At 40.8% G+C, this 204,634-nt stretch overlaps 1 protein-coding gene and 1 long non-coding RNA gene across 5 annotated transcripts; one reads left to right on the top strand and one right to left on the bottom strand.

Moving 5' to 3' along the window:
- The first annotated feature begins 85,789 nt into the window (after positions 1-85,789).
- Positions 85,790-204,333, top strand: epha8 (eph receptor A8). Of its 4 annotated transcripts, none has more exons than XM_071494222.1 (20): positions 85,790-87,433; positions 116,379-116,443; positions 140,825-140,878; positions 141,925-142,068; positions 143,431-143,580; positions 146,832-147,147; positions 176,949-177,104; positions 177,305-177,733; positions 180,196-180,320; positions 182,852-183,014; positions 185,623-185,719; positions 189,192-189,259; positions 189,577-189,702; positions 190,264-190,449; positions 193,114-193,175; positions 194,008-194,217; positions 198,076-198,225; positions 198,314-198,504; positions 199,459-199,617; positions 201,114-204,333. In XM_071494222.1, exons 1-20 carry the CDS (start codon positions 87,346-87,348, stop codon positions 201,226-201,228), a joined length of 3,054 nt encoding a protein of 1,017 aa, XP_071350323.1. In that variant the 5' UTR covers positions 85,790-87,345; the 3' UTR covers positions 201,229-204,333. The 4 variants fall into 4 exon arrangements, with proteins under 4 accessions (XP_071350323.1, XP_071350322.1, XP_071350325.1 ...); XM_071494221.1 differs by having other exon boundaries at positions 185,623-185,755; XM_071494223.1 differs by lacking the exons at positions 85,790-87,433; positions 116,379-116,443 and adding an exon at positions 125,418-127,029 and having other exon boundaries at positions 185,623-185,755.
- On the bottom strand, positions 90,027-94,954 carry LOC139630613 (uncharacterized). Its single transcript, XR_011693193.1, has 3 exons — positions 92,255-94,954; positions 91,945-92,081; positions 90,027-91,647 (listed from the first exon to the last, which is right to left on the bottom strand). It is a non-coding gene; the product is annotated as an uncharacterized lncRNA (long non-coding RNA).
- Positions 204,334-204,634: the final 301 nt, after the last annotated feature.

Here is a 204,634-nt window from a genome sequence, read left to right as displayed (position 1 = left end):
GAGTTTTAAGAAAACACAAAACACCCCCCAACTACACTGACAATGAAGTGACTGACGTGTTTGCTTGATTGGTTTTGTTTTTCCTCCCTGTCCATCTTGTACTTTGCTTGGCTTTTTTTTGCCTTCTGAGTAAATCCTGCTGTCCTGAATCTAAATATGCACGCAGGCGTCAGAGCGCTCTGTCGTTTCTTTATCGTTCCCAAATTAAGAAGATTCACAAAACCTTCTCACAGCAGACAGTGTGACATGGGAGGAAACGTGTAAAAATGTTAATGATGGCAGTCACTTCACTTTAGAACTGACACAATTAGTCGATTAATCAGTTAGTTCATCTGCAACTATTAGTCATTCATCATCATCACTTTTCATGCAAAAAATTCGAGCCAACATTAATGGCTTTTCAGTTGTGGGGATTTGCTGCTTTTAATTGACATATCCTTATTATTTAGGCTGTTGATCAGACAAACAGCATTTTTCACTAATTTTTGACATTTCATGGAAGAAACAATTAATAAATCAAAAGTGAACAGATTTAGTAATAATCAAACTTATTGTTAGCAGTTATTGTTGTTCATTACATCAGTGTTTGACAAATGTGAACTTTTGTGTTTTTTTCATGTATTTTCGTGTATTTCATGTGTGAAATGTCTGAAACCATGTGCCTGTATGTGAATGTACCCATCGTGAAACATATAAAGATTCTGTACTATTTTACAACAACTATTTTCTATGTAAAGATGTAAGTGGAGTAACGTCGCCCTGAGCAGTCTTACCCCCTCTCTGTGTGTTAGAGTTTCTCTGTTCTTTGTTTTAGTAGCTGGTCTGGTAGCGTGAATGTTAGTGCATGTGAGTCCCTCCTGTTAAAACTGTTTGTGATCTCACCTGTGGGCGATGCCTGAGTTTAGAAACGTGCAGAGGACCAACGGTCTACACGTTTCTAAACACACAGGCATTGACCACAGGTGAGATCACACAGAACAGTGCATGGCGTTCAGATGAAAGTGATCTTCCAGAATTTCCCCACTGAAGAAGAAACCATGTTTTTGTCTAAAAGGCCTCAGGAAACAGATGAGACCAGAGCACAGGAGACTGGCCGTGGGGACTATCAGCTCAAATCCTGTCGGATGGTGGAACTTCAAAACATCCAAAAACTCTGTCAGAGTCTTTACGGCTCCTTCAGTGTCATTCATGTGACCGGTCCCAGTGGATAAGTCCATGGCTCAATTTCTTTCCCTGTCTGACCGTGGAGCCAGTCCTGGTCTGTCCTTACTGAGATGGAGAGCTGCTAAAGGGCTCCAGCTTCACTCAGAACTCCACCATGTGCAAGTAACTTGATGCTACATAATGTTACCTGTCTGTTTTCATTAGTGATGGCTACAGTAGCATTATAACATTAGCCTACTTGCTGTTACCAATATAATGGATTTGTTCCGCAAATGTTGCTATGACTATCTGGCTAACTGTCAGCATTGCTGTATCACAGCCATGCTAGCGTGGGCTAATGGTGGTGGTGAGATTGTTTTTTTTTTGTTGGTTCTCGTATCCACAGGTTGTGTATTTGGTGTTGCCACACCTTGCTGATTGAGAACGTGAACGGAGGCCCGAGGTGTGGCTGGTGAAGCACTTGTTTTGGCCTGAGGTGCTGGTGGTCGAGTGCGACATCTAGTGGCAGTGATGATCTTTTAAGCAGAAGTAAATATAGTCAAGTACTGCACCCACATATAGATATACATATAACAACTAATATGTAAAAAAAAAAAAACAATGTGAAAACTTCTGTACATAAAATAGTTTTCCATCTGAAATGTGTTTTACATGTAATAAATTCACCTTTAAGGTTGTTCAATATGAACTTGGGTCTGGAAAAAACACATCAATGTTAAATTTTATTTTACAGCAATTCTCGGGCACAAATGAAAATCCATTCATCTTTATTGAAATGGGGAGCAGGTAGGCAGATTGGGTAAAGCATTATAGTACGGTACTAATCTATTTATTAATTATTATGTACACCTGTCTGAAATGGCTGAAGTAAGAAACACAAGACATACAGTACATATGGGTAATGACTACACATGTAGGCAGAAAACAAAATTCTTACTCCCTATAAGTTGAAGCTGGGGTAATTTCAAATTCTGACGTTTTGTTTTCTAGATTTCTCCCTACACCAGCTTTAAAGTGATATTATCTAACTTTTCCACATTAAAATGTGTAAAAACGATGAGACCTATGTCATATATTTTGTAGAGTTCTGTACTTACATTATCCCAGCTGACATTGGGTGAGACAGGTCTACAGTCCAATCACAGGGCTGAGGGCATATGGAGACAAACAACACACTCACACTCATATTCACACTTAAGGGCAATTTAGAATCTCCGATTAACCTAATGCATCTTTGGACTGTGGGAGGAAGCCGGAGAACCTGAAGGGAACCCACACAGACACAGGGAGAACATACAAACTCCACAGAGGAAGGCCCCACACCCCAGGTTCAAACCCAGAACTTTCTTGCTGTGAGGCAGCAGTGCTAACCACTGCACCACCGTGCCGCCCCCACCTTAAACATTTAGATCAAATTTAGGTTTTAAGATGACACGATCCCTCTTTTCTTTTGTTTGTTTGTTTTTAATCTTTATTATTTCTTTGTTTTACTTTAATAAAAAAAAAACAAAACACTGGGCCATTGAATTGTGCAAATTTACATCTGGATAAAATGAGGAGTTCTAAAATAGTAGACCAGTAGTGTACATATAGATACAGTACGTACATATAAATACATATCTCCACATTTCATGAGGGGGATTCACTGAACAGCCGCCTGCTGTTTTCTGATTTCCTTTTGTTCTGATAAAATAATATCCAAGTATTCACTTTGATCACAACAAATTAAGCAAATAATCATCATTTAGGAGCCGGACTGTTGCATTCTGGACCTATGATACTAACAAATATTATATTCATGCAAACAAGAAACTGCCTTTACTCCATCAAGGGTAAAAACAAAGCAATTAAAATGTGATCACAAAAATTTGGGCATTGCTACTTGGTCATGATGCTGCTGTCCCTCTGTTCCCTTCCTCACATGTGAGTTTAGATTGATGTCAAGCACAACCTGTTCTCCAACATTTGCTTTCTGATTTGATTTCATCGGTGCCGCCTCCAGTGCAGCCTCTCAGCGCAGCACTCGAGAAGCTTGTCTGACAACGGGAAGGTCGGCTAACGAGAGTCTCTGAATAGGTCTAGACTTCTGAAAAGCTGCAGCTTCTGACTGCTTTTAGTGGGTCAGTCTGAAGTGACGCAGAAGCGAAAAAACAAACAGAGGGAAAAAAAAGGAGAGGCGTCTCACATCTAAACTCGCTGGTTCCTCAGAAGACCGGAGCCGGTGTAAACACGGGATTTGTAAACAAAATGAGAGATGAAACAGTAGAACCCCCCCGTTTGACTGAAGTTTCATTATCAGCTCTTGATGTGAGAGCATCCCGACGTTGTGTTGTGGGTTTAAAGGTCGGAATGAAACTAAGAGCGAGGCGAGAACTGTGCATTCTTGACAATTCCCCACTCTCTCCCTGAACAGAGATGCTGACTGTCGTATGGCTTGAAATGTAAATAGGTCCAACATTAGTATTCAACCGTCATCCCATCCCCGTTTTTGTGTCTGTGCATGTGTGTGTGTGTGCATGTGTGTATTTAGGCTTCGGGGGGGTAACAGTGGGGAATTGGAGTATTTGATCAGACTCCCCTCAGTCTGGTGTGAATCTCAGTACCAGGAGTTCATCTGTGGGACAGTCAGTAGCGCTGAGCACATCAGCTTTATTGCAGTGTTTGTCAGATTTTGGGAATCATGCATACAGTATGTGTGTGTGTGTGTGTGTGTGTGTGTGTGTGCCAGTCAGTGTGTGTTTGTGTGTCACTGTGAGCTTTAGCATCTGTCTCCTTCCATGTAGCGCTCCTCCATCCCACACATGCAATGCACAAGATATCACTGCGACATGCAAACAGTAAGCCGTGAAACTCCTACGTATCCAAATCTTTTTCTGTGTGTGTGTGTGTGTATTTCCGGTCTCTTTGTCTGCCACGTTCACCGGTAAGTGAACCCTTGTCCCTGAAAATCCAAATGACACAGTAAACTGTTCCTGTCATCCATAAATCCAGGCAATTATCCTCACACACACACGCACACACGCGCACACACACACACACACACACAGAGAAGCAGATATGTTGTGTGCACCAGCACTTTCAATGTATGCATGCCAGTGTGTTCATCTGGCACCTTTTGTACCCGTTGGCAGGTACTGAAGAACAAAGAGGAAGAGGAGGAAGGGGAGGAGGAGGAAGAGGAGGAGGAGGAAGAGGAGGGGCTCAGGAGTTGTTTCAAACTCAAGGCCAGACGAGATCTGCAAGAAGCTCTGTTAATCCTTTAAACCTCTTCAAATGAACTTAACTCACATTAACAGAAGAATTAATCACAATCTGAACCCTGGATTCAAACTTAGCTGAGGTTCAGGTGTGCGCTGAGTGTGCTGATGTGGCCAAAGATTCAACCGTCTTTACAGAACCACACCAGCAGTTTTACAGTGTGTCTGAGGGGAAACACGACACACATAAACTCTGTTATCTGTCTGAGGTGCATACTTTTGGGCTAATGCCACTGCCTCTGCTTAGTGTGGAATTCAGTCTGGATCTGAAGGGATGGATTTAGTAAATGTGGGGCATTTATAGAATAGACAGTTTCCCACTGTGTGTGTGTGTTTGTGTGTGTGCTCATCTGTTTCACTGTTTATAGCTGTGAATTTCCATATCCTTTCCTCTGTATTTTAGAGGACGCTTCCCACAAGCTGCACTAATCCAGATTTTTATATTAACAATGGGTCAAATGTGTAATGTGGAAGTGGTAGTTTGTGGTGATGAGCTTATGGGGAATTATCACCTGACACCAATTTCCCTCAGCTCTATTTTAGCCTCTTTTAGCTCATTGTTCTGGCTTTACGGCCTGAACTTTGGGTTCAGTCTCACCACTCAGCAGGTCAGCAACAACAACAACAACAACAACAACAACAACAACAACAACAACAACAACAACAACAACAACAACAGCTACAAAATGATTAATGCTGCTTTAAGCAAACAAACAAATAAATAAATAAAAAAAGTACCATTGTAATTACAAAATAAAAACCTTTGTATGGTACAAAATGTGTATGTCACATGTCACCTCTTGGATATATGTGTTATGTCTCATCTGCAGGGGCCAAGACACAACATGAACACACAACATCTCTCCCAAGTCCCAAGTAGCCACAGAGACAAATTACTGGATGTAAACTGGTATATTTATTTACATAGTGCTTCACAATTAGATGAGAGGATTTCAGCCTCGGGGTGGACCAGGACCCAAATATAACAAAACCAAATCACAATAAATAAACCTGGCTGTTGTGTGGCCCAAGTATTCGCCAGAATAATTTTGTGGCTTGTTTTTACATCCTTCTTTTGACATTGTATTGACATTGGTGGTACAGACAGGAAACCTGGAGAGAGAGAGAGAGAGAGAGAGAGGGCTACGAGATGCAGCAAAGGCCCATAGCTTAAACCAAGGCAGGGACATTGTGGTTGTGTGGTATGCACCATAATCACCTGGTAATCAGGACACCATGGAGGAGCTTCATCAAGTCTGATGATGACAGAATTTCTAACAGAATGACTGTAGACAAGCTGGGCGCATGAGGTTTGAAAGATGTGTGTTTAATAGAGGGTCCAATGAAAGATGGTATCATAGTTGCATTATGGGAGCTGTAGGACCCAGTATTTTTGAAGCTTCATCAATATTAGGAACTAAAAGTCAGGGTCTTTCAACTTTGATCTCTCTCTTTTTTTTAATTTTTCCCTCACATGTCACTGTATAGAACTGCATTAATAAATCCCTGCAATAATCCAAATAGAGCGAAAAGAAAATTAAAAATAGACCTTGTCAGACAAGTACTGTGTCCAAACGTCAGTGAAAGAGGAACAAACAAGGAAAATAACTGATGAACGAAGTAAATATTATGAGAAGAAGTGATGTGAAACAATTAGTATTTTATGAGTTAAAGAGAAATCCAGTGTAAATGTATGTAACAGGGATGATGAGCTGAATGTAAATTACATGGAGAAGGGTGGGGTCCAGGTATGAGATGCATGTTAATAAGCTATAAAGGAAAGCAGGATGATTTGAGTTCTATCAGGGGAACCTCTGAGTTGTTTCTGATTAACGTTAGCTGTAAGTCTGGTTATTATTGAGGACACATGTGATTTGCAATTATGTAGCAACATTGTTGTATTCAAGTCACATGGACACCGGGACTGGGGCAATGCTGATGCTGTTACCAGATATTTCCCTCCCCTTCAAGAAATTCATGGGCTGAATATGACAATTGTGAATTTCTATATCCTTTCCTCATATTGTCTGTATGTTAGAGGATGCTTCCCACACCAGCAGAGATCCATCAGTTATCAGAGATCACACCCATATGGAAAAAGCTATATGTTTTTCAGTGGCACAATTTTAACACTTAAAGAGTAATTTAAAGAATGTATCTCCTTTATAAACATTATCACGTTCCATCAAACAGCCACAAACTCTGTCCTGTCTCTGTTAAGTCGCTACAGGATTAATTATGCAGTTGCCCTTCAAAATAATTACCCCATAAAAATTTAGTGTTTACTTTCCTGTGCTCTAATGTACAGTAATGAGTTTAAGTGCATTAGGTTTCCCCATGGGCACCACTTTGCATAATGAGTTTTGCTTTTTTTTTCTGGTCATTTTGTTAACGTTTGTGATTGTACAATCACATGGTAGATGTCATTTCAAAATAAAGTTTTTATTTTAAATTAAAGAAACAAAAATCACCAAAGGAGAGGGAAATGGCCCCAAAATAACTTAAACATTATCTTTTGCCTAAATAGGTCATGACATAAAAAGACAATACAAAATACAAAAAGACATATAAAAAGAAAACATGTTCTCTTGAACTGTAGGGAAGATGCAATTCTAACTTAATGAGGGGGCTCCTGAAGTGAGGATCCATGTATCTTAATGGGTATATAGAGTACATGTGTCCATATTGCCCCATCAAGACCAAGATCTAGTCTAGTGCAGCATCATTTGAATCTGGAGCAGATGTAAATTTACATACAATGAATTATTTGTATGTATTTGGAGGACTTGGGGGCTGTGAACAGGGAACACTGGTAAGTAAGGTAAAGTCTAGAAATCCTATGAAACAATATGTTAAGGCTTTATCACAACAACTCAAACTGGAGCTGCCACAATCATTGGATTTCCTTGTGGTGGCAAATAAAAAGGCAAACCTTTTGTGTGAAGTTTGACTTTGATGAACACTGACATGCACTGTTGACCAACAGAAAAATGTTTTGACAGTGCTGACCTTTGGGGAATGGAGAGTCCAAAATGAATGAAGCTATTGTAGCTCATTAACTGTGTCACCAATGACTTTTATTTGACCTCCTCTGTCTATGAATTTAAACTGCTCCACAATGGTTTGACATTCCTGAAACAGGTCCAATGCTGCCCTACAAAAATAAACAAAATTGAGTACACAGTTGGTCAAAATTTAATTATGATATATTTGACTCCCTGACACCTGTCTTCCCATAGAAAAAAAAATAGTATGTAACAGGAATATGCTATTTCTATGAAAACAGCAAAACGAACCTAAAATGCAAAAAGGCAGAATCTGTTCTGCTGTGTGGTTAATGCACACTGGCAGTAATCTGTGTGCTGTAGGACTCACAACCACACTTATAACTGCACTCTTTACATAAAAGACAGTTAAACAGCTATATCAACTGAAACCTAGCTCTAAAACATGTGGCTAGCCTTTGCTAAAACTAGTTTTCAAATGATCCATTTTAATGAACTTACATATTGGCTATTTGGTTTGTTATTCCACATAATCAAACAAGGCGACAACTACATGAATTCATGATGGAGAAAAAAAACCCCACAATCTTAAATGTATTAAATTGTAAATTAATACATTAATACATTACATTAATATTTCAATAAAATACATTAAATGTAAGCACTTGGACAGATAAAAACTTAGCTAAACAGCCAAACACAGAAACACTTGTTCTTGATATTTGATGCTATTGACTGTATAATAAAACTAAAGTCAGTTTTTTAAGCTGTTGTGTGGGTTCTATGGCAACAACTTTTTTAGGGGTCAAATAATGACCTCATAAGACAGAAATAAAAGCATTACAACCTATCTGTTCTACTGTTTGCTCAAAGCCTGAAACTTTAAGCCCCTTTTCACAACTTTACTGCTTCTGTAGTTACTGTGAACTTATTGTACAATTAGCGGCTGAGCTAACTAGCTTGCCAACTGTCTGCATTATGCCCATCTTCAGCAACCCTTAATTGAATGAAATGATGTGCAATTCTGAGAGCAAAATTTCAGGGAAGAGAAAACAACACATTACACAGAGGAAAAAAAACCAAAAAAACCTGAAGAGCTATTGTGACAGACCAGGCCATTTTCCTTGCTTTCTAGATTTCTGCTGTTTTCCAGTTGCAGCACAAATTAATCCTGCAAGGAGCACCAATATTATCAACCCTCTAGCAGTGCCTGTTTCATAAGGATGCACAAATGAATTTCACTGTGCCACTTTCAGTCTGACTGGGCTGTTATTATGTCTCTCAAAACGTTAATACTTCCCCACCCTTTGTGTGGCACTCAATCCCAAGATCACTGCCTCCTACTTAAAACATATACAGTAGCCTGAAGAATGAGTCTCAAATTTAATCTTTTAAAAGTGCTGCGTAATTTCCTACACACCTGAATGCTGTTACTCACACAGGAGGAGATAATGCATTTGTTTGGGACTATTTTAATTTGTGGATTAATCCACAGTCGGTGCCCTAGTAAGTAATTACAAGAGCAAGATGGCAGCATGTGGGATTAAGTCAAAAAACTACAATGGCTGTGTTCATAATAGTGAAGGAACTTGTCACCCTGTGCAACAGTGTGGCCTATTTGTGTTTTTAATTGTTGTTAGGGAACACAGGAGCTCTGTAGGACAAAGAAGGAAGCTATATCACAAACAGTCATGTGAGCATTGTTAGTTTTGAGTACATAAGTAAGTATAAGTAATATATTGCCAGCCTTTAAGCTACTGAGTGCATATCAAAGACTGTAAAGATGGACTTAGCCTCTGTGACGTCACCCATGTTTTTCTGAAGAGTGGTTCTGAAGCTCAGAGTTGGCTGCTCCGCAATCGCCATCTTGGCAGTGCCTCATTTAACTCCCAGCTAATCCAAAAAGGGGGAAAAAGGTGGGGAAGGGTGGAGCTGAGACTGCTTTGCATGCTGGTTTAGTAACTGTAGAAATACGCTCCTGTTAGCATTGTTAGCACAGCTGGATGTCTGGGGTGTCTTGCTCGAAGGCCAACCCAAGACTAATTAATTTGCTGGCTAATTAGCTGATTAACAAGCCAGGTATGGGGAGTGCAGACAGATACCTGCCTATTAGTGCTAACATATTAATAATAATACATTTTCTCTCACCTCAAAACACAGGAGCACAAACTTCCTTATGTTCTGTTAGTCACTTAACCAACAACAAGTCTCAATCAATGACTTGAATTAGCTGAGGTCACACCGAGCAGACAGCTAGCAGATACACAGCAGACGGCACCCACCTGTCAGTCAAAGCAGCCACGCCTTCAATTATAAATAACTTTAAGGCTTTTTAAATTTAAATGGGTGGGTTATATAAACATTAATGAAAGGGGAAATCTTTGTACCAGGCTGTAAACATGTTTATTCCTGCTGTAAAGTATAACATGGGAGTCTTTAATGATTGACTCACTTTTGGAACCAGCCTCAAGTGGCCATTCGAGGAAGTGCAGTTTTTGGCGCTTCCATGTCGGCTTCATCTTTCATGTTTCTTCATGCCGCTTGGTGCACATCGATCTATGGTCTATTAATGTGTGTGTAAGGCTACAGCTGTTGCCAACGTCTGAGCATCTACTTTTCTATGACTGATTATTATTGGATGTATTACAAGTCAGCATCTGTGTCAACCAGGGCAGATGGCAACAGAGACTGTCTGCAATCCAGACTGAGGGTAAACGGAGGCGGTTAACTGTGTGTGTGTGTGTGTGTGCATGTGTGTGTGTGTAAAAAGAGAGCAGCAAGCATGTGCATGCTTAACCCAGCTTGGGTGCCTCTTGATGCTGCATATGTCTCCTCCTCCTCCCATGGCGAGCAGCTCATCATCAGAATAGCGCTCTCCTCTTTTCTCTCTCTCCCTCTCTCTTCCCCAATGCTCCACACTTGTTGAGTAGCTGTCATCTCTTTCTCCCCTTGCTCCCCTCCCTCTCCGCTCTCTCTTTCCTCGCGCTGTCATCTTTCCAGTGTGGCTGCAGGGGCGGATCAAAGCTAGTTGGAGGAGGAGGGAGATGGGAGATGGGGGGGCGGTAGAAAGAGAAAGAGGAAGAGCAGGATGAAGAGGGAGTATTTCTGTTTTTTCGGGGTGAAAGAGAGGACAGGGTGGCTCTGTGACACACATACAAAACCCCCACCGAAATATGCTGCTATATGGACTGACAAGATTCGAGCTGCTGCTGCTGCTGCTGCAGCGCCGCTGAACATACACAGATGTGAACGGCAAAGGACATACAAAGGCATGTTCACGATGATCAGATATAAGGCAAAATGTCAACATCACAAAATGAAAAATCACCCTGTCAGATCTCATGAGAAGGGTTAAATCAACAAGGCTGGCACTCTTCCAGAGGTATCACTACAGATCTACTCTCTCTCTCTCTCTCTCTCTCACACACACACACACACACAGGAGGCCTGTAATAATGATTTTTTTATGTTCCCATATACACATTTAGTGCAGTTTTTTCTTTCTGCCACAAGATGACGGCGTTGGATGATCCGACCACACGCTGTTAAATTACAGGGTTTCACACATCTGACCCAGTTCATCACCTCTTACTACACAGTGAACGGTTCATCATACATTTGGTTAGCACCAATTTAGGTGCGCATATGTCATCATAAAATACAGGGAAAGCCTGTAGCAATATCACAGGGCTCTGCTGAAAAGTGCAGAGTAGAAGCAATAAAAAAAAAAAAAAAATCCAAATCACTCATGTTTTATAGTGAGGACGAAGGACAGATTTCCTTGTGCTGCTGGTGGAAGGTAACTCAGAAGTTTTTACTTCTACTTTCAAGTGGCAATAATTTCTTTTAAATAAATGTCTATCACTGAATGAAGCAACACAGTGGTGAAACATTATGGACTGTGCAGTATGAAGATGCTGCTGATGGAAACTGGACAATTGCTTCACATTGACTTTTATTATGGATTAGTCACAGGATACGCATCCTTCCGCTATCCTTCATCAAAATGTGTCTACAAAACAAGACAACTGTTATTTTTGACAGCAGATCAGTTTGAAATATTGCAGGAGAAATGGAGCAAGGAGGAGCAGCTGCAGTGAGCTGGTGGAGCTGCAGACCTCCAGCTTCTCAGCCAGGTGACCAACTCCTGTCGCTGTGCAGCATGAAATCAGACCACGGTTCCCCACAGAGTGATGGAAAAAGACCAACGTTTGACGACTTTATTAAAACAACAACAGTTTGTTTTGCCGCCCTCATAATTCTGTGACCCGTGGTATTAAACTATTATTTTTTGTATTTCCATTTCATGGTTGTTACTCCACTAGATTTGTGAGGGAACTTTTCACTCTACTACATCTATTCAAAAGCTTTAGCTACTTCTTACGTTAGTTATTCAGATTTTTTTGATACAAAACATATGTAGACTAAAATATAATGCATTTCTCCACTGCAAAAAAAAAAAAAAGCTTCTTCTAATTAAGTCATTTTTTTTTCTAATTTTCTCAAAATATGTGAAAACACCCTTCACTGCAGGGAAAATACTCCAACACAAATCAAGTGTCAAGTTTTATTTTTCCTAATTCTTCTCCAGCGACGGACCCTTGCTCTTTCCTGTTTCAAGATACAGTTTTTGTTAGACAGGATTTAATCGGGTTTTTAATTACAGACTCAATTACAGAAGAAACTTTATGAGACTGGACTCTTTGCTCTGTTAGATTGACTGAACTTTCCAACTTTATATAAAGTAGTTAAAATAAGCTCCACCTCAACCAGTGCTTCTTGCTCATTAACAATAATCCATTAATGTAATCTATCTATAGCTATGAACACTGTACTGTAATATGATTAACTTTTGAATGGAGAACTTTTACAACATGGCATTATCACTTTTATTCCAACAAATGTTCTGTTCACTTGTTCCTCCACTGGTTGCTGGATTGTGCAGGTATCTAAATCATGAAAGAGAAATCTAATCATCCTTAAATGAAGTTACTCTCTGTCTTTCTTTGCTCAGACGGCTGAGAGGGATCCCAGACCACATGAGGAACTCCTGCCGCAGGAGAGAGTTTGGGGAGTCCATTTTTGCAAACTTTATTGACCCAAATTTTCCCAGAGACCTGTGAGTTCTTTGATGCATGGTCTCAGTCCCCTGGAGATCTGACACACTTGTCCCGGTCATGCCCTAGATGAGTTATATTTTAGAAATCATTTCTCGACAGTGTGTGAGTGTTTTCAACTGCAATGGCCAATTCTGGCTCATCAAATGTTGGTGACCTCAAAACAGATAATGCAGGAGAATGTCCTCACAGTGGAGGTCAGCTACTCCTCAGTTATAGAGGTCTTAACACCAGACACCTCATAGACCCCAGGTCCTGAACTGCATCAGGTCACATCCACCCCAGTTCCAAATTGTTAAAAATGTCTCCAAGCAAAAGATGCTGCATTTTAGGCGCTGTTAAAGACAGAGAGACACAAGGCACACGCCAGAAATAAGATTTATCGCATGGGTGAGAATAAAGATGAGGAGAGAGACAACCCAACCGACCACCGTTGAGATGTAGGCAGTATGCAGCAGATTAGGGGAAACTGAGTGAAGCAGGTGGGAGAAATACCTGAGCGTCGGAGCTACAGACTCATCCTCAGAGAAAGAAACCAAGTACTTAGTTGGAGGAAGAAAGAGGTCCACAGCTCCATTGTTGACTGCAGCTGCTGAGCATTAGCCCACAGCTCTCTCCAGGCTTTCAGCAACAACCTGTCTCCCTGCTGGCGTCGTGGTATAGAGCTGTCACACACTCTGACAGCCTCACTCTGCTGAAAGCACACACCGCTGCTGCAGAGGGGAAAGAAACGGTGTTAAAAGTGCAATGTAGTAGCAGAATGTGTGTAATGGGCTGCTTTTTATCTGTTTTTTTCCTTGTTATCTCACATTCAGCCTACATGGTCGTACACTGTCCCCCCAGTGGGAGATGCATTATTAAAAATGTGATGACTTGATTACCTTGAAAACTGATTGCTATTGTGCATGCAGTGGATGCTGTATGCTGTGAGTTGTCTTTGATTGTGTGTGGCGGACCAGGACGACTGTCACGCTGTGTAACTAATTATAAATGACCTCCTCTGCAGAATCCATCTTTTCAGTGTGTGTGTGTGTGTGTGTGTGCGCGTGCGTGTGTGTGTGTGTGCATTATGGTGGCTGTGGTTACCTCAGTAGGTCAAGGTTAAAAACGAAGAGGAGGACATTACCGTCTTAGCAGTCTTTCTCCATCCATCTCCCTCTCCATATAAAGTCCATTAACATCTCGAATGATAACCATGACGATAAGTTCACACTATAACCAATAACGGTACCTGTCCCTGCTCCAGAGCGAGGGCTGCTGGGTGCAACTTCTCACCGGCTGTAATCTATCACCTGTTAAATTCTGCCCTTTCTTATTCCTCAGCTTAATGGTACAGCAGGTGTACTCAGACGCTCTTCATGAGCTCAGTCAGTCAGAGTGCAACCACAAGGACACACAGTGTAATAAATGTGAAGTGTTAAGGTGGGGCAATATTGACAAAGTCGAATATAATGATGCATTTGACCAAATAACTCAATATCAGTAGTGTGACAGTATAGTGAGGATGACTTGCTGGGGTTCTGCTGGAGTTACATGTCTGATCTACTGCCTTTTAGAGGAACATTTTCAACTTTTTACTTCTCTACACTCGTCTGACAGACTATGGATATATAGAAAAATATTTTCCATACAAAGCAGTTCAGCAACCTGTAAAAGTTTTGGAAATTTTACAGATAAAACTACATAAACTATAAAATAAAATTAGCTCCACTTCAACCAGTTGTTAAAGGAAAATACTGCTTCAGTGATAATTAGAAATAACAATCTAGTGATGTAATACATTATGTGAAGAGTTTGAGAGCACTTTGGATCCCACTGTAAAATAACAGAACAGGGGATTCTGCAGGATGATTACATGTATTTTGGATATTTAAAACATTTTGCTGGTAATGTTTGTATTTTTTTTTTGCACAAGTTTTACATGTAAGGCCACCAACGACTTTTCAAGTTTTTTCACGGTCACAGAGAAATTTCCAATGTCAGAATAAAATCATGAGAGTTTTGCTGGAGTTGCTGGTGATCATCCGAGCTGTCTTAAGTCAGTGTTTTTTTCATCTCCACAGTCCAATAAAATCAAACATGTTTAATATTACTGTAGGTTTTTAGTCTTGCTTCATGTGAACCCTGTCAACTTCTCCAGCAGCAAACAGAGTTGACAGTGAGCATGGAGGCGACTCCGGGGAGGTGAGGCTGGCGTTAAATACAGAATGGAGGTAAGGGTGACTGGAGACAAGGAAAATAATATAAAAATAAAACAGGAAATCATAAATACAAAATCCAAACAAGTCATTTTAGGGTGAAGTCATGACAATTATGGTGTTGAGTTGCTAACTTTGTCTTCCTGTGAATGTCCACCAGGAGCATGATGGGAAATAATCTCAAAGTTTTTACACAGGCTACATCCACACAACAACGTTTCCACATCACTGGCCCCATTTTAGTTTGAAAATGTTTAAGTCTGGTCAGGCAGAAACAGAGACCTTTGGAAACGATGACATAGACATCCACCCTGATTGGGTCTCATCAGCCTTGACGAGCAGAGGTGAAAGCAGCACGGATAATAAATTACAAACATTACTGTTGTCTTTGCTAGCAGCTGTTGTGCAGTTAAATTATGCATCTTAATGCTACAGCTGCCTGTGCTGGTGCTCGTTCGTGGTTTACACTGGTTCGTGCATGCCCAGTGCACGTGAATGGCCATGTACTGTATATATTTATTTTCAGGTGTGATAGTATGGATGGAGATAGTTTCTAAAAATTCATAAAACATTCACTTAAACTCAAGGACGAACTGATGAGGTTTTGGAGGTCAGGGGTCACGGCTGGTGTGACCTCACAAAACACTTTTTAGCCTTTACTCAAAACTTCACGCACTAATTATGACACAATTTCACAAACAGTTAATATTTTATATGATTCTAGATAAACAGGGATGTTACCTGAAACTAGTCTGCGTGGCGGACGCATACAACTGTGAGGTGGTATTAGTTCTTAGATGTGAGAGGGTGTCAGGCTTTAGTGTTTTAAAAGTCTTTGCAAAGTCTTGTAGTGTATGGTAGACATACAGAATCCTGTAAGTCCTTTTTCTACCAGTTGTACGCTGGAGAAGTTTTCCCATAACCCAGATTTGACCTTCATTGTTTTTAAAACACATCACTTTGAACTGTCATGCAGTGTGATGATGTATGATACTGATACAAATCCAAATGATTCAGTCTCATAAGCCATATCAATATTCTGCATCTGCAAACTTTGCACTTTGTGATACAGAATTTTAGATGAGACACAGAGCATGTACCCTTGGATTCTTATGTTTTTTTGTTTTACAACGGCGTATCAAAGTAGATTTAACGTTGGGATGCTTATTGGATGATGATGATGCACAGGTAAATGTGTTTTCTTTTCTTGCTGATGAAACTGACACAAGCTTAAAGCCCACAGAGAGTTAGTGTGATTTGCTGCCCTGGGAATGATCCTAAGTACGTCTCCTGAAAGTTAAAAATGAAACCTATACTTTTGCTGAAAAGCTATTTTTACAGCCTACAATTTCCTACCTTCACTTCAGGCTATGTGACTGCAGAAAGATCCCATGCTATAGCTTCCTGCCTCCTCTGAGTCTCTGGGAGAAACTTGATGACTTGAAAAAAAATATTCACCTGACAATACAAATTCACAAAATCAAATCTCTCTCACAGTTTTTTTTTTTTTTTGGCTGTCTTCACTGTGAGAGTGTGACACAGCAGATAAGTGTCTAAATGCCTTCACCCTTTCAGGTATGCCGACTGGGTGCAGCCCACTGACCCGTGACGACCCCTTTAGCCCCCAGGAGTCTCCGGTGCAACCAAGCAGAAGGCTCAAACAAATAGCCTTCGAGAGAATTTAAATATCTGGAATTAGATTATGTAAAGTAAGTAGGACCCTTCACCCAAACCCACCCTGTTATCAGCTCTTTACAATAATGCTACAGTGTATTGTGGCTGCAGCATTCAAACTACTACAGTCATATCTGTAACTTCTTTGGCACACAAAGCTTACAAACCAGTCCCGAGCCTCCAAATCCTACAGCTCCTTTTTCTCTTCAAGTTTAATTTGCTTGACTGAAAATGTTTTACTATAAATGCATCAAGTAAAATTGCTCTGGGACCAAACAGTGCCTTTTAAGATTATTTTATAATATTGTCAAAGCGGGAACGCTGGGAACGGTCACACCTAAAATCATTTGTGTAGTTGCAGTAACATTATTCTAGCTATGAATGAGCTTCTAGTCTTGTTCAGCTCATGATTCTCCACTTTAAATGTTATTTCTTACAGCTCCAACTAACCCACTGAGGAATAAAGAGAATCAGTCACTACTTGAAATCAAAAACATTTTCCTAGGCTATGGTTTTAAATGTGTGTGACGAATCCAAACTGATTTTCTTTCTCTTTTCAGCAAACTGTGGTGGTGTGTAACTTTGTCTGAATGTGTTTGAACAAGAGGCACACATGTGTGTGTGTGTGTGTGTGTGTGTGTGTCTGTACGGCGCGGTCATCAGAGGGCGAGTGATGTCAGTGTCAGTGCTCTTCCCTCCTTGCTGACCCTGTCATGGTGACTGCCATCGAAGTGTCTCCATCCCAACGATGCTGCTCCCACACACACATAGACACACAAGGATCTGACATTCTTCAAGTGCAAGGGCAACAGCACTGTCAGCGTCAAGGGCGAGGCCAACAGGATGGGTAACTTCAAGTGTCTTCCCTGAGTCACCACTTCATCCACACACACACACCCCACCCCCCCCATACTCAACCCCCACCCGCTCTCCCCGCCTCCTCGGCAGTGGCAGTTCCTCTCAGCACATGAGAGATTATCTATGTCTTACTGGATGTAACTGGTGATCTTTAGAGTTATTAATCCCTGCTGCTTTTTCTATTGAGAGCAACAGCAGCAAGGGATAGTACACATTTTTTTTTCACTTGCGAAACTATGCATTGAGTTGCACAGGCATCATATTAATGCTGTAGCCCAGTTGTTTTCCAATCGCAGATACGTCACAAGGAAGTAGCAGAGAAAAAAAATCCTCTTCAATCGTTTGCAACAGATGTTTGTCACAGCAGACATTCTGACTTGCAGGAGAAGCACAGGTGAAACATTTTGTTAACTATTGCTCAGTCCCATCAAGTGTCAGTAAACCCAACCAGTCGGAAAGCATGCACCACAGCAGCAGCCTGCAACCAGCTCCCCTTCGTGGAATGCCCTCAGTTTTTGTACTTTCCCCAGTATGACGAGCCAAAATGTCTGAGAAAAGGAAAACATGAAGCTAGCTGGCTCAGAGCTAGAGTACTAGCTAATGTAGTAGCAAACTGCCATGACAACTAAAAACAAAATGTGTTTAAGAACATATACTTGGATCATTTCATTAATCATGTATCAAGACTGACCTCAAACTATACCAGAGCTTTTCACTGCATTTTTATTTAAACAGAGAAGAGTTTGTCAACCGTTCCGTAAAATATGGAATTGTCCCTAATTGGAAACCAAAAGATGTGTTTAGTATTGAACCGCACTTTGTTCTGTATTTTTGAGAATCAATTCAGTACAAATCTATGGGTGAGAAATATTATGGGTTAGACTATTAAAACGAAGGGCGATTTGTGTAAGATAGAAGAAAAATCCTCCTGCTCTCTCTCAGTGTGTCTGTCAGGATGTCATTACACTGCCCAAACAGAGAAGTGCTGTCAACGTTTCTAGGATACACCTGACGGCGGTGCTGGATTTTAAAAACGGCAACTTGCGAGCGTAGTCCGACGGCAAAGAAAAAGAGATTACAAAAGTACAGAACGAAACGGCAAAAGGAGTATCAATGGCTGGGATGTGTGAATTCAGGTTTGTGTGTTCGCTTATCTTAATACATACCTTCATTTTTTACATGTAGACAATATAGTTTGACTCAGTGTCACAAATTTGAACGCACATTTTGAAAAGTAATATGCAAGGGAAACTGTAATGAATCAACACCAGAGTTTCTTCTTTGATTTGTATTTTTGACTGCGAGGTGATAAAACAGCAGCAGAGGAAAGTCTCGGCAGAGAACTCTGCTTCTGATGGGAAGAGCCATCATTTTGGATAAAATGTGCATTTTATTTTTTTAAATTTGATACAGGAATGTTTGTCTTTCTGAACCGATACTTATCTTTTTATTTTTTGTTTTGTTGATGATTTAGTGTAAACTTATTGCTTACATGGGCTTCAAAAGTGAGGCCCATGTAAGCGAACAGGCCTTTCCTTTGGCACAACACCTCCTCAGATTCCATATTCCTATGCTTGAGCGCACTTGCACTGTATCACGCCACAGATCAGCGGTTTGAGTCTTAAAAGGCTGTTTGCCGGCAAGATTTATTTGTTTATAGGGACAATGCATGTTCATGAACACTGGAATACAATACACAACATAAAATATAAAACACAGTACACAAATACAATTAGAAAGTAAAGAACACAAAAGCGAATAAATATACAATACAAAAATACAACTTCCATATTGTTATGGTTCTATTTTTTATTTCCAGGATCTAATCCACCCCTATAAGCACTTTCATGAACAGCATCTTTTTGAATGACTGATCTGAGCAGGAACAAAGGAGGAATTCATCTGTTATTCCACAGCGACGAGGCTGCACACCATCCTGGTTTCAAGCCTCCTCCTTTGAGAGGTTCATAAGTGTCGTCGGAAGCATCAGGCATCAGCGAGCACCAATAGACACATCAATCAGAGCAGTTGCCATCTCCGTTATCCCACTTAGTCACCACCTGCTTATTCTCAACCTTAACGCTCCTGTGCTTCCAGCGTTAGAGCAGTTCCATTTAAACCAAAAAAAAAAAAAAAGAACCTGTGTGTGTATGAGAGCAGGTCAGTGTGTGTGGATAATACAGTCCAATAAAGGATTGCACCATCCCATATTTGCAAAGTTCTTATTTTATCTAGCATCTATTAGCCGACAGGCAGACAGGACTCTTCCACGAACTTCACCGCACTGCAGCGCGAGTGTGTGTGTGTGTGCAGACGTGCTCGTGTTTTGAGGGTGATGTATCGAGCCAATCACTGGGTGACGTCTCATACATCACTTTTATTGCAGCGGTTTGGCCCTAACCCTCTTCCTTTCCTGTGTTGCTCAATCTTTCCTTCACTCCATTTTGGTGCACGAGCGGTGGAGGAGAAGATAAATAATAAAGTTTTCATGAGACATTCACATTCTCCGAGACAAAGAGGGCTTGTCAGTGTGCAGAGAGATAGCGTTTATCCCCTTTGACAAGATTTACTGTGTCAAACCGTACAGCTCCAGCTGACATTAGCCTCCTGACCTCTTGTATCTATCTACAGGTGGTGGCGCTCCTTTTTTCGGGCAGCGTTTTGAGCGAGTGCCATGCAGATCATTTCATAGTCGAGGTGAAAGCCATAAATAATAATGTCTTGGGATCAGCTGCCGTGTGAATACAAAATGGGCCTTTTACCTTTGCACCATATTGTTGGAAGCAAACATTTGAATTTACAACAATAAAAGCATCCTTTACTTTCAGAGCTCCACTCTTTCTCTTTCACCATGATAACCAGGCATTATAAAGTCCTAATGTGCCTCATTCCTCGCTATAATGAATTTTGATGGACTGCTTTTGTCTGGCCAGCCCACATTATTTGGCTCACTCTATACAGCCTTTATTATGCTAAATAAACAGGCGCAAGACTTCTTTGTTATAGCTAATGTCATCGACTAAAAGCACCATTTCACCGCTAATTGTCCTCTCTAATCTTCTCACACATAATTGTTTTTATCCCAACAAAATCTGTCTTGGCTCGCAGTTCATCAGCTATTTGGCCGCACAGTTCAATATTGATATGAATTCCTCTGAATCCCCATTTGGTCTACTAAGGAGGCCCTTGGCCTGAGCTCTAGATCATTCAATAGTAATTCCTCATTGAGGATTCATTTTCTGGTACATGATCCTTCTGAGCTCTAATTAACACAAGGGTTCAGTGTCCTTTTGGATGGTTATAAACAGCAGGCAATAAATCCCTCTTACTTAGTCCAACAGCAGTTTTTCCCTTAACACTTTCTTATTCTGTGGGATTATTTGATTTTGATTTCTACTGTAGTGAATTTTGTATGACAACATCAGAGATTTTATTTGCTCAATAGTCAGTATCTTACATTTTTTCAGTGTCTGCCCCAGAACATTGCTGTGGTCAGCTTGGAGACAGAATCAACAGAAAAACCATTTCATTTTGACACCTCGTTTTGACCCATAGCTCCTATGGGTCACTGCTCACTGAATTGCTTGTAGGCATTTTTTATTCAACTTTTAACTTTGTTAAAACTCCCTCAATATGAAAAACCAGCTCAGATTCCCGGTGAGATCTGTGACCTAAACAGCTTTTGTCCTGTCTGACTAAAATCTTAAAACCACTTTTCAACTCAGCACTCTGTTCTGCTGTGGATGAAAATGTTGCCTCCGTTAATGAAAAGCAGCACCGTGTGGAGCTTGGTGTTGATTCGTCTGAGGCTTGTGATAGTGTCCGTCCCAGCATTTTGTTAAATTAGCTGGATTTTTCTCACCTGGCAAAACTTTTTTCACCTGTTTTCACAGATGACAAAAAAAGGAACTGGTGAAACTTTTTTAAGAGCATAAGAAAATCTATTTTCATCGGACTTTTCTTTTTCTTTACACCATCTTATATGTCGCTCGCTCTGCCGGAAACCGGGCCTTCTCCAGCGCTGTCTGACGACAGGTTTTTTACCCTCCAACGCGTCCTGTGCAGACATTCGCAACCAAAAATTTGTGAGCACAAACTGGACACTTGCTTTGCACACTGTATGTATGTTTTCTCCATATATGTACGTCCTGTATTCCCCATCCTTGGTTCCATTCTTGTTAAGTGTTTGCTCACATCAATTTCATTTTTTAACTTCTTTTTTTCCCCTGTTCCACTAAATACAAGAAACAAAGAGGCTCTTCTAGCTTTCCAGAGGTCAACATCACGTTTTCTTGTGTGTGGATTATGTCTGCTCATGTAGACTCTCACTTGTAACATTGATAAAATCCTGTGTGCAGTTGTACACTCCAAAAAATACAAAATGTATGTAAGAGCACGAGTCTGGAGCTTTGATGTTCCTTCTCTAATCCACGCCCTCAATTGAAATCTCGTTGATATGATACAGTTTTATAAATGTTTGAAAATTTGTTTAGACAGCTGATTGTTTTACAAAGCTCACGCTGAACACCTTAGTAAAAACTAGAAACTTAATTGGATTCTTATACCAGAACACAGATTTCCCCAGCAATTATACTACCTAAAATGGATTATGGATGTACTGTGTGTTCATCACTCACTAGCCTTAAACCAGTGCATACCATTTACCACAGAGCCCCTCCACGCATCTCTCAAGACAGCTATCACCCTCACCACTGTGAATTATATGAAATGCTGTTAATCAGTGGCATTTTCAAAGGCATCAGCATACCTGTGTTTTCATTTATACAGCATTGTGTGACCGGCTCGTCTTGTGCTGTTGTCATATTTTTGTCAGACTAATGCTTTTAAGTTCCTAGTAAGGATCATACTTGTGTTTTTGCTATTTTTTTTTTTTTTTGCTCATTCAGAGGAAATGATTTAATGATTTAATTTTTATGAAATTAATTTAATTAATTACTGTTGATGACTTACCTTACCTTAGTGTTTTATTTATTTCTTTGAATTAGCTTTTTCACCCTTCCAGGCAAACACTCGTTTTAATTCATTTTAGTCAGAAATGCAAAATCTTATTACAGAGACATTAAGGTACCCTGTGGAGATTTTAACAACCATTAGTGCCATAGGGGCGATGTTTTCACCAGGGGGTCGTGCACATGCACATGTGAGCCATCTGTTTTTTTTAAAAAAACACAGGAATGTGCCAACAAAAGCAGAAAAGAAGAAGAAGACTTCATGTGAACATGAATTTCAACAAAGAACAGTTTAAATTATTATGTTTTTAATCAGCTTTACAGTTTCATGTGGAAAGAAATGCATTCGACAGGTTTTTTAGACCTCAGGAATTCACACAGTGTGTTCTGATGGCCAACGTTGAGTGTAAACAGACATTTGCTTGTCAACTTGAGATCCATCACAGTCATTTAATGACACCAGGGTTATTATTATTGTCTTGTTTGATTTTCCCACAGCAAAGCTCATGAATGCTGCAGCTGACTCTGATGTGTTCAGCAGTAAATCTGGAGTCTCTGGGCTCCACTACTGCCAATAAATAAAATATCACTACACATTTTATAGACTGGTTTTATGTGGCTATGGTCAGTGCAGAACCTCCATCACATTAGCAGTAGGTGTCAGATGACATTTCGATTTTGACAAGCCCAACCAGTTTGAGTGGTGTCTCATTATAAAAGTCCTTGTGGGACTGTTTGTCATGATGACTGCTGGTTTTGCCTTCTCAAAAACCTGTGTGTATCAATGCAGTGATGAGAAACATGGGTTCCCGTACACATAAAAAGTTGCTCAGCAGCGTTTTAGGTTAACATGCATCTTGTCAAACCATGGGGCCAGCCACACACAAACTCCAACACACTTACCTGGCATGCCTAGTCATCTCTTCACAGTTGGTTTCACTTCATTTTAGTGCTATGCCAGCATGAACACACACACACACACATCCACGTGAAACTCACCCTTGAATGAGCCAAACTGGCAAGCCTCGTTGGAGATAGACAGCACTTCAGTTGTTAAACAGGCACTGAAAACACTCATGCATGACTGAGTTCTCATTGCAGCAAATCCAAAGCATCATTTCTTACCAGCACTACAGTATGTGATTTGGTCAAACTACTTACAACACAGGAGGCTGTGAGTAGCATGTGTGTGTGTGTGTGTGTGTATGGAAATCTGCCACCATAACATGGATCCAGGCCGTGTACAGTTCTTGGATGGACTCACATTAAAATAAAAAATCAGTTTTTATTCCATCTGTCCTCAATTTGACACCATAAAGACTGACGAGGAAGTAGCAGAGAGAAACAGCGGGAACAAAGGTTGCAATTCGAAAACTATTTCAGCGCAAGTATGCAAATTTCTTTTTAAAACATATTCAAATGACTTTCATAGTTCAGTACTTAGAGTGACAAAGTTTTGCCAGGGGCTCTGGAAAAGAAACCAGTTTCTCTGGACTTTCCCTTTGAGAGAACAGAGATGGGAGACGAGAGAAATGGGCTGAGGGGGTAGAGGGAAGCGGGGTTAGGATGGGTCAAGAGGGTGGGGAAATAAGAGGAAGAACAATACGGGCAAAAAGCTGTGAGGAAAATCAAATAAGGAAGAGGAACAAAAGACAGCGGAGACATGAGATGTTGTTTAGCCGACTACGCCTCTGGGATGTCCCATAGGTTTAGTTCTTTTTTATTTTGATTTGATCCATGACAGCAGGACACATCAGTAGCAAAAACAGCCATTGCACTGTCGGGCGCCCACTGTGGAAGTAAGTGCTCACCTTCACATCACTGAAAAATCAATTGCCACTCATACACCGCATTGCACTTGCTTGTGTGAAAGGCTTTGAGTTCAGAGAGATATCAAAACTCTGTTGTGTTGCTTAGAGGGGATTTCAAACAAGAAGCTTCTTCTTTTATAGGAAAACTTAAAAAAAAAAATAAAAAAAAATACTGTTGCCATTATTACCATTAAGGCTGTTGCAGTGAATGTTGAAAACCGGGACATTGTGAATTGTGAATGAATTGTCCAAATTGTAATTATAATATTATACTTGTTTTCAGCACTTAGACATTCATCATGCTGTGCTCCGCTCATTATTACCTAACCCAATATAAAAACAAGTAACAACAATGCATTGTGTGTCTGAATTCACCACTGATTGGTCTGTATGTGTGTCAATCAATCCGTGTTTCGTTGTCAAGCTGTGCCGACAAAGAAATTGCCACAAAAACAGCAGACGTATGTCGACTGTGTGACTGCACGTTCCAAACCCTCATTGGAACTTTCCATTTGCAGTGTGTAGGCTGCAGCTCGGAGGCTGCTGTGTTTCCTGTAATGAAGTGGATTATGAAAACTGCATCAGGCAGGGGAAGTGTTAAGGGAGGAGAATGGTGCCTGGAATATATAGGTGTCTGATGACAGGTTTTTTACCCACAGCCTACAGCTGGTGAGTCAGACTATGGTCACCCTAATGAGAGGCATAGAATGAAAACACTCCTAATCTAATCTGCACTCAGGGTGTTTGTTAATGTGATGTCTTTGGTTTGAGAGGTTGAGAGGTGGATACTCTGTTCAGCCTGTTTCTGCTATAGATCCAAGTAGTTAATGCAATCACAAACAGAAGCATGGACGTGAAACACTTTTTCTCTGTGAGCTTGTCACAATTGAATCGTCTGGTACTTTGTTACTATCATCATATGTGTATGGGTTAGCTAATATACTGATGACAATGTTGGTGCAGATCTTTTATTATTATTCCTTTTAAGTCTTTAAGTCTCTGCGTTTTGCAAGAAAAAAAAAATGAAATTGTGAAACTTCCCCAAGCTTGAAAAAACTACTACCACTACTATGAGTGCTGCTATTAGAGTAGTGTAGGGCGAGAGGTCACAACATGCAGCCATGGTTCCCAGTCTATTTTTACAGAGACTCTGTGGAACAAATAGTAGCTGGAGGTATTCAGGCTTGGATAAACTCTCCTTCCTGAGACAAACAATGGGCAGCAGCATTGTATAAAATTTATGAAATGTCTAAAACACAAGAGTGTGTACAGGAGAAAGGTCAGCTCTGAGTCTTAAGGACGGTTGCAGAAAGAGACATCCAGTCACTGAGCTTGAAATTCTGTTGAAAACACCACTAATGGCTGAGGAGGTGAAACTCTGCAGAGCTCTCAACTTCAGATTCCAGTGTGTTTATGGCTCAATAAACTGTTTCTAATAATACAAAGTATCCTAAATATGTCAGAACGCTGATTTACACCTGGTTGCTATCTTTGTAATCTTGGATAAGCCTACGATAGTAGTTAGTGCTGACATTAAACCATAATTTCTAAGTAATTAATTTGAAATTTGAATTTCCAGATGGAAAACAGCTGCAGCATCCATTACTGATGCTGTTAATGCTACGAATATCCTAGTGTCACTTTTATTAGGGTTTATGCTACCATAAGTTACCTTACTGCTACTAATGCTAATGTTGTTCCTCCTTCTACTACAACTAGTAGCTCTTTTTATATCGGTACAATTGCTTCCACTGTTACTTAAACCATCAAACCTAGCACATCCTTTCATTCACAGAACTAATACACTAGTGTTTTAAGCACTTTTCAACAGTATTAAGAAAAATAAGAAATGCTAAGAGACAACAACTTAATCCATCAGAATTTATGGGCTGAAGCAAACTTGGCTCTTCTGTTCTGTTCATGGGCAGAGTCGTGCTTGTTAGCCCAAAGACAGTGGATACCTGCCAGGCAGAGCTGGAATACAGGACGAGTCCCTGGCCCAAATGCTGCTGGGAGGTATGTGTGAAGATGAATTAAATCTGCTGAGTTCACACTAAGCTTTCTTGGAAGGAGGTTTGTGGGGAAAGCATTGGACCAAAATCTTTGTGTCATGGAGCTATCCAGACGTCTAATGAGCAAACCCTTCCCACATTTACATTTTAGGCATTTATCCCGCCTTCTTATCCAGAACAGCTTGAAAAGTGTGAGAAACAAGAGGATCCAGAGTCCTGATGGGAGGTGTATCACTGACGCTGCTGATACATTATTAACAGTAGTTTGAGGAGACTGAACATGCACAGTTGAAGGGGGGAAAAAATCCAACATTATATTTAAGTTGTACCATGAAAAAGATGTGCGGGCCAGCTTTCATGTGATTCATATTTACATTAGTCTTAGTCCAATGCTGAAGGTTTTTTTCCCCTGTGAAAAGCAGGAAAGATTTCATGCATTGTTCTTTTGTGGCTACCCATTAACTAACCATTCACTAAACCTGCCTTACCTTAGTTACTGTTGCTATGTCTGTCAGTTTACAATGATAAAAGTAGGTTTGAAACAATGGGTCCTTATTTTGAGGAGCAGCAGACAAGCAGCTTCTAGTTTTTATTCAGTAAGAACAACTGTTGCTGGTAGATGTTCAGCTGTAGCTAGCTTCCCACCTCACAGTGACTCCAGCTGGATTTTTTTACAAACTAAAACTCAAATGATTAAAGATGCATTTGATGGCTTCATATGTGGCATTATGCTAAGTCAGTGCTGTGATATAATGCAAAACAAAGTTAGCATTCTCACAAGAGATGATTATCCATAGAGGAGCGTCATTGTTCGTGTATTGTCAAGTTAGCTAGTATTATAGTTAATTCCTTTCTAACAACATTAAGACATTTACAGTTTAAAAATATAATAAGACAAACAACCTGTTTTAGTTTTTCATGAGCAAACAACTTGGGGATGAAGACAAAGTGAATAGTTTGATGAATAGTCACCTCAGGTTGACTTCCCCACATCCATTGTAGCACGAGAGTCGCTATGGAGTTGCTAATGAAGTTGCTAATGCATAGTTGCTAATGTCATAATAAATACTGATACTCAGTGAATGTGTGTCAATGCTGAACAGGAATTTTCTGAACCTGTAACTAAATCCAGTCAAGGTTTTTCAGCTGCAACCACCCAAATTTAAATTGAGGTTTGCAACCCCTTCCTGTTCGACTCACGGTTGAAACACTCTGCAGGGAGCTGCTTCACTTCAGCGCCCTGCCCTGTTGGCACTGCCGTTTATTAGTGCACGCACGGAGCTCTGTGTGTATCCACACATGGGTCACAGACTTCATAGCAGTGGAAGATTGAGCAACCCTCTCCTGCAAACACACACTTCTCTGCTCCGTTTACCCCAGGAGTTACTATCACATATGACAGTTACACAAACCTTACATTATTGACCAAAAATATACAAAAGAGCTTTTGTGAGCAAGCACTTCAGAACACAAAACACGTTGGGCATCTCCCACTTTTTATGACTAGGTATGTGAATCCATACTGCAGTAACTCAGTCTGATAATTCTGATGTTTGTTGGAGGCCAAATCTGTCAGCACCTTTACGTCTCTCAGTTGAACTTGATGGTGTAATGTTACTTTCAGTTGGCTCACCTTCACATTTCTCCTCTTCGTCTGCATCTTGAGCTGGCAGACTTATTTTTTGAGAAGCCACTGCTCCATATTTGGCCACTTTGCAGTAGTAAGCTCACGTTTAGCACCTGCCACTGTGCTGTCAGTCTGTTTGAGTCTGTTTGAGTCAAGAACAGATTGGGTCTAATTACATGCATTTCTTTTTGGACCAGATCTCACTACCTTTCAGATCGGGTAAATTTAAAAAAAGTTGGTTGTATGCCTCGATGACTCAGACTTGTTTCAGATTACACCCCTGTTTACCCAGAGTGTTAATAAGCATTTGTATGAAATTTTGTCATAATTGCTGCATCAAGTCATAAGTAATGGCTAAAAAGTGTTTTGTGAGGTCACAATGACCTTGACCTTTGACCACCAAAATCTTATCAGTTCATCCTTCATTCCAAGTTGACATTTGTGCCAAATTTAAAGAAGTTCTTTCAAGGCGTTATGGAGATATTGCATTCACAGGGCCAAAACTGTGTTTTGTGAGGTCACTGTGACCTTGACCTTTGACCTTTCACCACCAAAATCAATTCAGTTCATCTGACTTACCGATAGAAACTTCTTGGTCAGATGCTATGCGACCTATACACAACACCACAACACCAATGTGCAGCAAACCAAACCAACATGACCACTGTGTCCCAAAACATGCTGTTCCAAATGTGGAACAGCAGTGGAAGAGACAAAGGCACAGTAGCAGCTCTCTAACCACAGTGTCCTGGAAAAAAAACTGCATGAGCTGCTTTTTAACATCTTAAAGCAATTAGCACAGAGGACAGAGCCAGCTGAGCCATTGATTACTGTTATTTATAAACCTGACAGCACCCTGATGTGGAGACAAAATCTACCCTCTCCATCTTCTCATGCCTCCCTCTCTTCATCCTGGACCACTTCCCCACCCCCGTTCACCTTTTCTCACATCTCCTCTCCTCCTCACTCTCCACCCTCCACCTCTCTCTGTAGATTTCAACGTCCATCGTATTTGCTTCCCCTTCTCTCTTTCTGCTCTCCCTTCCTGCCGGATCACTCTCACACATTGCTGTACCATTTTGAAAGAAAAAAGAGAAGGGAGAAGGGTAAGCTGAGCAGGAGAATTCGCTCATAAACAAAGAAAAATGTATTTCTGCTCGTCTGTATGACAAACCAATACTCCCACAGGTCTGGCCTCGGGCCTCGCAGCAGTCTGGGAATGGCATGAGACAAAGCAGCAAATAACAACAGCTCCTTAGACGAGCTTGGACATTCTTAGGAGATTGTCTTGCACGCAGGTATGCCTGGATGAGTGTCACAGAGTGGGAATGGAGGCATGTAATCTATTCCCAGCCTCCAAAGCCAGCAGACCGGCAACAACAGGGGCATTATGGCCTGGCCCTAGCTCTCACTCTGTGCACCCCAGAGGGTCAACGTTTGGAGGAAGAGAAGGTGTGTTGCAGGTGCGTAGGGAAGTGAGGGTGGAGATGGAGATGTGAACCTGTAGGTCAGGGGGAGAGTGGAGGAGAGGGATCAAGGAAGCATCTGCAGAATTTCAAAACAGGATAAGAATATAGTACATGGGAAAAGTTTTGCCTCACTGCTCAGGAACATTTACGATAGCAGCAAACAGAACCACACTGTTTTCAACCAACAACAGAAATACACAAATAAATGACAAAATAAAACAGTGAGGTGACCTGAATGTGGTTAAAGAACAAGACTGACATTATTCTGTCTCTTTCTTGAAAAGACCAAAACCAATACTTTGATTACTTCCTGTGTTTCCAAACCTGTGTGTCTCAGTAGAGCGCCAATTCATCCCAGTTTCACATAAATCTTAAAAGATGGGTCAAAAAATTATATGTATATATATATATATATATATATGTATATATATATATATATACATATATATATAGACTGGGGGGCTGTGTAATTGTCTAAAGCAGCTGACTATTGAAGTTTCTAGGAAACATTACTCAGACAGGAGGAAATAGTGCATTTGTTGAGGACCATGCTCTTACCTGGATTAATGCACATTTAATGAGTATTTCTGGCAACAGGACAGTGTTGTACAAGTGAGACCCAGTGCTCATCATGTGTAAGTACTGCTTGAGCTTGAGTAGTGTTTTTGAAAACCATCATACAAATTACCCATTATCATTTTCCAAAAGATAACAAAACCAAACTTCTTGGTAAAAAAATAGTAAGAGCTTAAAAAGTCTGTTTGCTGTAGATTATTTATACTTTGATTGTTTGTTGTCTTTGTTGCCGAATGTCTCACAAAGAAGATGAACTTGAACATTTCAAAGGGTTCAAACTACAGTTTGAAGATTTTCAGATTTGGAGCCATTATGAAAATAAACAAATGTCTGTCAAATGCATGCTTAGGAAGGATTCAGCCCCCATGACCCTGAAAGAGACTGAGCAGGTAGATGCAACAAGAAAAATGGAAAATTAAATTAAAATGCTGTACTGTTTACAGAGATAGTTGTGTATCTTCTGTATCGCATTATGAACAACTCTTCATGTCTAATAAATAAATAAATAAATAGCAAAATTTGTTAGTTGTTGCCTTCATCCAAGATAACTCACATGTAAACCCATTCATCCTCTTTACACTGGCTGCTGTGAAAGAGATGGGGGAACAAAACAAAATGCAAAGTTTCGTTCTGTGTAGAAACGTTTGGTAAAGTTCAGCTGAAGTGAATGTAAAGTTTCAGCTGCCTGACTTACTGCAGGACTCAGTTTTGTACAAAAATACTTTTTTTATCCACTGAATTTGGCAAACTCCAACAGCTGCAGCCTCATACAAGAGCTGGCTGAACTTTACAATGCAGTCTTTGAGGGAACAAAGACTGGATTTGTTACAGTGGAGCTGCACTACAAACCTATCACTTTACAGCCAATAGAAGTGATTTTATGGGATGTGAATATTGTATTAAAGAAATACAAACATTCACAATCTAAGTTTAGTGAAACATCCCTGCCACGGTTAAAGAAATTAGTGTTGACCGTTGGTCCGAGGCTGTGAACCATTGTGTGTTAAAGTCAAACACTTTTTCATCAAAGCATCTTCACAAAGAGTTTGACGAAGAGTTGGAGCAGCACCTCTTCCTGAAGCGGTTCTGTTATATGTAATAACATCACATCATAGACAGTTTAATACTGCAAGAGGAAAGCTGTAATAACAGTTGTTCTAAGTGTTTGAACAAAGAACAAATGGTGTTGTTTTCCTGGTCTATGTCCTCGCCACATATCATACCTCACCGTCATCGTAGAACAACAACGCTCTTACCTGAAACGTTTCTGCATGTACGTCTCACTTCGACTGTGTGGAAGCCACCACAGGAAAACAAAGCATCACTGAGAATTAGAAGAGGAAGCAGGAAGACCAGGAAACACAGGAGCTGGAATTAGAAATAACCGGGAGAAACACTAATTGGTGACAAGATGCAACATCAATTACAGAACATCAATGCCTGTGTGTGTGTGCGTGTGTGTGTTTTAGAAAGGCTTTATTCTAAAAATAGCATGACACATCACAGCACATCAGAGCAGGGAAGTCGCTCATTAACTGCTATGTGTTAGAACTATTTTGAGCTCAGGGGGGACGTATACACACCCACACACACATCACATTTAAGACGGTGAAGCCCTCTTAAAACTAAAAAGTGAAAGGATTGAATCCAAAACGCTGCATCTCAAATCTGACAGTTCATGTTTGGTGTAATATTTCAGAAGCGCAGATGTTTCAGTCATTCAAGTATTTTGTTAAAGACCACCTCCAAGTTTTTAACCTTGTTAACATGTCCATATGATGTTTTTATATAATATAAGATATATCATGAGCTAAATAATCAGTCAACAACATGATTGAGCGTTTCCCTCTTAGAACTGCAGTGAACCAATGACAGTCTCATAAAAACAGATTCAGACAGCCAGGGATTCATACGTCAGGAAACTGGAGGAACTTAAGGAACCAATCCTGTCAACTTGCAGGGGCAGGCTAAATCAACACTTGTCCATACAGAGAGTGAGAGTTTGCATTAGCACAACCACTAACACTGTGTCAGCCATTGCCAGTTGCAAGCTAACAAACAGCATTTGGTCACAACAGACTCCTCATCTGAGTCTGGGTCAGACTGAGGCTCAAACATGCTGCTGAGTCCAGTGGCCAATCCAGCAAATGTTCATAGGGTTGGCCAGATGGGGGCCACTGAAAATTATGGGGTGGTGTCAGGAAGTCTATTATGGATTTGTAGTGTAGTATACTGTATATATATATATATATATATATATATGTATGTATATTTTAAGGAGTACATTGATTGTACAGAACAAAACATTTACTGGGAACAAGCAATAAAACACCACACAGACGTCTCAAAGTATTTTCATTTCAGCTTTAACCTGTTAACCCAGAAAAAACCCAGGAAAACCTTGTTAAACAAAATATTAATCATAGTAGAGTATTTTTACATCGTTGAAAACACATCTGGAGAGGAGCTTTAATACTGATGTCAATGATGGCTGATAAAGGTCAGCAGGCTTTTTATTTGTGGTGTAAAGCTAAACAAATGCCAAGGTTCTTTTCTGGTTATAAGGTATTTGTTACAATCACTGTTTCATATGTGGCTCAGTCAGTTGGTTCACCACAGTGGTTTTGACTCAAATATCTCAACTGTCGTGAAGCTTTGTACAGACGTTCATGGTCCCCAGTGGATGAATTGAAACAACTTGGTAATCCCCTGACCTTTCCTCCAGCACCACCAGCAGGGTGGTTGTCATTTCTCCAAAATGTCAACATCTGTTTGGTGGAAAAAACAGTTTGAATAACCACAGGGAGAAAGAAAGCATACAGTATGTTCTTTTTTTTGTGTGTGTGTATATTTTATCTTGTTTTGTGTATGTAGATCTTGTACGATATATCTAGGGCCGGTCAACCAGTATGTGTATGTGCTGAAACTACACAACACGGTGCAACAAACTCTGAATTGTTTCAGTTGACAAGAATTCAAAACAGAACTCTTCTCACATCTTCAAGCAAATATGAGTCGCTCTTCATCCAAATATTTCAGCGAGAGAGAGAGAGAGAGAGAGAGAGAGAGGAAGAGGAAGAGCGAGAGGTAGCGACAGAGGTAAAGACAGCAGTTGTATGGGAGCGCTCTCACTCTTGTCACCATCAAAGGTCACAGTGAAAGATCTTTCATTTCTCCAGCTCTTTCTTCCCTCTGCTATCTCCTCCTCCCTCTCACTGTCTCCTCTCAAAGTTGAGCTCCCCCGTGTGTGTGTGTGTGTTTGTGAGAGAGAGGGAGGGAGAGAGTTGCAAACTTTCTTGTGAGTGTGTGTGTTGAGATGAGAGGGAAACTGAGATGAGTATGTGTGTGTGTGTGTGTGTGTGTGTCAGAGCGAGAGCAGAACAGGGAGATGAGAGGGGAGTGTAAGCTGTCATATTTGAGGTGAGATGCGGGTTCATGCTGAGGTTAGACTTTTCTCAGGGGTCTGGTGAACCTGCTGAATGAGAGATCTGAAAAACGTAAAGAGAGGAGAGGATGGAGAGATTAACACTGTCCACACACCGGCATCATATTGTCTGTGTCCCTCCCTGTAGGCTCAGTGCACGGCTGCATTCAGGTGTGTGAGTGCAGGGGCAACAGAGTTCAGTCTACAGACAGATGTCTGTCAAAAGTGAAGTATTTGATCTGTCAGAAAAACAAAAAAACAAAACAAAAAACAAACAAAAAAAATTTGGAAAAGAATTAGATCATCACGGAGGCCTCCAGTAAGAGTGTTGCTACGTGACGTGACTGTTTCCGCTTTGTATATGAATGAATAGCACGGGAGAGAGACGCCAGCTTTATACGTCTGTTTTCTCAAAAATAATCAAAGTTGTAGCAATTTTATTTACCGTGCACTGATTTCTCTGTAGGGAAGGGCACCGACAGCTATTAAACAGGCCCCGGGTATACATTATCAAATTATTGATGGCAACTATGCTCGTTACTATAAAACCTGTCAAAGTAAAAAGCTAAAACTTTATTGATACACCTGTTCAGCACAGCACACAAGTCATCCAACCTGAAGGAACATAAAGGTTGTTTGCTCTAACCTCTGATACAACCCACAGAGGTGTCTCCTGAAATAGTTGGTTGTCATGGTTACAGTAATAAACGTAAACTAATGGAACAGTCTTGGTTTAGTTAGATTTAGGCAAAGATTGTTTGGTGTGGGTTAAAATAAAAACTTCTTTAAGAACACAGACCCTAATCTAGGAAGGCATATTTGGGCATTAATATCTTCCAGTATTATTAGGATGGAAGACAGACATGTTCTCAGTAGGACTGAACCATTGAAAGTTTGTATTGCATCACTATTGATTTCCTATAAAGCCCTGGATTTGGAAAGACGTATAAAATTCAAAAGAGTGATATTGGGTTAAATATAATCCCTCATTATTTTCTCTTCAGATACAATCTTTTATATGAGGTCTCCACCACTAATGGACATGAAGATATTAAGGATAAAACAAAGTGTAGTGTCATTTTCATATGACATTAATGATGGGGTGTGTGGGTAGCTATTAGGAACATGAAAATATGTGTGGAAATAGCTTAATGTATTTCAGTCATTTAGTGCACAAAGTGCCAATGTCCTTCTACGTCCCCTTCACAGATAAGTACACAGTTAAAGGCACTGTTTAAAGAAAAGGCCGTCCATAATGAAGAGCAGGGTCTTTTCTTATTATCTCTACTTCTGTGACCCAGCCTCTGAAATACTGGAGTGAAGACATAGATGTTTTCTGTTGGCTCATTTTACAATAGGTCATTAATGCAAGCTGTATTCTTAACTATACTTTACTCATCAGAGAAAAAGGCATTAACTCAATGGAATGCTTAAATGTCATAGTTTCTATCACATATTTTACAACAAATAATAATCAATAAAAAGTTCAAATAATTTTATTGAAAATGTAGCATATTCTGTACTATAAATTACATGTGATGAAATGCAATATCTTCTTAATAATAATAATGATAATCATAAACTTTATTTGTATAGCACTTTTCTAACCAAACTTACAAATGATATACAAAATAAAAGGATTTGTGGTTTCTCTGGACACCAGGAAAAAAACATTCAGTCAACTTTTTTTTTTCCCACCAGTTTCCATGTGAGTTAGGCCGTGTATGCCATCCAACACCTTCATGAAATCATTAAGAGAGTGGGTGAATTCATTCATTTATTTTTTATAGGAACCAGAATACCCATAAACAGCTGCGAACATTCAGTGTCTACTTGGAGTTACGCCCCCCCACTCCTCACAGCAGCACTGGAGGATTACAGGTTGAGGGAGAAACACAGACACATCTACAGCTGTGATGAGACGAGGTTTCAGCTGGTTGTCCCCCTCAAAGCCTCATGTGAAAAACAAATATAGTTTGAGCTTGACAGTTCATTGTTGGCTTCAAAAACAACTCTCAACCCACTGCCCACTTACTCACATAGCTCTTATTGAGTTGTTTTCTCAAGTTCTTATTTCTACTCCTGTCATTGCAATTTTAATATGAGTTGGTTAAAATGTACCTGAGCCTCTAGAGAAATGTGAACGCAGCACGCGAGAGACCCAGGTCCTGGTTTTAGAAACAGATCCTCTGACTCAGAGAGGATTCCTTCTGAATTTTGTAAAGGATTACAACGCCTTTGTCAGGGAATATGTGAAGGAGTGCTATTTGTTTTACCGGCTCCAACCCTTACCACGCGTCTTCGTTTTTCAAAAGGAACTGTCTAGTGCTCTCCCTTTCTTTGTGATTGCAAAGTATGCCGACTTCTCCGTTTCTCCTGAGTGATGAAATATATCAAAGTGGCATGCTGGGAGATCTGTGAGACAGGAAGGCTTTAGTAAATAGGATGAGATCAGTGATTAAAGTCAGTTCAGCGGTGTGTTCTGCCACTTGTGAGTGGGTTTGTGAGTGAATTGTCATCGGGACAAACAGAGGAGACTGGAGGTGGAAAGGAAAGGCTCTTCGTCAGCACAGAGCCTTAATGAAGAGCTCTTCCCCTCTGACAAACACCTCAACCACACACATTCGCACATTTGTATATGAACACGCACACACACACACACACACACACAAAATACAATCCTCAGCCTGGTGACCGAGGGATGTCACTTCACATGGTGAGAGAGAAAAACTAATTTGCTCCAGTCTGTCTGAAGGTTTTTCCATTTTGTATTTGTCCATTTGGCTCTATCTACTTTTCATGAAATAAGGAAATAATATTCAGCACGTTTTTGAAAATGTACAATGGATTTGGATTTGATTTGTTTGCCTGTTGTTTTTTTTTTGTCTTTACCTGTTTTTCTCTGCTTCCATTTTTGTGTTTGTCTTGGTTTGACTCTGTTTGGTTCCATCTTTCTCACTGACATTAAAAGAGCATTTGACTGACGTCCATATTTGACCATTGATTGACACATGTCACAGCACTAAAACAGAGGAGAGGAGGGAGAGGAGAAGGCACTAAAAAAGCACTAAAACAGCTCTTACAGCATGTTTCAAATGCCTACGAAGGTGTTGCTAGTGGTGGCCAACTCAGAAAAAGTATCACCTATGATCTGTTCCAGACACTAATACGTTCTCATTTTAAAACAGCGTTTCCATTTCCATCCAGACGAGCGTTTTAGCTCAGTAGCAGAAATAATCTCCATCCATTCACGACCACTGGTCGTGTGCATACTGGTATAAACAAGAAGCAGACTTTTTCCTGCATGAATGAATGAAGCCACTTTTTGTTCTGCTTCACTTATGTTACATACATGCTTCAGTTGGGAATCAACCCCGGCCTCACAGGTAGCAGGTCTTAACTCCATCATCCTTAAACTGATTACTAACCATTGTCAAATCATTTACTGGTCATTAAAATCTATTAAGGTTTAGCCTCTTGAAGATGCATATATCTCATAAATCATGACACTGCTCTCCCCCACGTGAGAATGCATAAGCTGCTTATCGGTATTGGCGACCCTGGCCCTGCATTATTTGGTAGCAGATCGAAAAGAAATGTAGTTCTACCACCCAGGCCGATCAGCAATGCTTGTAATTTGTTATCCCTGTTGCACCCACCACTGGTTGTCATGACACAATCAGGGGCAGGTCAGAGTTTTACTTAAACGGGGTCAGCAGCGTCTCCAAAAGTCTCTGAAATAGGGGCTCAGTTGTATTAAAATGTGTCATTGTGGACGTAGACCCGGTCCAGCATTCAGCCTCGGGTAAACCCACAGTGCACTGTCTGCAGCACCAAACAGCAGACAGGCGTTAGAGACTAGCTGGTGAACTCAGCAGGGTTTTTAGCAACTGAACACCTGTTTTCTCAGGAATTGAGGAAGACAAGACTGCACACTAGCTACACCATGATTTGCACTCTCTCTCGGCTTTGGAGGTTTTTTTTTTAACCTATTTTAGGTCATTGTTTTGGTTTTCCCACCCACTAAGTGAGAGTCTGGTCAAGCCTCAGTGATCTCATCTACCATTAACGACCAACTGGCCCTAAAATAAACCAGATGAGTGCAATATCTGTCTTTTTAGCTGCTAAAAGCTCAAGCTTCTGCTCCAGCTAGTTGCTAACTTTGGCTGCCTGTTGTTTGATGGTGGTCAGGTAATTTACAGTCACTTCATCTGAGCTCTCTGCTAAAAACAGCTGCCTGCTGTTTTTATAAGAATGATGAGACTGAGTCAAACAGTAAACCGGAGATAAAGCACTATTTCCCAAAATGTTGAACTGTTCCTTTAAACTAGAAAACTAGAAAATAAAGTAAAACACATTATTATAGCTCAATTAAATCAGATCAAAAATATTTCTAAAGCTGGCTCATAGACAAGCCAGTGTGACACACAAATGATAAAATAAGTTATTAATTCGACAATGAATACATAATTGTACACACTGCACTAATTCACGTCCATATTACTGGAGCCAGACTTCACCAGATGATATCAGATTTTTAATTAAATGCCTATATCGCCTGCTGTCAAAGCAAATGAACAGATCTATCCCTGCTCTGAACTTTTACCCAAGCAAATCAAATCATGTCATTCAGCAGTTTCACCTGTTACTCAAAGCCCCATCCTGGAGGTGAGGTGGGGGAGGAGGAGGGAGGGAGGTCCGAACGAGCGCCTCTGTGCTCGGACCGCCTTCAGTAATCATGCCTGTGTGGTATTATGGTATTTGTGCAGAAGAGAACTCCGCGAGCATCCAATTAGCCACCAACAAAACCAACACAACCTGTCACAGTGGATTATCCCAAACCCCCCCCCCCTCCCCCTCCCCCTCTATCCCCCACCAGCACTACCCCCTCTTCCACATCACATGCTGGTTTGCTCCACCACCCTATTTACATTTTTATTGGCCAATTATCTCCCCTCTCCCCAGTCTGTCTGGGAGCAGGGCGCTCAGTAATAGGGGGAATCTCAGCCATTCTCTAATTGAAAGACTTTCTGGGGATTATGGAGAGGTCAGAAATAAAGTTGTTTTGAGAAATCATAAACATAAGCCTTTTCTTTCACTCTGTTGAAGAATATAATTTTTTCTCCAGCAGCTGTTTATCATTGCAGGTTTTTTTTTTTTTCCCCAGAGCAGAGGGGCTTATCTTTCCTCCGTGAATACTTTAAGTCGGGAGTCTGGTGCTTTTATTACCAACGGGGAAACGGGGACAGAGGGATGATGGGACTTTTAGATGGGTTGAATTAGCCTCGCATGTGCTGCTTGCGTTTCCCTTCAATCATTCATGGCTCTGGTGTGCCATGATATCGTAATGTAAAGGTTTAACATGAAGCCACACCTGAACACGAACTCGCGTTATCCTGACACATCCATCGCTGCACACTTTGAGAGATGATCTGACACGAGGGCGCGTGATGCTTCAAAGGAATAAACTGATCATTTGGGTTTTTAATTTCACAAGAGGATGAGAAAGTTGCAGCTTGTTGGGTCCCCTGGTTTTTGCTAACAGCGCTAACCAGATGTTATTTAAGGGCACTGAGGGGACAAAAAGTGTTTGCCACCACATTGTGTCTGCTGAAGGAAAATAACTAAGTTTATGATTTCAAGAAAACATACTGTACTCAGGTGAGCTACAGATTTGGAAACCAGTATTTGCTGCTGTATAAATAAATGACTCTAGACTGTTTTTGGTGTGTTTGTGTATGTGTGTGTGCACCTGACATACCTAATAGGTAATAGGGAGCACGATGAAGGTTTATTTCTGTTTTGGAACAGAGCGGAGGTGCAGTAAACTATCTTTCAACACCTCTCCTAGCAGCACTTTTATTTCACTCCTGCTTCATTAGCAGACGTGAAACGATGGGAGACGGGGAGAGGGTGACGTGAGAAAGGTCATGGACCAAATTCAAATCCATAATGCTCCAGGACGGCCAGGTGTAGGTCAGAGCCAGACGGACTGTGGCCAGTTCACCAGGTGCCACCTACGCCTCCTGTAATCAGCCGCTTGTGGGCAGATAAGTCATCTTGTCGGTTTAGGTTGTCAGGTGACCTACATTGGTCCAGCTGCAATGAGTGGAAGTTATATTTAGGTACCTTGCTCCATACCATTAAAACAGAGAGGTTAGTAAACCTGAAAACATGAGTAGAATATGTAAAGGCAATGTAAGGTCGATGCTGACAAATTATAAGCTTCTAGTGGTGGAATCTTATTCTGTCAGAAAGTTTTAAAGATGCTATGATCACATAAATATTCTGCACAGCTTTAAATTAGCTTTACATTATCCTGTGTTCTCTAGAAGAAGTTTGGTGAGTTAGCACTGCTGCAATCACAATAAAACGTTTTGTTAACTATCACCACCGTCTTGTTTTCAACCTGTAGTGAAAGGACAAGGGAACTAGATCACTTTCCCTCTGGCCCTGTTCAGGACTGACATTAACATGCATCTCTGGTGGTCTGATCACACCTGGTTAGCACACCTCCATCTCCACAGGCATCTCCACTGACACTTGTGATCAGATCTCACTGTCTCATTCCCAAATACACATGTATGTGTTGTTGTTGTTTTTAGCCAGTCGGACTATGACAGACGGGTTGCACTGTCAATGTGTGTGTGTGTGAGAGAGAGAGAGAGAGAGAGAGAGAGCAGGCACGGAGAGGTTGAGTAAATCATTGCACAGAGCACAGCTCTACAATGAAATACGGTTTTACCCATTTGACACAATAAAACATTTTCAGTTCAGACTAATCAGACTGTGTCAGAGGATGTCAGTAGAGTGGGCGGTCCTTCAGTGTAGCCCAGGACTCATTTGCTAGAAGAACGTGGCCACATGTGGCCTGGAACTCCTCTGAATGTGGTCTAAGCGATTGGATTGTCTTTGGGTGCGTTCACACCTGGAGCTGTCCACTTGTGATCAAATCACCTCAGATCCATGTTAATGTCAGGTGAGGATCAGTTCAGGTAAGAAGGTGTATTTGCTTGGTGAACATGTTCAGAATCAGAGTCAGCTATATTCTGTAGCTTGTCAGACTTAACATCCAGTACTTGTGTTAGTGCAAAGTGCAAAGAATGTTTCAACAATGAATACAGTTCGATAAAGAGCTGTTTCACATGCAGAGGTGGTTTCATATGGACAACATACAATATATATACTTGGCCTCATGGATGCCAATGAAAGGATACCATGAACATACTATTGCACTGTTGCTGCAAAATAATTAATCTATTGCAAAAATATTGTGCAGTGACTGAGTGATTAGGTTGGTGCAAGGCTTTTTTGCCTGTGATAAAAACACAAGTATAATCATAAAAAACAAAATCAGACCATATCACATTGTTCTGCATGTGAGTCGCAGATCTTATGAACTTTACATTCCTGCCTTTTTCCCGCATTGTTTTATTACCTTCCAGACAGCCAGCAAAAGTGTCAAAAATCAGCTTGAAGAAACCTGAATCTTGATCGATACAGTTAATCCATCACTTTAAGAACTCTGCCTTGTTAGTGTGTTAATGGAAACTCAACAGAAACACTGTGTTGCTGTGTTATTGTGCCATTAAATCAAACCAGACTTAACAATAAGATAAGACAGATGTCATGTGTGAGGGGTGGAAGTAACAAAAATGAATTGATAAAAATGGAGCTGATGAAAATGTAAATTAAAAAAAAATTGTTGCAGTGAAAATGGATGTGAAATGAAAAATGGAGTGATGGATTATCAATTGACTTGATCAGTTTAAAGACGATTTGATTAAAACCGTTGTGGTATGATGAAGACAGTTTCATGATCATCGCTGTCTTACAGCATCATTCACAACACACAGTCTGTCATTTATCATTTCAGGAGAGAGGAAGGAACAACAAATAATTGATAAAAATGAAAGTGATGAAAAAGCTTAAGATGAATAATGGATGTGATGAAATGCATGTGACCTAAAAAATCGAGCGATAAACTGAATTGATCAACATGGTTGACATTGTATTTAAAACAGTGCTGCTCTGGTGATCAACTTGGCTGTATAGTCCAAGTTATGGGAATCACAAAGGACACATTTAAAACAGATTCTGAGATATCATGATGTTTATTTCTTAGTATGGGATCCAGAAACACTGAATCCTACAATTCCCATAATGCAACTTGCTCACACTAAAGTCTATCAAACTCCAATTCAAGGGTTTGCATTTTTTCTGTTTATATCACTGATAACCAAACTGAGATAATGATGATGAGGTGATCAGGGTTATTTCCTCAGACTTTACAAAGCTACACTGTGTCACAAAGTAGCTCAACAGACGCTGTGTCCCAGTTCAGGCCCCTCACCCTTCAGAGGCTGCATCTGAAGCCTGATGGCGTCATAGTGGCGCAACTGGCCCATCTCATTTCGAAGGCTCCTTCAAATGTGGCCAAGAAAGGCGGTCTTCTTTTCCTGGGCGATGTGTGGATCCTTGGTGGCTCAACCTATCCCAGGATTCACGGCGTGCCAGTAATAAAAATAAGATTTCGGCAACCAACACTGACAGAGAGTCTGAAGATTACACTTTTAAATAAATACACTTTAAACACACTTAAATATTGGGTTTCAGCTCAAGTCAACAGCTAACAGTACAACTGTTAAAACCAAGTGTCTTAAAACCTCAAGTTTTTGTAAAAACAATTGAGGAAAAAAAGTTACATGTTGTCAAGGTTGCTAGGCAACAGGAGCCACGTTTTGTTAGGCAGCAGTAAGGGTGGGCATAGCTGGTGAAGTAAAGCAGATATCCACTGTAGAACATGCCGTCTCATTTTGGTTTGGCCTTCACAGTGTATGATGGCTACAAAGGGCCTCACCTTCGTAGACCACATCCTCCAAAGGCTGCAGCCCCTGAATCAGGACAAACTTAGCATGAGACCACACAGTAATGTTTTAAAAAAAAACAAAAATAGAAAGGGGTGTGTTTGCGTGTGTCAGCAGGTGAGGAGTGTGTGTGTGTGTGTGTGTGTGTGTGTGAAACACAAATTACAAAAAAAGAAGTCAGAGGGCCAGGGCAAGAGAGGTCTGCTTTAGAGCCTCCTGAGCCCAGCCCGCACAGGTGAGCTCCACCCATCAATTTCCTGACACAGAGCAGCAGGGCCAGAAAAATAGAAGAATAAAATGGGGTTCCTACCCTGGACCTGAAACACAGTGCATCAACCTATTTACACATACACACAGACGACATCCTAGAACCAGTTTCACAGGCTGACTGGTACAGAAAACTAATCTCCGTGCCTAAAATTGGTAAAATAACCCTTTAATGATCAAAGAGGAAAACAAAGATTAAAATGAATTGGATGCTTTTCATAAACATAATCTTGGCTAAATGTTAAAATAAGGAGGAAATAACCAAGAATTTGAATGTCAAAAATTAAAATATCAACATATTTACTGTGCTTTGTTTTCCTGTGCTCTGCTGCCGCTGCTCTGGTGAATGTGTGTATGTGTGTGTGTGTGTGTGTGTGTGTGTGTGTGTGTGTGTGAGTAGGAGTAAGAATAGAGGCAGACAGAATAGAAGAGCGGAAGAAAACATGTAAGTCAGTGATAAAGAGTGTGTGTGTTTAAGGTTGTAGTGATTGCTGGCTGAGGAGATAAGTGGACGGAGTTTGCAGCCCAACAAACAGCAGCCATGAGAGGAGCGGAGAGGAGAGGCTCTTGGGTAAAGACGTGCGCTGCACTTAAGAGCCAATTACCCACCATGTACACATCTCCTCCTCCTCCTCCCTCTTCCTCCTCTATCTCTCCCTCTCTGCTATCCAACATGGCACTCATCTTAGTTTAATGGCCCGCAGGGACGACGACACACACATCCCTGCGTGCGCACACACACACACACACATATGCAGGCATGTTTGCATGTGTGCAGTGTGACTGCGCACACAGGAATCCGCCTCACAATGTGTGTGTTTGCAATCCTTTAATCTCGCCTTTAACTCTCTCTGTTCTTTTTACTATCTCTATCTAGCTCACACACAAACACACACACACACACACACACACACTTTCACACAGCCGCACACACAGACACACACTCATCTTATTTTAATGCGTCTGAAGGGGAGGCACTCAGCAGCACAGCAGGGGGCTTCCTGGCAAGTCACGGAAGCACTGAAAACATACACTGCTGCTCACGCTACCACCATACACAGACACACACACACACACACACACACACACACAGACATATATACCTGCTTACACATGCAGTATATGCATACATGCAAGCACATAGCACAGCACAGAAATAACACACACAATCATGGTGAAGTGAGGCACACGTGCTGACTGGTGCGTTATGCAGGGGACGAGCACCATCGCGGCAGAAAGCAAACGTCGTCCGAATTCCGTGACTGGGAGGCTGAAAACACTCTCACCAGTCTACCACCGCGAGACAGGAAACTCTGCCAGAGGCTGTCCTGATCTGACAAGGTCTTTTGGTCTTTTCATCAAACCCACTGAATCACGAATACAGTCTGCACGGACATTCTCAACAACAATAACATTTTTGCAAATGTTCCGTGAGCATTTTCCCGACAAAGTAGGATGACAGCGACATTAAAACGATTATCAAAGCAAATCACAAGGGCATCAATTAATTTACAACATTTCCAGTCTTTTAGTTGAGATCACTGCATGTCATTTTTTTTTCCCACTCCGTCTGCCCGGTGTGACTTCATTAACAGCCAACCTTTGATAAATCTGTCTGCTGGAGTGTGTATTCCCCGCTGGCATTTCGCCTTTTTTGATTTGATCGATAATTGTGAGTCCTGGAGAACGCAGGGGGAAAAAAACAGCTTGGTCAGTGTTGGAAGTATAATTTTCAGCCTACAGAAGGAGAAGAATAATGACTGTTTAAGTGCCAGAAATGATCAGCGGGACAGACAGTGTTGGTGGTTTACCCCTCAAGAATTAGCATGAAAAGAAAGGAGAAGAGGGCTGAAACACACAGAAAAAAAAAAAAACTGAGGGAAAAATTCACTACGAGGCAAACATGAAAAACCAAGGAGGCTGAATAGAAAGAGAAATATAATTAACCACAACTTGTTCTTCAAGTAGCTTCCTTTTTAACTTCCCAACAGCTCTGTCTGGTCAAAAAAAGATTTGTTTTTTTTGTCACATCTCATTGACTGACGTCCCTAATTCCAACACGCAGGCCTCATGTTTAGTCGGCTGTTAAACACTTGCCAAACTGCTGCTTGTTGTGGCTGTCAGTGCATTTCAACAGATTGCTGAAGGCACGTTTGTCTCGGCCTTTAAAGACACTGTGAAACGACAAAAACATTTCCCAGACTCTAATCCTGCGTCTCTGTGTTAATTGTTATATCACTTGTTACATGCAAAATGTGTCTCTTTATATCAAAATCCTTCTCTTTTGTGTTAAGCAAATGTAAAAAGATTTAATTGAAGACATAAATGTGATTTGGGATGACTAGCTAATCCCACGCATCATATTAAAACCACAATTTAAATGTCCAAATATAAAGCGGTGTCACACCACATGATATCCGTGACTAAATCTTTTTGATCAGAGCTGGAGTCTGAAAAGAACAGATAAACATCTGTGTTGTCATTCTGTATTTTACTGAGGAGATTTGCGTTTGTTTTCCTTACTTTTATTCAAGTTTAAACTTTGTGAAACGTGTGGGGCAGTTACACCATATGAGCTTTTTCATGTTTGGTTGACCAATTTTATTTCTATTCATTTATTATTATGAATAAATGTTTATTTATTATTATATTTATTTATTTTATATTTATTTGTGTCTAATGAACTAGAACTAGAAAAGGCCCGTGTCACATCAGCTACCCACAAGCCCACAGCTCCATGTTTCTGTAAGGATCTGAATCTTATTTATCTTACAGAGGCTAAAGATGCTCTAACTTCTGTTCCTGTTCTTTAAATTGTTGGTAGGTGTGATAACAGCAGCACTTGCTAAACTGTGAACAACTGCTGGTTGAACCGCTGAACCAGTTTGACAAAATTTACAACAAAATTTCACATTTTCTTCACACAAATCACACAAATGTGGTGCACACGCCCCTAGAATTTGTGTGACTTACTTTTTCAAGTGTTATTGACATTTCTGATGTTGGATATAAATCTGCTAAGAAAGAAGCAGATAAGAACATGATATGTTGACATTTTGATATTTTGGTCTTGGCATCAGTGCAAGACCAAACAGGAAGGGCTGGCAGCTAATGCAGCATGTAAAGAAATATAACTATGCTGATTGTTTCCATGGCAGCATTATACTTTCTAATTACATCACCCAAAGCATGTTGAGAGCCCTGGTCCATCAGTCTCATTCATTCTGTATGAAAAAGGAAAACAATCAATTACTGTAATATCACTTTTTTTTTTCAATTTAACTACTGCTCCTTACATAGTTTTGGTCAACTTGAGTTTTTTTTTTCTGTAACTCTGGCCATTGCTTCTTTTAATTTCATTAACATTATAATATAAAAACTCAGTAGTTAATTGCTGACATCTGGAAACACAACAACATCTGACTTTTTACACAGGTAAAAAGTCAAACTTATGTGAATAGTTTCAGATTGCATCCCTGTTTATCCAGAGTCTAAAGACAAACTATTAATTATAACTAAAAGGTGAGAGAAAGAAGCAGTGGAGTGTGGGAAATCAACAAGTTTAGCCATGGATGAGTGGCCCATGTGCTGTGGAGGTGTCGTATGTACAGAAGCAAAGGATGAAACCAGAATAAATGGAGGTCTTTTATAGTCTGAAGGCCCAGGTGAACTGGCAGGTTCAGGCAGTGGGAGCGACGTCACAACAGCAGAGAGCAGAAGGAGTTAAAACAGAGATGAACAGTGGTAAAACTGTGAAGGAGGCTTTAGTGGTTTTTAACAATGTTAATCGTAACAGATACAAATGACTACCAAGCTGTGATAAACTGGAATTATCCTTTAAATAGCACTTTGTTATACTTGATGTTCCCTTTGCCCTGAGACAGTTACTCTAACATGCCAAATATCTGTGAACCACAAGTCTCGCAACTTTCCACAGCACAGCACTGTTGTATATTTGGAGTGGGGACTTCTTGCAGTGTGTGACACTCTAAGCCTCGGTGCAGTTGTTTTCATGTTCCTCACAGCGGCCAAATCAGGGGAAGCACTGTTCCAAACTTCGTTTCTGGGACAAAGCCTGCTTTTGTTCAGTCCTGCATGCGGACAGAGTCACAGCGAGGCCACTGGGCCGAAAGCCTCATGGTCCGTAATCCTGATTTTACACTGCAAACAAACCAGCCACCTTCTGTTGAGACGTGCACCCGCTACTGAAACATCAAGCTTATCAGCTGTGGGCGGAGAATATGTGTTTGAAAATGGCAGACGGTCTGACTGCTGAATCCCTCTGTCGTGCTATGTATTATGCAAAATCCTGCAGTCTCCTCCAAAAAGTTGTGTGAGGTTTTTAGAGCAGAACTGAACCGAGCAGAGCGGGACACTGAGTTCTGGTGTTGGTGGTGGTGTGTGGCTTTGAGCTACAGTAACAGATGTTTCACCAAGAACACCCAGGGTGCCTGATGGGAGGTTTTAAAGGTCACTGTTATTCTGTAATATGAGGCAGTTCCCCAGAGCTCCACCATACTGTACCTGTCAGCAAATACCAGACCTGAGGTGTTTAGCTGCAACTACTGTTCGCTGCGGAAAAAGCTGCTTAAAAAGGCAGCGTAATTAACCCATACTTCCCTTTACCAGCTCAATGTCAGGAACATGTGTGGGTTGTTCACTCAACAGAGCAGTGGGGTCTAAAAGTGTGAGAATGGGACCGTATAAATATATATTTATATTCCAAAAAAGTGGGGACACGGTGTAAAATATAAATAAAAACAGAATGTGAAGATGTGCAAATCACGTAAAAGCCATATTTAATTGGAAATAGAGCAAAGACAACATATTAAATGTCGAAATGCTGAAATTTTATTGTTTTATGAGAAATATTTGCTCAATTTGAATTTGATGCCAGCAGCACATTTCAAAAAAGTTGTGACAGGGTCATGTTTTGTCTTTTAACAACACTCTGTAAACGTTTGGGAGCTGAGGAGACCAGCTGCTGGAGGGTTGAAAGTGAAATGTCCCATTCTTGCCTGATACAGGATTTCAGCTGCTCAACAGTTCAGGGTCTCCTTTGTCGTATTTTTCCTTTCATGATGCTCCAGATGTTTTCAGTGGGTGACAGGTCTGGACTGCAGACAGGTCAGTTTAACGTCTGAACTCTACTACTATGGAGGCATGTTGTTGTGATATGTGCAGAATGCGGGTTTGGTGTTGTCTTGATGAAATATACAAGGCCTTCTCTGAAAAATATGACTCAAAACCTGTATATACCGTTCAGCATTAATGGAGCTTTCCCTGATGTGCAAGCTACCCAAGCCATGGGCACTAATGCCCCCCGAGACCATCACAGATGCTGGCTTTTGAACTGTGTGCTGGTAACAAGCTGGGTGGTGCCTCGCTTCTTTAGCCTGGGGGATGTCCAAAAAGAATCTGAAATTTGATTCTTGAGACCACAGGACAGTTTTCCATTTCACCTCAGACCATTTTAAAAGAGCTCGGGCCCAGAGAAGTCAGCAATGTTTCTGGATCATGGTTAGATCTGGTTTCTTCTTTGCCTGGTAGAGTTTCAACCTGCATTTGTGGATGAAGCAACAAACTGTGTTCACAGACAGTGGATTTCAGAAGTGTTCCCGAGCCCGTGCAGTAATTCCACTAAAGAATCATATCTGTTTTTAATGCAGTGCTGCCTGAGGACCTGAAGATCATGGCCATCCAATACTGGTTTTCAGACTTGTCCCTTTGCATACAGAGATTTCTCTGGATTTTATGTTGAACAACTTTATTCTTCAATTGTTGCCCTAATTGCCCACACAGTCTTTCACAGAGTGGTGAACCTCTCCCCATCTTCACTGCACAGAGAGCGAAGAGCTCTTTTTATACGCAATCATCTACTGACCTGTTGCTAAGTAACCTAATTAGTTGTGAGATATTCAACCAAGTGTTTTTTTTTTTTTAGCATTACACAACTTTTCCAGCCTTTTGTTGACCATGTCACAACTTTTTTGAAACGGGTTGCTGACATCAAATTCAAATTGAGCAGATATTTTTCATAAAACAATAAAATTTCAGCATTTCAGCATTTGATATGTTGTCTTTGTTCTATTTTCAATTAAATATGGGTTTACAGTACATGATTTGCAAATCATCACATCCTGTTTTTATTTACATTCAATTTTCAGTGTCCCAACTTTTTTAGAAACAGAGTTGTATAAGCAAATACAATTTATATATATATATATATATATATATATATATATATAATGCACCATCTCACCTCATATACATATATATATATATATATGTGTGTGTGTGTGTGTGTGTGTGTATGTATGTATGTATGTTTATATGTATATATATATATGTTGCTTTGGGAAACTTGCACATATAAATTAAATGTATATTAAATTTCTATATATTTTCTTGCAACATGTTATACCATATTAAAAAATTATTATAAATTCATATATTTATTACATATTTTATTATGGGTATTTCATATTCAACTTTATCTTCATATATCCAGAGGATGTTTATATATGATAATAATATATCCCCTTATAGGTGACGGGTTGGATTCAAACCCCGGGCTGCTGCGGTTAGGACTAAGCCTTAATGGTACGTGCTCTACCAGGTGAGCCACCAAGTTATTTTATATGTAAATATATTTCATGTATGGAAATTCATTACATGTACATGTATTACATTTGCGTGTGAGTAGTGCTGTTGGTGGTCCACTCACGGGTTCACTGCTACAGTGTAAATTCCCTGGGAAGATGATTGCAAATGAAATACTGCATGTAATTTCCTCCCCTCTTCTTTCGTCAACAAAAATATAGAGATGTAATTTTAGTTTTTATTTCTAAACTCCATTTTAGTCATAAAATGCCTCTATAGGAATGTTAACAACAGTTATTGTTTAAAGACATCTGTTCTGTTTCAACGTCTTGTCTTTGCTTCATGTCCCCTCCTGCTACTTAGGTTCTGTTTATTTAGTCTCCCTGTCCTCCGTTCTAGTTTGTCTTTGTTCCTAATGTCAAGCGTTCAGCAGTCTTTGTGTTTAGCTTCAGTGTGTTTGTGACCAGTTTCTCCTGTGACCTCCGGTTTAGCCTCCCCCTGGATTAGTTTGCCCGATCTCACTGCTACCTGTGTACCCAACCTGATTACATTAAAGAGCCCACCTTTCATCTTTGACTGTGAGTCGTGCATTTTGAGTCCAAACCTTGTGGTTGTGACAGTGAGCTTTGAATTACATTCACAAATAACTCTAAACTAAAGTCTGTAGTTTTAAACCGACTTTGGTAAAAACTAAAGTTGACAATGTTTAAAGTGATAAACAAAAAATGTATATTGTGTAGATAACACACAAATTGTATCCACAGAGTTTTTATCAGTTTTCCTGTAAATTTCTGTGAATTCCCAAACTTTATATGTGAACATGATTTTATAACCTCAAACTCTTGACCTTTATTTAAACCCACACAGTAACACTTAGGTGATTAAGTCTTCCATCTCTTCTTCAACACTAAACTTACTATCTGTCTCAACAATGTGTTTCTCTGTCTGACATTTCTACACACCTGACGGCAAAACACATCTCCAACTGTTCTGTCCTCACCAGATTGTTCAGCCTGCCTCAGTAGCAGCCTCTCTCCAGACCACACAGTGTTTACGTGGATTATCTCTTGTGTTTTTCTCCTCGTTCTCCTTGATAACCTGGTTTCCTCCTGTGCCTCGGTGATCCATCGATCCAGACCAGTAGTCCCAGCCCAAGCTGCCTCCATATCTGCCAGATTACATTCTGGGAAGATTGTAGCTGACTCCTCCCACCCTGGACACAAACTCTTTGAGACACTCCCCTCTGGCAGGAGGCTGCGGTCCTTCAAGACCAAAACCTCTCGCCACAAAAATAGCTTCTTCCCATCTGCTATTAGCCTCATCAACAAGGCTAGAGAGCCCCACTGTTGCTGATCAATTGCACCAATCACCAGAAAAAATTCCTTGTATGTGAAAACATACTTGGCAATAAAACTGATTCTGATTCTGATTCTGATTCTGATTCTGATTACAACCTCAGACCTCTGTCTTCAGCTGGACACCATCTCACCTCATCCCTGAACAGCCAGCCTGCCTCCACCACCCTCCTAATAAATATCTTGCTAGTACTCAAACTCAGTCCTGTGTCTGCATCTGGGTCCAAACATCACCTAAAACAAGAGAAACTTTCTCAGTAGATCTGTCATATCATCGTCTTGATAATTTACACGCTATGTGAGCGAGCCAGAGTGGGGGCAAAGTGGCTTGATTTCCTGTGGAGCATGGAGCAGCTATCACTCTGTTGAGTCTGGACCCAAATGCAGACGCTGATCACTAGACGTCATTCAAGAGTTTATTAAAGAAAAAAAAAATTACTGGAAGGTTGTCCATGGATCAAAATAGGGAAAAACAAAACTAAGACAGGTAACCAATCCAGTGCAGACAGAAGATAATCCAAAAACAGGGAGATAAAAATGTAAAAGGATACTCGAGGGAAACTTGGCTGGAGAACAAAACAGAAAATCTGTAACACTGCAGGAGCAAGAGACACAGGGAACAAATTCAAACTGAAGCCAACCGAGTAAGACAGGCAGCAGTGAGCATGGAGACTGAAAACACACAGGGAGGCAGGCTGACTGAGCACAGGTTGAACACTTTAGGGTGGGGCAGACATTCAACCTGGAGGGGAACAGGACAGAGACAGGAAGTAAAAAAAAATAGCAAAAGAAACACAAGGAAGTGACTTCAGAATAAAGCAGGAAATCAACACCTGTCCAAACACAAAGAGTAAACAGAAATAGTCCTGTCAGGGCGAACCATGACACTCTCACTTCTTCTTTCATCTTTCTTTACTCGTGCTGCTTTAAGTACTGTGCTGTTAGTGTATTCTTTATGAATGTGTTTTTTGAGTACAGATGTACAAACTGGACCAGAATCACAAAACTGTCTGTAAAATCTACATTTTCTTAATGAAGTCTTGAACAACTGCAGTAAATCAGGACTCAACTTTTCCTTTGCACCACATGGAACAAATCCTGTATGTACCAGTCTTTCTATTCTCAGTGCAATCATTCTTACTCTCAGTTGCACTGTAGATCATATGCTGCATCTGACAGTCAGCTTTTACCACACTGACTGCGGAGTGGACAGGAGGGGGCGTGTGACTCTGGAGTGTGGAGAGCAGCAAACAGCTGAGAGTGAAATTTTCACAAAAAAGCAGAAAGTGCTCCTCTGCTCACATACATGTGTGCTGATGATAGCCACTATCAGACCAGGGCTGGCTGCAACTTAATAACCATTTGACATAAAATATTCAATATTTTTACACTTGTTATGCCCCATCCTTAGGCGGCCCTGTGGGGGTACACAACACTCCACCAGTGACCCAAAATCAACCACACAAGACACCTCTGAAACAACCAAGTCCATTGAGTTTATTGACAAAAATATACAAAACAACCAGGACACTAAATCAAGACCACAAAAGACAGTATCAACACAGGAAGATCAATACTCGACTGATCTAAGAGGACATGCAGGTAAAGAAGGTTGTACTCTCCCGCAGCCACGTCGGCTTGCATCAGAAACACGTGCCACCATCATCCAATGACTACGTGTAATGTTACGGAGAGCTGCTGTAAAAACCCGCCGCACACACCTGTGCAGCAGCAAACAGCAGAATGAAGCTGGTGAATGAATCTGAGCATTTAGCAGCTGAAGAGCAGATTTCCTGAGGAGACATTAGAGACCAAATCACACGCTGTAAAACAACGAAATGGACGCTTTGATTGCGGAACAGATGTGAAACTTTATTTAAATCATTTTTCACACTGCCACATCGTCAAGTGCTTCAACAAGAAATTTGTCCCGGAGTCCTGCGTTACTCTTGTTGAATGAACCTCCAGAGGTCTACGTACGTGACCTCACAGCTCAGCTTTGTGCTTGATTGGAAATGTGTGGAGAGACAATCGTACCACAGCTTCATCTGAGCAGGTAATTACTTTCTCAGCTGCAGGGTGAGTTTCAGATGAAACTCGACTCGCTGTAATACTGGAGTCAACTTCATTTACTATTATTCAAAGCAATCTCTCCGTTATCCAGAGTTAGTCAAAAGGTCTGGGGTAATATCTGGTGATGATCACTGTCACAGTACAAAAGCAGTAGCTCTTAGCTAGCCGCTGAATCCACCGGCCCGGTTGAGGCGTGGGATGGGAGCGGACAGCTTCTAGACCCACATGCAGAGAAATGGATGGCTCTCTTTCACAGCGAGCACTCTTTCACATCCATTGATATGCTGGAAGGAGAACACGCACGCCTGACAAAAAATTTTTTAGGAGACATCTGCAGGGTGGGAGAACACATGAAACACACACACACACTCCTCTGTCCCAAGGCGCTTATATCAGACACAAAAAAAGAAATCAGCTTTGCACTCAGAATCACCTCTGATAGTCCCCAGCCATGAAATTTCTGCTTTGGCAATGAAGCAGGCACAAAATGAGGAGAGACAAAAACAAATCGCACAAACACACGCAGACACTCATACACCCTCCCACATACACGCCTGCCAAATTTGGATTTGGCCAGGGATCTGTCTCTCTCTCCGAGCTGCGCTCTCTGTCTCTCTATCAGTGTAAAGACAGCTTGGTGCTGGTGATTGGTGCCTGGTGGGCTCAGCGCCACGAAGGGGCAGATGTTAAACTCTGGTCCTCTCCTCTCTTATGTAACCCCTGTTTTATCGGGCCAATTCCCTGCGGTGTAATGAAGCCAATAAAATCAGTGCCTCGTTAGCATACTTATGTAAGCTGAACTAATGAACTGCGCTCAGTCCCTGAACCAGGATGGGAACCAGGGTTTACTTAGGGTGTGTATATTTAAGTTTATAAGTATTTCATCAATACTGGCTGAATTAGTAATAAGGTTGTCGTCTTTTTTTGTTTTTTGTCAGCCTCTGTAGTCAGGACTCAGCTCCACTTTGTGATCAAGAGCCATGGAAATGGTTTATGGCGCAGTCAACACATTCTGCCTTTAATCCGCTGAATACTTGCATTAGTGAGCAAAGACGGCAAAGCAGCGTAGCATAAGCCATCCTGAATGCTTTCCAGAGTGACAGTATGGGAGGGGAGGAAAAAAAAAAGAAAAGTGGAGAGGGTGAGGGACGGGTCGAGGAGTGGATGAAGGAGGAGGACCGAGCAAGAGGAGGAGGCTGGAGGAGAAGACAGGGTTAAGCTGGGTGAGGTTAGGACAGAGACTCTGCATGTCAGATAGAGGAAAGAAGAACAGAGCAAGGGGAGGGCGAAAGGCAGGGATGGAGAGGGAGAGGGGGGGTCAATAGTGGAGAGCAGAGAGTCGGGGCTCCTCCATGGGGGTTTGACTCCGACACCGCTGTTCCTTTTGCTGCTTTTTTTTCCTCTTATGTCTGGAATCTCACTTCATTTCTATCATGACATCTTCGCCTGGCCTTGTCCATGCATCGGTGCCCTGCCCGCCTTCCACTGTCTGCCTCTCCTGCTGTCTTTGCAGAGTCGTGGTGGGAACTCTAGGTGTAGGTGTGTAAGTGTGTACGTGTGTGTGTGTGTGTGTGTGTGTGTGTGTGTGTGTGTGTGTGAGAAGTGTGTTGGTGTTACATCTAAGCTGGAGTTTGACATAAACCTCTCCTAAACAGTGTGAGACCGACAGAGATGAAGGCCTCCAGCTTAGATTAGGAACACCCACCCTCTGAGCAAACACTCTGGAAATCAAACACACACACACACACACACACACACACACACACACACACACACACACACACACACACACACACAAACATGAGGTGGGAAGCACACAAATACATTTACTGAAGTACTGTACTAATTCATGAGGTACTTTACTGGAGTGCCTCCATTTTCTTCCACTGTGTACTTCTACTTCATTAAGTTTCAAATATTGTACTTCACTTTTTAATTGGACATTTATTTGACAGATTTAGTCAAATAACTGTAGTAGTACATCACAAGTTAAGGTTTTAAGGGAGACTTTTTGCATTTCTCTCAGTCACTCAGAGACTATTTGGACTGGACCAACCAAATTTTACATATGAAACTTACATCTGTCTGCTAAGATGATTGCATATTACATATCCATCACAATATTTATTTGAATGTAAGAATTCGGTTGTTACAACTGAGCCCAACCCTGGGGACAGTTGCAACACAGATCAGGGACGGTTACAACATATTAAAAAGATTTTAAATTTCACTGATTAACTTTTGATTTTTGTCTCAATAAGCACAGTATTCTGAAAATATTAGTTTGTTCGTTTTACAATAATGTTGTAGTATTATTTATTTATACAATAATATTATAGTATGATTAATTTATTTCATAATATTTATCAAAGAACAGTGACTGAGTTTAGTTTTGCATAGAACATAGATCCCACCTTGAGTCAAGATATGCAGCATTTATTTATTTTGTTTCTTATGATAAATACAACAGGCAAATATTATGAGACCATGAGAGCCTAACAAAATAATTCCCCAAACAACTTGTTTGTATTTTCTTATGTGTTAAAATGAGCAATAATTGTTGCTTCTGTTCTGCCATGGGGTAAAATTAGTTGCGTGTTTTGCCTATTTTTAACTAAAAGTGTTGAAAAACACTTGGTCTTTGTTGATTTGGCTGCTTAGATTGGAGACAGTTACAACAACTTGTTGCGACCGTCCCTGCACAATCAGCCAGGACAGAACATCATGTGCTATCTAGACACAATTGCCTAGACGCATGCTAACCATGTGATTTAGTAGTCAGCAAAGCAATGATTCTAACTCAGTATGTTTTGATGAATTCATACGAAAGTCAGGACTGTTTGACAAAAATACAGAACATGAAAAAAAATATTCAATAAATGCAGCAGCAGGTATTGAATGTGGCTTATGTCTTCCTGGTGGGAGGAGGGTCTAATTGAGCACGTGCAATATGGATCTCGTCACTCTAGCATGTTTCTGATTGGAGGAATAAGACTTGTTGAAAACATCCGTTGTTGCAACTGTCCCCTGTCTCCCCTACAAATAAAACATTTAGCCAACCATAGACCACAGATTAAACTGTCACATGTAAACAGGTTTTTACCAGAGACTGGTGCTGACATCCTGTTGCACTGCTTAATTCCACTTGCCGGCATTTCTGTGTCACTGCTAGTGTTTTTTGCTGTTCTTCATTACAGCAGATAATTACCAACTGTACATTTAAACTTGTACTGCTTCTGCTCCAGCACTCCTAGCTCTCTCCTTAGCACATCCTCTGCATCCTTTAGCAATAAAAGCACATATAATAGAAGTAGTTTTTTTGTAGGTAAGTTGGATACACGACCCCACACCATGGAAACCCATGGTTAGCTGTTGTAGGTAGCACAGTCCCCAATAGCCAGTGCAAGCTGACCCAGTGTAGCTCCTACTCTCCCCTCCTTCATAGCACCCAGGAAGCAGGGGGCCTCAACTGTCTGAAGAAAGTACAACCCTAATTTTATAAGGAAACACTCCACAAACCTTCATTGTTATGCAGATAATACGCAGTTGTATCTGTCAATTAAGCCAGATGAAACCAGTCATCTTAACTTCAAACATTCCTTAGGGTCATAACGAGCTGGAGGACCTGCAATCCTCTGCTAAATCATGTCATTAGACCACTGTGCTTCCAGAATTGAGGATTACTGTACTTGTGGTTTCTAGAGTCTTCAGAAGTAGAGCAGGAAGCAGAGCCTTCAGCTGTCAGGCTGTGTCTGGGAGACCTTCTCTCCACATTTAAGAGAAGGCTTAAAACTTTCCTTTCTGATAAAGCTCATAGTTACAGCTGGCTCAGGCTGGCTTAGAACAATCCCTTAGCTAAGGCCTACAGCCTTACCTGTCGGGAGACTTCCCATGATGCAGTGAGCTCTTCATCTGTACGCATTCATATCCCATTAATGCATGTTATTAACTTGGCGTCTTCTCTCTGTTCCTCTCTGCAGGTATTTATGTCACCAACTACTCCCACAATCCTGCTACAATCCTCCTACTGCAATCATTATTATTAATAATTATTACTTTTATACATAATATATATATCTATCTGTAATATTCACTGTGCTTTATTCTGTGCCCCCCCTCTCTCCCTCTCTTTTTCTCTCTATCCCTCCCCCCAGCCAGTCTGGGTTGGGGACTGCCCACCCAGAGCCCAGTTGTGCTTGAGATTTCCTCCCATTAAAAAGTTTTTCCTTGTCACTGCTCTACATGAAAAGTGGCCTGAGATAATATCTGTTATCATTTGGTACAGTATAAATAAAATTAACTTGACTTCACCAGTAGCTGTCCACAGAGGTCCACATAAACCAACTACAACAGATAACAGCAATGCAATATAAAGTTGTGTTGTTATAGAGTATAGAGGGATATACAAATTAAATCCTTTCAGGTGAACATAAAAACTCCTTTAAAGAGGAGCTCAAAGCTATGGAGTACACTCATACACCTCCCACTGCAGCGAGGTGAAATATGAAACCACCGGTGGTCAGTGAAAATGATTCTCAGTCAGTGTCATGTGGCTCTTTCAGCTTAAAATTCCCTAGAGGTTCCAGATCCTGAAAACAGAAGATCTATTGAAATAAATAAAAAATACACCCAGAAAAACATGGTGTGGGTGCATCTAATTGATCATTCACTAATCCCTGGCCACCTTAGTTAATGTTGTTACACCTGTCAAGCTTTCCATCACAGCACAGCACATAGGCAGTTTACAAAGACAGCTTGTCTCAGGATAGTTTCTGAAACAATGGGACTTCAATATTTAGACAGAGGCAGAGAAATGCAGGTTTCTCTAACTGAAGACTGTAAGGTTTTCTGTTTCTTGACACATAAAGCAGAACACAGCTTTCATTGCAATGTTTGTGACCAAAGAGGTAGTCTCTAAACAGTTTAAGGCCGGAAGGGAAAAGTCTGGTGACTGGTGAAGGGCTGAAGGTGGTAGAGTTGGGGGGGGGGGACAGCAAGTCCAGGGGTTGCAGGCTGGCTGGAGACAGCGGGGGTTGAGGGTTGAAGCAGGTCCATGTGGGAGGCAAGGTGCAGAGCAGAAACTCCTCAGGTGAAGAACCGGGAAGTCCTCCAGAAGCAGACAAGTATGCTACTCACTGTTTAAGCTGTTCCTTATGATTTTGAGAGACTGTACCCAGCAAAATGTATTGACCATTTTGGTCATGGGTTTCAAACAGTTTCAAACCGTAATAAAACAATAAAGCAAATATCTTATCAGATGGAGGTCGGTGATCTAATTTGTGTCAGTGTAGGGGTCTTTGGTGTGAAAAAGAACCACTGCTCTATTGCACAGAGGTGTAATAGAGCAGTTTGAGGTGCCTGTCCCTGTTTTCAGCAGAGTTAATGTTGAAAACCGTAGTGTTTAGCCAACTTAACCATGTCTTCTTTACTTATTTTTGGAAATGGGTCACCGGTTTCCTAAAGGACAACCTTATGATTGGTCAGAAATAATTGTGTTTCTTGAATGACTGTCGTGTAATTTGTCCAATCAACGGTATATTGAAGTTTCTCATTTCTGTGTCAAGGAAATGTTTCTTGTGATTATGTCTATCACAGAGTGGTGCAGTGGAGTATTTTTCCGTCGTAATATTGATAATTTTACTCACTCAGTACTTTTCCACCACTGCGTATGCATGCCCAAACACTCTTACACACATACCTAATTTCACATACGCCACAGAAGCTTACTGAACACACACAGGCTATTTTGGGTTGCTCCAAATTTGATGTCTAACGTTTTCAGTCCCTCCTTCCCCTTTCTTCCGTTTACAGCGTTTCCATTTGGGAAAGCAGCGAGGCCCAAGATTGCAGTCGTAGGAGGCCTGGCTTTATCTCTCTGTTTTAAAAGGGAACAGAGAGGGAGGGGGGAGAGACGTCGAGGAGGAGGAGGAGAGGCGGCTAATAATTGCAGCTGGCTTTATTTTAATTGTGCCCAGAGTCCCTGGTGTTTGCAGGGGCCAATAGAGGCACTGAGGCGCTGCTGTGTTGATCAGCATGCACTTTTCTGCTCCGCACAATAACACACATAAACATTAAGGCACAATGACTCATGCGCACACTGCGTTTTTGACGGCAGCCAAGCTGTCAACAATCATAACAACAGCAGCCATTATGCGCAGCCGCACCGCTGCCCCCCCTATGTGGCTCAGTCCCATAGTATGTGTGTGTGTGTGTGTGTGTGTGTGTGTGTATATATACAGGATGTTTAGGAGTGTGTGTTCTTTGAATCTTCAGAACATGCTGTCCAAAGGCGCTGGCCAAGAACTGCCTGCAGAGCTTCAGCAAAAAAAATCTAAACCCCCCCCCCAAAAAAATAAAACATTGACTTGTTTTAACTCATTTGCATAAAGAAGAACCTGGCCCTCACTGGATTTTAAATCTGAGGGTCGCCTATAACCAGTTGTCGACCAAGGTTGTGCTGTTTAAAGGGAGCAAACTGAATCAAGCCGGTGGAAAAAAAATCCAACCACCTTTCTTCAGGGGGAACGAAGTGTGTCAAGGAAAAACTTTCCTCTTGTCTGTCTCGCTGTACTTCTCACTCGCCTTTTGTTTGATGTGCTCACGAGAGACGAGAGTGTGAGAATGTAAGGCGGGGGAACGAGAAAAAGAGAGAATGTGTGTGTCTGTGTGTGTGTGTGGGTGTGTGTGTGTGTATGAGGGAGAGATTCATTATTCAGATAATGAGTCCATCTGGGAGAGTATGAGACAGTTCGCTTCCCCCGTGTTTGTCTCCAGCGTTCAGGGAGAGGACACTTCTCCAGCTCGGAGCCAGAGGACATGGAGCAGCATCACGGCTTCGTTAGCATGCCAGCCAACAGACGCCGCCACCGTGCAGAGTTTTGTTCAAGAGCACAGTCAAGTGTAGCTGCGTCCAGGGCTGTGTTGTTTTGTCCTCCGGTTAAACTGGGCTCAGTGGATTCTGTGGGTTTTATAGTCAGCAAAAACAGGAAGTGGCAAATCCCGCTCCTCAGTAAAAACCACCGTGTATCTCCAAAATGGCAGCTTGACAGAAAGTTTCTCTCTCTGATTGTTTACTGTGGAGCATGTAAACAAGTCACATGTTTATGGGTTCCGTGAGTCAGAGTGGTTAAAGGATCGGTTCATTTTATCAACATTTTTGTAGGTTTCATTTCCTCTGTTGGGCAGTAGCACAACAAGTTACACATTACAGCAAGGTATGTAAGGAATCACATTACAATAATTACATTACAGGTACTTCTCCCAGTGATTGTCTGGTATTTTTTTATTTGTTTTCTTATGGGACAGGCTCATCCAAAACTTGGATGGAGAAGGAGGAAGGTTAACCTCCACTAAATGCAAATGTAATATATGTATATATATTTCATATATGGAAATTCAACATATCTACATATGGAGTAAAAACATATATGCACATATGTGTATAAATTACATATAGAACCTCTTAGAAATTGTATATGATAATATTAAATATGTAAATATAAAAGATAGACAGAAGTATGTTGTTTTCTAAACTTCCATATATAAATTATATATATCATTAACATGTTATACCACATAAAAATTAATAATGTAGATGTTTTTTCATTTACAAATTTTACTATTAGTATTTCATATATGTACATCATCATATATCCAGAGGATGTATATATGTGATAATAATATATCCCTTTATAGGTGACACATATGGCAATGTCACTCTTGATATGGGGGCATATATGTTATATGTTATTTCTTCTTATCTTAGTTGGAATCACAGTATGTGACCCTCACTGCTGAGTGTGTCGCAGGTTCTCCAACAGCTGTCATTACACATGACTGTTACACACAGCTGTGGCTATTTATAGCACCTGTCCCATTATCTATCCCATGTACCTGTAAGCCGTCATCACGGTGACATCTCAATCATCATTATTAAACATCTGAAAGATGATCGATGATGAATTGATAGCGCTCATATTGGAGGCTACTTCACAGCGGAGGATAAAATTAAAAGATTGCTGATGGGGAAATAATGGCTCCGAAGAAAATAAATACGTATTTAAAATTTGGCTTCTAAATGAGCCTTTGATCTAAATGTTACAGGTGACTGTGTAGATTTCAATGATAATAATTTTATATTTAATCTTCTCCTTATCATTTCACCGTCATCTATCATTATCCTTCACGTGAAACCTGCATAAATAAGAACATAAGAACTTTAAAATGATGACAAACAAAGAGGTACTCTGGGTTCACACAGCTGCAGCATCACTCTGTCTTCTTTTTGTTTGTGTTCTTCTTAGCCCCATGTGGTGCACTTACTGCACGGTGCATCCCAATAGCTGGAATAAACCTTAAAGTATGGATTTTTTTCCATAGAGCTGTGCTGTCGATTTTGAACCCATGGATGATGTGATTTACCCCAGCTGGGGTTTGATGCTTGCTTCCTGATGGGAGAATCCGAAACGTTAATCAATAGACTCTTTCCCTTTCTCTTTCACCTTAGAAGCAAGCAAACAAAAGAACAGCCCGCCCTCCCTGACATGGAGGGAGGCTTCACAACAACTGGAATAAAGTCAGGGCCCTGCAGTCTCTGAAGCACCTTGGTGAATATGTTGTGTTGTGACACTGTGTTCTGTCTTTTCTTCAGTCCTGGCAGCATGTCCTCCTCCTCTCGACTCCTCCACCTCTTTCCTCTCCCGAGCCAAAAGCATCAGGTTTGGTGGGGCAAGCCCTGCAGGAGAGAAGAAAAGCTGGTGCAAGTGTACAAGGTCGGAGATAAGTGGAGGTATTAACTTGTGGAATGAGACAGAAAGAGCCCAACAGAGATGCACATGCACGCCTGCCCCGTGAGTGCACACGGCTCCTTTCAGAGCGGCTGCTACAGTAGTGCACACAGGAAGCACGCAGGGACACTTCCCTTGTCATTAATCACAGTGACAGGCCTTTTGTTGTCACTTAGCTGCTGTGTGCTGGGGAACATTACTCTACTGTTCCTGATTACGCACTCACACACACACACACACACACACATACGCTACACACCACGGTTGCATGTACATGTGGGACCATGTAGGAGCTGGTGTTGGCCTTGATTGAACCCACAAAGATAATTGCTATTTTGCTGCAATAGTTCAGCGTCGGCTCCACTGGCTGGCTTGAGTTTCGAGGCAACTAAGGAGGACAAATTTCAGGTAAACACTTAGAGAAACCAAATTTTGCAAAACCAGACAGTGGGTCGGGGTGGGCTGGACAGAGAGGTGTGGCTGAGAGTGGTGACTGCTTTGTTGTGACATCACAAAGTTGCAGAAGTCCTGACGGCTGGTTTTAAGGCTCAGTTTCTGAATACAGGCTGTGTGCATTTCTCTGTGGACTGAGGCTTTGATACTTTCACAGTATTAATATAGAACCTAGACCTGCTTTATAATCAAGAAACACATGGAAATCGCACTTCACACAATATGGAACCTTTAAACTTGCCCCATTCACAAAGTCACATGCTTCATATAAGTGCTGATTTATTTGCTAAGTCTGTTTCCATTGCACTTAACTACATTTTTTACATCAACTTTCCCCACCTCATCTGAGCTGAATCCCACTTTATCATGGTAGGTTTTTCACCCAGATTTATGGCATTAATATTTCTGCATTACCCACTTCACAGCTCAGATGGTCGGTCCAGCGTCCTTCTACCATCACACCTGACTGTCTAAACTGGATGCATTTCAGCCTAGAGAAAAGTAATATGGAATTCACAGAGCTGTAACCGCAGCATTTCACCCCGAGCAACCTGCAGCACCTCCAGTCCCCCTGAGCCCTCACCTGACTGACAGTCCACCTGGTGGTTCACAGCCGCCCTCGTTTGAACTGCCAGCTCAGTGATCATTCAGCAGCCGCTCCAGAGGCAAAGGAGAGAAGACAGAATAAGAGATGTGCATGAGTGTTAGGGAGGACTGCGATTTACCCTCAAACACTGATCAACACTGTAAACTACTTGCTTGTAGGTGTGCTCAGAGAGAAAACCAGTGTACCAGCATCGGACTGCACGTGTGGCAGTGCCTGTTTATTTGTGAATGAAGTCAGACCTGACCAGAAACTCCAGTTCTTTCTGTTATTTTCCTCCACTTTCTCCCCTCTTTCCTGTTCATTTCTAAACTCTGGGACACGTACAATTTCTCCCTTAAGTTGTCTCTTTCCATCAGTCGACACCTTAAAGTTGAGAGTAAGAGAAAAAAAGACAACAAACTCATCGCCTCTTCACAAAGCCTCTCTTTTATTTCACTCCGAAGAAATTATTGTTCCATCTAATCTCTGTTTCATTTCTTATGAGATTGTGAGGTAAACACCCGTATGTAATAATAATTTGAATTTCATGTGGATGTTTCTAGCCTCATTACCATTTGAGACAGACTCACACCAAAACAAATAGCGAAAAACTGTGGATAATGACCATGTAACATGGCCACTTATGAGTGTGGACTATCATGGTTACGCATAACTTGACCTTTGAAGTGTTCGACAATATGCAATTTGAAATTTCTCACCTGATACGCCAAACTATCTCTCAAAGCCACACACACTATGAGGGGTGATTGTGGATGCAGCCTCATGCTCTGTTACAGTGGCTTTCGTTGCCTTGTCTGTTAAAGCTTAATGAAAGTAAAGCCCATTTTAGCGAGACAATTCTCCATGCAGGGACTTTAATTCAAATATGGCCACAGAAATATGGCTGAAATAACCATTGTTCTTTGCTCTGTGCGAATCTGCAGCTCTGCAGAGGCAACACGTACAAATCCCATAAGCAGATGACGAAATAATTGACACAACCAAAGTTGATTTCTTGTCATGACGTGGATGGATTAAACGGGAGCAGATGTGGGCTCGCAAAACCACCATATGAAGATCAATCACATTTATTTTGAGTTTTATTTTCACCTGACCCCATTGGTTTCATGAACATAAAGACCAGATAGGAAGATACAGCTGGCCTATACTTGGGCCACATGCTTGTGTTTCTTCTGGCCCAGTCTGCCTCATATACTGCATAATGATCAGATGCTACTTCCACATCTGGACCAATTGTGGCAAAAGCACAGAAAATCTTCCAGCTGTCAGCCAACACCAGAAATAACAGCCAGAATCTACCCAGATGTGGAAGTGTATGGGCCAGACTCGGGCCACAGAACTGGGGTGTATACTGGGCCAGAAGTTTCATTTTGTTATCTGGGTATAGACCATGGCTCAGCCATCAACATTACTAATAGGTCTCATCCATACACTTCTCGGAGCAGATCTAACATTGTGGTAACAGCTAACATCAGAGCATCACAGTTCAAATACATGCATAGCAGCACTGACTGCTCAATATTGTTCACATGGCAACAGGGTGTAGAGGAGCTGAGTTTATCTCCTTGATTTGCTGGCTGGAGATGTTTGCTTGGGGACGGTGGTACAGTGGTACAGTGGTTAGAGCTGTCACCTCACAGCAAAGAAGCTTGTGGGTTCGAACTTGCCCAACAGCTGGGGCTGACTGTGGGGAGTTCTCCTTGTGCCTGTGTGGGTTTCCTTCAGGTACAAGACATGCAGGTTAATTTGTGACTCTAAATGTAAATGAATGTGAGAGTGGATGGTTGTTTGTCTCTATGTGTCAGCCCTGTCATAGACTGGCAACATGTCCAGGGTGTACCCCGCCCTCACCCAGCGTCAGCTGGGACTGACTCAGCTCCCCTGTGACCCTTGAAGGATAAAGTGATATAGCTAATAGATGGATGAATGCATGATGTTTTCCATATTTTGGCCTTGGCTTTAATAGTCTTTGCAGAGAGAGGCATATCTTTCATTTTCTCAGCTATCTCAGTTTTGTTTGTGAAGTCTGAGAATAGCTTCTCTGTTATTTTACGATAACCAACTCTTTAATATGTTCACCATCCATGAACGTCTTTCCTCACCTGACTATCTCCTGAGCTGCCACGAAACTCCACAGTGGTGGAGTTAGCAGATTTGATCAAACATTCTGGTCAACCAGCAGCAGTGGTGGTGAAAGCCAACAAATCTGTCCCTGCACTATTAGATTCTCCGTTTCCCTTTTCTTTTCTTTTCTTTTCTTTTCTTTTCTGAATGCATAGCTAGTTTAGGAAAACAACCACTGAAGCCATCACTTCTGAGAGGTGTCATACTGTGATGTAGCATATGACATACACAGAGGTGGGAACCATCAGGAGAGGCAAACCAGGCAAATGTTTGGGGCTCCCAGTGAGAAAAGGGGCCTCCTATGGCCTCTTATATTGGCGTATTTGGCAATGATAACTACAGACCCCTTCAACCTCCCATTAGGGGCCCCAGAGTCTATGATCACCACTGGATGTATTTTAGTTGATGAAGTTGTTGATTGTTTTGTTTCTTTTCTTTATTCAGTGTAAAGTCTACATGTTTTTATAATTGGACAAGAATGACTTTAGGCATACAGCAATGACAGCAAAATGTAAAAAAAAAAAAAGTTATTCATTTTCCATATTTTTTGACAAAGCTTGGGAGCCACTAGAGAGTAGTTCAGGAATAATAGACTCATGTAGTACAACCTTGACTCAAACACTTGCACTGGTAAAAAATAATCTAAAAGCAACACATAGCTGTTTTAGAGGAAATTCATCATCTACAGTTTTTTTTTGTGCAGCATGACTTGTCAGGTGTGAGCTTATTAAGCAGAGGTGAGGAGCTGTACTGCCCTTGGTTCTGAAAGCAAAGACGTGATCCCAGCGAACTGAAAACAAGCAGAGAGACACACTGAGTGACTCCATCCATGAAGGAGCGGAACTGTGTCTCATCCGCGAGCTAAATGAGCAAATAAGAAGTCAGTCGTGAAATAAGAAATGCTCGGCTTTTATCACGCATATAAAAACAAGAGTCCTGATTGAGTTTGCCTCATGTGTCCCTGTTAATGAGCTGATCAAGAGGAGCTGCACAGTGATCCCAAATCACCACAGCAGGAAGGACACTGAATACAGATGTGCTCCAGCTTCCTGTGTGTCATTTAACTAAAGGATTGACATTGAACTGTGAGGAGTTTTGTCTGAATTAGCTTCAGCGGAATCAGTTGATAACTTGACCGTGCAGATGGACATTAGCCAGTTAAACACGCACGCACACATACACAAGTGCTCGGGCGTGCACACACACACACTTTCTCTCACACATCACACATAAATGGATTTACAGTGACTGGTGTCTTTGTCCCTCTGCTTTATCTGCACTCTTGGCAAACAAATGAATAGACAACATTCAGGCGAGATAAGCTCATCAGCTGTATGTTTGTTGTTTGTGTGTGTGTGTGTGTGTGTGTGTGTGTGTGTGTGTGTGTGTTTAAAGTAGACAGTGCTTTAAGGCACCATGGGCTTTATGCCCCCAAGATACTAAATTTTGGACTCAGTCATTATCCTGTGTGTGTATGTGTGTGTGTGTGTGTGTGTGTGTGTGTGTGTGTGTGTGTGTGTATGTGTTTCCTGACAATGCTTCTGGGTCATCCTGCTCAGCATTGAACTTTATTTGACCCTACCTCCCATGATGCAACACTCCTAGTAACCTCCCACGGCTTCCCACAGTTCCTACCTTCCTTTCCAATCACATGCACAAAGATACATTCAGACTCGCAGACACACAGACACACACACACACACACACACACACGCACACACACACACACACACACACACTTAACGCAGAGATGCTGACACAAACACACACCTCCGTCCTCGCTCTGCCAGAACTGTTTGCTCTCTTTCTCAAAGTGACAAAGAGCTCTTGGGCTGTTTGGTGACAGTCCTTGTTTACCTCCCTTCACTCGCTCTGCTCCTCCTCCTCCTCCTCCTCCTCCTGTCCCTATTCCTTGCTCATTTTTTTATAAACCGCCCCTCAGAGAGTCTGTCATGGATAAAGACATCCTTAGACGCAGACTAGGATTGAGAGAGGACGACCCTGTTGTCTCTGCATCAGGTTACACAATACCTGAAGATCTATTTCTGTCCGCCTCTACTCAAGCAGGAGTGTGCGAGTAAGTGTTTGTGTGTATGTGTGTGTGTGTGAGAGTGTGTGTGTGTGATAGGTGAAACACACAGCAGGGCCACAGTTTATCAGCTGTCCCATATCGATTCTACACCTTAAATGAAAATGGGCGCTGGGAGACTCATAAAAGTGCTGTGAAATGAATTGACATCACTTTTTCCAGCTTGTAAAATAAACCTCCAGGGTCCCAAGACGGATAGTTTCTTCTAATTATCATCACACAGGCATGCCCACACTCACCTATACACACTGGAAGTATTTCCTTAAGGCAGGCAGATAGGCTTCCTTCAGAAGTGTAAATGAGCGAGGACATGTGTGTGTGGAGATGACAGGAGGAGGTGCCTGCAGTCAGATCAATACAAGCCCGACTCAGCGTGGCTTTCCTCCTCAACCACAAATATTCTCACTGTAACATTACACACAATAAACAAATGGCACTTTAATCATACTGAGATATTTCCATAGAAACAGATGATTGTTTCATTGCAGATTATTGATTTGTGACATCTCATCTTTCCTGGGAAAAATCAGGAAGTGATGCAGTGTATATCTCTGACAGTGGAAACAGTTTGCTTGAGATACTACACTGTAAGAGAAGAGTGAGGCAGAATAGGACCCTGTTGTCTGGGGCAGACCCTACACAAGAACAGATGGGTGACAAATTAAAGGTGGTATTTCACTGTGATCCCCTGCACCAGCTTCAATGCTTCTTGTCATAGAACTGATAAACACCACTTTCATTCCCTCATTTGCTGACGGAGAGTGCTGTTTAAAGTCTACAGTGTACAGAACATTATGTTCTTTCCGTATAATAGAGGCTACCACTAAATAAACTGACAGCACTTTTTTTTAAAGATGAACTGACACAGGTTGGTAGGGTTGCCATATTCTATGAATAAGCTTTGCATCCCCCCTCCCCATGGTGATGCAAAGCTTTTTTTTTTGTTTGGTTTTTTTTACACAGTTTTTCATGCACTCATGTGGTTATAACCCAAAATAACACAAACACCAATGGCAAAAATGTTAGGACCCTAACCTGCCTACTGCTCTCTCTTCAGCTACAGTTCCTGATATATCACATTCACAAGAATGGGAGGGAGATGAGGTCACAGTGCCCTTGACCTTTGATGCCAAAATCTAATCAGTTCATTCTTGAACCCAAGTGAACGTTTGTGCCAAATCTGAGGAAATGTTCACAAGAGCGAGATGGACGTGATATATATATTCAACCATAACACAATAAATCTTCATAATGCAAAATCCAACAATAAAAGGTATAGCAGGTCAATATTGACAAATGTTTAGTTCTTTGTGGCAATTTGTGGCAAAAACTTTTCTTATTGCATTGCCTTCAGTCTTTATGACGAGTTAAGCAAAGCTGCCGCCTGTAGTCTCATATTTACCCAACTTGAAAACTTGAACTCTTGAAAAATACAACAAATGCAGATAGTTTACTATGATAAATTTGAAATGAATCCAATAATGAGCCGAGTTCTGAGTCGTACAACTGTTTCTGGATTCAGGCCAAATTTCAGCTTTATCGTGCTTCAATTTTCATGTTGTATACAGGGGTTAACGACAGCTGATGAGCCACTCCCAACCGGTAATCGGATGGTTAGATGAATTTCAAACCTGTCAGAAATTTTGGTTGCCCCTCGTGAGGATATCGCACAGTAGAAGCAGAGCCAGGAGCTGATTCTCCTAATCTAATCTAAGTAATGAAACAACCACAGCATAACTGGTCTGAACTTTGCAGCAACAGGGAGATCTCATGTTAGTGCTAATATTGGCGCTATAGGTTCTGTAGCAGGTTCTGTAATGTAGCTGCCGCTTACATCCAGTTCTCATTATAAAATGGACAGACCATATTGTCCACATCTTCCCAGCCATGTGCGTGTCCATATGCGCTGGCGTCTCCTTTTTTGGGACATTTCTGGACAGAGAATGGCACAAGTGGCCAAGGCAGTGTGTTTCTCCTTGGTGAGCATCTCTGAAATCACCAGTTCTGGTGTTCTGGGTTCAGGGATCCACCGTTTTCGCATGTACAGTGTGAGCTGTCAAGTCGCAGTCGACCATCAGACCGTACAGTGTGAGTACATAAATTGTGAGCTTTGGCTTTTCATCGCGTGTGATTTGTTCGTCCAGTTTGAGTTGGAATTGAACAAAATGATTGCTAAAAACGCAGAGTATATGTTCAGCCTTAGACATGAGCCAGGACTCCAGTGCACATAGTTAGATTTCAGTCTTACTTGGGCGTTATGCAAACATAGGCAGCAATAACATATCCACTGAGATGCCAGGGCACGATGGGAAATGCACGGCTGTAAATAGCTGATGCCAAACTATTTCTTGGTTAGGAGCAGTGACTTCCTGGATTCTCGGCAGATTGCAGGAGAACTTCACAGTGATTTCAAGCAGACAAACACAAAACATGGACTAAGAGCGAGGGAGTAGAATGTGTAGTGCAGGAATTGAACTGAACTTGTATTACATGTGCAACAGCCACTAAAGAGGTCAGGAGTCATGCAGACAGAAGCAGACAAGTTTAAATAGCTGCATCATGCTGTTCTGGGAAGCACATGTGTTAAAGTTCTGTTGTTCTGGAGAGGCCACTTTATTAAACCAGGCAGACTGTGCTGACACTGACACTACACTCAGATTTTAGCCCTGAGGTGCTCATGCAGACAGGCAGATCGTAAAGTGAGTTAATGCAATGCACAGGATCAATAGATCAACACCGTCTGCCCAGTTTTACATGTATGTATCAGCCTTCCTCCTCCAGTACACACTGAGACACAGACACACACTGATACATGGTCAATTTTTATGATGCCTAAGTGGTTCACATAACAATCAGGTGGTATCATGAAGCTGGCGCCGGTTGTATTTCTGCAAACTGTACAGTTAATACTGGCTCAACTCCACAGCTCTGCTCCCCCCTCTCCTTATTTGAAAAAGTCCTTAAAATCTTAAATATAATATATAATAACATTCTTGGATATCTGCTGGTTGTTTCTGCTCATCAAATGATCTCCCTCTATGAACTGAATCTTTGAGAACAGCTTCCTGCTGTCAGAGAAGAGGACAAGGTCAGTTAACAGTTACACCCTGGTGTTGTGTCAGAGGATTTCAATGATTAATGAAGGTATCCACGCTGTGTCAGCTGTGTGTAATATTACATAGTTTTTGAGAGGTGTGAGTATATTCTGTGCCATCAAGTTGGTCTGAGAAAACACAAGCTGATTTTTATTTATCTATGTTTTTAAAACATTTATTTAGCTCCTTGTTGTGTGCCCTACAGTCTTTGCCCGTATTGTTTCACAGACTGTAAATGAAGATGGACCCATATGTTTTGAAGCTCAGAGTGGGTTGCTCCACCATCGCAATCTTTGCAGTGCCCGACTCCACCCAGCTTCCAGCTACTCCAAAAATGGGCAAAGAGGGAGGGGAGTGTGCAGTTTATTAACTGTGGCAAGTATATGCTCCCATTAGCATCATTAGCTGGGCGTCTTGCTCGAAGGCTAACCTAAAGCTAATCCATTTGCTGGCTAATTAGTCGGTTAGCAAGATAAGGTAACGAGCCACATATGGAGATACTTGCTAATCAGTGCTAACATATAAGTAAAATGATACTATAATTTCACTGGAGCACGGATTCTATTCTATTGTTATTGATGTTGATCTATTATTAACGCCACAAGCACGGCAGAGAGGTCATGTTCAGTGTCTGTGCAGACTGTGAGGACACCCACCTGTTACTCAAAGCAGCCACACCCTCAATTATGCACAACTTTAAGCCTTAATAACATTTAAACAAGTGAGTTATATAAAAATTCACCCCCCACCATATGACATGATGGAGGAAATTATTTATAGAGACCCAAACTGTTTTTTTGTATCAGCTGGAAACATGTTTATTTCTGTTGTAAAGTTGAAGATTTTAACATGACGATTGACCCACTTTTGCAGACAGCCTCAATTGGTCATTTGAGGAATTGAAGTTTCCTGCATGTCCGTGTTGGCATCATTTTTCAGCCCAGGAAGCCGCTGCTAGGCGTCGGCCAGTGGCAGCCTGGAGCATATTTTATCCGCCTACTGGTGAGGTCTTGCATCTTGACATGTCGGGCCGGGTCAGGTCCAGATTTGCTTTAGAGGTAATTGCAGGTAAGGGGTTGGTCTGGGCAGAAGGTGAAAAATGTTTCCCCATTTTGTGAATGTGTTAAAATATTTCAATATCACAGGTCTACACAGGCATGTAGGATATTTTTCTTTTTTGGAAGCACCGCTCACAGCCCAACACAATGTGCTTTACACTTCCTCAGTAATATATAGTGCTGAATCCACTTTAAAATGTGTATTTAAATGTAACACTTCTACACAAAATGAACATGATGCTATCTTTTTGTTTCTAGAAATGTAATGTAAACAACAGGAGTAGAAGTTTGAAAAAAAAGACAAAGATAATGGAACAAATAAAAAATGGAAATATCTAGTGCACATCCTTTACACCCAGTGGTGCAGTGTAAGTAATTTTAAAGATTAATAAAATGCACACATCCTATCCCTTATAATGTTAGGTTTAGCAATGCCTCATTATAATCTGTGCTCTGTAAGAAAACACTTAAAATGAAGACTGTAGGCCTCTGATTGTTGCTTCTCTTTCCCACCATCACAGTTACAGCACAGGATAACAGGCCACATACTGGCTTTTGCGAAAATCGTTCTTGTGACTTATCCACGTCTTGTTATTTCCCTCAGGACGAGAGCATTATACCGCCAGCTTCTTCTCATCATCACGACAGTTGCCAGGATTACTCAATGCATTTTCATTTAAATATAAACTTTTTCATGCATTGTGACCATGATCTGCTGTCAGAATATATTCCCTTCAACTGTTTGCAATGTATGACCCTTCATCTTTGTGTATACAGTGTAGGTCAATTGTATTTATAAAGGTCTTTAAATTAACACGTTTGTCACAATGTGATTTATAGAGAACAAGGTCAGAAAACCAGATAGAAACGGAGGTAATGAAAGCACTGCAAGTACTTTGCAGACTCTGGGAAACAGGCGAGAGATGGTGAATCAGTGTTTCAGTTAGTCCCGTGTCACCTTGTCACATTTACTTGTTAGGGTGAGGTGATAATGTTTTCCTGGGGCAGTGTAGAGGGTCAGTCATTAGTGCTGTCATCATGGAAAAAAGGATACATGTTAAGATGAGACTCATTTTGTCATTTTTGCTGGGATAAGAAATTAAAGTCCCAACTGGGAAGTGGAAATCTTTTATCATGTTGCAGACTGAATATTTTTTCATCTAGATGCAAACAGTTTTTGAAGATCAAGTATTGTTAAACAACCTTCTGGGTTTATCAGAGCTCGCTGGGCAATATTTGTCTGCATGCTTATAGCTCTGAGAGACAAATACAATATTAATACACAGGACAAACTGGGGTCAGGCCCACACAAGCATTATCACAGTTCCACAACTGTACGGAGTGCTGCATTTTACCGCCTCATTTACATTAGTACATTTGACTCCCATTGGCTGATAAACTCAACAGACCCTACATTATCACATCATAACAATGTGACATCATGCCTAATCACACATCTACTCACAATATTTACGAGGGACTTGAAAAAAATGCATATGTGCTTTGTTTTAGATATTAAATAAAACAGCATGAGAAGGAAAAACATGTCTGCCCAGGGCAGGATCACTATAGGTCTGTGGTGAACAATGACAGCGTTACTTTATGGTGAGTAGCACCTGCATGCCTGGACAGTATGAAGAAGAAATAGTGAAATACAACATATATCTAGCAAGTGCTTTGCATGCAAAGAAAAATATGTAGCAAAACAACCTTTAAATATTGAAATGATCTGGAAAATAAAATCTTTGTTGATGAAATATTGTAAACATAAAAAAGGAACCTGACCAGATGAGAGCTATGAGCCATTATTATTTTTAGCTTTGAAATCCAGTTAAGTTTGTCCGTGACAATGTAGACGGGTTTGACACAGGTGGTAGACGGTTTCCTGCAGCTGTACATGTAGCTTTATGAAGTGGGTTAACATGAGATAACAGTAAAGATTTACAACTTCCATCTGGTTGGTTTAACAACAGAGCAGGTGTTGTTCTTATTTCACAGAGTGAACTTTAATGACAGTGCAAGTAACGAACACATGATCATCAATGCTGCCTCTGCTCCATCCCTGACTATAGAAACAGTGGACGTAGATTTGTAATACAGTTAAAAGTCAGAGAGAACAGGGGGAAAGCGGTGACTTTTGGGTGTATATACAGTATATAAATAAATAAGTAAGTCAATACATTTTTTTTCTTTCTGTCCACTTTGATGCTGTGGCATTGCAAATTTCCTGTTTCTTGGCTGATGTGCCTAAGAAATCACTGTAAGCTTTTGTCCAGCTGCAAACTTAACTTAACTTAACAGTTCAGCAGTTTGAGAAATACCCACTGCTTTCTGTCCAAGAGCAAGGTAACAGGATACATCCCACTCTCACATCTGTGGGTCAAACTGTAAAGCTCACTACTTCATGTCCTGCATCTTGTTTGTTTAATGTAAAAAGGCCAAATTTATGATTTTTGCACAAGTTGTGTGCTGTAATCATTTGTTGAACAGGTTCCCAAAGTCTTGTTTGCACTGTGCAGTTTCCAGATTTGGCGGCATCATCCCAGTACAGATCCCTCTATCAAAACCACAGAGGTAAACCTTTAACAGTCGGCTTCAGAGGTGTTGGTAGGAGTATTTCTGAACCTCAGACAAAGCCAAGCAGATGTTTTTCTTTATGTGAACCTAAGCTAACCACATCCAGATTCCAGCTCTGCACTTAATGCACAAACATTAGAATAGCATCAATCTTGACATCTCGACTTCAGAAAGAAATTCAAATGAATGCATTTCGCATAAAGTAATACTTTAATAAGTTATTAGATGAGGGAAGTATCTGAGTATAGAAAACACTGAGATCGATAAATACCATGTACAACCGGATTGTGATTGGAAAGATTTCAACTTTCAGTCATTCTTTCTCACTCAGCTTTTGTCGTCTTCATTACACTGACCAAGACATTTTTATTGACCCAGCCCATTCCTGTCTCCATATTTTTTTTCTTTTTCTTGATTTAAGATACAACAAGCCATGTGTCACACAGTACCTCTCTGACCCTCACTAGCACACATATAGGAGGACGCAAAGACACACACACATACACACACACACACACACACACACACACACACACACACACACAGAGTGTCTGACAGGGTCTCAGTGGAGCAGTCCCTGTCAGTCTGTCATCTCTCTGGGTCTCCAAACAAGTCAAGACAAGCTTTCTTGGAGAGAAGATACAAGACAACTCATCACTTTTGGCTATTCGTCTTTTGGGATGTCAGTCCTGTGCTCAAATGTCATGTTTATTAAGAACATAAAATGAGAACCTCCCAACCCCCCACCCTTCTCAAAAAAAATTAAAAAAAAAAAAAAATGCATGGACGTTATAAAGAAGAAATAGTGAAATACAACATATATCTTAACAGTGGCTCTGCAAAAAATAAATAAATAAATAAAACGAACAACAAAGGGCTGATTCTTGTTTTGATGGAAATTGTTGGGAAATGGTTTGTGTTGTGAGAGGACACTTAAGGCTTAGAGGCAGCTTGCTAATTAGGACTAAACTGTATTAACACCACAACAACACTGACCCTCTCTCTCACACACACTTTCTGCTGTTTTTCTCTCTTTCTCACACACACACACACACACACACACACACGGATATATACAGTACAGATCCACATGTATACGCATAGACTAGTGCACATATACACTGTGTGACCTCATTATTGATGTTGCTCTTGGTTAAGATCCTCTCACGGTCCCTGCTGCTCTTGGCTCCCCTGAAAAAAAAACAGATGGCAAATTTACTGTTAACAATTCAACAGAATATTCTTTTTGCTTTGATCCCCTGAGTAATCGAAGAGCATCTAAAGATGATTTTTGTTTACTGACACCTTGTATTGATAAGATTTGTGATAATCTAAAGATGGATATCAGATAATCCTTCAATACCTGAAACATGTGTGACAGATTAAGTCAGAAATAAAGGTAATTTTTAATTGGCCTGGCTAATTATTACTGTAAACTTCAGAGACAACAAGACCTTAAGAAACAAGCCTTTATTAAAGACAGACACTTCACTGTTCCCTGTTTTATAAGCACCATATTTCAGTAATTACTCTTCCTATTTTCTGACCTGCTGGTGCTTTAATCTTCTGTTGGTGCTGTTTGCTGTTTATAAAAACTCAGAACTTCTACCATGTTTATCTGTGTCTTAATAAATTCAGAATAATGTATGTTCCACAGCATTATTATAGGCTACGACAACAGTCACACTCACTGCTGTTTGGGAATGTCTATAAAAGCTTAGGGAAGCAGCCCTACACTGCACTATATGGGAGGGGGAAATATAAATGCCGAACCAACTTCACAGTCCTTCTCCTTGAAGCCTTGCTTGTCCCAGTTTGTCTTTGAATGTGGAATGGTCTGTGTTTTTTACAGTCTGTAGCCTAGTTTGAGTGGGTGTTTATTACTGCCCCCCTTCAGCCACAGGGGGCAGTAATAAGTAATAAGCCCATTACAGCTTGATACTGCGGTATGAGAGAAAGAAATTGCCACACTCTAAAACATACTTGGACACATAGGTGTGAATTATGTGTAAAGGTTTATGGATTTCAGCCAGAGAGAGACGTCAATAGGCTGTGAATGGGCGTACCTAACGACCAACTGCTTTTTATTTGAAATGACTTAACTTTACTATCTATGAGGAAACAATAGTGAATTTATTTCACTGCTCTGTTCATGATGCTTAAGTCTGTGCAACAGCCTGCATAAAACCTTTTTATTTTTAATATTAGTGTTTGATTTAGAGGCACAACGAGCATGAAAAAAGCCAATTATATAGGTAGTTACAGTCAGTTTAGTTTAATTTTTTTTTTTTTTTTTGATTTAAAGAAAAATCTTGTATATATGTGCAGCTTTACTGAAACTAGTTGGCATGTTATTGCAAATCATCCAGTTGGTTGTTTAATGGGGAGGGAGCCACATTTTGTGACATTGCTGTGGAGCTGAGTTTGTCAGCCCTCGGGGGCCTCTCAACAGCCTGGGGCCCCAAGCAGTTGCCTACATAACCTGTACACAAGCTGTTTCTCTGAGTATTATTTCATTATTACATATAGGAGGTCTATCTATCTATCTATCTATCTATCTGTATATATATATATATATATATATATATATATATATATATATATATATATAAATGAATAAGAGAATTTACTTTACTTAAACGTTGAATCAGCAGTACAAATGTTTCAGGCTGAGGTGTCTGGATTGCTACATAGGTTTTGAATAGTTGAGAAACACTGAAAATATAGTTAAGAAAAAAAACAAAAATTCTCAAGTACACATTGAAGAAGTAAGTGCCAGCACCTTGAAACATGAGCGATCACTCTATGACTAGTTAACAATGACTCTGCTTTTCAGAGGACACTTGAGTATTATCACCAAGGGCACAGTTCTGCCTTTGAGAATAAAACTTCTAAGTGGATTAAATTATTGATATGGTTGGCTGTGTACACAAGTATCACGGGCGTGTGATCATTTAAACTGCAGGACCTGTAATTTGTTGAGGCCAGCAGCGGCTTGTGTGTAGTAGGAGAAAAGAAAGCACAGAAGAAAAAAAAAAGATCATTGAAGCAGCAATCAGTAACATATGCAGGTAAATTCGACTGAATAATCAACGCTCATTACTCAGAGAATAACATACTAATCAGGCTGTGAGTCTGAGGGAACTGATTTCACAGCAGATTACACCACTTTGTGTAAATGTACTTTAGTGTCAAGGTTGTCCAGACAAGCAGCTCTGACAGCTTACTGTTGGATTCTGTTTGGTACTGGCTGCTCAAAGGAAGCACGTATTAGCAGCAGATGACTGCAGAAAGGTTTTAGCTGAAATGATGGCTCATTAAATCCCGTGGACATGAATGCTCCTAGAGGTGTAGAGGGGGTGACATGGTCAGGCTGAAGTAGTTGCCCATAAAAAGATTTGCTCAAGGGAAGCAACTTTGAAGAAACGATTTAAATCCTGCAATGAATATCCTGATTAGCATCAGCATTCATGAAAGCTGGTGAAAGGCCCTCTGAACAGACACAAGAAAGGCACTTTGTGAGCCCAGACAGCTGACTGTATCCATACAGCCTTTTCTGAAGTCCACTGGGAGCGCACTGTGAGTCACTTGTGGTCCTGTGTTCCCTTGTGGAAACTGACATTGATTTGCAGGCATTTTTGATTTCCATAGCTTCCAATATTACATAAACATAATCACAGTTTTAAAAGTCTGACACTGTGTAAATGTCTTAGTTGCAATGTGGAGATGTTGAAAGCAATTATTTCCTGGAACTGAACATAAAAAATGTTGAACATAATCCAGAGTTTTGCAACACGTTCCAGTTCTATTGCCGACTGTTCTTATCTGTCAATTAGGGATGTAAGAGTGTCTCTAATTTTGCAATATTATGATACTAAAATGTCTCAAGACAATTGTGGGACTGTGATGGTATCTGTCAGGACATTACGTGGTTATTTTGCTGCTATAGCTGTGTTCTACCGTCTCTCCTCCAGACTCCCATCATGCTTTGCAAGACAGACGCAACAAAGCAATGGCGGATGTAGTAACGTTACAAGAACATAGCCAAGAATCTGAAATTGAGATTTCAGATGCTCCATCGTCCATGTTTAGAGCTGAAGCGTGGCAGCATTTTGCAAAAGGGTGAAAAGGAAACTGACAAGCACAGGACAGCTTGCAAATACTACAGGATGGTAATCACCTACAATACAGGAAATACATCAAACGTGAAGCCATGTTGCACATCACCACACAGAAACATCTCCAACCCATTGTGAGAAAGAAGGTCCAGCAAGGCCAAAGGACTCTGAGAGAAATATTTGGGGCCCCACTTCACCATAAAGGTCCAAGAGCTGAAGAAATACCAAAATGAATCGGTGAATACTTAGCCAAAGACTTTTTCTGTGGTTGAGACTGATGGATTTCCAAGGTTAGTAAACAAGCTGGAGCCAAAGTACACAATTCCATCACAGCCACACTTAAGTTGCACAGTGCTACCACCTCTGTACAAAGAGACAAAAGCTAAAGTGAAAGAGACTCAGAAAAAATTACCAAGGTGAAAGATTCTTCTCAGAGTATATTATTTTTCTCAAGAACATCATTTATCTTCCAAAACTCTTTTTTTGTGGCTAGCAATTACCTCCATTCAGATATTTCAAAAACACAAATCCATTTAAGTAATTATGTCTCATTTAAGCTCAACAAAAAAACAGAAATCAACCACTATAAGGAGTTTTAACATATCTCTGCTAAATCCAGCTAATGTTTAGCCCCTATCTGTTATCAGTACAGATATAACTTTTTTTTTAAGAAACACCATAGCATCTAGATATGAAGGTGTCATCCCATTTCTCATACATCTCCATCAGACAGGCGTTATGAAAGGAGGACAGTCATCTCCCAACACCTATTTTAACCCCAATGCAGCTATCAAATAACCAAAAATCCCACACATTGATTTCATCACTTGATGCAGAAGAGGCATTTGACAAATTTAATTGGAAATTCATATTTGCAACATCACAAAAAAAAGTTTCATTTATTGACTGAATAGGGGCACTATATACATCACCAATAGTAACCACCACTACCACTGGGTTGATCTCACAAAATTTCACACTACACAGTGGGACCAAGGATGTCCTCTTTGTTGTATCCATTGAACCTCTTGCAGCTGCAATTCGGGAAAAATGGCAATATCAAAGGTATTCAGACACCCACCATGTAGCACAATTATTCTTTATGCAGATGATGCATTGTTACTCCTTCAGGACCCTCACCCAATTAACTCTCCAGATACCTAAGCCCCTTTTCCACTCATCAAAAAACCTGATAAGACCCAGGCACATCAGGCTTTTGTCAGAAATGGAGAAGGGTTCAATTGGTATTCACACCTGGGTCAAACGATTTATTGGTTCTGGCTCTGATTGACTCTGAAGGGCATTGATGTAAACACAAAACCTGGGTGAACCTACTAATTTTCGCCTCTTTTCCTGCTGAAACGTCTTTCGGAGCACACAGACACCTGTCACCTGTCCAGGTATGCTGACCACGGGGATAAAAGAGTAAGCTGCAGCTCTGAAAGTTTTAAAAGCCCAATCACCAATCAAAACATCTCATACAGAGGCTCAGACACTTAAACAGGCTTTTACCAGTTTGCAGGGTGGCTAGAAGCTCACTCTTCCTCCACCGGTTCTGCTCTAAGTACATTTGATCACGTCGCTCCTTGCAGTTGTGTGTGTCCTCAGACCGAACAGAAAGACGAACTCAACTGGCAGTGGAAAAGGAATTACCCACGTTTAAAAAAACTGGCTTATGCCCACTAATTTTGGTGGAAAAAAAGGTATTAGTTTCTATGTAAGGTCTCACAGCGGACAATTCATATCAGAGCATAAACCAAGGCATTAGATTGAAGGAACTTCCTGCAGAGCAAATTTCAGCTGTGCTGAAGGTTCCCGAGAGCCTCCACAAGTCTTAATTGGCGGGGAAGGGCCTTGGTAAGAGATGTGACCAAGAACCCAACATTTACTCTGGCTGAGCTGAGATCCTGTGTGGAGCTGGGAGAAATTTCCAGAAGGACAACCATCACTGCAGGACTCCCCCAATCTGGGATTTATGAAAGAGCGGCCAGATGGAAGCCTCTCCTCTTCCCAGTGGTGAAGCAGGGTGGTAGCATCATCATGCTATGGGTGTGCATTTCAGTGGCAGCGACAGGGAGACTGGTCTGGGTTGAAGGAAGGCTGAACGGATTGAAGTAGGCCTACAGAGATATCCTGAGCACAAAATGGCACTCAGGACCTCAGACTTCAAATAAAGCAATGACCATAGGCGCACAGCCAAACCATCACAGTTGTGACATGGGGACAACTCTGTTTAAGGTCCTGGGGTGGCCTAGCCAGAGATTTGACTTGAACCCAATCAAACGTCTCTCAAGACACTGAAAATGGTGTCCACTGATGGTCCCCATCCAACCTAACAGAGCTTGACAGGATCTGCAGAGAAGAATGGCAGAAAATTTCCCCATCCAGGCGACCAAAACTTGTTGTGTCATGCCCAAGAACAGTCAAGGCTGTAATCACAGCCAAAGGTGCTTCAACTAACTACAGAGGAAAAGGTCTGAACACTTTATTGTGACAATGTGATATTTCAGTTTTTCTTTTGATTTTATTAAATTGGCAGAAATGTCAAGAATTCTGTTTCCACTTTGTCGTGATGGATATCGACTCCAGATTGATGAAGGAAAAATGAATTAAAACAATTTTAGCAAAGGGGTCTTAATACTTTATGAATGTACTGTGTGTATACCACTTACCCTCATTCAGTGTCCCCTGTTGCATACCCACATGTCTGAATTTGTATTCTATTCCTCAGCTTGTTTTTGTCATTTGTCTTTGTCTTACTTTGTATATTTTCTTTTGACGATATTTCCCTGTAGTTGTCTGAGTTGAATTGCTTTACTGCACAATAAAAAAAAAAAAAAATGCCAAGAATAGCAAGTGGGTAGGCAGTGCCCATAAGAGTATGTGAGTGGAGTGGATAGTCAGGAGTTGTTGCTCCCTGCTTGAAACATTTGGTAAAAAAGTTCTGCACTGAGGTCACTTCATAGCATGTAGTGACTAACATTTAATTGTATAATAAAATGTAAGCACCATTTATAGCCAGAAGTAATGCATAAAGTTTATTGAAAGAATCAGATGGAAGCAAACACTAACAGATTTCCCATTGAGGCAGCACAAATTTAGGCAAAGACACATCACTCCTAAGAGTTAAATGTTTCGATTTTCAGTTGTGGTTATCCAAAGTGGTGTGACTGGTGTGACAGCAGCAAAGGAAAATTGGAGAAAGTTTTGGTTGTGATTGGCTGTATTTCTGGTACACGCACATGCAATTAGAGTGCAGACACACACACACACACACACACACACACACACACACACACACACACACACACAGACACACACACACAGAACTGGTGTGTGTTTTTACAGCAGATGTCTCTACTGTGGGTTGGATAAATGGTTGATTTGCTATTTGTGGCTAATAATCTGTGAGAATTGATTGCTGGATGAAATTGTGCTTTAGGTTGAAACTGAAAGCTTGTGAGATGCAGCAGTATTTTGGAATGAGACAAAACACAGAGGTGCAAAAAAAAAGGAAGAAAAACAGTCTTATTAAGTCTTTACGATACTACAAAACAAACGCAGGGAGAGCAGCTGTATACATGGTTTATATTGTGTCTGTGTCAGTGTAAGTGGATGTGACAACACATGCTGGAGCGTATGTATGGTCAGTGCATGGTCCATTTGTACAGTCTGTGATTTATGACAGCGTTGTTTGATGTTCGGTTGTGTGTTCCATATTTTCTGGCAAATATCAGACATGTGATACAGTGAATTGCCTGAGAGTTAATAATGTGTGTGTACACATGTTGTTGGATACAGCATGACATGTGTATTTGCAAATATGTGTACATGTGCACATGGGTAGGTGGTCCTTCCAGGTCTCTGTGTCGAGGGGCATCATCAGTCTGTGGTAATTAGATGCAGCATTTGCTTTAATGCAAGTGCATGGCTATGGAGAGAGTCGTACCACTGAATGACATGTCACAGCTGAGTGTTCTGGAGATGTCGGGGGGGCTTAAAATGTGACGCCCTGCATTCAGATGGTTACATTAGCAGACTGGTGACTGTCTAAAGCTCCTGTAGGTTTTCGCAGAACTGTAAGTGTCCTTTTTGTCTTCATTGCTTGACATTGTTTTTGAATCCCTATCTGGAATTTTGGTAAAGTCTGCAATATCAAATTCTGTATCTGTAAAAATGCTTTATTATCTTATTTTGCAGCCTGTAATGACTCAAACTTACTCAAAAAGCTCATCTCTGTGAGGCTACCTGGTAAATGCAGCACCTCTGACCCGGAGCTGTGTAAGCTGCAGCACCCTGATAAGAGTTCACTGACCTCTGTGTTGGAGGGGGAGGCAGAGAATTGGGGGCTGACATACAAAACAGATGAGAAGATGCAAAAAGGTCTTTACAGGAGATTTGAATGGTTTCAGATACTCAGTGTTTCTCTGTTGGTCGAGAGGAGAAGGAGGATTGAGCATGTGTCAGGACATCCGGGTGTCCAGGGGTCCAGGCTGGGGCAGGTACCCTGTACAATGGCATAGTAATATGGTAACTTAAGCATAATGTACTTTTCCACACCACTAATTTCATCACTTCATTTCATGCCGGATTCTTCCTTTTTTTTTTTTTTTTTAAAACAGAAATACTGTTTTCACTCATTAATTAATTCCAATTACTTCTACTTTGCTGCCCTTTTGATCGTTGTTAATTTACCATCAGTCATTATGCCCTTTGAGCTGCAGGAAGGCTTTTAATGTGACACATACTGTATGTGCACACAGCAGTGAGTTTAATTCTTGATAATTTCACAAAGAATGGAAAAAAAAACAGCAAAGAAGATGTAGAAGAGAGTGAATCCATCCATCAGGAGCCACAGAGGAGGAAACAGTGTAATGTCATTACAGACCCACAAAATCTGTAGAGGGAAAAAAGGTTGAGGTGGATGGATGGATCAACCAAACATCAGCGACTTCTACACAGAGCACATTTCGTATCCATTGTCTTAAAGGTCCCATATTTTACACTTCTGGTGTTTTATTTGAAATGTTGAAATCCATAAGAAGTTATATTTGTTGTTTTAATTACCAAAAACCTTCTCGATGTAGTTTTACATCTCCTCTCTTAGGTTTCTCTCTGAAGCTCTATTAACACCAGGTCAGAAGAGAAGCTCAAAACAGTCAGCCAATCAGAAGAGAGGCTAAGAGCCTGTGGACTGAGGCTCAGAGCCTCTCTTCTAATTGGCTGACTGTTTTGTGAATGATCAAAGAAAAATATTTTTTAGATTTAGAGAAACCAACGCTCAGAGAAACCAAATCCTTTGGTTGGATGGTGGGTTGGTTTCTGAATACAGGCTGTCTGCATTTCTCTGTGGACGGAGCGATTTGATACTTTCACAGTATTAATATAGAACCTAGACCTGCTTTATAATAAAAAATAAAAAAAACATGGAAATCTCACTTTATACAACATGGGACCTTTAAATACAATTTGTTTTTTAAAATTACAAAATAAAAACTAAAATAAGAGAAAAGTAGAAAATTGAGTCATATAATTAAACAAGTTAAAATTAAAAGTAAACATCAAAAAAAAGATCTGCTTTAGTGCGAAAGTTTCGACCTTGCAACAAATAAAAAAAAAAGCTCAGTAGGACAAACTAGAACTTATGACTCATGAATTATGAAGTGAATTAAAACAGTATTTCTGTTAAAAGACAGTGTGGTCAGTATGATCTGAGAATAGTGTAACATTAACCTGAATTCATCAAGGCAGCAGGTAAACAAGGAGGAAATGTAGACATCACACTAACAGCAAATATCATCATCAGCAAATACAAACAGGAGCACCAGAATGTACTTATAACACAGGGTAAAATAAATTAGAAATAAACACCTGTCTGGAATTTGAAATAAAAGCCCTGCCTCTGTTTCGGCCAATACAGTAAATTCTATCAAATAATTATAAAGTAAGTTAGAGGAAATGATGGGGAAATACTTTTGTGATAAAAAACAATCATCACGTTAATTGGTGATGATAAGAGCTGTCAGGTGAAATTACAGCTCTCAGTGTCATTCTATGGCTAGTTGGTTTACAGTTGAAATTAATTTACCTAAAATGAATTCACTGGCTTTGAAGTGACTTGATTACATTGAGGTGAAACGAGCGGAGCTGAACTGATCAAAGAATTAAAGTGAGAGCGGTGACAGAGTCAGTGACTGTGCTCTGAGCAGCTCTGTCACCACTGCGCTATATTTAGCCAACACACACCAACAAGCCCCACAACAGTAGGCGCGCGCTGACCCCCACCATCTGCTTGCTCTCGCACACACACTCGCACATAATACACACACACGCACTGCCCCGTACACTGACGCACACCTCAAGGTTTTAATACCAACTGCTCCTCATAGACCCCCCCCCCCACCCCAGGTAAACCCAGATGGGTGGACTTATTATCACAAGGTGGTCTTAGTCAGACACACACACTCACACATACAGGGGACTCCCTACTTTGTTGCCACGGCGATATAGTCGTTAGTAAATTTTCTCATTATGGCGGATGCATATACTGTATGAGTACACAACAACAAGGCTTCTGAAAGACTCACTGTGAGAGCAGAGAGCTATGGGGAGCCATTTTAATGAGCTTGCCTGTGTGTGTGTGTGTGTGTGTGTGTGTGTGTGTGTGAGTGTGTGTGTGGAGGTTTAGTCTGCGTATATAATAGCACATCCATCACACATTTCTCTCCCTCACACATGCTTCAGTTACGGTAAAAGGACAAAATGACCGAACAATATTGCTATTACTTCTCTTTGTGTCTGTATTCATATTCTGAGCTGCACCATTATTCTTGTAATACCTGAGCCTCAAGACACTCTTGGACTTTTTATTCTGAAATGTTCTCCCACCTCCGGTAGCCAGAAATGAGTGAGAATTTAACTTTGCTGCCTGAACTGAGATGTTACACTGATGTGTGTCAGCATAGAAAATCAATTACCGCAGATGTGAAAGGTGACTGAGACAGCAGCCAGTGTGAGTTTTCTGGGGATACACATCTATTTTCTGTTTCAATACAACACAGTAAAGCAGATCATGTTTTGGCTGTTAAAACACAGAACAAACATTTAGTGTCTCTGAGTAGCTCCAGGCAGTGCATTTTAATAGAATACCATTCTTACATATACGGGTGTTTTTCTAATATTCCTCTTGTTATACGAGTAATCGGAAAATATAGATTTCATTTCCGTGTTTGAACCCTTTCTTTGTCAGCCAGCTAACACAAATCCCTCTGGTCATGCATCAACATCAGACACTGACAGAAATCAGCGATTTCTCCCGTTGTGTTTAAGGGTTCAGAGAGTGTTCTCTCCTCTGGTCTTAAAAGATCGGAGCGTCAGGGTGAAGATGACAGTGTTGTTGTCCTCACAGGCGTGCAGCCTATTAGACAGGCAGACTGACAGTGCAGCCTAGTGGTAAAGTAACGGAGCCTCACACATGAACACACACTGCAGATTGGGGACAGAACAGACACACAGAGTAACCACGTCTGGCCGGATGTGATGCGTATCTGTCTGCGTTTCTGTGTTTGTTTTTCTATGTGTGTCTCGCCCGCTCCACTCTTTATCGGGACATTGCACGTAGGCACAAGGCTCCCCTATACATGCTGTGGAGGAAGCATTATCAATTCAAACAGAAACCCCTGTGTCTCTAGGCCTGTGGGGTGGAGGGGGGTGGGGGCGTGGGGGGGCTGGCAGGCGCAGCGCTGCTTGAATTTGGCCTGGACATTCATCTGAACTAACTCTCCATCTCCTTCACTCAGCAGGGCAGCTGCATATGCATGTATGTTCACACTCAAAATTCATGGCCAGTGTTTTGTATGATGTGTGGGACGCTGTTCTTCCCGCTGTGTGTGCGTGCAAGGCAAATGAAGCGGTGATGCTTCAGCGGCAGCCGTGTCGTGATGGCAGCCGAGCGGCGACAGTGTTGTGCTGCCGTGTCCTGTAAACTGAGCACGGCAGCAGAGCCGCCCCACCTCTGAGCCTCATCCTGTGAACATTAGACCACAGTTACAAGTTCCCTCCGTACCCAGGGAGTGGTGAAGGTAAACTATAAACCATTATACAGCAGAGGGAATATTGGAGCAATAATAACAATTATTTATGTAGCTTTGAAATTATTAAACATCTTTCACTATTCTAAATTACACTTTAAAAGCTTTGAACTTTAAACTACTTTCAAAAAAGTTCAAATAAAATCATTTTTTTTAGTGAGTTATTTATTTTTCTTCTTTTTATTATTATTAGTAGTAGTAGTAGTAACAGCAGGAATAATAGTAGACGTATTAGTAGATAGAACATACACTATTATTACCATTAGTAGTATTATTATAATTACTAACAATGTGTTTATTGTTATGATTATGATTATTATTATATCAGTTGTAGTTGTAGTAGTCACAGCACAAACTAAAGTATGAATAAATAGTGAGCATTATTATTATTATTATTATTATTATTATTATAGTGCTGTAGTGGTTTATTGTCACAGTAGTGGTAATAGTGGTAGTAGTACACTATTAATATTATTATATCATCACTAGTAGCAGTACCAACTAAGTGCAATTATTATTATTATTATTAATATTATTATCATCATTATTACTATTATGAGTAACATTAGTATTAGTAATGGTTATGGCAGTAGCTGGAGTAGTAATACAAAATAACTAGCAGTAGTTATAGTAGTAATTGTGGTAAGTATAGTATTAGTAGTAATAGTATATATTAATAGTCTGATGTCGGTTGGCATGGTGACCACTGTAACTGTGTGTTATAGTTGTACTCTAAGTTCATTGTTGACAGTGGAGACAGTGGCTGTAAAAACAGTCTGAGCAGCTGTTGTTGGAGTTTTGTCAACTGTATATTATTAGTTTTACATCAGTTTAACACCAGTAAACATGAATCTCACCTCATGAATACAAATGTGGCTCAACAGAGTTCTGGAGACGTGACACATGAGCAAAAATCTCATTTCCTATCAGCTTTGTGAACCACTGTGTGTGTGTGTGTGTGGGTGTGGGTGTGTGTGTGTGTTTGAGAGAGAGAGAGTAATGATTTTACTTCAACACAGCTCAGGTCACTGCAGTGGTGTGTGAAGGAAGTTGTGCGTGTGTGTGTCTGTGTTCGTGCATGCGTGTGTGTGTGTGTGTGTGTGTGTGTGTGTATTGTGTTGCAGTGTGACCAGACTGGAAAACCAATTGATTAGGACAGGTACTGTGATCTGGCACATTTGCAGTTCCCCAACATCACACCAATCAATACATGATCTTAGTCCTTGAATAACAGACACATGGTCTCACACACACACACACACACACACACACACACACACAGATGTAAGGTCACACTCTGCTGCACCTGGACATACTGTAGATAATAGCTTTATGATTCGATACAGTAGATCAATCACTGATCATTGTACCTGAGCCTCGCAGACATGCTGCTGTTTTCACTTCATCCCATCAGTCAGATATTTGCCACTGGGTAGGTGAGTGTGTGTGTGTGTGTGTGTGTGTGTGTGTGTGTGTGTGTGGGAGAAGAGCAAATGACAAATGAGGGTAAATAACAGGGGGGTGGGGTTTGTGGGGGCAGCTCTTGACCCACAGAGATAAACAGAAAGTGAGAGTTGGCCGGGCAGGTAGTACAGGAGGGTGTGGCAACGGAGGAGGCATTAAGTGTGCAGAGCCGGCGGATGCTGCACTCTTATTGGCTGTTGAGACTTTGACAGACGTGCTTGTCCCTCCCCCCCTCCGGCTGCCTGCCGAAAGTCTATGTATGTATGTGTGTGTGTGTGTGAGGGAGCCGGCAGACTGAAGCAGCCACAGAGGCAGGCTCTAACTCCAACCCAATGAGCTCGCAGTCCTCACACTCACACACACACACACACACTCACTCACTCACTCTCCTCAGTGCCGGCTCTCGCTCTCGCTTCAACCCTGGGACACAAGAGGGAGAAGAAGGAGAGGAGAGAGAGGCAGCGAGTGGCAGAGAGGGAGAGTGAGGGCGAGGGAGTAAGAGAGGAAAGAGGGAGAGAGAGGCAGAGGGAGACTGGTGGGGTGTAAGGGAGAACACCATGGCTTCAGATCCGGGGCTGGCTGCGATGCTGCTATGGACTATATCACTACAGGCTCTGGGCACGGCGGGAACTAACAGCAACGAAGGTAAGAGTGTGAGTGTGTGTGTGTGTGTGTGTGTGTGTGTGTGTGCTCATCTGAGAATAAATAATGCATCTCTGACAGCAGGGGTTGACTTCATACATGTGGAGCTCCTGGAGAACACACACACACACACACACACACACACACACACACACACACACACATCAACAACTGTAAACACACACTCACAGACACAGACAGCGTGTTTGTGTGTCATCACCCGGAGCATGACATCAAAGTTTGCTCTGCACAATAACTCAAGGAAATCTGGGTGATGTCGACGTGCGTGTGTGTGCGCACATGCGTGTGTGTGTGAACTTGTCTTGACATTGCTCATATTTTGCCCGGGTTGTGTGTCAGCTGCAGTGACAGCGCATGTGTCTGCTGTGAGGTTAGGTAGTGATGTGAAAGTGTGTGTGAAAGTGTGTGTCTACGCTGTTTCTTCATATGTGATCTGAACTGAACATCTTTATGGATTCCACTTGTGTATTTTCCATTTGAGCCTCCTAAACGATGTGTATGCGTGCATGTGTGTGAGTGTGTGTGTATGCGTGCGCGCGCACACTGCACACAGCTCCCCTAAGCCCAGCCTGGGTTTGTTTACCTCCATCCTCCTGTCCTTCATCTTTCCACCACGAGACGGAAAACTGTTGTTGTCACTTGTTCAACTAATGCCACACACACACGCCGCGAAGTCCCCCAGCGCCTCTCGATATGTGTGTGTGTCTGCTGGTGTCTGTGTGACAGGGTTCCTGACATAGGTCTGGTCTCTGGAGGCTGAGTGACAGCAGCAATTCGACTGTAAGGGCCCCATTCGCCCCTGACGTTCAGCTTCAGCTTCCCACTGCTGGGGAAAAAGCAGCAGCAGCAGCAGAGGAGCAGATAGTGGAGAACAGAGCCAGATCAGGGCTTTGGTTCAGGTGGGATCGCCTCCACAGTGGAGAGGTTAGGACAGCCACTTATCCTGTATTAAGCTCTGTAAAGTCGGGCTGCCTCGGGTCACACAGAGCGGGAGGCATGGACCTGACACACACACACACACACACACACACACACACACACACACACACACACACACACACAGAAGGTCTGTCCAGTTGAGCCATGCTCCTGCGTGTTGCCTCAGCGAGCGCCACATTTATAACCCACCATTAAAGGCCTGTATTATTTACATGTCAGATTTTATTCCCCCACTCACTGTTCCTGTAATTTTCACTCATTGACTTCCACGTGAAGTGCCCTCATCTTTTTCCTCTATCTCTTGTGTCTTTGCTGTTCAAATTCATTCAGCCTCTAATTTGCTAATGAATGATTCAGTGTCATGAGATAAATAAGGTGATGGAGTCACTTTATTTTTGTCCCCTCACCTGCTCCCCGCTCGCTGAATCCCTTCACCCTGGTCCCCGCTGAAGAGGCACACCTGAGTCACTCGCTTCAAACTTATGAGTTACACATAAACTGCTGCTAAAACGAGATCGCTGGCTCACCTGGTACAGCGCGTATCATAAAGGCTTAGTCCCACCCACAGCGGCCCGGGTTCGAGTCTCACCCGTGGTCCTTCGCTGCGTGACATCTCCTGTCTCTCTGTCTGTGACTATCAGGATAAATGCCCAAAAAGAACAATAATTAAAAGAAAAAGAATAGATCACAACAACAAAATATTATCTGCTATGCAAAACGTGTTGTTTAATTGTTCGTTTAAATTCCTGCTGTTTCGATGATATATGCTACATAGAAGGATCATAGGTAAATATGGATTTTTTTCCTAAAGGATCCACTTTTCCAAATGTTTGCCTTCATTTGAAAAGTTGACAGAGATAAAGATATAAGTGCCTTGACCATTAGGTTACAAGGGCCCCCAAGTGCTCTTAAATGTGGTAAATCATTTCCTAACATAAAGGAAACTATTTTCAGGGTATTTCAGGGTTGAAAATCCCCTTGAAGACTAAACTAAAATAAATTCATTTCAAAACAAAAGCAAACTAATTAATGTTGAAAATAGAATATATTCACAAATGGTGTTGAGCAGCACATTTATATGGTCACATGTGCTTGAAATGTGCAACAACAGTGCTGGAAAGTTATGGGCAGAAATGTTTTTCTCAGTATATTTATTTGTTCTGTCACGAGCTAAAAACCGTGCAGCCTGAAAAACTGAGAAACTGAAAAACGACTTCAATGCCAAAACTTCAATTAATGTGAATGAATCAGTTGGTTCACACCAGTTCATCGCGTAAAGACCTTCTCTCTCCATAAAAAACAGAGTCAGTCAGAGAGTTGTGAATGTAAATGAGACTTTTGCTCTTATCCCACACACTTATTAATCTAAATAAACACAAGGAAAACAAATCGATATGTCGAGATCCTGCTACAGACTGACCACTGTTTTCAGTTTAGTGACTGAGGGGGCAAAACTGTGATTAAGCCCAAGAAAATAGTTGATAATTGATTGCTTTCAAAAATGATAGAAGTGGAAATTTAATTTCTCCTCTCTGCTTTGGTTTGGCAGCAGTCCGACTCCAGGGCAATTACAAATACAACATGCACATGGACCAGATAACCTCCTGAGTGAGTGAGGAGCTGGAAATTAAATTGGTGGAAGAACAGGTAACTGTTCACGCAACCACGCGGAGCTCCACTTGACAACACACACACACACACACACACTGCCACTCACACCTGGCGCTGAAGAGCACTCACACGGGACACACACTGTGGCTGGGCTTTGCACGTAGATTCGATGTACGAGCAGCAGCCGTGGACGGCCATTTTGTTTTTGCTCATTGTTCGTGTTTGCAGTCACACTCAGAGTAACTGTACACACCACTACACAACTGACTGACAACAGTCAGGTTCTGATGCATTGTTTTTGCATCATAGCTTAAGTGTCCTTCAAACCTGGTCATGTATTTGTTTGTGTTGGAGCGTTGTGTGTGTGTGTGTGTGTGTGTGTGTGTGTGTGTGTGTGTGTACGTATATGAGTGCGTATGAGTGATGAGGAGGGTCAGCAAAGCAGGAACAAAGGGAAAAGCTCATCTTCATATGTTGACGTCTCACAACATGTTTGCGTATTTCTTCTTTGGGAGACAGATATTGAATCTGGCCGTGGATCCTGAGAGACACAGTAATTATTATAGAATCAGATCACTGCGTTTTTTTTCTGTGCAGGAGGAGAAAAAAAGAGGAGGATCAGTAACAGACCAGCAGGGATGTAGAGGAGGAAGGTAAAGCCTCCTCAGCTCAGCTTACCCACATATTTCATTTGCAGGGACGGAGTTTAGCACCTTATCACCTGATGTAAGGCTTTACTTTCTTTATGGAAATTGGTCTCAGAAGTCATGGAAGGTGCTGCTGTATCAGGGGTAAAGTTTAGGTGATTTAACTTCAAAATGAATTATTTTATGATGCAGTGAGTCCTGTGACATAAAGCCCCGTAACGTGCGTCCCGTCGCTGGCCTGTGAAAACCACGTCTTTAAAACTTTCCATCAGCTGATAAAATGTGTTTTTCACATAAACCAATGGGTTTTGAAATAGATTATTTAGTACTATGACAATATTCCATAAAGCATCACCTATTTCTTCATTTTATCTACAAAAAAATGTTTTTTAAATCACTGAACTTGGAGATACACTGTTTTGACTGGACAGCAAAAATACCATCTATGGTCAATACATCTCCACCACTTTTGAACTAAAAAAAAATAGTTAAAAAAATAATTACAAACACTTGTAAAGCTAATGTGTTAGGTTTCAACTGTGTGGCACAATCTCCAACATATTTCTACATCCCAGGTTTTCATCAGCGCGAGAGATATCTGCAGGACGAGATGTGTGAATTTATTATTATTATTGGTTGTATGGAGACTCAAAATGTACACATTTTTTATTAATAAATAATACATTTACAAAATTAAATATAGCTCTAAATACCAATCATATACATGTATACCATGAAAGTTTTTTTTAATTTCAAATTGTGAAATATTCCAATAAAGTTTTCAAAGTTGCTCATCTTATGATGAAATGGTATGAAATGTTATTTTTCTTTTATTCCATTTGTTTTTTGTTTTTTTCATTGTAGAGTCCACTTTTATTTCACAACAGCTTTTTGCCCATTTCACTACCTTTCGTCACGAAGTCTTTGTCTGCGAGTCAAGACGAACAGTTTACAGCCAGTGAGGTGACTGGCCGTTCGCTTGCTCTCACAGTCACACAACTAGGGGAAAACAAAACATTTTGAATTAAAAACTGCTGCAATAACATAAAAATTGCAATAAAATTATTGGATATTGTAATGAATTACTTGTAATGGATTATTTGACAAATTTATTTAAATTTATGTTTATCATCATCATAATTCGTCATATGATCGTTTATTTCAGTGACCATGCTGGGTCTCCATAAAGTCGTGTTTTCCTGCAGTAAAGGGGCAAAATTGAAAAGCTCACTTTTTTTTTCTTTCAGACACTTTTCTGCACTGACAACAAAGAATCAATAAACATTACACACTTACACTGGAAGAGAAATTTTCTTCTTGGGAAGTCTAGGGAAGCTGTGAACTCAAACATCACTGCAGCAGTAAAAGTCCCGCAAACAGGAACTATTGGGTGCCGAAACACTTCTGGGAGATATCCCTGAATCTGTGTTATTCTGGGGGAGGAAAAAGGGCACAGATCAGTATTTGATCAGTATTTGAATCAGCCCTCAGAAAAATCACATAGTGATTGAATAAAATAAAAATAACAATGAAGACCGATCTTGTATTTCCAGCAGTTCCAACATTTAGCGTGTGTGTGTGTGTGTGTGTGTACTGAATCTTTTGCCTGTATGGAGGTGGTGGTTTCCCCGAGCGCTCCTCCCGTCTGCGGGTGCTGTCCCTGATTCAACTCCTGCACACTGGTTGGCATTTCCAGCGAGGAAATAGAGAACGTTCCTCCAGGTTTTTGTTAGTACTGAGGAACATGAAAAGACCCATGCAGAGAGCAGGACTCGCTGCTAATGAGCAAACTGTAGGTGGATGACTGTTACCACATACCTCTGCTGCAGGAGGACCAACAGGAGAGAGTGAGACAGAGGCAGGGAGCAATGAATAACAATAAAGATTTTTTCTTTTATTTGTTTATTTATTTATTTGTTTGCATTATTTTAGGATTTGAACACTTAATATTGAAGCTACAAAATCACAGGGAAAACAGGAAGTGAAGTTGAAAGGAGCCAGTTTTTTCTCTTTGTGCAATAAAATGCCAAACAAAAGGACCATTTTTTTATTTAATGGAACAAAAATAAAAAGGCTTTTGATTTTGATCACTGCTCAGCTCATCGGCTCAGACTCCATTTGTATTGATCTCTCCTCGGTCAATAAAGTAACTGCTGCGTGTTTAGTAACATCACATGAGAATTTGTCATAATTAATAGCTCGGAGGAGAAACCTTTCTGAAACAGATTACAGAGCAACAAAAAACCCATTTAAGCTGTTGCACTGAGCTGGAGTTGCTGCAGTGTGTGTTGCTCAAGGACACTTTAGCAGCTTTGCTGACAAGGAGAGATGTTTCCCTTCATGTCTCATATTTCAGCTCCTAACACCTTTCACTGACTGGTGGAGCTGCTTGTTTCCACCTCCTCGCCGCACACAGTGGCCAAAATCATATCATGAAGTCTCATGTATCAAAAATAGATCAGCGGCCTCATCAATCAGTCTGTCAGTGTGTTTCTTTCGCTCCTTTTGTTTGTTTTGCTCAGTCGCTTACAGCTGTCAGTTCCCCGTCAATAATGGATAGAAGAGCATTAGGAGACACGGCGGGATCTAGGAAACGTCTGTCAGGGGTTGTGCTCTGCACTGGGGAAGCTCTGTTTTAATTACTCAACATTTCACCTTGAAGTTATGAAAGCTAAAAGCTACAGTAGCTGTTTGAAAAGCAAATGACTGCAGTCTCTTCTGTATCACTTTAAAAGCACTACTTCACAGCAGTCATGTCAGTGATTGCTAATGTTGTCTTGTTCCTCGATTCACGACCCTGTCTCACTTCCCGCTCAGCAGGAACAGTTTCTTGTGTCGTCCTGAAGGGGGGAAAGTCTGCACGGGCAGCGTTGTGGGGAGCGCATTAAAAAAACAGAGAGGGCGTGAACCTTTCCTCTCCCTCTGTCTGCCGGTTTGTCTTAACACAGGTTGCTATCGGCTGACCGGCTGCTCCCCCTTCTCTCCCTAAGGCACCAGTCTTTATTGAGACATCAGCCTTGTTAGCCAGCTGTCGGCAGGAATATAGGAGCTACCAGATCAATACGGCTGGGTCTGCCAGTCTCTCCTGAGCTGCGGCCAGAAGCAAGCGAGGCCTCACAAAGCACGGGCCTCTCTTGAGCCCTTTCCGCCCATTAGCAGGACCTGATGCTGGGCTGGCCAGAGTTCAGCCGCCCCTGGGCCGGCTCTGCTCTGCTCTGTGATTGTAGCTGTATCGCTGGGTAATTTGTGTTTCTACCCTCTGCTAGAATGTGAGGTAGAAGATCCCTCGCTGAAAATGCTGAGGATAAAGCAAAGAGTGAGAGACAGTGAGAGAATGTTGCAGGCGGCGCTCGACAGCTCAGTAATGGGATGGTGTTGTGGTTGTGTTAGCACATCCCTCCTGGAGAGAGATCTCTATGATGTTCCCTTCGTGGGGACTGATGAATGACGGAGATCTGGCGCCGCAGCTACAGCCTCCTCTCCTCTGTTATAGACAGACAGAGGAACACAGCGTGTGTTAGAAACAAAAGAGACACCGTGTGATGGAGGGATGCGCAGAGAGAGAAGGAGCAAAGGAGAGAGACGAGTGCGAGGCGGTCACGGCGAGAGAACAAAGTGAGACGAAGAGAAGGAAAGAGGGGGAGGCAGCTGTCTCAAATGCGTCTCTTCAAGTTCCATCGGTGGGTGTCTTTATCAACACCAGCGGAGAGCGTCAAGCTGATAATTTGCCGCTCTCAATTCCCTTCAATCCATTAAAGGATTTAAATGTTCATTAAGTTTAATAGAAGCCCAGCGAAGGTCTAATATGCTCTGATAAACGCTGGCAAACCTGCCAACCTGTTCCAATTGCTGCGGCAACAAAGAGCCGTCCAGCTAATAAGGTCAAACTCAATGTTTGTGCTCAGCTCACTTTGTGAAGAGCGTTTCCTCTGAGTCACCGCGGCTCAAATAGCAACAAGCCGAGAGCGTCGTGGGTGAATTCATCAACAAGTCCTCTAAACTAATAGACAAAACTGGTTGATCGTCATTACTTCACGCGAGATCAGCCGGATGACGTGGTTTGTCAGTCTGATCCAAAATGAGCAATTAGATGATTTCCTGATGCGTCACCTCTGTTGCTGAGATTTGGTTAAGTTTAGGTAATTAAAGGTTCCTGGGTGAAGTTTCTGGAGAATACTGGTCATGGTTAAATGAAGCAAACTGTTGATAGGAGACTGTATTTGAACAGTGATCTTTTTTTCTCTATAAGCTGTTGTGACGTTCATTACTATAGACTAAACCCTCAATCCCTTGTTTCTAATGTGCAACTATTTCTTGCATATACGAAGATTTTTAGGAAGTCTGCAGTTCTTACATAGTGCATTTCTGTGAACTTCCCAATATTTTTAATAAAATCTTTTTAATGTACATTATGTATTTTTTATATACTGAAATTCATCACTTTTGTTTCTGCCCACAACTCTACTGGGAGCATAATTTAAGTAATATTCACGTATCTTGTCTGTAAGCAAACTTCTGCTGAGAAACAACTTTAAAGACAGACGATGCAATTTCTAAAAGAACTGACTCTGTGGCTCTTCTCTGCTTGTGTTATGGTCACACTACATAAAGTGAAAACATTTCAGTAGGTTTATAAATATAACTTGTGAGACTAATAAAGGTTTAAATTAAATGATTATCCACATTTGTCTCTTTTTATCAAACGTCACATAGTCTCACCTTAATAACAGTATCACAATTTGGTCATATATAAGAAAAATCCAATATATATGATTCCTAATTGTGTACATTCCCTGATTCATATTACACATTGTTCATATTTGTGTTATATGCATATTTTTGTATACTTATTTCACGTTTTTATTGTAAATATTTTATTGTAAAAATGTTATGTTTATATTTAAGCTATCTGACTTGCAGTACTTGCTTTGCTCTATCTTTCTTTACATTTTTTATTCTTACCATGTTTATTGTTATGCACCAAAACACCAAATCAAATTCATCGTATGTGAAAAGCTACTTGGCAAATACCTAATATGTGTAATACTTGTGAGCTCAAGGTGCACATTTAACAGTCACTGCTGCTTGAGTCAATAAAAAAGTAAGTGTCCCTAAACTGCAGCAAAAAAACTATTTGAGCAAGATTTATGCTATTGCTAGCATACTAGCACAAAGTAAACACTGGCTATGAAAATGAAAATCTGTGAAAATTCTTTTCTCCACCACTGCTGCTCAGTTAGAGGCTTTGTTGGCCCAACATTAACCTCACTAAGAGGTTAAGAGGTTCTCCTCCTGCTCTGAGAGAGGGGTCCCTGTCAGGTAAACCCAAAAACTGATGTTGTCATTTTTCTGGGGTGGATGGTCCAGAATTCAAACAGTTTGCAGGAGTTCTGATTCCAGCTCTTAATTGTGGCAGGTAAGCTGGATGCTCACGTATGATGTAGTGAGCCTCAAACCGACCGTGATGCGGGCTGATGGATCTCTCCCTCAGCCTGTTTCCATAAGGAAATAATGCGTTTTACACACAGTAATCTGTCCATATATCATGGGCCTGATGTAATTAATATGTGGCGAGGGAGGGGGTGCGGGACAGATAACTCATCTCTCATCTGATGAAAATCCAGACACACGTGCATACACAATGCAAACACATGCACAGGGGCACACATTTATGTATACATGTGCTCGCTCATGCACACGCGCTCCGCCTAACTGAGTTATCTGTGTGGCTATGATATTAATGCCTGGTATATGCGAAGCATAACTCTAAAGGGAATAGAAGCGTTTATAATGTCTAATTTTCACACACAGATAATGGGGAAGAAAGAGAAAAGGAGGAGAAGAGGAGGAAGTGAATAAATGAAATGAAGGGTATTTTGGAAAAAGGTTTGTAAAAGTCTATTTCAATGTCTTGCATCAGTGCCTAGCCTGTGAGTTACCGCCTGCTGAAGTAACTGCAGCATTTAGTGTAAAAAAAAAAAAAAAAAAGGAGTGTTAGGAACACCCTCTCCTTGTTTGGAGGACAGGATTGTTTGTGTGGTAAATGAAACTGAACAAGAACCTTTGCCCGTCCTGACCTGCTGACTTTTACACTGTACTATCACCATTTTACAGCAAATTTATCATTATCTTGAGACACATTCAGAGCACAGGCCAGGACGTGAAGAGTATTTCTAGATCCTTTAGTGATATAATGTCTTCCAGTCAAAATACCTCACAAAGGTTAGAAAAGGTTGGCTGTCTAAGAGGGAGAAACTAATTTAGCATTTAGAGCACAGGCTCCCAGACTGCCAAGCCACTGTGCCAAGTTTATTTTATTTATTACCACTTGTAAAAATGTGAAACACCACTAGCTGTGTGTTTTATCACTGTGTGAATGTGTTACACAATCAGGGCAGTCTTACATACGGTATGTGAAGTCCCGTAAAGATACACAGAGCAAATTTAAAGGCCCCATTTTTTACACTTTTCCTGTGTTTTCGTTTGAAGTGTTGATAATTATAAGAAGATATATTTATGGTTTTAAGAGCTAAAAAACATCTCAATGTAGTTTTACATCTCCTCTCTCAGGCTTCTCTCTGGAGCTCTTGTAACAACAGGTCAGTCAGCCAATCAGAAGAGAGGCTCTGACCATCTCCTCTGATTGGCTGACTGTTTTCTCAGCGATCAAATAAAAATATAGCAGATTTAAGGGTAAACACTAAGAGAAACCAAATCCTGCAAGGTTGGAGATTGGGTCTGGGTGGGCTCGGCTTTGTGCGTGACTGAGAGCGGTGACTGCTTTGTTGTGACATCACAAAGTTACAGAAGTCTTGATGACTCATTTTAAGGCTCAGTTTCTGAATACAGGCTGTGTGCATTTCTCTGTGGACTGAGGCTTTGATACTTTCACAGTATTAATATAGAATCTAGACCTGCTTTATAATCATAAACACATGGTCTATCTTTATACAATATGGGACCTTTAAAGATAAACAATATCATGGCTGATTTTGGAAAGTTGCTAGAAAATAATTTAGAACAGAAAAAAGAAATATGGAATAAATAAACATGTACAAAACTGGAATAGTAATGCCCAGGAACAGAAAGAAGGAGACAAGATGAGGATCTTACAGACATCTGTTCCAGTGATGTTTAATGGGAGGATTCAGCAGCAGCTAACCCACAAACACAGCCAAAGCAGCAAGTCCAAAAGCTCCCTGTTCTCTGTCGTCCTCTGTCTTCTGTTCATAACCAGCCCTTTTAAATGCATGAAGCTAAATTCATTCATTTACTCACACTTGAACTAGATTAACAACAAAGCTTGTGTATCCCTGAAAGGCTTCGTAGCTGAGACAGTGCTGGTGGCTCCTCTTGTGATGACAGAAGCTCGTGTTAGCTCTACACTGCAACTTTTCACACTCCGACACATCACTCTGTGTGGAAAACAAACACAGTAATACAGCAGCGTGTCATCACATTAAGTGTTAGAATTTATGCTTTGATACTGAGTCATGCACCTCACTTCCTCTTGCTGATGTTTCTATCTTTAGGCTATTTTAGTTGTTGCAAATAACACTGAAAGTCATTGCATCATGTTTGCAGTGTCCCTGCATGGACAGCTGGTGGCTGCGTGACGGCGCTCATTCAGGCGTACAGCGTCAGGACTTTGTCCTGACTGAGCTGCACACACACACACACACACGCACAGGAACACGTAGGTACACACACATGTGAACACTAAGTGAGTGTGCATCAAGACTGTTGGTGATGAGAGAACTTAAGTCATTAATCACAGTCATCATCTGTCATCCCCCGGGGAAAACTGGCTTTGGCTCTTCATGCTGACATTTTATCTTATGGAGAGTTCGTTAAAGTGATCCTGGTCCAAAAAGATGAAACAAGCTGGAAATGATCAGAGGTGGGCAAACCCCACCGCTCCATTACTTGAATCAAATTATAGATACTCCTGGTCAAATATTACTCCAATGCAAGTGAAAGTTCAGTCAGTTTTTCACTTGAGTTAAAGTAATGGAGTACTTACTTTTAAGAATACTTCAATATTTTACACTTTTCCTGTGTTTTATTTGAAGTGTTGATATCATCAGAAGATATGTTTGTAGTTTAAAGATCCAAAAACCACCTCTGTGTGGTTTTACATCTCCTCGCTCAGGCTTCTCTCTGGAGCTCTAGTAACAACAGGTCAGTCTGTTTTCTGACTGATCAAATAGAAATATAGCAGTTTTGATGTAAACACTCAGAGAAACCAAATCCTGCAAGGTTGGATGGTGGGTCCAGATGGGCTTGGTTTGGTGCATGGGTGAGAGCAGGTGACTGCTTTGTTGTGACATCACAAAGGTACAGAAGTCCTGACGACCTGCTTTATAATCAAAAAAGACATGGGAATCTCACTTCACAAATATGAGACCTTTAAGTATTAAAAAGTACATTTTTGGTAACACATGGTTGTATTGTTCCACATTCATTTAGAGAACCTAATGACTCTGTAACAACCTACTGAACACACTTTCTTATTTGTAGAACCTTAAGATAAGGCTGTGGTCTCTGGGGAAGAATCGTCTTTATCTAACTTAGCCATCGATAGGACACTTCTACCAGGCATATTTTATGTGTTACTGGAGGCTTTTGTTGAAATGGCGTGACCACGTATGGCACAGTACAGTATGTGGCCCACTTTATTATCCTTTGCAGCTTTGGATGTTGCAGACTCTTTTCTCTTTTTAAGCACACACACTCCAGAGCAGAGATATTGATGCGACCACGGCACGTTAGACACACAGACTGACAGTAATTATCAGCATTCATCATTAACCGTAAGCCAGGGATGATAAGAGCTCTTTATGTAAAATGTCAGCCCACTGAAATGATGAAAATGATTAAAGGGCATCAGTGTGAAACAGAGACATACATGCTGCACCGGGGCTGAAACGAGCTGACAGTGCGGGGGCCTGCGGGTGGAGCAGAGACGGGGGGGAAAATAAATAAAGAATAAAAGTAATTTTATTTATTAAAGAGGAAGGCAGAGCCAGAACTGGGCTAGTATAGAAACATCACAAAGAAACTCTGGGCTACGAGTTGAGTCTGTATTGATAAAATATCACTGTCATCTTAACTCAGCTATTCTCTCTGCTCCGTCTCGCTCGCTCACGCTTCAGCACAGCTAACCTCTGTGTGAACTCTCTCTACCATAAATCAATAAGTTGAGGCATACGGTGTTAGTTTTGGCGCTAGCAGGCTGTGGTAAAAGTCAGGGGCTCTGTTCTGTTCAGCAGGTGCTGCGGACAGCGTCAGCCCAGATCTCTGTGGAAGCTGCAGGTATCATGCTGTCATCTGCTTTTAGCCTCTTCTGTCTCTCTTCTTCTTGATTTCAACTCCCCTCTCCCCCCCCCACCCCCCCTTCTTTTCTCACCTCTCCTCTTTACCTGCTCTATAAATAGCTCCACATGCCTCTCCTCCACTACGCCTATACCCCTCTCGAATTTTTCCCAGGGGACGCCAGGCAGGCCTGGGCAGCAGTATGGCCTGCTATTCACTCCTCCCCCCTGGGACAGGATGAGCCTCGCTGGCCCTGAGCATCTTCCACCCTCCATCATGCAGCAAACACGATGCCTTGCAGGGATATACAAAGCAGGTCCTCATGCCCCAGTCTGGGAGCACCTGCTAAAATAAGATATGAGGGATTGTGCAGGGGTGCGCTGGCCAGCATAACCGGAATCATCTCGTCACCAGTCCAGCAGAGGAGCAGACACTCCACCGCCCACTCTTTATGACCTAATCTTGTGATTTTAGAGAGGTGTAAACTAGGGTGTGTTTATTTTTTTATTTATATTCTGTTTTTTTATTCGTAGAAAAAGCGCTGTCTCTAGTGCATTTTGTGCTGATATTATAGAAAAACTTTCTCAGTGCACAGTTTTTTGCTTCATTTCCATAACAATTTTGCTCCAGCGGTGGTGATGATGTGTGCTGTTGTGCCTCCTGTGTAAAGATACTTGTAGGTTACAGAAACAGCAGATCCATGTGTGCATGATGCAATGGATGGACCATTTTTGGATTTCTGCGTATTTTGTTCAGCCATTCGCAGCTTCGGTGATGAGTCTTTTATTCATGACTCCCTGACTGAAAAATAATTCATGTCACAGCTGCTTTTCAGTCAATAAATGGCACTTGCACATCCACAGATACCTTGCATTTGCAGAAAGACAGAAATAAATATCTACATTTTCTGATAAGATCGTTTGCTAAAGGTCCCATATTTTACACTTAACTGGTATTTTATTTGAAGTGTTGTTATACATAAGGAGACATATATGTATTTTTTAAAACCATCTAAATGTAGTTTTACATCTCCTCTCTCAGCTTCTCTCTGGAGCTCTAGTGACAACAGGCTGGTGAGCCAATCAGAGGACAGACTCTGACTGTTTTCTGAGTGATTGAATAAAAATATAGCAGATTTCAGGTAAACACTCAGAGAAACCAAATCCTGCAAGGTTGGACACTTGGTTCAGGTGGATCTAGCTGAGGGTGGTGACTGCTTTGTTGTGACATCACAAAGATACAGAGGTCCTGACGGCTCATTTTAAGACGCTGTGCGCATTTTGTCCGTCTATTGCGCACACAACAAAGAAGATGTGGACATGTCACTTTCTACAATATGGGAGCTTTAATCATATAGAAGAACAAAAAGTGAAGTTAGTTTGACACTGATACGTCGGTAACATATTAAAATTCTGTGCTGTGCTTGCCGTCTCCTGTAACATTGATCTGGCAAAATCAACAAATCAAAAATGCATGAGACAGGTAACGATTTCATCAAAAAAGTATCAAGCATGTGACAGAGTCCCATTACTCTGGGATAATGCTAGAAACTGTTTAGTGCACCTCGCAAATAAAGTCTTCAATGCCAGCTGTGTTTGCTGGTGTCCCGCGGGGTCCTGCTGTGGTGCTTGGTGCCCAGCCGCAGCCTGTAAAGTCCTTTTCTCTGTTTGTTCATATTTTCATGGATGTTAAATGTCAAAGACTCTCTAGAATTATTCCAAAGCAACTGGACACTTTAACTGGGTTGTGTATTTTGGTTTTTGGTTTTTATTATTAATTAATTTTCAGACATTTTCTTCATTTGTGAATGTGTTTATAGCTGTGTGTGTTCGTATTTCCACATTTGCCTGATAATGAACATCTGTGTTTCAAACACGTCCAGTCATGTCCTCAATATGTTTCCCATTTTTGGTGCAACTGCTTTTCAAAGCCAGTGCTCGTAGAAGTACTCAGATCGTTTACTTAAGTACATGCAAAGCAAAGTAAACATGGTCCATTATAAGTAAAGGCCCCGCATTCAAACTCCTCAGCAAAGTGTAGTTAAAGTATCTGGTCAAACAGACAAATGTCCCCTGTGATGAGCTCTAATTATGTTATATACAGTTAGATACTTAAGTCCAGTGGTTCCCAACATAAGGGGTCAGGCCCTTCCACCAGGACACAAACTATGTCTGGAGGGACGGAGATTATAAATGGGAAAGGAAAGAAGAAAAAAGAAAGTTGTGCTACACAAATTTGTACTCATGTTTTGGGCCTTTTCCCCCCAGTATTTGCTTTTTAGATGTAATATTGAATAATTTTACCTCTTTATGTTTGGAAAAGTGACTTAAATGAAACCACATGAGCAGTTTAGATGTCTTTTCAGTGTAGCTGCTAACAACTCACGGCACAGCTACACACTGTTAACACCACTCTCACATAATGAAGTGTTCTAATGAGAATTCACAGTTTTACTGGGTTTTATGTGCTAACATTTGATTTAATGAGCTCTTGATGTGCTGGTGGGTGAATTTTGTCACTTTTGGACAGAGCCAAGGCTAACTGTTTCCCTGTTTACAGTTTTTATGCTAAGTTATGCTAACCTCAGACATACCAGACAGATTTGTGCATGGTATCAACTTTTTCATCTATCTCTCCAAGCTTGTTTTTTGTTTATTTATTTATTTATTTACAAACACTCAGTTGAACTCAAGGATAAATTTGATTAGATTTTGGTGGCCAAAGGTCAAAGGTCAAGGTCACTTTGACTTCACAAAACATACACTAAATATGACACAATTTAACCAATGTGATGGCATTTTATATCCAAATGGTCAAAGCTCAACTTCTCTGTGATCTGCAAAAACACTGTAACACTGTCAGCTGTAACTCAGGAAGGGGAGATTGTGACTATATTTCCTGCAACTTGGCTCGTTGGTGGAGGCATACAACCACTAGGAGGTAATTCTATTTTTTCTTAAATGTAAAATCTTGATCAGAAATGTAGTGAAACAGAAGAATGATATAGCATGAAATGGAAATAATCAAGTACAAGCAGATCAGAGTAGCACCTTGTTGCACTCCACCACTGATCAAAGCATTTTCTCAACTAAGAGTCAGTGGAACGAAAATTAAACTCTTGCTCTGAAGTGGCCTTTTTCAGTTTGTCATTGAACACAAAAAAACATGGTGGTTTCAAAAATCCAGTAGTATTTACCACTGGGTTTTTTCTGCTCTTTTTTTCATTTCACCACAGTTTTGTTTCTACTTTCAGACACATAATGTTGTTAGTGTTTGATTATATATCATCCTTGTAATGTAAGAACTTTAAAGAAAACTGGAAAAATCACCAAACCTAAAGATACATGGTTTTCCCTCACATATGCTAAAACATGTGCATGTGTCTTTGTGTGTCTGAGATTGTGACTGGTTACTGTTGTTTGCACTTGTTGGCTCTGTTTACCACTTTAAACCTCAAAAATCTCATTCCCTGCTCTCACCATACAAACAGAGCAGAGTTCAGAGGGAGAAGATGAAAAGTGGAAAAAAGTGTTTTTTTGGGGGGGGGACATCTGCATCAGTGTGTCATAATAAGTCTCCCAGCAGCCCTCTCCCTCTGTCCGTCTGTGCTGCTTTCTCTGCACCAAGGACAAAATGCTTACACCACAATGGAGACGCAGGGAGAAAAGAAGGGCCTCTGGGGAGAGAAACTTCAGGGAGAGTTTGGAGAGAGATGAGAGGAGGAGGTGTAGGAGGAGGAGGAGAAGGGAAGAAGGTGAGTGTAGGTGTAGAGGTAATGAGATGAAGCTTTAATGATCCCTGTGGGGAAAATAGGCCACTGCTGCAACAAATACTGAGAGAACGAAAAAAAAAAAAAAGGAAAGAAAGAGCATCACATCACAGATGAAAAAACTTTACTATATATACAGTCAAAGCATCACCACTGACCAAAGCACAGTTTTAGCTCAACATTTTAAAAGTGTGTGTGAGAATAAACATAAGACACGAGAATTTGTAGTTCCCTTGTCTAATATATGTTAAATTAGGTGAGCGAGAAAGTCCGTGCAGACATTAGACTTAAATGAGAGATCACTGTTGTTTTTTTTTTATTTTAAATAAGCATGACAATGATTGTGGGTTTCCTCCAAGTGGCAACCTCCAGGGCTGAAAAATACACCCCACACAGAAGTGCTGAAAGCTGCAGTTCCCTCAATGGCTACTTGAGGCTGGCTCCAAAAGCAAGTCAACCCCCATAGACTCCCATGATAAAATGTAAAACTTTACAGCAGAGACAAACGTGTCTACAGCCTGGTACAAAATAAACATTGTTGGGCTCTCTCGAATGTCTTCCTTCATGACAACTGTACGAGGGCTGAATTTTTAACTCACCTGTTTACATTTTATTAAGGCTTAAAGTTCTGTGTAATTGAGAGCGTGGCGGCATTGAGTGACAGGTTGGTGATCTTATGCTTGCCACAAACAGGCATGCACCAAAGTCTCAGCTCCACGCACAGCCCACCTCTTTGCCCAATTTTGGGTTAGCTGAGAGTCAGGCCCTGGAAAAATGGCGATGAAGAAGCAGCTGACTCTGAGTTTCAAAACTGCTCTTCAGAAACCTATGGATGATGTCATGAAGGCTACGCCCATCTTTATATACAGACTATGATACGAGCACTCCAGACATCAGTCAATTCAGCAAGTGTCTCAAAACTGATGTATGGTAAGCTGTATGCTGTAACCAAGATGACAGATTCCCTTACCTTACTAAATGTGTTGCTCCAGAGGGCGTGGCCAATCTACCTACTGCTTTGTGTTCATTTGGAGAACTTGTCACAGGACACCAGAGACAAGACATGCAGGTCAGTTGAGCTGAGCTGAGACTCTTAATTGGCTGTAGGTGTGAATGTGTTGTGTGTCTGTGACACACTAGTGACCTCTGGGTTGTACCCTGGTCTTTGCCCAGTGTTTGCTACAACTGGTCCCAAGCCCTTGTGACCATGAACAACACAAACAGGTAAGGGCAATGGACTAAGGACATCAGCTGATTGGCCTTTAAGTATTTAAAAAAACATGTTGCTAGTTTATTATTTATATTTACTTCATGTAGATGAATTTACAATATGATATTATTATAAATGTCATTATTATTCCTAACTGTATTCATGTTTGCTTTTTGGAGCAGGTGCTACTGGTTCCAAAACAGTAGAGCTCTCATGTTAATATTCAATACAATCCAGACCATTTACTAATGGGTAACCAGCACAGAGTGCTGGTGGTTTCCCATTCATTAGAAAGAACCAGTCACTTTGTACAGTAACAGCTAAATTGTTAGTATGGTGTTAGTAATGATGAGTCCAGTGATGTTGTGTTCACTGATTCTATCCAATGCCTGATCACTCTTCTCAGTGACTCAATAAAAACAGATGATTTCTGGTAAATACTTCGAGAGACCAAATCATGGTTGAGGGTGGTGACTGCTTTGTTGTGACATCACAAAGTTACATAAGTCCTAACGGCTGGTTTGAAGGCTCAGTTTCTGAATGCAGGCTGTGTGCATTTCTCTGTGGACTAAGGCTTTGATACTTTCACGATATTAAAATTTCACTTTATACAACATGGGACCTTTAAATAATAAAAAAAAAGAATTACAAAATAAGAACTAAAAAAAGAGAAAAGTAGAAAATTGAATCATATAATTAAACAAGTTGAAATTAAAAGCAAACATCAGAAAACGGACAAGATCTGCTTTAGTGTGAAAGTTTTAACCTTACAACAAATAAAACACATGGAAATCTCACTGTATACAATATGGGACCTTTAAAGATTAACATCTTCAGGAGGAAAAAGTGACTTGGGGCTGAGAGGGGGGAACAAAACATGAAGGTCGACATGATTATTTGTACTTCATAAGAACATCCACTTTTTTCTACAACTACTATTAATTAATTAATTAATTAATTATTAATTAATTCCCTGTCTACACTCTCTGCTGCCTCCACACAATGTCAAGGACTCTGACAAACCTGGCAGGTTGAGCTCTTAATGTAAGCACTTGATTGTCTTTAACCCAGTTTGTACAATGGACTGCGTGTTTTGCTATGATGATCACGTTGTTGTTGATCAGCCATTTTTGCTTTACATCTTTTTCGGCTACATAAACTCTTGACATAGCTGGTTCCAAGAAAATCTGCATGTCTGTAACCTGCACCGCTGCTTCTCATTGATCTTCTCTCCCCGCGATAAACAAGGGAACAGTAACAGAATACAGAAACTTGATGGTGTTGTGTCGCACTGGGATTAGTGATGAGTAGAGGTGGGCCGTTTGTGAATTGGTGTCTCAGAGTAGCTCTCTCTCAGACACACACACACAGACACAGACACACACTGTATGTGACTCTGAATGATCATCACTGATGAGAAGGTAGTGATCTGTGACAGCGGGAGCAGCAGTGAAGTTAACTTTACTCTTAAGGAAGGAGTGACACTTAATGAACTGTTTTACTTTCCTCAAGAAGTTTGTTTCCAAAATGTGTCTTTGGCCGTTTTATGTGTAGCTATTTCAGTGGAATAAAGTTATGTTTTGTTTGCTTCTGACAACATAAACATGTCATAAATCCTCATAAAATATTATAATGCAGTTGTGAGCAGTTACACAAAATTAAAGTGTTTATCAACATCTTTGTCAGCTGTTATATCTGTTATAAAGTATTTATTATTGTAAGTGTTGACTCTTGAGCTTGAAGGTTTATTCTTGACATTAGAAAGAGCAATCTGACAAAAAAAATCTGAGCTCAAGTTTCTCTTACTAAATTTCTTGCAGAGCTTTCAGCTGCATCTCATGACCTTCTTCAGTGGACAGGGTTTGCATGTGGGAACTGAAGTTAATCCATAAATGAGTGCATACAACAATAATGAGAAATTAAGAAACATAATAAATACACTCTTCATATTTTCTAATCATATGAAAGATTCTGATTTCATCAATCATTCATTATCTATTTATATACTTAAATAGACGCTTCAACTTCATTAATAAACACTTTAAAATACTCTTTTGTTGGCTTTAATTATAACATTGTAGTGTGTTATAAGCAATTTATTAACTGTATCTTAAAACAGCTATTTGTAACATTTGCTATTGCTACATAGCTAACGTTAGCATTAACAGCTGTTTACTTACCAGTCTAGAAGAAAAGTTTCGAGTTCAGCACCAAACTTCATTTGTTCACTCTCCAAGAGCTGTCTCCAGCTGTGGGAAGCAACGCCAGTGTTCACTCGATCACGGCTTTTCTTCTACTGAAGTTAGCACGCTAACCAGCTAACCCCGGCCTGTATCGTCAGTTTCTGATAACGACTCACTGTAGCCTCCAGTCTGCCCTGAAGACGCAGCGCTGCTCAGTGAGAGTAATATAACCTCTTGTCTTGATGGCCGAAACTCTTTCAAGTGACGATCACCACCACCCACTCCCGGCAAGAAACCATGTTCAGTGGCAGAGAAAGATTTCAAATGGCCCCTTCAACTGTTTAGAAATGTTGAATGGGGATGTTAAAATAAAGCCTCACTAGTTTTCCTGAATGAAAACATTTGGCCTTTAATTCATCTCAAAATTTGCACACATAAGTGTGACAACATCCTTCCAAAGGAGCCCTTCTGCTAAGCATACACTACTGCAGTTGCCCGCAGACAGCGGCTGACGATTACTCATATTTGTTCACAGGCTGGCCCGGTCCATTGTGGTAGCCATTGTGGTTTGTGGTGTTCAAAGTGATCAATCAATGAAGCAGGGACACCAGCCACTGTCCCCACCTCCAAAGTCTCAAAGGTCAACTGGACGAGCGAGCGAGGGTTGAGGTGTTGAGAACGCATGGGGAGGGTGGAGCCAGATGCCATCACATGCATGGATTTTGTGTGTGAGTTTTGAGACAAATTAAATGCTACATGTAGTGACATATGTCAGGCTGTGGCTGATCAGATGTGTTTCATCACAGCCTTGAGTTTTGCTGCCGTGTGTTGTGGTTTATTTACAGCCTATTTGTCTCCAGGAAGCTGCACTGTTTAGTTTCCTATTCTGTAAAATGAAACTAGCTGAATATCGAAATGAAATACATGCAAAAATCTGTTTAGAGTCTGTTTTCACTGATGCACTGTTTACATCCTCCCAAACACTAATTGCGGTGAAAATAAAATGTATACAGAGATGCAGAAATTGGTGAGGACCACGGTGGTGAGGACCTGAAGGCAGAGGAGCTGCTTTTTAATTCCTCTGGATATTTCTAATGACACGTTCAGGGCCTCAGCCGCAAATGATGGGCAGTGAGATTATATCCTCTGTGACATCTGGGGAATCGGGAGGTTCAGATGACATTAAGGGGATAATTATATAATTAGACACATTGATTTTTTAAGGCTGATCACTTTAAAAGTGAGAGTTTTCTTTTAAATAGATAAAAATGATCATATTTCCATATTCAGTAACAAAAACATAAACACAACAGTTATTATTTTGCTCCCATTCTGGTCTTAGACTAACCACACAAAACCTGTCTTCCTCTTGAATTTTCTTCACAAATGTGTTTAAATCTGTGTTAGTGAGCTCTTCCCCTCTGCCATGATCATCCATCCACCTGACAGGTGTGACTGTATTAAAATGTTGATTTCACAGCATCATTATTGCACAGATGAGCCTTGGGCTGGTCACAATAAAAGACCACTTTAAAATGGGCAGTTTTATTTTGAAAAAAAAGACATTTATTAGGTCCTGAACTGTGTGACGTGGACTACAGATTTGCATTTTTGGGGGGGAGGATCATGGATCAGAAAACGAGTCAGTGATCGCCATTTGCTTCATGCAGTGTGACACATCTCCTGTGTACAGAGCTGATCAGCTTGTTGATTGTTGGACCGCTCCTCTTCAGTGGCTGTGCAAAGTTGCTGGGTATTGGCAGAGAGTGGAACATGCTGTCGTACTCACAGATCCAGAGCCTCTCGAACATGCTCAGTGGGTGACACGTCAGGTGACCGCGCACGTCATACAAGAACTGGGATGTTTTAGCTTCCAGGAATTTGTGTACATTATGCGCAACAGCGAGCCTCAGGATGTAGTCACAGTATATCTATGTGTGTGTACCTTTAGTGATAATAGAAAAAGTCTGCAATCTAATGTTGCATTTATATTTTTGTTCAGTATACTGTGCGTGTCCCTGACCTCAGTGGCCTTTTCGTGGTGCATTCCTGTAGTTCTTGTAGCTGTCGATCACTTCTGCCCATCCTCTGGCAGGAAGTAAGTCAAACACAGACAAATGGAGACCCAGTCAAAAAAAGACAAACCCCCCCCCCCCCCCCCCCAAAAAAAAAAAGTACCTTTAAATGGCACCTACAATAATTCGTAGAAAATTAAAATGAACAGTTAAATTAATGAATAGTGTAGTTTACAGAGTCATGGCTACAGATCTGGAGACGTTATTTCAGTCTGAATAAATTAATTTTCTTATTTTCAAATGCTTGGCGTCTTCTGATAAGTGACGCCCTTATTTTTTCCAAAATGAAAATCATACTTCTCAAATATTGTCATGCAGCGCAGTTGTGCCTTTCTTTACTTGATGGTTTCGATCTGAAAATGCTTGAAGAGTCTTGCTTTAAGCCCCCGCCGTGCCTGTGTACTTGAGTGTCCTTGTGTGCTGCAATAACATGATCCACTACCTCTGTGCTCCTTTCTCTTCTATTCACTCACAGGCGCCAAATTAACAATTTGTGAATCAAAGGAGTCGTTGAACATCCTTAATTCTATTCCACCTTTCATTTCACATGCCCAATTTGGTTCAGCACACCTCCCTAAACCTATCACTAGTCATCATCAGTGTTACCGCTGAAAAAAAACTGTGAAAAATAAATTTGCATTGAAAGGAAAAGGAGGAGGAGGAGGAGGAGGAATTGAAAGTGTGGGGGGGGGGGGCAAAAAAAAAAATTATTTCTAGTCATTTTGTATTGGTGTGTTGCTGGCCTTGAACCAGCAAAGGCTGAGAACATTTTTTTTTTTTTTGAGAGGTAGTAATTTATGTGGACTTGCTCTGGTAATTGGAGAGTGGGGAATTGGTGTTAGGACTGTGGAACAAATGCAAAACAAAACTAGAAAGGATGGAGGATGGCTGTGTGTGTGAGTGTGCGTGGAAGAGGGTTTGGTGTTTTGGTGGAGCTCCTCTCATCTCTGTGAAGGCTTTTATCATTTCCTCTGGTCGCAGCGCTGATGAGGAGCTTTACGGGCGGCGGGAGGAGGGGGACGAGGAGAAGAAGCTTGTTAGAGAAGGGAGGTGTTGATGAGATAATTACACCGCTGTCACAGTCCCTGTCTCGCCCGAGAGCCGTGCCATCATTGTGTCTGTTTGCGTGTATATACAGTATATGTCAGCTGTGTGTGTGTGTGTGTGTGTATACGTGTGTGAGGGCGTGTTTTTTTGCCAGTGTAATGTGCTTTTTCAGAAAACGGTACGATGCACATTTATGATTGCCATCACATGTTGTCTGCTGTCTGTCTGTGTGTATGTATATACTACATACTCCAGTATATGTGTGTGTCACTGAGTGTGTGTTTAGACACTTGGTGTGGAATAATGGCTGCACTTTTTCCTTTGAAATGTATGACCATGTCTTTTCAGGTGGAAATGAGGTTTAAAGCATCTGCTCTATTCTGCCATAGACTTTCCCCCCTTTTCTGTGTGTGTGTTTTATTTTTTAAAAGCGACATTGTTGTTGTCGGCTGTACGGAGTCACTGCAGGCGCTGCAGACAAACTCCACTTCCTCCTAGACAGACCATAATTCTTCTGTGTTGATTTCCTACACACACACGCTCTCTCTCTCTTTCAGCCCGCCACGACCGCCGCGAGAGAAAGAGAGTGTGTGTTTGTGTGCATGTGTGCGCGTCAATGCATTTCAAAAGCATTGGCAGGGCCCTGGCTGATTTGATACATGCCCGAGACGTGAATGCTAGGCCGCAGGCGTCCACACACCCGCTAACCTACTGGCCAGATTGAGTTGCAGGGTGAGGAGGGGCGGCAGGGGTGGGGAGTAATGGCAGAGGAAAGTTGACCACTGCCCTGGGAAATATGTGGCGTGTCTCTGAGCGAGCAAAAACAAGCTCTCAAGTCGGCGGACAGCTTTTTCATTTGGCGGTCTCCACGATGTGGAGGAGTGCAGGGTGTAGAGGGTGAGAGAGAAATTGGTGGAGGTGGTGGTGGTGTGGGGACATAGGGAGGGCTGGTATTGGGGGTTTGTGTTTCTGTTATGAACAGGATGCTGTGAAACGGGAGCAAACTCAATTTCAAGCCCAGAGTCCTCGAGGAGAAACACTTGCCTCCAACCGCCTTCACCTCCAAATGAAGACTTTAACCTCTTCACTGCTGCAGCGTTTTTTTTATTGGAGTTATGTTACTTCAGCGGAAAGCTTCTCATCAGTGTGTCCCGAGCATCAGTTAACCTGGAGAAACAAACCTCCTCTTCATCTGTCATGTTACTTAATTGTGTAGAATTTTTTTTAGCTCCCTGTCATAACAACACATACAGAAATGTTATATATATATATATATATATATATATATATATATATATATATATAAATAATTATAAATTATTATCACATATACACACATATATAAATTCATCAGTATATAAGTTTATAGCATCGTTTATAACAGCGTCTGCCAAATAAGTAAATGTAAATAACATATATGAAATACCCATAGTGAAATTTGTATAAGAACATATATTTAAAAATATCTATATGATGTTTTCTTTTCATATGGTATAATATGATGTGACCATATATGTTTATAATATATATTTAATGTATTTATTAAATTTATTAATACAACATAGATACACAAATTTTGTTTGTTTATATATGTTTTTCTTATTCATTTGTCATTCATTTTAAACATGTCTCTCTAAACATGTCATCTTCCCATTCTGGGAAAGTGGTCTCAGACTTTTGGACCCTACTGTATATAATATCAACATACATTGATTGATGGATATATATTCATATATGTCTACAATATATGCATACATTCATAAACCTACATATTTGTACGGGATGGACATATATGTATATGGACACAAACTTTTGACTGGTACTGTATATGTTTTTATTTCATATATACATATTTGGAAATTCATTATATGTACATGTGTGGCATTTGCATATGGGAAAACCTGAACATTAGATTGAAGAAATCAGCTGCTAAAACAAAAGCCTCGCCATGGAGATGGAGGTGGGATACAGAGAGATCCTCACTTGTGTTTTATTCACATAGTTCCTGTCACATTAAAAGTGAAGCCCGAGACATTAAATCCTTTTCTCTTGTATACAAGTAGTAATTCAGACAACTAGAGCAAATTAAATAAATGACTCCCACAACTTTCAAAGACAAGGATTTCTTATTTGAGTGGAAATTATATAAATACTGGTGGGAATGGCTCATGAATCATCACGCGGCGATAACACCTCACACCTCACATGTTGTCAGATTCAGGGAGGAGGGGAGGGGGAGGGTATATATCTGTTTGTTTTTTTTTTGTCCTTTAATAATAACAGTATAGCAGAACAAAATTCCCTCGGTGAGTTGAAGAATTATTAAATCCACTTGCGCCAGTACACTGCTTTCATTATGTCACTTTGGTGGGCTGATGAAGAGCACTCAGAGGAGTGTAATTGGCGGCATCCATTTGTGACCTTGGCTATAGTGCGAGGGGCCACCGCATCATCAATACGAGACGACGGGATGTCGGTGGCCTGAGGGAGGGAGAGGCGGAGAGAAGGCTGGTAGATGGGGGAGGGATGGATGGAGGGATGAGAGGATGGTGGCACTGCCATCTGTCTGTGTGTTCTGACCCACTGCTCCCCTCAGCGGCCCAGTGCCCAAATTAGGAGAAGTGACACACCAGCTAATTGCAACATGTGAGTGTGTGTGTGTTTGTGTGTGTGTCTGTGTGCATGTGCGTATGTGTGAGAAGCAACAGTCTTTGCACCGAGAAATTAGAAGATCATGAGGCTCCACTTGGCAAGAATTTTATGGAAAAATACTCCCGTCTTATTAGCCTAAATCATGAAGTGGAGCTACAGCAGACAAGAGTGCTCTATCCCCATTACGACGTTTTACACACATCCCATTTGCCTCTATGAATTGTAAGTGTTGACACTTCTTGACCCAAAGGAAAGTGACAAATTGACACTTAAGAGCAAATTATAAAACTCCTTCCAAAACAGCAGCAGCAACCAAGCACTTCTTAGTGTTGGACTAACCCAGGTTAGATCCAGTCTCTTTTGTACAGGTTGGTAAACACAAGCATCCTGTGTGCAGTTTACTGTCATGGTACAAGAGCTCTTGCTATTGAAGTTCATTATTTCCAGAAGGGCTGACTGCTGACTTCTGCTATTTTCAGCCACCAAAGAGACTGACTGCCCAGAATAGTTTTAATAAAGTGATCTGCAAAATCAGTGATATTTTTTGGACATCATTTGTGTTAAAGCCCTGTCAGCCCACATAGGTATTTTCAGCTATTTTGACTAATTAGATCTTTTTGCATTCTGAAATTAGGCAGAGCTACGCTGAGAGTTAGTTAAAGTATACAAACTTTTTTAACGTTTAAAGCTGCATTAATTTGTATTTTTTCATATTAGCATTGAATTACCAGCCAGTTAGATGGATTACCAGTCGATTATGTAGAGACATTCACATCATATCATGATAGCAATAGCTATTGTGAGATGATTCCCTGAGATAGTTGGTTTATGACCAAAATTAATAGCATTCCCTTGGGTCCAGTTGTACTTTGTGGTTAGCGCTAATCAGCAAATTTTAGCATGCTAACATTGTAAGCTTACTTGCTAAACATCATCTTAAGTTAGCAACTATTACAAGCTAATTTAAGCTAAAACAAAGCTATAAAAAAGTGTGGGTATTACATAACTGATGTTGCCTCATGTCTGTCAGATGTATCAGCTGCTTGCTAATACATAAGCATAACAGTTTTAAGGCAATGATATGACAGGGCTGACTGCCTGTTAGCCTGGTCTGTAGTTCTTCCAGTGCAGCATTAAAAGAATCATAAAGGTGTTTGGACCCAACCAGTCCTATAAAAGTTTCCCAAAAGGTTTGGCAGAAGGGAAAACACCAGTGTACAAGTAATATAGATGTGCAGACACAGTTTTGATACTGCAGGTCCCAGAGGTCACTTGTCACAACTCATGCAGTTTGACAGCTGCATGAGTTGTTCTTGTTTTGATGAAGTTTGAGTTTGGTGGTGCTGTTCTCTTTCTTCCTCAGCCATGATAGTTACTTATGAGCTATTAAAAAGACGATTTCATGATTTCCTTTTTGCCAGTGGACTAAGAAACATCTACCAAGCTGTGCATGTTCAGAGCATATAATGTCAAATATTCCGTGAACTTTCAGTGTGCAGCATTTCAGAAGTTGCCACAGAGTGATACCAGATTATCTCTGCGTATTTATCTCATCAGTATGAGTAAAAAGTGTAAGGACATGACCTTGGCAAGCTGAGGGGGAGGAGGTCAGGCCCTGCAGTTCACCTCCTGCTTCAAGGCAAAAACGTTGCATATTGTGGGTTTAACATGCAGTAGAGACGGGAAGAGAGCAAGTGTTGAATAGAGAGATGAAGGATGAGAGATGGAAAGCTAAGTGTGAAGTGTTTTGTTAAACTCATTCTAATGTGAGGAACATCAATTGGCTGCCTGATGAATGCCCCTGGGGCAGAGATCATACTGGATGTTGAAGGGGATTCACACACACACACACACACACACACACACACACACACACCTGTTAGAGTGGAAGATAGGGACACTGCCAGAGGGTAGAATTAGGGGTTCTCCAGGTCCCTCATCCATATTTCCTCATCTGTTAATTCTACTTGTCATATCACTCAAAGCTAAAGGTTCAGACAGGATGTGACCTGAACTTTCCATGCGGTGAGATATCATACACACAGCATTTAATGGAAAGATGCGAATGGGATTAAACAGATTCAAAGCTTCAGGCAGAGAAGACATATCTGTGTGAGTTCAAATTGTTACAAACTAAGCTAAAATTTGCAGTTATCATGAGACTTTATGAATCTATTACATAAAAACACAGATAAAAAGAAAAGAAGAGAATGGGAGAAAATAACAGGAAGAGCTGGGGAGTTTGGAGACCAGTCAGACAAGCATACTGGCAAAGTGAGTGGTCAGCTAACGATCGGTGTGTATGCTGCTAGCTAACATCTATAGCTGATCTATGGCTGATGGGGCCTGAACAAACATTTTAGCACACCTTTACAGACTGTCCGTGTTTACCATAACATTTTCATTTCAACTATAAGATACTAAAGTTAAAGATAAGCTAAGCTAACAATGTTAACCCTCAGCGATTTTCAACTGAATTTGTATTCTTACAGAAAATAAATTAGCAATCAAAAATGCCAAAAGATTAGATAATAGGTGGCAGTGATATATTTAATAATACAGTGAATATTAGCATTAACATGTAAACACTTGCAAAGTATGGTCAGCATGCAATGTGTTTTCTAGCTACAGCTAACTTCTGTACTGTTTGGGATGACTAAACATGGACTGCACTTCAAATGTTGTCAAGTTCACCTAAGTAAGTGTGTTTGAGCACACCTGCACAGATGGTTTACCACAAAATTTTAGTTTTACAATCAGTATAATAAAGTTAATGATAAGTTAAGCTAATAAGGCTAACCACCATTTTGTACTTAATTTGTACTCATACAGAAAATAAATTAGCTTTCAGAAATGACAAAAAAATTATTATAGCCATAATAGTGAAATATGTAATAAAGTAGTGCATATTAGTAAAAATGTAAACAAGTATGAAACTCATTAAACATGAATATCACCTGGCAAGTAGCTCAACAAATTATATGCGAGGAATTCGTCAATATACAGAGATGGCAAGAAGATGGAGAGAAACTGGAAACAATAACACAAAAAAAGTAGCAGCCTGACTGGTGACCTTAACTTTGACCCTGTTTATTGAAATCAACAGTTTTAGTATTGGATATTTATAGTGACTTCCAGCTTGTTGCTGCTGAGATCCTATTTCACACTGCACATTTAACTTGTTTCCTGTTCTATTCTGAGCCTGGACCACTGAGGTCTCAGCTCCGAGGGCGACGAGGGCGAAGCAGGTCAAGGTGACATCACACACTGTGACACTCGGCTCAGAGTTGCCGTGACGAAAGTGCTGCCTCATCTGTCATACCTGTCAGACAGTTGTATGTGTGTATATGTGTGACTGTCAAGTGCCAGCACACACAGAGGATGGTGATGAAGGACAGGATGGACGAGGGAGGATGGGAAAAAACAATCATTTAAAGTTCATCACTTACCTGTGTTGTTGTTCTGCTTTTTCTCTGCAGTGAATCTACTGGACACCACAACGATCACGGGAGACTGGGGCTGGCTTACGTACCCATCACACGGGGTAAGGTTTAAGAGTATAACACAAACAAAATGTCCAATGAGGAATTTATGACAAACTTATGCATATTATAACAGCTTCAGAAACACAGTCAGCACCTGCATGCTTGCAGGGTAATCTTCATTGTATCTCTGTGAAATCCCAACTGTACAAATCTCCACCACAAAACGACACCTGTTAGAAAGGTTTTCCTATTTTTATGCCGTCTGAAGGAATGTGAGGCAGTGATTCACCAGTTGAGGGGGAGCCAGTGCTTATTAAATGGAATCCAGTTGCAGCACCGTCACCACAGACTAATTACATGTTCATCAGTTGCAGCCAGACAACTACACGCAATGCTCAGCTAATTCCAACATCAGCTTCGACATCACTTTCAGCCCCCACCACATATTGGCAGCAAGGTGCATATCACAGAAGGGGGGAACTCACAGCCGTTCCCGGGGGACGACGACGAGAGGAGCGTGGAGGGAAGAGAGAGAGAGATGAAAGAGAGAGTACGAGGTGATGGCGAGGGCACGGCGTCGCTACATTAGCATATTGTAATGCCACATGATGACGCCTGGGGTGATGAATTAGGACTCCAGTCGTGATCTTTATAGCAGCGAGATGCCACTGTGTCCCTGACTCCCCCAGCTGTCAGCGGAGTGGTAGAAACATTTAACTCACCTCCGGCCCACACAACAGAAGGCGGCGTGATTGAACAGCGGCCAGCAGGAACAGATGGATTGTCTTTCAAGTCCTGAGAAAAGAGGTGGAAGAATTGGATTAGAGTTTTGAGCGAAATGACTCCTTCTGTGTAAAATCAGCGTGAGAAGTGAATCTGTGCCGTCCTGACAGGCCCGTGTTATAACATCTAGATTATATAAACTTGGCTTGTAGTGTTTCATTTAATTGGTTCAATATGCCAGAAATATTCACTCCTAACTTGATAAGAGATGTTTTTGTTTTTTTTCCACCCTGAGCTCCTGCATATCAAATGTTTGATTGAATGGATTTAGTGCTGGAGCTGAGCTTTGTGGCATTATGGTTAGATTACATGAGGTGTGCATTTTGTGCTGAATGGAAAGGATCTCAGGAAAGTGAAACAAGCTGTGTGATGATTTGTACTCATGGCATACGTTTACAAGGGAGAACTGAGTATGCTGTTGTCTTTTAGGATGCAGATGATGGTTCATGTGAACTACTTAGTTACTGGACTGTGTCTGAAGCGCTCGGCTTTCAGGAGCTTTCAGTGCAGCCTGTTTTTTTTTTAATTGCCTCAGGTGAGGACTTTTCAGACTCTGTTGAGAACTGAGGTGCATCAGCATTTCTTTGAGCTCCATTTAAAATTCACAGCTGCTATTTCTATTGCTGCGTGGAAAACTCAAGCCAGAGAGCGTGCTGCATTACGATGACAACAAATACTGGTATTTAGTGCTTTTAAATACATGTATGTTTAAAAATGTTAAAAATGTGAATCATTATTCACCTGTTTTTTCGGCTGGACTGGCCATGGGTCAGCATAACAACTACAAATATCGGTGACTGAGTGAGTGAGTGATAGAGTTGAGTGATGAAGTTACACCTTTGGTCAGATGACTGTTGGACATTTCCAATTGGCAATTGCTCCTTTAAAATGTTATGTTGTGACCAGTCTCTATTACATCATCAGGGGACGGGGAAATAGTTACCAGGGCCTTTATTTACCTGAGCTACAGAAGGTAACAGGGCTTTTCTTCTACTTTCTGCTTGATATGTAGAATTGGTCATACCAGTATTTTAGTATGAGGCCTAGTTTTTTTAAAGTTGCTGCATTACACATTAATATAAACCCTTTATTTCTAACACGGCTTTTATTGCTGTGCTGACCTAAGTGTCTCATCTCATTTCCGGTTTCTGGTGTTTCTGACTTTCCACTAATGTGGAAACGGCCAGTCTGGCTATGGAAAAGTCTATAGAGCAAACAACAAAATCATGTTCTTACTGTCATATCATATAACATATACAACTAGTCTGTTTAATGATGCTTAACCATCATTATACTGAATTACAGCACACTGAGCACTTTTTTAGGAACACCTAAGGAATACTGGATAGGGCCTTCCTTATGCTCCAAACAGCATCAGTTCCTTGTGGCATGGATTCCTTAATTTGTTGGAAACTTTCCTTTGAGACTTGGCTCCATGTTGACATGGTTGCATCATTTCTGCAGATTTGTCTGCTGCACATTCATGCTGCCAATCTCCTGTTCTACCACATCCACAAGGTGTTTCACTGGAGTCAGACTGGGGACAACACTGATGTTCACTGAACTCATTACCATGTTCATGAAACCAGTTTGAGACGACTTTTGCCTCCTGACATGGTGCATTATCCTGCTGGAAGTAGCCATTGTCACAGGCTGTGGCATTCAAAACATGATTGGTCGGTGTTAACCCTGTAATGCCTGACCCCAGAAATAATGGACAGAAAATTCTGATTTCTTGAATCTGGAACCTTTATTTGGCCCTTTCACAAAATTTGAAAAAAAAAAATTACAAAAACTTATTTGCATATAGGTTTTCCAAATTTTATACACGATTTTACTACATACTAAAATGCAAAAAAATATGTAATTATAACTTGCTTCAACAGATTAAGTGTTCATGTTAGAATATTACTAAAAAATTCAAAGAAAATGTCACTGGAAAATCGTAAAAATCGCAATTTTCTTTACCTTGATCCAGTGAGTTGGAACTATCTGAAGGTGGCCAACTTGGATTATCCCATGTACTGTGTTTGAATTGTTGTAGTGATAAAGGATCCACCAGGGGTTGGAAGACAAGTATCAGATTGGATACAAGAGGGTTTTGAGTGAAGTTTTTACCATAAGGTGATGCAATAGGTCTCAGAAATGCTTGTATCAAATTTGATGCATTTGGTATTATAGGGTTAAGGAAACCAAACTGTGCCAAGAAAACATTCCCCACAACATTACACCACCACCACCAGCCTGGACTCTTGACACAAGCCAGGTTGATTCATGCTGTTTTTGCCAAACTCTGAACCCACCATCTGCTGCCTCAGCAGAAATCCAGATCCATCAGACCAGGCTACATTTTTCCAGCCTTCAACTGTACAGTGTTGGTGAGTCTGTGTGCACCGCAGCCTCGGGTTTCCGTTCTTGGCTGAGACGAGTGGAACCTGATGTGGTCTCTGCTGTTGTAGACCATCCACCTCAAGGTTGGACGTGTTGCTCACCACAGTCGTAATAAGTGGTTATCTGAGTTACTGTAGCTTTTCTGTCTATCCTGTGACCTCTCTTATCAACAAGTCACTTACTGGAGGCTTTTTTATTTTACACATCATTCTCGGTAAAAACTCCAGAGACTGAGGTGCGTGAAAATCCCAGGGGATCAGCAGTTTCAGAAAAACTCCAACCATCTGACACAACCAACCATGACACAGTCAAAGTCACTGTGATCACATCACACCCTCATTCTGATGTTTGATGTGAACATGATCTGAAGCTCCTGACATGTATCTGCAGGATTTTATACATTGCACGTCAGCCATTTAATTGGTTGATTGCATAATTACATGAATAAGCAGACGCACAGGTTTTTCTTAGTGGATGTACACCTGTGTTGAGCCAACTAAATAAAACCACTGCAATGCACAGGATCTGACAAAAGGAACCTACGCACAAAAACAACATATACACAAACACAAAAAATGTGTACCGTAACATTTCTTTAAAATAAACAAACAGTCCCTAAATATTTCCGAAAATCAAAATTCATATGGAAATTCCAAAGCTTACTTGGTGTTTCTCTTGAAATTTCATATTATTTCTTATTGTTATATATTGTGGGGCTCCCCTGGTAGAGCCTGTACCATTAAGGCTTAGTCCTAACCGCAACGGCCCAGGGTTCGAATCCGAACTGCGGCCCTCTCTCTCTCTCTCTCTCTCCCCAACTTTGCTGTCTCTCTTTCACGTTCATATAATTAAAGGCATAAAAAAGCCAGAAAAAAATAATTTAAAAAAGAAAGTGTTACATATTGTGAGGGTTCGAACCTTGATTGTGAAAGAGTTGGCATAATCTCCAGGAGGGTGATACTTTTTTATCTCCCAATATAAATATATTTTATAATGTAAATTCAAACTGTCTATTAGCAGCCATAAAACAAAGTCAAGGTTTAGAAGGTCAGATCACATGACAAAAATCAACCTCTTTGATTCTTACAGCCTTTTATGTTATGTAATGTTCTCTTGTCCACACCATAGTATATCCTACTCCACCTTTTAAGAGGAATTAACTTAAAGCTTAAAGATTTAATATTGTATAAAATTAGATGTTCATGTCATTTTTTAATATAAAGCAGGTCTAGGTTCTGTATTAATACTGTGAAAGTATCAAAGCCCTCAGATAGATACATACAGCCTGTATTCAGAAACTGAGCCTTAAAACGAGCCGTCAGCACTAATAAAACTTTGTGATGTCACAAAGAAGCAGTCACCACCCTCAGCCAAGCCAATAAGGTGACCTTTAAGTCATAAGTTATATCAAATTCTCAACCGATAACTGAAATTCTTGCAAAATATTTGATGTTATAATTGTAAATATTCTCAAAGTGATGTTTTGGGGGCAAATGATTTGCTGAGAAAAGAAGTTGCAGAGCTTGGAACAGTTTCATGTAAACAGTAAAAAGCTTGGGCTTGAGAGAAAATGCCAAATACATGAGAACAGTGTCTACACAGAAGCAGCAGCAGTTACAGCATTTCACCAGTGCATTACTGCTCAAAAATATCGATTTGATTCCTTCATGGTCAGTATGGACGTGAGGAATTATCACAGCGACCAATATCTCTTAACATTCATGGCTTGTGAATATTGGCATTGGCTTGAAAAAAAGTCATTACTCCACAGCTCACTCATCACTGCTCACACACAGGATTGGGTTTCCTTACATTGTGTCCACTGACAGTTGCAAACTGTGTTTTGTGTTTTTGCCATTTGTCATTTTTGCTCGGTGCTTGGTGGAGTACATCACAACACTGAAGGAGCTGCTCTCCTCCAAGTGGGAGGTTTGATTTACTCGGAGAACTAAGTGCCACTGTAGACTGGGTATGTTCTGAGCTTGATAATGATGCATTCAAAATGAATCTTCAGCAGAGCTATCAGAGCAGCAGCAGCAGCAGCACTTGATCACTGCAGGTCTGCTTCTGCTTTCAGTGTTTTCAGACACACTGAGTGGAAACCAGAGAAGCACCAGCGTCTGATGGCTTGAATGCCCTCGTTTGCACCACTACAGACAAGATTACTTCCAGTCCTTTTTCTCCAGAATAATCTGAATGTATTCTTCAACTTAAAGTTGAGAGCAAGTTTACAATAAATAAGGACATGATAAGAATGATGATGAGGGAAAACCAGTGACCTCAGCTGTTTTCAGAAATCTGAGTGAAAGATATAAAATGGTCTGTTTTAGTATAACATTGTTTTCCTGTATTGTGTGAACTTGCTGAGCTGTGGTTAAGTGGTACCTCCTGGTACAGGGTATCTGTTGGTCTTGAAAAATCTTAAAAAAAACATTGAATTCAGTTTTCTAAATTAAAAACCTTAGACGGTATCAAAAAGTGGTAGATTTCATTTTTTCTTGCCCACTTTAATGTCAGTTATAAACTGGTTTTGTATCTGAGTTTGGCCTGAGTGCAGATGTTGAACTCTTATAAACTAATAGTGGGATTGTTGTGACAATCTGTCCTTCTAAGGGAGTTTCCTTCAGCATCATCAGACCTGCAAACACTGTCACTACTGTTAGCCATAGTAGCTACTCATACTCATAAAAACCCATGAGTGTCAAATAAAAAAAAAAAGTATCAGTTAATCATTTAAGTTTCTTACCTGGGCTGAGGTTGCATTAATTTAATTAATGATATAATTAGGAATTATCGTTATATTACATTTATATTATACTGAGATGTAATAAAGAGCACATGACTGTCAGGATGAAGATATTGATTTTGGGTCACTTGATTGAAGTGGAATAATCTGTGAACACAATACTGACGTATAATCACCATAAAAAGCTCATGTCAAACCTGTTAGCAAGCAGTGGCCTTAACACATCCAGCAGACACCCAGTGAACTGTATTCAGTCTCTTTTAGCTCTGTTTTTGTTCTCCACCACCTCCTGAGGAAAATATCTGGCTCTTTAGCTGCTGAGTGTTTCACCATGTTCACTAGCTAGTGGCTAACTGTGTCTGTCTGCTGTTTTGTGTGAATTAGATTCATGAGAGCAGCAATGGTAAATCAAAACAGTAAAACAGGGGGCCATTAAACCAAAACAGTGAGCTTAAAGACACTAAAACACACTGTAAAGCTGAGTGGGGTAATCATTTTCAGTAGGTCTGTAACAACAATATAAACCTTCCACTCTGGTGATTTGATCCATCGTAAATATAAAGATATAGATTTAATTTTGATCCCTTCATGGTCAGTATGGACGGGAAGATTTATCACAGCAACCAATTACTCTTAACATTCATGGCTTGTGAATATTTTATTTAAGGTTGGCTTGAAAAAAAAAAAAAATCTTTTCTTTAACTGAGACATTATTCACGATGTGAGTGCTATTCAAGGCACCTCAGCCAGTATATAGAGTGTCTGCTAAGTGTGCGAGAAAGAGAGGGAGAAAAACATTGCTGAGACCTCATGGGCTCTTTGATAAATGGATGTTTTGACAGTTTCTTAGTCTCTCACACTCGCACTCTTTCACATTGACACATACAGCACCTACTGTATAAGGTCATTTTCTGCCACCCTGACAGTTTACAGTGTTATGAATGTGCCATGCTAGCAGTGTCAGTCTTTCAGCTGCCCTCTGCTCCGGGCAGAAGCCGCTCTTTGATGGTCTTAGGTCAAGAAAATACAACTGCTTCGGAAGGAAAGATTTCTGCAAAAGCCGCTATCATCTGACTGTGTTTGATTCACAAAGCAGCTGAGAAGTTTGGATTCTGCAATGTCACGTGAAACATAGTGTTGCATAACAAATACTTAAAACTTGACTCGGCTGTTATCTTGCAGGTTCAGTAATGTTATTTTTACACTGAGGCATTGTTGAGGAGGTGACACGTGTCACCGTGAGCGAGTGAGAGAGGCAAAGGTGAGAGGGAGAGAGAGAGGGGAGGGGAACAGAGAGAGAGGTTGCCCACAGGGAATACAACAGGAATAAGTGTCAAGTCCACGCTGGAGGAAGATGGATTAAAATTGTCAGAGTGTAGTTCCCTGAATGTGAAATGGTTTTCAGACAGAGGGACAGGGGTCGGGAACAGATACTCCAACAACTGTTTATTTTTATTCTCACCTGATGAATTCTCTTTGCCTTTAAGTCAAAGGTTTGTGTTCATATCAGTTAGAAAAAAAAATTGTTGTTGTCGTCTATTGTTTTTGGCTCAGGTGGTAGAGCAGGTCATCCTCAAATCTGAAGGTCAGTTGTTTGATTCCTGGCTCCTCCAGTCCACATGTCAATCCCAAAATTGCCCCCGGTGTATCAGCCGTGTGTGAGAGATAGAGAGACACTGTATGTATAGAAAAAGGTGCAATGCGAATGCAGTTTGTGGTGTAAAGTGTTTTGAGTGGTCGATAAAGACGAGAAAAATGCCATGTAAGTGCCGTCCATTTACCATTTTTCTATTCATTTGTCCCTCATCCTCTGTCTCTTAGTATAAAAAAGGTGACGTGAACAGTCTTCTACATAGCCAGGGTATCTCTCTCCAACCTGTCACACCCAGCTTTAGCAACCGGCTCAAATCGCCCACACACATTCTGTTTCACCCTATTTTATTTGGACTTCAGCTGCACTAATCAGCTGTTTATGTTATGGATCAAATCATGGATCAGTCAAACTTAAAATACAAGGCCAATATTCTATAGTGTGTTGACAGCATTACATTAGCAAATACGAAAATGTGCTACGATAAATAAGACACACTGTTGCACTGGATGACCTGTGCCATCATTACCATCAGCACACACTGTAGTTCATTTTAACCAAGCAGCTCCTCCGGGGCTGAAAAATGACGCCTGGCTCCAAAACGGAGTCAATCCCCACAGACTCCCAACTTTACGGCAGTAATAAACATGTTTAAAGCGTAGGTTTGCCAATAACAGGCATGCACTGAAGTCTCAGCTCCACACACGCCCCACCTCTTTGCCCATTTTTAGATTGATTGGGCGTTACGAGTCAGGCGGGAGTCAGGCACTGCCAAGATGGTGTCAGCGGAGCGCCTCACTCTGAGCTTCAAAACCGCTCTTTGGAAACCTGTTTACAGTCTATGATTTTGATCCAGGCTCACATACAAAACCTGTTGCTGTAAATACACAATATGGCCCCAAATGTGTGTTCAGTCCCCAACAAACATGTTGTAGTCCCTTCTGTTGAGTAACATTTACTAAAAACTTGAGTGCTCAGCTGTTAATATATAATAATATATACTTATACTGCAGTTTGGATCGTCACAGACGGGGTAGGGAAGTAGGAGAGTCAGAAAGTATTGAGAAATGCACAAAATGTTGCTTTTGGTCTTTTCATGGAATTTGTCGACAATGTGAGAAATACACAATAACACCAGCCTCATCCTTCAACAATCAAGGCAGTAAATCACTGAACAACCGTTAAATGAGAGAAAAAGAGACAGTGACTGCACTGAGGTGTACACTCGTGCTCTTGGATGGAGGGGAAGATGGAGACAGAGACGGGGGGGGGGGGCAGAATTGTTTAGCAGTGTTACAGCCAGATGAAAATGTTTCCAGGAAAATATCTGAAGATTGTCAGCTTGCACTCACTGTTCAATCAACAGTGAGTGTAACTGTCTGTGTCTGTGTGGTGGGGGTGAGGGGGGCGGGGGGCAGGTCTTTATTAGCACCCTGACCTCTCCCTCTTTGCGAGTCTCGTTTAGATGACATCATGACAGATCACGTCTTCGACTCGAGGGGCTTCTTTCCATCCAATTTATTCAGGCAGTGGTTAGCCCGTGGGCTGTCCCAGGAGCATCTCTCTCTGTTTTTCTCTCTCCCTCACACACACACACACACACACTCACACTCTCACTTCCTCTCGGAGCTTGTCAGATAGGGCAGGAAGACTTCATTATCCTCCAGTCCGATCTATGTTGGCCATGACAGGTTCATCCACCGGCCACCTCACAATCGATACAGCTGACAGTACAGTGTGTGTGTGTGTGCGTGTGTGTTTGTATGTGAGTGTGTGTGTGTGTGAGTGTGTGTGATGATTAACATGGTCTGTGGAAGCCATGATGTGGATGAGCAAGTGATGAGCTGAGGTGTCAAAAGCCCACAGTCTGCAGACGTAACTAAGTATTTCTCCAGCTCCCTGTTACCGCTCTGACTCTCTCACAGTCACAAGCACACACACACACACACACACACACACACGCACACTTTTTTTTGCATATTGCTACCTACACAATCTGACAGTGTGTTCCACAGCTGGTTGTTAAAGATGACCATGCAGAGGCTACAGTGTAGAATAGCTGGATGTGAATATATTAATTTTCACTTTCTTGCCAAGTATGAATTTCTTTTTTAAAATAACATCTGAATTTAAATTCATTCCTTCATCTCATAACCTTGACATAATATTTATTTATCTGTGTGTAGATGACCACACAGGCAGAGGCTGCAGCACGTCGCCCCTTTCTCCATCTGTTTCTTTACATCACAATCACAGCTGTAGTGAAGACAAATCAAAGGTCTTGCTCCTGATCAGCTCACACGATCCACAATAAATAAGCTGGAAATACACATTCACACAAACCACATGACCTGACAATGGCACATCCACCACAGATACCAGAAATCAAGTGACGACCTCTGCTGCAGAGTCAGTTAGCTCACTTTGTGTTGGGTTTTCTTTGGTGGCTAATTTCAGGATCACTGATGTTTAACTGGTCAGTGCGATGGTGCCTGTCATGAAGTTACTGACACTATTTGAACAAGTCACAAATGATCACTAAACCAGCTGTTTGATCGTTTTCTGGTTTGTTGATCTGGAAGCTGATTTAAGAGCATGAAAGAAATACAACGTTATGTATTTTTATATTTTTGAATCATCCTTCTGTTTCACAATAATAAGCCCATGTCATGGAAAACTGTACTCACCTTGTTTATAATTGATTCACAGATGCTTTATACGGGATGAAAACAAATGTATGACTTCCTGATATGCATCCATTATCAGATCATATTAAAATCCTGCTATTGTAATGATGTAACTAGAATGAACTGTCATCTGAACTAAGACACTAATAATATGTTATAACAAAGGATTTAAACCTAAATTTCCACATTAATGTTTCCTTTTAAAATATACTCAGTAACATCACTTTACCTAATTATTATATGTAAAAAACATGCCCCTAGGTCGTCTGTGCAGCAGGTTATTATGACCCATAGTTACGTTTTGTTGCTAGGCAACATCTAGTGGTCATAGTAATGATGACAGGAGCAAAGGAGAAGTGCGGTGACGTAGTTTATAGAGCGACAAAGTCCAGGTCAGGAGGAGGTTGGGGTGGATGGATGGGAGCGCTGTTCGATTTCCCTGTGGAGGTAGCAGTTTATGTTGTTTCTACCATTCGACAAAAATTAACCACGTTGTTATTATTGTAACCATGACAGCAAAGATCTCTAATGTCAAGGAAGTATTTATTTTAACCCAAATCACCATCTTTTCCTTAACCTAACCCAGCCATGACTGTTATTATTGTAACCATTGCATCGAAGGTCCGGTAACACACTGTTGATACAGTCCATCTGTTTATTATTGTAAACGTGACAACCACTAGGGGCATTATTTCAGAAGACACTCCTATGGGTGGTATCAGAGGGTTGAAACAAACAGCCTGTGTGGTTGTTCAGGTTGCAGCAGTGAATCATGGGTCAGAGCCGGTATGACTCGGCCTTTCCTGAAAACCAATTATCGCTATGTTCATATTATGGGCTGCAGTTGTGTGTGTTAATGTGTGTTTGCTGTTTGTACTTAAGTCTCTCTTCTTTTGGTACAATAAGACCCTGACCACCTTTATCAGGCACATCTCTTCCCTTTTGTCTCCTGCTGTGTAATTATTTCTGTTTATAATGGTCTTTGCCAGTTTACTGGAGAAATTAACTCATCCAGATGTTTTCACTCTCCTTTGACTATAGCCGGTGAGTTTGAGAAGAACACTGACCATCAGCACTGATTGTTTTTCCTTATCATTTCATAGAAAACAAACTGTCTGATTTATTTGGATTTTCTAAGGAGGAGAGGATGCAATTTAAAGTTTTGGGGATGAAAGGGAAAAGTAATAAAGCAATTGGTTACAAAGCAAACAGTGAAACACAGAGGTACTGCTACACATACAGAACAGTGTCTTTGACATGACTTCATGCTTTATTTTACTTTGAATTTTTTTCTCTTTTCTAAACTGTTAATTGATCTCAGTTTATTTAACCTATAGTTTGAATTTTGATCATTTCAAGTATTTTATATATTTCACTGAATTAAGTTCTCTTTAACTGACGGCTTCATATTGAAATGAGTTGTGAATGACTCCTTTGGATGAGAAGACCAACAACTTTTTGGTGACATTTTTCTCAACACCCTGGTTTTGCTTTCTACTGCTATCAGCAGCTCCGTCCCCCAGGTCTGATTACACACTTGCCTAACACACCCTCAGCCAGTCTTTGAACTTCCTCCGTTGCCCTCTCAGTGACTGTCCGCCGCAGTGTAATTGGCCGTACAAGCTCCCATGAGACAGCGGCATGGCCGACACAGCACAGCTGCTGCTGCTGGCTGCTGGTGGGGCTCACACACCTCTGCAGCTGCTCTTTGGAAGCTTCTCACTTAATAAACAGGCCAGGTGAAGGGAAAGATGGGCTGCAGGTGCTGGATCACTCAAGGGTTTTGATGTAGCATCTGAAAGCACCACAATGGTGTGTGTGTGTGCGTGAATGCATGCAGCTTGGTAGACGGTAGGATCAGTATAGAGATGGACCATCTTGATTTTGAAAGATCTTGTGCCAAAGCTCCCCCAAAGGAGACAGGTGCCCACATGATCCAGCTCTCCTGATCGGCACTTCAGTCCTCAGCGGGGAAACTGCCCAGGTGTTTGACTGAGAGATTTGAGGCAGACAGACCACCTCAGTCGCGTCAGGGTTTGACAGACAGCTCCATTCTGCTGTCAGCTTTACCCGGCGCAGCAGGGATGATCTGTTCTGAATGAAATGGTCTTAAATGGGCCTCAAGTGAGGAGCTGTCTCCCTTCTCTGTTAGCTTGCAGAGACCTGTGCACCGTAAAAACCAGCCACAGTTTGTAGGTTTCTGTGTATTCTTATTTTCTCTTTATTTGGATCTCCATTCTTCTTTTTCCCTCTTCTTTTATGTTGGTGGAGAATAAAATCCACAGGCGCGCTGGAGTTCATGCAGTCTGTTCATGGACGTGGCCCCGTGAACAAACTGTATGATAAAGTTCACACATCTCACTGTGAAGAGCTAATCTGTACTGTGCTCTGTCTGTGCAGCTCCTGTGGATGTTTCTCAGCAGCACTTGACCAAATGACTGCACAGTGCAACAGAACAAGTTACCAAACAAAGTCAGTCATTAAAAAAAAAAAAAGATGGAACATGGGCAGCATTTCCTTCAGACTGCACCGCCCTTTACCATCATGAGGAGGATCAATCTAATCAGAGGAAGACCGTAGGTGTGGTGCTGCTGGAGCACACAGCAGCGCCGCTCCAATGCTCTTTTTTCTCCAAGTGATGAAAGAAAATATCCACAGTTCACATAATCTGGTTGAAATGTATGTGTATTTTTAAGCACCTGAAAATCCGATCATCACTAAAGCAAGAGAGCTAATAAAAAAATGAAATGGTCAAAGTTGTCATATTGACATTTAAGGTGTATTGATTGATTTCCAGGCATCAATCATGCACTGAGTAACTTGCAAGAAAACATTCCACCTTAAGAGTGTGCGGTAGCTGCCGTAGCCTCTGAGCTGCTCAGTGAATGAAATAATTCATTGTTCTGACGTTTCTTTCTTTGTGATGCAGTTCCACAGAAACATGATAAAGTCCGACTGTTACAGCTTGTGCTGCTTCCACAGAGCTGCTGGGGATGATAGCTAGCTTAGCTACGTTGTCATAGCCTAGCCTGTTAGCTTAGCTTGACCTCTGTCTGCACTGCAGCTTCTTTTCTGAATGCATGTTTTAAATGTGGCTTCATTTGTTCCACACAAGTTAGTAGATAAAATCATTCATAACAAACTACTTGTGTTGACTCACCTGCTGCTTAACGCCACACTGACTACAAGCAGCTACATCCATGGTATCGTCTCATCTGACTCCGCTGGATGTTTGTCTGTTGCTGCCTCATATTCTCATCATGATGAAACTGTTCATGAAGTCAGTCTAACATTTGATCATGTGATCATACTTGACTGATGTGTGTAAACTTGCCACCGTAGGAACAATGGTTCCACAGGTGCTCTCCGGTACTTAAACAAACAGCACCACACCTCTGAAAAAGACAGTAAATTAAGGAATTTAACACCCAGTAATCTGGCAAGTGTTTGGCAGTGCTAATTTTATATTCTCACCCATTTAGTAACAGTATGAAGCTCAACATGTAGATCAGGGTTTTCCCTACTTTATGAGATTTGTACAATTGAACAAATGAAAAAAAAACTAACAAAAAAAAACCTATGCTGAGGTTTCTACTGCTCTCAGCAGAAAGGCTTTAATAAACAGCACAGAGGGAATAATGGCACTCTGCAACAAAACAAATTGGCAAGTTGACTTAACTTCCCGTCAAACTTTTAAACGCTCAAAGGCTCAGCTGGTGCAACAGGCTGCTGATGTTGGAGAGGATGGTCCAAACTCTGCACACTGGTGCTAAACCTGCTCAGTGAATGGATCTAGATAGATGTATCCATGTTTCTTGGCCATACTCTGTCTATTGAACCATCATCTCCTGGTGAAGCAGGTGGGTAATATGAAAAAATAAAATCCTTTGAAACCAAAATGGAATGGGACCTTCCCCAAAGGGGGAGGAGGCCTGGAGAGGCACTGCTGTGGCTCTCTGCTGTAAACGCTGCCACAGTGGCAGTTTGGCACGAAAACGTCCAACACCCTCATAAACTCCACTTTTTTTATATACATCTATTTTCTTTATACTCCTCTTCTTTAGGATCTTTTCATCTTTTTGCACATACCTGCACACACACACATACACAATTGCATATACACACACACACACACACTATCCTGTAAAAATTGCATCTCAGAATAGATAGCAATTACACCATCTACCCCACTGATCCCAGACCAGTGCAATTAACACTCCTATTCCAGAAAGGTTATCGCTGTCAAAGAGCCCACAGACAGACAGACACACACACACACACACACACACACACACACACACACTGACACTGACACACATACGCACACACAGGAGCAAAGTTATTAAGTCTGTTGTGGTCGTGTGGCTGATAGTATGAGAGGCAGAAAGGTGTTGGGCAGAGCCTGATATTTCCACTGAGTTAATATGCAGACCTGTTACTTCACATAGAGCTCAGCATTAAGCCTGGAAATGCCACTAGCAAATACACACACACACACACACACACACACACACACACACACAGCCATCACACCATACTGGCTCCCTCTCTCTCTCTCTCTCTATCTTCATCAGCCTCTCTCTATCCCTCCCTCATATGAGCTCTAAAGAAACCTCCATCAAACATACTAATCTGAAATTAGATCTTTCAAAGAAGACACCATTCTTCGGCTTTGTCTTGTCTTTCTTTTGTCGCCTTTCCTGCTAAAACATGTGTGTTGTCTACAGTTTTGCACACTTTATTGGAAGAGGGAGACGAGAAGAGGGTGGTTATGGATTACAAGCAGCTGGATTATTTTATAACCTGATCCTTACATGCTGAGGTCTGACAGGTAGTGGATTACTGATTGGACTGATTGCTTATCGGAGGAGAAAAAGACATTTCAGTCTTCTGTTAATATGAATGTTCCCTTCCATTTCCATATGAAGTGAATAATTCTTTAGTACATTTTACTTTGGAAATGAAGTTCATAACACTTCTGCAGATCGCAGTCACTGCTGTGATGTTGAGTGTTACATCCTGCAGTTTTCAATGTCCTGTTAATTCCTTTTCCTCTGTTATTTTTGGAAGTCAGTTCCAGCTATTAGATTAGATTAAGTGAAGTGCTCTGACGTAGACTTGCTCATACTTACTGTTAACTTACTGCACACCTGCATTTTTTAATGTAAAATAAAAAAAATATACATATATTTAGAAAATAATGGTGTTGTGGCCTGAATGAAATGTTGCTAAATCCTGGTGCCCTGACATACTAGACGTCATCTTTTTCCAACAGAATCTCTCATATGAAACTGTCAAAGCTGTGGTAACTGTTCAAAAAGTATTTATAGAGTGTTTATAAATAAATCACATTGATCATTTTGGGATTGACAAAATAGGTTTTCAGAGCTGCTGAAGGTGAAAATGAAGTTTAGCAGCTGAAAGGCAGTGATACATCAGTTTAGTTTATCCAGTGCTTGCGAGGCTGGGTGTGTTATTGCTTTTTTACTTTCATCAAAGGACAAATAAAGGACAATAAAGGTCATACGTAACATAATAGCAAGGAACATGAGAGCACTGTGTGGCACGCTGCTCTCTCTGTATTTTGGCTTTTCATTCAACCCTGTTGTCTGAAAGTGACTTGTGGACAGTAGCGAGGACTAATTAGCAAATACTGTACAGCAGAAACATTTTTAGAGAAGCATAACACCAACATAATGAGATGAGGACATGTTTTAATGAACATATCTGCCATGTTGCAAAGTGTTATTTCTCAACATAACTGTGAAACATTCACTGACAGTGACAGGGACAGTGACAGTGTAATGTATAGTCTGGAAACCAGATTGATGAGCCCCACATGAGGTTCATGTCGGGCTATGCATTTCATTTTCCTGACAACACCTGCTTGTGACACTAAAAGCAACTTTTCTGTAGTTAATCTTCCCTTAACCGCAACAAAAGTAGTTGAGTAGCCAAATCCTAACCACAGAGGATACAGAACTCAAACGCAAGTACTGCACTTTGAAGACCCCCCCACCCACCCACCACCTGCTCAGGCTTCTGATTGCTTCAAGAAAATGGCACTTATAACAAACAGAAATCTTAATGATTAAAGAGGATCAACACCAGTTTTATGAACTGGGCAAAGAGGAGTTTCACTGGTACCTACAGATCCATCAGCTCTTCCTGAAGGAACCAAGAGCCCTGATTCTGTTGAGCCCCCAGGAATAACTCAGAAGTTTGTTGATGCTTATAATTCAAAAAATATAAAAGATATCTATAGGTAAATTATACAAGGGCTTCACCTCAGTCAGTAGAAATACAACTAATTACATGAGGCAAGGAAGCTAACATTGTAATATCAGGAGAAATGTAGCTACAAGTATGGGAAACTCAGTCTACTTCCACCAACTCTATGTTTTGGAGAGATCTTTGCTGGAAAATCTGATCCTTTTTTTATTACCCACAGTCAGAATTCCAAATTAAGTAGGTCTCAGCAAACCATGCACATATTTTCTGATTTTGCCTACATGTTGAGCCCTTTTGGAGAGTAGTTGGCCATTTGGTGTCAGAGATCCTGAGCCTGAATTTAGATTTTTATTTCACCTTTCTGACTTTGGAAATATCTCTAAAGGTCTCAGTAAAAGCTACACACACACCTTATCATCATGATCAACTCTATTTGCTCAGTGAAGAAAATGACTTTCACTCTTCCAGGAGGAGAAACAGGATAAATACTGGGAAAATGGGACTGCTATAATCATAGAGTCTTTTAACTATTGCAATCTGCACCTTTCTATATATGCACTATTGACTGTACCTACTCCATCTTTTCTTTTTTTAAATAACTGATTATATTTACTTAAACAAAAAAGTATTAAAAAAAAGAGTATGGCTTTAAGTGGATTGGGAAAATGTTTCCAGTGACAATAATACAGATATCACTTAGTGTCCTCCAAAATGTGTTAGGCAAAATCATTTAGTAGCATCTCGGACTGTTACCATAATTTTTGGAGACATGGTTGAGTAATTTTACTTGTTACATACCTGTATTTTTGTTGTGTATTAACAAAAAAATTAAGTTAAGTGGATGTCATGACCTTACCTTACCTTAATTGGAACATTTCTAAAATGTTATTTCTGCCTTGGTAACCCATTTTTATTTATTTATTTATTTATTAGCCATTATTGGCTACAAAAACAAGGGCCTGTTACCCAGCTCCATGCACCACCCACCACCCACCGCTGGATATTAAAAATTAATATGTTAAAAGACTCTGACAAAAGGATTTTCTGTACATAGGTTATCACCAGCTGCCACATAAATATCGACCCCAGCTCTGTCCGACATGGATGGTTTTCCATCACTATTTAAATTTAGATTTCATTTTCAGAAAAACTGTCAAAAATAGTAGGGATGTGTAAGTGTGCGGAGGTCACATTTGTTATACCAGTGTTTTCAGCATTTGATCTTTCTATCGTTTGTTAATAATTAATGGCACTAAGAAGCCTCCGTAGAATGACACAAATAGACTACAAATAAGAGGATTCATTAATAATAAGAAGGAACCTCAGCGCACAGAATAAATTGTGGGTCATTTCTGTCTCATTGTTCTATATATTTTTCATTAAAAAGTTGGTAAATCTTTTTGTAGTGTGGAAGCCTCAAAGCAAATCCTATTAGAAATGCAAAGTTTAGCAGGAAATAATTTCCATCAGCGCACCAGACTCCCTGCAAGAACCTGTGTGTTTGTAGTCGCGGCTGCCTTCAGCTTCCTCTGAAACAACAATGATGAATGGAACCTTAAACAGGCAACTCCCTTTCTATTGTCCTTCATACCAGCAGCACATAATCATCTCTCTTTTCAACCCGTTTTCTCCCTGTATTTGTTAATCAATCTTTCATTCTCTCTTTCATCTTTTTTTGGCATTCACTCTCCCTCATATCATACGTTATGAATAGGCTGATATTGATTTCATGCTACAGGGCATCAGACTCATATGAGAATAGACCCCAATATTTAGACGCCAGCTTTAGAGGCAACTCCGCTTTTATTCTGCTTGACAACAGCTTCTCTGATCGTCAGGCAACTCAGGTTGCAACTTCTTTGTCTAAGCAGAAAACCCTAAATGGTCTGAATAAAACAAAGGAGATTAGAGGAGAGGAAAGAGAGGAAAGGGAGCGTGTAGAATCGGAGAAATCGAGGAATGTGGATTATACGAGTATTAATTGTGACACAGAGTCAGAAGAGACTGAGCTGTTTGGCTGCGTGACCCCAGAACATCCAGATCAGAAACACAATTAGCAGAGCATGAGAGAAGAAACTGGTTTTTACAGCTTCAGTCTTTGTTTGTGCTTTATGTAATGAAGATGGCGACAGTATCGCTCATGATATCGGTTCACTCAGGGCTCGGTGGACGGAGGCACAGATGAGTCACAACATCACAGGTTTAAATTCAGCGCACTGAGCTTATCGTCCACTCTCCCGTCTGGCCTCCTCTGTTTGCTGTGGTCAACCACTTCACAGAGTGACTCACGAGCCTGTGATGAAAGCATAGTCAGTGACAGACAATAAGATGAAAAAAAGAAGTGGTTTAAGCAAATTAAAGACGGGATCAAAGAGACAAAACAGGAATATGCTATCAGACATAAAGGCCTTTAACATCAATGATGCATCTACACAAGTGTGTTCCTATATTGAAGTGATTAGACTTCCTCTCAGGACTCTGTGGGCCTGTACAGTCTGAGATTGATTGACATCTCCCCTCACGCACCGTTCACTTAGTTGCACGTGTTGCACAGGGACAACTTACTCCCTCCTTCTGATTGGGACATGTGGCTTGATGACATCACTGTTCAACCTAAACAGGGTTTTAATCAGTAGTAGAGTGAAAACACGTGTGTGTGTGTGTGTGTGTGTGTGTGTGTGTGTGTGTGTGTGTGTGTGTGTGTGTGGAGAGCCTATAAACCTGCCACCCACCTGACTAATTCATTCTTCTCTGTCTCGTTTCCCCAGTGTTTCATTGTGGTTCCGTTCATGTTCTGGAGTATATAGTATATGTTGACATTGGAAAAATATTTAAAATAGTCACTTTGATTTCAGCCATGTTACTCTGAAGCACGGTGATGCTGTTGAGTCAGTTTAAACATGAAACAGTTGAAACAGTTCACTGTTTATGTATTCTATATTTTTCACAAAAATCTGAGTGAATGATCAAAATTCATGGTTTTACTGTAAAGAAACCTATTTTTCCCAACAGGAAGGAAACAACATTCTTCTATAATAACATTTTTATTTTATCAGTGAACCACAGTCATTAATGGCCTCGACAGTTTTGCTAAACTTAAGTGTGAAGAAATGGAGGAGATTTGCATATTTTGTGTTTTGAGGTGGAAACAACAGCAGAATTCAGCCGACCTGAGCCAAATACACCTTTGATGGACCTCAGCCAAGGCTGAACAAACATGAAACTTATCAGAGGCAGTTTGGGAGCTTTATGACCCACGTCTGAAACAGATGTATACCTGCAACAACATATGTGTCTCAGTTTGGAGGTGTTTAAAATGCCATGAAAACGTATTTTTAAACTCACTGTTACTGACATTTCATATTCATACAGTTGTGTGTATCTGCAGTATATGAGCATTTGTATACACTTCCGTTGTGTGCACGTGTGATTGTGTTTGTGAACAGCTTTGCTCTTTGTCTGCCACGTTTGATTTCTTCTGATGAGAGCTCTGATGAGCTGACAGGCAGGAAACAGATGTGCAATTTACAGCCAATTAATTTCTCACTCTCTCTCATTCCATCTCTGTCTCACACACACACACACAAACACACACGCGCACACACACCGGTGCACACCCACACTGCATTGTCAGTTGCTGGTCTGTAAAGCGCTGCATTTCTGTTGTCGTCGTGATAGAAAACTCTCTTATCGCGTTCTCAGTAGATAAACATGCCCTGCTGAATCTTTCTGACTTCTCCTCTTCTTCTTCACCCTGACTGTCTGCTGAGGACGAGCAGAAAAGATTTCCATTATTCTCACGACTAAACAACAGCCAATCTGCTCCAATCTCATCCCCTCCCTGTGGGCTGTACAGCTCCCTACCTCCTGAAAATCTGCCTTCAGCTCTTGTGATTTTTTCTTTCACTCCTGGAGAAAATTACAAGGAGCTAAAATCTAAGATTTCCCAAGAAAAGCAAAAAAATAAAAAATAAAAGAAAAGGGTTGAGAGCAGGGATGGGCAAGATGGGAATAATGAGAGAGATAGAGAGGTTATATACCCACTAATTAGCTGGGGTCCTCACAAGTTCAAGGACGGTTTCAATTTAGCTGATAAAGATGAGAGGATGAGGAAAGGAGGGAAGGGTGAGACTTCCTACATCTTAATTATCCCAATGGTTTTTGGCGGGTGGTGGCTTGGGGGGAGTGTGTGTGTCGGGGGAGAGAGCAGGTTGAGCTGGGGCTGAGGAGAGGAGTTGGATGGCTTCCATGGAAAGCCCAGTCGTCTTATCCGGGGGCCGAGTTCAGCTGGGCGCGGCCCAGAGCTTCACGGGGTCGGCACTTTCCCTTTCAATTACTCCACTTCTTGCACAAGGATGCCCAGCCCAGGAGGATCATGGGTAACACCGGGGTTACACACACATGCATGTCTTCATTCACACGCATACAGATTGGCTCTGGCTCCATGCTGGTAATACTTGCAAAATAATCTGTGCTGTATATTGTTGAAGGTTGAAATCTTTGTGACCGTGCTTCGAGAGAGCGTCAGTCTGGGCTCAGGTGAATACCAGTTTTCAGCACCCAGCACACCTTAACCTGTAATCCTCACTGCTGTTCGTCTGAGGGAGGGAGAGCAGGAGAATTGCTTTTCTCTTGGTAAAAGGGGAGGAAATCATATAGTTTACATCAGAAAAACTTGTTGTTTACATCTGCTGAGATACTTCTTTTCCATTATTGCTTTTTTTTTCAATCTAGGAACAGAATGCTTTACACTTACACACAGGGCCAGCATCAGCTTTTTGCGGGGCCTAGGTGAAATGCTGTTTTCGGGGGCCCCTCCTCACATGTTAACAACACTATTAAATGGCATCTATGCTTTCTTTAAGGGTTACTTTCTACTAGGGGTGGGCAATGTGGCAAAAAGATCATATGACAATCTTTTTAACTGCAAACATAAAGACTAGCCAAAGAAGAGAAGAGTATGTTTTGCTCTGAAGGGGAGAAGGGTGTGATTAAGAAACAGAATTGTTATGACTTTATTGCAGGATGATGCCACCATTATAGACCAAGACAAATACAAAACACAATTTCTAATCCTATGTCCCTGTGTTAATTGTTCATTGTTAATCTTTTGGTATATGCCAGTTACATTATGTACCATAAATAATTTTAAGCATTACTATGTCAGACTCCCTCTCTTTTCTCTCCCTGTATTAATTTTGAAGACTCATCCTGGGAGCTTATACATAAAATTATTCCGCTGAATGTGACTTGTGGGGAACCAGCTGCCCCCCTCACATTTCATAAACCTACGTTTGACCAGTGGTTTTAGATGGTCAAAGACCAATCAGTTTCCTGCTCAGACACTGGTGTCTTGCACCAGTGGACTCATAATGATCTCCCTCTACTTTCCCTTGTGTTAAATAAATCTTGTGTTTCTTTTGTTAGCCCATTTTCTATTCTTTATTGTTTACCTTTGAATGACCTTTGTATCACATGCAAATTTCCTGTTTAAGCAGGAGTAGAGAAGGAAGAAAGCTGCTCTCAAATGCCCATTTCTCTGCAGTTTGGGTTAAGCTGTTTGCATGAACTTTTGACACCCTGCAACTGAGTCTCCATGTTACCATGAATAAACCAGTTGACAGACTATCTATTTCCTCTCTGAATGAGCTGTGGTGGGCTACTTCTAATACAGCAGCAAATAGGGATGATATGGTTTTCCTCCTGAAATGAAAATGTAATGTATAACTGTGCAACTGGATTTACAGTTAACAATGACAATCGCAAGAAGAGAGTGTAAATGTTTCTATGCAGAAATAAGATGTTGAAGAGCAAAGAAAGCAGCTTTACTTGGCTGAATTTGCAATGTGTGCATAAAGGGAAATTGCACTTGAATTGCATTTTAAACCTGGTTCTAATTTTGTTTGTATTTTGCCAAATTGACATTTTACTCACCACCACTGTTGTAGAGATTTGGGACACTGACTGGGCGAGGAACCTCCTAGCATGAAAACAAGCGTACAGCCATGCCAGCGGCTCTGTGAGGCTGTGCACAGGCACAGCAATGCCTTTAGCCAAATGCAAACGTCAGCGTGCTAACATACTCACAATGACAGCGTTAACATGCTGATGTTTAGCAGGTATAATGTTTACCATGTGGTTTTAGTTTAGCATGTTAGCATGCTTACATTTGCTAATTAGATCTAAACACAAAGTACAGCTCAGGCTATGTCAATTAGTTTTGCAGGTACTTAATGAAAAACGTAAGTACTGGACAAATTAAATTTTGACTTGATGGTACTGGAGGAAAAGTTCTTTAACATTCACCCTCTGGGGACCATGAATGTCTGTACAAAATCTCACTGCAATCCATCCGCTAGTTGTTAAGTTGTTGAGATATTTCAGTCTAAGTGGTGGACTGAAATCCACTGGAAATCCCTGTAGCAGAACCGGTGCATATGAAGTGCTGTCCTATCGCCTCAGATGTCAAAAGTATTTATAGCGATTATTGTGTGGAACTTGGGGATAACAGTGCACATCTTCAGACACCTTCTCCTGGATGAGATTCATAGGGTTGCTCTCGGTTGATCCAGAGCAGAAAGTTCACACCCTGGTCCCTTTCATACCTCTACACACCTGTGCAGACAAAGCATGAAGTGGGTATGAATGTTGGATTGTCAGTTACAGAACATTATACAATGGCTGTTGACAGATGAATTTCTTTGACCATCTGACTTCTGAAGAAGCATACAGTCAGTTTTATGCTACAAATGACTTGACCTTTTCATAAATTGAGCCAAAACCAAGCTCAAGAACCAAACTTAGCATGGATGTACTGGACATGTATCCAATTAGTGTTTCAACTTCTCTATAAACTGATTTGGACAGATGTCTGAAGGCTGACTGACAGATTTGACTATTTATTCAGTTAAGTGACAACTAACTATACAGCTCCAAGTGTATCCATCCATAACGAAATGCTAATGCATGCATATGTAAATGTCTTGTTTATATTTGTACTGCTTTTGAAAACTGGTGCAAAAATAGATGACTGGTATGTGAAGTGGGGTTGATAAAAAAGAGGTTATTTTCAATCATCTTGTTCTACGCTGCAAGTCTCCCTGTGTACCTACCTACTGATGCATTCAAATAAATCAGAATTTTGAGTTTAATCTTCTCGTGTGTCCTACTACATAAAATCTGGGAATGTTCTGGGCATGTGTAGATAGAGGTTTTTGGGTGTGCAGCTTATATTTCCTCATAATACACACAGAGGGGGAGCGGAACAGACTGTTTCCTGCGATTTCTCCTGGTGCAGGAAGCAGTAGGTGCACGGAGGTGTAACGCACATTAACACGTTTAGAAATACCAGCATGTTTCATTCTCCATTCCTCCTCGTAATTCTATTATTGGCCGCCAGCAGCATTCAGCAAACAATGTAAACCTAATCACATACATGAGGGGCATCTCATTAAAGGGAAATGTGTCCCGTTGGAATCACATTAAGTGAATTCCAACATGCTGAAATGTAGAACACATGATTGCATGTGTTAACTGCTGCTCACCCCAACACTGGAGTGGAATACATCAGTATATTCAAAACAGGCAGTAATCCCAGTTTAACCGTGTTTATAGACACTTTAACAATCTGTTTTTAAATGAACATTAGAAAGTGAATGAAAAGGTGGATTTTTTTTTGCCTCATGCAAAAACACTATCTCTACATTTTGTCCTCCAAAGTCATATAGATAATGAGGTTTAGAAAACCATACTGTTGGTCTTCTGAGAGATTCAAATATAGCATACCATACACCTGCCACACCAGCATGACGGCCGCCTGTGTGACAGGAGTCGTCACATGTTTCATTTGAAGTCAAAACCAATAATCTTCCAATGCGGTTAGGGAGACGCACAGGAGCAGATAATCATGTGGGAAATATAGACGGCAGCTGAGTGATTTGCTGAATATGAATCTGAAAAACGTGGAGACGTGTGAACATGCGACTGACCCTCTCTCTCTTTCTCTGCACAGTGGGATGCCATTAACGAGATGGACGAGTACTTCAGTCCCATCCACACTTACCAGGTCGGTAATGTTCTCAGTGTGCAGTGGGGTTGAATGTTTTATTAGAATCAATTATTATGTCAATAATTATTATGAACTCCAGTGCAATCACTTTGGTCCCAGTGAAACTCTGTATTATAGACAATATAATTAATCAGTTCACTGTTTAATTAGATTGGCTATATTGCTGCTGAAATGATGAGCTGATTAATCAACTAGTCAGTCAACTGTTGGCTTTAACATTTAATTTTTTAAGTGCATTTCAAATACTCATGTTTGCTGCTTTTCATTGTTTTCTATGATAGTAAATTTAACTTGACATTCTGACTGTTGTATGGACAAAATAAGTTATTTGACAGCTTGTTACAGCTGCACAATCAATGAAAATATAATCTCAATCAAAATATGGCCAAGTGCAATAGCCAAGTAGCAGGAACTGCAAGTTTTTGATAAAGGTAAAGTGTGTGCTAACAATGCATTGCATTGTTGTGCACCATAAGCATAGTGTTGCTACAACATCATATTCTCCAGACGTAAGGGAACATGATTGTTTGGTACAGACTAATAATAATCAAATTAAGTGATAATGAAAATTATTATTATTTGCCCCCATGGTCTATAACTTGGTCTATAATTTACCAACATAAAAATAGAAATGTCACGTCAAAGCTTTCTCTTTTAGTGATTAATTTAAATGTAAATTGTTTGAATAATAATAATAATAATAATAATAATAATAACTAGAATCAGCCTTGGAATTGTATGAGATAAATTCCCACCAAGTTGCTAAGACCTTCAAATTCCCAGAAAAAAAACACAAACACATAACACATTGTACACCATGGTAACTAAGACCCAGCTCATAGTCAGTCTTGTGAATATGTAGCCATGTAAATAAATAGACCACTTATTGGAGGAAGGCAAGATCCATATCTCAAACAGAATCACAAAAGTCTAAAATCTTGAGAAACAACACCCACACAAAGCATCTTTAATGACTGTTATCTGTACGCTTGTTTTTATTGATGATATTGCTGCTGCTGATCACAACAGTTTCTCTGTATCAGGTCTGTAATGTGATGAGTCCCAGCCAAAACAACTGGCTGAGGACGGGCTGGATCCCCCGAGAGGGAGCCAGGAGGATCTACATTGAGGTCAAGTTCACCCTGAGAGACTGCAACAGCATGCCTGGAGTACTGGGCACCTGCAAGGTAACACTGGGGGGGACGAGGATGGAAATGTGTACAACAAGCAGACAAAGGTGACAAAGGTGAAAGTTCTCAGATGTGTATAATGTAAATCCTAATCTGTTAGAATAAACATTTCATATTTAAAAATCACAACCGTCACAATCTTCACTGTGGCCTTAAAACATCAACGTACAATTTTTGCTTTAAAGACTTTTGTGACATTTGGGGAGTTTGATGTACTGCTGCTTCATGGGTAATGCAGTGTAGTGTGAACGTGACCAAAATAATGTAAAGGTGGAAAATCTCTTTCGAATGTTTGAGAGTATTTTATTTTACTCAGGAAGTTACATATTTCTGTACTGTAGTTGTAAATGCACAACTTAAATTTAAAAAGTGTCCACTTGTCTAGATTGCATACTGGCATAGTTATAGTTGGAATATATGGAACATATGGATGGAATATAGTTATGTATAAGCTTTTTGGAGAGATGGATGCATTTACATCTTGTCAACATCTGTAAAGAATATGTCTCAGTCCATCCCTTGAGGTGGTTTCAGTCAATCTGTAACATTCCCAGGTTGTGTTAACACTTCTTTGACATTGGAGATATGAAAGCTCCATTCGGACAGGATAAATGTTACAGGAGGAGGTGGGTAAATAAAATATTTACTCTGCTCCTCATTCACTAATTGTTCCAGAAAGCATTTTAACCAACAGAAAACTACATAATGCGTTCTATATTAAACATGGACGTTCAAATGCCTCCCAAGGGGGCTCTGTACATCCATGGGTACACTGCAAACAGAAACAGCTAATTGTTTGGCACATGTTTGATGGTGCCAGTTTCCCACGATGTGAACGCATACAGGCTAAACAGAGGGGATTAAAGTAGAATACGAGTATCTACGAGGAGCTGACATTAGAGCGGCACATTTGTTGAGCTTTTACAGAATCTTGCTCCCCTGATGGTTCCCAAACAGGCCTATGCTGTATGTTGGTATTAGCATGCGTCCAGATAAATGAAACATTTCTGACTTCCTTCATTTTCAGTCAAATTTCACACTAAGCACCGCATGCAGAAAAAAAAAAAACAATTAAAGATCCATGTTAACATCCTCACTCCATGTCGCTCCAGATGGGATTTAAATTACAGTAGGACCAGCTCACAGAAAAACAGCAAGTAAACCTGGCTGTGGTTATTACTGCAGTGGGGGTGAAAAATTATACAAGCATGCCCTCCAGGCAGGATTAAAATCACTGACCAGTGCAGGTAATTTTTAAAATCACCTCATCTCTCCTGGAGAAATAAATCCAGTCTGAATGAGGCTTTTTGCAATGAACACACACACACACAGGACTCCAACTACTCTTGTTTGTTCTAGGAAACCTTCAACCTGTACTACTACGAGTCTGACAGAGCGGCGGGCTCGGCCATACGGGAGAACCAGTTCATTAAGATTGACACCATTGCTGCTGATGAGAGCTTCACGGGGGTGGACCTGGGAGTCCGGAGACTTAAACTCAACACTGAGGTAAGTGCTACAGCAATAAACAACAGCAAAATACTGACTGATAGTACAAGGAAAAGTTAGATGCAGGCTCTTTGAAGCAATTTCCCACTTTGGATGGTAAGCTTATTCCAATTCGTAGCACATACACCTCCATAAGATCTCAAGACATGTTGGAAACATCCATGGCCCCGGAGAGCCTCCTCCAGTCTTGTCACTGAAGCTGTTTGGCGCTCGGTTCTGCAGATCTGTGAAAGAAAGCAAACAGCAGGGCTCAGTATCATGGGAAATACTTTGATATTTATAACAGCTTTGCATTTGATGCTGGATAGTGGAACTACACTTTTATTGATATCTTAATATTGTTGCAAAGATTAAGATATGAAAGACTATAATTCATTGTTCAATGTCCTTATATTTCTTAAACATTAATTCTATCTATCTATATATCTATATATCTATCCTTTTCCTTATGTTTGGCCTTATGCTTGGCTCCTGGTAGCAAAAATTACACCTAAAGAAACAAATTGAAACCATGTGTGTCCATAACTGAAAAATGATAGCCCACAGTGCAGGAAAAAAAACTGACTCCTCTGATTACACAACATATGTTTATTTCCTGTCATTTATCTGAAATAGCAACAAAAACATCCGTGTAACAGCTCAGAAAGATCCACGAGGCTCATAATTAGCTATCTAATTAGCACACAGTGTTGATGCGTATATCAGGAGCTTGGTGAGTCAGTTTGACGCTGAAAAATCTATTCAATCCATCATCTCAGTTTGTAAACAGAGCTACTAATTAGGCACTAGTGACGGTGTTCCTGCGTGTAGACACTGTGTTTTCCATACATCAGTGCGCCTACAGAGGAAATATAACATCCACTCTGTGAAGAAAAAGAGTGGATACTGTAGTATCCACGAAAACCTCAGCCAAGGTCGGTCTGTCTCTTCCTGTTCTGCCTCCTCTGGGATGTCACACAGTGTGAACACAAACTGAGTCATTATAGCTATCATTACAAATTACAAAATGAATCATTACAAGGAGGGTTGCCACCAGTCCCCTATAATACAGGATTGTCCTGGATTTGAAAATAAAATGTTGCGTTCCATATTTGTCCTGTATTTTTGTACGCATCATTTCATTCATGAATTATATCCTCAGTATGCAGTAGATTGACAAGCTCTGTGTTCTGTATACATGTTAAAGTGCCTGCTCCAAATGGGGACGGCAGTGAGGCACCCTGGTAGCTCAACTGGGTGAGCACGCGTTTTAAAGTCTTAGTCTAACAAGCTCCATCAGCTAGCAAGCTAACTGTGCTAACATCATGAAGCTTCTGTCAGCCCATAGAGATTAATGGAGTTCTGTTAAGGCTGACTTTTTTGTGATGGTAACAAAATACATGAAAGTAAAATTGATGACAAAATAGGGCGTCCTCATAATTTCAGATGCTTCCACAACAAACTTATAAAATAATGTGCTGAATCAGTGCAAGTACCTTGAAACAAGATCAACTGCGACATGATTTTACAAAAAACAAACATATAAAAATGTAATAACATCCATGTTCCCAGGTTGTTGGAGGTGGAGCAGTTGATTAATGTCTGCTGCCAAAGCACAACACCAAACACCAGTCCAGAGATGAAATTAAGGCTGTGTTCACACTGTTCCACCTGTTTTGTTTAGCAACCACAGTTTGAGCTTTTAGTTCGAACTTACCACACTCCAGTAAGTTTTCCTATATGAAGGTTTCATAAATATGCTATATGCCCATGTGTCCTGTGTTCTTTATATTGTGTACAACAGTACTGAAGTGCACAGAAGTACATTTACTATGTAGTGACAGTATAGTCACCACAGAACATAAAAAGGTCAGTGAAGCACAACAGCTTCACTCGTCAAAGAAAAATTGTGCAGTTCCCTTATGCCTCAGGGTAGCAGTTTCCTTTTTGTCTTACAGCCCCTCTGAATGTGGCAGTGTCTTGATGTTATGAGTTGTGAGTTTTTCCAATGGTTTTGTAACATTTAAATACTTAGAGACTAGAAAAGGTCAAATCTATTCTGTACCTCAAAATAAAAATCAGCGATTTAAGGTTTGGAAAACTGGTGTTCACAATTATCTCACTAATGGGGTGCAACAGGAGCACATTGTTTTCTTCCACAATGAGATCAGTTCTGGTCATTTCGCAGGAGCGTTTTCTGTACTTCTCTTTCTTAGTGGGATCTAAAACACCTCCAGCATTTGAACCAGAACCTGATGACAGCAGGTGTGATGTTTGGTCAAAAGCAGATCTGATGAAATCACTCCCACACAGTCCTGATGAGGCAGATTAGTTAAGTTGTGTACCAGCTGTGACGGTGATGCTGGTAGTGTTTTCACCTAGTGAGTTTGTGTGTGTGTCATCATGACAAAATCTGGTCCTGGAGACACTGACTGTAGATGTGGACTACCACAGAGGTGGTTTTGAGCACTTTGACAGGTGTGTATGTCTTTCAGTTTGCGGATGTTATCACCATGATAGCATCTTAACTGCGCAAGATGCAGTCACGAAACTTTACAGGGGTGTAGCTGACATCACAATCCAAAGATGGGTGTGGTCTGACCCACAAGGACTGAGTTCTCATATAAAGTGAAGTGATAACTATTGAGTACATCAATATGTTGTGGTCTTCGTGGCTGGTGCAATCTCATCACAAGTCGGTCTCTAGTTGAGGCCTCTGTAGCCTGCTCCTCATCTTTGCTCGAGGCTAGCAGCTCTAGGCTACATTAGCTGCTAGTAGCATAGCACACCGTAATCTTTGACTCTAGTTTTACCGCCCCCATTGCATTGAAGGTTATAGGCACTAGGTTTTCACAGGGAGGAAGAATGTGTGTAATGAAGAAGACAATATCTCTGTGATAAAGCCCATCATGAGTCTGACAGTGTTGTGGGAGTGGCATCATTTATCCTGCATAAAGAAGGCAGAGCTGTGTCACTCAGCCCACCTTTGCCGTGCGACTTTGTGTGCACCACTGCTGGCTTTGTGGCAGCACACAAACAGGGCCTTTCATGCTTTCGTGCATTCTTGTTAAGACAGCAGCTTTGTTCCTTGTTCTTTGGCTTCGAGCTTCACCTTGTTGTCACATCCAGCTGGATCCTGTTTGGGTGTACACCCCTAAAACAAAGAGTGACATGAACACACAGACTCAGACTGCTGTCAAAAAGAAATTAACACCCCCGTGATGACCTAAAATATGTGAGATGAAGTGTCAACTGCTCATGTCTCCTCACAGGTGCGAGGTGTGGGCCCTCTGAACAGACGGGGCTTCTACCTGGCCTTCCAGGACATCGGTGCCTGCATCGCCCTCACCTCAGTGCGGGTCTACTACAAACGCTGTGTGGGAGTGAGCCGCAACCTGGCCGTGTTCACCGACGTGGTGACGGGCGCCGACTCGTCCTCTCTGGTGGAGGTCAGGGGTCAGTGTGTGGATCATGCCGAGGAGAGGGACACGCCAAAGATGTACTGCAGCGCCGAGGGAGAGTGGCTGGTGCCCATTGGGAGGTGTGTGTGCTCCGCCGGATTCGAGGAGCACAGAGACTCCTGCGTGGGTAAGTTAACCGAGGATGCTTTTACACCTGCCCTGTTTGGTGCTGTTCAGATAACTCCAGGGACTCGGCCAGTTTCGGTCAGTTTCCTTAGGTTGTGCAAAAGCAAAATTTGAACTCCGGTGTAAACCAAACAATCACACAGAGAAATCTGGCGCAGTTTGATTGTGGTGTGAAGGCAACAAGGATGGACCTCAGGTCTCTGTGACTGTAGATATGCGACTTTAGTTTGAATTTAAAAGCTGCTCAATCCACATACTGAGTGTGGGAGCTGTCAAGGAGGTGATTCCTCCCATACACAAATGTATTATATGTACATATACTGATTTATACCTATTCACACACACACACACACACGCACACACACACACACACACACACACACACACACACACACACACACACATATGTTTTACATAAGCAATCTATGAAATCATGCAAGATCATTCAGTTGCCAGGATATGTGCAGTGTGTAAGTGAAAAATAAGTTAAAATAGTGTTTTTGTTTGTGTCCTGCTCCATGTATTCTGGCAGTTTCTCATTAAAAAGTGAGTGAACTGTAGGGTTAGGACAGTAATGACAGATAATGTCCAGTTATGGTCACGACTAAAGCTGAGGAGAGATTTTATTCTCAGGTCTTCCTTTACCAAAACAAAACCAGACATTCATTAAGCCTTGCTGAGCTACACTGTGAAAAAGAGAAAGAATGAAAAGATGTTAAAGAGTGGATAAAACAGTGGCAACACAAAGTGTAAACTCTCCAGAGAGAGCTGGAGGGGAGTGAACTTCATCAGAGTGAGGTGAACTTCAGCTGAACTGTTGCTTTGCCCTAAAACCTGGTGAAGTGGATTATAAAACATCAGTTTGCTGTTTGCTCACTGTCTTTGGGCCGTTTTGTTGTGATGCCTGCAGTTTGTTCTGATTCCTGTCGTAATTCATGCCTCAACGATAGGGTCCCAGTCTCCACACGTCTCTCTCTAACAGTCCTGACATGCTGTTACAGTACGTACACTGACAGAGTTATCGGTTGCTGCTCAGCTGTTGTTCCTCATGTCTGTAGGGCCACAAACATATCCCCACTAGAGGCAATGTTGTAAGTGATAAGGGAGAAAATCCGCAGCCCTGTTTCTGTGAAAAAATGCACAGAAGTTCAATTGAAGTAATGTGAGGATTCAACGATGTGAGTAAGTGGTTATCTCCTGCTTCCACTTCCCATCACTGTCCCATCGCTCTGAAGCAGCCGAGCCAGTCATAGTGAAGTACGACAACAGCTGCTCTTCACATCCGAGGAAGCTTGTACAGGCAATCATATTGTTGTCTGCCGTCGACGCTGCAGTGAACACATGCACCACACATGGTTTTGGTTTTTTTTAAAGTTAAAACAGTGTGGTGAAGCTTTTAATATGATCACATCAAACAGATGTGTTTTCAGTCTTAAATCTACTTTAATCTCATGTCACAAATGGTTACATCATATTTTAACAATAAATATGAATAAAACAAGAATCTCTGAAAAAAACTTCATACAGAGCAAAATGCCAGAGCAGTCTGATGTGTGCAGAGGTGTGTGTGGTTGCCTTGGAGCAGCCTGGTGTTATTTGCACTGGGCTCTGACACTTCTCAGTTCGGAGGCTGCAGATTTATCAAGATACTGCATGTGTCCTGCTGCCTTTAGGTGCCTGTAGGAATTTAATGAAATAAAAAATGAAATTAATTCAGTTAATATTGTTTGTTTGCATTTTAAGTACCATTCCTTTATTTCTGCACATGTGCTCCAAATATTTAGTTTCTCCTTGTCGATAAAAATCACCAAAGAGGCAGCAGATTGACGTCGCAGTAGAAACAGACGCGGTTCGGAGACACATTTTCCACCCAAAAATACCAACAACTTGCCTGATCTGACTGAACCTCCCACCTGTTTGCACCATGTGCTCTGCACTGGGCACCGAAATCCCACACAGATGGGCAAAGTGAAATTCAAGGTCAGGGAAATTCCCACACTGTCCAACAGTTCCTTGTGCTGGTCATCGCACCGCTAAAGAAATAGTGGACCAAAGTGAACCAGATTCAAAGGCAGTGTGATTTTTTTTTTTTTTTAAATCAGATTTGTCATCTTCTTTTCTCAGTAGGAAAAATATTCACATAAGCATCAGAGTTGCTCATTTACGTAACTGTGTGAAAGTTTCCTCTGAGCTTGGGGCATCAGCAGAATGGAAAAAAAAAAAAAAGCCTTCGAAATAACATGAATTGAGAATAGTTCAAACCTTTCGACTGAATCAAAGAGTCTGTTTGAAGCTCTGGCTGTGGCTCATGTCAGTAAGAGGAGAAGTTCAGGGTCTGGTCAGCTTCTCTGAGGTCTAATATTTCTCTCAGGTAGGTAAATACTGAGGCCGCTGCTGCATCGTTCAGCCGTCCATGCAAAGATTCTTCGTCCTCTTGTTATTTTTAACCACATTCTGTTCGTTTTTGTCTTTCGTAATTTTCGTCACGGGGTTTTGATAGGGTGACCTCATTGGAAGACCTGTGCATATTTCAGGTTGCCATGGGTTACTGTAATTAAAATCTATTAATCACAAAGCAATGGATAATTAAACGCTAAAGCAGTTTGTCAGCTAAACAAGCTGAACGAGACACGCAACACCGGTTCGCCTGCACCCCCCCCTCGTCTTCCTCCTCCTCCTCCTCCTCCTCCCAACACTTACACACTCTCACAAATCTCTTTTGTGGTGTTTCCAATCTGAGGCCGGCAGCAAACACCCTCTTGCTTGGACAGCGAGAGCCTCCTTGTCAAAATGTGTTTAAACGTGTAGGAAGAGGAGTGTATGTGTATCTGTTTGTAAGTGTGTGTGTGTGTGTGTGTGTGTGTGTGTGTGTGTCCAGTTCAGAGGGCCACTTACAGACTTTCTATAATTAGCTGCAGGCAATTAGCGTCAGCACAGAAATGCAAAACAGAGAAAGCAGAGGGAAGGGTAGAGAGAAAAATCACCTCGCGTCACATTTTGTTTATGCAACAGATTTTATCCACGTTTTAGTGCCGATTTAAATGTAACACACTGACGGAAGTTACCTGAGGTTATAGAGATATGATGCATCTGAAAATAGAGCTAATTTGCTTTATGATCATTCTCAGTAGGTGATGTTTTTACCCTTTATTTTACTACTATTACATCACTGCAGTCAGAGCATAAAGTGAATTTGCAGTGGAAGGGGAAAAGAAAAAAAAGAAAAGAGCTCTTCAATATATCCTCTGCTGACTTCTTGTCTCTTCTGGCACCAAACTGGGTCGTTGTGCTAATTCATCCTCGCCAAAGCCAGCCACAGTCACGCACACACGAGACTAGACAAGACACAGAGAGGAGGGGTGGGCACGAGATGGTGAAAGGAAGACGGCTTAAGTGGTGAAGACTTGTGTGTGCAGAGGGGGAAAAAAAATCAGACATGAATGTGCGTGAATATGTGTGTGTATATGAGCGTGCTTAAGTGGTTCTCCCCTGACAAAGGTGCAGAGCTTTGGCTGAGATCACGACATGGTGTATATATGTGTGTGTGTGTGTGCGTGTGTGTGTGTGTGTGTGAGCACAGGGTTGCGTGACATGCCGTTAAAAGTGTCACAGGGAGCGAAGCAATGAAAGACGAAGGGAAAAAGAAAGGAGGATGGAGGGAGAAAGACTCTGGTGGAGTAGTTGACTGGACCCCTCGTCCAATTGAGTTTACATCAAAACACTGAGTCTGTGTGTGTGTCTGTAGCTGTGCACACATGTGTGCAGGTGTGTACTGTATGTGTGTGTATGTGTGTGTGTGTCTGTGTGTGTGTGTGTGTGTGTGTGCCTCCCAGTGCCAGTAAAGAATGGACTAAAGTGCCCCATACAGTGAGAGCGATCGAGGACACACTGATATGAGACACACACACTTAGGCTGGTCACATCTACTCAGCTCAGTCGGCTCATCCAAGCCTGACACACACACACACACACACACACACACACAGAGAAAGAGAGAGAGAGAGAGAGGGGTTGGTGTGTACATGTGGGTTAGCTCGCTCCCCTGCTCAGTCAATGGACCACAGCATGTCCTCCTCTTCTGTGAACTGCACTGTGCCTCTGATACTTTCATGTGATTTATGTGTAGGAAACAGAAAATACACATTAACTGGAAGTGACCACATAAAAAATCCCTTAACATATAGTTTTATCCTTTTATTTCACCCTGAAGTCAAGCTTAAGGTGGCTAAAATAATTGTTCCACTGTATAAATGCTGTATTTCCTCCTCATCCTTTGCACTGAGTAAAATATCCAAACACAAGTCTCCATCATTTTTTAACTGCACCATAACATTAAGTAGAAATATTGTGTTTATATAAATATATAAATATATATATATAAATATATAAATATATAAATATATAAATATATATATATATATATATATATATATATATTAGTCCAAATTTAAAACCCCTGAAAACTCTGCCTTCACATCTTAATTTTATTTCTCATAAAATGTTTAGGACCAACTGAGCAACAATCAAAATTAAAGTTCAGAAATAAACATCTTCGGTATAACTCAGCAGTAGTGGACTGTGGCACTGTGGTTTGATCAGATTTGATTGACAGTGGCCTGGCAACATAATTAAACAGTCCCCACAACCATTATCACAGTTTTTATTTCAATGATCCTGAATTAACAAATAAATGACATCACAGTTTTCCAGTGAAGCCACACCCACTTCAAAACAGTGAGAAAAGCTCACACCATAAAAATATTTCTTTTGTAAAAAAAATAAAATATATATACTTATATTGACACATATGGACATAGTAAATAAAAACATGTAAAAGTATGTTGATGTAATATACAATGGGCTCCTAAAGCTTCCCAGAGTGGGAAAATAGACATGGTCATTCTTACATTTATAAGAAAAATATATGTAAGTATATCAAATTGTTTTATGTATGTTGTTTTAATAAACATGCCTGTATAAATTAAATATATAGTGGGAGCAGAAATCTTCGCAATGTTATACAATATATATCTTCATATATCCAGAGTAATTATAGATGTGATGATAATATATCCTTTTATATGTGACATATATATATAGCAACATATCCAGTTGGGACAAATATGTCATATATGACATTTCTGTATGGGACATATTGTCATATTAAAATTAGACCATGCAGAAAATTTGACAGATCAGAAAAATGTTATTTACCAAATTATATTGGTGAAACAATAATAAACAAATGTTTTCATTCTTTATTTCAAATATAAAATTTAAAGCTAACACATCACCCTGGATGTACCTGCAGTATTTAAATGTTGTTATTGTTGTCAATATCACACTTAATTTGTTCAGAAAATCATACATTTTTATAGAGAGTTAAAAAACCAAAAAGGTATCAGGCAAAACTAATTAAACCACTGATCATGCATCAACAATGAGGAGATAATATGCTAATTGCTGCATTTTTTTTTCTAAAAGAGTGAACTGGTTTTATCCAGCCTAGTGTTGTTATACTGCTTACAATATGTTTGGCAGCTTCACATATTTATCATCACAGATTATTATGGCCTTCAGATTTATTTCCTTTTGTAAAGATAAAATCATGACCAGAGCAAATGATGAGATTTAGGAAATTGCTTTGTCAGTCAGAGCTGGGTGCACAAGAGAAAGGATTATGCTCCATAGTATTTTGGCTGGAGTGTTTTTTTATGTTCAAATTGTGTTAGCTTTGGATGCCTCTGTATTAAGGCTGGGTCAGTGGTGGAATTTATTCAACTATTGTACTTGAGTGCAAATATGAGGCACTTGCTACTTTATACTTGTGCTCCATATTTAAGAGGGAAATATTGAAGAAATACGTTTTTACTACCCTGCATTTATCAGCTATAGTTTCTAGATACAAATTGAGATTGTACAAACAAAGCATATGAATAGTTGATTTTAAAAAATGGTGCATTGTTATAGAATTAACCCAAATATATATTTCCTAGTTTCAGCTTCTCAAAAGAAAATTTGCTGTTTTTTTTTTTTTTTGATTTATAAACCAATTGATTAATCCATGATGAAAATAATCAACAGTTGCAACCCTATGTATAAATACTTAAGTATGAACTCCACCTCAACCAATTACAACAGTGAATTGCTGCTTACACATCAATACATGAGTAATAATAAACTCTAGCACGGATTTTTACTTTCGATATATTTTCTTGATTCTGCTCACATTCATTTCAATACAGGACTTTTTGGAATGGGAGTATTTTTACATGGTTGTATTAGTACTTTTATCTGAATACTTCCTTCACCACTGGCCTGGACAGTGTAGCAGAAATGACCACAACATAAGACAACACAGCATTTAATTTTAGGGTGAAGACTTAAGGTTAGGGTAAAGTTTAAGTTAAGGTTAAGGTTAGGTAAGGGGAGGGGGTTACTATAAGTCTCTGCGAAATTAATGTGAATCATTATAATGGCCTCTGAAGTGATATATAGCGCACTCTCCCTCTGTGTGTGTGTGTGTGTGTGATTCAGGTAGGTCTTCTAATTCATCACCTCTCCTTTACGCAGACAACAGCTATTGGCTCCTTCAGTCACTGAGTGATTGCAGGAGAGTTCGGAGCCTCTTTGACTCTGCTGTCAGCAAACTCTCCTCCCTGTCAGTCAGAGAGGATGAGGGAGGCGGAAAGAGTCGAGGAACAGAGCCGGAAAGAGAAAGAGAAAGGAGCAGAAGTGAAATGAAAGAATAAAAACACAAAGACAGAAATGAAAAAATGAGAGAAGTGAGGCTTGAGTAGAGAGAAGGTGAGCCTCATAATGTGATAGTTATCTGTCAATTTGGCTCCGGCGAGAAATATCAGAGGAAGACAGCAGCAGGCGACAAGGAGGATTTAATATTTGTCTATTATATATTTATCTATTTCATCACACACACACACACACACACACACACACACACACGCACACACACACACACACAGGGGCTGGGGGCTTTGTCCTCTCTCCGAGCTGTCAGTACCTTCCTCCTCTCTGCTGTCACTCCTCCTCACTTTTGGTATTTTCCACTTTGAACATATGATGCACATACGCAGAGGTGGACACACACACACACACACACACACACAGGTCATTGAAACTCCTGAGACACAGCTGTGCGTGGCGGTCTCTGACAGGGTGAAGCAGTCTCATTGGCCCTGGGTCCCTGAGGTCCCGACAGGTGGGAATAACTGACACTCTGCTGTGGGAAAGGGGTTCGACCAGTGTTAGCTTCCTTACAAACTATATGACCAATGATTATTTAACCAATGTTGTTCTTTTTATTAAATATTTGAAACAATGAATTGTCTCCACTCCCTTGAAAAGATGGAGGCTTTTTCATGAGAACAGCTGAAAATATTATTTTAATTGTCTCTTTGTTCAGTCTTTTAATTATTCTGTTCGGCTGTTTGTAAATAATATTACATTCATTCAAATAGCTAGTATATCAAAAACATATCAACTGCTGAAATATTCATCAGTTCGTCAATTAACAGAAAATTAATCAACTATTTCAACACACAGTTAATTGTAATAATTCTTTCAAGAACAATGCAAAAGATTCACTTGGATTTGCTGCTTTTTCTCTTTTTTTATATGACTGGAAATTGACAAAAGACACAGTTTGTAGAAATCACCTGGCGTGTGGGAACTTGTAATGAGTACGGGCATTTTATCCACTAAACATTTAATCATTTAAGTCAGTGGATGGACTGAAAATTGCAAGTTTAAACACAGAGTTTAAACAGATTAAACTGTCTTATAATGTGAATGGTTTGCATGTGTAGCCCTGCCTCCTGGACATTACGTTTATACAGTATATTACTAAACTATCACTGGTGGATCATGTTCAGAGACAATGTTGTTCCCAGAGTCACTGGGGGTGGTCGAGGTCACACCAGAGACCAGGTCTCACCTCCACAGCTCTGTCTGAAAACATGTTGTGACGATAAACAAGTTAAATAAGTGGATATTGTAAAAATAAATAAATTAAAAAAAAGAAAACAATTTGCTGATACATTCATTATCAACAGCCAGAGCCGGCCTGAGGCATACTGTCCATCCGTCTTATTAAATTAAAAAACTAAAAAAGCCACTAAAAAGGACTATGATGCAAACCATCATGAAACACCCAGCTGTGTTTATAATCCATGTGATTTAGGGTCAGTTTTTTAGGACTTTAAGCCCATAAATGTAATTCTTTGTCATGTAGCGACCACCGTTTAGCTGCTAGTACGCTCCCTCTATGATTTCCTAGTTCCTAATGAAGATGCAGTTAAGTGATTCAGGGAACAGATGATTTGGTGAGAACTTCATTATTCCCCGGCTCACGACCACTTGAGTGGAACACAATATTCATAATTGCTGTCAGAATCAACGTGTGGCGGGCTGCTTTCGAGAACGTATACAGAGCTCAAATTGAAACGGTCTCCAGGGGGGGAGAGATGGGGGAATAGTGAGTGATCAAATTAGTTCCATCCTCCTGGCGGTTTGCAAACAACTGCTGATCAACAACATTGTTACTGTTTGGAGGCAAATGACACCGAGGCTCCAGAAACACACCCGCGCTCGCAGCCTCGGGGAGGGAAAGCTGCCCAGTGAGAGCACACACACACACACACACACACATTCACACAAACATAAGTGACACAAACACTCACACACACTCAGGTTTGAATCCTCTGACACTATTTCACCAGAGATTTGTCTCAACTGTGTTTGAACTCTGTGGGAGGTAAACCTTTTTTTTTTTCTCTTGAAGTAAATTTGTTGTAAGGTGGATCTTATTTTATAATAACACCGTACTCACCCAGTTAACACTGGTTACTCTAAGCATTAACTATTAACTTATTTCTTACTGAATCAATCTACATGTGGATTGTGCACAAGGACAAGTTCATCCAGACAACTCGATCCACTTTAATGTCTGCTTCCACAGTAGGACAACTGAACACCAACAACTGTCACAACCTTATATAACTCTGCCAATCTCAACGATCACTAACTTCACAGGCAAAGTGGATTATGCAGTTTGAAATCTAAATCTTTACAAAAATAAATCTCATTTTACATTCATTTAAGATCATGTGGTTATACAGCGATGTAACTAAATAGATGTCACACAAGCAATAAAACATGTTTTTAACTAAACCCAGATTAGCGGCATTGATTTGGATTCGAAAACAGAGACAGTAAAAAAATGACCCAAACTGTCCATCCGCCAGGCTTCAGGCCAGAACTGGACCACAGAAAGAATGGGAAAGTTATACAGGTAATTAAGCAAAAAAGTAACAATCAGGAACTCCAACAACCACAGAACACTCTTCATCAATATAACCAAAATATGAATTAAGTACAATTTCTGTCCATTTGATACAATTTTTTTTTGTTTTTAGCCAAATCCTAAGAATGAGGTCCATTAATTTGAAAACAGAAACGTTTGACTATTTAGATTTAGTCTCTCATAGCCAGATCTACCTCCACATCGCTGTGTCAGTGCTGGAGAATGGTCTGGATGCTATTATTCTACTGTGAGGAAAAATGCTCTGTGAGCACTGTCATGAAAATGTCTGATTCCCTGCAAAGAAAACAACTCAAAAACAGCAAAGAAATATGTCGACTGTAAGATTGCACGATCCAAATCTTCATCAAAAATTTCTAGTTTCAGTGTGTCGGCTGTTTGCTTGCAGGTTGTTGTTGTTTTCCATCGAGTCAGACTAATTAAACCATAATAGAAGGTCGATTCTAATTCTAGTTTTTAAATATTTTGTATGTCCGCCTTTATTTCTGATGACAGATTTGATCTTCCTGGACTCAGATGATACCAGTCCTGCACCACTCCATCTGTGGAGAGATGTTTTGCCTTTTCACCTGCTCTTTGCTGGAGGGGTTTGTTGCTCCACCTTCTGCTTTAAAATACTAATAAAAAAACAACATATAGTTCTTGGGATCATTGCCATGTTGAAACATTCCTCTCCTGCCAAGCTTTCTCGGCGACATCTTGCATTCTTAGCGTCATCTGTAAATGTCATCTCCCGTACATCTTTTTCCCTCATGCAGCCCCACCTTCATGTTTCACAGTCAGCGCTGTGCAGTCGTTGTGTTGGTCCTGGCCAGGGCCACCACAAACACATTTATTTTGCTTTCATCTGACCAAAGAATGCACTGCCAGCATTCGTCAGACCTCTTTACATGTTCTCTGAAAAAGTTTCATCTTGCAGCTTTTGTCATTTTGCGAGTAATGATTTTCTCCTTTGATGCCGTGCGTAGAGGTTGACCTCATGCAGTGTCCTTCACGCTGTCTGACCAGTCACTGAAACATTACTGTGAAACACACAGATTATCCTGCCATGTCAGGAGCACTTACCTGTCTGTATTTCACTAAAAGGCTCCAGAAATAGTGATTTTGCGTGGCATCAATTTTCGAGGACGGCCACTACGCCTTCTGTGATTGGTAGAATGACTCTTCCCGTACCACTTAACCACTGCTGCAGCTGTGTTTCAGCTTATGTTCAGTAGCCACTGATGCTCTATTAATAATACAATTCTTATAAGATGGTATAGTTTTAAATCATTTAATATTATAGTGTTAGTGAACAGGGGTGTGCTCAGTTTTGTTGTATGCTGTAGATCATTTGTCCTTACCCTTGGATTCAACCCATAGGAGTGCACCAATTATAGATATAACAGACCTTTGTCGTCATGTAACTGTAATACAAGTGTACCAGCAGTAACAATAATAAATATGTGCTTAAGGTTATGGAATCATCAGTTTAGTTAAGTTTAAGAAAAGAAGAAGTGGATATTCAAAAAACAAAAACAACAAATAACAGAAAGCAGTTAGCAATAATGCAATTGCTGTTTCTCAATTTGCTTACATCCATACTCACACTTGCTTTTTTAGTAGGGGAACGGGAGGAACCAATAACATATTTTCTAACTTGTGAAAATGGTGACCAAGGAAGGAGGACACATAATCAGTGCCAGTGGTGGTCTACTTCCCTTGTCGCACAACACAGGAGGCACACAAGAAAGTAAGATGTACGTTTTCAAGTCAAGTCAGCAAAGCAGCGGTCGGCGACAGTCATGGTCACATGTGATTGTCAGACACAGCTAATGTCGGCCTGATTATCAGGCTAACTAGCTAGCTAGCTAACATGAGTATGAAACCAAGGTCCAAAGTCGATTGAGAGTTTGCACTCGAAAGGCCTGACCTTTACTTCAATTTGAGCCCCACCCTCAGGCAAAAAAAGATGGGCGTAGCCTCTGTGACGTCACCCACAGGTTTCTGAAGACCTAACCCTAGTTTTGAAGCTCAGAAGAGGCCACATGCTCAATTATGTCTAAGCCTTAAAAAACTTTGAATGGGTGAAGGAGGAAAGTAGTTGCAGAGACCAAAAGCATTTGGCTGATTGACTTTGACTTGACTTTTGGAGCCAGTCTCAAGTAGTCATTCAAAGAAGTGCAGTTTTTGACACTTCCATGTTGGCTTCATGTTTCAGCCATGGAGGTTGCCACTTGGCTCCACCCCCACTGCACCAAAACCTCAAGAATCTGGAGATATCATTTTTTAGGATCATTGAAAGAATCTGGAGCATATCAGGAGATTTTTTATTATAACATGTCACAATGCCGTGATCACAGCATGGTCAGTCCAGATATCATCATATATGGGTCATAGTAAATAAATATCTGGGCAACTACATCTCTGGATTCTGGGGGGTTCCCACTGTTGGAAGTCCATCCTGTTGGATATCATTGTAGTGATGTCAGCATGCTCCGAGGTCTCAGCAGTTATTTTGCTGAACACACTGTTATCATAATTGATAAAAAAATAAAGTATGAAAATAAAACTCAAATTATCAAACAAATGAATCAGACAAACACAGTGCAGCGAATAGCAGGGCACAACAATCGGCTAATTGAAATGTCTCAGTTCAACTTCATAATAACCCTGGATGGTTTCCTTATGGGCTGAAACCTGTCATGTCCAAACCGTGTTCACACAACCACACATGACGCAGTTAGAGCCACAGAGCGGCATCGACCATCCTGATGTGGCCGAACAAAAACTTCACAAAAGCACAAACAAGAGCTATCAAAGCTGCTGCAGCCACATGCTGTGCACTGGGAAACGAGGCGGCGGGAACTCGTGTGTTAATGCACAAAATGTGTGTGTGTGTGTGTGCAAATGTGTGTGTGCGTCTCGTAAGATGTGTAAGCAGTTTACATCCGTTTGTTAGAGTGTGTGAGCATCAGTGCTCGGGGATTTGTTGTTGCCAAGACTAATTAGTTTTTTTGTTGGTCCTTGATGGTGGATGACCAAGGATTTTGATTGGTCAGTCAGGAGAGGAAGACGGAAGAGAGGAGAGGAAAAGAAAGGAGAAAAGGAAAGAGGAGGAGGGCAGATGAGGAAAGGAAAGGAAGGGAGAAGATTAGAGAGGAGGGGAGAGAGAGGAGGAAAGGAGGAACGTTAAAGACAAGAGGAGAAAAGGAAATGATGAAAGGAAAGAGGAGCGGAGGGTAGAAGGAGAAAAAGAAAGAGGGGAGCAGTGGAGGAAATGATGAAAGGAAAGAGAAGATGAGAGGAAATGAGAGGAGGAAAGAAAAGAGGAGACAGAATGAGAGGAGATGGTATTATTAAACATTTTAATGCTGTTAAGCCATCAGGGCTGGGTGAGTGTGTGTGTGTGTGTGTGTGTGTGTGTGTGTGTCTGTGTGTGTGTGTGTGTGTTTGTGTGTGTGTGAGAGAGAGAGAGAGTGATAACAGAATGAATCATATCTCAGCCAGACACAGCACTGTTGTGTCACTCAAACTTCCCTCCAATCTTTGTTGTGATTGGCCGGAGCCCTATCTCCACAGCAGGTGCAGAGGGCTACACATCAGTACACAAAGCAACTTTGCTGACACACACACACATACACACACACACACACACACACACACACACACACACACACACACACACACACTCTAATGCACACGCTTGCATACCCATGCTACCGGCTCCACAAAGGCACACTCTCACAAACAAATCCTCTTATGTGCAGTCCATATGAATGCTTAATTCAGGACAGAAAACACACACACAAAAGGCCGAGAGCTGCTGGGTAAATTATTGATTGAGTGTGTGCCACCCTTGGTCTGCAGTAGCCACCCATGTCCCAGTCCAGTGTCTAAGAGCTATTAGTGCTGACAGTAAAGAGACAGGCAACATGATAGCAGATCACTGAGAAGCTGGCAGCCTCCGTCTGAAGGGACTGCGGGACTTCTTCAAATGATTTTCTGCCCTGACTTCTTGTTGAGTTAAACTGATGTGCACACAGGGCGCTGTCATTTACTTCTCCCTCTTCCAGGCCTCCGCAGAAGGGAGCGGAGTTTGTATGGATGTGGATGGTTGAATGTATGTGTGTGTGTGTGTGTGTGTGTGTGTCGTGAATTGTAATGATGTTGGCATTTCAAACAGGGGGAACGGTTGTTAGAGAGACATCAATCAAAGTCAGTTGATTGTGTGCATAAATAAAACTGAGACTATAGAAATATGTTAAATAAGTTAGTTTATGTGATGCACTGTGATGACTTTATGTGATAAACTCATGACTCATGTCATTTGAACATTACGTTGGCTCTCATTTCCAAGCCAACTAACTAGTCAAAATCTTTATATTGGAAATATTACATATTTTATGCTCATTTAAATTTGCCAAAATTAGAGTTGAAAAAAAAAACACAGCATTGGTATTTGTCATGTGCTTCTGCTGTATTCTGGACTGGAATAACTTGTCAGGGGCCCTGGGACAAAATTAAGAGGTGACCACTAGTGACCCTCCCCTGTTCTTGCAATTTGTTGACCATCAGAAGGATAAAGGCGTCACCATAAGTACCAGATGAGCATCAGATGAAGGGCACACAGCAGATTACACAGCTTTATTATGTTTGACATTTCATTGTATAAAACCTTTCTGGAATAGTATCCTGCCACAGATTTGTTGTGTGTCACTTAGCTTGTGGTAATTTGACTTAAAAGTATTTAAGAATACCCATGCACCATCGAAGCTCAACGTCTGAGACAAGAAAGGTTTTACACACTGTCAAGACGTCAGGGTCAGGGCTTCAGGATGAGGTAAAGAATACAGTTTATATAGTTCTTTAGTGGTACATACAAAACCAAACAAATCTGACATTAAACTAAGTACCACAAATTAATAGCCAGGGGCCTCTCACCCTGGGGTTTTTGAGACCCCCGAATGTCTGGGGCCTCGGGGACAGTTGTCCACTTTGGTCAATGGGTTTCACATTGATGTTAGAAAAACATTTATATGGATTTTAAATCTTTTTGTGATCTTAAATCAAAAGCTTTGTAAAACTGCCTTTAAAGTTTGTAATGTTTTTTTTCTGCTGTATTTAAGAGTTTTGTAGGAATTCATAAATGGTTAACAGCCACTATCAGTGCAGTAGTGCTGACTTTTATTTAGTAAATGTAAAGATCTAATCTAAAATCTAAACATTTGAAAATGTATATGTAGAGAGAAAAGATTAACTATATTCCCAGGACTTGGAGGACTTCTTAACATACAAGAAAATACATTTTTAACCAGCATTATGGAATAAAATCACAACTGTATTTTACAGAGTAGCCTTTTGATTGAGCCCTGTCAGTTACTGCATGTGGTGAGATATTTAGCTTCTTAATACAGATGGAGCAGAGCTGTGCAGGAGCAAGAACATGAAACTCATTTGTCCTCAGCAAAGGAAAGACCCAGAGCAGTGAGAATCTCACAGGTACAGGTATCAAAGGTTCATGAGAGCAGTCGAGCTGTTGCTTCTCTTTGCTGAAAAGCCCTGCTCAGCTCTCGGTGTTTTCCCTTCATCTGTTGGCGCTGTCTTGCTGATGTGCATCCTCTCTTCATGTGAGGAATTTTTACTAAACCTCTGCTCGAACACACACATTTCATCTCAAAACACTTGTTCCAAAGTTGTTCTGTGTGTGCGTCCTAATCCAAATGTAGCCTCCCTCTTTGTTATGTGAGCTGCTTGATGAATCGGAGGAGAATGAGATGACTTGTACCTTGTTTTGAATGTGAAGTGTGTGAATTTTTTTTTTTTTTTGATCCCTACCAGACAGATATGTTATGACTGGAGCTTCCTGCTAGACTGGCTGTGACCACATTAGCACAGTGTGACTCCTGCCTCTGTTCAGCTCTCCTCCTCTGCCTCTGCACACATTGTCCTTTTAAAAATATATAAATAATCAAAAACAGTTGATTAATTTCCCCTCTGATGCACTGCAGCGATTGCTAATGTTGGAAAAAAGTGAAAAGTTTCGCCCCCCCCCCCCCCCCCCCCGGCTTCTCTCCAGGCCTTTTCCCTTTTCGCTCACAGTTACGACACACGCGCTTCACACTGTCTGATCTTCTCAGTCTGCTGCTAATATGCCCACCTTTTTTCTTTTTTTTCTTTTGAGCCCTTCCCAACCCTCTCCCCTCGCTCTCCTCCCCTCCTCTCCTCCTGCTCTCACTCCCTCCATCAGGCACAGTTTAATGGTGACAGCCATTCAATCGGATAATTAACATCCGTTTAACGCTCATTAACCGGGATGTATTTGTCTCGTTTGATTTGTAATTACCAGGCCTTTTTCACAGGAAAACACTGCGATAATGTTCCCTTTGTGATGGCTTCATTGATGGAATTGATTTGAACCCAGCAGGGAGGCCAACAGAGAGGCAGGAATGTGTATGGTCCTGGCAGGTGACACAAATGCGCTCTGTTAGAGGAACGCGCAGCATCTCTACCCACAGTAATCTGTATCTACATCTGCTGTACATATAACGGAGAATATTCTGAAATGTTAAACTGGAATTTCATGCCAACAGTAACTACTCGTGCACTACCGATCACTGCAACATTACTGTGTGTGCGGACTGTAAATGCAGTGATGCATCCTGCAGCTTCCTTCAGCTCCTGCTTGTTGTGGGCTCTTTCTGTCTGGGATTGATCAGGTGACTGATCAGGTGACTGACTCGACCAGTCGAGGATGTTCCACCTCTTCACTACAGGAGGATCGTTGTCCTGCTGACTGATGAAATGACGTCCAGTGAGTTTTGATGCTTTTGCACTCAGCATTCATAAATGTGCCAGTTCGACTGGCAGCCATTCGCGCTGTAACAGAACCAGCACCATGTCTGACAGATGAGGTGGTGGCTTTGGGCCCTGAGCTGCTGAGAGATTGACTTCTGTCTCTGAGATTTACCAGGTGTTTGTGCTGAATCCTCTGAGTTCCTGGTCATAAAGTCTTGTCTTAATTGTTGAGAAGGAAGGCCTACACCCTGGAGAGTATTTCTGACTTGCTGCAGTCATAAAAGGGTTTTTCTTTACCTTGCAAATAATTTTCCCGTCACCCACAAGATGCTCCTCAGTCTACCGGCTCATTTGACTTTTTTTTGTTTTTTTAAGTCCTTTTTTTTACCATTTTGTGCAGATAGGACAGTGAAGTGTGACAGGAAAGAAGGGGAATGACATGCAGCAAAGACACGAAGCCCCTGTTTTTTAAGAAGGCACCAAACTGTTGATTTTTACAAACCAACTATCTCTCAGATTGATCTTTTTTCTAGCCTCATTATCTTCTTCACTTGCTTGGTCACCTCTTCACTCCTCATATTGACAGACAGCTCCACCTCAGCCTCAGTGGAAACTCTCAGTCAGCTCTGAGCCACATGTGAGCTGTTCTGTGCATGAACTAACATTGCAATGACACAATATGAGGTATCCAATATTTTATTTCCAGCTGACTGTGTTCAAGCTCAGAGCCTTGAAGAACAAAAAATGTGTAACTGAACAAAACCACATTAACTTTCTCACCACTCTCTCTCTTTTTTTATTTCCTATGGAAACATGTCTTATGTTGAATTTTTTTACTGTTGAAGAAAACTACAGAGGTAAAAGTGTACCTTTTGCTAACCTCAGTTTGCAGGCTAGATAGCGAATTAGTTGTGAGCACAGTGTATGGTTTAACATGTTATGTGCAAATATAAACACTGGCCAGTTTATAATGATGTAATATATGTAATATGTGATGCTTATCTTTTAACCCCACTGCTAACACAACTCTGGCTGCTCAGGGGTATATACTTTGGAGGATGCAGCCTACAAAGGTGCCTTTGGTAGCTGTCATGGGCCGTGAAGGCCAAACTGAAATAAGACAGTCTGGTCTACAGAGGATTTTGGCTTTCCATCGCCAGCTGTACCCATCCATACCATTGTGTCTGAAAGTGTGGTTCTGGACACCTAGCAACCTTTCACAGAAAACTGAGGTTTTAGGGCCCTTGGTTTTAACAGTTGAACTGTTGAACTGAGCTGAAACCCAATACTTAAAATTAAAGGTTTTGGGACAGGTTGGGGCCCGAAGGATCCACACATTTGAGCCTTTGTTGCTGAGGAAAAGAAAGCCGCATTTCTTGTCTGTATTTGAAGGGGGCTTCATAATAGGACAGCCTAGTTGCACCACTGTGACGCCATCAGTCTTTAAATACAGCCTCTGAAGGATGCAGACCCTGAATTAGGATGTAGCTGACCCTGCTCAGTTGTCAATCAAACACTTGCCCACTCAGAGGAAGGGGAGATTTTTCTTCCTTCTCTATTTATAACAGTGTTATTTAAAAATTTGGAAAAAAAACCTAAAGCAGAGAAATGCTGCAAATTCAACAGTCTAATGTTTTTCTCTCTGTTCACACAGTTTTTCACAATAAGGTTAGCTAATTATGTGATAGATGACTTTTAAAAAGGGCTCTGATCATACTGCCAGAGGAAACCCAGGTACCCGGTGGGGTAAACAAATGCTTTTTCACTTAGACAGTTTAAAATGTGCCATTTTTCTCCAGGTGATTTTTTCCTCAGTCAGGGCCTTGGTGTTAGGTAGCCAACTGTGGCCAACACTAGGCTTTAGGCTTTATTACAGTGTTTGGTCTCACTTGTTCCCATTTTACAGTCTAATAAATATTCTCTCTGCTGACATGTCTCTGTTGTTTTACAACCAGGAAAATAATCTCATATCTATCCCTAATGGTTTTTTGTCTGTTTTCTTGTGTCATTGCTGCAATATTTTCACCTTTATCAATAATTTCTCTCTATCATTTGCAGAATCTGAATATCACTGTACACTATCAAACTACATGAAACACTGAATAGGAATATTCTTTAATTTAATATCAATCTTGACTGATGCTCCCACAATGCCACAACACTCTTTTATTTGCAAGGAACATTCAAAATTATTTTTTCTCCAGTAATGATTGCAATGACTTTCTGTTTCTCTTGTCCTCTGATCCCAACACCAACAAGCTGAGCCCATTCATCTGTCCTTCTTTAAGGATTCTTGACCAGCCCCATCCATTCAGTCCCCAGGGTCATCTATCTCCACGCACCTGGACATGCTGCAGAGTAAGTCAGGCTTACCTCAAATTGGAAGGAGACTATCGTTTAGTGGGCTGTAGCAGAGTGACAATCCAGCTGTTAATATCTGGACTATCAATGTAAGAGATGTAAGAGATGGGACAATGTGGATGGTGAGCGTCCCATTTCCACAGCTGATCTCACCGACATATTCATCCATCACTCAGACAGCCTCAGGAGCTCGTTAGTGGCTTCATGTGCTCCCTGGGGAACCAGTTAAGGAGCCTTTGGCTAACTTTGTCAAGAGATTTTGGTGTGCACTCACTTGTTTTGCAAGGTCGCTGCTGTGCAAGGTCTAGGACATCAGAGCTGGATATGAACTTTTTCATCTGATTTTTTCTGATGGATTAAGTTTATAGGTCAATGTAAAAGTAAAACTTTGTGATACTTTATCAGTAAATATCTGCTCTTCTTCTGTCTGTTACTGATTGATGCAGCACAATAGTGATGTAACTTGTATCAAGTTAATAAAAGACCCTTGCTGTTGTAAAACCCAGTGTTCAGTTGGTCTTTCAGTGACAAAAACACTGTGGCACACGGAGTGGTTAAATATAATGCACATCTATATGATGTGTCTGACAAGCAGGGCTGTAATTATCAAGTCAAACCTTGAGTCGGGTTGTTTTGACTTGGCCCTGTCTCTACCCTGGCCATCAGTCTCTCCTATTATCATCATTATTATCACTATTTTTACCTCCGGTCAAACCCTGGGCCTGGGGCCTTTCTGTGCGGAATTTCCAAGTTCTTCCCTGTGTCCATGTGGGTTCCCTCCAGGTTCTCCGGCATGCACGCTACGTTGATTGGTGACTCTAAATTGCCCATAGGTATGAATGTGAGTGTGTGTGGTGGTTTGTTTCTGTATGTCAGCCCTGTGATAGACTCGTGACCTGTTCAGGAGGTACCAGAACCCCCCCCCCCGCAACCTGGTTTGGATAAGCAGTATAGAAAATGGATTGATGGATTTTTGCTTCTCCAGCCCAGTGTTCCTGGCTGGAGACTGCTTCACTGTCAATCTTTTGTCACGTCCACACAGAAGCAAAAATTCTTCAATGATTTCAGGCTAGTATCCCTATAGGATTTATGTCCACATTGGATGATTCTGCACCTTAATTCAAAGGTCAGTGTCAGTGCAGAAAGTCATGTGGTCTTTATTAACCTGTAGCCTGGCAGTATTACTTTTTTTGTGTCCCATGACCTGCATATTATAATGTACACTTTTATATTAACTGCAATCACAATCTTTCCTTAACCTTGACAAAGTCTTTTAATACGGAAGATTTGAAATGTCTACATAGTAATAAATCAGAAAGGGAAATCAAGTGAAACACAATACATATCATCATGTGCTTCTTTTATATGTATGCATTTACTCACAATTAAGTGAAAACATTTTTTAAAAGGGCAACTTCTTATCCTTTTGTCTTCAATAACTAATATAGTTTTCATTGTGACATAAATTTTCCATGCCACACTAAAATCAAACTGCATCACAGAAAACAAAATGAAGAGGTTTATTACATTTCAGAGACCATCATGGACCTGTCAGTAGGAAATACACTAACTTTCTTGATGGTGTACAGAGCTTTTCCCATTTTGAGCTGGAGAAACTTTGTCAGTGCCAAAATGAAAAACAATCGGCTGTCCACAGCTTGAGGGCAGAACAGAGGGTGGAGCTTGTGACAGCAGTGACAAGCTCCACCTTTATTTCAGCCCTAGCTGTATTTTACTTAATGGCAGTACAGTATATGTATACATAACAAGGAAATTAAGTTTTGTCTTTCATATTATTTCTTTGTTTGATTTGTTTTTACTTAGGCCTTTTACAGCTTCCATATTTTAGCTGCTTAACTTTAACCAAAACTTAACTATAGTTTATTTGCCATCAGTTTTTCCCTAACCATAGTGTTGTTGCTTGGTGTAGATACTGCAGAATGCAAGAACTGAAAAATTATGTTGCCATAGTATGTTAAAAAAAAAAAAAAACACAAACCATTGTGGGTTTATTCATAATTGCTGTACAGTATACAACACTGACATTTTCTGGCAATACATCTGATCATTTACAAATGCAGTTTGTACTTATTTTTCATGGTGTGTCATTGCCATGTAATAGTGAAGCAACTTATAAGATATACATATAACACATAAGATACACCTCATCTGATGTGATGTATGTCTAAAGATATAGTTTGTAGTTTGCTTGGAGACTAAAAAGCAGCACAATTTCTGATGAGCACCTTTACATACAATTAAAACATGTCAGAACTGCACAGAGAGAAAAACTGACTTTTTACATGTCAGCCTTTAGTAAGCAGCAGAAAATGGACCAAGAAACCTCTCACCTCTGCCTCTACTGGAGAGCTATTAAGAAATAACTAATGGAGTCAAAATAGCAGAACACAGTTAATTGGGGAGCATACGGCCATCAGACGATGGTAATGCATTTCAGCTAGCAAGTCCTAATTTTGGCAAGGTTGTTATGGTTCTGCATTTTTCAGTGCCATGAACCTACTATTTAAAGGTATTTTTAACAACCTAAATGCCAAATGTTTCTTAATTTTCTTTACAGAAGAGAAGTAGATTTGTTTTTTCAGTCCTTATTTTAGTTTTTCATGAAGAAATGCATTCATTGTTTTCATTTCGTTGTAGGTTTCCGCACTTACTAAAATGTATCCTTGAAGCAGAGTGGGCCCACAGCCAGCATTGTACGCCGAATGGGAGCTTTCACAAGCCAACCCAGATTGCACTTAAGACCTCACTCCCCTCCTCGCCTCCCTCAGTCTCCTCACGCGTGGGACGATGATGTGTTTTCTCCAGCTCGCCCCTTTTTTCCAATGTATTTATTTATCCACTTATACAGGGAATAAATCAAGGTCAGCACACAGCGCCGCACACGGCTATTAAGATTCATTGTAATGCAAATTCTCTTGTAGCGAGTTCACTCCATTGACAGGTACTGACACACCGGGCAACACACAGGCAACCACACGTGAGCTCACACACATGCATACTGTAGTAACGCACGTTCACCGAAGCACACACCTGTAAGCAGTTTACCTAAAGGAGTGGGACCAAATACAAAAGTATGGTCTCTTCAAAATGAACCTCTCCTTTTGTTTACATCACTATTTCTGTTCATACTCCAAACATACAGGCCAGACCATAATTATCTGGACAGTTACACAATTTTCGTTCTCCAGGCTTTGTGATGCAGCACATTAAATCTGAAGCATTCTTCACTTGCCGGGCAGTCATAAAGGGGTCGTCTTTTGACATTTTCTAGTTTTCCTGTGTGGATACATTTTTGCAATCAACTCTGAGCCACATGTGAGCTCTTTTGTGCATGAACCAACATGTAAAGGACAACGCTGTCCACGAAACAGTTAGCAGCCACATGTCCAATTACTTCAAATCATTCATGGTCATGGTGATAGATATACTGAATATCTAAAAATATTATTATCGTTGTTATTATTTGTTGGCATTTATGCCTTTAAGACACCAGACAAGAAATGAGGAGAGACTGAGGGTTATGACATGTAACAAATGTTCCAAACTGGAATCAAATATGTCTCAACTGAGGTATTTTTAAGTTTTGCTGTTGCTACATAGCTAATGTTAGCATTAAAAGCTGTTTACTTACCAGTCTTGCTGAGAGCTTCAGCCATTGTTGTGTTTACAATACAAGACGTTATATATACACCCTCTGAAATGTGACTCCTTCAGGGCAGCCTGCACCCCAGAGTGACTCGGTATCGGAAAGTGACAAGACTGGATAACTAGGCCAGGGCTAGCTGGTTAGCACACGAACTTAGCAGAAAGAGGTGATAGGAAGAGAAGCAAAACAAAAGGGTTGCTTTTCAGCGCTGGAGACAGCTCTTGGTGAGTAAAGGAATGAAGTTTGATGCAGAACTTAAGTAAACAGTAGCAGAACTTTTTTCATGTAACTGTTACTATATGCCTGAGTCCATGGCTGGATTAACCCTTCAACCATTAGGTCAACTACTATGCTGCAACATTACCTGGTCCCGGGTTTTCTGTGTGTTGGTTAATTTGAGGCAACTTGATTAAACTCAACTAACAGTGTTCATTGTGCTGACGGAGCATTTTCCTACGAGACACGGCCACGGGATAAGGCGATAATGCAGGACCTGGCTTAATTGATATCATTCTTTTGGGGTTAAAACTCCCCATTGCTCAATTTTTAAGTAATCAAACTGTCTACAGCATATTAAGACACAGTGAACCTGGGGCTTTTGGGTCCACAGTTTCACTGTGCACTTTGTTGGTAGTTCAGCTGTGTCCCAATCAATTATTCTTTTGTTAAAGTACTTTATCTGCTGACACTGAGTTCTATCCAGTATTTAATTTAATTGCATATTGTATATTCTGTATGTACTGCTGCACATTGTAGTACTTGTACATTAAAACTAGTGAAGAAATTGTTGAATAGTTGTGAATTTGAAATATAACCTGCATCAGAGACCTTACTTAAAGGAAAACATCAGCAATTTAGTATTGCACTTCTGCAAAGTTGGGGGACTCACAAGAGACGGATTAATAGAGAGAAAGGTAGAAATAGAAGCAGCAGAGGCTGCGATATCTTAATTTTTAGTCCTTCATATGGGTCAAGCTCCAAAAACACTTGAGTACTACAGTTCCAATAACACAACTTAATCTTTCATAATATTGTTTTCTGAGAATGGAGAAGGCAATGGTTCATCCTCAGCATGAACAAAGTGAAACAGTTCAAATGTAGTTTTCAACCAGCAGCAACAGTTACGAGTGTGGTTCACCTGCAGAATGTCACTGAAACTGTCAGTGTAGGTTGTATTTTGAATTGAATTGAAACTACTGATTGTCATGCTTGTGCCAATCATTGTTCACCCTGCTCACAATAAAGAAATGACATCCTTTGTTTGTGCTGGAAGAGCCGCCTTTGCTTCCTGTTTTGTGCTGTAAAGCAGTCTGTCAGATTTCTTGTCTTGGTTGCAGAAAATAGAAAATATCAAGCAGGTTTCTTATCTTTTCATCAATCATTGAGCTTGTGCTATAGTCTCTCTAACAATGATGTGATTTATTGATGTTAAAATACTTCAAACATCTTTTTCTTTGTTATTGTGAGGATTTTATATATATATATATATATATATATATATTTTTTTTTTTTTTTTTTTTTTTTCAGTTTTGATATAATTTTTCTGGCAACAGTCCAAAGCAACATTCTTCTCATTGATCACATTCATGTCATGGTTGTTGGTCTTCTTAATCTTCCTCTGATGATGGAGATGTTATTATTATTATACCCTTTTACATCTTAATTTTTCCCGAGCACCAAATGAGCCGCACATCAGAAGTGAAGTGAAAGGTTATCTCAGCTGGCATTGACACAGGCCGCCTTCTCTCTCCCTCTGCATATTCACCTGTGTGTTGATGAATTCATGTTGCATGTGGTTACTGTGGCTGCAGCAGACACCCCGTGTGTATGTTTAGCATTACCATAACCTTTGCATGTGTGTTTTTGTGTGTGTGAGAGAGAGAGAGTGTGTGCAGAACTCCTGGTGAATCTGTCAGAGACTTCAAAGTGCTTTCTACCTCTCTCCTTGATGAACGAGCTGTTCCGATGTTTATCGTGACCTGCTTTTCAACTGAGGGGCTTCACAAAAAACATCAAGGGATGGAGGGATTAACTGGATAAAAAGGAGGAAGAGAGAACAGTCTGGGATAAATATTGTAAATAGAAATACTTTCTGGCTCCTGTGGGGGCCCTGACAGTGAAAGAGAAGAGCACTATCGCCCCCAGTCTGTTTATCTATAGTGATACACATGGTTTATTGTGTGTGTGTGTGTGTGTGCGTGTGTGTGTGTTTGTGTGTGTGTGTATCTATACCCTTATATACATATCTGAGCATCTGTTCTGTGTTTTACATTATCAGCAGTTGTGCAAGTTGTGTTGGTGTGTGTATGTGGTGTGCTGGACATTTGAAGGGCTAAGCTAATTCTCTGTTATAAGTTTCACAATTTTAAATGCTGGAGCCTTCACCCCTGGAAATGTAATGCAAATCAATTAAAGGCTTAATATGCCAGTGCTTAATGTCACTTACAGATTACAGACATTTACACTAATTTCACACTAGATTGGTAATAGCAGACACTAATGCATGTGAATGTCATGCTGCAGACAGCTGGATGATATTGTAAGGAGAATGTAGTGTTATGAAAAAGGACCATCTTCAGATGTCCTATGGAAAACTTTAAAGACACATAAATTTAAATGATCTGCATTAAATATTATATTTTTCCAAAGTGGGCACAAACTGTTCAAATGAACAATTGAACAACTCTCCCTTATTGGCAGTTAAACAATCTATCCATACAGAAATGTAATATAAGACATATACGTCAGGAGTGATGTTGCTATATTATATGTGATCTATGTATATACGGGATATATTATTATCACATATATACATCCTCTAGATATATGAAAATATAAGTTGATTACATATATGAAATACCCATAGTACAATTTTTATATTATCTATGATGATGATTTTTTTTATATGGTATAACATGTTGCGACCATATATGTTAAAATATAGTGTTTTGGGATGGATATATATTTACATATAAACATGCATATTTGTAAGGGCTAGACATATATGTCAATATGTGAAAATTATTCCAAGAGTTCAGTTATGCTCAGTCCTGTACATGTTGATCACTTAACATAGGCTAATAAATAAATAAATAAATAAATAAATAATACACCCTGTGGTGAGTCTGATGAGACTGTTTTATATAGCTGGGCTTTGTAAAGCTGCTTACCAGCAGAAGCTATTAGCAGTGAGCAATAACGCTAAAATGTCCATGTCATGCTCAAGTTGTGAAGGCTGTAATTATGAATGGGAAAAAAAGTTAGCCTCACAGTTTAAGTCCTTGTCAGAGATACTATCGTTCCTCTACTTGGGGAAAAGAACTACAGGGGTGTAGCCTCTGGTTGCAAAGAAAGCTGCAAAACCACCACCACTTGCAGTTACATCTATTCACAAAATGTATTTACAAACTACCTGTGATTCATATAATTAACTAGAAGTTCCACTGTTTCTTTCTTCTTCTTTTTGTTTTTTTTTTGGCTGTAGTTTTACTGGTTCCACTTCTTAAAAATAGCAAATTCTGCTTTGCCTCAGACTCAACTTCTTGGCAGAGCCCCATAACCCACAGACTTCTTGTTTGCCCAAAGTTGCTCAAATTGTCTTAGCTGAGATGTGCACTGCGAACACTGCATGTCCCTCTAGGTTTGAGGCCGTGTCAGCCCGATGTCTCTAAATAAAATCCAGACATTTTTGTCTCAGCACACGATTCCTTGGTAAACACTGGGAGGAAACTGAGCTGGTAAATCCCTTTCTGCACTGCCCCCAGCTCCTGCTCATCTTACACCTACTGGCTCATGTCCCAAACTGCAAAATCCATCATGTTTTGCTGGTTTCAAAGCTTTGAGCACATTCCCAAGTCACTGTGTGTTACTCCGCTGACAAGGACATTTCAGGTTTCCAGAGACACTAGAAAATATTACTAAATTAGTCACATGCCTGTCTCCTTATCACCATAAATTACATTAAAAAGTTTGCACAAAAAACACAATAACTACTGAGGCAATATTAACTCAGAAGAAGTTATTAGATTGAGTCTATATTACTCTCTGCCTCTCTTCACACACACTCATAACACAGAACAAGGCACACAGCACCATGCTCCCTCTCCGTCTCTCCCACTCGGTCCATATCTACGTGTTAGTTTGCGACTCTTACTGAAAACAGGTCAAAGGTCATTTTTAGCAGTGGTGCTGACATCTGACATGTGCTGCGTCATATGGTGTATTATAAATGATGGAAATGATGTTGCACAAACACTAGTGTGTTAATGTATTCGTTACATAGCATCTCAGATTATTTAAAAAGTAACCATGTCCATGTTGGTCTATGCTGGCTTCAACTCCTAAGCCTTTTTTCCCCTGGCTAAAAAAAACCTGCCAAGACCCACTAACACTGGGCTTTTGTCTGCAGTAGTGGGTATTTATTAGCTTCGTCTCCGATCAGCAGTGATGTTAACACAAATTAATTAATGAATTTTTGCCCCTTTTCCAAGCTGTGAGGTGAGCTGAGTGTACAAACACTGTAAACAGCACAGTGCTGTTAAACCAGAAACCCGCACAGAGATGACAGACTGAGCTGCAGCCCCAAAATAAGTTTTAAAAACACACACGAAGAATCTCACGCAGAGCCTCCCACACAGGAGCTCCAACCCGAGGATGAGACACCTGCACGGCAGCTAACAGCTCACTCTTCCTCCCCTGCATCTGCATCTGTGTGTGTGCGCTCTGTAACTGCATGTGATGACAGCTGTGTGTGTCTCAAAGCAAACTCAGCTGGCAGTATAAAAAGGAGTCAGTCGACTCTTTTAGCTGGGTTACCAAAAAAAAAAACAGGCTTATACTTGCTAATTAACTAAGGGTTTTTGTTATGTCACATTTCAGGCTCATATGTGAACACCTCTAAATTTACTGTCAGTTCATTACTTTAAACCTAAAAGCCTGTAAAGGATAACTTCTGGGTTTTTGAACATGTATGTGAATGTACAAAAGATTGGTTGGGTCCATTATTGATTGAAGAACGGTATACCTGGACCTAAACAACTGCTGTGATGTAATCAAATGGTGTATTTGTCCGGATCAAAGAACGTCCACGATAACTACCTGTTTTTGTTACTGCCAGGTTATTTATTCATAATAAACGTGTCTGATAACATTCTGGATAAGACTCCTACAGAGACAGAGAGTCAGGTCATTTTTGTTTAACCAGAAATGCCAATTATATCGCTCTGTTCACAGCCACCACACTCCATTGACAAAAACAGTTATTTTGCTTTGCAGAACAAAGAAAGTGCTGGTCCAAGAACGAAAGAAAGTGATTGGTTTGTTAGTGTTAGTTTGGTTTGTTTCAATGGTGAAAAAACACCATTGAAACTCACAATAACACAAACTAACTGAAAACCGTAACCTTGCAAAAAGACACAGTACAATAGGATCTGAACATTTGTGGGGTTGTGTTAATATATATTGAATTGTGTTATGTGTACAGTGGGGATTAGCTGAACACTGTAGTTGATCAAATATGGATCAAGCTTTGCCTTTCAGTTGCCCAGTGGTGTGATTGTTGTAGCTTTGTGGGGTTCCAAAGAAAAGCAGTGACAGGGATGTTTGACCACAGGAGGTCAGGAGAAGTGTAAAACAACAAGGTGCCAAAATGTTTGAGATGTTTTTCGGAGAGTCCTGAATAATTAAGCTGAGATATTCAGGTGGCCTGTGTTCTTCTTGTCCATGTAAAACGGTGAAGGGGAGTCAAACGTTGACCTGTCTTCATGTAAAAGAAAAAAAATATATATCAAAGACACAGCACCTTTGTGTTTTCCAAGTAAAGCATTACTCAATTTATATTAATATTTCAGTGTGGAAATAGATTTTAATTTTTTTAATTTAGATTAAATTATCCTTTTTTTTATTCTGAAGGAAAGGAACTGCAGTGTTATTATCCATCTTTAATGTTTCTTTTCTGTTGTCATTTCCATTTCAAATTCCTGTGCCTATCAAAACTTTATAATGCATAATGTGGGATGACTTCTCACTGCCAGAGACGCCAGGCAGTGGCTGACTCCTGCCAGTTGTACCTCTGGACATACAATAAAAAAGATTGAGGGATCATATCCTCATAGCGTCTAATGGTGGATCTTTTGGGGATAATAACAGTGTGAACCTTTGAACATTTAATGTTTTAAATAATCACTGTTTTCAAGAAAAAAGGGTGCTTGATGAAGCACAAGATATATTTGTGGTTTTAAGAACCAAAATGTTGTTTAAAATCTCCTCTCTCAGGCTTCTCTCTAGAGCTCGAGTAACAACAGGTCACTGAGCCAATCAGAAGAGAGACTCTAAGCCTCTCTTTCAGGTAAACTCACAGAGGAACCAAACCCTGCAAGGAAGGATGGTGGGTCCAGGTGGGCGGGGCTTGGGGTGTGGCTGGGAGCGGTGACTGGTTCGTTGTGACATGACAAAGTTCCAGAAGTCCTGACGGCTGGTTTTAAGGCTCAGTTTCTGAATACAGGCTGTGTGCATTTCTCTGTGGACTGAGGCTTTGATAATTTCACAGTATCAATATAGAACCTAGACCTGCTTTATGATCAAAAAAGACATGGAAATCTTACTTTATACTACATGGGATCTTTAAACTACAGCTACAGCTTGATTAGCTGAAAATGAAATTACTGCAAAACATCAGTGACATTAACATCATTATGTATAATATCATCAAATCTAGTGAAATGTTTGAACACCCATTGTGTGTGTGTGTGTGTGTCTGTGTGTGTTCCTGTGCAGCCACGATGAACATGGCGGCGTGTGTACTTTTCAGGTACAAGCATGGGAACATTTTCCTCCATTTGAAATGCATCTAAAATGTCTCAGCTAGTAATCCAGAATACATTTTAACTATTCACTTTGTCATAATTTCACTCATGTTGGTTATCCAATTTCATGGTTCTTTCAGCACCTTTGAAGTCTAAGCACCTAAAATGGTCTCCTATAAACTTAACAAGGAAAGGTTAAGAAAATACTGCATCTGTAAACTAACACACAGCAATGTGGGGAAGCACACATAAATTACCCTGTGAGGAAGAGCAAACATAAGCACGCTGGTTTCTGCTGCTGCTTTCTGAGTTTGTGCGTGGTTTACCCCTGCCCCATTTACCATAGCAGAAGCCTATTAACCGCCTGGAAAGAGAATATATTTATCAGAGCCCCCTCCATTATTAATCAGTGCAGAGTTAAAAGTGAATATGTATCAGAGGAGCTGAATAAGGTTGAAACACGGTCTGGATTCTGATGGTCTCACTGGGAGTATCAACAGTGCAGAGGCTTTTCAGCCCAAATCTGAGCAGAAAGAAGTATGACTTTCATCTCCCCTGCTCCGCAGTCTCTACGGTTACAAGGCCTGTAATTATACATAGATTTGGAGGAGGGGGGGGGGGGGGGGGGCTATGTCCTAAAATTAATGCTTTAGACGAGATGACACAGTTTGAAAAAGTTGAAACAGCGTTGATATGCACAGCTTGCTATAGGAGAGCGATTCATGCCTTTCTTGCTGCACTCTCTCACAATTTTATCACGGTCTGAGTGATTATGGGAGTGCAGAGCCCTTCGCTGCAAGCTCTCTGTTTACTCTATTTATTCTCTCTCTCTCTCCCTCCCTCTCTCTCTGCAGCCTGTGAGGTGGGTTTCTATAAGCCGGTGGCGGGCGATGGCCTGTGTGGTAAATGTCCTCAACACAGCCACTCAGAGACCAGAGCCGCCCTCTCCTGCCCCTGCGACTCCAACTACTATCGAGCAGCAGATGACCCGCCAGCAGCTCCATGCTCCCGTAAGCACAAACACGATCACCTAATCCCACAGGCGAGAACACCTGAAAGCAGTCCAAAGACATATGTGCATAAACACACTCGCTCAACCCACAGCAACTATGGAATGATGTGCCGAACTTATCTCTTCCTGAAAAACACAATTTACCTTTTTTTTAGACAGCGATCAAACCTGTGAATGAACTCCAACTCTTTTCTCCAGGCCCTCCATCTGCTCCAGTAAATGTCATCTCCTCGGTCAATGGGACATCCGTGAACTTAGAGTGGGATCGCCCTCTGGATACTGGAGGTCGCAGCGACCTGCAGTACAGCTTGTTGTGTCAGAAATGCTCAGGGGAAGGAGGGCCCTGCGAGGACTGCGCATCCTCCCCGGGAGGCAGCGGCACTGGAGTGAAGGCAGGTGGAGTGGCGAGTATAGGGTCTGGGGGAGGAGGGGTGGTGGAGCGTTTGGGCTCTGCAGCAGTTCGATTCGTCCCCCGCCAGACCGGGCTGACGGAGCCCTGGGTGACGGTGCTCAACCTGGTGGCCCACACCAACTACTCCTTCCGCATTACGGCCATGAATGCAGTGACACACCTGAGCAACGAGCCATCACCGTACGCCCTGGTCAACATCACAACAAACCAGGCAGGTAGGGTTCAGAACAAAGACACACTGTCTCTCATCATGAAGGTGCTCTCCATGAGCTGTGTGTGCATGTGTGAGGTACCTGCAGTTGTTTCGGATCAGTGTGCTCCCAGTTTAGAGAAGCAGCAGGAGCACCGGCACAGAAGCTGAGTGGTGTGCTGCTGTGGACCGGGCCATCCGCAAAAACGTGTTTTAGCCACTTTAAAAACTACCCACAGGAAAAAAAACAAAAACTAATATCAGTTTCAGTGAACGGTTTATTTTGAATATCTTGCTGTCAAACAGCTCTTTGCTGTGGAACTACCTTTTGTGAACTGTTGAATTATGCTGTCACTACGTACAAGTGCACACCACAGCACTTTGGTGTTAGTGGTGTTTGAGTGATGTTTGCGCTGGTGTGTAAGAATATGGTAGTTCGACATTTGAAAAAAATTATAGTACACACTTCAACTAGATATAATAATAATAATAATTATTATTATTATTATCATTTTTTCCGTGGACATGTTTTTAACTGGCTAAAATACATTTTTTTTTGCTTTCCCTGTCCACATCGCTCAGCTTGTGTGCCGGTGCTTCCTGCTCCTTCTCTAAACACACTGATCTGAATCTATTGCAGGTAATACACTGATACCTCACACTAAGCCCCACGTCAAATAAACCCAAACTATCACTTCAAGGAGACACGATATGACAAAGGATGAAAGGATGCTGGAAATTCAGAGTGGCTCTGATGGCACACCATGTGCTTTACCTGTTATGTCCTGGGTTCACCTCTGACCTTGAATCACTCACTGCAAATTATCTAAAAGAAGAGAAATGTCACAAAAAAAGCAAAACATTAAATTCAGTCGACGTCTCACTTGACGACCATGATCACACATCTTCCTCTTCTCTCGTTCTCGTCCCTCTCTCTATCTCTCTCTCTGCTGTGAGATTTAGCAAAAATGCCGAAACAACAATCTCTTAAAAGAAATGTGCTGTATCAACGACATTTTGTGCTGATTATAACACACTTTGTCTCCATAAGGACTGGTTGGAATAGCTGCCACTGTCAGCAAACAATACTCCTGTCCAACTCTGACACTTCTGTCTGCTCCATACTGACCCTATGCTACTCATGTAATCTACATTCTGACTAGTGCTGCAGTTGTGTTAACCCTAACTGTTGACATACAACCAGGTGTAACCTGCGCTCAAGTTGAATCTTTTTTAACTTTACAAACTTGGAAATGGTTTGTATTTTTTAGAGGTTTTGTTGTTTGAGGAGCAAACTTCTGTTGCTTTGTGGACTCAAAAGATTGACTCACACTGAGTAGAAAAGACAGGAGATCGTTGAGACTTACAAATAAAATTGAACAAAAAGAAAAGAGATCCATGTGGACTGCACCAAATAGCAAATCTAATCTCTGTTTCATCTGTGACCTCAGCCTTCATATATTACTACATGATTCGGTCAGACAGTGGACATCATGGACTTACAGATGTCTTCTGTCTGTCTGGATCAAAGAAACATGTTTGCCTTGTTTTTTAAAGCACGGTTTTCAATATGTCCACTGACTGCACCACCTTCTCTGCTCCGCGTCTTCTTTTGGAACATACACTGAATACGTGAAACTGTCATCTCAGAAGTAGCATGATCTAGTTATTGCGCCTCAAAGCATCTGAGGGAGGTGGATAATAATAATAATAATAATAATGTTAACACCTCTGCTCTATAAAGTGTGGGACAGACTGCCGTTTGTATGCTGTTTTCATTTTAACCTAAACTACAAGCTAACTTAAAAGTTGAACCTACTAGTATCGTTTTATGACGACAGGAAAAAGAAGTCAGTCATAATGAAACGATATCACCTGACATTTCAGTTCCTCTTTTTCTGGGCCATAAGTTTACTCTTTCTTCAGTGTCCCCACTCTCATCAACCTGGTTTCAAATATTAGTCATATATTTCCCCTTAGGAGTTGGTGCAGACCAAGACAGAGCTAAAAGTAGAAACACATGTTGCTCTGTGTCTGCTGAATGTGTGAGTAAAGCAACCTTTGGGTGACAGCTTTATAAGCTAACCACACTTTACCCATAGTCTCGGAGAATCAACAGCTGAATGAATAATTTTGCAACAGAGGTGTCAGATTAGAGACGTTATATTGGTCATTTGTGGTGTGATTCTGAATCCTTGTGGGGACTGAAATCACATGACAATCACATCTGCCAGAATGACCTACACTTACAGAAGATGTCTTCAAATCAACACTTACTGAAGTAGCTGTTAAAGTCATCTCACTCAAAAATAAATCAAGTCCCTGCAAATGCAAAAGTGTTAGGATCTTCACAGGCTCACTCTCACTTCATTATCTTGTCTGAATGTAATTCATGAAATGCACTTCCTGTGTGAACAGGACTTCGCTGCAGGGTAATCACATCATCTTGAACTGACTAAGCAGTAATCTCTCCTGTTTCCTGTGCAGCTCCCTCTGAAGTGTTAGCCATCCGCCAGGAGAACACCAGTCAGAACAGCGTGACTCTGCTGTGGCACGAACCCGACCAGCCCAACGGAGTCATTCTGGAGTACGACATCAAGTACTACGAGAAGGTACTCATGGAACTGCTGCAGCTGCGCCACTCAAAAACTGGCTTGTGTGAACATATTCTTTTTATTTCCCAAAAAACAGTTAACACAAAACTATTTAGGAAGCTTGTGAGAGGAAAGAAAAAAAACCCAAAAAAACGCAGTCGTCACTTTTACCTGGAGAACATAAGCTCATTGTCTTCAAAGGGCTGCGACTAAGCTGAGTCAAGATACTGTGAATGCAGAGGAGCGGCGGTGGGATAGACTCTGGATAACTTAATCCAGGAAAAAGATCCTCCTGGCAGCTCAGCTAATTGAAAGGAAATGGGGGTCGAGAGAGGGAGAGCAAGAAAGAGGATGAGACGGTGTAGATTGCAACTTAGTGAAAGTGACAGTGACAGCAAGCGGCTGGCGGGCACATAAGCCTTGTGACGACCTAATTGCCGCAAATGTGTGTGTGTATGTGTGTGTTTTACCTAATACGCACACCCAGAAAACACACTCTACATAGTCTATAATGTTGCCTGCTTTGTGTGTGTGTGTGTGTGTGTGTGTGTGTGTGTGTGCGCGTGTGTGTGCTTGTCTTCAGAAAACTGGGAGCCCCCTATACCCATAGGGTCCATGGTGCTTCATGGGACCAAAATGCCAGACCCCATAAATTTAAAGGGCTGCTTGAGGTTGGAGACTTGGTTTAAGGGAAAGGACCTGGGGAATGTATTATGTCAGTGATGGGTCCCAACAGAGATAGCTTTACAAGCGAAGCGTGTGTGTGTGTGTGTGTGTGTGTGTGTGTGTGTGTGTGTGTGTGTATGTGTGGCCTTGTTTTACTACGTTCATGGGGACCTAAAGCATTGACCTATACTTGTGGGGTCCGACAGCTTTTTGGGGACCAAACTGCTGGACCCCAGAGGATTAATAGGCTGTTAAACTTGGTTTAGAATTGGATTTATGTCAGCATTCAGTTGTGATAGTTAAAGTTAGGGTGAGGGGCTAGGGAATGAGCAATGGCAATGAGGGGTCCCCACAAATACAGTAAGACAGGGATGTATGAGTGTGAGTGTGTGTGTGTGTGTGTTGATAGAAATCAGCTAATTGCAGAGGGAGCATCCGGGGAGCAGGCGGTCTCATAGCCATACAAGCAGGATGGTGTGGGGAGAGCTGAAGGATTAGCTCGCCTCTTGCGCTGGTGTCTTAATCTGGCCTCACTCAGAGGGCAAGACGCCTGTGGGGGATTTCAAGTGGACAAGTCAGCAATGTGCTTTCTTAAGGTTTCTATACTACTGTACTAAACAACAATGAGTCACAGCAAGGGTGGCGGCCGCTGCAGCAGCACTCTAGCTGAGGATGATAATGAAGACAAAAAAAGGCTCTTATTTCTTCACCCAGCACTTCTTCATAATTAGGCTCTTATCCTTTCCAAGGACACATGAATGATTCACTTATTGTGCTGTTTGGATGCACCTCACACCTCCTATTGTTGTTGAACTTATTTTACTTCCAAACTTCGAAAGTATCTCTGAATTAAAAGATGCTGCAGCAGGCAGATGAAAGCAAGGTCAGGACTGTAGTGATGATGCGGATGATGAACTTTATTGTTAAATTAGACTTCCAAAAAAGATAAATGCATCATCTTTTTTAATGAATCTACTTAAAAAAAAAAAATAAAAAATAAAACTTTGAATAGTGAGTAGGTTTAACAAGCTTTACATTTTGTATTTGAACAAATGATGCATCATTCAAAGCGCCTGTCTGTAATTATTCTGCCTGATAGAAGCAGTTCAAAATATGTGTGAGGTAGTTGCTTGCCAGTTATGAATGACATATAAGGTTGTGTTCATTCAGGATTAACGATGCATAAATCTATTTAACATATATGACTTAAGAAAAGATTTTAAAAAGTGTTAGTAGTAGTGTGATCCATCTTCTTCAAAGACTATATTTTTCTGTCATCAAATCCAGTGAAAAGACCAAAACCAAAGAGACTGAGTCAACAAAAACTGCAGTGTTTGTGTTGATGGTGAATGATGTAACGAAATATCATATCACCCACGGCAACAGTGTCTCATTGATGAGCTGTGGATAGTTTTAACAAGGGAGTCAATTCAGTATTATTTTTTGGTCTTTTTTGTGGGAATTGAAAAACAAACTTAATGTTTAGTTTTCAGTTTTTTTGGTTTGAGCCAGTTTTAGCAAAAATAATGAGGGCCACCAACATTCTCTCAAAAACTGTAATAATAACTTCCTAAACTTTCAAGCTAAATTTATTTAGCTTTTAATTCATAATTTTCATTAATTATTAGAGAGAAAGACTGTTTTTGACTTATCCTAGGAAATGAAATACCTGGTGAAACATTCTAATCTAACCTTACACTCATACAGTTTTAGTTGTGAAATGTATAAATCTACATCCTATGTTATAACCACTATCTTTAACATGTTAATATGAAGCAGCAGAGCTTATGTTTTAATGGGGAAAATTGCAGTGAGCTCTTGAGCTGACCAGCATTTCAATTTCCCCAACACTAATCTTTAACTGTGGCTGTTTTGTCTTACAGGATAATGAAGAGCAGAGTTACTCCACTCTGAAGTCTAAAAATACCAGCGCCCGGGTGTCAGGGCTGAAGCCAGGTACCAAGTACATCTTCCAGGTCCGAGCCAGAACATCAGCAGGCTGTGGACGCTTCAGCCAGAATGTGGAGATTCAGACTGGGAAAGCAGGTGTGTGTGGTCTGTAATAGACACAGAAACAAACAGGACATACTGTATCATTGAATTGCCTGCCCTGAGCCATGGGAACCCCTCAGCAGTTGTGTGATGTTTAATAAAGTGGAAAAAGTCCAGTAAGGAAACAGTTTGTTCATTTAAAAGACTCGGACCATAAAGTTTTACAAAGCCAGGCCAGACTGCACAGCATGGTCCAGGGCTAAAGGCGCTGAGTTGTCAATGAGCCCGAGGACTGCCTCAGTCCGTCCCTCTGTTGCATTGATCTATACTTTGTTAGAGAGTCACCCCTGTCAGCAGAACTGCAGCCTATCCTAGCTTCAAACAATTGCACACAGTGCTGCGGTGGGGAAGAAGTCTTCCTGACTCTTTCTTTCCACCAGAGGCAAGTACAACACAGAAAGTTAGGCGTTACTATTAAAAAAAAAAAAAAAAATCCTTTTATGAGAATATCTTTCTTTTCTAATAGGGATTTTGGCAGATAACGTGCAGAGCAGACTCAAGGTCTGCAAAGCTCAACCTCCTGCCCGGTTGGAGTCCCATTGCTGTTCCATTGACTAATAGTCTCCCTTCATTCTGCTGCTCACTCGACCCTGACTCTCCTCCTCTTGATGCTGATTCATTTTCAAACTCTGAAAACAAGAGGACTGCATGCTGAGTAATCAATACGTACTAAAGTTTATGAAAAACAGACAGTAGCCTTTTTCAAGCACAGTTGTGTCTGTTGTCAGCACTGTAGTTTCTCGCTGCTGAGCAAGAACTGCACAACAACAAAAGCCTGATTTAGGTGATTCGACTGAATATGCTTTCAAATCAATATTCAGTCGAAGAACATAGTGCGGGGTTCGAGTTAGGTGTCTGCAAAGGTTTCTGTCACAGGAAGATGAGGGTACTTAAGGAATTTGGTACTAATTTGGTGGAAAATGAAAATGTGTCTGCGTGGAAACATACACTTCAACATACATGGAGACTTATCTCCACAAGAATCTAAATCTAAATAAATACTGGACTCATATTGAAAATAGTTCTTCTATAGATTTGTTTTTAAATTACAGACCCCTGGCTGCTGGCAATTTGAGGTGAATTTTGGAGACTGTCCGAGGTCGTCTGTGCAGCAGGTTATTATGACCCGTAGTTACGTTTTGTTGCTAGGCAACATCTAGTGGTAATAGTAATGATGACAGGAGCAAAGGGAAAAATGTGGCGACGTAGTTTATAGAGCGACAAAGTCCACGTCAGGAGGAGGTTGGGGTGGATGGATGGGTCAACAAAACACAGGAGTATGACACAGGAGAGGAAAGTAGCAGTTTATGTTGTTTATGTTGTTTCTGTTATCCATGATCATCTGAGAAAGATAACAATGTTGTAATTATTGTAACCATGACAACAAAGATCGTCTGATGTTGAGGAAGCATTTAAGCCTAACCAAATAGTCCACTATTATAGCAAGCATGGTGACAAAGACAGGTACGCCACTCTTGGTATGGCCCATGTGTTAATTATTGTAACCATGACAACCAAGTTCTGGTACACCTGCCATCGTAGGGGTGCTATTTCAGGAGACACTCCTATGGGTCATAGGGTTGAAAAAACACCTGAATGGTTGGTCAGGATCGGAGGACTGGATGTGATTTTGTGTCTTTGCCTTGGACACACTGCAAAGCAGTCACATACACGCAGTTAGGAAATGCTGCTTAATATTTTTTTTCGCACATAATAAAAGACAAGCTCATAGATCACTCACAATCATCTCAATGTTTCAGTGCAGATTTAATTGTTAGGTGAAAGCTGCATTACGTTTTCTATCCAAAGTCCAAAATTTAGAGTCAGTAACTGTAGCTGACTGTCAGGGGCCAAGAAAAGTTCATACTGGAAACTTTTTTGAATTATATGTGAGATGCAAAAAATAAGGATATAAATACTCTAATAACTGCATATAAAGTAATAAAAATAAATACTTAAAAACTGATAATGTAATAGCCTGCACATAATATAATAAAAATGTTCAGCACATAACATAATAATCAATAAAGCCCTTTTAGCCTCGGGGACGTCGCTGTGCCGACTTGTCCAGCCCCCCTTCCCCAAGTAGTTAAAACTACTGTAAAATCTTCGACATCATTGCTCACTCGCTTCCCACACATCAGCAGCACCAGTTGTGTCTCTTCCAGTGGCTGACCCAGCTGGAGATCCTGCTTTCAGGAAGTGAACCCTGATCTCTGCAGAGCGCTGCCTCTCTGACACTGACACCCTAACCCTAACCCTAACTATTTTTTCTGTGTCCATGTAAGTATTTATACTTTGTACTTAAACTTAATCACTTCTAAGTCAGGATAAAATTCAATCTTTCAAACCAGATGACAACACTGGGCTGAATATTTCCTACCGATAATGCCACAGACACACTTTCAAAATGCAAACAGGATTTAATTAGAAAAGCTGAGCTCTTTAATGAAGCTCCAAGTTCTTGTTTATCTTATTTAACCAAGACCACCCTACCTGCCGCCTGTGTTTGCCAGTGTGTTCGTGTAAACTGGAGACTCTCGGTTGCTGGTGGCTCAATCAGTGTGTTTGTGTGTGTGTGTGTGTGTGTGTTTTTTTTCAGCTCCTCTGCGCTATAACACCATGACCATCATATGGATCTGCATGGCCCTGGTGTCTGGCCTCGTGACCTTTCTGGCCATCATCATCTGCAGGAAACGGCAAGGCTACACTCTACCACACTACCCATCGCTGCTGTGTGTGGAACACTTTCTTACACTACTCTAACGTGCCTCTCTTTGTGTAATGTTGCTTGTGATGAACATTGTGTGTGCACTGTGTTTCTCCCTGCTTTTGCCATGTGTAGTATTTGCTGAAATTGAAATGAGAGCAAAGTTGTCATTCATGTGAACCTCTCTTAGAGTATACCCTTAACATGTTCTGTGAAGGATCTCATTTAAGCCTGTGTTTGAGAAGCTAAATTACCTCTAGTCCCACTTGTCATGTTTAAATGTTCAAAACGTCAGAGCGCACAAATAATCTGCATGCTTTTCTATCAGTACTAAGGCCGATGAGTAGAGAGGAGTCCTGAAAACGAATGCTTCAGCTCTTCTCATCTCCTCAACCCTCCCTGTCCTCTCACTGTCTTACTTAGCTAATTTTCTAAGTCATAATTTCCACCTCATAGTGGATTTAATTATGTTGATTCATGTCCAGTAGCTTGCAAGCCAAACGTTCCCACTTATCCCGTCAGCCCCCCCACCCCTTCCCCTCTCCTCCCTTTTGATGTCTTCAACTTACATCTCTGTAGCACTGCACCGAATAATTAATTTCTTTCACTTAATTAATTCATATTTCAATGCATATTAAGTTTTTCATTTCCATTCTGTTTGAGGAGAAAAAAAATAATAAGTTGGGGGATTTAAAGATTTTATCCAGGCAAAATCATGTTATTGTGACTGCAAAGTTCAGTTTAATGCCACTGAGATGGAGGCTTGAAAAGGGATGTCTTCACTGTTAGTGGAGTGTAGAATTTCAAATGTTCCCTTTCAAGGAATACACCAAAACTGAGGGAGTTGGGCCTCTCGCCAACCCACTGATGAGAAAACACCAAAAAGCCCTTGTAACAGAAACCAGGGGGCACAGTTTTACTGGTTACACAAGAAGTAAACCTGAATGATGAGGAAAAAAATCTCATCGCACAGCAGATTGAGCAGTGGCTCGACTGACTAAATTAGATTTTAACCTTTAAAGGAGCTATCTGTAAGTTTTGCTATTGCTACATAGCTAACCTCAGCATTAACAGCTGTTTACTTACAAGTCTAAACGAAAAATTGTGACTTCAGCGTCAAACCTCATCAAGAGCTGTTGTTGTTGGGAGGGAACACCAATGTTAACTCGTATCTCTACCACGTCTTTTCTTCTACTGAAGTTAGCATGCTAACCAGCTAGCCCTGGCCCATCTCATCACTTTCTGATAGCAACTCCCTGTAGCTTCCAATCAGCCCTGAAGACGTAGCACTGCTCAGAGGGCGAATTATAACCTCTTTGTCTTGTAAACGCAACGATGGCTGAAGCTCTTGTCAAGCGAGAATCACCACCACCTGCTCCCGGCAGGAGACCACGCTCAGTGGCAGAGAAAACTTACAAATTCACTTACAAACTTACAAACTCACAAAATTGTAGCATCAGTAGCTACAAGCTACTCTGCAAGCTTCATGTTTTATATTCACACATACAGATACAAAGTAGTAAACAGTTTCTGGCCTTTTAGGAAGCTGTGTGTGTGTGTGTGTGTGTATGTGTGTGTGTTGCACTCAGCATGTAATTAACATACTCTGCTCCAGACAGTGCACACAGTCCTACACATGAGGATCATCTTTGCAAATAGCTTATTAAAGGAGGAAGTCAGGCAACGTGGTACTACCTGGGTGGAGAGATGAGTTAAGAGAAATGAAGCTTCACAATTTAAATTTTTTTTAAAACTCAAACCACAATCTTTTCCCAAACGTAACAGACCCCCCCATTCATTTCCTCCTCCCCAGTGTTTCTACCCAAAACAATGAGTGACCGCGGCAACTGCTGCACATCTTAATTTTAACAAGCTTGGCAAATGTAACACCTGGAGCTCTATAATGTTAATTACAATACAGCCAGACAAATCACTGCGATCAGAAACTGTGATAGAAACTGCTTGGGTACATTTTATAGTGTTATCTCTAAAGCACAAAGCATTATTTAAAAAATTTGAATTTCTTGGTGGATCATAGCAGGATCACGTTTATGTCTCAATATAAAGATGAGGCAGGAAATTATTTATTTACCAGGTCGACAGTGATTACTTTCCATGTTTAACAGGCAAATCTGGCCTGAATTAAACATTAAAATCATTTCAGGAATAAAGAAATACAACATGGAAAAACTTGACAGCACTATTTCTCCCTTCACTGTACTAACGGTACACAATACCACTACAGTGGTATTTTGTGACAGATGATCATGGAAAATTGTATGACAGATAAAATGGTGCACTATTACACACAGAAAATGTGATGATCATTAGATCATCAGGGTGTCCAAAGTGAATTCAAAAGTGGATTAAACTTAAAAGACACATCATTTGCTCTCGGCAGCGTGAACTGCTTTGTTCATATTTAGAAACTCTGTACAGACAAGGAAGAGTTTCCTCTGAGAAAAAGCCTTCCCAGGATTCCCAGTGACGCAGAGAGTCCTGTGTTTAAAGCGGAGTAGAGAAGAGAATGTGACTGTCACCGGTAATGAATGATAATATATCCGTTCTGAGCTCCACCCTATTTCCAAGTGCATTCCAGGTGCACCCAGCGTGCCTCGCCATGAAAATGCTAGAGTACGCTCGGCACCTTACCCAGCACACTGGGTAATGTGCACCTGACAGCATTGTGCACTGCTGTGTGAACGGTCCATCAAAGTAACTTTCCCAGCACTGCCCGAACCAAACAATGGTAGCAGAGGGAACATTTCAAGTGCACACAGGAGCTGAGTATGTCAGTTACTTGCTTAATTTCAAATGAGCCCAAAGGCAGCAGGCACATGAGGGGAATAGACAGGCTGCTTCTTCTGAATGTGTATCTGTGAATGAGGTGTTCAATGTCCTAAATGTGTTGATTGTGACTTTGTATCATAGATTTTGATGTTAATCATTTTTACTTGAAGACATGGAAGACGTTTACCATAGAAACCTTATTATTAGCTACTTTAGAAATAGTAATAATCAATAATTAAAAAGGTAATGACCAAATTGATTTAATGGGTTGATTCAACCAAAGACGCAAAAAAAAGATGTTTTCTCTCTTACTTTTACAGGTATAAAAATTCATTTTTAAATTCACCTCTATTGGTTCTAAATCCTGGGCAGATAAAAGATGTGGTTTGATACCATGAGGAGCAAATGAGAAAATGTCTTTTTTGATCATTTGAGTGTGCTGCCCCTTTAAGTTCATTTAAAGAGAAACTGAATTCATAGGTTGACTGGTTGTTCCTTACAAATAAGTGCTGAAAAGCCCCATTGATGTTAATATTTCATAATGAACAATTATTGATTAAGAGTTTGATGGTACAAATGTTTCACTACTGTCCTGTATTCATCCCGCTGTATGTTTATGTGTGTGTGCATGTGTGTGTGTGTGTGTGTGTGTGTGTGCGTGGTTTGTATAGACACTGTGGCTACAGCAAAGCTTTCCAGGACTCTGATGAGGAGAAGATGCATTACCAGAATGGTCACGGTATGTTTGACCCATTCCTCAATTATTACCAATGATAGATTAGATTGCCTTCCTTGAAGAGTTTGCATTTTCATCCCTGTGTGATAAAGTTCATCCTTAGAGCAAACAATTTTCACCTTGCTCTGAGTGATTACAGAAGCACACCGGCCTTATTCCCCATATGCTGTTTATTCTCTCCCTCCCTCGGTCTGCTCCTTTCTCCGAGTCATTTCTTCCCTTTCATCATCTTTCCCTCCACACACCAGTGACAGGGGCTCAGATGTGATGTTGCTCTCATTCTCTGATATGTGACCAAATGGTAATGTTGTTTATCTTAGTGTCATTCCCCGACGCAAGGTTCTATATCGACCCGCACACATACGAGGACCCCTGTCAGGCGGTCCATGAGTTTGCCCGAGAAATTGAAGCTTCCAGGATCAAAATAGAGAAAATCATTGGTTCAGGTAAGACGGGGAACTTGTGTTCGCTTACACACACACACACACACACACAGAGTGAGAATCATTGGCTGAGCTAACTTAAAATCATTGGCTGGTGTAAAGGCTGTGGTGTGCAGCAGAGAGGAGGATGACAGAGCGGAATCAGAGCGTTGCCCGGGTCTGTCAATCAGAGCTCCTTAGACAGGCAGGGAATACTAACACTGTGTCAGCTCCACAATGCACTGTGCTGCATCTGACTCCTGCACACACAAAGACAAGTATAAAGTACAGACCAAATATCAGAAAGTACACTTAGGAGGGTAAGGATAAGCATTAATGAGAGAGAGGCTGATGGATGATTAGCTCACTTCAGGTTGTGCAGTTATATGTGGACAGGCCGCCTATAAGTAGATTTGTTTCCCTTATCTACTGCAGCAAATTAACTTGACACACATTTTCATTTACATCTGCAGCTTAATGGAGGCTGTGGGTGCAGCTAAGCACAGTGCATGTTCAGTAGCCTACAGTGGAATATTTTTAGAGGTTGAATGTAAAGCACTGAATTGGTCTGGTCTTGTTTTTTAGGGGAATTTGGGGAGGTGTGTTACGGACGTATGAGGCTTCCAGGGAAAAGAGACATCCCTGTGGCCCTGAAGACACTGAAGGCTGGATACACAGAGAAGCAGAAGAGGGACTTCCTGGCTGAAGCATCCATCATGGCCCAGTTTGACCACCCCAACGTCATCCGCCTGGAGGGCGTGGTAACCCAGAGTACGCTGCCTCTAAAACTATACAGCAGTATATAAAGCCATCGTTAGGACAACTGACTATGACATAACAAGGCTTCTGGAGCAGAGCACCAACATAATAATTAACATTAAAAATACATTTTAAGCTACGCACGTCATGAAAGGAGGTTTATACACTCTTAGAAGAATAGAGGTGCACCATAAAAGTACAATTCAGTTCAATTCAATTCAAAAAACTTTATTTGTTCCCAGGGAGCGATTTAAAGAGAACAGAGCAGAGAATAGAGTAGCTAAGAAACACACAAATACACAAAAAGAACACACAAGTGTGAGACAAACTGTACACATCCTGGAAGACAATGACAATGACACAGAGAAACAACATCAGTGCAAAACAAAACCTTTGATATTATGATGAGAATGACAATAACATAAGATTGGAGAATGACATCACTGGTGCAGTAAATACAAAACCAAAGTCCAAATTATGATTTATCCATAAAGTGAGGCAGGTTATTATTACCAAAGAAGAAAAAATGGCAGTTCACTCCTACAACTGCAGTACTATTTACTGCGTTGATCAGTATACCTACACCTGAAGTCCCAAATCTATTTACAGCAATACTCATACAGGCCACCGGGCCTAACAAATTCGAGTTATTGCACAGCACTAACAAAATCACACAAACAGTTTGGAGGTTGGGACAGAGCTGAGACGCTGCTGTCAGGTCTGTCACCAGACGACCAGACAACCCTGACATTTTGAAAAGCAGGATGTAGTGAAGCAGCTGACACTTCCCCAGCCAGACCCACGCATCCAGGCAGTCAGCAGGGACCGAGAGGTGAAGGAACAGAGCACCCACTCTCACAAAAAGACACTCACACAACACAGTCATACAGAAAAAAACAATAACCTGTTATTATTAACAGGAGGTAAAAGACAAAAAAAATATTTCTAACAATGACATTACACCACCTCAGTGCCAGGTCCCATTCACAATGAACAGCAGCCTGTCGCTCTTCCAGCTTATGATTCTGTGGGTGCTATAGTGCGTATGTGCTTTCACACAGTGAGAAACACAGAGGCACCACAGTGAACTGGTATTTCCTCGCCATTCTCACCATTCGCCTCCGTGGGATGAAGAGTGCAGGAGAGGGTGTGGTGACGCAAATGGAGAAGCACACTACAATCTTGGTGCCAAGAATGAGTGCGCATTTGCTTAGAGCAGGTCAACTGCTCACTGTGGAATTATATAAAGCTCTCTAAAATCACACAACACCCTCTGCTCATCTTTCCACTTGTATTTCTCAGTTTTTCGACCAGCCGACAAATGAATATGCAGGCGAAAAGACAGGATAAAGATTAATGAGTGAGTTCTTTCCAGCTCTGTATTCTACAGCACTGAGTGGTATATGCTGAAGGTGTTTTCTCTGCAGCCGTCTGAAGGCAGCCGCTATCTGCTCCATCTGCAGTCCCTAACAGGAGCTGATGTCAGCAGATCTGCTGCTTAAATTCAGAGCAACAAGCACCAGACAAACAAAAACCTCAGTGCTTATTATTATTAATTATTCTACGGTTTCTTCTGCAAATCAACAGGCGTGTTGGAGACTGGTACATTGAAAACAGTTCACACACAGTCTCATTAAAAATCCTATATTAATTCAAACTTCTCTCTCCACTAATAACTCCCTGAGGACTGCCTGTTCCTTTCTCCTCCCCCAATGTCTCTATCCAAAACGGCGCAGTCAGGTTTAAGGTTAAGGTTTTATCCTGGTGTTATTTTACAATTCCAACTTTATTTGTGGATCACAGCAGGATCACATTTATGTGGCAACGTAAAGATGACACAGACGACTGTTTCTTTACCAGATGGTCAGCAATCATCGAAATGAAAAAAAAACAAAACTTGGCATCCCCCAGTGCATTGGGCTGGGCATGCATAGGCCGTACTAAGGCTGAGCTAAATGGTAGCATATCTTAATTTATCTTTGCTAATTTGTGCTAAATGTGAACCAGAGCTAAGGATGATGGGAATATCATTGGATTTGCAGATATTCAATCATAAACCATAACTAAATTTAATGACATTAACCATCCAATATTTGTTCACACATTTCACTCAAAACCACAAAGGTCATGCTCAGCTGATCTCAGTCTGGATCAGAGTGGTGGACTGACCGACGGACCTGCATGGCCATATCTAGAGCCAGGCAACGGAACAGCAACATCTCTCTGCTTACAACTACTTTCTTCCAAAGTGCTCCTGCCACATGCCTTCATGGAAACTGTTTCAGTGGGAGGCCTGTGGATTATCCAGAGTACCTGTGATTCATTGGTATGGATAATTATTTTAAACACAGGAGGTAGAGCGGTGGTTGGATGCCAGGCTCCTCCAGTCCATATGTCGACGTGTCCTTGGGCAAAATACTGAACCCCAGATTACCTCTGATAGCTGTTCCATCAGTGTGTGACTGTGTGTATGGTGCTGTATGATTGCATAAATGGGTGAATGTGGCTTCTAGTCTAAAGCACTTTGAGTGGCTGATAACGCTCTATATAAGTGCAGTCCATTTAACCGTATACAAACCATTGCAGCACAGAGTAACAGCATGTAAATATGCTGTTTATGTACTGTAGATATTTGGTGCAGCACAGGAATAATCCTGTATGTTTTTATTTCTCCAGGCAAACCGGTGATGATCATCACAGAGTACATGGAGAACGGCTCTCTGGACTCCTTCCTCAGGGTTGGTGTTGATGCTTTCAGTTCAAAACCGTTTAAGCAAAAGAGGTTTTTTTGATTTGCTTTTAATTTTGTGTCAGTCTTTGGTGCTAATTTACTTTTTACTGAATTTGTCAAAGTTCAGTTGTCCATCTAACTGTGCGGGCATTAATGCGTGTTTTTTTTCCTCGGGCGAGGACATCACTGCTCATCATCCATGTCCAGTGGAAACGTGTGTGTCACTAAGATGTGAGCTCCTCAGCAACTTTAACCAAAGCTTAGATTTAAGCTTATAGCATCTGATTGAATAATCCAGTGGATTTCCAAAAGGCTTTTCTCCACACACTGAGGAAGATGTCATTCTTCACAGGAGAGCGACATCATGCTTACACAATCATTTCTTCCTCAGTAGATGGCTGGAGTCAGGGTTAGGGTTTTAACAAGGTAAAAATACTACACACGTCACTTCCTGTGTAGTAGGGGATCGTTGCCAGGAGACAGTGATCAGACACCAGTGGGTTAGAGTTACAGTGGGTTAAAGTTTTCTTTAATAGGATACGCTATAGGTTGATTTAACATCGTGTTACATCGACAATGTCAGACATCCCCAGTATTTGCTTATATGAAAATACTGCAGATTATAACTTAAAAGCAAATCCCTGTCATGTTTTATTCTCTTATCTTTACTCTGTTCTCTATCTTGATTAAAATCTTTTCCATTATCACTCTTCATCTTTTTTGCTGCAATACCATTACATTTTTTAATTTATTTTTTTTTATCCGCTGTTCAAACTTTCTCTCCCCGCCTCCTCCTTCCTGATCAGTCATTGTCTCCTCTTCTCTCTGCCTTCCTGTAGAGACACGACGGCCAGTTCACCATCATCCAGCTGGTGGGGCTGCTGCGCGGCATTGCTGCTGGGATGACCTACCTGTCTGACCTGGGCTACATCCACAGAGACCTGGCTGCCCGCAACATCCTGGTCAACAGCAACCTGGTGTGTAAGGTGTCTGACTTCGGCCTGTCCCGAGTGCTGGAGGATGACCCCGATGCTGCATACACCACCAGTGTGAGTTTTCACATCGAGGCAAGCATTAATGCAGTGACACACACACATTCAGACACATGCATGGGTCTTCACAAGAGATGGTCTGTATCAGGGAGCAGCAAATAAATATAATGAGACTGGAAAAATAAACAGTAATTTAAAATATGTATAAACCCAAAAAGTATGCAGGTATACATAAATCTCCATTTAAGTATTATTTGTCAAGTTACAGTCACGGCCTTAAGTACATGATCATAATGAGTTCCATGCATGTTTTAAAAGGGCGCTCCAGTGATTTAGTAATGCACTGAAGCTGCAGAAGCTGAGATACTCTGAGGTTTATTTCCAGGGGGCATGAATGATGACTTCTTCAATATCGCTCAGTCATGTGATTTTGCAGTGGTTTGGATATATTTATGTATTTTTATGATAATTTTTTTATGATGTACTTTTTGTGTTGCATCTCGTAATCTTTCCTATTTACAAAACATCATAAAATTTCTTTAAACTTAGATTTAAATTTGGTTAGTTGCAGAAAACACTACCGATCAGGAACAGGAAACCAGCTGTAGTGTTCAAATGGTGAATTTAACCACACACCAGCTGCTAGCAAAGACAACAATGTCAGCAAAGCTTGTTTTTCATTATCACCCAATCAGGAGGTGAGAGAGTCATCGCTTCCAAAGGTCTCTGTTTCTACCCTTCCAGACTAAAGTGCAACCCTGGAGTTTTCAAACTGAAGAAGGGCCAACAGAAGTTTGTGTTTTACAGGCTCAAAAACTCCGGAGTAGTGTGAACATCAAGCGTACACATAGCAAAAGTGATGCGTTTTAAAACTAAAACATATTGTGGATTTAGCCTAAAGAGGCTCCTCCATAGTTTTTTTTTATAACTACTGTTACTAAAAGTTAGTAAGTGCTTGTTTTCTTGCAGCCCATCTCTCATGCTTTGTTAAACGTGTAATAAAATCGAATGTTATTTTGTCCATATTGAGATTCAAAATTACTTAATAATAAAAACTGCTGAAGATGTACTTTTAGAAAACAAGCTTTTTTTTGGTAACTGTAGCTTCCTTTGAATCACATCACTATGAAGCCCATATGGCACCTTCACATTTACATGCATTTATTATGCAAAACATGCAGGATGTGATGAATAACAGCAGTTGCTTTAATGTGGATCAGTTACATCCATGACAAGGTCAGTATCTGAGCCCACACTGATTCCAGTGGGTCTAGAAAAGAAGTCTTTAGAATAAGTTTCCTTAAACCTCCAGACAGGAGGCACCACCAGAACCACAGAGGATATAAAGAAGTAAACGGATCTTTATTGTATAAAGTTTTTGAGTTATTTCTTAAGTATTTTGAATTTTGAACTTCAAAATCCACAAATCCTCTAAGATCTTTTCAATAACCTACATGTGAAGCGATCCCAAAAAAGCAAAACTTAAAATCTCAAGTTTGACAAGTTCAATTTTCTCTTGGCTCAAAGTTAAAATATGTAACTTTTCCACATTAAAATGTCTAAAGGCAAGTAGACATATGTTATATATTTTGTTAAGTTGCGTATTCACATTATCCCAAAACTTTCAAGCCATTTTCAAACTGTTTCATTTGGACGCCTGTCAGTGGCATCATATACTGTTCCCTTTGTCCATGCATCAGAGTGGTGGTTGCCTGCCAGCAGCTAAAAGCTGACTTTTTTTTCCAGGTTTAAGCCACATTTTTACAATACACTTTTTACATCTTGGTCGTTTTTAACTATGTATTTCAACCGGATGAAGGATTTTAGTCATCCGACGTCTGGATCGTAAGTTATCAGAGAAACAAGCTGAGCAAATGTCCTGCCTCTCCATGACGTCCACCAAAGCAGTCTTGGAGAAACTGATTTCTTTAATGTGAAACTGCTACATTGTGTGTTTCTACCAGATTTAATCACTAGGTGATTAAATAATAGAAAATATAATTAATTACAATTCCACTGAGGGCAAAAAGGCAAAAAGTCAGAGAGAAATACAACTGTACAACAGCAATGTAAAAAAAAAAAAAAATACAATCAAAGTCCCGTAAAAGTGGAAGCAAAGTAAAATCATCTTCGTAAGTGCTTCAGGTGAGCCTCCCGATATTAAACCTGCAGCCTCATGGGAACAAATAGATTAAGTCTTCACTAAAAAAGGCCGAGGTGGCTCCTTCCACAGCCTGATGCTATCAGCTTGCAGCACACAGATGGAAATCAGCATTTGACACATTTGTCTGCTACAGTCTGTTAAAGCGGAGCGATCAGATCACAGAAAGCAAGGTGATTACATGCAGCATCACTCTGAAGGGGATAACCTCAGACTGTGATATTATACCCAGTACAGTGTCATCACAGCAAATCTCAAATTAAGGATTGTTAATGGCTGAAGATTAATACAGTTCACATCACTGTCAGAAAATTTGGATAAAGTGAATGAATCTGCTTATTGTATGGAATCAAAGTGACTGCAAAGTCACTTTGAAGAACCTGCAAGTGTTAGGAAGGGATAATGCAATAAGGTTAGTGAATTCCACTGGGTCATGTTGCTGGTTTTAATATTTAGCAGGACATCAGGTGTCTGCAATGGGCTATGTTTTGAGAGTAACCTTCAGATGTTTAAAATAGCCCAGAAGGAGCACTTTGTTTGTTTAAGCAGTGATGTATCCATTTGTCAGCCTAATTAAGTGTCAGCTTTGTATCAAAATAATGTAAGAGGTTCACATACTTGCTAACATTTGCAAGTCTATTCTTGTCCTGACTACACGTCCGCCCTGGCTCTCTTTAGTATTTAATGAGTCATTTAACTTTCTGCTTTCATGAACACTTACTTTGTGATACATTTACTGAAGTACTGTTATTAAGTACAAATTTAAGATTGTACTTTACTTAACTATTTCTATTTTATGCTACTTTTTACTTCTATTTCATTACATTTCAAAGGGAACTGGTTTACTATTTACTTTTACTTCTATTTTAATGATTTATTTACATGATAATTATACATTTAAAGGTCCCATATTGTATAAAGTGAGATTTCCATGTCTTTTTTATTATAAAGCAGGTCTAGGTTCTATATTAATACTGTGAAAGTATCAAAGCTTCAGTCCACAGAGAAATGCACACAGCCTGTATTCAGAAACTGAGCCTTAAAACCAGCCATCAGGACTTCTGTGACTTTGTGATGTCACAACAAAGCAGTTAGCCATGCTCCAAGCCCACCTGGATACATCATCCAGCCTTACTGGATTCGAGTGTTTATCCGAAATCTGCCATATTTTTTTTTATTCAATCATTCAGAAAACAGTCAGCCAATCAGATGAGAGGTTCTGGAATGGAGTCTCTCCTCTGATTGGCTGATTGACCTGTTGTTCCTAAAGCTCCAGAGAGAAGCCTAAGGGAGGAGATGTAACACTACATTGAAATGGTTTTTGGTTCTTAAAACCACAAATATATCTTCTTATGGAGATCAACATTTAATATAAAACATAGGAAAAGTTTAAAATATGGGACCTTTAAGATTCTACAAACAAATCACATAATACACTTATAAAATATGACAGATGTTTACAGGTTAAGCAACTCAATAGTTTATATTATTTATATTATTACAACACAGCAATAATTATATTCTGTACATAATATCATAACTCGTTGAATGCGGCCTTTCCTCTTACTTTTATTATTGCACTATATGTTGGTGATAATACTTTTGTACTTTTACTTACACTGGTATATTTTTATATTTTGGTACAGAATTACCACTTTTACCTGAGTAAAGGATCGGAATACTTGTTAACCTGCATTGAGCTGTTCAAACAGCATCTGGGAATATTGGTTGGTTATTGGTTATGTTCCTGACAGGGTGGGAAAATCCCGATCCGCTGGACGGCCCCAGAGGCCATCGCCTACAGGAAGTTCTCCTCCTCCAGTGACGTGTGGAGCTACGGCGTGGTCATGTGGGAGGTGATGTCATACGGAGAGCGACCATACTGGAACCTCACCAACAGAGACGTGAGCACTTGGATCATCTAAGATAATGTGAAGTGTATTTTCATGCTAGCCACCGTCGTCTCATCCCTTTTTTGCTGTACATGTGCAGGTGATCAAATCTGTGGAAGAGGGCTACAGGCTGCCTGCTCCTATGGGCTGCCCCGCTGCTCTACACACACTCATGCTGGACTGCTGGCAGAAGGATCGCAACGAGAGGCCGCGCTTTTGCCAGATAGTCACCGTTCTGGACAAGCTAATCCGCAACCCAGAGAACCTGAAGTCTATGGACACGCTCTGCAGGTGGGCGGGCCACTGAATAGATCCATGTCTGCAGCGAAGCTACATGGGTGCATTGTGTCACATGCAGAGGAGTCTTTTGATTTAATTTGGCCACGCGGTTCGCCAAAATTTAATCAAATATTGGTTCATGTGATTAGCGGATTAAGCTGCAAATCAAAGCAAGACAGTGCCTGCACGGGGCTGAGAAGATGATCTCTTGGACAATATATGGTGACAGACTGTTAGGCTGCTAAGTAACTGTCCTAGTGTGGGAGGGAAGACTAAATCCAATCTCATCCTGCTGCTATCAAACATGAGCGCGGTGGGATAAAGTTGCAGTGTAAAGTTTCCCTCAAAGTTCTCTGGCAGATGAAGTGGGTGGTTGTGTTCGTTCTCCAATAAGCTCATCTCTGATAGACGCACCGTGTGTTAAGTAAAAGCCCGACTGTGATATTAACATTGATCCGCGGTGAATGTGGAAGCAGGTTTGAGACGACTTCTGGGCTGAAGCCGGACTTGTGTAAATTGCTCAGTTCAGATCCCAGATCGTATGGAGTCAGTGGTGCATGGCATTGTGCTTTTGCATGTGTGTGTGTGTGTGTGTGTGTGTGTGTGAGGGAGAGAGTGTGTGAGGTGAGGGAAACAGTAGGTGGAGGAAGAGGCAGAGGAGAAGGAGGAGTGTTAAGGATTTCTCCCTTTATTAATCTACCCAAAGCAGCCATCCTGCAACCACAGCCGCCACCTCTTCTCTATCATTTTAACTGCTATTGATTTTCTGCCTCAGTTACTAGTGCATTTCAAAGCTGCCTTTCCCCAAGTCGCTCTCGCTCACTACTTTTTGACTCTTTTCTTGTTTTCAGACTCTCTCCAACTAATCGTTTTGTCTTCCCATCTTCCTCTCTCTCTCTCTCTCTCTTTCTCTCTCTCTCTCTATCTACTGCCATCTGTCTCTCTCTCTCTCTCTCTCGGACGCAGCTTAAGCAGTCCACCGCTGATGGAGAGAGCTATCCCCGACTTCAGTAGCTGTAACTCAGTAGACGAGTGGCTGGACACTATAAAGATGGGCCGCTACAAGGATCACTTTGCAGCAGGAGGATACCACACTCTGGGACACGTCATAGGCATGAACCAAGGGTAAGTGCTGACTGTGATGGAGAGTTCAAGGGTGATGGCAGTAGTCAGCTGCTGGGCTCTACCAGCTGCTGCACTGTATGTAGCTTAAAGACCCCGCAGGGTGAGAAACCATTGCACACTGAGCTTAAACTGACTGACACATTGAAGTAAGTTCTAGCTTGTCCACACTTCTGGTAAATCTTTGGAAATACACATAAAATTGGTTTGACCTGCTAAGTTGTCATTGTCATTTTCATACTCACAATGCTGATTTGATCGGTGTCAAGTTCTTGCAGTGATGTATATATGTACCCCATCAGTGACAGGTAGAATAATGCCCCTGGAGCCACTCTAACTTTAATTTGAAAAGCTGCATAGGAAGGGGCCCCAGTGTTTACAATGCAAACTATCTTAATGCAACATCCCCAGTTCAGTTCTGGCTGAGGATCTTTGCTGCAACCTCTTCTCTCTCATTTCCTGTCTACATCTACACTCTCTGCTGCTTCAACTTGCAATAAAAGATTTTTTTGTGTCGTGAACACAACACTGACATATCAAATCTTTGCAAACTACACTATTAGAGAGGTGAGAGTGAATGGAGTCAGTAAGGTTGTGGGCCAGACTACTAAACAATGACCTGAAAGTCACTATACAGCTCTATACAGCTGAGGGCAGTGGTTCCCAGCCTGTGGGCTGGGGCCCACTGGGGGACCGCACATAATGTTTTTCAGTGTTTAAAACAAAATGACTGTTAAAACTATTGATAAGACCTTTTATGTTGCTGCCGGCTGGACCACATTGTATACTTATTTCCTATCTCAGTCTGATTGTGTGCTAAAAGATTACATCTGTGGCACAAACTGGAGAATCAAAATGGATAGCTGGTTAGCAACAGGAAGAATTAAAAGGAAAGAGAGTGAAGCGACAGATGGTGAATCAACAAGTGATCCCTGAATTTACCGTCCTCTGCGCTGAGTTCAGTTGTTTGATTGTCATCGTTAAAATAAAAAGTGCTCTGAGAAGACATCATCTGGCCTCCATATTATTACGGGGGTTGAACGTGGGCCACCAAAATTTTTGAGATTTTTAAGTGGGCCATGAGATGGAAAGGTTGGGAAGGTTGGTCAAGGGAGCTGCAGATTCAGATAATTCTGTAGGTTTGTCACTCACTTTCATATTTTCACATTGTTGTCACAGAAAGATTATATAGCCCTCAAATAAAAAGGTAAAATACTTATCAAAAAGTTCCTTAACACAGATTGAAAGAACAGCAAAGAAGAAAGTAGGCTATGTGAGTGAATTAATGCTCTCCTACATTTAACAAGACAACAGTTAAACATTTAAGACAAAACAACATCAACAGCAAATGAAAAGGTCAAATAGCAGGTTCATTATGGTATAATATACTTAAAAACTGGGGAAGACAGTTTGTGTATAATAGAAGCCTGTGTCACATAAAACTTTTAATCTAAAATGATCTAATTAGAATATGTCTAATATGTGTTTCTGCTGCACAGGGACATCCAGCGGCTCGGCGTGACGCTGATGGGCCATCAGAAGAAGATCATGACCAGCGTCCAGCTGATGAGGGCGCAGGTCCTCAACAAGAGTGTGCCGTCAGTGCACGTATAACTTCAACACTGAGGTTTCTCTCTGCTGAAATCTAGAAAGCCAGGCTTCTATAAAGTCTGGAGGGGCTCCACGGGAAACAAGATGATCATATAAAAGGGAGAAGAAGATGTTTGGGAACTTTACAAGACTTTTTCCTTGAGAGACTGAAGAACAAAACGTGAAAGGTTTTAACTATGGAGCAAGTAAACATGACTTCTTAAGGACAAGTCCGACCTTTCATTATTTTTTTTTCCTATCCGATTACATTTTCTGAGTTTAAATGTCTTGTTTATAAATCGAAAGACTGCCTTAATCACCACAAATGATTTTAATTTTATTGTCTACAAAGAGAAGATAATTTATCAATCATGAATTTATCAGAGTAATATGATTTACTGAACCGGGCAATAGCAAAGAGTGCATGGAGTGATGTATAGGGTGGGGATGGGGATGAGGGTGTTGTTCTGATGACACTCACTGTCCCTCCTGCTGTAACAGCTTGAGGAGGAGGAGGCCCAGAATGAGGCTGGCGTCAGAAACAGTGGAGTGGAGAAAAGTGAGATAGGGCTCACCCGAGTTGCCAGATCGTCTCCACAGTGGAGAAGACCTATTTCACCCCAGGCTATTAATACCAACAACAGGCACATTTCTCCACAGTCCAACCTTGATGAATGACCCCAAGAGAGCCCTAGAGCCCTCTGCCCAGTCTGAAGCTGCACAGCGCACAACTACTGTACTAGGGAAGATGTGTATGATTCAGTTACAGTGCACTTTATTCTACAATCTCTCTGCGTTGTAGAAGCGTTGCAGTTGTGTCATAAATCTCCTCACAGCCACAACTGAAGCCACGATGAAGGTCTGTTAAAGAATTAGCCGTTTGAAAATATTACATGAATAATAAATAACTGTACATTAAAAAACCCAAGAAGGAAAAAGAGATATCTAAAATCCAATGGTGTTGTCAGTAGTTTGCTCTTGTTTGCATTTGTTTCCAAATTTCCTTCCCTATAACAGTAAACCGAGAGGAAAATGTGTTGAAAATACACACAGTATGTTTAGTCATGCGCACAAAATAATTTTGACCATTTCAAATATCATCATAAATAATGCAGCTGAGACATTTTCAGTGCGTTTAGGGTTTTATTTAAAATGCATTTAAAATCAGGTTTAATGTAGAACAAATATATTTTAAATGCATTTCAACTATTATGGATCTATTTAAGCTTCGAGTGTGGAAATTCATTCAAATTAACCTTCACTCACCAGCACCGTTTACTGGTGAAGAAGATGAGATGGGATTGAAAAATGAATCAGAATCTTTTGTCAAACAAATTGACCTCTACTCTTTTTCTAGATCAAATATATTTGAAACTGATTAAAATCATTTTCTTTTTTATATATATATATATATATTCTTTACTATATATGAATATAATGTTTTCACAGCATGCCAGGCAACATGCTCGTCCTTGTTTACTTTCATATGCAAGAATACATTCTCAAGGGATTTTTGAAATGTATTTGCAAGATATTGCAAATACAAATACAATGGCCAAAATTATATTAGCTTAATCTTAATTTGTTTTTGTTTTTTTTTGTTTGTTTTTTTTTGAAGCCATGTCTGCTAACTTAGTAGCTAACAGCAAACTCATTAAAGCAAAGCAGCTGCTATTAACTGTTAACTGACAACTAGATGCTCACTCTAGCTTCCTCTATTAGCAATTTAGCAGTTACTGATTGGTTAGCTAATCTTTGCTAAAATATATATATATATATATTCAAATAGAAAATCAGGAAAATGCATTTTGTGAAAAAATTTTACTGCAAAGCAGCACAGAATTTAAATATCTGCTGAATTCTGTTTTAACTTTAAACACCACCTGTTTACAGTGATTGTTAAGGCCTGCAATATGGCTGCCAACGTCCCACCAAGCACCCAGTGCTGGCTAAATCTAGTCTCTGAGGTGACCACCATTAAACAAAAAAAAACCACAAAAAAAAAAGGTTTAAAAAAAAAACAAAACTATTGTTAAAAAATTTACATTGGTCCATTAGGTTATATTACAATTTACCCTAAAGCAGCCCATGACTGCCAACCCTCAAAAAGTCTGAAGAACATTTTCATATTTCCTTAAATAATCCCTTAAATGTTAATCCTAAAAAATACTTTAAATATTAATCCAATATTAATATGCTGTGCATCGTTTTAGCTTTCTACCAAAATTAGAGATATATTAAAGTGGACTTGTCCAATATCCCCAAGTTGGTGTTTCAACATTTGCATAATATTTTGCTGGGAGGGGTGTGTTGCACCTGGAAGCCTTCTTATCCTCTTGGCATTTATGAACAAAATGGTACAGAAGCTTGTTTAATATTTGGAACCTACTTTTGAGATCAACGTCCGTACTAATACTATTCGGTGCAATAATTCTGTACCCCAGAGTACATATCTGAACACATTTCTACTGTGAATGCTGGGAATATAGTACACATAAGCTACGCAGACTGTAAAATAAAGTGTAACTTCTGATTAAATGTGATTACACTGATTGCCTCAGTGTTGATGAAAAAGGTGAAGATGAACATGTAAGTAGAATGTTTATATCTAATTGCTCTCAAAAGTACATAATCAGCCCTAATTTAAACCCCCCTCTGTGCCATCAAGAGAATGTCTTTTTCTTGTGCACCTCGGTAGGTTTTCCTCTAGATGGTTGATGTCAGTTTTTATTAGAGAAGAACCTCATGCTATTTCTTGAATATGTAATATAGTGACATTTCACTACTGATTTCAAAAGAGCTCTTTTTTTTCTTTAGGATGATTTTGAAGACACTGGACTTGAACTGAAAACCCATATTTTATAAAGTTAGGATATGTTTTTGCTAGATGAATTGATTTATAATGTACAAAGAAAGTTCAGTCACTAGAAGGAAGAAAAAAAAAAACTACAGCAACCGGATTTATTCACTTTTCATTATTTATTCATGTTCATTTGTTTTCCAAATAATACAACTCTGAGAGGTTTTATTACAGTTGATGAATCATCCTTGTTGCTAATGATAAATCATAAATGTGCAAACTGTCCATAAATACACAATAAAGGAACGTTTGTCTGTGTGTGACTGCAACAGTGATTTCCTGCCTATTTATAACACAACAGAGAGCCGACGTCCTGCCTCACTCAGTTCCACTGGCTGTCGGTTGTTCACACATGGATGCTCTAAACCACGAGTATCTGCTGAATGCAAACACAATCATCTTTGCTTAATGATGGATTAAAGCTGTACTAACAAATATTTTTTTACATTAACAATGGATCACATGACCACATGTGATGTCACACTGACAAGCCCATAGAAAAGTTTCCCACAGATGGACAGAGTCATTTAGTCTCTTTTAGCTCATTGTCTTGGTTTTCTGATCCATAAA

The sequence above is a fragment of the Trachinotus anak genome, unplaced genomic scaffold (genome assembly GCF_046630095.1).
Source record: "Trachinotus anak isolate AG129_WGS33_773 ecotype Australia unplaced genomic scaffold, CSIRO_AGI_Tana_v1 ptg000013l, whole genome shotgun sequence".
In the NCBI taxonomy this organism is placed as follows: Eukaryota; Metazoa; Chordata; class Actinopteri; order Carangiformes; family Carangidae; genus Trachinotus; species Trachinotus anak.
This window is presented reverse-complemented; position numbering and strand designations above follow the sequence as displayed.

Coding starts and splice junctions, on each gene's coding strand:
- epha8 (XM_071494221.1), top strand. CDS start 87,346: ATGGCTTCAGATCCGGGGCTGGCTGCGATGCTGCTATGGACTATATCA. Junction 116,444..140,824: donor TTACGTACCCATCACACGGG/GTAAGGTTTAAG, acceptor TTCTCTGCACAG/TGGGATGCCATTAACGAGAT. Junction 199,618..201,113: donor GTCATAGGCATGAACCAAGG/GTAAGTGCTGAC, acceptor TCTGCTGCACAG/GGACATCCAGCGGCTCGGCG.